Source organism: Drosophila tropicalis, unplaced genomic scaffold, assembly GCF_018151085.1.
Source record: "Drosophila tropicalis isolate 14030-0801.00 unplaced genomic scaffold, ASM1815108v1 contig_109, whole genome shotgun sequence".
NCBI lineage: Eukaryota > Metazoa > Arthropoda > Insecta > Diptera > Drosophilidae > Drosophila > Drosophila tropicalis.
The window spans coordinates 132,504-385,488 of NW_027172455.1; the positions used below are offsets into that span (position 1 = coordinate 132,504).

General features: G+C 37.1%; 1 protein-coding gene across 1 annotated transcript; it reads left to right on the forward strand.

Moving 5' to 3' along the window:
- Positions 1-9,734: 9,734 nt before the first annotated feature.
- Positions 9,735-242,981, forward strand: Utx (Utx histone demethylase; the record flags this gene model as incomplete). The annotated part of the gene is made up of 15 exons (XM_068285047.1): positions 9,735-9,833; positions 9,894-10,216; positions 23,572-23,680; positions 58,538-58,713; positions 83,210-83,338; positions 83,687-83,737; positions 127,585-127,810; positions 136,686-136,866; positions 144,745-144,996; positions 172,122-172,473; positions 176,961-177,652; positions 177,722-177,846; positions 209,957-210,376; positions 224,000-224,209; positions 242,855-242,981. Coding segments are annotated over exons 1-15 (3,417 nt in total), but the record flags the coding sequence as incomplete, so codon positions are not given.
- Between the last annotated feature and the right edge of the window lie 10,004 nt (positions 242,982-252,985).

A 252,985-nucleotide genomic window follows, 5' to 3' on the forward strand; every position in this document is an offset into this window, starting at 1 on the left:
GTACACTAGTTTGCGCCCAATGAGCTCTCCCGTCCGTCGCCTTTCCACCTTCCTAATTCATCTTTTGCTTCAAAAAACCAATAGTCTTTGCATTCATTATCAAAATATAAGAGGACTTCTTACCAAGCTTTCAAAACTGTTCTGTGATAGCCAAACCTTTTCGGGTGACATATTAGCTATCTCTGAAACTTTACTTAACTCCTCTGTTTTGGATAATGAAATTCTTTCTAATAACTTTATTTCTTATAGGCTTGACCGTGTTGGTCGTTGTGGCGGTGGAGTACTCATTGATGTTTCTTTCAGTCGACTTATTCTACTACTGTTTCGGATCCCACACGCTATCCCTTTTCAATCCCACATTTAAATTGTAGGTTTTTTTCCAGTATTACTGAAGACTGTATTATCTCTAGCTTGTCATCTATGACGTCTTCCTTCGTTCCCGGGCCTGATAATATACCTTGTTGCATCCTTAAAATGTGTTCTATTTCCCTATCTAAGCCTTTATCTCGGTTATTCTTTATATCGAGTGAGACTTGTAGCTTTCCTAATATTTGGAAGGAGTCTTTTATTATTCCGTTTTTTAAAAAGGGTAGCAAATCGGATGTTTCTAACTACCGTGGCATTGCCAAACTTTCGGCAATACCTAAGCTGTTTGAGAAAATTATTACGTCTTCCCTTCAACATCTATCCAGATCCACTATTTCTCCTTGTCAGCATGGCTTCATGAAAGGTCGTTCGTCGCTTAACAACCTTGGGCCCACTGTTATTTACATTGTTTATAAATGATTTGCCTTTGGCCTTGGTTCATTCACGCGTGCTCATGTTCCTATAATGATCCATCTTTCCAACAGTACTTGCAATCAGATCTCGATGCGTACTGTGATTGGTGCCACGTTAATAAATTGCACCTTCATTCCTCTAAGTGTTCTTTTATGACTTTCAGTCCTTTGTCTCCGCTCCTAGCTCATTACTCTATTAAGTCTGTTCTGTTAAATTGTGTACCATCATTCAAAGACTATGTTTGACCCAAAACTTTCATTTAATGTTCATATTTCTTCAATTGTCAATAGAGCATGCAGCCTTCTTGGCTTCATTCAACGTTGGTCCAAAGAATTTGTTGATCCCTATGTAACAAAGGTTTTATACGCTTCGTTAGTTCGCCCTACTCTAGAATATTGCTCGCCAGTGTGGAACCCGCAATATGATGTTCACCAGCGTAGTATTGAATCGGTACAGAAGCAATTTCTTGAGTTTGCGCTACGCTGTCTAAATTGGGCCCCGAGTCTTCGCCTACCTTCTTATTCTGACAGACTTCTTCTTATTAATCTTCCTTCACTTTATAACCGTAGGCTCGTTTTTGGCATTCTCTTTCTCCATAAACTAGTCAACGGCGAAGTCATTTCTACCAATTTACTAGATACGCTATATTTTTGTGTTCCCTCACGTCGGACCAGAAACTTTTTTCCTATTCACCTTAGTAGATGTCTGACTAACTACTCTCTTCACGAACCTTTTCGTGTTCTTTGCTAATCTTTTGACATCCTTTCTTACCTCATCTCTCCTCATCTTTCTGTTACCTCTCTTTGCGCTATTTTTTTTTTTTATAATCTACAACGAAACCGAGCCGGGCATGTTTTTTTTTTGTATAAAGCATAGCTTACTATCTTCAATTAATTATTAGCTGATTTTTAGCTTAAGCTTTTTCGTCAACTGCCATGTTAGTTTAACACAGTTCAAACAACAACACAGTACCATGGAGTCACTATTGCATATCCATCATTACGCGTCAGATGCTCTTTCACCCAAAAGTCATATAACCATCCTGGCTACTGGTTTTGAAAGAGCTTTTGATCGCGTTGGTGTGCACACCGTATTGGATCAACTTTCCCGGTGGGCGGTAGGTCCTAAGGTCCTTCTACATAGTGAAGGCTTTCATGACCAAGCGATCCATGCGTGTTAGAGTTAATAATACCTTAACTAATTTCTATAAATTACACAACGGCATTCCTCAAGGATCACCAATCTCAGTGGTATGGTTAATAATTGCCTTACACTCCCTAGATATAATAATACTAAAGCACAAAAATATACAACTCTCAGTTTACGCGGATGATGCTATAATATTCAGCAACTGAAAAAATACAATGTTACTATTTCTTACTTTTAAACAAATACTCATGGATATGGTTAAATGAGGTAATTTCTCAGGGGCCACTCTTGCCTTAAATAAATGTGAATGATTGCATAGTCGTAAAAAACATCGCTGTACATATCCAACTCTAACGGTAAATAACATAACATTAGAATATACATCTAGTCTTAAAGTTCTCTGCCTTATGCTTGACAGTACACTTACGTTTAAGTGACACTGGGTTAATCTTAGAGCGCCTTACCAAGCGCCCTATTTTCATTAAGTTTCTTGGGTCTAAGCGTTCTTTTGTCCATCCAACATCACTAATTCATGCCACAAGAGCCGTAATACTGGCGAAAATCGACTATGGGCTGGCAATCTCCCCGCATACCGTCCAGTAGGACGGCGTAGCATTGGCACTTTCCCCTCAACTCCGATGAAATGACTTTTAGCGGAAGCTGGTACCTAAAGTACAGACGAGAGCTGCGCAACTGACTTTCAAGCTTATACGTAAAATTCTCTTCTCGACTAACCAAATTCTGCTAAAAGACTTTAATACAACGGTTAAACAGCGACGAAGGTTCAATGTCAAGTTTACTATCCGTAGATGTTCCATTGCATATCATTGGAACAAAATCAGCCCATCTCCTCCTTGGCAACTTCAGGACCACACCGAGAACACGTCTCTCAACTTGGGAAAAAAATCAAAAGCACCCAAAAATGTAATTTAGCAAATGCTAGCTGCCGAAACGGAAAAAGACCCCAACTGGAGCTGGTTTTACAGTGACGGATCGAAAACAATTGACTCCACAATCTTCGCAGTATTTAACCAGTCTGCAACCCTTTCATTTAATGTTCATATTTATTCAATTGTCAATAGAGCATGCAGCCTTCTTGGCTTCATTCAACGTTGGTCCAAAGAATTTGACGATCCCTATGTAACAAAGGTTTTATACACTTCGTTAGTTCGCCCTACTCTAGAATATTGCTCGCCAGTGTGGAACCCGCAATATGATGTTCACCAGCGTAGTATTGAATCGGTACAGAAGCAATTCCTTAAGTTTGCGCTACGCTGTCTAAATTGGGACCCGAGTCTTCGCCTACCTTCTTATTCTGACAGACTTCTTCTTATTAATCTTTCTTCACTTTATAACCGTAGGCTTATAAACTTTTTTCCTATTCACCTTAGTAGATGTCTGACTGACTACTCTCTTCACGAACCTTTTCGTGTTCTTTGCCAATCTTTTAACAACCTTTCTCACCTTATCTCTCTTCATCTTTCTGTCACTTCTCTTCGCGCTTAACTTTTTAATCATCTACAGCGAAACCAATGAAAATATTCTGGACTTGGATTGGCTGCAACTCATCCCTGGCCACATTGGCTGTAAATCGGGGCATAGCTGGCACCTTGTGCAAATAAAACACCTCCTCCGGGTCGGGGATGTTTAGTTGTGTATAAAGCTAAGCTACCTTCTTCATTTAATTACTATCTGTCTTTAGCTTAAGCTTTTTCGTCGACTGCTGTGTTAGTTGACGTAAATAAAATAAAATAAATAGAATAAAAATAAATAAAATAAATGTGTTATGAGCGGAGAAGTGTGTTGGGTAGCCGTCGTTGAGTATTGTAAGGTTTGAGTTTTGGAAAAATTTGGGTAGGATTCTGCCTTTTCTATTATCGTGAGGTCTGTTATATTGAGATGATCTCCAGCTGTGATGCCAGCTGTTGAAGTCACATAGGATAATTTGGTTGCTTTTTTGTGTTTTAACTTTTTCGTGTAGGCATTTAAATTAAAAGGCCTTATTTGGCCCTCCTATATAGGGATATATCGATGAAATATTAATCTTTGTTTTTGATATGATTTCTACGGTAAGTGTTTCAAACTGTGTAGTTTGGGTTATTAAAGTTTGCTGGATGGATTGTTAGGTTTACCATCGGTTTCCATGTCTTCTGATGCAGTTTTGTGTTGTTTTTCTGGTTGTGGTATCGGAGTTACTACATGATGGTGGTGATGGTTTAGTTGCGTTTTGTTCAGGTGCTGCCCCAGAACTCCGTTGTTGCAGTGCACTGTGGATCCACTTGTATGGATACGCGGCCAAAAATACTTATATTTGAGATATAGTTATGAAAACTTGTACAAAAATTTAAAAAAATATTTAAAACATGTAAAAAAAAAAATTGAACAGATCGGACTACTATATCATATAGCTCCCATATGAGCAATCGGACAAAAAAAAAGTACTTTGTATGAAAATTTTGTTTGTTTGTTGAGATATCTTAACCAAACTCACACGGTAGGTTTATGATGATTTAGAAACCCTGACCAAATTTAGTTGAAACCGATATGACCAATCGGTTGAAAACAGTCATTTGTATGGAAATTGTTCGAGTTTTGGCGTAAGTACGACGTTCCAGCTGGAATCGGATAACTATATTATATAGCCGTCATAGGAACAATCAGAAAAAAAGTCAACATGGCGCTAGAAAGTTTACGGGATCTTCTCTTTAGCTGTTCTTACTTGTTTTTAATAAAAGAGGAAAGAAATGTTAGAACAATATATGTATTTTCATGAATTAAAGAACAATATATAACAAAAAAAAAAAACTAAAAAGAATCTTCTAATAAATCAAAAACTGATTTTAACATGGTTGATTTTGGTTTTTTAGGTAGTTGTCTTTGTCCTGTAATAAATGGATTTGATCTTAAAATTAAATTATTAATAATATCTGTATTTGAAAGAGTGCGTGATATTTTCCTACTATGTTGAAGTCTACATTTTTTTATTTCTTTGTTATTGGACTGGGCAGCTTCCTCTGATAGCTCTCCAATCGACACTAATGCGTACTGCATTACAGCAGAAACATGTACTAACACCTTATGCACGGTCGCGGGTAAATAATACAATGGATACGCAGTTATTAAATCTTTCGCAGTATCCAGTGCGTAATTTTGAAATTTTTCTGCATTGATTTTACATCCGGATCCGATGGCTTGTAATATAGGTGCACATTTATGAATTAATTTGTCACCAATACCAGTGATATCGGAGCTCAATGCTGTATTTGCAAAGAATTTCCTAGCGATATTTCCATCATTGAATGATCCCCTGCTTCCATCTCTGGGTTTGTCCACAATTATTCCCATCTTCTCAGTAAACTCCTTTTGAATTTTTTTTCTTGCTATTTCAGAGATCTTCATTTCTGCATCTCTCACTTGCCACTTTTTAACCTAAAATTTATATGAAATATGCAAGAAGTATTCAAAGAAGGGTATGTAAGAGTGTAGTGGAGCCAGGCCAAACTCATAAAACTTTTGTTTAACTTCTTTACTTAAGCATTTTCCGACGTCGTTCATTTCCTTTGGCTTTGCTCCGCAAATATAGCACTTTGCCGACGATGATTCAGATAGGGCGTTGCAAACTTTCTCATCTACCATAGTGAAAAAAATTATTCGTTATCCACAATCGTTTTCATTATCCCCGACGGAACTACCTTTCAGTATTGCTTCATCGGGGGAAACTCCACCTATGTCGGGGTTCGAACTCGAGCACAACAGAACTGTAGTTTTTAGTAGGTCACCTCTTGGTAGGCTGGAGCGGCTTAACAAACCTCCCTGGTCCTCTCAAGAGTTATCCAATTTGAAAAACATGAAGACTCGATATTATAAGAAGTTTCAAAAACACGTCGTTCATCAGATTACGCTCTGTATACAGTCGCTCGTTCAAAATTCATGATGCTTAATACACAATGCTATAAGAATTATCTTCAGCGGTGTAAGATTCAGTTTTCTTCTGAACCTAAACAATTTTATAATTTTGTTAATTCTAAACGTAAGACCTCTGTGCACCTATTCCTCAACGGAATATCGAGCAATCTTATCTTATCATTTAGAAAAGGCTAATTGCATTTTCAATCCAGTGATTGATGAAAATTCTCTTCTTAGCGAACTTAAACTAGTTAAACCTAATTATTCTCCGGGGCCAGATGGTCTACCTGGATGTGTACTCAGGTTCTGTGCAAACGCATTATGTAAACCCATTTTAAAATTGTTTCTATTGTCTGTCGAATCTTCCTCTTTCCATCTATTTGGAAAGAGTCGTATATCATTCCTCTGCATAAAAATGGCAAAAAGTCCGAAGCCTCTAACTACAGGGGTATCTCAAAATTGTCCGCTATTCCGAGAGCTTTTGAGAAAATTATAACTTCTCAATTGCAACATTTTTGCAGCTCTATTATTTCGCCATCCCAACATGGGCTTGTGAAACGTAGGTCTACAACCACTAACCTTTTAGAATTTACCTCTATAATTATCAAGGGGTTCAAAATGCTAAACAAACTGATGTCATATACACGGACTTCAGCAAAGCCTTTGATTCTGTTAATCATACTCTATTACTTTTTAAACTGAACGACATTGGATTTCTACCTCTTTTCCTTACTTGGGTTCGAGAATATTTAACAAATAGAAAACAGAAGGTACTTTTTAAGTCTTCTTTTTCCAATTCCATTCCTGTGACTTCTGGTGTAGCTCAAGGTAGTCATCTTGGCCCTCTGCTTTTCACACTATTCATTAAGAATTTTCCATCAGTCATTGTTCATTCGCGTGTGCTTATGTATGCTGACGATGTCAAGCTTTGTCTTACTTATAATGATACAGATTCATTTAGTCGGCTACAAGCTGATCTTAAAAACTTTCAATCCTAGTGCCGGTTTAATCTATTAAATCTTAAGACTACCAAATGTATGGTAATGACTTTTTTCGTAGCTCTCCTCAACTGGTCACTTATTTTCTAAACAATAGTCCTTTAGAACGTCTAAATTATATGAATGATTTGGGCGTACTTATGGACCATAATTTAAATTTTAACACCCATATTTCCACCACGATTGCAAATACAACTACAACTGACAACCACTATACAACTAAAGTTCTTTTTACTTCGCTTGTCCGTCCTATATATATCAATATGAGTCGCACCAGACAAGACTTGAATCCGTTCAAAAGCAGTTCTTGCTAGTTGCTCTTCGTGGCTTAAGCTGGGATCGCAATGTCAATTTGCCCTCGTATTCTAGTAGATTTCTCTTGATTAACCTTCCTTCCCTAACTAACCGTAGAATTATGCTTGGTGTTATTTTAATGCACAAGCTCTTAATTCGTGATATCGACTGGTGGGAGATGGGTAGTTATCTGCTTGGACTCGCGCGTAACAGTCTTTGTCCTGGTGTCGTAGGGGCCACTTGAACGTACTGCGCATAATATCGTCAACGTCTTCCATTATACAATCCAGGAAATACGCAGCCTAACCATTAAGCACCAAAAAAAGATAACCATTATCTGGATCCCCAGCCACATGAAGATTCCTGGAATAAAAACAGTCTTCGTGAAAATTTCTGCAATCAAAAATGTAAAACGATTAACCCAAGATGTTCAAAAATCATTTTCTCTACTAACCTGCATCAACGAGCATGCGGAACGAGCATGCGTATAAAAATATGAGACAAGTATGACAAGTCGAGACCCCAGCAGCTAGTGCTCAGTCAAAAATCATTACGTTTGGTTATTATTACTAGGTTCATTTTGTTAAATAAAGAAAAACACGCTTAGCTTTAATAACCGTAGTCGAAATATGATGATTAAAAGTTAATTTATGGTCCATAAGAACACCTAAGTTATTGATAACATCGAACAGCTCTAATTGAGTTTCGTTAAGATAATAAGTTGCTAAGTATGGAGTGCATCTGTAAATGACATAACATTAATAAAAGAGCCGCTGCGGCTTATTAGATTGGTTTCACACCAACGCTGAAGATCATTAAGTTCGGATTGAACCATGTAAGAAGACGATATATCTTAAAAGCAGTCTTGAATGTTTTGAAGTCAATGGTAACATCTAGAGTATGGTGGTAGTTGTTTTCACGAATAACTAAAGGATCAGTCCTGGAAACATCGCAGTTGAAAGAATCCATCGCAAATACAAGATCTAGTGATCAGTCACGACTATTCCTGATAGGATTTACTTGAGTTAAATCTAAAACAATGTGACGACGAGGGCAACGCTATAAAGGCATCAAATGAAAGGGTCCAGGCAATCTCAGGTATATTAAAATCTCCCAAAACAATGAGCCAGTCTTTGTCAGAGAGATATAAGAAATCAAGTTGAATGGCTACCAAATGGTGAATGTATACTGCCAAAACAAACTGTGTTAGAATATACGAACAAGTAATATAGGCAGAAAAAGAATTTAAATAGTCGTATCATGTCTTTGTATATGTTAAATAGTAAACCTTGCAATTTAGCCGGCTCAATCTTGCAAAAGAAGATTATTTCAAAGGTAACACACAAAAAGGTTGTCTGCATAGCTATTTCAAGAACCACCAAGTTCTATCATCAGCATTTTTCAACGCTAATACTAGTTGGAAATTGCAACTAAATGAATCGAAAAAGTTGGCGAAGCCTACAATACCGAAGACCACCTTTTTGTGCATACCCTTAGGGGCTGTCCATAAATTACGTAACGCATTCAGGGGGGGGGGGTCTCTGTGTGTGTGACAATTTGTGACATAGGGGTGGGAGGGGATCGGAAAGCTTGTGACGTAACATATATTTTTATAACCTTTCAAGACAGGAAAAGTCCGTTAAAAATTATTAGGGGAAATATGGAGCGCTGTTGAAATCGATAAATATCCGACTGTAGCTAAGTACATCGATCCTGAAATTCTGAAATCAATCAGAGCCGCATTTTGTCAAAAGATGAAGTTTGGATATCGGAGAAGGTGAGGACAAGCGAGTATTTTACCCAAATTGTAAAATGTAATAATATCAATTGCTGCTCAAAACCTCGCAGCTCATTTTTTAATATTTAAACAAAGTGAACATGGACTGACGATTTCATTGGGTGTAGAAAATACAGAATCATCTAGGGGTAAATTTGTTTCAGTTTATGTTTCCAAAAATCTGAAGTTACCAAATATGTGTTCGAGTACTTTGCCGGAAATTCTGCCGTACGATTATTTTTGTTCATCTGTGCACGATGTCATAAACGAAAGAATTTGTAAGTCATGCCACATCTATTTTGCATCGAAGGTCATGCTTAAAAAGCATCAAATTGTGCACATAAAATATAAAGACGTCGTAGTCTCTGAAAAGAAAGTTTGACATATACGCTTCGCAGCAAAACGACAAAGAGAATTTATGGCAATCTTGAAAAATGAACAAAGTCAGGCAATGTGACAATCTGTGACAAAGGGATGGGGGGGGGTCAAAAATTGTCAAAAATCGCGTTACGTAATTTATGGACAGCCCCTTAGGCGCTATGAAAAATTAGTACAAGAGCTTCGCCCTTAACAAACTAACTTCGATGCTGTCGAAAATGTCATACAAAAGTGATCATTGACAAATTAAAACCGATGGCAAAATTTTATGCACCATCCCCAACGAGATGTTCAATGGTTGCCAGTAGGAATCCGGCTTGATGCACCGTTTCCTGAAAACGTTGAAGATGGTTGATAGTGGGAGTCGGGTATTACGCACAATCCAAAAAGTTAACCGAAGTTAACTAATGGGAACCAAGTATAATCGTAATTGTATTGTGGTATTTTAAACGGGTTTTTCTTTTGTCTCTCTTTATAGCATTCTTGTTTTGGAAATCGTAGTACTAAATGATGAGTTCTGATAAAATTAGCACAATTTGCGATTTGGATAGGTAAAGTTTTAGATTTTTAAATGCTAATAAAATGATTAACCTGTCTTGAGTTAATTTTAGCCGATATTATGGTTTTTTAAACCTATGCGAACCGAAAAATGTGGATCTTAAAAGTCTTGTTCAACAATTAATCAACAATATGCAGGATGAAGTAACTAGATGTCGTTCCAAACTTACTGAAAAGCTTGTGCCAAAGTCAGCATTCATTAAAATTGAAGAATCATCTTATACCGGTAATCAACACAGCAATTCAGTATCCCTAGAAAAAAGGAACAGCAGCAAAGAAAACATTTATCATGATAAAAACGACTTTAGAGAGGAATTAGCAAATGCTTTGTGCAAACTTGGACATTTACATCTTCTCCTATGTGAATATTCTGAAGGTATATCTATAATATAATCAATTACAGATCGAAGTGTTAATTTAATAAGTATCAAGTGTGCTACAGAAACCACATCAGCGGCAATTTTAGTGAGAGCTGAAATCTACGTACATAAGTATGTACAGTGAGCCCAAAAAGTATTGGGACACTTAAAATTTTCATCTTTCATCCCATGCAAGTTTTGTATTAAAATATAATGCAAAATAAAAATGCAATTCTGTATAATATGGTTTACATTATCTAATTCACAAAAAAAAATTCATTTTCTTAGCATTTTTTTGCAGTTATGTTCTATAAACTAAAAAAATAGGCACAGCTTCACGCCAAAAAAGTATTGGCACAATTTTTCATAACGTCTAACTCTTTTGCTGTTTTAACGGCTAAGTTCCGTTTTTTCTGATTTTCTTAGAATAAGAGCTGCTAGCATACACACATAATGTGTTCAGCACCAGTTTTCGATCTAAATTCAGACAGAAACGATCAAAATGGGCAGAGGAGCAGAAATTTCCTTAGAAACTCGTGAATTAATTATTAAACTGTATGTAAAAAACAAATCTTATCTGGAAATTGGCGAGTTAGTAGACAGATCGTCAAGTGTTCGAAATGTTATAAAACATTACGTTACTACCGGGAAATTGGATCCAGCAGGCCGAACTGGACGTCCAAAAAAATTTACTCCTCGCCAGGAAAGGGTTATTGTGGCTGCAGTTACTCAAAACCCAATGGGATCGGCTGTGAAATTGTGTCACGAGTTACAGGAGACCTTCAAGGAAAACTTTTGCCCTCAAACTATTAGAAATACACTTAACAGGGCTGGCTTTCATGGTCGAGTACCAAGGCGCAAACCATACATTTCAAAAGCCAATAAAAAAAGAGGCTTGATTTTGCAAAAAAATATGTAAATGAGCCGGATTTGTTTTGGAACTCAGTGATTTTTAGTGATGAGTCTAAATTCAATCTATTTGGATCCGATGGTAGCCAAAAAGTATGGCGTAAAGCCAATAAAGAGCTGGAGGAAAAAAATATTCGTAAGACCGTCAAGCATGGTGGCGGGCATGTCATGGTGTGGGGCTGTTGTGCAGCATCGGGAGTGGGTCAGCTGACCTTTATCGAAGGCAATATGGACAAGTATGCTTTCTTGGAAGTTTTAAAAAGTAACTTGGCCCCTAGTGTTGAAAAGTTAGACCTTAGTGGATCTCAATGGCTTTTTCAACAAGATAATGATCTAAAACATTCTTCGTTTTTGGTTCAGGAGTGGCTCATTTATCACTGCAAGCAGCTAAAAACCCCTCCACAATCACCCGATCTTAATCCCATAGAGCATGTATGGGGATTATTGGAGAAAAAATAAGAAACTATCATATAACTTCCAAGGATACCCTTAAAGCAGCAATTATTAAAGAGTGGGAGAAAATTGGAAGCCAGGAGATGCCGAACTTGGTAGGAAGCATGAAGAAACGCCTTCAAGCTGCCATAGAAGCCAAAGGTGGCCCAACGAAATATTAATTTTTAGTTTATTTTGATTTTTTTTTGTATTTTTCTTAATCTACTATGAAATTGTGCCAATACTTTTTTGGCGTGAAGCTGTGCCGATTTTTTAGTTTATAGAACATAACTGTAAAAAAATGCTAAGAAAATGAATTTTTTTTTTGTGAATTAGCTAATGTAAACCATATTATACAGAATTGCATTTTTATTTTGGGGTGCCGACAAATAATACAAAACTTGCATGGGATGAAAGATGAAAATTTTAAGTGTGCCAATACTTTTTGGGCTCACTGTACATGTACAGAAAGGGTATATAAATTTTGGTCAGAAGTGTGCAACGCATAGAAGGAAGCATTTCCGACCATATAAAGTATATAAATTCTTGATCAGCACGACGAAACGAGTTCATATAGCCATGTCGGTCCGTCCGTCTGTCCATCCGTCTGGGTTAACGCGAACTTCTCCTAAACCGTAGGAGCTACTGAAATTTTGCATGTAGGTTTGTATATACTGCAAGGGTTGCATATCTCGGATATAGCCGGTTCGGACCACTATATCATATAGCTTCAATACAAACGGCATAGTGACGAACAGTGACTTTTCTTAATAACAATACGATTTTTAAATTGAAGATTTACAAATTCCAATTGATATTTTTATTTTGAATATCTATAAGCATATACAGTGGTGGAATGCGGGTTAGCCCCCTTTTTTGACTTTGAATTTGATTTTCCCGGCTCCCAAGAAATTTAATGAAGTCATTTTTTTCAGTTATTTGTTGGTTATTGTATTTAGATGATTACACGTAATTATTGGCATGTCAGCTTTTGATGTTTTTTTTTTTTACAGGTGCGTTTGAACAAAAAGCCCCCTCAAAATAGACAATAGTTTAGCCCGGTCATTCCAAAATCTTTAATATTATAGTTACACATGTGTATTCTTTAAAAAAGTGGTCTTGAGGACTGTTGGTTTGACGACGTTTTACAATACAAATTTAAACTAAAGTACTTTTTTCTTAATCTAAGTGTGAAAGTAAATTGAATTTCCCTTCAAATGATACATGTTTCATAAAATTACAAAAATTAAATCGATTCCATCGCCCATACTTAAAAAAAACAGGTAAGCAAAATTTCCTAGACCGTAAAAGCTATAGATTTGACATTTTGCGTGTAGGCTTGTATATACTGCACAGGTTGTATATCTCAGATTTAGCCGGACCACTATATCATATATGTAGCTCCCATACAAATTGCAAAGTCACGAACAGTGTCTTTTCTTAATAACTTCGTTATTTTCAGAGCTATGCCAAATTTGATCAAAATCGGGTGACTATATCACATAGCTCCCATAGGAACGATCGATGGAAAACAGTGACTTTTGTCAATAACTTTGTTACTTTTCACGCTATTGCTACAACATCGTTATTTGGCATGCTAAGATTGTGGGCCGTCCATTAGACTTTTTAGATGAAATGTTTTTTTTGCTCTGACGGCTATACGTAAGGAAAGAGTAACAAAAAACTTGCAAGGGTATACAAACTTCGGCGCGGTCCAAGTTAGCCCCGGCCCTATGTTTTTTTTTTTTTTTTTTCAATGCTTGTGAAAATTTGAGTATACCCCACAAACTAAAGAAATTAAAGTATCAAATAAATTGTGCAGCCCTGAAAGTTTTCTTAAGCTTTAAAAGTTTGCTTTTGATTCTCTGCGCACGTGGCATGAAGAAAGTAAAAATTAGTCATCTTCCGTTTTCCTTTGTCTCATCAAAAGTAATTTTCCAGTAAATAATATACAATAGAAAATGTAGCTCCAGATTTGTTTTACTCGATCGTCTGTGGTATTTCTTGTTTAGATGTGTTTTGTCCATAGCTCGCAAATAACTGTCGACCGTTTCTCGTTGTCTGTAAATAAGTGTCTTTTCCCGACATTCTACGAAAAGACTCAGCGAGCAACCGATTTTTCGGTTCTTAAATGAGCTCGCTCGCGCTCGGAGCGAAACCGTTTTTTTCTGTACTGTTTTGTTCTGGTTGTTCCAAGACCGTTTCGTCGTGTTCAATCAAGCAAAAAGTCTTTTGCGTATGTATTGGTATACATTCACACGCATAGGCAAGCAAATGGAATATGAAATCAAAATGAAATAAAATATGGTTTTCTAAAAAAAATATGAAAAAAAGACCAAAAAATTTTAAAATAAATTTAAGTTAAAAATTTAAATTGAAAAAATCAAAAAATTATGTTTATTTTTCACAACAACAAAAATAAATGTGAAGACCGTTTGCGTTGAGTTTTTCGGTCAATCGGTCTTTTGTTGACTCACATCGTGCGAGCGTTTCTCGTTTCGCTCTTTATGCACTGCTCATTGAAAGACCGATATACAAAGCGCTCAACGAAAAGAGCTCAACAGAAAATATAAATCAAGACAGCAAGAGTCTCTTGTTCAGAGCGAGAGCGAGAGAGTATGAACTTTTTCGGTTGTGTTCGCAACGAGAACGCAAGAAGGAAAACGGTCGACAGTTATTTGCGAGCTATGGTTTTGTCCTTTATTTTATGTGTTTTTTTGCTGTGTTGTTTTTATCGTGTTTAACTTAAAAACTTTTTTGCTTTGTGAAGTAAAAGTTATTGGATTGTTGTAACTCTTAATCAAATCATGTTTGTCAATGTCTTATCTGTATAAAACACTTATCACTTTTTACCCAAATTCACCCGGTTCTATACAATCACGAATTTCCCTAGACATCTTTGAGTTCGGGCATGCAGAACTGCTTGACGTGTGGCTACACAACAAGCGCAAAGCATCCTCAGTTTTTGACTTCATATTAAAAATGTTTAATGGATCACTTTTGGAAAAAAAAAGGAGAAATAAAAAAAAATCGAAGAATTTCGCGGAAATGAAGGGTTAAAAAGGAAATATGCGGGAGAGCTGTCTGAGAAGGAAAACCACAACACATCTTTACTTGTTCAAGCGGCTTCAGTAACAGCAAAAAAAGGCAAATGCAACGATTTATCGTTTGTTTTGTTTTTTGTAAACTCAAATAAGAAATAAGTATTAATCCAAAATTTCTATTCCGTTAAGTCCTGATGAAGCTTTGGCGTTTTTACTCGAGAATGGATTAACCAAGGGCACATATGTACATAAACATCAGGCTGCAGAGTAAAAATCGTAATTGCGACATTTACCCGATCTTGAAGCAAAGGAAAAATGTAGACCTGAAAACATTTCCATTTCTGAAACTTTTGCAGTCGTTCCATTACAGGATATTTTAGATCATACAGTAAAACGAATAATGACACTGCAAAATAGTGTCATGGAAATGTTTAATTCAAACACGGAATTAAAGTTGATTTCAACCTATGGCTTTGACGGTTCCACAGGGCAAAGTACGAATAAGCAGAATTTTCAAAGTACTGAATCGGGTAACGTAGACCAAGGCTTGTTTGTCCGAACACTTATTCCGTTAAAGTTGGTAAACGATTTACATCAGATTCTTTGGATTAACCGCACGCCGCAATCTATCAGATTTTGCAGACCTGTTAAAATTCAGTTTACACAGGAAACCACTGAACATATTTTAAAGGAAAAAAGGTGACTTAGAAAACCAAATTCATGACTTTGATTGATGGTAAGGTATTAAACTCATTAACAGGAAATAAATCGACACAAACCTGTCCAATATGTGGAGCAAAGCGTGTACAATTGATGTAAATTTCTGACATGAGTTAGGATGCATGGATTTGTTATTTAGAGTTCGTACTTAATTTATCGTTTCGGATTGATCTAAAAAAAATTGCAAGTTAGAGGCTCTCATAACAAACATTTACTGCTCATACGGAAACGGGAAATTTAAAGAAGATTTTGGTCGGAACTAGGATTACACGTTGACAAGCCAAAACAAAATGGAAGTGGAAATTTGAACGATGATAATACATGCTTATTCTAAGCAGACTGCACGCATTTTAATGAAAAAATATCCTTGGTACCCCATGACACCCACAGTCCACAGAGTATTAATTCACGGACCCAAAATTATTAACAAATCCGCACTTCCTTTGGGCTGCATGGGTGGAAATGCATCAGAGGCACGGAACAAGCTATGTATATAAGCAGGGCAGAAGAATGCACGCCATAAAGAATAGTCGGCTAAATAATATGCAGGACGTTTTCCACAGAGCTATGGACACTAGCGATCCATTAATCTCAAGCTGGCCGAAAGAACAAATAAAAAGAAGCCTATTCCTGCAGATGTACTGGCACTATTCGAAGTACCAGCTCTTAGCATCAGTGAGCGCCAAAACCGGAATGACGAATCTGATTTAGAAGAAATAGATTTGGATGGATCTGACTCCGATAAATCCGATATTTATATCGAATACTCAGTTGAAGTGGATGCAGAATTTTTTGAATAAAAACATTACATTAAAAATTAAGTTTTTGATTCTTACAACTTATTTTATTTGAAACTCCTACTCATTTAAGTAAGTAAGATGTAATACTCAGTATTGTTAAATCTTACTACATAAATTATATAAGTGAGTAATCTTTTAAAATCCCCGAATTTGATGCAGATTGTTCTCAAAATAAAAAAAATTGAGGGCTGTGCCACGCCCACTATTCCCAGTACAAGTTTCTACAATTTTTATATAATCGACTGCAAAAAACGAGACAAAAAATCTTTCTCAGTTCTTTAGCTACTAATTTATGTAAAAAATATCAAAAAAGCTAACATCGGCTATGCCGAAATTTATATACCCTTGCAGTCCTTGGCAATAATAATTTTACATGTTCAAAATTTGTTTTCTGCAACTCAATTCATCAATATACAAACAAAACAATTTTACACTTTACTACAATTTGTTCTTCTTCTTCCCTCAATTCCTAAGCAAAGCAACGCACGCACATACACATACAGGTTATGTAGCGTTGCGTCTGTGTGTGTATGCATGTGCTCTGTTGATGACGTATGATGTAGACAGCAAGCAGCGCTGCCGGCAGCGATTGAACCGATTTATATTGACTATAACTTGTGTTATATTTATCCGATCCGATCAAATTTTGGGATCTGGGGTTTTATATTCAATATTATCACATATGTAAATTTCATAGCGATACTCCAATTTTTATGAAAATGTTTGTTCTGGAGCTATATAATATACTAGTCCGATCCTGATAATTCTCATACGTAATCTGCTCCAGATAATAAAAAGCACAGAAAACAAGCCCGATAGCTCTTAAGGTGGCTGAGTAAAACGCATACGCACGGACGGACAGCTCTATCGACTTAGCTTCTCATGCTGATCAAGAATATACATATATACTTTATGGGGTCGGAAACGTCTCCTTCTGTGCGTTACAAATATCTGACCAATTTTATAATACCCTCTGCAAGGGTATAAAAACGAATTCGGGACCATAGTACAGTGGGTGACTTGTCCAACGTTGCTGCTGCGGCTGACGCTTCGGGACCGCGGCCTCTCTTTGGAATTCCACCAAAAAAACATATATTTGTTTCTAGGCTAGACCCTTATGTCACATCTGATGATGTAATAGCCTATATTCGGAATAATAGCCTATAACGAATATCGCGGTGAAAAAGTTTAAATTTTCGTCCTTTAAAATTAGTGTTTCTGCCAATATCTTCGACATTATATGTCGAGAAGATTTTGGGCCGAAACATATAATAGTTAAGGAATATACTGTAAAAAACTAACTACTAATACTATTCCTGCCACATCAGCATCTGCTGGTGTGTCAAAAAACTAGCTTCGTCCCTTAAACCTTAATTCTTTTATTACATGTTCCTATATTCCACCATCGTCACACATTGTGGTCTATTTAAATCATTTAGAGGCAATTCAGTTTGTCTTCTCTTTGTTTTTTAGTCAAGACATTATCACAGTTTTTGGTGTTTTTAATTCACCTGCTTCAGCATGGTCACTAACAGATGAATCTACAATGTTGCTGCCCTTTATGTCACATGACTTTATTGATGGCCTTCTAGGTTTATTCTTATCCCAAGTGAATCCTCTCTTAAATTCTAATGAAAAATCGTTAGATCTTATTTTTGTATTGGATTCTTTTTATTGTGATGTTTATAGGATCGAACCATTTGTTCTTCCCGAAGACAAATTTCATCCTACATTAAATTTAAAAATGTATCTGCCAGCAAACACAATTACTTGGTTCAAATGAGTAACGTCTAACTAGGTGCTCTTGTAAGACTGACTTAGCCAGCCTTAATGAAAACATTATTACTACCGAACTCAGCTGTTCGCTTCTTTAATGATACTCTGAATTCACTCTTTGATATTTGTGTGCCTCTTGGTAGGCATGAGCGGTTTAACAAACCTCCGTGGTTCTCTCGAGAGTTATCCAAATTGAAAAATGTGATGTTTCAAAAAACACGTCAGATTACGCTCTGTATACAGTCGTCTGTTCCATGAATTTTTCATGAATTATCTTCAGCGGTGTAGGCATCAGTTTTCTTCTGACCCTAAACAATTTTATAATTTTGTTAATTCTAAACGTAAGACCTCGGTGCACCCATCTTTTTGTCCTTTCAAAATAAATAAGCTAGCACTGATCAGGCAATTGCCGATATGTTTACGAGTTTTTTCAAAACAACTTATTCCTCAACCGAATATCGAGCAAATCCGTATCCTTATCATTTAAAAAGGCTAATTGTATTTTTAGTCCAGTGATTGATAAAAGTTCTCTTCTTAGCGAACTTAAACTAGTGATACCTGTTTATTCTGCAGGCGCATATGGTCCACCTGGATGTGTACTCAGGTTTTGTGCAAATGCATTATGTAAACCCATTTTTATACCATACATTATTATATATACAAGTCGGCGAAATGTATGTAACAGGCAGAAGGATAGTATAGTAGCTGGTGTTTGAGTGACTTAATTTCAATTTTGAATCCAATTTTCGAAAAGTATAAAGCCTTCTTTTGGCAGACTAAAGGTCCAAAGATAGTTTACTTTATCCATGTCCACGCCATAATCTCGTCGCCTGTTAAAACCGCGATATCTCCCGTATTTTTCTACCTGATGCAATCAAATTTGGCACACTTGACATTTGATCAAAATCAGTCAAAAAAGAGTCGAGTTATGCATATAAACGTTTTCCCATAAGGCCGGAGCTGGCCGTTGGCTGGTGGGGGCGCTAGGGTGCTCGGATGTTTGAGTGAGCAAGACACCAAGATATGCTTGTTATAAGCATGTGAAAATGCATTTTTATTACCCGGGTGAGATAAAGTATGAAAATTTTCAGGATCGGACCACTATATCATATAGCTCCAGAACAAACATTTTCATAAAAATTGGAGTATCCCCACGAAATTTACTTTACGATGATAGTATTGGATATAAAAACTCACATTCCAAAATTTCAATCCGATCGGATAAATAGAACACAAGTTAGAGTCAATAAATATAAATCGGTTCAATCGCTGCCGACAGTGCTGCTTGCTGCCTACTACGTCATCATCCAATCAACAGAGCACATGCATACACACACATAGCCGCAACGCTACATGAACTGTATGTGTATGAGTGCGTTGCTTGGCTTAGGGAAAGAGGGAAGAAGAATTTGTGTAGGATGAAGAGTAAAATTGTTTTGTTTGTATATTGATGAATTTTTTTTGAAAATGTAAAATTATTATTGTCAAGCACTGCAAGGGTAAATAAACATCGGCATAGCCGAATTTAACTTCTTTGATATTCTTATTTACAAATATAAAAATTTTTTGATAATTTCTTAAAGGGTTATATACCTTCTTTGTCAAAGAAAAAGAGGAAAGTTTGGACTTTCTTTTAGGTATGTATCAATTATTTCATTAGACGAATGTTTTAATTTTTTTATAGTACACTCTATTAACAATGTTTCCCGTAGAGGAAGAGGCTTGCGGTGATAGTTTCCCAGGTCGAACCGGTCAACTAAAACCATAAAAACAAATAAATTTCATTAGTTTTGTGTAATTCCTTGTTCTTGAACGATCGTTTTTATGATTTTTTTTTTTTTTGACCATACGGGAGCGTTTTATGCTAAAAATTAACTTTTTGGTTAATTAAAAAAAAAGAAATGCTAAAAATGAACTTTTTGGTCGCTAGAAATTTCACTAAAAAATTCATTTCGAGAAAAAAAAAGTATCATTTTAAAAACAATTTGAAGAAAATCGATCGAGTTTTCCGTCAATCCAAATCACCGCAAAGTCATTAAAAAAAAAACATCATTTCGAGATAATCGCGACGAGGCGCGCTGTTAAGATGGCTGCAACTTGTTTTCTGTTCTTAAGGAGTTTTTCTGTAAAATAAAAAAATAAAAAAAATTTTCCATTTATATACAGTTTGTCAAAGAATTATTTGCAAATTGAAAAAAGTCATACAAATTCATTTTTCAGTTTAAAATTTATTATAAACGATTACTTTTTCTCAAAATTTTTTTTTTTGTAACTTATAGTTAAAGCTATTCTTAACAAATGTAAGGCACAAAAATTTAAAATTTTCATCCAAAGGAAACAAAAAAAGAAAATTCGTCGAAATTCAATTAATTCATTGCAAAATGCAAAGACAATACAAATCGAAGCCGCAGCTGTGTACCGGCAGTTGTTTTTCCAAGAAAATTTACCTAATTATTTCTTTTTGATTTGGAAACTGAGCTGTCAACATCTTGCATAAATTAACTCCATTTAAAATGCCTGGAAAACGGATTGATGAAAATTTGATTTAGCTAGTTTACTATCATCACAGTAAAGGAAAATCAGCAAAGGAACTGGCGGAAATGTTTTTAATAAAATTAAGAACCATTTAAAATATAATAAATTGTCGGAGAAAAAAAATAGGTTGGATTTAAAGCACTCCGGAGGCCGGCCATCTAAGGTGACAAGACGCGATCACTCAAAAATTATCGAAGAGGTCAGCAATAACCCCCAAGTCAGCCTAAGAGAGTTAGCGACAAACCTTAAAAATGATTCTTAAAAATGATTGCCAGAAGTCCGTAAGCAATGAAACCATAAGAAAGGTCTTAAAGCTGCATAAATACTCATCAAAAATAGCGAGGAAGAAGCCACTACTTTCAGCCCTAAACATTGAGAGGGGGGCTGAACTACTCTATTGCCAATGTTCACAATCCCCTTGAGTACTGGGATGACGTTTTTTTTTTGTGATGAGACAAAAATTATGATATACTACCATGATGGATCGAGCAAAGTGTGGCGAAAACCTAAAACATAAAACGTCTCTGATAAGGGCAATTCAAGAAGAATGAGTTAAAAATCCCGAAATTTATGACCTTCAGAACCTTGTACATTCGAAGCCCCGACGTCTTCAGGCAGTACTACATGCAAATGGAAGACACACCAAATATTAGATCTTAAAAAATAATATTTTCCTAGTTTTAAGTTTACTTCAAATTAATTGACAGTGTGAATTTCGAATTTCAATTTCCTTTTTTGTTTTTTTTTTTTTTGTTTCTTTTGGATGAAATTGTAAAATTTTTGCTTTAAACACAAAAAAAAATTTTGAAAAAAGTAATCGTTTATAACAAATTTTAAGCTGAAAAATGAATTCGTGTGACTTTTTTCATTTTGCAAAGAACTACTTGACAAACTGTATATAAATATTTATTTATATATATAAATATTCATATAAATATACTCATACTAAGTTGTCTGGTGGTTAAAAACACCAGTCAAAAACAATACGATACTGTTTTTTTTTTTTTTTTAAAAAGGTGATAAGCTTGTATAAAAATTGTATAAAAACCTCCAGCCTGAAGGCTTTTGTCGCTCTGGCTTTATAACTAGAGAGCTGCATGAGTAGTCAAAAAACCTTATTCGAATTGACAATGCTCAAATTGAGTTGAGTGAGTTCGAGTGCGAGGCCGAAAAAGTATGAGTGAGTGAGTGCTCTAGCACAGGACTCATACACACAAAGCTAAAACACATAAGAGAATTGAATGAATTGTGACAGGTAAAGAAAAGTGAGTTGGTTTCGAATGGATTCGAGTTGCCAAGTAGTTTTTCATTTCATTTATTTGTATAATAGAAAAGAAAGAGAGAAAGAGACAAAAACCAATGAAATGTAAACTGTTATTTTTTTTGCATATATTTTATTACATTTATTTCTATTTTATATTGGAATGCAAGAATATAATTTTATTTATATTTTCTGAGTTACTAGAAATAAGACAACGCTTTTCTGAAATCAAATTTCTAGCGTTGGAAAATGTTCGTTCCGAAGCTGCGCTGCTCGCTGGAATACAGAATATTTTGCAACTTGTCTTATAAAGCAGAGGAAAAAAATTTGCATGCAAATTCCACCAAGCCAATGGGTCAAAATCTTTTCAACGACACAAACGGAATGACTATACAAAATTTGTAAGCTATAACTCGAATGAATTCGAATTCGAATTGTGTTAGCCAAATTTTTCATTCGGTTTTATACTTCATTCATTCGAACTTTTTTCGTTGGATGCTGTGAGTTATGAAAAGCAATATGCATTCACACTCACACACATTCACTCTAGTATTAGCAAGCACTCACTCAATTCAATTCAATTCGAGTCCATTCATTTCTTTATATGTATTGATTGAAGCCGAGCAGCTCTCTATTTATAACCCATTATAACTTAGAACTAATTCTTTCTTACATTCAAAACAACAATAATAAAGCAGAAAAGCTGCTTAAATTGTCATTAAATTTTAAAATTATAAAATTAATTAAATATAGTACTACAACTGTATTAAGAAAATGAAGTGAACTAAGTTTTGCATGCCTTATAGCATATGCTATCTCGTCCACTCCACAGACACATGAGCATTTCAGTGCCGCCATTAGTCTACATAACTACGCCTTTTAGAACACCCAGTATAACTCATCTATATGAATATTTCGCGTGTTTCTATTTCTATTTTGATAAAATTTGATAATAATAGTTGCGAGAGGCAATCGGGTATTTGTAAATTGTAGAGGATCTTCAACCTAACTAGGACGTGGCCATCTTGTGTGCCGTATTTGAACACGATAGTCAAAAAACTGCTAGAGGCGTGCCAAAATTTTTAAACAAACTAACCCTGCGCACAGACTAAGCCAGTATTCCTTTTAAATTTGAGGAAAAAAAAAGATATTGTGAGTTAAAAGCAACGTACTTTATTATTTGAATGAAAACTTAAAACTGAGTTACAAAAATGTCTTATGGTTATATTTATAGGCTAAATTTGTGAGCCCTTTAGTGGCGTGATTGATATTCATGCGATTTGATTGGCCCGAATTTAAATGCTGAATTAGCGTTCACACTCTTTGATTTTGAGGGGGACAATTGTTATTGCAAGTGTCCAATTGTTTATAAAAACGGATGTTAACTTTAACTGGCGAAAAATTTATATGTTATTGTGTATTGGAGTTGGATATATGACTATATATTTATTGGGTCGGAAAAGCTTTTTTATATAATGAACATTTTTTGTGGGTTACAAAACCGATATAAAATACAGTAGATGTTTCATCTGTATTATTTTTCCAACAAAAAAAAATTCAAATTTAAAGTATTTCAAAAGCTACTCAAAGAACTTTAGTTCAAAATTTTGTTTGGGTATTAGAACTTAAAAAAATTAATTTATTTATGGAAAAGTATATTTAAATTGAATCACTTTTAAACAACTCAAACAATATGGTTTTCAAAAACCCAAATATTTTCCAATTCCTTAGGCTTATATCCTTCTATGCGTTGAACACATCAGACCAAAATTAATATACCCTGTTTGCAAGGGTTTAAAACTGGTCCGGTGCGGTTTGATTTTTGGTGTTGCATATTTATCCATGTCTGTTTGCATTAAAAATATATATACTTTTATACATTCTTACCGTTTTAGCTCTGTCAGCTTATCAAAAGTATCTCCAATTTTGCCAAATGTATTGGACCAACCACGACTTTCTTTATGGAATAGGCATTGCATACTTTAAACTGCGATGCTTTAAGTGGTAAGTTTAATAGTTAAGATTTAAACTTTCTGTTCAATTTTGCTTAAAAATATATAATTATTATTTTTAAAAATCTGATCGATGTTTTAAAAAGGGTATACAAAGTGTAGGTAAATCTAAAAAGATCAATAATTAATCGAAATTTCTTTTTTTTAACTACCTCAATTCACATCGAAATATCTTTTTTAAACTTAATTTTGGTGTACAGATACCAGATACCATATAAACTAAAAAAAACATTTGCATTGAATTCATAATTCAACAACCGCCTGCAGACGTGTTTTTAATGCACTTCACAAATTGTAGTATTAAAAGAAACTCCTCGTTTGCAAATATAAGGAATTGTGAAGGGCTCTCAGTAGCCTCAGAAATGCCTAATCACAGTCATATAGCTGTTAGTTTTAACTAATATCAATATATTGTAAATTTGCTATTACAAATTGTCTAATTTGAAAAAACCATGCCGATCCATTCGGGCCCAAGCTCTCTCCATCCTCACCAGCTGCAAGAACCTCTTGAACAACACAAACGCCAGCTTCGACTCTCCGTTCAACGCAAAATCGCGTAACTTCCGGTGGTATCGACGACCCTACAAAATGCTACCGTAAACATTAAGCCAAAAGTCGAGAGCCGCTCATCATCCAAAACCAATTTACCGTGAAGAGACTAATGTGCTTCTCAATGTGGATAACTGGTTTACCAACTGCACCGATCAGCACAGTCAGTCAAATGAACGCGTTTCACACTTAAGCGGGAATCGGTTTAAAATTTTTGCTGATCAGCAAGATGTCCAAACCGTCGCCGTTGAAAAGTAAAATCGGCTAGACCACCGCCACTATATATCCGCGGATCTATTAGGGACAAAAAACTTTTTCGTAACCCCTCTCAATGAGGGAAACATAAAATAAAATAAATGCCAAAAGCATGCGGAAGACAATTTGCGCATCATCGAAAAGCACCTCTATTCTGCTAACCTTACCTTTTATATCTAGTCATAATGCTTAGAAATTTAAACCAAGCAAAACTGTGCAATGAGACGCGTTTGATGATAAGAAAACTGATGACAAATGTGACTCACGCGTCAATACTTAAAGGAAATTTTAAAGATGGGTAAGTTCTTATATCAAGGATTCCGATGATCCCAACGGATATGCTCTTTGAGTTTAAACGAATTCAATTTTCGATTCGTCTTGTCTTCGCCATGACGATCCACAAATCACAGGGCCAATCCTTGACTATTTGTAGCCTCAATCTAGAAAATTCATGTTTTTCTCATGGGCAATTGTACGTGGCATGCTCAGGTGTCGGCATCCGCTTTATTTGTTCTTGCGACTGACCAAAGAACAAAAAATGTCGTTTACCACAAGGTCCGGGAATAAAAATTGTGTTTGACTTTTTAAGTATAAAAAAAAATGTGCTTAATCTTTTTATCCCCAATCGAAATCGGCAAAACAACGGCTAGTAAATAACCAGAGGGCGGGGGATAATTACTAGTTTTTTGTTACTCTTTCCTTTCCGTCAGAGCGGAAAAACTTTTCATCTAAAAAGTCTAATGGACGGCCTATAATCTTAGCATGCCAAATAATGATGTTGTTGCTCAAAGTCACTGTATTCCACCGATTATTCCTATGATATATTCCTATATGATATAGTCACCCGATCTTGATTAAATTTAGCACAGTCAATGTTAAACTGACAACTGTTTAATTTTAAAGCAATAGCGTGAAAAGTAACGAAGTTATTGACAAAAGTCACTGTTTTTGATCGATCGTTCCTATGGGAGCTATATGATATAGTGACCCGATCTTGATCAAATTTGGCATGGCTCTAAAAATAACGAAATTATTAAGAAAAGACACTGTTCGTGACTTTGCAATTTGTATGGGAGCTATATGATATAGTGGTCCGATCCGGCTAAATCCGAGATATACAACCTGTGCAGTATATACAAGCCTACATGCAAAATTACAGCTCTGTAGCTCTTACGGTCTAGGAGGAGTTTGCGTTGATCCAGACGAACGACTTTTGTCGAGCCCCACGCGTATTGTAGTTATCCTCGTGACCATGTTCCTTTTTAGGTCAGCAGCTATCTTTGTGGAGCATATGGAAGGTTCCAACTTCACCTGACAAATAATTTAATTGCATTCTCGGCTGCCTAATAATTTACCACTTTTCAATTTTGATGTTCCCTTGAAGCGCTGAATGATGCTTCTAATTTTAAAACGGATTTTATCCATGATTTCCCCTATTGCGGCATATCATTGCCTTGATTGTGCAAGTGCAGGATTATTTTCCGATGGCTTCTTTCTGTTTTGGGGAAATGTTTACAAAGATCAAGAATATGCTGGAGTCGGACAATTTTGTTCAACATATACGCTTTATAAATTTTTTTTTTTTAATAACAAAGCCATTAAAAATTTTTGTAAAAATATTGAAGACGCTAACTTTGGCTGTGCCAAATTTATATAAACTTGCAGTCCTTGGCCATTATATGTTTACACGTTGGAAACTTATTTTTGTAACTCAATTTATCACAGCACAGACGAAACATTTGGAATGCACGTTATGTCTGTACGTTACAAACATCTGACCAATTTTAAAATACCCTCTGCAAAGGTAAAAAAATGTAATACATAAGATTAGAAATACTATGATCTGCTTGACAAATTTGTTCAACATTTATCGTAATCGAAAGAGCCACATGTTGGCCAAGTACTTAAAAAAGCTCACCGTACCAAAAATTTAGTACGTCTTGTACATTCATATATGTAAGTTACGAGTCTTAACTACGAGTCTGGTCCATGGATAAGAGTCTGGTCCCTACTCTGGAGCCAGCTCTGAGTCTATCATACGTGTCGGGGTGAGGCATTACTTTCAGATACACATGGGAGATGACACACAAGACTCTTTCTTTAACCACTAGTTTACCATGAAACTAATTGCACAGAAGCTTCGATTTAAAGTTATAATTTGTTTATTAATCACTTGAATGTACTTCTGGTTCCGAGGCCAGACTAAGACTAAAACTACTCCAGAGATCGGGGCCTTAAATGTACCTCAAGAGGGCTGATCAACGTCTATTGATCGTACTGTGTCCGATGTTGAGAGTAGGTCACCCTTCCGGTGAAGTCAGCAGAAATAGATTGGTTACAAAGGTGAATAGAAAAGCGCCCATGCTATGTGATAGGAAGTAAATATTGGCTCAAGCGTTAACCCTCTAACGCTCAAAAGTGTCTTCAGACACTTATTTTATTATTTATTTTAGAAAAAACGTGGAGATTTTTGGCTACTCAAATATTTTTTGATCGTTAATAAATAACACCACAAACTTAAGAAAAAACCTTTAAAGGCTCTCTAAAGCTTTTAACGGTACTTTTTTCTTAACACAAACACAAACACAAAACATGTGTTTTATCGCGCGTGTAATATGATCAGCTGCATGTAGTGTTTTGCAGAAATTTAAATAAAAAATCTATAAAAGCAATCCAGCTCAACAAAAATTGTTTCAAAATATACCATACGAATAAATAAATTTAACATTTCTATTCAATATTTTTTTTTACGCTCAGATGCCCAAGAGTGCCTTGGGACACTCATTACATTTTTTGCACCTGGAAGCTAAACGAAAACTTGTAGATTTTTTCTGATTTCATTTTTGAGTTTAGAAGCCTTTATTTACTTTAAAAAAATGGTTCTTCTTATTTTTCTCCAATAGTTTAGAAAACAACATTAAAGGGTTGAAGTGCTTACTCTAGGTATAGGAAGTCATTAATGGAACAAGTGGTTAGTGTGGATTATTATGGGTCACAATGTACTTCCTAGGGTTATGGAATGTGTGGGTTGTCAACGTGACTTTTAATGAGAAAGGGTATACTATCGGGAACTCATTCAGCAGATTCTATTATTGCGTCTCGTCTTGTTGCATCATAGTTGGTCTGGGTGCAGGGCATGGTTCTACTCGTTCTGTAGGAGTCGGCGTATCGTGGAGGAACGCGTGTGCTAACTTGAATATTGTATGTGTATATTTGTATGCAGAAGGCATGCATACATATGTTATGTGTGGTTTGCAAAGTGCACGCATAGCATTTCCAATGCGCCGCGATCGGCTTGTACATATATAACCGGTGGATCACATTACTTATTCGCTGGAATGTTTATGTATTTCTATGTCGTCTTTTAAGTACTTTAGAATTTTGTACATATGTATTTATTTTGACAAATTGTCACAATGTACTAACTGAACGTTACACACTCTAAAATAATATAATTTAGATTATAATGGTAATGATAATGGTAGGGTACATATGCAACAACTCCCTTTTAAGTAATACATGTAATTACTTGATGTAGTGTTAATATATTGTCTTTTATACATACATAACTGTTACTGATATGCATTAAAAATGTATTATCTTTATTTTTCTAAAATATTTGCGCTCATTACTGAATTCTATTTTTAATATATTTTAAGTTACTTTATATTTTATTTTGAATAAGAATTACTGTTTTTATACCCTTGCAAAAAGGGTATATTCATTTTGGTCAGAAGTGTGCAACGCATAAAACGAAGCATCTGCGACCATACAAAGTATATATATTCTTGATCAGCACGACGAGCCGAGTTCAAATAGCCATGTCCGTCCGTCCGTCCGTCCGTCTGGATCAACGCAAACTCCCCCTAGACCGTAAGAGCTACAGAGCTGAAATTTTGCACGTGGGCTTGTATATACTGCAGGGATTGTATATCTCGGATTCAGCCGGATCGGACCACTATATCATATAGCTCCCATACAAACGCCAAAGTCACGAATAGTGACTTTTCTCAATAACTTCGTTATTTTCTATGCTATTATCTTTAATATTAGAGAGTTTATTACGCCTATAAACGACTGACCCAAATTTAATAAAGAAAACAGTGACTTTTGTAAATAACTTCGTTACTTTAAACGCGATTGCTTTCAAACTAAACATTTGTTAGTTTAATATATCTGTTAATGACTGTGCCGAATTTGATAAAAATCGGGTGACTATATCATATAGCTCCCATAGGAACGATCAGTGGAAAACAGTGACTATGATCAATATCTTCGTTATTTCCTATGATTGTAGGCCATTCTTTCGCAAACATAAGTCTTTTTAGATAAAACGTTCTTCCACATTGATGGCTAATAGGTAAGGAAAGAGTTACCAAAAAAGTTGCAAGGGTATACAACCTTTGACGCGGTCGAAGTTAGCCCCGGCCCTCTGGTTTTAATTTATTTAATTTTTTTTTAAGAAAATGTTGATCATACCTTTTTTTTGTTTTACTACTATCTTTAATGAAATTTATCCTATATTTCCTCTTCTATACAGTTGCGAACTTTAATAGCAGCACTTGCTGAGTTAATGTGATCAGGACATATTAAATCTAATAATTTAAATAATACGGGGTTTAATTTATGCCCTACTTCGTTTTTTGTTTATCTCCTACGATAAATTCGAAATTCTTGGTATTTTTGTCTTGTAAGTCTTACATAGCTCTTTTGTATGCTACATATTTATAATCTAAGACTTTTTTCCTTATCTTAGGCTTTTTTCCTTATATCATATAAATTGTAAATAGGGTCTACTTCATCAGGATTATTAAAATCTATGAAATACTTCGGCAAATGGCCGAAAACGAGTTCTTAGCGTACGTTCTACGACACCAGGACAAAACCTGTTACGCGCAAGCTCAAGCAGATAGCTGCCCAACTCCCACCCAACCGACCGAGGGGTGCAGCCGTAAACCGCACGGAACAAATCGCGTGGACAAATACACAATAAAAATTAATAGAAGACTCTGAGCAGATTACAGTGAATAGAAGGTTGTAAAAAGAGCAGTCGACTAATGGTTAAATTAATAATAGGATATCTACTACTACAATAACTAAGGCGAGTCAATATCGTCTGGCGAGTCAAGGCGAGTAGGGGTTGTCAAATTCTTTTGACCATTTTTTAATGAAACCGAGAACACTCATGGCCTTTGCGACGGTGGTGGAAATATGGGTGTTACGATTTACTTATTGTCCATAAGTACGCCCAAATCATTCATATAATTTACACATTCTAAAGGACTATTGCAATAACAATATATTGTTTGGAAAATAAGTGACCAGTTGAGGAGAGTTACGATGAAAAGTCACCACCTTCTATTTATTAGTGACTTAATAGATTAAACTGGCACCAAGATTAAAAGTTTGTAAGATCAGCTTGTAGCCAACTAAATGAATATGTGTCCTTCTAAGTAAGACAAAGCTTGACATCCTCAGCATACAAAAGCACAAACGAATGAAGCTTTTTGACACAACACTTTCGTTTAATCCTTAATTTTTTCATTTGTCAATACAGCATGTAGTCTTCTTGGCTTCATAAAACATTGGGCCTAAGGATTTTATGGTTTAATTTAATTCGATCACCTCAAGAATATTGCTTGCCAGTGTGGAACTCTCAATATGATATTCACCGACGTAGTATTAAATCCGTAAGAAGGCAATTCCTCAAGTTCGAGTTATGCAGTCTTAATTGGCACCCGAGTCTTTGCCCACCTTCTGATTCTGGCAGGCTTCTTCTTAATAGTCTTTTTTCACTTTGCCATCGTAGGGCCTGCATTTGGCAGTTCGAGCCTGTTTTACATTATCAATTAGTTTTAGAGTCTAAGGCATGGTATGGCTATAGCAAATATGGAGTAGTTTAACAAAATCTATTAAGAATAAAACTTGGTGGTGCTTGAAATCGCTTTTCAAACACAGGAGACTCTGTTTACCTTTTTTGTGCTGTTTTTAAAATAATCGTTTTTCGAAATTGACCTCGAACCGACCTAAATGCAGTGTTTGACTTAATTTTTCATTTCGTTTTTATTTTGGACTTTTCATTAATAATGGCAGTGCAATGCACATATACCTCCTTCCATAAAATATATGAATGAACTTCAAACTCTCCCTATGTCTCTTTCCATTTTCATTTTTGGCTTCATCCCTTGCCTTTTTCAAGGGGGAATTTACAGACTTACAGTTTATGTGGTATTGCGTAAGTGCGTTACTGGAGAGAACTGATTTAAATTGAGTATAACTTGAGATCTGTTTTTCCGATCAAATTTAAATTTTTCTTAAACTCAAACTTGTTAGCAGACAGAAAAACAGATAGGCTTTAACATGGGGAAAAATTTTGAATCTTTAAAGAAATGGCAAAAGGACCAAATTAAATTAATTTAAAAATCAACTCAATATTAAAAATACTTAATGTTGCTGTCGAAAAATTTGTTAGTAAAGCGTTTGAAGATGTTTGTAAAAAGTTAGAGGAACATGGTGACCTTACAATTTGTTAATGTGGGCAACTACATAGTAATAAAACTTAATTTACGAATCTTCTCAGTTAGCCAGCACTTTAAGACAACTTAGTATAAACCAAAGAACGGTTTTCTAATAGTTTTGTTAAAAAAAAAGTATTAACGACATCAATCATTTTTTCGTTAGACAGTGTGGTATTAACATTTATGAAATTTATTTGAGTAAAATACGTACTTTATCAATTCAAAAAGATTTGTATCAGATACTTTTATATTTCTGGCAAGATTCCACGCATATCGTTCAACGCAAGAGAATACTGGCTTGCTGTCAACGGGCCAACATTCCAGGCAATGTTATTACACCAGCCAATAGACTGTACCCAATGTACACACCTAAAATAAAAACGAAAACATGTTAACTGTTCACATAAAAGGTTTTTTTGGGTAATGTGGTCTCTGCGCAGAAAGAAGGTTTTAATTGTTCTGGTTCACATATGCAGTATGTGTGCCCACCCAAATCTGCAACGTATGTCTCTCTTGGACCTAGCAGGAACGAATTTCAACCGGGCCCGCTGAAATTAATATACCTTTTTTGCAAGTGTATAAAAAAAGGTAGTGTATTTTGATGGACTTCGATCAAAAGCGGACTGAAAATGGCGAAGTTATTCGTTTCTTATGTGACGGCAAAAACCTAAACACCGGAGTCGGCGACACGACTTACATTATTATATAAGTGGACGTTGACGATACTATGCGCAGTACGTTCAAGTGGCACCTACAATACCAGGACAAAGCTTGTTACGCGCGAGACCAAGCAGATAGCTGCCCTCCTCCATCCCGACCGACAGAGGGGTGCAGCCGTATAACGCACGGCACGAATCGCGTGGACAAATACAAAATAAAAAAAAACAGACAAACAAATAATACTATAGCTATCTATTAAATAAGAAAGGATAGAGTCTTTAAGTATATACATAATTCTACGATTAATTAAGGAAGATCAGTCAAAAGAAGTCTGCTATAATACGAAGACAAATTGACATTGCGATTCCAGTTTAAGCCACAAAGAGCAAACAGAAAGAACTGTTTTTGAACGGATTCAAGTCTATTCTAGTGCGACTCATATTGAGGTGACCAAATGCAAGATCCATACTCTAAAATAGGTCAAGAGAAGTAAAAAAGAATTTTAATGAAACCGAGAACACTCATGGCCTTTGCGACCTAGTGGAAATATGGATGTTAAAATTGAACTTATGGTCCATAATTACGCCCAAATCACCCGACTAAATGACTCTGCTTCTTTATATGTAAGACATAGCTCGACATCATCAGCATACATAAGCACACGCGAATGAATAATGACTGATCGAGGATCGTTAATGAATAATGTGAAAAGCAGAGGGCCAAGATGACTACCTTGAGGTACCCCAGATGTCACAGGAATGGTGTTTGATCTGCCCAGTTGCAGATGGTACAAAACTCCAATGCTCAATTGCATGTGGAGTGGAGGAAGGAAAAATAAGTCTTCTCCTCTTCGAAATCCAGAAAGAAGTCATTATACCCTTGCAAAAAGGGTATATTAATTTTGGTCAGAAGTGTGCAACGCATAGAACGAAGCATCTCCGACCATACAAAGTATATATATTCTTGATCAGCACGACGAGACGAGTTCAACTAGCCATGTCCGTCCGTCCGTCCGTCCGTCCGTCCGTCCGTCCGTCCGTCTGGATCAACGCAAACTCCTCCTAGACCGTAAGAGCTACAGAGCTGAAATTTTGCACGTAGGCTTGTATATACTGCAGGCGTTGTATATCTCGGATTCAGCCGGATCGGACCACTATATCATATAGCTCCCATACAAACCCCAAAGTCACGAACAGTGACTTTTTTCAATAACTTCGTTATTTTCTATGTTATTATCGTGAAACGTAATATTAGAGAGTTTATTACGCTTATAAACGACTGTGCCAAATTTGATCAAGATCGGATGGCTATATCATATAGCTCCCATAGGAACGATCGGTCGAAAACAGTGACTTTTGTAAATAACTTCGTTACTTTTACCGCGATTGCTTTCAAATTAAACATTTGTTAGTTTAGTATATCTGTTAATGACTGTGCCGAATTTGATAAAGATCGGGTGACTATATCATATAGCTCCCATAGGAACGATCGGGCGAAAACAGTGACTTTTGTAAATAACTTCGTTACTTTTAACGTGATTGTTTTCAAATTAAACATTTGTTAATTTAATATATCTGTTAATGACTGTGTCGAATTTGATAAAGATCGGGTGACTATATCATATAGCTCCCATAGGAACGATCGGTGGAAAACAGTGACTTTGATCAATATCTTTCATTATTTCCTATGATTGTAGGCCTTTCTTTCTCAAGCTTAATCCTTTTTAGATAAAACGTTCTTACACATTGATGGCTAATAGGTAAGGATAGAGTTACCAAAAAAGTTGCAAGGGTATACAAACTTTGACGCGGTCGAAGTTAGCCCCGGCCCTCTGGTTTTTATATTTCGATTTCATGAGTTAGAAGCTCTTCATTAGCCATGTAACAGAAGCTTTTAGAACATGTTAATGTAAATACAGTGGTAGAAATTCCAACAATCTTAAACAAATAATATAAGAAAATTTAATATATACAAATCTAAGTTAACGATGACGTCTCCTCCAACATACTCCCCAATTGAAGGATGAAGTATGACTCCTTCAATTTACATAAACGTCATCTCTCAAAGGCAATGGAGCAAGTTTGCAGATTGGGCGGCGAATAATTCCTTTCTTGGTGCGAACATCGGCTACTCTGACCCTTCCATCTGCACCAAGTATGGCTTCGACCACACGACCAGTAATCCAGCATTGCGGTGGAAGATTGTCTTCATGGATGAGAACTAATTGATCTCTTGCTATGTTGTTTTCGGGATGCAACCACTTAGAGCGTTCTTGTAATTGATGTTCATAGTCGCGCTTCCAGAGTTCCCAGAAGCGTTGCTTGAGATAGGTCACCCTTTGCCAACAAGATAGATAAGAAAGTTTTGAGTCGTTTAGTACCGGTTCAGGGATCGCTTGCAATGAACATCCGATTAATAAGTGTGCTGGTGTCTGAGCCTCCCCGTCATTGGGATCATCGCTGTGAATGGATATTGGACGGGAATTCAATATCGCCTCCACTTCAATTGCAATCGATTGGTGCTCTTCGTACGTGAAATGAGAAGAGGTCAAATTTTTGATGAGCAGAGTCTTCATTGACTTTACTGCAGCTTCCCAAAGGACTCAAAAATGGGGAGCACGCGGTGGAATGAAGTTAAATTCAAAGCCGACATTTTGGCTAAATTCCTCCAGATTTTTTGCATTGAGTTCTGCAAACAAAGTTGGTGGCATTGTCACAATAAATCCTTTTGGGTATGCCACGTCGTCCGATGAATCGCTTCAAACAGAGAATAAAATTATTAGCAGATAGGTCTGAGATTAGTTCTGTATGAATAGCTTTTGAAGAAAAGCAAACAAATATGGCCAAATATGTTTTGTAAGGAACTTTGCTTCGAATGCGGTATGAAGTAAAAAATGGTCCACATATCAACTGGAAGGTTACCCATGATTTGTGGCATTAATACAGGTTTGTAATGATAGCAATGTGTACAACAACCTTTCGGACCAATTCGCGAGCATTTACAATCCATACTGTTAGGCGCAAAATCGCTATCAGAACCTTAGCTCCCGCGTGAAGGTCTCGCAAGTGAAGATCTTCAATATATTTATAAGTGAAATGATGAGCCTTTGGAAGCAATAACGGCATTCTAGCGTCCAATGGTATGTCAGCCATTGCAAGACGGCCTCCAACACGGATAAGTCGAATATTTGGGATGAATGGATTTAATTTTTGAATCTCCGGCTTCAGACTTCGTCCTGCTTGTAAGTCCTTTAGTTCTTTCGCAAACACATCACTCTGAATGGAAGAGATTATATGATTAAAAGCCAATTTAAATTCTTCTACTGAAATGCTTTTTGTAGCATTTATAGTATTATTGCGGTTAATAGGAGCTCGGTTGAAAACTCGTAGAACGTATGCTAAGACTCTCACAATTATACGAAACGATGATATTATACTAATGATCTGCTCAACTTTGCTCTTTTCTTTATAACTAGTGCTACATTTCAATACAAGGGTGTTTCGTAATTGTAATTCTTTGGGCTCGAAATCTGTCTTTCTTTCAAATTTCGATAATGAAGAACTTTGGTCCATGAAACTAAATTGTCTGCATCAAATCGCGCGCTGTACAGCCACCTGAAACAATGTCGGCTGGATTATCCTTTCCAGTCACGTGACTCCAAATAATATCCTGCGATTGAGTTTGTATGGTTGATACGCGATTTTTAGAGTTGATGGGTGCATTTTAATCCAATGAAGAACGACAGTTGAATCTGTCCAAAAATATGTTTTGCTGACAAGACAATTTAATTTGTGTTTGATTTTAGTCCATGTTTGGCAGAGTAAAACGGAAGCACAAAGCTCTAAACGAGGTATGCTTTGTGATTGAGTGGGCGCAACTCTCGATCTCGAAATGATCAATGAAGTTACATATTTTCCGTTGTCCAAGACCCTTGTGTATATGCAACATCCATAAGCTCGATTTGAGGCATCCGAAAATCCATGGATTTTACACTTATTTTTTGGTGATGTGTTAACAAATCAATTTACACGAACCATGTCAAGATTAGATAAATCAGCTCCAAGTTGTTGCCATCTAGTCCGTAAGATCTCTGGCAACGGTTCGTCACAGTCCAAGCGCTCGATCCACAAGTCTTTTATAGCGTACTACGACTGGAGCTAATAATCCTAGAAGATCATACAGCCTGGCCATGATCGATACTATTTTTCGCTTTGTTGGTATTGCAGTTAATGGGAGATCAAATCGAAATAATATAAGATCTTCAGTTGGCACCGACCCGACATGCCAAGAGCCTTGGTGACATTACTATTGTTAATATTGAGATTATTTTCATAATCTGTTGGTGCCCCACTAAAATTCCACTTTGTCAATTCTAAGCCTACCTTGGAGAGCAATTTGGTAACTTCATTCGTCTTAGCATTGAGTTCTTCGATTGAGTCAGCTCCATAAAGTAGATCGTCGACGTACATATCCTCAGCTAATACAGCAGATCCAATTGGAAACAACTCCTTATACGTCTCTGATAAAAACTTTAAGGACCTGATTACAGTATTCAATTGAAATAATTGTAATTGTAATGTATGTATTTCATCCATTTTCCAAAACCTTTCTAATAATATGTTAAGGTCTTGCTGTTGCGTTAAATTACAAGTGTAGTGTTGAGTTGATTGAGGAAGACCAATTCCTAAACTAATTTTACCCGTGTTAAGTAGATCAAAAAACTCCTTTAGGCTAAGCAATAAATCTACCTTTCCGGGCTTATAAAAGAATGGGTTCTTTGGGAATTGCCCAATTTAACACATCTAGTCTCTTTTCAGGCTGAGGTAGAGATATAGATTTAGTCACGATAAACTCCATATTCCATTCATCTGGAGACATTCTTGAACGAATTTTGGTAGATACGAATGTTTCATATGTGTAGGTATTTCACCGATTCCAGCAATCTCATAATAATCGTAACGAAACGGAAGCTGAAGCCGTTTGGCTAATTCTTCAGTTAAAAAGGTAAACTCAGAGCACGAATCAAGTAATGCTCTTGCGAGCTGAAACTCACCAAGTTTGTCTTGAATAAGAACTATTGCTGTTGGAAGTAATCCCCGCCAAGCGTGGCGAGTCACCATTGATCTTGCAAATGTTTTACTTTCGTCATGTGGATTATGAATGATTTGTTGCGATTGATGATGAATAGAAGGTCCATCTGGTTGATAATTTCTCTGGACGTTTGAATCCTTATGCATGTTTGTATGATGTAAACCTCCACAATGTCGACACCTATTCAATGAAGGACACGTTGAGGCTGGATGACCTTTATTGAGGCAATTCAAACAAAGTGACGCTGTTTTAACAATCTTAAATCGCTTAATAAAAGGTAGCGAAATAAAAACTGGACAGAATGCTAACCTATGCTCAGTTGACTGACATTGACTGCATCTACTTGGGGCTGCAACAAGTACTTTAGAAGTACTATGAATTTTGTCTCTGACGGGTCTTTCCTCTTGTCGGTTTCGCAGATACCCTTCCAAGTACTGACAGTGTCGACTGAGAATTTGATAACAGTCGGCCCAGTCTGGCAATTTATCGTATTCTTGAACCCGATCGTATGCTTGTTTGGATTCAAGATCAATTTTTGACATAACAATGTGAATAAGTACTGCGTTTAATACATCAGCTTCAGACTCAAGAGACATCAATGATCCGCGTAGAGCTGAAACCGTATCCAAAATTGTACGTAGGGTAACAGCGTCTGCCTTTTTCATGCTTGCAATGTTAAATAAACTTAAGAACTTTCTTGTCATATCGCTCGTTCAGGCGCTCTAGGGCTTTGGGATAATTTTCGTCTGATACTTGAAATGGCGAGACTACGCTTAGAGCTTGGCCAGATAGACAACTTATTAGATAGTTAAATTTGTCAACATTGGACAATGAGTTGTCTTCATGTACCATATTTGTAAATGAAGTAATAAATTTTTTGAATTCCCCCATATTTGCCGTCGAATTTAGGTAATTTGAGGGATGGAAGCCGATTATGATGTCCCCCATGATAAGTCGATGAATTAAAGAAACTAAGTTCTTCTGGCTTTTCCTTTTTACTTGCGCCAATGCGCCGTAATATGATTGCCTTTGTTTCGATAAAAAGATTTTCTATCTCTGCCCGATTCGCGTCTGCTGGATCTAGCTTCTCAATATTGGTTAGAACTTGTAATGCCTCAACAATTTGAGACTGACAATCTAATATAATAGGGTCATTTTCAAGATCAATTCTAGCTCTTAAACTTTGAATATTAGATTGCAGTTGATTCCGTTGTTGTCTAAGAGGTAAAAGCTGCTTTTCATTTGGTGGAGACATTTTGGGCCCTTAACGAAAGAAAAGTAGCAAGTTAGAAATGAATTAAACCTGAGCTAAACGAGTCTTAGTTTTTTTAAACCAGAGGGCCGGGGCTAACTTCGATCGCGTCAAAGTTTGTATACCCTTGCAACTTTTTTGGTAACTCTTTCCTTACCTATTAGCCATCAATGTGGAAGAACGTTTTATCTTAAAAGACTTATGTTTGCGAAAGAATGGCCTACAATCATAGGAAATAACGAAGATATTGACCAAAGTCACTGTTTTCCACCGATCGTTCCTATGGGAGCTATATGATATAGTCACCCGATCTTTATCAAATTCGGCACAGTCATTAACAGATATACTAAACTAACAAATGTTTAATTTGAAAGCAATCGCGGTAAAAGTAACGAAGTTATTTACAAAAGTCACTGTTTTCGACCGATCGTTCCTATGGTACCTATATGATATAGTCATCCGATCTTGATCAAATTTGGCACAGTCATTAACAGATATACTAAACTAACAAATGTTTAATTTGAAAGCAATCGTGGTAAAAGTAACGAAGTTATTTACAAAAGTCACTGTTTTCAACCGATCGTTCCTATGGGAGCTATATGATATAGTCATCCGATCTTGATCAAATTTGGCACAGTCGTTTATAAGCGTAATAAACTCTCTAATATTACGACAATGGCTCAAAAAATAACGAAGTTATTGAGAAAAGTCACTGTTCGTGACTTTGGGGTTTGTATGGGAGCTATATGATATAGTGGTCCGATCCGGCTGAATCCGAGATATACAACGCCTGCAGTATATACAAGCCTAGGTGCAAAATTTCAGCTCTGTAGCTCTTACGGTCTAGGAGGAGTTTGCGTTGATCCAGACGGACGGACGGACGGTCAGACGGACGGACGGACGGACGGACATGGCTATTTGAACTCGTCTCGTCGTGCTGATCAAGAATATATATACTTTGTATGGTCGGAGATGTTTCGTTCTATGCGTTGCACACTTCTGACCAAAATTAATATACCCTTTTTGCAAGGGTATAAAAAACAGTCAAATCACTAGTGTTTTACATGTGAGTGTAAAGCATGTGAAGCTTGACGATCGCTAATGAGTGGCAATTGAGTCAAAATTTGAGTGGAAATTAATAATGTAAATTTACACACTCAAGTTGACTTAGGTTATGATAGGGCTCCAATGTAAATGTGTCACGATGATATGTCTTGCAAAGGCCAATGATGAAGATGTCCGATGACGACTATCCAAGATGATTATGTAAAGATGAAGAAGTCCAATGATGAATGAAGATGATGATGTAAGCTGAAAAGTCCAAAGATGATTGTATAAGATGATGTAACGATGAATGCAATATAATGAACAAATAAACGACTTTATATAGTTTTTAAGTTTTTATGTTGGGACTTGCGAAGTGCAAGATTCTGTCACGGTCGCCAATGTTTGATCTGCCCAGTTGCAGATGGTACAAAACTCCAATGCTCAATTGCATGTGGAGTGGAGGAAGGAAAAATAAGTCTTCTCCTCTTCGAATTCCAGAAAGAAGTCATTTTTATATTTCAATTTCATGAGTTAGAAGCTCTTCATGAGCCATGTAACAGAAGCTTTTAGAACATGTTAATGTAAATACAGTGGTAGAAATTCCAACAATCTTAAACAAATAATTTAAGAAAATTTAATATATACAAATCTAAGTTAACGATGACGTCTCCTCCAACAAATGGCAAAAGGCAAAAGAAGACTTAAAAAGTACCTTCTGTTTTCTATTTGTTAAATATTCACGAACCCAAGAAAGGAAAAAAGGTGAACACCCAATGTCGTTCAGTTTAGAAAGTAATAGAGTATGATTAACAGAATCAAAGGCTTTACTGAAGTCAGTGTATATCAGTCAATGTATATTAGTTTGTTAAGCATTTTTTGAACCCTTTGATAATTATAGAGGTAAATTCTAAAAGGTTAGTGGTTGTAGATCTACGTTTCACAAACCCATGTTGGGATGCCGAAATAATAGATCTGCAAAAATGTTACAATTGCGAAGTTATAATTTTCTCAAAAGCTTTCGGAATAGCGGACAATTTTGAAATACCCCTGAAGTTGGAGGCTTCGGACTTTTTGCCATTTTTATGCAGATGAATGACATACGACCCATTAGACCCAAATAGATAGAAAAGAGACAAATTCGATAGACAATAAAAACAATTTTAATGAAGTAAGTAAGTCGACTCGCCGACTTGGGCATACTATACACCAGGTGAAACAAATATTTCAAATTTCGAAAACCGAATGCATGTATATTAAATTGTTTTAACATGCCATATGCTATCTCGCTCACTCTGCAAAACACACTCTAGCGCCGGCTAAATACATTCAAACGCATATTTTGCATGTTTCTAGTCCGATTTCAATAAAATTTGGAAGAAATATATAAAATGATTTGGTCTGCAGAATTTGGTTGCGATAGTCAATTGCAACTGGCAATCGATTTTTTCTAAATTATGGAGGCGGAAATGAGTGTGTCGAAATACTAAAATACTCAATACGCGCATACTAAAAAAATATACATTCTAAATTTGGTGACTTTAGCTTTGTTAGTTTTGAAGAAAATCAGTGGGCGTGTCAAAACTTTTAAATAATCAATATCCGCGCGTTTATTAAGCTAGTTTACATACCAAATTTAATGTCGGTATCTGTCATAGTTTTTAAGAAAATCAGTTTTATGTAAATTCCGGGGGCGGAAGGGGGCGTGGCAGAAAGTTTGAACAATTAGTTTCTGGGTGCTAACTAATCGAGCATATAAACCAAATTTGATGTCTCTAGCCGTTATACTTTTTAAGAAAAATAGTTTTATGTGATTCCTGGGGGCGTAAGGGGGCGTGGCCAAAATTCCAATTAACTCTATACATTTACATACTACACGAGTATACATACCAAATTTGGTGGCTCTAGCTCTTATAGCATCCGAGATCTGCTGGTTCAGACAGACGGACAGACGAACAGACAGACATGGCTAGATTGACTCGGCTGTTGATCCTGATCAAGAATATATATACTTTATAGGGTCGGAGAAGCTTCCTTCTGCCTGTTACATACATTTTGCCGACTTTAATATACCATTTCACCCTATGGGTGTATGGTATAAAAATGGGTTTACATAATGCATTTGCACAGAACATGAGTACACATTCAGGTAGACCATCTGCACTCGCAGAATAAACAGGTTTAACTAGTTTAAGTTCGCTAAAAGAGAACTTTCCTCAATCACTGATTTAAAAACACACTTAGCCTTTTTTAAATGATATAGATACGGACTTGCTCAATATTCCGTTGTGAATAAGTTGAAAGATTGGCAAAGAACACGAAAAGGTTCGTGAAGAGAGTAGTTAGTCAGGTATCTACTTAGGTTAATAGGGAAAAAGTTTCTGGTTCGAAGTGTATAAAACCTTTGTTACGTAGGGGTCATCAAATTCTTTGGCCCAACGTTTTATGAAGCCAAGAAGACTTCATGCTCTATTAACAATTTAAGATATATGAAGGTTTTCATTTAAATTTTGGGTCAAAAATAACGCGTAAGTCTTTTGAATGATAGTACAGAATCTAACAAATCAAATATAATATAGCTAGGAACTAGGAAAAGAGCATTTTGAGGCATTAAGGTGGAATTTTTTAACGAGGCACCAATCAGAGAACGCATCGAGATTAGATTGCAAGTACTGTTGGAAAGAAGGATAATATAGGAAAAACAAATCTTGACGTCATCCGCAAACATGAGCACGCGTGAGTGAACCAAGTCCAAAAGGCAAATCACTTGTAAACTGGGTAAATGATAGTGGGCCCAGATGACTGCTTTGTGGGACACCTGACGTAACTCGAACAGTTTTAAATAATGAGGAACGAAAAGACACCTTTTGGGTTCTGCCAATAAGCTACGATTTTAACCAAGCCAATAGTTTCGGGTAAAAGCCAATAAAGTTAAGTTTCGTAAGACGCAAAGAATTGTCAACCGTATCGAAAGCCTTACTAAAGTCGGTATACATCAGTTAGACACTTTTTACGGAAGCCATGGCGTACAGGGGTAGTCAATTCTAAAAGGTTGGTAAGCGACGAACGACCTTTCATGGAGCCATGATGACAAGGAGAAATAGTGGATCTGGATAGATGTTGAAGGGATGACGTTATAATTTTCTCAAACAGCTTTGGTGAGGGCAAAGCAGGGTAGTTAGAAATATCCGTTTTTAAAAAGCGGAATATTAACAGACTCCTTCCTAACATCAGGAAAGCTACAAGTCTCACTCACTATAAAGAATAACCGAGATATAGGCTTAGATAGGGAAATCGAACACATTTTGAGGATGCAACTAGGAATTTTGTCATACAATTTAAACGTGGGATTGATAGGGGATATGATGTGGGATGTGAAGCAGTAGTAGGATAAGTCGACTGAAAGAATTTAGCAAACAGATCATTATTAGCTGTCTGATCATTAGATCTGAAGGTGGAAGCACTAACCAACACATATGTATATGGGGCACGTACGTGCTCAGGCTTCGTAGTGTGTGTGTGTGACGGGAATCTTTACAGCATCAATAGCTCGAAACCAGAATAAGCAAAAGGAATTACAATATAAATAAGGTCGTTTTTTCCGTTTTTTGGTTGGGTCTGGTCTACGGCACCGTAAATATAAAAAGCTATTATTATTTAAATGTAACGAAACAGTAAAAAATTGGACCACTTCGTGCTAAGAATCGAAGCCGCAACGTTTTGATCGCAGAGCTAGCACTCTATCTGATGCCAATAGTGTTTGGTATTCTTTCCGCAGGGGAAAATCCGAGTTTCATTGTCACTGTTTTGTCGAAAATTAAATATTTTTATTAAGCGAGCTTTTGAAATACGGTGTTGTAAAACTTCACGTCAAAAACTACCTGATGAAGCCTGAGCATGTACCGACGAGTGCACACATACATAGACAGAACGAAATCACAAGCGACATAGGCTTGCCTTCTCATTCAGAGTACGAACTTTCAGGTTTTTGTCGAAGTTCTCTGGGGTTCCGGGCTAGCGTTTGCAATCAAAAAGTCGTAAGTTTGTCCCATCTACGTGTTGTGTGGTTAGTAGTAGAAGGTAGTAGGTAAGAGCGTCGTTTAGAATTAACAAAGTTGTAAAATCTTGTGGGGTTTTTATAGAATTCAACCTTACAGCGCACGATATAATTATTGGGGCATTGAGTGTTTAAGAGACAAAATTGAAATTTCGCTACACAGTAATTTATACAGTCAAGCGTCGCGATCCAGTTTTTAAACCTTTTAAAATATCTCGATTTAATATAACGGAGATTAGATAGCCTACGTGTGAACCAGACCGGCGTACTTCACATAAGGAACGCATTTATAAATTATAGAAATAAGAGCACAGTAGAAAAAAATCACTGCACAATCTATATCACAACACTCAAATAAAAATGACCAATCAAAAGAGGAATTATTTCCTATTATTTAAGACGACTGAAATTTGTACTCCCGTACTCTCCCTCTACGTTCTCTCTATGCTCTCTCTCTCTCTCTCTCTCTGTATGCTCTCTATTTATGCTCTCTGTCTCTGTATGCTCTTTGTCATTCTTGACATCCGGCCTCTCCTGACTCCTCTTCGTCGATTCCTATGTACTACATAGTATGTAGTCGTAGTCTTCTTCTTCGATGTCCAGGCCCGGAATCAAAGCACACCATGGTTTCATGTGGTCGCTTTATATTACATTACTAGATACTGAACGATCGGGTAGGTCATCTACAATGCAGCGATCGTTTCCTAACACTTGTTACTACGTCCGGTCCTTTAAACGCTGGGTCTAATTTATGAGTGTCTCCTGACTATCAAATCATCTACTTCAAATTTGTGAGTTTTGGCATGATTCAAGTCGAATTTTTTTTTTTAATTTTTCTTGTTCAGCTTTTATATTTTCTGCCGCTTGCTGATGATTTAGTTGTACATCCATTTCTTCAAACTGGTCTTCTGTAATTGCTTGTATAATTCTGTTATACGACACATCTTTGGGATTAAAATTGAATACCAAATCGTTTGTTGCGTGTCGCGACTTACATAGTGAACTTGGTGAATGCGCATACTATCACCAAAATGTAAATATTACCGCTCTAGCTTTTCGGAAATGGTCTAGTGTGATTGATATTTATTGTCCGGTATTACGTCTTGCAAGTGCATTTCTCTATCTGGTTTTCCTCCTTTTACTTTATTGATACAACATTCGGGACATGAGCCAATGTATGACTTATTAAATTTATCATCCTCTGGAACCAAAAATAACGACCAATTCGTTCAATTCTTTTCTGCGTACTGTAATGATCTACATCATCGGGGTTGCTTTTAGTAATTCTCCAACGAATTGCTTGAAGAACTACTAATTTATTACGAAAAATTGAGATCCAAGAAGATATACACGGAATCTCTCCAATGATTCGGCTATAGCTAAAACTTCCAGTGCATGGCTTGAATACCAGAATCCGTACAAAGTCTACTGAAGTAAAATACCTGCTTGAAGACCACTCGGCGTTTTACCTATAAGTCACCGAAGCTGTAACTTTAAACGCGATTTTTCAGGAAAATATAGAATAATGCGCCGAAACATTTCACACAGCTTCAAATGACGGGGTATTCTACAACATATCCAAAATGCATCCAAATCGGTGATTCGCATACCTGAAGTTCCCCTTGTTAGACGGACATAGAGTTAATCCCTCGGATTAAACTGCTTCTAAAAATTCATTTAGAAGAACTTTTCCTTCGTCAATTGTTTTTCATGAAATAATAACTTCAACCACATAGCTTATTATATTGCTTCGATATTTCGCATTTTCTGCGATGACTTTATGGAATACCATTGGCGCATTAGTCAAACCAAAAGGCATGACATTGAACTCAAATAATCCGTCTGTTGTCATAAAAGCTGTAAATATCTTGCTTTCGTTGCTCATTTCTATTTGATAATATCCATACGTCATATCTAGCGAAATGATTTCCTGCTAACTTTTCCAATTGCTCTTCTACGACTGGCATCAGGTAAGCGATGTTCCCCATTGGGTTTGGGCACCAAGATCGAGGATGCTGCATGTGGTGATGTGCTTCGTTGGATTATGTTGTACTTCAGGAGTTCATCTACTACTGTTTGTAATGTAAATGGTGCTTGATATCGCCGTCCCACAATTGGATTCGTGGTTGTTACTTTGATCTCCATCTTTGTTGATTTGCATCTGCCAATATTTGACAAATCTTCGGCAAATCATTCTGTATAAGCGTTTAATAGATCACTCAGCTGTTTGCGCTGAGGATCGTTAAACTCAGCGCCGATGTAAAACTCGCATTTTACCTCCATCGGAGTTTTAGTTGACTTCGTTTTGACCTTTGTCTTCCCCTCTGCACATAAAATATCCCTTCCTAAGAGGACTGCTGATTAAGTTCTTTATTTTGAACTACGTAGATGCATACATCTATCTATACGCTTGTTTTCCCAAACGATCCCCGTTAACAGGCATTCCTTTGACTCAACAATTCCTTCCTTATTGTCACTGCCAGTATCTACAAATGCATCATATTCGTGACCTTCAATAAGTATTTTCTTCAAGATTCGGGGTCGTTTTTTATCCTTTATGCTATCAACTTTCGACACCGTTGACCGATAACGTCTGCAATCTTTTCCTTCATGTCCCATCTTAGAGCAAATCGAACATCTTGGCCTTTTCGATTCAAGTAGAGCACCCTTAAATTGACTCCAAGTCTGATATACTCTTTATGAATCCAGCCAGTCTTTAGCTACACCTTTTAGCTTGTGCTGTACAGCAAACAATATGGTGGCATGATTCCACTCATACACAATCTGTAACTGTTCTACTTTGTCCAAAAATTGTTGCGAATTCACTGCTTCTTTTATTGGATCAAATTTGGGAAGCATTCCTATAACATCTTTTATCGATGAATTACTGTTATAGTCCCCGTGCTGATGGTTTTCCTCCGACCTTGCAGGTTCATTGACACGCTCCTGTCGTTCCATGATCAGATTTTGTATTCGTACGTTGATCGTTGACACAGCTTGCGATAAATCTGCTACCATTTGTTTTAGTTCATTCATTTGTCTCTGCACTATTTTGCTGGTTGAAATTGTATCAGTGTCATCAGTGTTTATTTGGTCCAGCTTTTGGTTCTACTGCACGCCCACTCTGTTTCAAGCCGTACAACGAGTATACGCTTGTAGCTTGATTATACCCTAACACGCTGAACGTTGCCATCCTCATACTCATGGAGTATTATCAGGCAATGTTACAGTTTCTGCTCTATTACGTTAATATGCAGCCGTTATTATTGCCTCGCCCCAAGAAGACTCGCCCACTCCAGCATGCACCATCATGCTTCGCGCCATATCCATAACTTTCATACCAAATACTTTAAGATAAGGCACACTCGGATTTTTCCCATATCAAACCTCTTATGGAGTATCGTCAGGCAAAGTTACAGATTTAGCCGTTATTATCGCCTCGTCCCAAGAAGACTCGCCACCTCCAGCATGCACCATCATGCTTCGCGCCATCTTCACCAAGGTGCTATTGACGCATTCCGCCAAAAGTGTGGAGTTTGGGGAACAGTGACTGCATGACTCCACAAGAACTGTTCAACTACATTACTCCGGTACTCACGACCGTTGTCGCTTCGTATGGCTTTTATACGCTCTCCCGTCTCGAAAATGTCGTTCTTATTTCATTAACATGTACACAGATATATAACGAGTTTTATCGTCTAAGAATGTTGTAAAATAGCGCGCATCACCTTGTGACGCTGTACGCATAGGTCCACAAATATCTGTATAAATCAAGCCCAACAATTCCTTTGAGCGACTTTCCGAAAATTTCGGAAACTTCTTAACGCATATTTTACTTTTTGCATACAAGGTCATTTGTACTACACACTCTAGTACTAAGACCATAGACCATTTTCTGTTTAATAACTTTATTTAAACTATCGAAATTTAAATGTCAGAACCGATCATCAATATACTTGCGAGAGCTTTCTCGTCTTTACTGTCGAACGGCGCTCTTTGTTCAGATGTATCAGACGCATCTTTTTTAAACCAACCACAAGTCACCGACCACAAATTAGAGTAAATCAACAGACTTTTCATCTGTACTGCCAATACACTTTAATTTTCATAATCTAGTTTTTTTTTCTATTGAAAATTGTGAACTCAACTTGGACAAATTAGTTAATCACGAACTTTTACTAATACAACGAATCACATACAAGGCTTTCCGAGCAACTTGCACCGTTTTTACTTTGAGCCGAATGGGCCCAAAACCTATTCGAGTAGAGGTTTACTAGGGACATCAAATTATACATAAGAATATTCGCTGCACTGCAGGCAGCTAGAAAATGAATGTAAAGCAGAAATTAAAGAATGTCTGATACAATTCACAAATCGGAGCATTCTATAATAGTAAGAAAGAGACAGACATACAAACAAAATCCGAGATGTTCCTTGGAAATAGTTGTCAAGACTTTGGTTTTGAACTCAAGTTCTGCTGCTGGTTTGAGAATTAAGCAGCAAATTGATGGTCTATTCATGGTATCTGAGTATAGTGTACAGTCGTTCAATTTACGCTCTAACCTCTTATAGGGTATTAGAGAGACAGATGGTTAAAAGTATAATTTAACAACACAACATATATTCACAGGTCACAAAACATTTAGATTCTTAAAATACATAACTTTACTTTGTGAAATACAATAAAACTGGATTAAAAATTAATAAAACAACGTTTTTTTCAACAATCTATGATCGGTGTTAACACGTGGGTAAAGTGCAACGAAAAGCTGTGTTTCGATATTTTGTGTTTGTGAGCTCAGAGCTGATTAACGATATACATATTATCTATATAGATGCTATCGATTTGCTTAATGAACATATTACTATCGAGGGGAAATCAAATTTCGCATGATTTAAAATGTTGAAAATTGGTATTTCCTTACCCTAGATCAGCCAAATCGCCCACTGTGCGTAGGTGAAGTTTCTCCCCGATGAAGCAATGCTGAAAGGTAGTTTCGTCGGGGGGTAATGGAAACGATAGTGGATAACGAATAATATATATAGAATTTTTTCTCTTGTTAATTCTTCTATCTGAATACTGTAAAAGTTTTTATGAAATCAATTGCTTTTGTTAATATTGCACACGATAAGCCTGAGCCAAACGAAATACATATATAAAAGTAGCCAGGACTTGGCTCGGTTTTCGGACCCTTTTCATTATTGTTTTCGGACCAAGTTTATTCTTAAGTGATGCTTGTTTTACTTGATTTACAAATATGAGTAAGTGTGTGACCGACCGAATTCCGAAAGTGTATAAATGTTTCGTTGTGACTCTAGTATTTTAGATGTTCACAGTCGTTAAATATTCAACATATGAGTTACAAACAGTATACTATAAAAAAATATACACAATTTCAGACAAGTCTACCTAAGACAGCTTTCAAATCAATTGTTTAGAGATGGTGGATGGTGCCAGTGGGAATTGGTATTTAACCGTCACCGTTAATCCCAACTGTTCCAACAGATGGATGTAGTGGGAATCGGGCCTAAAAGTTGTTACTATTTATCGAAAAAAAGCATTGTGATAATTATCTTTCGGTTCATGTACGTGTCATTGTATATATATATTGTTTATACAGTTTGCGTGTTATTTGTAATTGTAAACATTATTATGAATTAAAGAATAAACAATTGGAAATAAAATTAAAACTATGTATTTTTGTACGTATGTCCATTCATATTTATATAGCATTGTGTTGTGGTTTTATAGAAATATACATATGTATGTATGTATGTACACATATTTCAATTATTTTTGAAAGGATAATGATACTAAGTACTTTGATAACAAAATAAAGGTACATACATACATACATATATAAATTGGATTTTCGTATTAAATTTTTTCATACATACATACATGTATGTACATGGACATGGTTCAGCATAAAAGTAAACCATTACCATTAATACCGAAATGTCTGTACATATGGATATGTGAATACATATGCAAGCAATGTACATATGTATACATATGTACAAATGTACTTACATATGTGCATATGTATGTACATACAAAATCTAGAATAGTAACCTATTGCATTCGTTAAGTCGAATAAGCTGTGACATACATGGAATGTACATGTACATGGAATTGTCCTTTTTTTTAGTTTTTGTTAACCACATCTTTAAATTGAAGTCGAACTGGGGTGGGACTGGGCTGGGACTGACATTGCCTGAGGTAACAAAATGAGGATCACACCGTCCACCGTCTTATTTTATCATCGGCTTGGAAAAAAATTAATTCTATATTGCAGTAGTCCTATTCTTTGTCTGAGTATTTTAATTTTTACAGCGGCGTGTGTATATTATGCAGTTATAACTTTTAACTAACATCTAACACTTCCTCCACATCAGAAGCAGTGTAACGCGTTTGTGTCCTTCCATTTTACAATACATACATATGTATGTACATACATACATACATATGTACAGTGAGTCAAAAAAGTATTGGCACACTTGAGAAATCCAACTTCTAAGAGCTGTAACATTTTTGTTCTGCTCTGCTAGTTTTAATTGTGCGGCAATGTGATTGTACTATACCAGCACCCAATCCAAGATTTTGCATAAGTTCTTGGTATCTGTACCAACATTAATTTCGAAATCCAAGACCAGGCCATTCCGAGTAGCTGGCACAAAGTTTTTAAGACCAAGTGGATTAGGTTTAGACGGCATGTATTGGGGGTACTTACATCGCCCAGAAAACGGGATCATGTGCACATCTAATGATATATGTATATACCCTAGTTTGTGAGATTGTATTTTCCACAGTTTGTCAGATCTATTTGGTTGTTCTGAATCCGCAAGGTGGACAAAGCTGCCAAGCTCATAGAAGCGTTGCCGTGATGAATTTTGAGTCACAATATCCGAATATTGTTTAGACGGCTTCTCTTTGATTCAGATTTCATAAGTAGCCGAATATTTGGTTCCACGTTACCAGAGCAATATATAATTTTCGTTCAATATTCTTTATATATCTTCGTCATTGATTTCCTGCAACATCCATTCATACATAAAAAATGTTAAAAAAGAAGCATAACTATTTGTTTTTTAATTGACTGTCATCAAGGTAAATTACATTTGTGTTAAATCTGTAAACCGAAAATTTCCACATAATGCCGCTCTATTAAATTCTATGATTAAACGTGGAATCCCACCAAACAAATGTATTGACATGCGTTAGTTTACTGTGCACCTTTTATACCCTTGAAGAGGGTATTATAAAATTAGTCAGATGTTTGTAACGCACAGAAGGAGACGTTTCCGACACCATAAAGTATATATATATTCTTGATTAGCATGAGAAGCTGAGTCGATATAGCCATTTTACACCCCACCTGCAAGGATTTTGAAATCATGGTGGCACTTGACGGCCCATATCTCCGCCATTTTGTTATTAAAAATATATTTTTTTTCTCATAATATTCTTGAAAGTACCCTCAATCTGTGTATAATAAGCAAAAAATTTTTTTTTCACCTGTTTTTTGGACCCCAGAGGTGGCGTAACCCCTTAAGTGCGCCGGCTTTACATGCAGGATAAAGGATTATTTAGATCAAAAAAAGGGTCTCAAATGGGGATGTCATGCCGGATCGTGGAAGATGAAATGGAACTTTTCCGCTAGTTTTCTTAAACTCTCGCAAGAGTTTAAAGCTGTAAAGTCTCAGTTTAGTAGTTTAACAGTAGTTTTGAACCTGATCTTACTGATCGTAGGGGTGGTGGAGTTCTTATTGCTGTAGATTCCGCCCTATCATCGGGTCTGATAGCTAATCAAGTAGTATCGAATTTATATGCGTTAAGGTATCTTTTACTCGTTTTTCCATTTTTGTTACCTGTTCCTAGCTTTTGTGAAGTATCTAGAACTAGTCCAATGGTGTTACCAGAGGATAGTTTTCACCCAACTTTAGAGTTATCTATTGAGTTTCCCAGCCGCAAGCCCATCTCCGAGTGTGATGCTACGGTACGCACCCGATGTTTTCGTAGCACTAAACAACGTCTTTCTTAATACCGATTGGACTTATTTATACACTTGTACGGATACGAATTCCGTCATTTCTTTATTTTATACCACTGTTGACTCAATCTTTAATGACTATGTATCCATAGTGTCTCCTGTGGTGACGCAAAAATCACCATGGTTTACGCGGGGCTGTCAAAACTGAAGAAGTCTAGGTATTACAAAAAGTATACAGTCACGGGTCTATCATCGGATCCGTCTCGTTACTTGGTTGCTAAATCGAATTTTATTGTTTCTAATTCTAAATACTATAATAAGTACTTACAACGTTGCAAGTTGCAATTTTCCGAAAATCCTAAAGAGTTCTATAAATTCGTTAACTCAAAGCGAAATTCTATCTCCCTTCCATCGTTTGCAGTTTTTAATAATGTTTCGGACTCTTCTGATCATCTATTTCTAATTTATTTGATAACTTCTTCTCGACCAAGTACATATCCACTAAGTACAACTGTAGGCATTCTTAATTAGGACTAATATAGGTTATAACGGAAAGCTCGGTAGCTAAGGAACTAATGACGATTAAGCCGGTATACTCACCGGGCACAGACGGTATTCCCGCTTGTGTCCTGATGTTCTGTGCGGAGTCATTGTGCTCGCCTTTACTTAAGATTTTGAGTTATCCGTTACACTGTCTGAGTTTCCAACTATATGGAAGGATTCCCATATTTTACCTCATCACAAATGTGGCAATAAATCCGATGTCACTGTATGAGCCATCGCAAATCGATAAACTTTGCCAACATGTCGAAATATCCCGCTCTTTTAAATACGATAGTAAGTCAACTAAAATTGTCCCAAAGGCAAGCGATCTGTTTACATCACATCATTTACGATCTGTTAACATTTTGTCTAAGGATGTAAAAGTGTACGGCTAACAAAAAAAGGCAAGAACTTTTAGACTTTTTCGAAATAAACGGAAATAATTCGTTTCCATACTGCAAAAATATCGTTGGGTTAATTGTTAACATATCTCAATTTTGTTAACATATCTAAGAAAATTCAAGTTGATTAAATGGTTATATTATAAATCGTAAATTACATAGATCTGGTGTCTCTTCTTCTGCCATTGAGCCAAAGAAATCCCCATATTATGATCAAGCTTCGAATGGAAAAATTTGGTAGCGCCGCCTGTCAAGGCTTGGCTTACAACTGTTCGTGCACTTTTTCTTGTGCTGTGCACTCTAGCTGTATCTTTGTTTTATTTGTAATTATTGGTTTTTTATCAATAATTATCTTAGTGCTTGTGTATTTAAATTTTCTAAATATTTTTATATATTTTTCCCTTGTGTTTCTTCTTTTTGATTTTGTCTACCTGCTTGCAAGCATTCTAATAGTATAGAGCAATATATTGTTGGCGCTGCGATAATCTTATTCACTTAAAATGTGCTGGCCTTAACGGCCGTGACTAAGCCTGAGCTTGGTTTAATGCGCTGGACTTGCTCATCTTGCAGCCAGCAGCATTTTAGCCGTGTTACAGGTATCTTCGTTTAAAGTTTCTTTCCTTAAACAAATTTGCCAAACAGCTGTCTAATGAGTGTGACTCTAGCGTACGTTTATTGCCGCAATTTAAGTTCGTTCCACCTTCTGAGAAGATGCCCAAGAAATTACCCCTGAGGTTCCTTATAAGCAGTCGCTAGCCCCGTACCCTGTACAAGCCCTGGTGTACCTCAATATATCCCTCACGGGAACTCTGATTAATTAAATTATCATGCTGGCTCCCAACTACTCGTTGATTCCATTGGTCCTCCGCCTCCACTAACTGTAGTGCCTCATCGCGAACAATTATTTATCTCTAGGCTTGCTCCATAATGCTTTCTTGCTTTCTTCGTAATGAAGTCGATTACGGGAAAAACATGAAAGGAGGAAAAAATTATGCTACAACAGCATCAGAAAAGGCGAATAATCCTTCGAACTGCTTCGGATTCCCACCTCTCTGCCAATAAAATCAGGGATAAATGCGGTGACAATGCTAGTTTGGCAATGGTAAAACGAGTTATTCGGTTTGGGGAGGCATATTGCTTTATGGAACTTGTGAGCTGCAATTTGTTTCATTAGAGATGAATGCGAATGTCTACAAAACCGTGCTCCAAAAGGCTTTTCCTTAGTTTTCCGAAATTTTTCGACCTATTAAATGGACGTACCAACAAGACAACGCCCCCATCCATATAGAACGGTTTGCAGAACAGTGGATTTTCATTCAAAAGTCGATATAGCCATGTCTGTCCGGGCATATGCGTTTTACTCACCCATCTTAAGAGCTATCGGGCTGAAATTTTGTGTGCTTTTTATTATTTGGAGCAGATCAAGTATAAGAAATATCAGGACTACCATATCATATAGTTCCAAAACAAACATTTTCATAAAAATTGGAATATCGCTATGAAATTTACATATGTGATAATATTGGATATAAAACTCCACATCCCAATTCGAATCTGATCGGATAAATATAACACAAGTTACAGTCAATAGTTACAGTCAAAGCTGCTTGCTGTCTACTACGTCATACGTCATCAACAGAGCACATGCATACACACACAGTCGCAACGCTGCATGAACTGTATGTGTATGCGTGCGTTGCTTTGCTTGGGGAACGAAGACAGAAGAAGAACAAATTGTAGTAAAAAGAGTGAAATTGTTTTGTTTGTGTATTGATGAATTGAGTTGCAGAAAAATTTTGAACATGTGAAATTATTATTGTCAAGGACTGCAAGGGTATATAAACTTCGGCATAGCCGATGTTAGCTTCTTTGATATTTTTCTTATAGGCTTGGTCGTGTTGGTCGTCGTGGCGGCGGATTACTCATTGCTGTCAGCTCGAATCTGTGTTCAGATGTTGTGCCGATTAATGTGCCCTTAGGTGTTGAGTTTATTTGCGTCGAATTTACATATTCCAACTTCAGCTTATACATTTCTTGTTCTTATATTTCTCCGGATAATAATTATGTTGCAACCTTTTCAATGTAACTCAAAAAAAACTCTTATTGTTTCCAATAAAACTAAAAAATAAATTCTATTTATAATTTATTATAAATAGAAATTATTATTATATATAAGAAAAATTATTAAAAATATATTTTATATAAAAATATTGAGTCTACTACTTCGTCTATTAATTTTTTTTTTTTTTTTTTTGCAAAAATACAGCTCTAATTAAAAAAAAAAAAAAAAAAATCCAGAGGGCCGGGTCTAACTTCGCCCGCGTCAAAGTTTGTATACCCTTGCAACTTTTTGGGAGCTATATGATATAGTCACACGATCTTTATCAAATTTGGCACAGTCATTAACAGATATATTAAATTATGAAATGTTTAATTTGAAAGCAATCGCGATAAAAGTAACGAAGTTATTTACAAAAGTCACTGTTTTCGACCGATTGTTTCTATGGGAGCTATATGATTTAGTCACCCTCTCTTAGTTAAATTTGGCACAGTCATTAACAGATATATTAAAAATAAAAATAACGAAGTCACTGTTCGTGACTTTAGTGTTTGTGTGGGAGCTATATGATATAGAGGTCCGATCCGGCTGAATCCGAGATATACAACCCCTGCAGTATATACAAGCCTACATGCAATTTCAGCTCTGTAGCTCTTACGGTCTTACGGACATGGCTATTTGAACTCGTCTCGTCGTGCTGATCAAGAATAAGTATACTTTGTATGGTCGCAGATGCTTCGGTCTATGCGTTGCACACTTCTGACCAAAATTAATATTTTTGCAAGGGTATAAAAAAAATTATAAAAATTATTATATATAAAAAAAATTATAAAAATATTTTTTCTCAAAAAATATTGAGTCTACTTCGTCTATTAATGGTTTTTTTTTTTTTGCACAAATACAGCTCTAGTATTATAAGTTATAAAAATCACAAACATTTTTTTTCAAAAAGAACAGTGATCCGTTGAGGAAAAAAATTAAAATTTTTAATAATATATTTAATAATTTTGAAATCAAAAATATGAATTGAAATTGAGGGTTTTTGTAACAATTATTATATCGATAGTTTTTCGAAAAATATTTGGGAATTTCTTATTTTTGGTCTTTCTTTTTTTGATTGGTCATTTATATTTGAGTGCTGTGGATATGTTTGTGCAGTGATTTTTTTTACTCTGTTCTTAATTCTTTTTTTTATAATGCGTTCCTTACGTCTCCAGTACGCCGGTCTGCTTCACACGTATGCTATCTAATCTCCGTAATATTAAATCGAGATATATAAAAGGTTAAAAAAAAACTGAATCGCGACACTTGACTGTATAAATTACTGTGTAGCAAAGTGTCAATTTTGTCTCTTATTGCAAGATTTTACAACTTTGCCAATTCTAAACGACGCTCTAATTTACTACCTTTCCACCTTCAGACTTAATGACCAGACAGATATTGCAGATCTGTTTGCTAAATTCTTTCAGTGGACTTATTCTACTACTGCTTCACATCCCAAATCCTATCCCTTCTTAATCCAACATTTATGTTTTTTCCTAGCATTACTGAAGACTGTATTATCTCTAGCTATTCACCTTAGTAGATGTCTGACTAACTACTCTCTTTACGAACCTTTTCGTGTTTTTTACCAATCTTTTAACAACCTTTCTCAGCTTATCTCTCCTCATCTTTCTCTCACTTCTCTTCGCGCTATACTTTTTACACATATGTACAACGAAACCGCTGAATAAAAATTGGACATCGCATTGCTTGCAACTCATCCCTGACCACACTGGCTGTGAATCGGGGCATAGCTGGCACCTTGTGCAAATAAGACACCTCCACCGCGTCGGGGATGTTTAGTTGTATATAAGGCTAAGCTTATTTTCTTTAATTAATTGTTTTATGTTTTTTAGCTTAAGCTTTTTCGTCGACTGCTGTGTTAGTTGACGTAATTAAATAAATAAGGAAGAAAATAAATAAATATATTAACATTTTTTATTTTACTTTACGCAAATGAAAAAAAAAACTGATTTTTATAGACAAGTTTTTTTTCAACTGGTGCATGGTATACCGAAGTCGGCAAGCCGACTTAATTACTTAATTTTTTAAGGAGAAAATTTGGTTTTAATGTAAAATAGTTTTTCCGCTTTGACGCCTTTAGATGAGGAAAGAGTAGGTACCAGAAAAACTTGCAACTTGTAAATTGTAATTTTTACTTATGTCCTCCTCGTATTGGACAATCTATAACCTAATAAGGTTATTCCCGTAATTTAAAATCGAAATATTTTAAAAAGCTCACAAAAATAAAATAAAAGCAATGACTATTTAAATTACTGTGACCGAAATCCCAATTATAACTTTTAAATACGCAATGCTATAATAACTAACGCAACAACCTTAGTTGACTTCTATAAATTTTTCTATATATTATTATTATTATAATTAATTATTAAACCCTTGCAAAAAGGGTATATTAATTTTGGTTGGAAGTACAAAGTATATAAATTCTTGATCGGTACGACGAAATGTCCGTCTGTCCGTCCCTTTGGATCAACACAAACTCCCATACAAACGTCAAAGTCAGGAACAGTGACTTTTCTAAATTACTTCGTTATTTTCTAAGCTGTTGTCGTGAAATTTATTACACATAAGGTGCGCGCAATAAGTAAGTGGGACAAAGACTTATCACATTATTTTATCCAAAATATGCAGTTTTTCGTTTTCTCTTTTCCTTCTAATTACATTAATTTTAAAAGCCAACGTTGAGTTTTGCGAACGAAATAAGTGAATGGGACAGATTACTTTGCTGTCATTTCTGGTTAGATAAGCACATGAAATTGGTACTTTGATAACAAATTTGTTTAAATCTTTTAAAATTAACAAAAAAGAATAAATAAAAACACTGAAAAATTACGAAAAATATAGCGATCAAATAAAATATAAGCGCATCGCAAATAGGTAGTAATTTTTTTCTATCAAATATAATGTTTGTACTCTCAGTTTGAACTGTGTGGAAAAATATTGTTTTTAGTAACCAAAAATGTTTAATTTAGATAAACCCCAGGGGAAGCGCTATTAAACTCGCGATTTGCGCGCCTCAAAACAAGTCCAGAAATTTGTATATGATCATATGGACGGAATTTCCGTTTATTGAAAGGACTCTGTTTTATAACACATAAAATAAATGCACAAAACTTTCAATCATACCACAAAACTCACAGAAGCTTATTTAAAAGTCTCTCTAATTCTTATTTTACACTGGTCAACAAGAAGACTAGACCCAAATCCGATAAAAAATCTATTAGGCATCTTGATTCAACGGTTTAATGCCCACGAAAGGCAATTTGCAAATTTTAAGGGCTTATAAGAAGCCATTTTTCAAGAATCGGACAAAATAGGCATCCAAATGCTGCAAAACACGCCTAATTAAATGGCAGCTCATATATTAGAATTGGTAAAAAACAGAGGAGAGGGCTATTCAATCGTTTAAAAATGTTTCAGTTGGTTTTTATTTTTATTCCCTTGCAAAGGTATTATAAAATTGGTCAGATGTTTGTAACGCAAGTATATATATTTTTAATCAGCATGAGAAGCTGAGCTCTAGAAGAAACATTTTCAAAATAATTTCATAAAAATTGGAGTATCCCCATGAAAATGCTAGAGTGATAGAATTGGATATAAAACATGAGATTCCAAAATTTCAATCCGATCGGGTAAGTAGAAGACAAGTTACAGTCAATGTATATCCGCTCAATCGCTGCTGGCAGCGCTGTTTGCTGTATACTACGTCATTCGTCATCAACAGAGTATATGCATGTACACACGCACGCAATGCTACATAGACTGTATGTGTATGCGTGCGTTGCTTTGCTAGGGGAATGAGGGAAAAAGAAGAAAAATTGTGGAGTTGAATTGAGTTGCAGAAAACAAATTTTGAACATGTAAAATTATTATTGCCAAGGACCGCAAGGGTATATAAACTTCGGCATAGCAGATGTTAGCTTCTTTGATATTTCATTTGAAAATTACGACACAAATTAACAATTTGTCCCAGTTAATTATTTTGTTTGAAAATATTTTGTTTGATTTTTTTCTAATTTTACACTAAGCTTTGTTCCAAGTTAATGGGCTGAAATATATTTATAAATTTAATATCCTATTCGGTTTTGTTGGTATAATAAGTAGGGTAGTGCCCCACTTACTAATTTCGCGCACCTTATAAGCGACTGTGTGAAATTTTATAAAGATCGGGTGACTATGTCATATAGCTCCTATAGGAACGATCGGTGGAAAACAGTGACTTTTGTCAATAACTTTGTTATTTGCCATTCTAAGTTTGTAGGCTGTTCAAAAGCAAACATTAGACTTTTTATAGAACAGAATTAAATTGTAGCGTGTATTGAAATGTTAATTGAAATTTTTTTTCCGCTTCTATTTACAGGGCAACAAAAGCATTTCAAGAACTTTTGTATGTAAATCCTAATTTCGCATGTTCGAGCGAAGTACATTTGCGATTGGGACTTATGCTAAAATGTTACGGCGAATATTCCAGTGCTTTAAAACATTTTCAATTGTCCCTAATTGGTAATTCAGCTACAACATATAGAAATCATCAAGGTAACGTTTAATATGACTCTTCTATCACTTGTAACTTTTGGTCACCCAACTACCCTTGCAGAGACTATTATAAAATTGCTCAGAAAACGACGTCGTTTTCGACCATATAAAGTATATATTTATTGTATGTTTTAGATTAGCATAAAAATCTGAAAATGGAAAAGGTAAATCGTCTCGCTGCCTCCGGTATACAATGCACAAAGTTAAACAATTTTAAATTTATTAGCACCAAATCAATGTACATATATGTATCATAGCTCGCAAATGACAGTTGATCGTTTTTTCTCATATGCTCTGCTTCGTATCATAACCGAAAAGATTCTCCAGAAACGATCTCTCTCTGAGCGGCACTTTTTCTTTTGTTTTAAATTGTTTTTTGTCAAGCGCTTTGCATTGACTCATTCGTGTGACGCTCTCAAATGAGTGTCGCGTAAAGAGTAATACGATTTTTGGTCACACAAAGAGTCTCAACAAAAGACAGTTTGACTAAAAAACTCAACAGAAATGATCTTTGCCTACAGTGTACATGTAAATACATACACACATAAATGTAAATAAGAACGCATCAATCGCGTGTGTTTACCCATACATACGCAAAAGACAATTTTCTTCATTTAACTCAAGCAATCGATCAGTGTTTGACTTGAGCGAAATGAAAACAGAAATGACTGTCTCGATCAGAGCGCGAGCGAGCTAAGTCAGTCGCGACAAGAACAGTTTCTGTCTGAGTTTTTATTATTGTGTCGGTCAAAGACACTTATTTGCAGACAATGGATAAGTGTCAACAGTTATTTGCGAGCTATGACATACATACATACATTTTTACATGAAACATATAAAGTTAAAACTACTCCAAGATATACACTCATGATGAATATAATAGGTACACCCCTTAAAATTAATTTTTTTGACTTTAAATTAGCACTACTTTTTTTCTTTTACCTTAATCACCAAAATTTAAATGCACATTTGTTTATTGAACATTTGTGTATTGTTTACCATAATTTGGAAAAGAAAAATTATTTTATTCAAAAGTTACAACAAAAAATATGAAATTTCACAATTTCGTGCTTGATGAAAATAATAGGTACACTTTAATTGACTAAGTTTTATTTTTTTTTTTTTTTGGTTTTGAAATCACTGAAAATCTATTTTTGTTTCATTATCTGATTAATATGGAATGTATCCACCTTAATTTTACCGTTACTTTTCTCATCCGACTGGGAATACTCTTAATCAAAGCTTGGCAGGACTCTATCGAAGTCTTCTTCGACGCACTCCCACAATTGTCGGTTGTTGCCACTTTTTTCTGTTCGAGACTGATCCTATAGCTCACCCCAAAAGTTATCGATGAGATTCAGATCCGGAGACTAAGTGGGCTAGGTAAGAGCGACCACTATATTGACCTCTAACCAAGTTTTTAAAATTTTGGAGGTGTGTTTTACGTCGTTATCCTGTTGATAAACCCATCACAGGGACTTTTTTTCCTCTAAATATGCTAGCATAATATTTTCCAGGACATCCCTATAGTCAGCTGCTCCCATCATGTCAGATATTAGGAATATTGGATAGTGTTCTGACCAAGACAAACAACCCCACACTATAATATTTTTAACACCATGCACCACTGTAGCGGTGATCAAAGTTTTTGGTTATAGGGCGCCTTAAATGTTAGGAACAGTCATTTCCGAAAAGATAAATTTTAGTTTCGTTGCTAAGAAGGATATTAGGCCGGTTTTTTTGAACTTCAGATGCTGCCCATGTGAAGTAGTCGTTAAGAAATCTTTGCTACATGATCAAATCTTTGGTTCGCATCAAAGGAACCCTTCTTGCGATACGAACTGATAGATTAGCCATTTGTAGTCAAATCCTAATTGGAAAAACATTAATATCATTGTCCATTTTGGATCCAATGGCTCTCAAGGACTCGAAAGTGTCCGAATTTCCTAGGTTAGGAGTGGTTTTCTCTTGACCCAGTTAGTCTCGTGATCTGAATCTCATCGATAACTTGTGGGGTGAGCTATAGGATCAGTCTCGAACAGAAAAAAGTGGCAACAACCGACAATTGTGGGAGTGCGTCGAAGAAGATTTCGATAGAGTCCTGCCAAGCTTTGATTAAGAGTATCCCCAATCGGATGGGAAAAGTAACGGTAATATTAAGGTGGATACATTCCATATTAATCAGATAATGAAACGAAAATAGATTTTCAGTGATTTGAAAACAAAAAAATTAAATATGACTTAGTGAATTAAAGTGTACCTATTATTTTCATCAAGCACGAAATTCTGAAATTTCATATTTTTGTTGTAACTTTTGAATAAAATAACTTTTCATTTCCAAATTAAGGTAAAGAATACACAAATGTTCAATAAACAAATGTGCATTTAAATTTTGGTGATTAAGGTAAAAGAAAAAAAGTTGTGCTAATTTAAATTAAATTTTAAAGGGTGTACCTATTATATTCATCATGAGTGTATTTATACCCTTGCAGAGGGTGAGATGTTTGTAACGCACAAAAGGAGACGTTTCCGACCCCATAAAGTATATGTATTCTTGATTCTTGAGAAGCTGAGTCGATATAGCCATGTCCGTCTGTCCGTCCGTGCGTATGCGTTTTACTCAGCCACCTTAAGAGATATTGGGCTACATTTTTATTATCTGGGGCAGACAAGTATGAGAATTATCAGGATCGGACTACTATATCATATAGCTTCAGAACAAACATTTTCATAAAAATTGGAGTATCGCTATAAATTTACATATGTGATCATATTGGATATAAAACCCCAGATCCGAAAATTTTAATCGGATCGGATAAATATAAAACAAGTTACAGTCATTATAATAATCTCTGCTTTGTTCCCAGATCTGCCGGCAGCGCTGCTTGCTGTCTACTACGTCATACGTCATCAACAGAGCACATGCATTCACACACAGACGCAATGCTTCATGAACTGTATTTGTATGCGTGCGTTGCTTTGCTTAGGGAATGAGGGAAGAAGAAGAACAAATTGTAGTATAAACAGTAAATTTGTTTTGTTTGTATATTGATGAATTGAATTGCAGAAAACAAATTTTGAACATGTAAAATTATTATTACCAATGTAAATAAACTTCGTCATAGCCGATGTTAGCTTCTTGTTTTCAACTTGTTTTCTGCAACTCAATTCAACTCCAAAATTTTTTCTTCTTCTTCCCTCATTCCCTAAGCAAAGCAAAGCACGCATACACATACAGTTTACGTAGCGTTGCGTGTGTGCAAGCTGGCGCTGCCGGCAGAGCTGGGAGCAGAGCCGATTATTATATTGACTGTAACTTGTGTTATATTTATCCGATCGGATTGAAATTGGGATCTGAGGTTTTACATCCAATACTATCAAATTAGTTAATTTCATGGGGATACTCCAATTTTTATGAAAATGTTTCATCTAGAGCTATATGATAGTGGTCCGATCCTCGTGATTTTTGTACTTAATCTGCTCCAGATTATAAAAAGCATAGAAAAAAATTTTAGCCCGATAGCTTTTAAGATGGCTGAGTAAAACGCATACGCACGGACGGACAGACGGGCATGCCTATATCGACTCAGCTTCTTCTCATGCTGAGCAAGAATATATATACTTTATGGGGTCGGAAACGTCTCCTTCTGTGCATTACAAACATCTGACCAATTTTATAATACCCTCTGCAAGGGTATAAAAAGTTTTAATTCAGATGGTACGGATATCGTTCAGTACTATTGCCATGATTGGAGAAAGTATGAGCTGTATTTAAGCTGCCATTGCAGCCGAGAAGGTGGAATAACTGAAGTTGAACGCTTAGAGTTTGAAAATATCGTTGGAGTTTGTATATCAAAAACTTTAGGAACTATTTAGACCGATTCCATAGATCTTTCAAAAGAATAACGACCCCATTCATAATGCTGGAATGGTAAAGTCATTTGTTTCGAATCAAAACTTTTAAATTATGACTAAATGAAAATGCATGGGGTTTTAATGTCAGGTCAGCATTAATCGCAGCGATTAAACTAGCTTAGAGTGGCTTTGCCACAATTATAATAAAGCCAAGTACTGACATGTTTTGGATCGTTATCTTGATAAGGCATTGTTATTGTTGGGTGCTTGTTTACGGTTAAATAGACAAATATCGCAGCACTTTTGAATAAATGGGTTTCCAATATTTCCAGGTTCTGCTCTGCATTTTCAATTCAGCTTAAAACTTAATTTTAAACGTTAGTAATTGAAAAATTAAATTTTTTCCAGTGTGTAAAATGTTGTCTTGACAGTCTGTAAAAACTTATGGGCGGAAACATCTCCTTCTCAGCGTTAAAAAACATCAAACTAATTTTATAATTCCCTCTATAAAAACAAAAACGTGTTAACTTTAAATTTGAGCTTTGAACTTCTACTATACGATTAAATATAGCGCTGACTTATTCAGTAAGTGCGCAGAGAGCCTTTGCCATACAGAAATGTATGACAGTGGAGAATCTATCCAGAAATGAGGTAAAAATTAGATATCCAGCTCTTTTCCAAAGTCAAAATACGATAGACACTAATGATACAACACAATTTCCCATTCCAACATGGCCAAAGACATCTACAACCCCAACTCTGCAGAACAACACAAAATTATCAACAGAACAACTACACGCTTACATCCCATATAATAAAACAGACGAAACGAAGAGAGAAACTCTTCTGAAACAATGAGTACCTGGAAAGCGACTCTAAATGAACACAAAATGCAAACAACACATTTAAACCAACACCCCCACCCATGACATCCCAATCTAATCAGCTTACTGACAGCCCCTCTGCTCTTGAAATGGCAGAAGAAGGCTTATCACAGCTGGCTATAGACATCTCCTCATTTATAACTAATCCAAACATTCAACTAAATTCAGACCACCATAAATTTTTAGAGACACTAAGAAATAGAATCGAACAAACTAACACAAAAATAGATATTATAAAAATAAACGAACTTAATTAATTTCAAACCTCAATCCTTACTTAGTGCCTTACACTCAACATCTTATTATAATATACATATGAAGATTCTACAGTACAATATACAGAGCCTAACGCATAACAATAATAAACATCTACTAGAAATATTTTTAATAAACAACGACATTGATATAGCAATTATATCTGAAATCTGGGTTGCAAATAAAGCTAATTGTAGTTTAGCGAATTACAACTTTATTTGCAACCCCAGAGCAGATGGATATGGCGGAGTAGGCATATATCTTAAAATTCACACAATTAAATTGCATTAGCGAAGTAGAGGTGATTTCAGTATCCACTGAGAACCTAGAACATAACATGAATGAAATGATGATCTTTTTTCACTGGACAACCTGACCTCAACTTCACAAAATATAACTAGACAGAATACAATTTCAATAGACCCAAAAAATAGATACATACCAAAAAAATATTGGCAGACAGAAATATTATAAAACAAAACTTCACACGGACGCATTCATTTATTTAAAAAGCATTAGAACATTGAACAACTACCTACATACATAAAGTTAGAAAAAAAAAATATGGACGAGCTAATGGACGAAATTTCAAAAACTAATTCAGCAAAAGAAATGTGGCAAAAAATTGCAGCCCTTAAACAATATAAAAAAATTAAACCGATAAAAAACGAAAAAACTGATGGAGATCATGAAAAATTTCTTTAACAAATGGCGTCGGTACCTGACACTCCAGATTGCATTAGAATGAACCCACCTGACAGCTGGCTACTACCCGCTAGCAACTCAAACTTTACTGACAACGATTTACTTGACTTTTTAAATTCCCGCAACCCGGACTCAGCAAAAGGTCCAGACAATATCTCATATAGAATGCTTCTAGCCTTACCACCCTCAGAAATTCAAATTTTGGTATCCCTGCTAAATGAGGCTCTAGACAATGGTGACATACCAGCTAGTTGGAGAAAAATAAAAGTAGTACCTGTCCCTAAAAAGAATCTAGACTCAGCTGTAATAACAAACAATAGACCTATTTGCCTACTAAGCGTAGTTTTCAAATGCTTAGAAAGTTTGGTAAAAACAAGGATGGAAAACCATATAAACAACATCAATATATTGCCCCCGAGATCTTATGGTTTACGTAAACACCACTCCACATCGCACTGCATCAATGACGTCTTAAACAATATAGCAAATCTGAAATCTAGGGGCATGCACGTTTGTGCATCTGTATTGGATCTAAGCAAAGCCTTCGACTCTGTTAATATTCCCATCTGTATTGGATCTAAGCAAAGCTTTCGGCTCTGTTAATATTCCCATTCTAGGCAACAAGCTAATAGATTTAGGTTTCGATCACAGACACATACAATTCATTTGCAACTACCTTAAAGAAAGAGTTTTGACTATTGGAAGAACAGAAATAAAAATAAGAAAAGGAGTAAGTCAGGGTAGCTGCCTTAGTCCAATACTTTTCAATTTATACACAGCTGAGCTGCACAAGATAAGCAACCAAATTAACAGCATACTATTTAAATATGCTGACTTTTTCCTGGTATGTTACCATAAAAACTTTTCAGACGCTAAAAACATATTAGAAAGACATGTCACAGAATTTAGTAAAATGTGCAATAAAATCAACCTGTCATTCAACCCGAATAATATGCAATAACGTAGCTATAAGGGACGTAGATAAAATTAACTACTTAGGAAGACTGATTAGCACCAATAATTTTACGACCCAACACATAAAGGAAACAATTGCTAAGTCAAACAAAACAAATATGTTTCTTCATATGATTAATGGCTGTCGTTTTGGCACCCATCCCAAAAATGCAATTCTTTTCTATAAGGCCTTTACAAGAAACAGGTATGAATATGCAAGCTCTTCATTTGCAAATGAAACTAAAACAGTAATGGACATCATAAATACTTATGCTAACTTACACTTAAGGAAGGCCTTGGGGCTTATTAGATCAACTCCAACTAATATAATATACCAACTAGCGGCCGAACTTCCACCAGAGTTTAGAATGAAATTTACCACAGCAAAAGAACTGGTCAAGGTCTTCGCTTATTGCCTGCCAGCGGCGTCGCTTCTGTCCAGTGTCTTTCATGCTAATAAAACAAGTTATGCCAAAGTGTATGCTGAATTTAAAGATGTCCTGGACAACATTACACCCATAGAGCCAACTCCTATACGCACACGAAAAATCTTCGTAAATGCCAATTTTTCCAAAGGTGCCTGTAAAAACAAAAGAGAAGCAAATGAAACAATAATACTCTTCCTGTATAAAGAAAAAATTAAAAACTTAAATTCAAAGAATTTTGACCTGATTTACACAGATGGTTCAGTTTCTGACGATTTTACTGGAAGTGCTTTTTTTCACTTGGGCTCCATCATCACAAAAAGCTATTACAGCAATAAAAAACTGTCATCATTGACTGCGGAACTCACAGCTTTGGAAAAAGCAGCGGAATTTGCTGATTCGAATCACCTCTGCAAACTAGCGTTCCTAACAGACAGTCTTGGAGCAATCCAAACAATTAGAAACACCAAGAACAATAATTGCATTGCTAAAACAATCCTTAAAAATATAGAAAATAGTTATAATATCATCTCAGTCGAAGTACACCACATATGTACCTAGTCACTCAAACATAAGAGAAAACGATTTAGCTGATACCATTAGCTGGACAATCAACGATGCTATTAATCATATGTGCAACAAAATAAAACTGGAATGGGAAAGAGCGTACAATGAATTTTGTATAGATCGAAACAAAGGATACTGCCTTCTATATCCATATGTGTCATCGCAACCATGGTTCCAGAGAAAAGACCAATTCCATAGACTGGAGATAAAACAACTAAACAGAATACTAAGCGGTCACGCATTTGACAAAAACACTCTATTTAAAATAAAAGTCGTTGACAACAACTTATGCGACACCTGTAACATTACAGAAGATATCTCACATATTATTTTAAATTGTTCAAAACACACAAACACCCGAATGAACTTCCCAACACTAACAAAGTACAACGATATATATCGATTACTCGCGCAAGAACCTATCGCCAACTACAAATCGATAACACAATTTACTAAGGCTGCCAACATAGAACTCTAATAACAATCTAATCCACATATTAATAAATTAAACTAAATAGCTAATTCATTTATAACTAAAACCAAAATACGAAACTCATCATCACGAATACGCTGTGGCGTCAACCTGTTATACACGGGGAGGCCAAAGAAATCTTCTGTTCAGAAGTAACTTAATATCAAAAAAAAAAAAAAAAAAATTAATAAATAACAAATTAGAAATAAAATCCGTAAATATAAAGACAATACCAAGAAATTAATAATTAATAAATAAGGAGAGTTAACAAATCAGGTGTGGGGTTTGCTCTAAAGAAAGTATTTTAAATAATTAAATAAAACCGCATTGTTTGAGTTGCTATCGGCCAAGGAAGTACCTTGCGATAAAGAAGCGTCCATTTACCAATTGGTAAAAGCAGTCATGTCAGAGAATCAGTTGGAAGCGTCTGGAGAAAGTGATGTATCCGAAGAACAGGCAATCAGTCCAGCAGCGTCTGCGAATGTGCTTACCGGACAACTTGTGGATGGTGGTCCAGAGTAGTCATTTATTCAATTAGTAAGTTTAAGAATATCTTGTAAAGGGGGATGCATTGATGTTAATAATATTTTTGCCCTATTAGACTCCGGAAGCCCAGTAAGCTTCGCCAGTAGAGCGTTGATGCCGCATTTGAATTGCAATAAATTAGTTAATAGTTCTTTTTATGGACTGAGCGGTGGCTCTATTCTGACTTTTGGAACAGTCAAATGTTTGGTTCGGTTTTGCGAAAAATATGAAATTAAATTTTTAGTTCCTGATAATATTATGCCGACGCAACTACCTCTTGGTAGGGATGCCTTGAATAAAATAGGTCTTAAGTTCTCATTGATTGAAAATGTAAGAAAGTATGAAAATAATTCCGTATCATTAAAGAGTATCATTGCGTTTGTTTACAAATCCTTCTGTGCATCCCTGTTTACTAAATATCCTAAACGTAATACCATTACTAATAACACCACCGATCTAGATAATAATTGTAATAACCCTAATGTAAGCACGAATGCAGATTTTCAATTAAGTACGGCTCACCCAAATATATGATGAGAATATGTCTGACGGATACAACACCATTTCATAGTAGTACAAGAAGGTTGTCATATCGTCAAAGAGGAATCGTTACTAAAACAGTCAGTGAGTTGTTAGTCAATAATGTGATCCGACCAAGCAATTTCCCCTATGCGTCTCCCATTGTCCTAGTGCGAAAAAAGATGGCAATATACGAATGTGCGTTGATTATCGAGGTTTAAATAAGAAGACTGTTAGAGATAATTTTCCATTGCCTTTTTGAAGATTGCCTAGAATACTTGGAAGGCAAAACCGTAATCTCCGTCATTGATTTAAAAAGTGGCTTTTACCATGTAGGCATGGAAGAGGATTCAATTAAATACACCGCACTCGTTACACCAGATGGGCAGTTCGAATATCTGACAATGCCTTTTGGTCTGAAGAACGGACCAGCTGTATTTCAGAGATTTATATCAAACAACTAAGTAGTGATATGATTAGAGATCGAGAACTTGTAGTATATATGGACGTTATTATTCTTGCCACCCGCACCGTGGATCAGTATTTTATGTTGTTAGCAAAACTGTTAGATCGTTTTATTGAGTACAATTTAGAGCTCAATTTGAAGAAAAGCATTTTAATACAGAAGCGTATAGATTATTTAGGATATGAAATTAGTTATATGTGAATTTGACCAAATAATACACATATAAAAGCTATTTAAGAATACCCATAACCACTTAACAGCAAAGCATTATATTTCTGCTTGGGTCTATTTTCCCTTTTTTTCGCAAATTCGTTCCGATTTTCTCCCGCATAGCCAAACCGTTAACTGAGTTGCTTAAGCAAGGTGGTCCTTATCCAATGAACAAAACCGCTAAAAACGCATTTCTTATGTTAAGATCTGCTTTATCTATTCCGCCGGACTATAGCTATCTTTAACCCTAATTACGAAACTGAGTTGCATACTGACACCAGTTCAAATGGCTTTGGTGCCTCTTTCATGCAAAGACAGACTGCATCCAGTCTCTTATTATTCCCGAAAGGCGACAGCCGCCGAGTCCCGCTATCACAGTTTCGAATTTGAAACTTTGGCCATAATATATGCCGTGCGCCGATTTCGCGTATATCTAGAACACACACCATTTTTGATCGTTACCGATTGCAATTCCTTGGTCCAAACCTTAAGTAAAAAATCAATAAACCCCCGCATTGCGCGTTGTTCACAGGTCCAGTTCAATCATGGAGCATGTAGATGCATTAAGCCTGCAAACCGAGTTGTTAGAAGATATTGCAGAAGGTAATTTTGATCGTTGTGATTTGTTACTAAAGAAAGACCAGATTGCCCCAATAAAAGAAAGTTGCGTTGAACGATGTGAGTTCGTCAAACCGTCTGAATTTGAGAGTGCTGTGATAGAACAGTGTGTCCCCTCAGAGGAAAATGAGTTTAGTAGAGATTCGATTGGACCGTGTGCCGTTCTAGATCAGAGTCGTTCCGAACCGTGTGAGATTAAAGCTTGCGTCGTTTTAAAGAGAAGTTGTTTGAGTCAGTGTGAGAGTAACCCGTATGCTTGACAAGACAGTAAGGAGCCGTTACTATGTAACCAAAGCGAAAGAGGTGACCGGCTCGATCGAAATGAGCCGACAAACCTAGTTGGCGTAGTGGGTGTGTCTCCGCAAGATGTTGATTTACTATTGCAGACAAAACAGATAAGAGGTTAAGAGAAAATTTAGAAAATGGTAATGATGTTGGATTCGAGTTAATTTGTGGTATAGTCTACAAGACAAATGCTTAGGAAAGACTATGTTTGTATGCACCGACTCGCATGGAAGAAGAATTAATAAGATGTCACGAGAAACTAGGCCATTTAGGCGTTAAGAAATGAAAGAAAAGTACTGGTTCCCTTTAATGAATGCAAAAGTAGAGGCATTTATAAAGAACTGTCTGCCGTGTATTCTACATAGTGTTCCCAGAACTATACATAATAGAACCTTGCATCCCATTCCGTTCGATACTATCCATGTTGACCACCTAGGTCCCTTACCGAGTGTTTTATCGAAAAGAAATAATCTTTTGGTAGTGATTGACGCATATACAAAGATTGTGAAATTGTATCCCGTAAATTCCACTAGTACCAAAGAAGTTACCGCCGCGTTAGAAAAATATTTTGATTATTATAGCCGACCAACAAGAGTTATATCCGACAGAGGTACATGTTTTACATCGTTCGAATTTGCTGAATTTGTAGAGAACAGAAATATTGACCATATTAAAGTAGCAACTGCTGCCCCTCAGGCCAATGGGCAGGTCGAGCGTGTGAACCGTGTGTTGACCCCAATGTTGGGAAAACTCTCAGAACCCTTAGCCCAAGCCGATTGGTATAAATAAGTTAATCGTGTTGAACTTGCTATTAATAACTCAGTGCAGTGTAGTACAGGTAAAACTCCGTCAATGATGTTGCTTGGTTGCGATCAGCGAGGTCCCCTAGTAGACGAATTAACCGAGTATCTTGACGAGAAATTTAGTCTAGAAAAACCCCCTAACCTTGAGGCCATTAAGCGAGAGGCAAGTGCTAAAATTCAATTATCGCAGGAGCGCAATGAAAAGCAGTACGCTTTAAGGCGCAAGGCACTGTTATCCTATAGAGTCAATGATTTTGTTGCTATTCGTAATGTTGATGTCACTCCCGGGTCATGCAAAAAGTTCGTTCCTAAGTACCGTGGTCCTTATAAGATAAATCGAGTCTTTCCAAATGACCGCTACGAATTTACTTATATTGATGATTGTCAGCTTACTCAATTGCCGTACAAAGGTATCTTAGAATCAGCCCGACTCAAGCCGTGGATACATGCGTGTGATAAAACTGTCGGTTTCTGTAATATGTATTTGATAAGCAGTATTTATATATGTATATATTTATATGCTATTGTATGTTAAATTGTATGATCGAGGTCGATCTAATGTCGGGATTGGCCGAATGTAAACATTAAGAATATGCTAAATGAGCCCGCTCATCTCCTCAGTGAAAAATTTCCCTGATAACCGAATTTGGTCACACAAAAAGGGTATAATGTACTGAGGAGAGGAAGGGCACACAAATAAAAAATAAAATCCGTAAATATAAAGACAATCCCAAGGGATTAATAATTAATAAATAAGGAGAGTTTACACGGGATATTTTAATTCTTAGTTCTCACTGCTATTTTTATGAACAGCTTAAAATGCTCTTTTCTTTACCATATTGCTCATTTCTGAAAATGGAGGCTTTTTGTTCAGTTCAAAATGGTAGTCATTTTATTATATATAAATATAGATTATGAATTTAAAAAATATGGGTTCAATTATGGTCTTTTTTATATGATTTAATAACTTTGAAGTCAAAGCCTAAGGGCACTGCTATTTTCGTGAACACAGCTGTATTTACACGAGTACATATTCTTAAACCAAAGGAAGCATATGTTCCTTTGTCTAGGTTTCTCTGATAGATGATCATAAGACTTTGGCGGGCGTTCACATTCTCCAGCCGCTTCAGGTATGATGTCGATTGGTACTTCCTGGTATTGTACTTTAAATTTACTGTCCAACCAAGTCAAGTTATAAAGAAGACAACGTTGGTTTGTTCGGCTAGATTTGCTCCACCGATCGATAAACTTCGATAAGAGCAGTTTGTAAACACTTCAAAACAAATTCCCTTTTAAATGAGTTTAAATTATATTTTGCTTCTTAGTATTATACCCTTGCAAAAAGGGTAAGAAGTGTGCAACGCATAAAAAGAAGCATTTCAGACCACATAAAGTATATAAATTCTTGATCAGCACGACAAGACATGTTCAATTAGCCATGTCCGTCCGATAGTCTGGATCAACGCAAACTCCTTCTAGACCGTTGCAGCTACAGAGTCGAAATTGTGTATTCTTGTATATACTGCAGGGGTTGTATATCTCGGATTCTGCCGTAACGGACCGCGGTCCGATAAGTCGCGACTTATCTTAATAACTTCGTTATTTTCTAAGCTATTGCTATTATCGTGCCAAATTTGATGAAGATAGGGTGACTATATGATATAGCTCCCATAGGAACAATGGGTCGAAAACAGTGATTTTTGTCAATAACTTCGTTACCTTTTGCGCGATTGCTTTCAAATTAAACATTTGTTTGTTTAATCAAAACTGGGTTTTAACGCGGTTTCAGGTCAATAAATCTTAATAATTTATAAGATTTAAAATCATAGGCAGCACAAAAGGTGAACAGGTTGTCTGTATAGCTATTTCAAGAGCCACCAAGTTCTATCATCAGCAGACTTCGCTAAAGAATCTACAGTTGTGTCTGTTTAATATATCTGTTAATGACTGTTCCGAATTTGATAAAGATCGGGTGACTGTATAATGTAGCTTCCATAGGAACTATCGGTGGAAAACACTGAGTTTGATTCTTTCGCAAACGTTTGCCTTTTTAGATAAAATGTTTTTTCCAAATTGATGGCTCTAGGTAAAGAAAGAAATACCATAAAGAATGCAAGGGTATACAAACTTTGACGCGAACAAAATTTAGCCCCGGCCTTCTGGTTTTTATAGCATCTGGTGTTGTGCCGTGGTCAATCAGAAATACGCACAATTCTCGTTAAGGCACCACAAAGCACTTACTTTGCTAAGTATGTGGCAAAAAAACTTGTTTGAATTTTGTAATTATTTGTGAATTTCAAATACAAGCAAACATTTGTCCCTGTTCTTGAGCTGCGAACGATTGATAAAACGTGCGTGTTGTATATTCACATGTATTTACTATATATTAACAATAAGTTTACGCATTCTAGCAGAAGCGCACAGTAAAATCGTTATTCCAAGAATTCGTTAATTTTTAAGAACTTTACTTTCAAACAACAGAGGTGTTGAGGAACCAATAGTCATTTTACGTCTCTTCTTACTCATGAATGATCTTGTACATCTTACTATGCCTCTGCTCTTGTATTCTTATAAGTTTTCTGAAACTTGCTGGCGCCAGTCTGGTGCTCTCTCTCTTTGTTTCTCTTTATAAACCTACAGTTGCGAGCAAAAAAATAGTAGCGCATATCACTCGCCGATATTTATTTCTATAACTTGCAAGATAATATTCTGATCTGGTTAACACCTTAGTACCGTTATTAGCAATGTCTATCACTTGTCCGTTACACTGTAGTCAGGTTACAGTGACTTGACTTTTTTGCTACTTCATTTTTAAGCTTAATTGCAAAATTTAGAGCGAGCAAAATAATAGTAATGAAGGATTTTTTGTATTCAGGAAACTTAAACTATTGCTAGAAGGTTGTTTTTTTTTTACTCTTTTTCATGTGTTAAGTGTTCGCGTTAGAAGATTCCTTTAAGTATTCCAATTTGCAGGCTAAAATGTGCTGTGGTACGCACAAGTCCTTTAAAAAGAGGATTTAGATCAGAAACCTTTTAGCTGAGGGCAAAATAGAGAAGTCCAAGAAATTTTTAATTACTGTCCAACTGCAGTTAAAAATGCATTAAAAAGCGAAAAAAATCAGAAAGATGTGTCCGAAAGCTTAAAATCTCGCTCAAATTAGAAAAAAAAAATAGTGCGAGACTCAAGGCTTCGTCCGTTTGCATCTGCTGAGCTAACACTAAATAACTTGAACGCTTGCAGTCTTCTCACAGAGGAACATAGAAAAGCGCATTGAATACTCAAAATTCCACCTAAATTGGACTGTGGAGAAATGGCGTGTTATACTGTGAACAGATGAGTTCAAAATTGTGATGTTTGGATGGAGGGGATTTACGCTGTTTGTTCGTCGCCCGGAAAATACGGAGTACAGTCCACCAAGACTATTGACCAAGGCAGATCAAATCATATATGCTGCATAGAAGGCATCCTGGACACGCATGTTTACTTTAAAATTGTTGAAGAAGTGACTAGGGGGCCTGGGGTAACTTCGACCGCGTTAAAGTTTGTATACTCTTGCAACTTTTTTTTGTAACTCTTTGCTTACCTATAGCCATCAAAGTTTTTTTTTTTTTTTTTTTAACGTTTAATACAAAACTTTCACTCGTTGCAGAGGACGGACGTGTTTTTTTTGCGCTTATCAATTTTTATTTCTTTTCTCGCGATTAAATACTTTTACAAATTTCTTAAATTCATTATCGGTTTAATTAATAATAATTTCAACATCCGAATTTTATTTTCATTTCGCGAATTTTTGCTGTCGCTTTTGTTTAAATTTAAATAAAATCAAAACATACAACAATACTTGCATTAGCGGTGTTGTTGTTTTGCTTATCTCTTTTGCGTTTGTGTCTTTACCGTTTTAACTGACTCTCGCGCTCTTGCGTACAAATTGTTGTTGCATGTGTTCAATTTGACGCGCTCTCCCGCTCTTTCCTATTCTTGATTGATTTGCGCTCTCGTCTTTTGCCTACCCGCGACTCTGTGATACGTGTTTTTGTTTTTGTGCTTTCATCTCTTTTTATTCTTTAGTTGTGAAGGCTTACTCTGCACATTAACCCTTGTGTCAGAACTGGTCAGTATATTCTTATACACAGAATTTTTACCCTTAGCATTTTTATTTTTTATTTTTTGTATTTCCTTTTTTAATTAAATTAAACTTTTTGATAAAATGGTTGTCTGCTCAAAAAATAATTGCATAGTTGCCACTAATGCGGTTGACTCCCATGATTATATTCTTTGTTGGTTGTGTGACAATGCGGTTCACGTTGAGTGTGCAGGTTACGCAGGCAGAATCAAGGAGTCTATTGCTAAAGGTGGTGGCTTAAAATATGAATGTGAGGCTTGCCGAGAGGTCGAGAATGAGATGCGCTCTTTCATGAGGCGGACTAGAGATAGTTTTGACACTTTAAGGGCAGGTTTTAATAAACTCCAAGCGGAGTTTACTGCGGTGGAGACTCAGTTCAGAAGTTTATCGCTTATGAATGAGTCTCCGAAACGTAAAAGGACCAGTCCTTGGGGTGTTTCTGTATCTGTAGATCCGCCAGCGTCTCTTATCGTCCCCGACCGGTCTCATGCACCGTCCACTCCTAATGTACAGCAATTGATTTCGTTTAAGAGCCCTGTTGTAAATGCTATTAGTAAGGAATTACCGGTATCACTTGGGAATGATCTCTTAAAAACGATGCCTATTGTAGTGTCTGATGTGTCCGGGCAATTACCCATTCCAATGGAAATTGCCGATAGTTCTAAAAGTATCGAGGGCCCCGTAAACAAGTTAACTGCTGCAGTGGGTGACTTGTCCAACGTTACTGCTGCGGCTGACGCTTCGGGACCGCGGCCTCTCGTTGGCATACCACCAAAGAAACATATATTTGTTTCTAGGCTAGACCCTTTTGTCACATCTGATGATGTAATAGCCTATATTCGGAAGAAAGTTAACGGCTCGAATATTGCGGTGGAGAAGTTTAAATTTTCTTATTCTCGGGACATTTCGTCCTTTAAAATTAGTGTTTCTGCCAATAACTACGACACTATATGTCGAGAAGATTTTTGGCCAAAACATATAATAGTTAAGGAATATACTGTAAAAAAGAAAAATCGGAAACCGATTCGCTTGCCAACAACAACTAACACTATTCCTGCCACATCAGCATCTGCTGGTGTGTCAAAAAACTAGCTTCGTCCCTTAACCTGGGTTACCAGAACGTTAGAGGACTGAAATCTTAACTTTCTAATCTCTATGTAGATAGTCTTTCTTTTGAACATAACATTCTAGCTTTTACAGAGACTCTTTTCTTTACCATATTGCTCATTTCTGAAAATGGAGGCTTTTTGTTCAGTTCAAAATGGTAGTCATTTTATTATATATAAATATAGATTATGAATTTAAAAAATATGGGTTCAATTATGGTTTTTTTTTATATGATTTAATAACTTTGAAGTCAAAGCCTAAGGGCACTGCTATTTTCGTGAACACAGCTGTATTTACACGAGTACATATTCTTAAACCAAAGGAAGCATATGTTCCTTTGTCTAGGTTTCTCTGATAGATGATCATAAGACTTTGGCGGGCGTTCACATTCTCCAGCCGCTTCAGGTATGATGTCGATTGGTACTTCCTGGTATTGTACTTTAAATTTACTGTCCAACCAAGTCAAGTTATAAAGAAGACAACGTTGGTTTGTTCGGCTAGATTTGCTCCACCGATCGATAAACTTCGATAAGAGCAGTTTGTAAACACTTCAAAACAAATTCCCTTTTAAATGAGTTTAAATTATATTTTGCTTCTTAGTATTATACCCTTGCAAAATGGGTAAGAAGTGTGCAACGCATAAAAAGAAGCATTTCAGACCACATAAAGTATATAAATTCTTGATCAGCACGACGAGACATGTTCAATTAGCCATGTCCGTCCGATAGTCTGGATCAACGCAAACTCCTTCTAGACCGTTGCAGCTACAGAGTCGAAATTGTGTATTCTTGTATATACTGCAGGGGTTGTATATCTCGGATTCTGCCGTAACGGACCGCGGTCCGATAAGTCGCGACTTATCTTAATAACTTCGTTATTTTCTAAGCTATTGCTATTATCGTGCCAAATTTGATGAAGATAGGGTGACTATATGATATAGCTCCCATAGGAACAATGGGTCGAAAACAGTGACTTTTGTCAATAACTTCGTTACCTTTTGCGCGATTGCTTTCAAATTAAACATTTGTTTGTTTAATCAAAACTGGGTTTTAACGCGGTTTCAGGTCAATAAATCTTAATAATTTATAAGATTTAAAATCATAGGCAGCACAAAAGGTGAACAGGTTGTCTGTATAGCTATTTCAAGAGCCACCAAGTTCTATCATCAGCAGACTTCGCTAAAGAATCTACAGTTGTGTCTGTTTAATATATCTGTTAATGACTGTTCCGAATTTGATAAAGATCGGGTGACTGTATAATGTAGCTTCCATAGGAACTATCGGTGGAAAACACTGAGTTTGATTCTTTCGCAAACGTTTGCCTTTTTAGATAAAATGTTTTTTCCAAATTGATGGCTCTAGGTAAAGAAAGAAATACCATAAAGAATGCAAGGGTATACAAACTTTGACGCGAACAAAATTTAGCCCCGGCCTTCTGGTTTTTATAGCATCTGGTGTTGTGCCGTGGTCAATCAGAAATACGCACAATTCTCGTTAAGGCACCACAAAGCACTTACTTTGCTAAGTATGTGGCAAAAAAATTTGTTTGAATTTTGTAATTATTTGTGAATTTCAAATACAAGCAAACATTTGTCCCTGTTCTTGAGCTGCGAACGATTGATAAAACGTGCGTGTTGTATATTCACATGTATTTACTACATATTAACAATAAGTTTACGCATTCTAGCAGAAGCGCACAGTAAAATCGTTATTCCAAGAATTCGTTAATTTTTAAGAACTTTACTTTCAAACAACAGAGGTGTTGAGGAACCAATAGTCATTTTACGTCTCTTCTTACTCATGAATGATCTTGTACATCTTACTATGCCTCTGCTCTTGTATTCTTATAAGTTTTCTGAAACTTTCTGGCGCCAGTCTGGTGCTCTCTCTCTTTGTTTCTCTTTATAAACCTACAGTTGCGAGCAAAAAAATAGTAGCGCATATCACTCGCCGATATTTATTTCTATAACTTGCAAGATAATATTCTGATCTGGTTAACACCTTAGTACCGTTATTAGCAATGTCTATCACTTGTCCGTTACACTGTAGTCAGGTTACAGTGACTTGACTTTTTTGCTACTTCATTTTTAAGCTTAATTGCAAAATTTAGAGCGAGCAAAATAATAGTAATGAAGGATTTTTTGTATTCAGGAAACTTAAACTATTGCTAGAAGGTTGTTTTTTTTTTTTTTACTCTTTTTCATGTGTTAAGTGTTCGCGTTAGAAGATTCCTTTAAGTATTCCAATTTGCAGGCTAAAATGTGCTGTGGTACGCACAAGTCCTTTAAAAAGAGGATTTAGATCAGAAACCTTTTAGCTGAGGGCAAAACAGAGAAGTCCAAGAAATTTTTAATTACTGTCCAACTGCAGTTAAAAATGCATTAAAAAGCGAAAAAAAATCAGAAAGATGTGTCCGAAAGCTTAAAATCTCGCTCAAATTAGAAAAAAAAAAATAGTGCGAGACTCAAGGCTTCGTCCGTTTGCATCTGCTGAGCTAACACTAAATAACTTGAACGCTTGCAGTCCTCTCACAGAGGAACATAGAAAAGCGCATTGAATACTCAAAATTCCACCTAAATTGGACTGTGGAGAAATGGCGTGTTATACTGTGAACAGATGAGTTCAAAATTGTGATGTTTGGATGGAGGGGATTTACGCTGTTTGTTCGTCGCCCGGAAAATACGGAGTACAGTCCACCAAGACTATTGACCAAGGCAGATCAAATCATATATGCTGCATAGAAGGCATCCTGGACACGCATGTTTACTTTAAAATTGTTGAAGAAGTGACTAGAGGGCCTGGGGTAACTTCGACCGCGTTAAAGTTTGTATACTCTTGCAACTTTTTTTTGTAACTCTTTGCTTACCTATAGCCATCAAAGTTTTTTTTTTTTTTTTTTAACGTTTAATACAAAACTTTCACTCGTTGCAGAAATTCATTATCGGTTTAATTAATAATAATTTCAACATCCGAATTTTATTTTCATTTCGCGAATTTTTGCTGTCGCTTTTGTTTAAATTTAAATAAAATCAAAACTTACAACAATACTTGCATTAGTGGTGTTGTTGTTTTGCTTATCTCTTTTGCGTTTGTGTCTTTACCGTTTTAACTAACTCTCGCGCTCTTTCGTACAAATTGTTGTTGCATGTGTTCAATTTGACGCGCTCTCCCGCTCTTTCCTATTCTTGATTGATTTGCGCTCTCGTCTTTTGCCTACCCGCGACTCTGTGATACGTGTTTTTGTTTTTGTGCTTTCATCTCTTTTTATTCTTTAGTTGTGAAGGCTTACTCTGCACATTAACCCTTGTGTCAGAACTGGTCAGTATATTCTTATACACAGAATTTTTACCCTTAGCATTTTTATTTTTTATTTTTTGTATTTCCTTTTTTAATTAAATTAAACTTTTTGATAAAATGGTTGTCTGCTCAAAAAATAATTGCATATTTGCCACTAATGCGGTTGACTCCCATGATTATATTCTTTGTTGGTTGTGTGACAATGCGGTTCACGTTGAGTGTGCAGGTTACACAGGCAGAATCAAGGAGTCTATTGCTAAAGGTGGTGGCTTAAAATATGGATGTGAGGCTTGTCGAGAGGTCGAGAATGAGATGCGCTCTTTCATGAGGCGGACTAGAGATAGTTTTGACACTTTAAGGGCAGGTTTTAATAAACTCCAAGCGGAGTTTACTGCGGTGGAGACTCAGTTCAGAAGTTTATCGCTTATGAATGAGTCTCCGAAACGTAAAAGGACCAGTCCTTGGGGTGTTTCTGTATCTGTAGATCCGCCAGCGTCTCTTATCGTCCCCGACCGGTCTCATGCACCGTCCACTCCTAATGTACAGCAATTGATTTCGTTTAAGAGCCCTGTTGTAAATGCTATTAGTAAGGAATTACCGGTATCACTTGGGAATGATCTCTTAAAAACGATGCCTATTGTAGTGTCTGATGTGTCCGGGCAATTACCCATTCCAATGGAAATTGCCGATAGTTCTAAAAGTATCGAGGGCCCCGTAAACAAGTTAACTGCTGCAGTGGGTGACTTGTCCAACGTTACTGCTGCGGCTGACGCTTCGGGACCGCGGCCTCTCGTTGGCATACCACCAAAGAAACATATATTTGTTTCTAGGCTAGACCCTTTTGTCACATCTGATGATGTAATAGCCTATATTCGGAAGAAAGTTAACGGCTCGAATATTGCGGTGGAGAAGTTTAAATTTTCTTATTCTCGGGACATTTCGTCCTTTAAAATTAGTGTTTCTGCCAATAACTACGACACTATATGTCGAGAAGATTTTTGGCCAAAACATATAATAGTTAAGGAATATACTGTAAAAAGAAAAATCGGAAACCGATTCGCTTGCCAACAACAACTAACACTATTCCTGCCACATCAGCATCTGCTGGTGTGTCAAAAAACTAGCTTCGTCCCTTAACCTGGGTTACCAGAACGTTAGAGGACTGAAATCTTAACTTTCTAAATTGTCAGACATGGTGGTATATTTAAATCATTTAGAGGCAATTCAGTTTGTCTCCTCCTTAGTTTCCAGTCAAGACTTGCTCATAGTTGTAGGTGATTTTAATGTACCCGCTTTAGCAATCTACCACGTTGCTGCCCTCTTTGTCACATGACTTCATTGATGGCCTTCTAGGCTTATCTTTATCCCAAGTCAATCCTGTCTTAAATTCTAATGGAAAATCGTTAGATCTTATTTTTGTATTGGATTCTTCTTATTGTGAGGTTTCTAGGATCGAACCATTTGTTCTTCCAGAAGACAAATTTCATCCTACATTAAATTTAAAAATTGATTTGCCCTTGCTTTCACCATTACTTGGTTCAAATGAGTTACCTCTAACTAGGTGCTTTCGTAAGACTGACTTTGCCAGCCTTAATGAAAACATTGCTACTACCGATTGGTCTTATCTGTACAATTGTAGAGATATGAACTCAGCTGTTCGTTTTTTCTATGATACTCTGAATTCACTCTTTGATATTTGTGTGCCTCTTGGTAGGCTGGAGCGGCTTAACAAACCTCCCTGGTTCTCTCGTGAGTTATCCAATTTGAAAAATGTGAAGACACGGTATTATAAGAAGTTTCATAAAACACGTCGTTCATCAGATTATGCTCTGTATACAGTCGTTCGTTCAAAGTTCATGATGCTTAATACACAATGCTATAAGAATTATCTTCAGCGGTGTAAGCTTCAGTTTTCTTCTGACCCTAAACAATTTTATAACTTTGTTAATTCTAAACGTAAGATCTCTGTGCACCCATCTTTTTTGTCTTTTCAAAATAAAAAAGCGAGCACTGATCAGGCAATTGCCGATATGTTTGCGAATTTTTTCAAAACAACCTATTCCTCAACGGAATATCGAGCAAGTCCGTATCCTTATTATTTAGAAAAGGTTAATTGCATTTTCAATCCAGTGATTGATGAAAGTTCTCTTCTTAGCTAACTTAAACTAGTTAAACCTAATTATTCTCCGGGGCCAGATGGTCTTCCTGGATGTGTACTCAGGTTCTGTGCAAACGCATAATGTAAACCCATTTTAAAATTGTTTCTATTGTCTGTCGAATCTTCCTCTTTTCTATCTATTTGGAAGGAGTCGTATATCATTCCTCTGCATAAAAATGGCAAAAAGTCCGAAGCCTCTAACTACAGGGGTATCTCAAATTGTCCGCTATTCCGAAAGCTTTTGAGAAAATTATAACTTCGCAATTGCCACATTTTTGCAGCTCTATTATTTCGCTATCCCAACATGGCTTTGTGAAACGTAGATCTACAACCACTAACCTTTTAGAATTTACATCAATATTTATCAGGAAGTTCAAAAATGGTAAACAAACTGATGTCATATACACTGACTTCAGCAAAGCCTTTGATTCCGTTAATCATACCCTATTACTTTCTAAGCTGAGCGACATTGGGTTTCCTTTTCCTTTCTTGGGTTCGAGAATATTTAACAAATAGAAAACAGAAGGTACTTTTTAAGTCTTCTTTTTCCGATTCCATTTCTGACTTCTGGTGTACCTCAAGGTAGTCATCTTGGCCCTCTGCTTTTCACATTATTCATTAACGATCTTCCATCAGTCATTGTTCATTCGCGTTTGCTTATGTATGCTGACGATGTCAAGCTTTGTCTTACTTATAAAGATACAAATTCATTTAGTAGGCTACAAGCTGATCTTAAAAACCTTCAATCCTGGTGCCAGTTTAATCTACTAAATCTTAACACTACCAAATGTAAGGTAATGACTTTTTTTCGTAAGTCTCCTCAACTGGTCACTTATTTTCTGAACAATAGCCCTTTAGAACGTCTAAATTATATGAACGATTTGGGCGTACTTATGGACCATAAGTTAAATTTTAACACCCATATTTCCACCACGGTCGCAAAGGCCATGAGTGTCCTGGGTTTCATTAAAAGATGGTCAAAAAAATTTGATGATCCCTATACAACTAAAGTTCTTTTTACTTCGCTTGTCCGTCCCATTTTAGAGTATGGATCTTGTATTTGGTCACCTCAATATGAGTCGCACCAGATTAGACTTGAATCCGTTCAAAAGCAGTTCTTGCTATTTGCTCTTCGTGGCTTAAGCTGGGATCGCAATGTCAATTTGCCCTCGTATTCTAGTAGACTTCTCTTGATTAACCTTTCGTCCCTAACTAACCGTAGTATTATGCTTGGTGTCATTTTTATGCACAAGCTCCTAATTGGTGATATTGACTCGCCCGAGTTATTAGCTCAGGTAAATCTGTCGGTACCATGTAGACGGAGTAGACATCCTTTGATACCTTTATCCCTTAGTCGTTGTTCTTCTAACTATGCCTTGCATGAACCTTTTAGGGTCCTCTGCTCTGATTACAACCTTCTATTCCCTGTAACCGGCTCAGAGTTTTCTATTAATATGCTTAAAACATCTATCCTATCCCATTTATCTGTAGTGTTATTTGTTTGTTTGTTTTTTTCTATTGTGTATTTGCCCACGCGATTCGTGCCATGCGTTATACATCTGCACCCCTCGGTCGGTCGGGTGGGAGATAGGCAGTTATCTGCGTGGGCTCGCGCGTAACAGGCTTTGTCCTGGTGTCGCAGGGGCCACTTGAACGTACTGCGCATAGTATCGTCAACATCCGCTATATATATGTATACATATAAGCACACTCATCTTCACGCTCAACCTCACTTGAAACGTCATTCCCATCATCCCACACAACACAACTCCCTGATGCATTATTTCCCATTCAAACAGGGCCCTGCCCCGCATATCGACCGTTCATATTACAATAGACGCACTTTACCAGAAACGTCTAAGCGAGTTCCGGGTAAAGTAAACGCCCTCACTATAAGTATTACCGCACATTAACCACACATTGACCAGACACACATCTGACCTATATCAGTCCACACCACTTAAACATACATATATGCATATGTATATGTATATATTACCCACATCTCTCCACACTATCCACTTACTAGTAAACATACCACCTAAGCAACTATGTGAACCATTACATCTCACACTAGCCACTTCCTAGTAAGCGAATCACTTAACCAACTATGTGATCCATGTGTGACCTGTATCAGTTCACTCTAGCCACTTCATTTTCTCACTCTAGCATAAAACTTTTGTATTTCTCTTGAAGCTAATCTTTGTATTGCATTGCTAGACAAAATAAAGTCTTTGATTCTTAAAAATGGTTTTATTTACATTTCAGTTAAATTTCAAATTGCTCACCTTTATGAGATACAAAATAAACACAAGGCTGCGAAGGAAGCTTATGAATTTCTATTAATTGAGCAAAATCTCTCTTCGGATCTTAAAGCGGATATATATAGACAATTAGGTAAGAAATTATAACCACAATTGTTTTTTTGGTTAGGTATTTCACCCTTTTATTAATGTTGTTTAAAGCCCTTAAAATAGATTTTAAATTGTTTTAAAGATATGAATAAATTGGGTCTTTTCCTTTAATATACATGTTATTATTTGACATTTGAACTACATATCACCATAAGGTCTGCGAAATAAGTAAATGGGAGAAAATTCAGTTTTCGTGTGTTCATTCCTCCTATATTTCGATTGCAGTTTGCTTCCAAACCAGTCATCTCCGTATATCATATAACTTCTCAATTGTCGCAATTAATTTCACAGTTTAACATGGCTATTAATGACTGTGCTAAATTCGTTCCAGATCGGTTGACTATATCATATAGTCTCATAGTCCCCGGCGGCGTGGATCGTGGTAGGACTCAATTTCAATTTCACATAAAAACCAGAGGGCCGGTTCTAACTTCGACCGCGTCAAAGTTTGTATACCCTTGCAACTTTTTTGGTAACTCTTTCCTTACCTATTAGCCATCAATGTGGAAGAACGTTTTATCTAAAAAGGCTTATGTTTGCGAAAGAATGGCCTACAATCATAGAAAATAACGAAGATATTGATCATAGTGACTGTTTTCCACCGATCTACTATATAGACTATATATGAAAAAGTCACCCGATCTTTATCAAATTCGGCACAGTCATTAACAGATATATCAAACTAACAGTCATTAACAGATATATCAAACTAACAAATGTTAAATTTGAAACCAATCGCGTTAAAAGTAACGAAGTTATTTACAAAAGTCACTGTTTTCGACCGATCGTTCCTATGGGAGCTATATGATATAGTCATCCGATCTTGATTGAATTTGGCACAGTCGTTTATAGGCGTAATAAACTCTCTAATATTAGTTTCACAATAATAGCACAGAAAATAACGAAGTTATTGAGAAAAGTCACTCTTCGTGACTTTGGGGTTTGTATGGGAGCTATATGATATAGTGGTCCGATCCGGCTGAATTCGAGATATACAACCTGTGCACTATATAGAATACAAAATTTCAGCTCTGTAGCTCTTACGGTCTAGGCCGATCCAGACGGACTGACGGACGGACGCACATGGCTATTTGAACTCGTCTCATCGTGCTGATCAAGAATATATATACCTTGTATGGTCGGAGATGTTTCGTTCTATGCGTTGCACACTTCTGACCAAAATTAATATACCCTTTTTGCAAGGGTATAATTATTACCAAAGTATGAGACGTTTTTTTTTTCACTTTTCGAGACAAGAGTCTATTTAGAGTATTTCGCGAAAACGGGAAAAGAAAATTTTTTGGACAATCCCGAAGAATATGGATTAAAAAAAATGACCTGGGCAAAAGCCGTTGTTAAGTGCGCGCGATAAACGCAAAATTATTAAAAAAAACCAGCAACAGCTTAACCTTTTGTAAAGCTTTAGCCTCACATGTGGGCGGATCTGTGTCAGGGATGACTGTTTGGCGAGTACTTAAGGACTCAGAAGTTATAAAGATGTCTAAACTGACCAAAGTACCCATGTTGCGAAGTCGACACAAGGTTGCTAGGCTTGGCTTTACCGAAAGACATATACTGTGTCTGATTAACCTTAATCATCAATATTTTAAATGCAGCTTTCTTTATTGAACATTTGTTCCAAAAAAACCTTAATTTAAAAAGGAACAAATAATTTTATTCAAAATGTACAACAAGAACCGAAAGTTTGTATACACTTGCCAGTTTTTTGTTACTTATTCCTTATAGGCGTCAATAAGAAAAAATGGCGAATGCTGCTCATGAATTTGCCGTTTGAATGGGAATTTATGATATAGTGGTTCTATCCGGCTGAGTCCGAGATATACAATCTGTGCAGTATAAACAAGCGTCCATACAAAATGTCAGCTCTGTAGACGGACAGACGGACATAGCTATTTGAGCTCGTCTCGTAGTGCTGATCAAGAATATATATGTATGTATACTTTATATGGTCGGAAGGGCTTCCTTCTATGCGTTGCACACTTCTGACCAAAATATATTTATATTATACCTTTTCGCGAGGGTATAAAAATAAAATTACAGAATTTCGTGCTTTATGAAAACAATGGGTACACTTCAATTGACTAAGTTATTTTTAATTTTTTGGTTTTCAAACCACTGAAAACCTATTTTTGTTTTATAATGTGGTTAATATCCAATGCATCAACCTTTATTTCACCATTACTTTTCTCATCTGTTTGGGCATATTCTTCAGCAAAACTCAGCAGGACTCTATCGAAGTATTCGTCGACGCACTCCCACAATTGTGGATTGTTGGCACTTCTGAACGAAATGGTCTAGAAAAGAGTATGCCCTCCTTCTTGACAAGAACTCTGGAATATTCTTCAAAAATTGTCACATAAGCACCAACGAATAGGCGAAGGTGTAACTTGATTGACATTATGCAATACTCCCAAATTCCGCAAAAATAAGGTGAAAAAGGTGGTATAAAATGTCAGTTTATGCTTCCTCCTGGTTGGCTTTGTAACAATTGTAACCCTCGCAGCTCTTTAAGTTCCTTTTTTGCACTTTGAAACGTGGTGCCGTTGTCAGAACACATAACTGTGATTAGTCCTCTATGTGCCCATTAAGGCTCCAAAGCGGCGATAAATGCAGACGACGTAAGATCACTCACCAGCTCAAGATGATTTGCTTTTATAGATAGGCAAACAAATACTGCAAACCATGTCTTTTAAAAGTTTGGTGTGCGACCAGTAAATATGTTAGCGACCTCCATAATCTACTCCTGTATGAAGAAGACATCCTAAGGGTTGTACCCTAGGTTCCCTTATATTAGCTATAATCTCCGACCAGGTAGCTCGTCTTTGCATGAAACAAATCATGCACCGGAAAACCACTTTACAACTCAAACAAGTTTAGCGTTCTAGCTCAATGATGAATGATCGATGCGTCCTCCAAATGGCATAACCCTATCTTCATCCAAAAACTGTGTTAACTGAATAAGCTTTGATTTGGGAGAAAGTTTACATCTTTTGCTGAGAGCTTCACATTCCCTGTCAAAGAATGTACGTTAAATATATTGAACTGATTATGGGCATGTTGAATTTCTATTACTGTGAATGTGTCTAGTTTTTGACTGATTGATGGCAATAATAGATAATTCTTAAAACTCGACTCCAATCCGAAATTTCGCTCGCAAGCTTTTGAAACCAATCGTTCTCCTCTAACGAATGTATTGTGACTTATGGAATTGCCCGTGTAACGTTGTTGTCTACTGACTGCCAACATTGGGGTACGACTGCTGTCCATGTTGATTTGGGACTTGACAGCCAACTAGGTCCCGTCCACCACAGCTGATACGCCACAAGTTTTGATGTTAGCATTCCTCTAGGCTGTGCACCAAGGCTCCAAAAGCTTGTGCCGAAGCATCCGCAAACCCATGAAATTTGATGTCTGTATTTGGTATCGCAATATAACGAGGAATGCGACAGGTCTGAAGTAGGAAAAGCTCGTCTCGTACTACGTGCCAGCGTGCGAAGTTTGCTGAATTCTTAAAGTTTCGTTCGAAGCATGATGTTCACAGATTCTTTCTTCTCTTTCGTTTACAGAAGTGCGTCACAATTTGGACTACATTTGTGAAGTTTAAAATTTGCTTCGCTCAGTTAGGAAATAAGGTCTTTTTTAAGTGCGATAGGAATATCATCAACATATGCGTCTCTTGCACACGCGATTGATGCTAAAGGGTACTTTTTTTGATAATCATCGGCGAGTTGCTTTAATACTCGCACAGCTAAAAATGGCGATGGGCCGAATGCGCTATATATGTAATTCGTTGATATTTAATGTGCTTGGATGACACTAAAATCCTGCAAAACATTTCTGTGTCAGCGGAAAATATATAGCGATGCTGTCGACATACTCCCAGTAAGTCTAGTTGTATAGATGGTCCTATGCGAAGCCTGCATTTAGCGGGAAACCATTCTCATCCTTTCCAGAGCCGTCAAATACACTGCGACATTTTGTATTCGAACTGCCTGGTTAAAGTACAGCGAGATGAGATAAATATACGCAAGTATTGGGGTTTTCATCAATTTGCATCGGTGATAGTAGTTTTATGTGTCCTTGGCTTTCATAGTCGTTTTTAAACTTTACACATTGCTGCTTAATATGAGGATCCTTACGAAATTTTCGTTCTAATGAACTTTAGTTCATTTTTACCGTTGCTTAGCCTGAAACGATGTTTTTTTTTTTTTTTAATTCATTTATTTAGATGGTGGGATATAGTATAGTAGGTTATAGAAATTTAACAATAAATATTACAAGTAATAACATAATAACAATAACAGGCTACATAGGTAAGCAAAACAAATAGACAGAAATATAGGTAAGAGAAAGTTTGTTACTGATGGTGGCTTGTGCATTTGGGTGTAGGAAACATTACTTTCGGGACTAGCCAGTGGGCCATTGCATCGAAAGCACAGAAATTCCCTACTTACCCTACCCTGGCCCTCTCGCGTTCTAGCCTGCGAAGCTCAGCTGCTGTAGACGCCGCATAGTCGCTGCATGCTCTCCAGTTAGATTCGCTTTCTAGCATAATCGAGATTAGATCGCCCGCGTTAATAGATGTACCCAGCTGTGTTCCCAGCCGAGTCCGCTGCTCCGCAAATCGGCCACACGTAAATAGTGCATGGCTAGCATCCTCCTCAATGTCTTCGGTGCACCACTATTGTCGATCTTGAAACGATGCAGATAGCTGCGAAAGCAGCGGTGCCCGCTTAAGAATTGTGTCATCGGGAACGACACTTGGCCATGGTTTCTCCCTATCCAGCCTCTTATATTCGGAATTAGCGAGTGAGTCCATCTTCCGTTCAATGCCTCATCCCACCTCATTTGCCATCTATCAATCGTGCGCTGCCTCGCCTCTGTGCGAGCGACCCTTCTAGTTGCGTTGTTGCTGCTAATACCGAGCCCTGAGGGACTTCGGCTGAGATGTGATGCGTTCTAAGCCCGTCATCGGTACTGTACAGGAGAGTCCGGTTGCTGAGATAGCCACGTATGATACGTGTTAGGTACATGGGCACTCCAAAGCCTTCCAATGCAGATAGAATTTTGTTCCAGCGGGCAGAATTAAAAGCATTTTCGACGTCAAGTGTGACTATCAGGCAATACTCCTTGTCTCCGCCTTTCCATCTTGTGCCTTCAATTGCATTTGCCGCTATGTCTACAACTGTTTTTATGACATCGACAGTCGAGCGTGGTCTGCGAAACCCGAACTGAAGCGGAGCCAAGTCCCCCAATTCTATTATGGCCACTTCCAGTCTGCTGCAGATGACTCTTTCAAACACTTTGCCTAGAGTGTCGAGCAGGCAAATGGGCCTATATGCTGAGGGATCATCTGGTGGCTTATCAGGCTTGGGAATAAGGACCAGTTTCTGGATTTTCCATCTGCTTGGGAATATGCCTGACCTCATGCATAGGTTAAAGAGTTCTACGAACGCATCGGGCTGCAAGGACACCGCTAGCTTAGTGGCGCGGCTTGGTATACCATCTGGGCCTGGCGCTTTGTCGTCAATTACCTCTCTCACCGTAATCTCTACATCATATTCTGCTGATGTCGCCGATGGATCTTGCGTTTCTGCTGGGTCATGCACTGCCGGGAAAAGGCTGGATACGATGCGGCCGAGTTTCTCGGAGTCTGTCGGAGCTTGCTGCTTGTGCCCGTGAAGCTTTTTTACAATTGTATTATATGCCTTTCCTCAAGGATCTGTGTCGGAAAGTTCGAAAAATAGCGTACGCTTGCTGTCTTTGATTGCTCTTTTGAGTATTTTTCTCTAAGCCTTATACTGCTGCCTCAGTGTTTCCGCATTATCGCTGCCTCCTGACCTAGAATATTGGCGACGCGCTATGTGGCAGTCTCTTCTAGCTGCGGCGATATCGTTGGACCACCAGTATACGGGTGTGTGGTGTCGCCGATATGTGCTTCGTCTTGCCATACTCCTGTTACATGCTTCTGTGAGGCAAGTTGTCACCGCATCTGCTGCAGTCTCCGGGTCATTTGTGGTATTAATGACCAGCGATTCGGCGAATAGCTGCGGATTTAGCGTCTCAGCTTTGTACCCTTTGCACGAGTTGCGCGTAGTTGCTGCTGTGTTGCTATTGGCTCCTATGTCGCACAAAATGCCTTCATGGTCACTGCCGGTGTAGTGGTTGCTGATCCTCCATTTTATACTGTTGAACAGCCCGCTGCAGGTCAATTATCGACGCTGCACCACCCCTGTTAAAAGTGTGTTGCGATCCCTCGTTGAGCAGAACCACATCGAGGGATGCTAACGCCTCAAGAACGGCTCTTCCCCTCCAGTTTGTGCTTGCGCATCCCCATCCACAGACCAGGCGTTAAAATCGCCTGCTAAGACCACCTTACGGTGGCCATTGGCAGTTAGGCTGGGGGCCAAGTAACAGCTATATATTCGTACGCCAGATATCTCTGCTCTTACATATCCAACATCTGCGTGATTATTTTCCAATTGACATGGCGAACTTTCCCATGCCCAAATTGCTGATCCTCCATCCAGCGACTGAATGCAGCCTCCACTACTCATGCGGCTGTAAGGCTCACTTATCAATGCAGCCGCTACCCGTAACTCCCTGACTGACTGAGTCAGTAAGTCATGGGCGGCCCTGCAATGATTGAGGTTGAGCCGCAGTGCTCTAAACATCCCTGATTTTGTTTAAGGCCTTCAGGAACGCCGGACACACCCTGCTTAGCGTTTTATGTGAGACATTTTGCCCCCCGCTCGGGTACAGAGGATGCATGATGGTTATTCGCAACATTCGCTGGCACGATGGTGCTCTGTGCTGCCACAATTGATGCACTGTTGAGATGCGTTAAATTGGCTGCCAAAGTTTTTTGCTACATGCCCGAACTCCAAGCTGAAACGATGTTGGGTACATGTGTGGGGCTTCGTTTTTAAATGGGTAGTTGACAATGTCATTTCATTTTGTGTGCGAGTATGCGTACGTCGACAGTGTTGCTCTACTAGATCGGTGGCTTCAATTGTGGCTTTTGATGCTTGAAATTTGTCAAAAAGTCCGAACCAGAACACTGAAATCTTCATAAGCGTGGTAAGAAAATACTGGGATTACGGTGTCACCTGGAGCGCTATATAAACCTGCAATGACCACATTTGCAATGTGCCCGCTTTGTTGACTCTCCTTGTATATTAGAGGCGTCTGAGTGCTCTACGTGTATTAATGTGTGGTACCTCAATTTACATAGGCGACAATTGATGGTTGACTTACATTTCTTGACTTCATGATCTTTACTAAAGTAGTTGTTACATAATTTGGTTTTATAGACAAACAAGCGACGGGTATTTAAATGTAGTTCTTTAAATTTCATACAATTTGAAATAAAACCAGAGGGCCGGGGCTAACTTCGACCGCGTCAAAGTTTGTATACCCTTGCAACTTTTTTTGTAACTCTTTCCTTACCTATTAGCCATCAATGTGGAAGAACGTTTTATCTAAAAAGGCTTATGTTTGCGAAAGAATGCCCTACAATCATAGGAAATAACGAAGATATTGATCAATGTCACTCTTTCCAACGATCGTTGGTATGGGAGCTATATGATATAGTCACCCGATCTTTATCAAATTCGGCACAGTCATTAACAGATATATTAAACTAACAACTGTTTGAAAGCAACCGCGGTAAAAGTAACGAAGTTATTTACAAAAGTCACTGTTTTCGACCGAACGTTCCTATGGGAGCTATATGATATAGTCATCCGATCTTGATCAAATTTGGCACAGTCGTTTATAAGCGTAATAATTAAGTTTCACGATAATAACATAGAAAATAACGAAGTTATTGAGAAAAGTCACTGTTCGTGACTTTGGGGTTTGTATGGGAGCTATATGATATAGTGGTCCGATCCGGCTGAATCCGAGATATACAACGCCTGCAGTATATACAAGCCTAGGTGCAAAATTTCAGCTCTGTAGCTCTTACGGTCTAGGAGGAGTTTGACGGACGGACGGACATGGCTATTTGAACTCGTCTCGTCGTGCTGATCAAGAATATATATACCTTGAATGGTCGGAGATGCTTCGTTCTATGCGTTGCACACTTCTGACCAAAATTAATATACCCTTTTTGGAAGGGTATAAAAATCAAAATTTTAGTTGGATGTTCTGCAAAGATGGTGTCTGCTGCCCTAGGCTTCCAAAAAAACCCGAAGGACGTGGCGTAAAACGGGTAAAAAACGGTTTCAGATGACTGACACTTTGTACGATACTGCAGATTCAATCCGTTTGCATCTTCTTATTTAGTCAAACGTGATCTAATCCTGGCAGTAATGGATGTCACTTGTCGGCGCAGACTCATAGAACAATAGATAAACGGGCGAAGTCCTAGGAAACTCCCACTCAACTCTTAGAAGCATGTAAAAGCACGTTTGTATTTTGATAAAACTCCATATGAATCATCCAATTGCAAAGTGGGTAATATTCTCGGGCAGACGACCGCAGTGTAGTTTTGTTTGGTGGTGCAGGTTCTAAACAGTGTACGTCGTCCAGAATATACAGAGTATACCACCCAAACCACACACAAACAGCGGTTAGGCTAAAGGGAATGATGTGGACTTGTTTCTCGTATATTGGACTTAGTCCTATTCTTAAGATTGATGGGAGTACGGATCGAAATGCGTACATGAACATCATGGCAAAGGTTATGCTGTCCTATACCATATGGAATATGTCCATAATATGGACATATCACCGGTCTTATGACCCAAAACATAGGAGCAATCTCGAAAAAGTTGTTTTTAATTCGAAAGAATCAATGCCAGGGCCAGCTCAGTCGCAGGATTGGTAACCCATTGAAAATGTATGGGGTAACATTCAGAGAAGCGTCACAAAAAGAAAACCGTCCAACACTGGGAAGTTATTCAAGAAACATGACAGCAGATGCCAGTTTAGCTTTGCAGGAATCGGTGCGGCGCAGGTGCCGAACGAATATTACCAATAAGTGGTTCACAACTATGTATTAACTTCTAAGAACCAAAGGTGACCTGAATTTGAAGTTTCAAATAATTTAGAAACGACAAATTTTAATTCTCTGCTATTTTTATGAACAGCTCAAAATGCCCTATTCTTTAATATTTTGCTCATTTCTAAAAATGGAGACTTTTTGTTCAGTCCAAAATGATAGTAATTTTATTCTATATAAATATAGATTATGAATTTAAAAAATATTGGTGCAATTATGGTCCTTTTAATATGATTTGAAGTCAAAGCTTAAGGGCACTGCTATTTTCGAACTTTTTTTTTTTTTTTAACGTTAAATATATATTTGTTGAATCTACTCTTAAATTAGAGCCTAACAACAGGTTTGAGATATTTTTCTTAATCTAGTACTTAAGATAAATCGTGGGGATATTGCAGGCGGCCCTAATCACTTATAATTGGGTTGATCTATCATTTCTTTTAAGACGAGTTCTATTATTAGTTCGCTTAAGGGAATTTGCAAGAACATTTGGGTGTGCATCCAGTTTCGCAGAATACTTCAGTTGTTGACTACCTATTTCAGATTTTACGCTAGGTATATTTAGATCATATTTGAATGTTGTCACCGCCAGTCCAGATGGGTTTCAATACGGAGTTGTATAGGAGGACTTTATACTCCAGACGTAGAGGGGACCGAGCATTGATGATCCAATGTAAGCTACTCGCTTTCAGTTTAAGGTGTGACTTTTTTTTTTTTTATATTGTCTGGACGTTGACGCGTACAATGCGAAGTACGTTCAAGTGGCCCATACAACACCAGGACATTGCCTGTTTCGCGCGAGCCCAAGCAGAGCGCTGTCCACCTCCCGCCCGACCGACCGTGGCGCGCAGCCGCATATCGGACTGCACGATCGCGTGGACAAGGATAGAGGAATAAAATTTCTAGTAGGTCTACGGGGTACAGATAGGTTAACCTGGTTCAATAGCTCAGGAAAGTCTATTTCACCTATTAAAAGTTAATGAATAAAGATAGCACCAAGCATTACTCTACGATTAATTACAGAAGGAAGATTGATTAAAAGAAGCCTACTGGAGTATGATGGCAATTTGACATTGCGATCCCAATTTAGTCCGCGAAGAGCAAAAAGCAGAAATCGCTTTTGCACAGATTCAATTTTACTTTGGTGCGTCTCATATTGAGGTGACCATATGCAGGATCCGTACTCTAAGATAGGACGGATTTATGAAGTATATAGAATTTTGGTTGTGTACGGATCGTCAAACTTTTTTGACCATCGTTTCACAAACCCAAGAACATTCATAGCTTTACTAACTGTAGCAGAAATATGAGGATTAAAAGTTAACTTATGGTCCATAAGAACACCTAAGTCATTGATAATATCTAACCGCTCTAAGGGAGTGTCGTTTAGATAATAAGTTGCTAAGTATGGAGTGCATCTATAAAAAGATTTTGCATTTAGAGTCGTTGAGGTTTAATAGGTTGGTTTCACACCAACTCTCAAGATCATTAACATCGGATTGAAGCAGGCGAGAAGACGATATGTGTTTAAAACTGAGGTAAAGCTTAACATCATCCGCGTACATAAGCACACGAGAATGTGACACTACCGATGTAAGATCATCTATAAAAAGAATGAATAGCAATGGACCCAAATGTCTACCCTGAGGTACTCCAGAGGTCACATGGATGGTCTTAGAAAATGAAGACTTAAAGAGGACCTTTTGTGTACGCTTAGAAAGATATTGAAGAATCCAATCAAGCAAAAGGGTAGGGATGCCAAGTGTGTTCAACTTATATAAAAGCAGAGTATGATTAACAGGGTCAAAGGCCTTGCTGAAGTCAGTATAAATGACGTCAGTTTGCACGTCAGCCTTGAATCCTTTGATTGAGTGAGACGTAAATTCTAATAAGTTAGTAATTGTCGATTTACGTTTCCTAAAGCCATGTTGCGATGACGAAATAATTGAGCCACAAAAATGCTGCAATCGAGATGTTCTTATTTTCTCAAATGCTTTGAGTATGGCAGACAATTTAGAAATACCCCAATAATTGGAGGCTTCGGACTTCTTCCCCTTTTTATGAAGAGGAATAATATATGATTCCTTCCAGATAGGTGGGAAGGCGGTAGATGTGACGGACAGTGTAAGCAACTTGTATATTAGAGGCGTCTGAGTGCTCTACGTGTATTAATGTGTGGTACCTCAATTTACATAGGCGACAATTGATGGTTGACTTACATTTCTTGACTTCATGATCTTTACCAAAGTAGTTGTTACATAATTTGGTTTTATAGACAAACAAGCGACGGGTATTTAAATGTAGTTCTTTAAATTTCATACAATTTGAAATAAAACCAGAGGGCCGGGGCTAACTTCGACCGCGTCAAAGTTTGTATACCCTTGCAACTTTTTTTGTAACTCTTTCCTTACCTATTAGCCATCAATGTGGAAGAACGTTTTATCTAAAAAGGCTTATGTTTGCGAAAGAATGCCCTACAATCATAGGAAATAACGAAGATATTGATCAATGTCACTCTTTCCACCGATCGTTGGTATGGGAGCTATATGATATAGTCACCCGATCTTTATCAAATTCGGCACAGTCATTAACAGATATATTAAACTAACAACTGTTTGAAAGCAACCGCGGTAAAAGTAACGAAGTTATTTACAAAAGTCACTGTTTTCGACCGAACGTTCCTATGGGAGCTATATGATATAGTCATCCGATCTTGATCAAATTTGGCACAGTCGTTTATAAGCGTAATAATTAAGTTTCACGATAATAACATAGAAAATAACGAAGTTATTGAGAAAAGTCACTGTTCGTGACTTTGGGGTTTGTATGGGAGCTATATGATATAGTGGTCCGATCCGGCTGAATCCGAGATATACAACGCCTGCAGTATATACAAGCCTAGGTGCAAAATTTCAGCTCTGTAGCTCTTACGGTCTAGGAGGAGTTTGACGGACGGACGGACATGGCAAAACCAAGGCAAAAGCTAACTGCAATATGCAAATTAGAAAGATCAAACAAAAAAAGAGAATATTTATATTTTTTTCTGCATTAAAACACACAACAACAAAAACTTGTCACCAGCGCGAAGTTAACGGCGAGCGCGATCAAAAGAGAAAACAAAAGAATAGTGAGCACCAACACCACACAAACAAAAGCAAACTATGAACTGTAAATTGAGAGCGCGGGTGGGAGCAAAAAATAGAACGAAATCAAAAAACTAAGCAGCGCAACAACAAAATTATATTTGCGTTTGTTAAAGTTTTGATTATAAATTTATATATGTAAATGTTTGTAAATTTAACGCAAACTTCGCGATGAGTACAGCGATTTATTAAGAATTAGTAATGCAATGAATTTAAATTGAATATTATAAATTAGCTTCACGAAAGAATGAAAGACAAAAATGTATTCTATGGCGTTGAAAGGGAGTTCTAGGATAATTTTCGGTGTAATTAAGTCATGGCCAGGGGCTTTGTTCGGCTTTATGTGGTTTTTAATAACTGCAGTGACCTCATCTGATTGGAGTTCCGAGTACTCACTATCCGTTAATGTGCTCGAAGGGGGAAGTACACATGAGTTTGATATTGGATTTGGCTGGAAAACCATTTTAAGATGTATGGCAAATACGTATGCCCTCTCTTCGTCACTGCAAGCCCATCCACCGGTTGGACCCCTTTTCGGTGAAACTGTCTCTGTAGGAGCGCTTAAAGTTGGGTGGGCTTTCCACAGAGGATGTTTAGTGCTGGTTGGACTGAGTTTTTCTATGTATTTCCGTTGAGCCCAGCTTTCTTCTTGTCTTAACTCCTGTTGCGATTGGCATGCCCTAAGAGAAGTTTTGCTGCTGGTGATCGAGTAATCTGCCATTCTCTTCTTAGACGTCGTTTTTCCGTTACTAATTGTTCTATCCATCGGTTCGTAGGCAACCAATGTAGTGTTGCCGCAGCTGGTTTGGACGGTTATAGCAGTTGCTTGTAGGTGCTGTGTTTCAAATCTGTTGAGGAAAGAGTGTTTTATACGGTTTTTGATTAGGTGCTGTGTTTCAAATCTGTTGAGGAAAGAGTGTTTTATACGGTTTTTGATTAGGATACCAGTCTCGCAATGAGCTTTTCGGTCTGGATGGTTTGTAGTTGTAGAAGGTATATTTTGGTATTTGAAAATTATTTTTTGATTCCGCATCAGTTCGTGCATACAGTTTTGCATGAACGCCATAAAAGCGGAGTGACGGGGTCTCCTTCGCGGGCTCCGTCTGTCCAGTTCGGAGCACACTATCGAAGGATATACTAAGACTGTATGTAGCAGGCATATTAGATGATCTAACAGCCCTGGCGAAGAATACCTCCGGTGTAGTTTTCGAGGCGTTAAAGGTGATTTTTGGTCCATCTGGGGGTTTGCGCTCGTTTAAGTGTGATTTAGGATCTTTGAAGACAGGACATCCTATGTAGTTGGCCGTGTGGTTTCCTCCACAGTTACTGCATAGTCTTAGTGCGACGTTGTTTCTGTCCTTGGTGCAAATGCCATCTTTATGATGTCGTAGCCAACACATACTGACCTAAGATTGCAATTGTTAGAGATGTGGTTGTATTCCTGGCAGCTTTTACACTGCGGTGGTTGTTATCTCTTATGGGGCTCCTCTAAGGTGATTCTTCTGTGCAATAGAAGCTGAACGTTGTAGATTGGGGGTACTTCATTTGGCTTCGACCGCTTTGCATCTGGTTGGAGCTCGATTTTAAAGAGCGGTTGTACGACTTTGTTCCTGCTGATGATGTTGACAACAAACTTAACCGCAAAGTTTTTTTCGGCCAATGCGTCTGCCATTTCTTGAGTTGTGACCGATGGCTCAATCCCCTTTAACACAACCTGGAGCCCTTTACTGCTTTTTAGTTGGTAGATATAGAAGTTGATATTAGCATTACGGAGGTACTTTTCGATGATGGATTAGGAGTGCTACTCGTTCATTTGGTTTGGTTATTTTCGGCGTATTGCCCCTTTTTTTTCTTTTGCGGACTTTGCTTCCGCTTAGGTTTTTTGATATATCTATCCATTCCAGTTTGGACAGAAGGCGTTGTGTTTATTTTTGTGGCTGACTCTGCGCGACTTGTCGTTGACGGCTTGAGGCAGGTCAATACTTCGGCAGATGTTGCAGTAGTTGCTGTCAACGAGCTGACGGTGCTGTTCGGTGCATTCAGTGCTTACGGTAGCATTCAGTGGGGTCAACGACATCACCGAAAAGTATGCGTTGTTGCGTTGGACCGAAAATTACGCACTTTGTTGTAGCAACTTAGTATTAATTGCTTAGTATTTATAGAACAAACTAATAGCAATATGATTGTAAAAAGGCGTCTCTGAGGCGACTGGGAGCCCTATACAATTTTTGCAATCGCGATCTTTTTTATTTTTGGAACTTTTACTTTTTTATACCCTTGCAGAGGGTATTATAAAATTGGTCAGATGTTTGTAACGCACAGAAGGAGACGTTTCCGACACCATAAAGTATATATATTCTTGATCAGCATGAGAAGCTAAGTCGATATAGCCATGTCCGTCTGTCCGTCTGTCCGTCGGTGCGTACGCGTTTTACTCAGCCATCTTAAGAGCTATCGGGATGAAATTTTTTTTGGGAGCTTTTTTTTACCCGGGTGAGATAAAGTATGAAAATCTTTGGGATCGGACTACTATATCATATAACTCTGGAACAAAAATTTTTGCAAAAATTGGAGTATCCCCATGAAATTTACCAATATAATAGAATTTGATATAAAATCTCAGATCCCAAAATTTGACCCTGATCGGATAAATAGAACACAAGTTACAGTCTATATAAATCGGTTCAATCGCTGCCGGCAGCTCTGCTTGCTGCCTACTACGTCATCATCAAATCAACAGAGCACATGCATACACACACAGACGCAACGCTACATAAACTGTATGTGTATGCGTGCGTTGCTTTGCTTAGGGAATGAGGGAAGAAGAAGAACAAATTGTACATAGTATGAAGAGTAAAATTGTTTTGTTTGTATATTAATGAATTGAGTTGCAGAAAACAAATTTTGAACATGTGAAATTATTATTGTCAAGGACTGCAAGGGTATATAAACTTCGGCATAGCCGAATTTAACTTCTTTGATATTTTTAGTTTAGTTTTGTTATAATTTTTATCTATTTCGTTATTATTTTTTCTATCTATACTAACTATCTTATAGGGCCCCTTGTACCTACTATCTAGCCTATGTCCTGATTCATTCCTTACAATTACTAGATCTCCTATCGATAATTCTACTGTATTTCTTTTCTTATTGTAGATATTTTGATTAACTACCTTATGTTTTTCTACTAATATTTGAGCTCTGTTACGTGCACATTGTAATCTATATTTGACTTCTTTGTCGTAAGCCTTAATGTTATAGGCTGGATCTATCTCATTGGATGTTCTGAAGCTATAGGGGAAGGGTATTTTTTCAAAAATTAATTCGAAGGGACAGTGCTTATGCACTGTTGATGGCATGGTGTTGCAGCAATAAGTATAATATTTAAGCCATGTTTCCCAATCCGTTTTATCTGAAGAAACATACATTCTAAGATATTCATTGAATGTCCTATGGTTTCGTTCAATAGTTCCTAAAGTTTGATGGTGATATGCTGTGGAAGTGACGTGGTCAGAAGAAGCTTATATAGTTCTGAAGCTACCTGATTTTTATATTCTGTGCCCAAATCAGTAATTATTTTCTTGCTAGGGACATACGTCAAGATTACTTTTTTGCTTTGGCTATGTCTTTGGCACTTTTAGTTCGAACAAGAATGCTTACAAAGTATTTTGTTAAGTCGCAGATGGCTGTGACCGCATACTCGTACCCGTCTTCCGATTTTGGAAGTGGTCCCATTGTGTCAATTAACACAACATCAAAATCATTTTGAGGTGTTAGTGTTATAACCATAGGTTGCTTTGTGTGTCGTTGTGAATTATTTAGCTGGCAAAATTTGCAATTTTTTACATATTGGACAATATCTTTGCGCATATTTTTCCAGCGGACATGATTATGTAATTTTGATAAGAATCGCGATATTCCTGGGAGGCCGCCCCAGATGGGATCATCGTGATATTTACGCATTATTGCAAGCTTTTCGTATCATTAATAATGGTTTTCAATCTGGGAGTGAGTGCTACACTTAAATTTTTTATTTTGGTTCCTTTAATTTTAAAGTCTGTAATGCTGCAGCTGTAAAATAAATTGTCGTCTAGCCACAATTGGTACCTTCTCAGACCAGTGATATCAGCTACTTGTTTAAGCTGTGAACAAAATTGATCTAAATCGATTCTTTTATTATTAGCATGGTCAAACGTGTAAATTATTTTCTTTCCCAGAATTATTTTTATTTTATCGAATTTTGAAAAAATTCAAACAAGTTTCTTGACTTCTTTTAACTGAGACGTCTCAGTATTAGCTAACTCTTTACTATGTGACGGATTTTTATTCATGCCAGTCGAGATTGGGTGCTTGCTTTGTTCTTTACTTTGTAATCGTGTGGTGACTCGTAGTATCTTTTGAGCCTGATGCTGAATTGATTGTATATCATTGAAATTTATACGAGACAATGCATCAGCTGCGTAGTTTCCTTTTCCCCTCTAAATCTAGCCTCATTCTCGTTAGTTTCGATGATGGGTTTTTCATAGAAAATAGGTACGATAGTGGACGATGGTCACTTTTTACTAAAAATTTGTTTCCATATACATATGTATGGTCTAAAATATGTTATAGCACAGTGTATTGCTGTTAGTTCTTGTTCAATTGTTGATTTATTGCTCACGCCCTTGGTAGACGCGCGGGATGCAAATGCTATCGATAATTGTTGATTGTCTTATTCTTGACTGAGCATTGCTCCACAAGCGAATTTACTAGCATCGGTTGTGATGCAAAATTCTCTATTGAAATCTAGATATTGTAGTATTGGTGGATTAATTAGTGCTGCTTTTGAATACTGAAATGCAAAAGCACATTCATCAGTCTAAATGAATTCGACATTATTTTTACATAAATTTGTCAATACGCGTCCGTATCGGGAAAGTTTGGTACAAAACGTCTATAATAGTTACAAAATGCAACAAATCTATTTAGTTCATTTGGATCCTTTGGAGTTGGATAGTCTTGGATAACTTTGAACTTGCTATTATCTGGAAGAATACCTCTGTCTGTGCACTTGTGACCTAATTATGTTACTTCATGACTAAAAAATGTACATTTGTCGGGATGTAGTTTTAGATTATATTTTCATATAATCGAAAATATCAGTCGAAAATATCAGTCAAATTTTTAAACATATGTTTTTCAGAACAGCCTAGTACTACTAAATCATCCATGTATAAAAAGGCTTGGGATGGTTGTAGTCCGGAGAAAGCTAAGGTCATCATTCATTGGAATGAATTCGGGGCTATTTTTATACCGTATAGTAATCTTTTAAATCGATATGAGCCTTTATCTGTGGAAAAGGACGTTAAATCTCTAGAGTCTTCATCTAATTCAATTTCGTGAAAATCTGAAGTAAGGTCAAGACAAGAAAAATATTTGTCTCTGCCTAATTGATCAAGAATATTATCTATTCTTGGCAAGGAAAATTCGTCTGCAATTAATTTTTTATTTAAGCTTCTGTAATCCACCACTAAACGCCATCTTTTATCATTTGTCCCCGGAAGAGATTTCTTCGGTACTAGCAGTATTGGACTGTTGTATTCGGATGCTGAAGGTTCTATGACGTCATCTCTAATTAATTTAATTAATATGTTTGGAAGTTTCTATTTTATGTGTGTGTGGAATTCTTTAATTTTGAATATATGTACGTAGGTTCATCTGATTTAGGTCTTAAATTTTTGGTTTTTTGGTTTTGGTTTATTTGTAGATATTTTATCTGTTTCTAGTGCAAATATGTCTATATATTTTTTGCATAATTCACTTACTTTTTCTTTTACAAATGATGGGAAGCACTTTTTCAAGTTTCTCGTTATTATTTCATTGGAGATTTTGCTGCTGGACATTCTTAGGTTATAATCATTTAGATTTTCTGATTTGATTTTCGGATTTAAAAGGGTACCGTCATTATCGTTTGTATTAATGAATCTTACATAAGTTTTTTCACTATTTGCTGCTCTATTGGCAATGAAGACGCCAGTTTCTAGCTCTTGAGTTGGTATAAAAATTTCTGATGCATGGGTTTCTATTTGGATAAGTCGGATCCCTTCTAATCTTGCAGGTATTCAAACCGTGTTTTTGCTCACAACATTTAGCATAATCACAATTATTTGTTCGTGCCAGTCGTCTGGTCTCAATATTAACCAGTTTGATAGTCAAGAATACAGTTGTATTTTTTAACAAAATCAATACCAAGGATAGCTACACTGGTTATTGGAAAGTTATCATCGACTATATAAAATTGATGCCTTACGAGAACTTGATTTAATTGTAGATCTACATCAACGTGTCCTAGAGTGTCTGTAAACCCGTGTCCTATTCCATTAATTTTTATTTTATTTGTAGTGTCGATGAGCGTGTTCAGAACCTGTGAGGCTTTAAGAATTGATATGTCTGCTCCTGTGTCTACGGGTAGTGTACTTGTGAGATGGTTACAACTGATTTTACATGATATAAAGCAGCTTATTGTTACATTTAGATTTATTATGAATATTTTGACTTCAAAGGTGTGTTTCTGTTTTATTAAGAATTCTGAAGGGGTTTCTGATTGGGGTTTTCCATCCCTGTTAGGGCTCGAGAGCCTCTGGTATTGGTATTTGAGCTCTGTCTGTTATTATGATATCCACATCCACGGCAGGATCGCCATGTAATAAAAGGCGGGAGCTTTATGTTTAGCGATGGTCAGGCTTACAATTGATTCTTTATTAATAAGTTCGGGCCTTTATATAGGCCAAGGTTATGCTTACATTGCATTCTTAGCTTATGCATTGGGTCCGTGTGCAGGCCAACATAACTGGCCGTCTTGCAATGAATTTGTTAATGGCCTACACTGTGCGTGAGTGTACTTATGGATAAATTGGTATAAAGCATACAATGAAGGCCTTATCATATGAATCAATCTTAGCATAGGGAATAACTAAGATACTGATCAGAGTCACTGTTTTCAACCGATCGTTCCTATGGGAGCTATATGATATACATAGTCACCCGACCTTTATCAAATTCGGCACAGTCATTAACAGATATATTAAATTAAGAATTGTTTAATTTGAAAGCAATCGCGTTAAAAGAAACGAAGTTATTTACAAAAGACACTGTTTTCGACCGATCGTTCCTATGGGAGCTATATGATATGGTCACCCGATCTTGATCAAATTTGGCGCAGACGTTTATAGGCGTAATAAACTCTCTAAGTTTCACAATAACAGCACAGAAAATAACGAAGTTATTGAGAAAAGTCACTGTTCGTGACTTTGGGGTTTGTATGGGAGCTATATGATATAGTGGTCCGATCCGGCTGAATTCGAGATATACAACCTGTGCACTATATAGAATACAAAATTTCAGCTCTGTAGCTCTTACGGTCTAGGCCGATCCAGACGGACTGACGGACGGACGCACATGGCTATTTGAAATCATCTCGTCGTGCTGATCAAGAATATATATACTTTGTATGGTCGGAGATGCTTCGTTTTATGCGTTGCACAATTCTGACCAAAATTAATATACCCTTTTTGCAAGGGTATAAATATGCCGAAGAGGATGTATTACTGTGTTGGGTCTTTCCACAAGAGAACACACCAGAAAAGTGGCAAAAGCTTGTATCGAAAATGCAGGAGTAGATTTAATGAAGTGGCCCGCACAGTCGCCCGGTCTGAACCCGATCATAAATTTTTTTTGCGATGTTAAGAAGGGAGTAACATCAGTAAGGTGCCAGAAACTGGTAGACTCGCGTCCCTGCGCAGCCGGATCAATAGACATGCCACACAATTATTATTGGGCTGATATTAAATTGTTCTTTATTTTAAAACTATTTCCTTGAAATAAAAATCTATACTTTGAAATTTTGTGGTCTTGATCCGTCCGTCCGTCCGTCCGTCCGTCTGGATCAACGCAAACTCCTCCTAGACCGTAAGAGCTACAGAGCTGAAATTGCACGTAGGCTTGTATATACTGCAGGCGTTGTATATCTCGGATTCAGCCGGATCGGACCACTATATCATATAGCTCCCATACAAACCCCAAAGTCACGAACAGTGACTTTTCTCAATAACTTCGTTATTTTCTATGCTATTATCGTGAAACTTAATATTAGAGAGTTTACTTCGCCTATAAGCGACTATGCCAAATTTGATCAAGATCGGGTGACTATATAATATAGCTCCCATACAAACGGCCAAGTCACGAACAGTGACTTTCTCAATACCTTCGTTATTTTCTGAGCTATTGTCGTGAAACTTAATATTAGAGAGTTTACTACGCCTATAAGCGACTATGCCAAATTTGATCAAGATCAGGTAACTATATCATATAGCTCCCATAGGAACGATTGGTCGAAAACAGTGACTTTTGTAAATAACTTCGTTACTTTTAACGCGATTGCTTTTAAATTAAACATTTCTTAATTTAATATATATGTTAATGACCGTGCCGAATTTGATAAAGATCGGGTGACTATATCATATAGCTCCCATAGGAACGATCGGTGGAAAACAGTGACTTTGATCAATATCTTCGTTATTTCCTATGATTGTAGGCCTTTCTTTCTCAAGCTTAAGCCTTTTTAGATAAAACGTTCTTCCACATTGATGGCTAATAGGTAAGGATAGAGTTACCAAAAAAGTTGCAAGGGTATACAAACTTTGACGCGGTCAAAGTTAGCCCCGGCCCTCTGGTTTTTGTTTATAATAATAATAAAAGGCCGAATAATAAATTTGCATACCAAAAAATATTGGTATAGCGCCGATAACATAACTTTCTATGCTTTAAGTAAAATGGGCGACTACTATTTTTTTGCTCGCAGCTGTATGTGTAGTACGTAGTTGCATAAGAACTTCAGTTTTAGTAATAGGCAAGCTAAAAAACGATCCAGACGTGTTCTAGAAGTGGCAGACACAGTAAAATTGAAGTAAAATAAAAATTTAATTTTTTTTGTGAGATATTAAACGCAGTGATTTATTATTTATCAAGAGATTTAATACTTTATCGAGCTATAAGATGATCTTTTTGTGATACTTTGCGTGGAAGGGGAATAATTTCGAGGTAAAAGGGTTTCTATAGATAGACCAAAATGAAAGATTATGTATTTATATATATATTTTTAATTCATGTTTAAGACTAAAAATCTTCTCAATCAAATTTTACTACAATTAAAAAAAATGTTTCCCTTTCTTAACAAAGAGTTTCGTGTCTAATTAATTTTGGGGCAAGTTGGGGCAAAATATTCTTCTTGATTTTACTTCTCATAAATTACTTTATGTGATGATATTAAAATTACGAGAGCCTCTATCTATTTTTATACCATACACCCCTAGGGTGAAATGGTATATTAAAGTCCCCAAAATGTATGGAACAGGCAGAAGGAAGCTTTTCCAACCCCATAAAGTATATATATTCTTGATCAACAGCCTAGTCGATCTAGCCATGTATGTCTGTCCGTCCGTATAAACGCCTAGATCTCGGAGACTATAAAAGATAGAGCCACCAAATTTGATAAGTAGGCTGTAAGTGCTCGTGTAGTATATAAAGTGCTCGAGTTTATTTCAAATTTTTCTCACGCCCCCGCAATTTAAGCAAAACGTGTATCTCAAAGACTATTCTAGCTAGAGACTCCATATTTGGTATGTGTATTTCTTAATAAATGGGCAGATTTAAGCGGGGGCGGAAGTGGGCGTGGAAAAATTTGTACATATCCAATATCTTCGAGTCTATTAAGCTAGTCTACATACCAAATTTAATGTCGGTAGCTGTCATAGTTTTTAAGAAAATCAGTTTTATGTAAATTCCAGGGGCGGAAGAGGGAGTGGCAGATAGTTTGAACAATTAGTTTCTGCGCGCTAACTAATCGAGTATATAAACCAAATTTGATGTCTCTAGCCGTTATACTTTTTAAGAAAAATAGTTTTATGTGATTCCTGGGGGCGTAAGACAGATAATAATTAAATTGAAGAAGGTAGCTTGGCTTCATACACAACTAAACATCCCCGACCCGGTGGAGGTGTTTTATTTGCATAAGGTGCCAGCTGTGCCCCGATTCACAGCCAATGTGGTCAGGGATGAGTCGCAGCCAATCCAAGTCCAGAATATTTTCATTGGTTTCGCTGTAGATGATTAAAAAGTTTAGCGCGAAGAGAAGTGACAGAAAGATGAAGAGAGATAAGGTGAGAAAGGTTGTTAAAAGATTGGCAAAGAACACGAAAAGGTTCGTGAAGAGAGTAGTTAGTCAGACATCTGCTAAGGTGAATAGGAAAAAAGTTTCTGGTCCGACGTGAGGGAACCCAAAAATATAGCGTATCTAGTAAATTAGTAGAAATGACTTCGCCGTTGACTAGTTTATGGAGAAAGAGAATGCCAAATACGAGCCTACGGTTGTAAAATGAAGGAAGATTAATAAGAAGCAGTCTGTCAGAATAAGAAGGTAGGCGAAGACTCGGGTCCCAATTATGACCGCGTAACGCGATCTTAAGGAATTGCTTCTGTACCGATTCCATACTACGCTGGTGAACATCATATTGGGGGTTCCACACTGGCGCGCAATATTCTAGAGTAGGGCGAACTAACGAAGTGTATAAAACCTTTGTTACATAGGGATCATTAAATTCTTTGGCCCAACGTTTAATGAAGCCGAGAAGGCTGCTTGCTCTGTTGACAATTGAAGAAATATGAACATTAAATGAAAGTTTAGGGTCAAACATAACGCCTAAGTCTTTGAATGATGGAACACAATCTAACAGAACAGACTTAATAGAGTAATGAGCTAGGAGCGGAGACAAACGACTGAAAGTCATAAAAGAACACTTAGAGGCATTAAGGTGTAATTTATTAACGTGGCACCAATCACAGAACGCATCGAGATCTGATTGCAAGTACTGTTGGAAAGAAGGTTCATTATAGGAATAACAAATCTTGACGTCATCCGCAAACATGAGCACGCGTGAATGAGCCAAGGCCAAAGGCAAATCATTTATAAACAAGGTAAATACCAGTGGGCCCAGATGACTGCCTTGGGGTAACTCGAACAGGTTTAGATATCGAGGAACAAAAAGACACCTTTTGGGTTCTGCCAATAAGATACGACTTTAACCAAGCCAATAGTTTTGGGGAAAACCCATGATGTTAAGTTTCGCGAGAAGCATAGAATGATCAACCGTATCGAAAGCCTTACTAAAGTCAGTATAAAAACCATCAGTTTGACACTGTCTCAAGTCTCACTCGATATAAACAATAACCGAGCTAAAAGGCTTAGATAGGGAAATCGAACACAATTTAAAGATGAAACTAGGTATTTTATCAGGCCCGGGAACGAAGGAAGATGTCATAGATGACAAGCTAGAGATAATACAGTCTTCAGTAATACTGGGAAAAAATATACAATTTAAATGTGGGATTGAGAAGGTATAGGGTGAGGGATCCAAAACAGTAGTAGAATAAGTCGACTGAAAGAATTTAGCAAACAGATTTGCAATATCTGAATCATTATTAGCGGTCTGGTCATTAAGTCTGGAGGTGGAAGGTAGTACATTAGAGCGTCTTTTGGAATTAACAAAGTTGTAAAAATTGTTGGGGTTGTTATAAAATTTAACCCTAATGCGAACGATATAATTATTGTAACATTGAGTATTTAAAAGACAAAATTGGGATTTGGCTACACAATAATTTGCATGGTCAAGTCGCGAACCAGTTTTTTTAAATCTTTTAAAATATCTCGATTTAATGTTACGGAGATTAAAGAGCCTACGTGTGAACCAGACTGGCGCACTGGAGACGGTAGAGACATTCACATAAGGAATGCATTTATCAATTAGAGAATTAAGAGCAGAGTAGAAAAAATTCACTGCACAATCTATATCACAGCACTCAAATAGAAATGACCAATCATTCAATAAAAATTTTTTTTTTTATTTTTAAAATTATTAAATATATTATTAAAAATTTTATTTTTTTCCTCAACAGATCACTGTTCGTTTTGAAAAGAAAAATTGTTTGTGATTTTTATAACTACAAAAAGAAAAAAATTATAAAATCTTTTTCAGTGCAGGCAGCTAGAAAGTGAACGCAAAGCGAAAATGCAAGAATGTCCGTTACAATTCACAGATTGGACATTCGAGAATAATAAGAAAGGGATAGACATACAAACAAAATCAAAAATAGACATATAACATGACTTTTTATACCCTTGCAAAAAACGGTATATTAATTTTGGTCAGAAGTGTGCAACGAATAAAACGAAGCATCTCCGACCATACAAAGTATATATATTCTTGATCAGCACGACGAGACGAGTTCAAATAGCCAACGCAAACTCCCAGACCGTAAGAGCTACATAGAAATTTTGCACGTAGGCTTAAATATACTGCAGGGGTTGTATATCTCGGATTCAGCCGGATCAGACCACTATATCATATAGCTCCCATACAAACGGCAAAGTCACGAACAGTGACTTCCTAATAACTTCGTTATTTTCCGAGCTATGTCGTGAAACTTAATATTATACAGTTTATTACGCCTATAAACGACTGTGCCAAATTTGATCAAGAAAACAGTGACTTATGTTACTTCGTTACTTTTAACGCGATTGCTTTCAAATTGAACGTTTGTTAGTTAAATATATCTGTTAATGGCTATGCCCCTATAGAAACGATCGGTGGAAAACAGTGAATCTTCGTTATTTCCTATAATTGTAAGCCATTCTTTCGCAAAGATAAGCCTTTTTAGATAAAACATTCTTTCACATTATTGGAAAACAGGTAAGGAAAGAGTTACCAAAAAAGTTGCAAGGGTATACAAACTTTGACGCGGGCGAAGTTAGACCGGGCCCTCTGGATTTTTTTTTTTTTTTTTTTAATTAGAGCTGTATTTATGCAAAAAAAAAAAAAATTAATAGACGAACTAGTAGACTCAATATTTTTATATAAAAGATATTTCTATAATTTTTCTTGTATATAATAATAATTTGTATAATTTTTTTCATCAAAAAAATCACAAAAGATTTTTTTTTTTCTCAAAAATAACATTTATTTGTTGAAGGAAAAAAACAAAAACCATAAATAAAATTTATTTTTTAGTTTTATTGGAAATAATAAGAGTTTTTTTTGAGTTACATTGAAAAGGTTGCAACATAATTATCCGGAGGAATATAAGAACAAGAAATGTATAAGCTGAATATATAGCTTGGAATATGTAAATTCGACGCAAATGAACTCAACACCTAAGGGCACATCAATCGGCACAACATCTGAACACAGATTCGAGCTGACAGCAATGAGTACTCCAAAGTTATTAGCAAGAATTTCGTTATCCAAAACAGAGGAGTTGAGCCAAATTTCAGAAAAAGCTTATATGTAAGCCGAAAAGGTTTGACTGTCACAGAACAGTTTCTGGAGCTGGGTAACTGGTCGTCTAACATTTTGATAATGAATACAAAGACTAGACGTTATTTGTTTTTTAAAGCAGAAGATAAATTAGGAAGGTGGACAGGCAACGGACGGGAAAGATTATTGGGCGCAAACTCGGCCCTCTCGCCAAAAATTAGGGTCTACCATATCGGAAAAATAATAAATTTTAAAAGAGGATATTTCGCGAGGCCTAGAAAACTTACACTTTTGAATTAAAACCTTAGCAGAGCATATATTACCAATGTAAGCTGCCATAGACATCTCAGAAGTTTTTGCAGCAAGCCTAGAGATAAACAATTGTTTGCTATGAGGCACTACAATAAGTGGAGGCGGAGGAGCATAGGAGTCCACGAGTGATTGAGAGCCAGTGATTGAGGTACACCATGGCTTGTACTGGGTACTTCAATCAAAAAAGAAGAGCATAAATAAATAAATAAATAAAATAAATAAAGAGTGACAAGAAGATGAAGTAGGCGAAAGTAAAATTGAAGAAGATGGAATAGAGGGCTGGCGACTGCTTATGAGGCAACTCAAGGGTACATTTCTTGGGCAACTTCCCAGAAGGTGGAACGAACTTGAATTACGACAATAAATGTACGCTAGAGTTACACTCATTAGACAGCTGTTTGGCCAGTTTGTTTAACGAAAGAAACTTTAAACGAACATACGGATAAAATCTATTTGCTGGCTTGCACAAAATGGGCAAGTCTAGCGCATTAAGCCAAGCTCAGGCTTAGACATAGAAAAACTAGAAAATTTGTCATAGTCGCGGCCGTTAAGGCTAGCAAGTGAATAAGATTATCGCATATCCAACAAGATAGTGCTCTATGCTGACCATCAAAACGATCAGAAAGCTTGTAAGTAGGTAGACAACAAGTCATTGAAAAGCAAAAAGAAACACAAGGCAAAAATATATAGAAAATTTAAATACACAGCAGTAATATAATTATCGATAAAAAACCAATAATTACAAATAAGATACAGCTAGAGTGCACAAGAAATAGTGCTAGAACAGTTATAAGCCAAGCTTTGAGAGGCGGCATTACAAAAATGATTACGCGGGTGAGAAGCTAAGGACAAGCACAAAGAAGTGAGAACAAGAAAAAAAAATATCAAATATAAAAATATAAAATACCCCGCGCGCGCTTTGTATATCGGTCTTTCAATGAGCAGTGCGTAAAGAGCAAAATGAGAAACGCTCGCACGATGTGAGTCAGCAAAAGACCGATTGACCGAAAAACTCAACGCAAATGGTCTTCACATTTATTTTTGTTGTTGTGAAAAAGAAACATAATTTTGTTGATTTTTTCAATTTAAATTTAAACTTAAATTTATTTTAAATTGAATTTAAACCGGCTCGAGGTCAATCTTACAAAAGAAGATTATTTCAAAGGTAACACACAAAAAGGTGAGCAGGTTGTCTGTATAGCTATTTCAAGAACTACCAAGTTCTATCATCAGCAGACTTTGCTAAAGAACTCCAGAATTGCAACAGCCATACCATGTCTTCATCGCTAAAACTAGTTGGGAATTACATTGCCAACTAAATGAAGCGAAAAAAGCTGGCGAAGCCTACAATACCGAAGACCACCTTTTGTGCATTACCCTTAGGCGCTATGAAATATTAGTGTAAGAGCTTCGCCCTTAACAAACTAAATTCAAGACCTGTTTCTTTTTATACACGGTATATTGTACCATATAAAAAAAGTGTTTTTTTTGGAATGAAATTCCAAAATAACGGCGTGCCTTCCGTTAGTGTTATCTGGTTAGAGATTGCGACCTATTGAAATTTAAATTGAATTTAAACCGGCTCGAGGTCAATCTTACAAAAGAAGATTATTTCAAAGGTAACACACAAAAAGGTGAGCAGGTTGTCTGTATAGCTATTTCAAGAACTACCAAGTTCTATCATCAGCAGACTTTGCTAAAGAACTTAAATTTATTTTAAAATTTTTTGGTCTTTTTTTCTTTTTAGAAAACCATGTTTTAACCCATTTCGTTTTCATATTCCATTTTGAACTATAGTTCAAGTTGACAAAAGAGTTTAAACTATTCATACATATATTTTAAGTAATATATTTCATACATTATGTGTTCAGCTTAATGACAAGTAAGGCTTTCAGATTTTCTGCGCTAATCGAACTTCTTCGTTCACTTAATAAAGTGTAGGGCCCGTTCGACGGAAACCTGCGTTGCGGGTGTAGCCAACACAACCTGCGCTAGTGCACTTATGTGAGGAAACTTAAGGAGGAGTTTCGAGCGCTGGAACATTTAGTGTTTGTGCCTTAAATAATAAATGATAAGTATGAAATGTTTTTTGGATATTAGTTTAGTACAAGTATTAGTTTTTGACGAAGACAGTTTTAATTATTACCATAGTTTCTCAAAATTACAACAAAAACAAAACAGGACCCCAATTTCAAAAATTCTACGACATACAGCTTACTTGTTTCAACTCAAATATGCGAAAACCTATTTTTTTTAAATTAACCTTTGCTTACGATTTCTGATAGTTATTTAACATGCAATTTACCCGAGGATCCAAGTAAATGGCTGCCGACAAAGCTTAATTTTCTAATAATTAGCTTTCCCTTATTTTTATCTGTGCCGATAGTTTTTATACCCTTGCAAAAAGGGTATATTAATTTTGGTCAGAAGTGGCCAACGCATAGAACGAAGCATCTCCGACCATACAAAGTATATATATTCTTGATCAGCACGACGAGACGAGTGCAAATAGCCATGTCCGTCCGTCCGTCCGTCCGTCCGTCTGGATCAACGCAAACTCCTCCTAGACCGTAAGAGCTACAGAGCTGAAATTTTGCACATAGGCTTGTATATCTCGGATTCAGCCGGATCGGACCACTATATCATATAGCTCCCATACAAACCCCAAAGTCACGAAAAGTGACTTTTCTCAATAACTTCGTTATTTTTTATGTTATTATCGTGAAACTTAATATTAGAGAGTTTATTACGCTTATTAACGACTGTGCCAAATTTGATCAAGATCGGATGACTATATCATATAGCTCCCATAGGAACGATCGCTCGAAAACAGTGACTTTTGTAAATAATTTCGTTACTTTTACCGCGATTGTTTTCAAATTAAACATTTCTTAATTTAATATATCTGTTAATGACTGTGTCGAATTTAAAAAAGATTGGGTGACTATATCATATAGCTCCCATAGGAACGATCGGTCGCAAACAGTGACTTTTGTAAATAACTTTGTTACTTGTAACGCGATTGCTTTCAAATTAAAGAGTTGTTAGTTTAATATTTCTGTTAATGACTGTGCCGAATTTGATAAAGATCGGGTGACTATATCATATAGCTCCCATAGGAACGATCGTGCGAAAACAGTGACTTTTGTAAATAACTTCGTTACATTTAACGTGATTGTTTTCGAATTAAACATTTCTTAATTTAATATATCTGTTAATGACTGTGTCGAATTTGATAAAGATCGGGTGACTATATCATATAGCTCCCATAGGAACGATCGGTGGAAAACAGTGGATTTGATCAATATCTTCGTTATTTCTTATGATTGAAGGCCATTCTTTCGCAAACATAAGCCTTTTTAGATAAAACGTTCTTCCACATTGATGGCTAATAGGTATGGAAAGAGTTACCAAAAAAAGTTGCAAGTTAGCCCCGGCCCTCTGGTTTTTTAATCAAATTGTGGCTGTTCTCGCATTTCAATTTTAGTTCCATCCATACCACGAAGAACTCACCATAAACTAAATTTTTGTCTTGTAGCTTTAGAGTTGCCTGGTATGTGTCACTGAAAGCGTCAATGTACGTCTCCATCAAATCCCAATCGGCATCTACACAAATACAAGACTGCGTGGCCAAGAAATCTGTTAGGTCCACTAATTTTTTTAGCATTAAATAGGTCGAGTTCCACCTTGTAACAACGTCGAGCGATGGTATGTTTCTTTTGTTTTCAATTAAGATACGTCTGCATAGATTTTATAAATAGTATGAATATACATATAAATAACTAATTATTACTTACCTATATGTTTCTGTGCACAGCAATTTGCATAATGTGCGACAGGAACTTATTTTATCGGCGATCTCCTTTGTCTTGTTCACATCGAATATTTCAAATTTAGGTCAAATTTTTTTACCTGTAGATTTGATCTAATTATATTCTATAATCATCTATGTTAAAATATGTATGCATCCACCGCAGTATGTCTACCTTTTTTTTATTATTCTCGAATGATCCGATGAATTGTAACGGACATTCTCTCATTTCTACTTTACATTGATTTTTTCGCTGCCTGCGCTGCAGCGATTATTCTTATGTATAAATTTAGTCTCGAATAGGTTATGGGCCCAGGCAGCAGAAAGTAAAAAATTGTGCGGGTTGGTCGGAAAGACTTGTATCAGATTCGTTGTATTATTTAAAGTTTGTGGTTAAATAATTTGTCCAAGATAAGTGCACAATTTTCATTCGAAAAACTAGATAGTGAAAATTATAGTGTATGGACAGTACAAATGAAAAGTCTGTTGATTCTGATTAGTGGTCGGTGACTTGTGGCCGGTTAAAGAAAGATGCATCTAATACGGCTGAACAAAAGGCATTGTTTGACAGTAAAGACGAGAAAGCTCTCGCAAGTATATTGTTGTGCGTAAGTCCGTCGCAGATCAATGGTATAAAACATTGTAAAACCGCGAACGAAGCATGGACAAAGTTATACGCGATCCACATGCCTTCTGGTCCGGCTTGAAAAATACAGTTGTTTAAGCAATTGCTGTATTCTAAAATGTTGGCTACAGAGAGTATTCGAGAGCATCTGAATAATTTTTCTGTCGTAGAAAAATTAAATGAAATTCAGGAACAAGTGCCTGATGAAATGCTCGTAATAATTTTGTTAGCGAGTTTATGTGATGATTTTCAAAATTTTGTAGTTGCCATAGAAACGCGGGACTCGTTGCCATCGCTAAGCGCTCTAAAAATTAAATTGCTTGAAGAAGGAGAGAGACGCAAGATTGGCGAAGTAGCCGAGAAAAGTGAGAACAAAATATATTTGTCTCGTCCAGAAAACGGTAAAAAGAACAAAGCAATGAGAGAAAGAAAAAACATTGAATGTTGGTTGTGCAGTCGTCGCGGGCATTTCGCGTCGAAGTGTAGTTCGAAAGAGAAAAATAATAACGCGAGCGAAAAGAATCAATTTATCGAAAAATGCATGGTGTGTAGACAGAGGGGCAACAGCTCATTTGTGTGCGGACAAATCGATGTTTACGAGCATGCGTGAGTACAAAGAGAAAATCAAGTTAGCATGCGACACTTATATAGAAGACGAAGGTTGCGGTACAGTGGCACTAAAATGTAAAAATATCACGATCGAAATAGTTGACGTGCTATATGTAATGAAGTTACAATGCAATTTTATTTCGGTATCAAAGGCAACAGAAAATGGCTTAAGAGTAAATTTTGCAAGAACAAAGTGTTTGTTAAAGACAGTAACAATCGTGATTTAATGATCGCAGAGAAACACAACGATTTGCTTTTGTTTGAAAGTAAAACAAAAACAGTGTTTGCTGCAGAAACAAATGTAAATCAGCTGGTCAAATGGCATGATCGGTTCGGACATTTAAATTTCGATAGTTTAAATAAAATGATTAAGCAGGAAATGGTCTATGGTCTTCATGTTAGAGTGTGTAGTACAAATGACCTTGTATGTGAAACGTGTGCAAAAAGTAAAATTTGCGTTAAGAAGTTCCCGAAGTTTTCGGAAAGCCGCTCAAAGGAATTATTGTGCTTGATTTATACAGACATTTGTGGACCTATGCGTACAGCGTCACAAGGTGGTGTGCGCTATTCGCAACATTCATAGACGATAAATCACGTTATGTATCGGTGTACATGTTAAAGAATAAGAGCGATATTTTCGAAAGATTCAAAGATTTGAAAATGCTAGCAGAAAACCAGATGGGTAAGCGTATAAAAGCCATACGAAGCGACAACGGTCGTGAGTACCTGAGCGATGTATATGAACAGTTCTTGTTGAGCCATTGAATACAAAAGACAACTCACTGTTCCCCACACTTCACAACAAAATGGTGTGGCGGAACGCGCCAATAGAACCTTGATGATGGTGCGAAGCATGATAGTGCATGCTGGAGTTGGCGAATCTTTTTGGGACGGCTGCATATTTACGGAATAGAGCAGATACTGCAACTTTGCCTGACAATATGACAGTATGAAAGCTATTGTATTAGATAAAACTCAAAAGAACAAGTTTTCGGCAAAAGGGAAGCAGCATATTTTGGTAGGTTACTCCGAAACTGCCAAGGCCTATCGTCTTTACAACCCTGTCAAAAGGACCATAGTAGTATCCCGAGATGCCGTGTTTTTGGAGCACAAGTTCATGAAAGAGTTGGAGCAATCATCATGTGAGCCAGATGTGGTAATCTTTCAGCCAAGTGAAAAACTCAATTTCGAGCATAATGATGAAATACAAGAAAATTCTGTGGAGCAGCAAATTTCAATTGTTGATGAGCAAAGTGGTGACGAAGATAATGCTGAGGAGGAACAAGCATATACCCGAAGAGGGCCAGGGAGACCGAAGATTGTTCGCACTGGGCATGCTGGTCTTCCACGAAAAGAGTACAACATGCTGAATGTACTAGATGCTAAAGACATTATTGTTCCTACCTGTGTAAATGAAGCATTTAAGTCAGAGCAGTCGGAAATCTGGAAATCAGCAAAAATATTAAGACATGGAGTTTGGTTGATCTTCCTGCAAACAAAAAGGTTATCGGTTGTAAATTTGTGTTTACCACCAAACGAGATGAGAGTGGCAAAGTTCAGCGTTTCAAGGCAAGATTGGTCGCAAAAGGGTGTGGGCAACAATATGGAATTAACTACAAGGAAACATTTTCCCCGGTTGCACGTTATTCCTCAATCAGACTGGTGATTGCGTTGGCGGTGGAGCACGAGATGTACTTGCACCAGATGGACGTCTCTGCAACTTACCTCAACCTAAAGGCTTTGTCGATGCTGATCATTCCAAACGTGTACTCAAGCTACATAAATAGTTGTACGGCTTGAAACAGAGTGAGCGTGAGTGAAACCAAAAGCTGGAGAGCATTCTTTTGAAGATTGGTTTCGTTCCGTGTGCAAGCGAGCCGTCTATATACACGAGCAAAGTCAATGGGTCTTTATCTATTATTGTTGTATATGTTGACGATTTTATACTTGCATGTACCAGAAAAGACGACGCGGCCTACATAAAGCAGCTCATATCAAACGAATTTGATGTGGTCGACGGCGGTGAACTCCATAATTTTTTGGGGATGGAAATCGAGCGAGATGGCAAGACTGGCAATGTCTCCATAGGCCACAAGCAGTACATCGAAGGCTTGTTGCATGAATATGGTATGCAGGACTGCAAGCCGAACGCGACTCCTCTAGAGGTTGAGTGATAGTAATGATTGCGGTCAGGTGGACAATCAATGGACTATCAATCACTCGTTGGTTCGTTTTTGTATTTGGCGTTGACTACACGGCCAGATATAATACACCCTGTGGCTTAGCTGGCGCAGAGAAATGCAGATCCGCATAAGGAACATGAGGTTGCAGACAAGAGGGTATTGAGATATTTAGAGGTACCTCAGATGTGAGACTTCATTATAACAAAACGGGTGTTCCTATTCACTGTTTGGTTGATGCGAACTGGGCTGGCGATTGCAACGATCGGAAGTCGTTTATCAGTTGGTCATTCCTTATTGCTAGAGCGGCGGTGTCAAGAGAATCGAAGAAGCAAAATCTGCTTGCCCTCAGTAGCACGGAGGTCGAGTACGTAGCACTTTCTACAGCAGTCAAAGAAGTGATATACATTAAAAAACCGATCAACAAGATGGGATTCGGGCCAATGGCGAAGCTGCTAATTTATAGCGACAACCAAGGCGTACAATGTCTTGCTAAAGATGCTAAATTTTATTCACGTAGCAAGCATTTTGAAATAAAATATCATTTTGTAAGGGAAATATATAAAGATAACTAGAAAACCCGGCAAACGTTGTTTTGCCATATAAATAATTTTCTAGTAATTTCTAGAATATAAAAATAACAAAAGGCAAACCTTATTTTTAAATTATTATAATTTATCCCTTAATACAATATCAATCTCTTAATGCTACAGCGTGAACAATATTTTTTGTTATTCCATCTTTAGCTAACACAAACAAACTGGATGGTTTACCCACTCGAGGGCATGCCACGTATAATTGTCCGTGTGAAAAACATGTTCTCAAATCTAATCCACAAACAGACATCGTGTGACCTTGGGATTTGTTGATAGTCATTGCAAATGCCAATCTAATCGGAAACTGAATACGTTTGAATTAAATTGACATGTCACGATGTCATTTGAAAGCATGAATTGAATCTTCAAATTGACTTCAGGAACACGTTAGAATCTGGATCCGTGCCGATAAGTATGCCGTTCAATGGTTCCGATGGTGTTTCAATTTCAGGTAGTTGCACTTTTCCTGACGCGCAACACATCCCAGTTGGCTCATTTTTGAATTTCAGAGCATGACAATGCGGACATTCCTTTTCCATAGCACCAATTACTACTTTTGAATGAGCATAATATTCAATATCGGGCTCATACTGAAATGCTAGTCGAAGAAATGAATGTGATGTAAATGCTCGAAGTACTTGTTGATGTTGGTCAATCCCTCTACGTCTGTTGGCTACGAATCTGCGCGCTTCTCTTCGTTCCAATTGTCTTTGTTGGTTTCACTCATCTCGTACCTCTTGTAATTGTGATGCACGTAACTGCGCCATTCTTACACGGACATCTGCATTACTTTGTTGCCTTTCTGCATCTGATCTTATTGCTCTTCTATCTTGCATGCCTCTAGATCTGTTTGTTTGACGACTCAAATTAGCCCCCCTGCGTGTTCGTGGCATTGTTGTAATAAATCAAGTTGGAAAACTGATTGGTGTATAACGTGTATTATTTTCTTGATCAATAATTAGCGCAGCGAGTTCGGTCGCACTCGAGTTGTAACAACGACTGAACTCGAGACGCACAATTCTTGTGCGCGCCTTCCACCGAACCACACTCGGCGACAGCGACAGAACGCTGGCGCCCCGCTAAAACGGTTCTTCTTAAACCACAAATGCGCCGCCATAATGATGAAATTACTATTATTGTGAAATACCCGAAAACACAAACACACACTCTCACACTCACGCACCGACATACATATATGTATTTTGCTCATAACATGAGAACACTGAAAGCTGAGTGAAAAATTGTGAGAGGACAACGCATGCGACAGAAGCCGATTTTTGCATTCTTCTTTCTGTCGCATCCGCAAACGTTTCTTGCTTGTATGCAAGTATTAGTGTGTTAAACAAATAAACATTTATTAAAATTATTTAATTATTTATTATTTGGGTATAAAAAATAGATGTTGGCCGATTCTCAGTCCTACACGATCTGCATAAAAAATTTCGTGAGAATCGGTCGAGCCGTTTCGGAGTAGTTTGGTAACAAACACCACACTCGAGAATTTTATATATATAGATGTAGTAGATATCAAATACGTTACAATGTATGTATGTATAGTATGAACTCAGATATTTTAACGAAGAACTTATGTAAGGTCAAACACGTTGGGTTTACAGAAATGTTGGGATTAAAATAATATTTTTTTACACGAGAGACTTCGCGTTGAGAAGGAGTGTTAAAATATGTATGCATCCACCGCAGTATGTCTATCTCTTTCTTATTATTCTCGAATGATCCGATGAATTGTAACGGACATTCTTTCAATTCTACTTTACATTGATTTTCCCGCTGCCTGCGCTGCAGCGAATATTCTTATGTATGAATTTAGTCTCTAAAAAACCTCTACTCGAATAGAGTTTTAGCGGACGTTGACGATACTTTGCGCATTTTGTTGTTTAACTTTTTAATTTCTTTATAAAAAATTATTATTTAATTTTCCATATTGTGTATGGTTAATACAAATTTAAAAATAGGAAAACAAAATTTTTTAAAAACAAACTTAATAAAATTATAATTCATTTAATATTTTAGAGTATGGCGTAAGTATTTTGACAAGCTCTGTCAGACTTAAAAAACATATTTTAGGCTTAACAAAATTAATTTAACTAGCTTATATTTAGTAAAATGTATAACCTCCTTCAGCTTCAATCACTTTTTGGAGGCGTCGCACAGCAAAAATCAGTTATTTCATGATCGCGTTAGGCAAAAATGATATATACAATCGATAGGGAATACTTCAGAGATAATGAATCCAAAAAATTTTTGAAATCGGTTGAGATTCATGGGTGCTAGAGGCCCCCAAAGTTGAGACATTTTTAGTAAATAGGAAAAATTATAATTTTTACAAAATGTCGGGGCTTGTTTGTTTTTAATTGATAACATTGCGTAATGCTGTAATGTAAAGAGCTAATTGTTCCTCTCGTTTGCGACAGCCTAAAAGTTTGGCTGTTATCTTGAATGTTATAAATTGCAAGGAAATGGTAAATGGTGAAACATTTTCCGAATATACTTCAAGGACTGCTCAACTTTTGACTGAATTGTATCCGCACAAAAAAACTTACCCCAACGGTACATAGAATTTTGGCTCACGGGATTAATAGAATTTCAGTGTTTACCAATTGGAGAGTTATCCGAAGAAGCACAGGAATGTAAAAATAAGGACTACAAAAGGTTTAGATATACTAACACATTAAAAACTTCTCGTGTTAGACAAAATGAAGACCTTTTTAACATGCTAGCAGCCTCTTCGGACCCACTTATTGCATCACTGAGACTCGTGCGATGACGAAAGGATTTGGAAAATAGCAACTATAGTCCCGTGATGTTGAGTTTATTAGATATTGATGTAAATATTAAAAATTATTTTGAATAAAATCAGCCATCAATAACAAATTTTCAAAATTAACCTAAAAAAAAATGTTACATAGTCCTTTGAAACAATGAAAAATTCCATTTGTGATAGAAAAACCGGGTTTCGCTTCATTTTTAAAGGAAAAACATACTTGGAAATATTTTCTGACTTTGACCTTGAATATTACAGCACCACGAACACCCAGCATGGGGCGTTGTCCTGCTGGAGAATAAACGACTGCCCGATGAGCCGATCTCCGGAAGGAAAAGCATTTTCATTGAGGGTGGTCAGGTATTGGCCTTGGTTCATCGAATGAACCAATGAAATCCCCCAGCCCATTATATATCTCTTTTGTCTTTGCTCGATGGGTAGCTTTACAAATACTTTTTTTTTTTTAAGAATTGTACTCAAAGGAGCTCCCATCTGTCCACAAAACACTTCTCCAGAACTCCTTTGGTTTGTTTATATGCTCCTTTGCAAATGCTAACCTTTTTAACTTGTTAACCTTTGAAATGAAAGGCACGTCCTTGGCTACAAATGTTCCGAATTCTCCTTCTTTCAAGCGCCGTCTGGCTGTCCTCTCGCTGATTGACTTATTGGCTTTCAAATTCAGCAAATTGTCCCTTTTTATTTGGTAGTGCACAGTTTGTCGAGACACGTGGTACTCTTTGGCAATGTCCACTATTTTTTCCCGGCGTGAAACTTTAGCTAAGTTGCCATTGCCGATCTAACCTCCAAACTTAATTCAGCCGTTTTACCCATGGTTTACAATATGCCTTTCTAAATTTTTATTTTTTCACTATCTTAAATATTTATTAAATTTAAATTCAAACGACTTTTGGTTCAAACGCGCTCAAAACTGAAATCACATGTGCAAAATGATTTCGTCAAAATACTTATGCCACGCAGAAATTTGATGTTCGCTTGCATTCTTATAAGCAGAAAGAGAATGCAAAAGCTAAAGAACTTAAAATTTGGCATGCACATAGCTGTTAATAGATTCTTTGTTTTGACATTCATTTTCGCAACGTTATTTAACGTTAATACGCATGGACAGCTTTAAGAGGCACAAAACGATTTCGTCAAAATATTTATGCCGACTAGTGTATATTTCAGTGTGTGATTCCCCGAGCTCAATCATGCCTAAAGTCTTTACAATGATCTCGGTTTTAGACAGGCTTGCGTGGACCATTTGCAGATCTATTCCTAGAACGGCTTTACCCATTCTGGTGGCAACATCTATTTTCAGCGACACAAGCTTTCCCTTCACGAGAGCCCTTATGTTTTCTTTGACAAGCTGCTCTTTGACTGACACAAAGTTCATAATATTTCGAGACGTTACAGGGTTCATGCCAAGTGCATTATATATTGGATCCATTATTTCTTTAAACCCTTCACTGTCTAGAAATATAAACGGTTACCCGTCCGTGGTTACTATTTTAATCAAAGAAGAAACAATTGCTTCTTTGCTTGTTTGATAGGATATTCTTCGTTTTTCTTCACTTTTGGTTGATTTTGAATCTTCAGAATAGTTCCACTCATTGAAAATGTCCATATGCTTCGTTGTTAAATGCCGTCGTAAGTTTGTTGAATGATTTCCAGACAATCCAGACAATCCAGAGATAATGAATCCAAAAAATTTTTGAAATCGGTTGAGATTCATGGGTGCTAGAGGCCCCCAAAGTTGAGACATTTTTAGTAAATAGGAAAAATTATAATTTTTACAAAATGTCGGGGCTTGTTTGTTTTTAATTGATAACATTGCGTAATGCTGTAATGTAAAGAGCTAATTGTTCCTCTCGTTTGCGACAGCCTAAAAGTTTGGCTGTTATCTTGAATGTTATAAATTGCAAGGAAATGGTAAATGGTGAAACATTTTCCGAATATACTTCAAGGACTGCTCAACTTTTGACTGAATTGTATCCGCACAAAAAAACTTACCCCAACGGTACATAGAATTTTGGCTCACGGGATTAATAGAATTTCAGTGTTTACCAATTGGAGAGTTATCCGAAGAAGCACAGGAATGTAAAAATAAGGACTACAAAAGGTTTAGATATACTAACACATTAAAAACTTCTCGTGTTAGACAAAATGAAGACCTTTTTAACATGCTAGCAGCCTCTTCGGACCCACTTATTGCATCACTGAGACTCGTGCGATGACGAAAGGATTTGGAAAATAGCAACTATAGTCCCGTGATGTTGAGTTTATTAGATATTGATGTAAATATTAAAAATTATTTTGAATAAAATCAGCCATCAATAACAAATTTTCAAAATTAACCTAAAAAAAAATGTTACATAGTCCTTTGAAACAATGAAAAATTCCATTTGTGATAGAAAAACCGGGTTTCGCTTCATTTTTAAAGGAAAAACATACTTGGAAATATTTTCTGACTTTGACCTTGAATATTACAGCACCACGAACACCCAGCATGGGGCGTTGTCCTGCTGGAGAATAAACGACTGCCCGATGAGCCGATCTCCGGAAGGAAAAGCATTTTCATTGAGGGTGGTCAGGTATTGGCCTTGGTTCATCGAATGAACCAATGAAATCCCCCAGCCCATTATATATCTCTTTTGTCTTTGCTCGATGGGCAGCTTTACAAATACTTTTTTTTTTTAAGAATTGTACTCAAAGGAGCTCCCATCTGTCCACAAAACACTTCTCCAGAACTCCTTTGGTTTGTTTATATGCTCCTTTGCAAATGCTAACCTTTTTAACTTGTTAACCTTTGAAATGAAAGGCACGTCCTTGGCTACAAATGTTCCGAATTCTCCTTCTTTCAAGCGCCGTCTGGCTGTCCTCTCGCTGATTGACTTATTGGCTTTCAAATTCAGCAAATTGTCCCTTTTTATTTGGTAGTGCACAGTTTGTCGAGACACGTGGTACTCTTTGGCAATGTCCACTATTTTTTCCCGGCGTGAAACTTTAGCTAAGTTGCCATTGCCGATCTAACCTCCAAACTTAATTCAGCCGTTTTACCCATGGTTTACAATATGCCTTTCTAAATTTTTATTTTTTCACTATCTTAAATATTTATTAAATTTAAATTCAAACGACTTTTGGTTCAAACGCGCTCAAAACTGAAATCACATGTGCAAAATGATTTCGTCAAAATACTTATGCCACGCAGAAATTTGATGTTCGCTTGCATTCTTATAAGCAGAAAGAGAATGCAAAAGCTAAAGAACTTAAAATTTGGCATGCACATAGCTGTTAATAGATTCTTTGTTTTGACATTCATTTTCGCAACGTTATTTAACGTTAATACGCATGGACAGCTTTAAGAGGCACAAAACGATTTCGTCAAAATATTTATGCCGACTAGTGTATATTTCAGTGTGTGATTCCCCGAGCTCAATCATGCCTAAAGTCTTTACAATGATCTCGGTTTTAGACAGGCTTGCGTGGACCATTTGCAGATCTATTCCTAGAACGGCTTTACCCATTCTGGTGGCAACATCTATTTTCAGCGACACAAGCTTTCCCTTCACGAGAGCCCTTATGTTTTCTTTGACAAGCTGCTCTTTGACTGACACAAAGTTCATAATATTTCGAGACGTTACAGGGTTCATGCCAAGTGCATTATATATTGGATCCATTATTTCTTTAAACCCTTCACTGTCTAGAAATATAAACGGTTACCCGTCCGTGGTTACTATTTTAATCAAAGAAGAAACAATTGCTTCTTTGCTTGTTTGATAGGATATTCTTCGTTTTTCTTCACTTTTGGTTGATTTTGAATCTTCAGAATAGTTCCACTCATTGAAAATGTCCATATGCTTCGTTGTTAAATGCCGTCGTAAGTTTGTTGAATGATTTCCAGACAATTTAATACCGCAAAAATTACAAATTGACTTGTTCTCTTCCAAATTAAATTTAAAGAATTGGTGCACTTTCTTATTCAAGTCTCTTCCCATTTTGCACAACAAATATTTCACAACTTTACACACTCAATTCACGATCGCAATTAATAAATGTATTCATTTCGTCTGTAGAGACGCTTAACGATTTACTTGCCTATGCGTTTGAATGTATACTAATACATACGCAAAAGACTTTTTGCTTCACTGAGCCGACGAAACGGTCTTGGAACAACTAGTTCTAGCTCTTATAGTTTTCGAGATCTACGTAGGTGTTCATACTGACAGACATAACGTATATTACAATCACCCCAGCATACTTAAGTTTAAAGCAATAGAGTGAAAAGTATCGAAGTTATTGACTAAAGTCAATGTTTTCGACCGATCGTTCCTATGGGAGCTATATGATATAGTCAACCGATCTTGATCGAATTCGGCGCAGAAATTAACAGATATATAGAACTGACAAACGTTTAATTTAAAGCAATCGTGTTAAAAGTAACAAAGTTATTGACAAAAGTCACTGTTTTCGAACGATCGTTTCTATGGGAGCTATGTGATATAGTCACCTGATCTTGATTAAATTTGGCAGAGTCGTTTATAAGTGTAATAAGCTTACTAATATTAAATTTCACGACAATAGCGCCGAATTTTTCTGATTTTGTGTTATTTTTCTCATATATATTTGAAAACTATATTTGCTTCCAACTTTTCCACTTTTTTGATCTCTGAGTCTCTTGATTTCTAACACAATGTAAACTAATTCTCTTTTTCGGTGTCGAACGGAACTTATATAAGTGGGCAAAGAAAAATCGATAATTTAGAAATTATGCGGGTTACATTATAATGCCGACTTTTTTATACCCTTGCAAAAAGGGTATATTAAATTTGGTCAGAAGTGTGCAACGCATAGAAGGAAGCATTTCCGACCATATAAAGTATATAAATTCTTGATCAGCACGACGAAACGAGTTCATATAGCCATGTCGGCCCGTCCGTCTGTCCACCCGTCTAGATCAACGCAAACTTCTCCTGAACCGTAGGAGCTACTGAAATTTTGCATGTAGGCTTGTATATATGCAAGGGTTGCATATCTCGGATTTAGCCGGTTCGGACCACTATATTATATAGCTCCAATACAAACGGCATAGTGACGAACAGTGACTTTTCTTAATAACAATACGATTTTTAAATTGAAGATTTACAAATTCCAATTGATATTTTTATTTTGAATATCTATAAGCATATACAGTGCACTGTGGTTTTTTTTAAAGTTTTTTTTGGCATAGTCAATTTTTTATTTTTTAGGTATTTTAAAATTTTGTTCATTTTTATTTTTTAAACATTCTAGTTAGACAATATAGTTTTCTGTTAGGGCGCTGTTAAAGTCAGCTGTTTATATACCATATGTTTTGTAGGAAATTGGCGGCAAAAGTTTGGCAACTTTAATTGTTTGTTTTGGCGAAAGTTTACACAAAAGTGAAAAGATTTAATATGGAAAACGGTTGTCCAGGTATTGAATACTATAGTTTATTTATAATTGTATCGTTTTTATGTGTTTCTGTTTAGTTGTACCGTGTTTTGAAAATGTGTATTTTCAGAATGAACTTACCAAGCGTAGTTGTGTTTCGTGGATCAGTACTTTTGTATGGCAAAGCGTTGCAAAAGCTTTTATATGCAGAGTTATTAACAAATTTGTACAGATTAATATGAAACTAATCTTTTTTGTCCGAATCCACACGTTTTCGATCAAATTTAATTTTTCTAGTACAATATGAGTTTAGTCGTGCTAATCTGGTGGACATTTGGAGCAACAACAATCGCTCAGTCGACGCAGTACAACAACATATATTGGCAAATATTCCACAAAAACATTTAGATGAGGAGAACATAAGCTTAATAAATGAAAAAGTTAAAGGCTTTGTAAATTACATTCGTGAGCACCTGCCGAAGTGTAATTCAACTCTTGAAAGATTTAAGATAAAACATTCGGAATGGCTTGCCAAAAGCTTATTCATTGACATCACTGGTCAATATGCCTTAACAAATAAAATGGGTCGCCCAAAATGTGATTACGAAAGCGCTGGTCCACGTCTACAAGAAAATTAGCCGCCGAAATTTCTGAAGAGAATAACAATTCATCTCTCTTACTCATACATGCATCCACAGTTTCAGCTAAAAAATCAAATGAAAAGAATTTGGCTATTGTTTTAAAAGCAGCTGGGAATTGTGGGAGTATTGATGATATAAAAAAAAACTTTTTACGGATGAACCAAAACAAATGTCACCCGACAGTGCTCTTGCTTTTATATTGGAAAACGGATTCACAAAAAGCCAGTACATAAATATCCAAAGAAATTCAAAGATTTACGGTTGTGATATATACCCGGCATATCCAGCCGTTCTTAATTCTAAATTAAAACTTAGGCCACAAGGAATTGAATATTTGGAAAATAAAGCACACAAGAACCACTTATAGAAATACCTTCGGAAAATAATGAAGTGGATTCGTCCGACGAGGAAGATGAGGGTGAACTTGAGGTCATTGCTTCAGAAGATGAATATTTTGAGCCAGAATAAAGTAAAATTAATTAAAAAGTTGTTAAACTGATCTATTCTTTTAAATATATTTACTTAAATTTCATTTCTTAATAATTATTACTTTTTTCTTTTTTAAAATAAAAAATAAAAAAAAAGTATTTTATGCAACATTCACCAATATCGGCCAGATCGGTTATATGGCAGCTCTATGAAATAATGCCCCAAATCATATAAAACTTTGTAGGTCATCTAAGGAGCGTAAAATATTCATACAATCCAAATTTCAATGTAATAGCTTTAAATTTAGAGTTTATGCCAAAAAAAAACTTTAAAAAACCACTGTGCAGTGGTTGACTGCGGGTTAGCCCCTTTTTTTTGACTTTGAATTTGATTTTCTTTAATATTATAGTTACACATGTGTATTTTTTAAAAAAGTGGTCTTGAGGTCTGTTGGTTTGACGCCGTTTTACAATTCAAATTTAAACTAAAGTACTTTTTTCTTAATCTAAGTGTGAAAGTAAATTGAATTTCGCTTCAAATGATACATGTTTCATAAAATTCCGACAAAAATTTAATCGATTTCAACGCCCATACTTAAAAAAAACAGGTAAGCAAAATTTCCTAGACCGTAAAAGCTATAGATTTGACATTTTGCGTGTAGGCTTGTATATACTGCACAGTTTGTATATCTCGGATTTAGCTCCCATACAAACGGCAATTTCACCAGCAGTGACTTTTCTCAATAACTTCGTTGTCGTGAAATTTTAATACACCTATAACAACTGCGCCAAATTTAAGGAAATCTGATGACTGTATAATATAGTTCCCATAGAAACGATTGGTGGTAAATATCTCAGTTTAACATAGCTATTAATGAATATGCTCTTTAACCCCCAGAACTGATCAGTATATTCTAATATATTTTGATACCATTAAAATTTTAGTTCCTCTCTTTTATACCCTTACAAAACAGGTATATTAATTTTGGTTAGATGTGTGCAACATAGAAGAAAGCATCTCCGACCATATAAAGTATAGGTATATATTCTTGATCGGCACGACGAGACGAGTTAAATTATGAAATAACTCAATTGGCTTCTTCCTTTCTTTACAGTTAGCAAATAACAAAAGCCGCAAATATTGACTTCACAAGTTAATTTTCGTTCTTTACGTAATTATGTATATGAATATTTAAAGAATTGTTCTTTAAACATGATTCATATTTTACAAATTCAAACAAATTTGGTTTACATTTTTATATTGGAGCATAATCGTAAGTTATCTTTTCTTAAAATTATTCATATTTTTTTTTTATTTTTAGGATGGATGCACCATTGTGTCGAATGCCTAGGCGAAAAAAAGGATCGCGAAACTAGCGCTTTATTTTTATTACAAAAGTCAATTGAAGCGGAGCCTAAAAGTGGGCAGTCTTTATATCTATTAGGAAGGTGTTATGCCGGAATTAACAAAGTTCATGATGCATTTTTGGCGTATCGGAACTCTGTAGAAAAGAGTGAAGGAAACGCTGATACTTGGTGTTCAATTGGGTAAAACTTTTATATATCGTGCTCATTAATTTAATTATAAAATTGTGTTTAACAGCTGCTCTGAATATTTTTAAAAATCCTAACCACTAACAAAAACTAACTAAATTTTTCTACGTCTACTGACACAAAAATTCATGATTCTCTCGCATTTAAGCTTAAAATGCATAAAATGTCTTAACTGATTTAAAACTTAATTACCTCTTATTTTGCACATTGTAAAGCAAATTCAAAACTATTAAAATTATACACGTATGAACATTGAACATTCTTTACTATTTTGTTTCGTAAGGTCGGATAAGTTTGTAAGAGTGAATGAGCTTAATTAAATATACAGTGGCGAGCACATGCGGATACATGTTTCGATACTGTGACTTTGAGTGGCTCTAACACCCAGGAAAATGCCTTAATCGAATCCAAATTTTCTAACAAAAATCCATTAATAATATATAAAACGAAAAACAAAAACTTTTTTTAATATCCCATCTTTAGCTCAAATAATCCAGAAAAAAACTGAAAAATTAGCATGTATCCACTTTTGCTCGTATAACAAAACTTATAGATTAACGAATTTTTTTAATACAAGTCCAAAGGCCTTTGCCTTTAATCACGCTATTATTGCTCCTGGGCATACTCTCCACCAATTTTTCTAGCAATCCGTGCGATAGAGTGCTCCAGTCCGCTTGGACTCGACTCCAAGGCTCTCCCATTGTCCTGGGCGGATTTTCGTCGCGCGACAGTTGCTCCAGCTGGTTTACCTTTGTTTACAAATATGTACAAGAAATTTTGTTGACAGTTTGTTAATCAAATAAACACCATCAATAAAATTTTGGATCGCCAATAAATAGTAAATAAATAGTCTAATAAAGTTGTTGAAATCAAACCGCTGATCTTAAACCCTATTTGTGTTTTTCAAATGAGGCTGATTTAGGTCGAATTCATGAAAAAGGAATTGAGATCTAAGTCAAATTTAGCTCATATGACAAACTAGTTTCGTCAAAGTTTGTATACCCTTGCAAGTTTTGTGTGTAAAAGGTCTAATGTTTGCGAAAGGACGGCTTAGGAAATAACGAAGTTTATGATCAAAGTCACTGTTTTCGACCGATCGTTCATATGGGAGCTATATGATATTGTCACCCGATCTTGATCAAATTCGGCGCAGAAATGAACAGATATGTAGAACTGAGAAATGTTTAATTTTAAACCCGTAAACAAGTTGACTGCTGCAGTGGGTGACTTGTCCAACGTTAATGCTGCGGCTGAGGCTTCGGGACCGCGGCCTCTCGTTGGCATACCACCAAAGAAACATATATTTGTTTCTAGGCTAGACCCTTTTGTCACATCTGATGATGTAATAGCCTATATTCGGAAGAAAGTTAACGGCTCGAATATTGCGGTGGAGAAGTTTAAATTTTCTTATTCTCGGGACATTTCGTCCTTTAAAATTAGTGTTTCTGCCAATAACTACGACACTATATGTCGAGAAGATTTTTGGCCAAAACATATAATAGTTAAGGAATATACTGTAAAAAAGAAAAATCGGAAACCGATTCGCTTGCCAACAACAACAATTAATACTATTCCTGCCACATCAGCATCTGCTGGTGTGTCAAAAAACTAGCTTCGTCCCTTAACCTGGGTTACCAGAATGTTAGAAAGATGAGGAGAGATAAGGTGAGAAAGGTTGTTAAAAGATTGGCAAAGAACATGAAAAGTTTTGTGAAGAGAGTAGTTAGTCAGACATCTACTAAGGTGAATAGGAAAAAAGTTTCTGGTCCGACGTGAAGGAACCCAAAAATATAGCGTATCTAGTAAATTGGTAGAAATGACTTCGCCGTTGACTAGTTTATGGAGAAAGAGAATGCCAAATACGAGCCTACGGTTGTAAAATGAAGGAAGATTAATAAGAAGAAGTCTGTCGGAATAAGAAGGTAGGCGAAGACCCGGGTCCCAATTTAGACCGCGAGCGCAAACTTAAGGAATTGCTTCTGTATCGATTCAATACTACGCTGGTGAACATCATATTGCGGGTTCCACACTGGCGAGCAATATTCTAGAGTACGGCGAACTAACGAAGTGTATAAAACCTTTGTTACATAGGGATCATCAAATTCTTTGGCCCAACGTTTAATGCTCTGTTGACAATTGAAGAAATATGAACATTAAATGAAAGTTTAGGGTCAAACATAACGCCTAAGTCTCTGAATGATGGAACACAATCTAACAGAACAGACTTAATAGAGTAATGAGCTAGGAGTGGAGACAAACGACTGAAAGTCATAAAAGAACACTTAGAGGCATTAAGGTGTAATTTATTAACGTGGCACCAATCACAGAACGCATCGAGATCTGATTGCAAGTACTGTTGGAAAGAAGGTTCATTATAGGAATAACAAATCTTGACGTCATCCGCAAACATGAGCACGCGTGAATGAGCCAAGGCCAAAGGCAAATCATTTATAAACAATGTAAATAATAGTGGGCCCAGATGACTGCCTTGGGGTACACCTGACGTAACTCGAACAGTTTTAGATATCGAGGAACGAAAAGACACCTTTTGGGTTCTGCCAATAAGATACGACTTTAACCAACCCAATAATTTTGGTGAAAAACCCATGATGTTAAGTTTCGCGAGAAGCAAAGAATGATCAACCGTATCAAAAGCTTTTTACGGAAGCCATGGTGTACAAGGGTAGTCAATTCTAAAAGGTTGGTAAGCGTCGAACGACCTTTCATGAAGCCATGCTGACAAGGAGATGTAGTGGATCTGGATAGATGTTGAAGGGAAGACGTAATAATTTTCTCAAACAATTAAGGTATTGCCGGAAGTTTGGCAATGTCACGGTAGTTAGAAACATCCGATTTGCTACCCTTCTTAAAAAGCGGAATAATAAAAGACTCCTTCCAAATATCAGGAAAGCTACAAGTCTCCCTCGATATAAAGAATAACCGAGATAAAGGCTTAGATAGGGAAATCGAACACATTTTAAGGATGCAACTAGGTATATTATCAGGCCCGGGAACGAAGGAAGACGTCATAGATGACAAGCGAGAGATAATACAGCCTTTAGTAATACTGGGAAAAAACATACAATTTAAATGTGGGATTGAAAAGGGATAGGATGTGGGATCCGAAACAGTAGTAGAACAAGTCGACCGACAAAAATTTAGCAAACAGATCTGCAATATTTGAATCATTATTAGCAGTCTGGTCGTAAAGTCTGCCTATATTCAGACGTGACCGGATTTCTCGCATAGGCGGTGGCGTTCTGATAGCTGTTGATGCTGCTTTATCATCTGAAATGATTCAATTTTCTAGTACCCAGGAGATTGGGTTTGTCGGTGTTAAAGTAAATTTTAAATTTTTTAATGCTTTTATTACTTGTTCCTATATTCCACCATTGTCAGACATAGTGGTATATTTAAATCATTTAGAGGCAATTCAGTTTGTCTCCTCTTTAGTTTCCAGTCAAGACATGCTCATAGTTTTAGGTGATTTTAATTTACCTACTTTAGCATGGTCACTAACATGAAACTACCATGTTGCTGCCTACTATATTACATGATTTTATTGATGGTCTTCTAGGCTTATCCTTATCCCAAGTCAATTCTGTCTTAAATTCTCATGAAAAACCGTAGATCTTATTTTTATACCCTTGCAAAAAGGGTATATTAATTTTGGTCAGAAGTGTGCAACGCATAGAACGAAGCATCTCCGACCATACAAAGTATATATATTCTTGATCAGCACGACGAGACGAGTTCAACTAGCCATGTCCGTCCGTCCGTCCGTCTGGATCAACGCAAACTCCTCCTAGACCGTAAGAGCTACAGAGCTGAAATTTTGCACGTAGGCTTGTATATACTGCAGGCGTTGTATATCTCGGATTCAGCCACTATATCATATAGCTCCCATACAAACGGCCAAGTCACGAACAGTGACTTTCTCAATAACTTCGTTATTTTCTGAGCTATTGTCGTGAAACTTAATATTAGAGAGTTTACTACGCCTATAAGCGACTATGCCAAATTTTATCAAGATCAGGTGACTATATCATATAGCTCCCATAGGAACGATCGTGCGAAAACAGTGACTTTTGTAAATAACTTCGTTACATTTAACGTGATTGTTTTCGAATTAAACATTTCTTAATTTAATATATCTGTTAATGACTGTGTCGAATTTGATAAAGATCGGGTGACTATATCATATAGCTCCCATAGGAACGATCGGTGGAAAACAGTGGATTTGATCAATATCTTCGTTATTTCTTATGATTGAAGGCCATTCTTTCGCAAACATAAGCCTTTTTAGATAAAACGTTCTTCCACATTGATGGCTAATAGGTATGGAAAGAGTTACCAAAAAAGTTGCAAGGGTATACAAACTTTGACGCGGTCGAAGTTAGCCCCGGCCCTCTGGCTTGGATTCTTATTGCGATGTTTCTAGGATCGAACCGTTTGTTTTTCCCGAAGACAAATTTCATCCCACATTAAATTTAAAAATTGATCTGCCCTTGCTTTCACTATTACTTGGTTTAAATGAGCTACCTCTAACTAGGTGCTTTTGTAAGACTGACTTTGCCAGCCTTAATGAAAACATTGCTACTACCGATTGGACTTATTTGTACAATTGTAGAAATATGAACTCAGCTGTTCGTTTTTTCTATGATACTCTGAATTCACTCTTTGAAATTTGTGTGCCTCTTGGTAGGCTGGAGCGACTTAACAAACCTCCCTGGTTCTCTCGTGAGTTATCCAATTTGAAAAATGTGAAGACACAATATTATAAGAAGTTTAAAAAAACACGTCGTTCATCAGATGATGCTCTGTATACAGTCGCTCGTTCAAAATTCATGATGCTTAATACACAATGCTATAAGAATTATCTTCAGCGGTGTAAGATTCAGTTTTCTTCTGACCCTAAACAATTTTATAACTTTGTTAATTCTAAACGTAAGATCTCTGTGCACCCATCTTTTTTGTCTTTTCAAAATAAAAAAGCGAGCACTGATCAGGCAATTGCCGATATGTTTGCGAATTTTTTCAAAACAACCTATTCCTCAACGGAATATCGAGCAAGTCCGTATCCTTATTATTTAGAAAAGGTTAATTGCATTTTCAATCCAGTGATTGATGAAAGTTCTCTTCTTAGCTAACTTAAACTAGTTAAACCTAATTATTCTCCGGGGCCAGATGGTCTTCCTGGATGTGTACTCAGGTTCTGTGCAAACGCATAATGTAAACCCATTTTAAAATTGTTTCTATTGTCTGTCGAATCTTCCTCTTTTCTATCTATTTGGAAGGAGTCGTATATCATTCCTCTGCATAAAAATGGCAAAAAGTCCGAAGCCTCTAACTACAGGGGTATCTCAAATTGTCCGCTATTCCGAAAGCTTTTGAGAAAATTATAACTTCGCAATTGCAACATTTTTGCAGCTCTATTATTTCGCTATCCCAACATGGGTTTGTGAAACGTAGATCTACAACCACTAACCTTTTAGAATTTACATCAATATTTATCAGGGGGTTCAAAAATGGTAAACAAACTGATGTCATATACACTGACTTCAGCAAAGCCTTTGATTCCGTTAATCATACCCTATTACTTTCTAAGCTGAGCGACATTGGGTTTCCTTTTCCTTTCTTGGGTTCGAGAATATTTAACAAATAGAAAACAGAAGGTACTTTTTAAGTCTTCTTTTTCCGATTCCATTTCTGACTTCTGGTGTACCTCAAGGTAGTCATCTTGGCCCTCTGTTTTTCACATTATTCATTAACGATCTTCCATCAGTCATTGTTCATTCGCGTGTGCTTATGTATGCTGACGATGTCAAGCTTTGTCTTACTTATAAAGATACAAATTCATTTAGTAGGCTACAAGCTGATCTTAAAAACCTTCAATCCTGGTGCCAGTTTAATCTACTAAATCTTAACACTACCAAATGTAAGGTAATGACTTTTTTTCGTAAGTCTCCTCAACTGGTCACTTATTTTCTGAACAATAGCCCTTTAGAACGTCTAAATTATATGAATGATTTGGGCGTACTTATGGACCATAAGTTAAATTTTAACACCCATATTTCCACCACGGTCGCAAAGGCCATAAGTGTCCTGGGTTTCATTAAAAGATGGTCAAAAAAATTTGATGACCCCTATACAACTAAAGTTCTTTTTACTTCGCTTGTCCGTCCCATTTTAGAGTATGGATCTTGTATTTGGTCACCTCAATATGAGTCGCACCAGATTAGACTTGAATCCGTTCAAAAGCAGTTCTTGCTATTTGCTCTTCGTGGCTTAAGCTGGGATCGCAATGTCAATTTGCCCTCGTATTCTAGTAGACTTCTCTTGATTAACCTTCCGTCCCTAACTAACCATAGTATTATGCTTGGTGTCATTTTTATGCACAAGCTCCTAATTGGTGATATTGACTCGCCCGAGTTATTAGCTCAGGTAAATCTGTCGGTACCATGTAGACGGAGTAGACATCCTTTGATACCTTTATCCCTTAGTCGTTGTTCTTCTAACTATGCCTTGCATGAACCTTTTAGGATCCTCTGCTCTGATTACAACCTTCTATTCCCTGTAATCGGCTCAGAGTTTTCTATTAATATGCTTAAAGCATCTATCCTATCCCATTTAGTTCATGGATAGCTATAGTATTATTTGTTTGTCTGTTTTTTCTATTGTGTATTTGCCCACGCGATTCGTGGCGTGCGGTCGGTCGGGTGGGAGGTGGGCAGTTATCTGCTTGGGCTCGCTCGTAACAGGCTTTGTCCTGGTGTCGTAGGGGCCACTTGAACGTACTGCGCATAGTATCGTCAACGTCCGCTAGAAAAAAGCAATCGTGTTTTCGAACGATCGTTCCTATGGGAGCTATCTGATATAGTCATCAAATTTGGCACAGTCGTTTAAAACTGTAATAAACTTACTAATATTACATTTCAAGTCAATAGCTCAAAAAATACCGAAGTTACAGTGCCGCTCAACTGAATAGGTTTGAAAAATATATCTTCTATTTTTTCTTCTCTCTTTGTTCCTATGGCATTTTTTCCTTCTCTCTTTTTTGTTTTGAACTCTCATTTGGTTACCCATAATATGACAAAAAAATGTAACGGGTTCTATGCAACGGTAATTCAGAATTTTGCTTTCATCGTGAAATTCGCTGAATGTGTGGTCTATTTTTAGCTCATCTGATTAGGTTTGACAACTTTGACTTCACTTTTTGACTCACTGCGTGATTGAAAACACATAATTTCTTTGGTGTACTTAAATTTAAAGTAATTGCTACCATTTTTTATAAATATGGGTCGCGGAAAATCTTTAACCGATTTTGAAAAAGGTCAAATTAAAGGCTATATTGAATCTGGCCTAAAACATAATGAAATAGGAAAGAAAATTGGTCGAAGCCAAAACGTGGTAAGCAATTTTCTTCGTAATGAAGCAAATTACGGGAAAAAAATGAAAGGAGGAAAAAAAATATGCTACAACGGCATCAGAGAGGCGTCTAATCCTTCGAACTGCTTCGAATTCCCACCTCTCTGCCAGTAAAGTCAGGGATGAATGCGGTGTAAATGCTAGTTTGGCAACGGTAAAAAGAGTTATTCGGAATGCTAAACACTTAAAGAAATTAAAAATAAAAAAAAAACCTCCTCTTAATGATGTACGAAAGGAAGCACGACTTCGATTTGCCCGGGATCACATGACTTGGAACAAGGAGTGGAAACCTGTGGTCTTCTCCGACGAAAAAAAGTTCAATCTCGACGGACCGGACGGCTATAACTATTATTTTCACGATATGAGAAAAGAGGAATGCTTTTTGAGTCGTCATCACTCCTGTAAAGGAGGCGTAATGGTTTGGGGAGCCATATCGTTCTATGGAACTTGTGAGCTGCAGTTTGTTTCATCAAAGATGAATGCGAATGTCTACAAGACTGTGCTCCAAAAGGCTTTTCCCCAGTTTTCCGAAATTTTTGGACCTATTCAATGGACATACCAACAAGACAACGCCCCTATCCATACAGCCCGGGTGACAAAACAGTGGATTAAGGACCAGAATGTCAACTTGCTCGAGTGGCCGCCGTACTCCCCAGACATAAATATTATAGAAAACATTTGGGGACTTTTATCCAGGAGAGTGTATGAAGGGGGAAGACAATTTCAAGACTCGGCGACCCTGGTTGAAGCGATCAAAAAAGCCTGGTCAACTATTTCACTGAGTGAAATTGAAAAATATTACGATTCCTTATCAACTCGAATGTTTGAAATAATTAAGAATAAGGGTGGTCATACCAAATATTAAATAATGCAGAAATAGTGTCTTTTATTATTTAAGTTAGCAAGTGCCATGAAATATTGCTGTGAATAATTTTTTTTTATAGTTTTGTTGGTCAAACCTATTCACTTGAGCCAAAAAAAGTGTAGATTTTCAGTTATGTTTTTGAAAATATAATAAAAAAAATTTAAAAACCGAACCCAAAAGAAAAAAACGTTTGTATTTTATAAATAATTAATTGTTTCACTTAACAAAAATTATTTGGTTCAAATCCGAGTCCTCGTTATAAAGATATTAAGTTCTAAGTTTAAAAATTAAGTGAAACCTATTCAGTTGAGCGGCACTGTATTGAAAATAGATGTCACTAGATGTATTTTCAGAAAAAAAATGGTCTGGTACCGTTTGATTTTTGGTGTTGCACAGTGTAATTTGCCGTTCTTATGGGTTTTAAGCTTAAAATCTACCCAAAGTCTTGTTACGTGCCAAAAAATGTTTAAAAATACCGTAGAGTTTTGACAAAATCCAAATCAAACTATGGGGAAACACAATCTGTTGTTAATATTTACAAAAATCCATTTTCATTTCGTTCATTTTGTAAAAAAGGGTGCTGTATCAACAACAAAACCAACCCACAGATGCACTTCAAGCATACATATGTGCAGTTCAATTGGACAAAGAACATAAGGCAGCCTGGACAAATTTAGGAATTCTCTATGAAAGCTGTGGTCAACTACGAGATGCGTATGCCTGCTACCTAAATGCTACAAAAAAATACTCAATTCAGGTATGAAATGAAAAAGTAATTGCAATTCAACAAAGTTGTTTTTGTTATATTTGTTTCCGGTTAATAGGTGGAAAGTTGCAGAATGAATTTAATGTGTTGCTATCCAAATATTGTATGGGATGACAATGCCACTAACAATCAAGAATATTTATTTCACTATTGACCATACTGCCGTCATGAATGTACAGTGGCGGACACGACTTTAAGAGGTTTTTTTTTTTTAGTTCTGATTTTCTGGACTCCTAAATAACTTAATCAAATAATTTCTTACGGTTCGTAATCTGAACACATTAACCAACAAATTACAGAAAAAATTATTCCATTAAGTTTTTAAGGAGCCGAGAAAATAAAAAAAAAAAAAAAAAAAAAAAACCTTTAATTCGTGTCCACCACTGTATGTAGACCGGATGGCCTTAAGTACGGCTTGGCTATTCACTAAGAGGTTTATTCACGACTTGTGCGTTTAGATTGTCAGCGACAATGGAATATTCTTCAGTGGTCTGGAAGGGTTCGATAGGTGGATCCGAACGGATACCGCTGCTCCCACTCTGTTATCCATTTTGGATCTATTTTTTTTATATGTTGACAGCTGAATGGCTCAAGTTTGGTCTTGCCTACAGTCGTTGGGACCAGACAACTGCAATAAGCCACCAGTACTCAAGGTGGACCGGGTAAATGTTGGGTGATTTTGACACCAGTGTGTTTTTAACCACCGCACAAATGTGTACAATCGCTCTTACGAAAATAATTGTGTGTTTGTGCACACAAGCTGCAAAAGTGAGTAGGTATTTTTTTCGCATATGTGTGTACGGCATGTGCCGGCGCTTGAGCTTCGCAAAAAGGTAGGGTGAAAAGACATATACAAAAACTGAGTCATAGAATGTGTAGAGTGTCACCGAACTTGCGGTGTCTTATAATAACTTATTTTGTTCATTTAAAATATTGTAAAAACATTACATTGCTTCAAAGCATTAATATAATTAACAAACTAAAAATATTTAAGCTTAACATAATGGAAATATAAACATTATATCCCTTTAGAGAAAATTTAAAAAGATTATTTTTTCGTCAGTGAGTTTAATAATAGAAATAAAATTACAAATTATTATTTTTAAAAAAGAGTGCAAAAAGAGCAAATTGTCTACCGTTTTCTAACCCAATCTATTTCTTTTTCCCGTTATTATGTTTCCCGCTAAAGAAAATACTCTTTCAACTGCAGCACAACTTGATGGTATTGCAAGAAGTTGCAATGCTAATTTACTTAATAAGGGATAACAATTTTCTTTGGTTTTAAACCACTCAATGGGTTCGAAATCCTCGGTTTAAGAAAGTCGTTCACCACAATAACTATCTAATTCTTCTAGGGGCGATTTCAAATTTTTATTCGACTGGGCAATCAAACATAACCTTTTTAGGAATCATTTCAAGTTGAGAATTTGGACTATTTGCCGAAGGTTCATTTGAAAAACAAAAATAATTGCTCATTTGATCAATGCCAAAGGTTTTAATTTCTAATGAATCCTCATGTTCCATGTTTGCTGCTGGAGGATATAAGAAAAAAGCCGTCTGGTGCCAAATGCCTAAATTTTCCGTCCAAATCGTGTTAACACTTACCAAAATTCTTGCTTTAAGAACAGATATTAACGAAATATCTTGAGAATTTGGCTCGCAAAGAATCTTTATTTTCGCTATTGAGGGCAAAACAGCACAATGACGGAGAGCTGCATGTTTGTAATTCTTTAAAGATTCTCTCAAAATCTTCTAGAAGTACTAATATTATTTTTAAAGTCTTTGGCCTCCCTCTGTCTCACTGTTGCCCAGTTTTTCACTATTGAATTAACCATGTTGTAATTGGAGCTCCATCGACCTGGACATGAGATTTTTAACGTTGTGTTTAATCTGTGCTGCAAACTTGCTTTTTTGAAATATTTAAAAATTTTTTTGCAGGCGCATAATATGTCCTTAAGCTCACTTGCTTCGTCAAGCAATTTTTGTAAGACATTTGAAAATAAATGACTACTACAATTTAATCTAATATTGTTTTCCGAAGCTTTTTTTACATTGGTGCCCCTTCTGTCACAAATTTTATGTTGGTTATGTTTTCGACATTAAATTGTGTAAAAATGGATTTCAATTTTTTTTTAAATATTTTCCCCTGTCGATTTTTCAAAGTTCATCGTTTTTAGGCGCCGATTTATGTCATTCAATTGAAATTCTTTTCAATAATACAGAGTGACACCTAAAAAATTTCTGTTTACGTATTGGTCAGTCCACATATCAATGGTAGCCGATACTGCATTATTTTCTGATACTTTAATATCATTCTTACTATTGGCCGCTTCTCTTCTGCAGCATTTTCCGCATTCCGACTCAATGTTGTTGCATCCGGCAGTAGGTCGTCAATGTCAACGTTAGCTCCATAAGTAGCACCGACTTTCACAAAGAATTCCACAAGGCTGCGAAAACCAATCCCGTTTACCGCGGAAAAAGGCCGACAATTCTGAACCACCCACTCAAGGCACTTCTTTGTTGCTGTATTTTTGTCGAAGTTTAAAAATTTTTCTGCTTCAGCTGGCTGTCGTAAAGATAGACAACATTTGTGCCGCGACAAATTTAATGTCTGGTTGGAAACAAATTTCAAGACCTTTAAGATTGTAGGCCGTCATCACTGCACAGGCAAAACATTCCAAATTTAATTTCCATTTCTTGTTCTTTTTCTTCCGCATGCTGGATGCTGCGATTGACACACACAGTTTATGTAGCAATGCGTCTGTGTGTGTATGCGTGTGCTCAGCTGTTCTGTAAATTTCAAGCAATGACGTAGTAGGTTGTCTGGAGCGCTGTCGATTTGTATTGACCATAACTCCTGTTCTGTTCATCAGATCTGACTGAAATTTCGGGATCTGATGATATACATTCACCCCAGCATACTTACGTTTGAAGCAATAGCGTGAAAAGTAACGAAGTTTTTGACAAAAGTCACTATTTTCGACCGATCGTTCCTATGGGAGCTATATGATATAGTCACCTGATCTTGATTAAATTTGGCAGAGTTGTTTATAAGTGTAATAAGCTTACTAATATTAAATTTCACGACAATAGCGCGGAAAATACCAAAGTTATTGAAAAAAGTCACTGTTCGTGACTTTGACATTTTCATAGGAGCTACATATATGATATAGTGGTCTGATCTGGCTGAGATATATACAACCCCTGCAGTATATACATATAAGCCTACATGCATGGCATTTGAACTCGTCTCGTCGTGCTGATCAAAAATATATATACTTTCTTTGGTCGGAAATGCTTCCTTCTATGCGTTAATATACTGTTTTTGCAAGGGTATAAAAACTAACTTTGAAAAGCCAAAATAAGGTTTTGTTATTCAATAGATGTGCTACATTTTGTTGCACAGTATTGTGCAGTGGCGAGCGCGAGTGGATAAATTTTGTCAAGTTGAACTCAAATGACTGTAGAAACTAAAGTGTTTTAAATGTATAAGTTCAAAATCGATAATAAAAAAAAAATTAGCTTTATAAAAACTGATCTCGTAATAGAGGTTCGTCAAATATATTTAAAAAGAGACTAACAAAAATAGTTTTCATAATATTTTCCTGAGTGTTAAAAACGGCAATGTTTTTTTCTGAAATAATTTTGTTTTTAATTTTATAAAATTTTGATCAAATTTCCTGCATATCGAAATAACGTGGCAATAATTGATAAAAATAATTTATAGTTTATAATTGATAGTAAATGCCTGTAAAATTTAAAATTCAACTTAACAAATATGTATTCACTCATACTAGGCACTGAACCTAGTCGGCGGCTCAGTGGAGACCTAGGTAGGTGGACTTTATCTCCGATGAAGCAATACTGAAAGGTAGTTCCGTCGGGCATAATGGAAACGATTGCGGATAACGAATATATTTTTTATCTATATATTATTTTTTTTTTCATACTAGGCACTGAATATTACTATGGCATAATAGAAAAGAAAGCATACATACCTCATGAATTCTGAGTATATTTGCCAAACATTTGTGTTATGTTTTTGTCATCATATTCTTCATTTACACTTATAGCCTACGATTGTGAAGTATAACTATCCCCCATTACTTTCTTTTCTTGTAAGTTAATTGGGTAAGACGATAATTTGTTTGATTGGACGGGGTGTTCTTGTAAATTTAAATTCTGAATGATTTGGTCCTGCGGATCTTTAAATGCATTTGCAATCGGGAAGCCTTGAACTAATCGATTTTCTTCAATATTGTCACATTTATCTCGTTTTGCAGGCAACGTCTTGGATTAGCGTAATTATGCAGGTATGGTGGTGGTGGTCCCTGTAAAGAATTTGCAACTAATTAGTATGGATGATATGGATATTTTTTTTCTAAATGAGAAACTTCGATTCTGTTTTATATATAATTAAATATCTGGTTTTCCCAAAGAGGAAAAAAAAGATATTGTGAGTTAAAAGCAACGTACTTTATTATTTGAATGAAAACTTAAAACTAAGTTACAAATATGTCTTATGGTTATATTTATAGGCTAAATTTGTGAGCCCTTTAGTGGCGTGATTGATATTCATGCGATTTGATTGGCCCGAATTTAAATGCTGAATTAGCGTTCACACTCTTTGATTTTGAGGGGGACAATTGTTATTGCAAGTGTCAAATTGTTTATAAAAACGGATGTTTACTTTAACGTTATGAATTTTAGGGGGCGAAAAATTTATATGTTATTGTGTATTGGAGTTGGATATATGACTCCCCCATCCTAAAGAAATTAGCCTGTCCTCAGGCGGATGCATTGGGATATAGCGAGCTTTTCTAAGCTGTATAGATTGGAGTATCAATTTTGTTTATAATTGGGGACTCAATTTTTTCAATAATTCAATTTTTTCTGTGGGAGATGTACTGTCATTTGATCGAAAATGCTTAATTATTAATTTTTGTGGCATTGTCTTAAACTTATAGATTAAGTATGTACTCAAACTTATTATAGCCAGTACAAAAGTGGTTAATGTAATAGTTTGAAATACAGTATAATTTTGGTGTGTTCGTTAATTATCTCTTTTGTTTGGATAAAGGAAATAGGTTCTAGCCTGGTTATATTGTTTGTTACATAAATGCTTTGGCTATAGTCAAGCAATGATTTTATTATTGATATTATTTAAATTTTTATTATATTATTAACTTCTATTTTTAAGTCATTTTTTACGCAATTTCGATTAAGTTTAGTTTTTGGTATGCTCCATGGTACAATTATGTTTGGTTCAATGTAATTAGTTTGAAAATTCTTATATGTTTTAGTGTATTTACAAGTGGTTGGGATTTAATTTAAAATGCCTATTATACATTCATTAGTATTTTTATTGAACAAAGTGTTGTTGTCAAAATAGTATTTTTCGTATGAATTCTCTGTCAAAATATTTTTATTTTCATCTGGATAAGGAAGTATCTCAATAATAGGGGTTTTTATTATTTCTCGAGGAATGTTTGAAATGATAAATATCTCGTTTGAATTTGGTTTAAGCCATGTGGATGTTTTTGTATTCAATAGTTTTTCCGAATTAACATGACTTAAGTGATTATGTTTTAAAAGTTTTGGGTTGAAAATTCCTAGTCTAGTGAGCTGCATGCCCATTTCTACGTCTTTAATGTATTCTGTGAAATGCTCAAAACTAAAGATTAGAACTTCTAATCTAACTGATATTTCTTTTTCTTCCGTGAGTTTGTTTGTTACTTCTAAACCTTTATTAACAGTGTCTATTACGTAATTTAGTTCGTTTGCTTGTACGCTATTGCTTTCAAGATTATTTATTTTTATACCCTTGCAAAAAGGGTATATTAATTTTGGTCAGAAGTGTGCAACGCATAGAACGAAGCATCTCCGACCATACAAAGTATATATATTCTTGATCAGCACGAAGAGACGAGTTCAAATAGCCATGTCCGTCCGTCCGTCTGGATCAACGCAAACTCCTCCTAGACCGTAAGAGCTACAGAGCTGAAATTTTGCACCTAGGCTTGTATATACTGCAGGCGTTGTATATCTCGGATTCAGCCGGATCGGACCACTATATCATATAGCTCCCATACAAACGCCAAAGTCACCAACAATGACTTTTCTCAATAACTTCGTTATTTTCAGAGCTATTGTCGTGAAGTATTATAAAATTAGACAGTTTATTACCCCTATAAACGACTGTGCCAAATTTGATCAAGATCGGGTGACTATATCATATAGCTCCCATAGGAACGATCGGTCGAAAACAGTGACTTTTGTAAATAACTTCGTTACTTTTAACGCGATTGCTTTCAAATTAAACATTTGTTAGTTTAATATATCTGTTAATGACTGTGCCAAATTTGATAAAGATCGGGTGATTATATCATATAGCTCCCATAGGAACGATCGGTCGATAACAGTGACTTTTGTAAATAACTTCGTTACTTTTAACGCGATTGCTTTCAAATTAAACATCTGTTAGTTTGATATATCTGTTATTGACTGTGCCGAATTTGATAAAGATCGGGTGACTATATCATATAGCTCCCATAGGAACGATCGGTGGAACAGTGACTATGATCAATATCTTCGTTATTTCCTATGATTGAAGGCCATTCTTTCGCAAAAATAAGCCATTTTAGATAAAACGTTCTTCCACATTGATGGCTAATAGGTATGGAATTTTTTTGTTTTAGTGGTGTTTTGTTTTGTTGATTTTCTGGGTTTTAGTGATGTTTCGTTTTGTTGATTTTTTGTTTTGTTCGCACACAAGTTGGCGTATTTGTTTCTCAATTGGATTTTATGGTTGTAACACACAGTTGATGATATTTTCGCGAACAGTTGGCGTAAATATTTTTTCACTGTTGTACACTTTTGAGCACTACCCATAAGTTCTTGATGTCGGATCGGAGTTTTACAGTGATTATTCACTAATTCTATGTAACACACGGATAATAATTCTATGTGTAACACGGATAGAATAACTAGTTCACTTTTACCGATCCTACCGATTGCGCCAATTAGATATCTGGTTTTCCCAAAGAGGAAAAAAATATATTCTGAGTTAAAAGCAACGTACTTTATTATTTGAATGAAAACTTAAAACTGAGTTACAAAAATGTCTTAGTGTTATATTTATAGGCTAAATTTGTGAGCCCTTTAGTGGCGTGATTGATATTGATGCGATTTGATTGGCCCGAATTTAATGCCGAATTAGCGTTCTCACACTTTTGGTTTTTAGGGGGACAATTATTATTGCAAGTGTTTAATTGTTTATGTTAATTATGAGTTAGCGTTCACACGCTTTGATTGTTTATAAAATTGTTTATAAAAACAGATGTTTACTTTAACGTTATGAATATTAGGGGGCGAAAAATTTATATGTTATTGGGTATTGGAGTTGGATATATGACTATATACATATATATATATTCTTTATAAATAAACATAATCAAAAAACAGAATCAAAGTTTTTCATTTAGAAAAAAAATAAGAGCCAAACAACATCGGATGACTTCTTTTGCGCCACCTTGTATTTGCTTATTGCCCTGGCTTATCAACAGGATAACGACGTAAAACGCAACTACAAAATTTTTAAAACTTCGGTTAGAGGTCAATAAAGTAGACATTGGATAGATGCACTGCACCCTGCTCGCTGCAATTGAAATTTATAGATGTGTTATTGTGGCGACTTCAAAATAGTTGATGTGGCATGTGGTTACTGTTTGTTTGTTTTTTTTTTTTTTTTTTTCGTATTTTTAGTACCGCTGTCTCCTAACAAACTCATCTATCATCGGCTTGGCCGAACATTTCCCATTATATATGACCCTAAGTTAACGATAGATATGTATTGATTTCATTTTTCAGAGTACCTATACAGACGAAAGATTATGTATAAAGAATGACAGATTGACAAAAGGAATATTGCAGAGGGTGAAGTTTCTCCAAACTCAATTGGGACAAGCACCCCTGCCCAGTATAACATCAAAACGAAGACAGCTTTGTTCCATAGAAGAGGCTTGGAATCTTCCTATTTCATTGGAAATGAATTCTCGGCAGCAACAACAGCAATCTCTTCAAATGCATCCAAGACAATGTACAAAGAACACACCTTTACAGGTAATTACTTTTTTATTTAATACGGTTCAATATATCATACACGTGCGGTCTTGAAAACTTCACCATTGGCATCCATGCCAAATGTCATAGCAAGCATGTGCCATTTCGAGCACGAGCACTCGGCCTGATGTTAAACACAATTATACGTATCACTTAAACGATTTTAGTCCAATTTTAATAAATTTGGATGTCGGTGGAAATTATCAACACTAATTGTTGAGCGAATTTAGTTTGTATGGTCTTTGAAAAAACACTTTTATCTAAATCGCGAAGGCGGAACCGGGCTTTGCAATATTACATAAATTTTCAAAAAAAATTGATTACCGCAGATATTACACGAGTTTTTGTACCATTTGATGACTTTGTAATAGTTTTCAGTCTTTAGTTAGATTGCTCATAACTCATGATTCATTTTGTTCACCTATAGTGTTAATTCTTCTACCATTTTATTTTTGAACTATTTAAATCTCTGGTCTAAAAGTAAAAATTTTCAAGTCAGTGGGTTACCCATGATAGAAATGTTAAGCAAAATTGCAAGATCAGGCATCCATGTATTGCAGATTGTTAGAGGCTGGTTTGTGTGTAAGGCGCCGCCCATAAATGGCGATGCTCAAAAAATGACCATAATACGTCTTGAATAAACTAAAAGCAAAATATATTGGTAAATGGTATTAATATTTCAAAACGTCTCCGCGCCATGCTACCGAGCCAAATCTGTAAACAAAGTTTTTTCCTGATTCTTTCACCTGTTTATACCCCTGGGGCGTAATAGAAAATTGGTCAAGCTATTTGTAACTCAAAAACGGAGAGGTTTCCGACCTCCATTTTGAAATCTATCGGAAAGAAACTTTATATTTCGGCTACTCATAAATTGAGCCCTTCTGGGCATTTGTGGCACGATTCGAGTCAAAGCTAAAAGCAGCAGAATAGAAACCGAAAGAAGTTGCAGCTAAATGTTGTGAAGAAAATGGCGGGGATAAGTTGAATGGGCGTGACACTTAATTATTTTCATTGAGCAGTTTTTTATTAAAAAAACAGTTTTTTATTAAAAAAACAGTTTTTGCCTCTCAATAAATGTACAAAAAAACTTGCAAGGATATACAATAATAAAATTGGTCAGATGTTTGTAACGCATATATATTCTTGATCAGCATGAGAAGCTGAGTCGATATAGCCATGTCCGTCTGTCTGTCCGTCCGTCCGTCTGTGCAAATCAACTTCACGCCGCCATCTTTAGAGCTATCGGGATGAAACTTTTACTTATTGCTAGCTTATTACATGTACATACATATGTGTGTGGATCTTATAATACAGAGATGACTTTGGTAGAGTGAGGATGCACGGTGGGACTAATGTTAATATGATTATTGGGAGAGCTCCCGATCTCTTAGCTGTTTTCTACTTAAGCTACTTAACCATGGCTGTATGTTTCCTATGGCCCATACTCCTTTATAAAAAGGTCTGGTTTGATGAAAACCCTCATTCTCCAAAACATATCTGTCATTGCGCAGCACTTTTGTCACTTTATATGCCCCTTTGATTTTAGGAATAAAATTTTTAGCCAGTCCTGGAGTGAGTGGAAATTCCTAACCATCCTCATTCAAATTTTTAGCCAGTCCTGGAGTGAGTGGAAATTCCTAACCATCCTCAAATCGTCTGCCCTATACTTAACTGGATCTTTTCTTTTGGAGTCTACTTTTAACTTGTTATAGGTTTGTACTTTTTCTATACTCTTACCCGCCTCCTGTCTTGTTTATCTAGGCTTATTTTGTTTAACTCATCGAAGCTAATTTTCAATGCGTCTATAACATTTCCTCAATTTTCAATGCGTCTATAACATTTCCTCTTTACTTGGTTGCTGACTAAGTGGCCTTTTAAACGTATTGTTAAGTGCATATTCAACTGTTTTTTAGATTAGATTCAGTTTAGCGATCATTGGACTTCTATTCACGCTTTATACTTGTTTGTTGGTTTGCAGAGATTTGCGATTTTGATGTGTTTAACTTCATTTTTGACTTAAAAATCTTAAATTTTTGTCTAAAATTGTCCAGTCTTTCAATAAGAAGAATGAATTTTATTGTCTTAAAATTTCTTTAAATTCTTTTTCTGCCTATATTCCTTGTTCATATATTCCACCACGTTAAACTCCATTAAACTTGTTTCTCCGTATCTCTCTAACAAAGACTTGTTCTGAACGATTTTTATTTACTTTCACCCTCTCATATGATTCTTCATTACTGTCGCCCTCCTCGTCAAATTATTTCATGGGTGGTCTCCTTGAGTTGTCCCTAACTCATGTCCGGAATAGTCGTGACAGATCACTACATCTTGTATTTGTGGTGGGTTCTTCCAACTGGTATGGGAATCACCGATTTGGATGAATTTTGGATATGTTGTAGAATACCCCGTCATTTGAAGCTATGTGAAATATTTCGGCGCACTATTCTATATTTTCCTGAAAAATCGGGTCTAAAGTTATAGCTTCGGTGACTTATAGGTAAAACGCCGAGTGGACTTTAAGCAGCAAGGTGTGAGGAGTAGAGTTCCTGCCTAAAAGTGAGGAAGTCCTGGTTCAACCCCCGCTCGAAACTTGTTAGTTTTGTTTTATTCTTTTTTTTACATTTTCAATAATTGTCTATTGCTATATGATATAGTGGTCCGATCCTGACAATTTTCATACTTGATCTGCTCCAGATAATAAAAAGCACACAAAAAAAAATTTCACCCCGATAGCTCTTAAGATGGCTGAGTAAAACGCATACGCACGGACGGACAGACGGACATGGCTATATCGACTCAGCTTATCAAGAATCAAGAATACATATACATTATGGGATCGAAAACGTCTCCTTCTGTGCGTTACAAACATCTGACAAATTTTATAATACCCTCTGCAAGGGTATAAAAAGGTTCTATCTCAGTGTCGGCATTTGGCTCCATTTGGCTATTCACTCTTCTTATAAATGATCTTCTCGTGTGCTTATGTACGCGGATGATGTTAAGTTTTACATATTGTCTTCTTGCCTGCTTCAATCCGATCTTAACGACCTTCAGATTAGGTGTGAAACCAACCTAATAAACGTCAACGGCTCTAAATGTAAAGTTATATATTTTTACTTATGCACTCCACACTTGTCAACTTATTATCTTAACGACACTCCCTAAGAGCGGTTAGATGTGATCAATGACTTAGGTGTTCTTATGGACCATTAATTAACATTTAATCTTCATAAAGCTAATCTAATCTTAGTAAAGCTATGATTTCTCTTGGGTTTTTAAATTGATGGTCAAAAGAATTTGACGCTCCGTACACAACCAAAGCAATTTTTCGGTATTTTGAGCTTCGTGGTATAAATTTGGATTGTAATGTCGATTGCTTGGTGCTATCTGTATACACAAACTTTTATCTATTTGTACTCTGTAGACCTTCCATAAATTTTAACTCTTATTCGCTAACTCTGGCTATGACACCGAACAAATACAAATAGCGCACAAACCGGAGTATATTCAACAAGAAAAATAATTACAATGGATAAGAGTAATGTAGTTTATAAAACACCTGAGTAAAGAAACTAAAAAAAAAAAAAACTGTGATAAAATGTATATAGAGACAACCAAAATGAGGCTAAAAACTATGCTGCACAAAATAAAAACTGTTAATTGTAAAAATTAATTCGTTATTTTCTAAGCTGTTGTCATAAATAATAATAAATTTGATCAGAACAGATAAAGTGGCTGAATGCTCCGCATTGCTCCAGCCTAATATTTGTAGGCTGTGTTTACTCAAACATAAGACTCTACGTATATAGAACGTTCTTCCACTTTGACGGCTATATGGACTGTAAGATTAACAAAAAAAAAAATTACAAGGGAATACAAACTTTGGCGCAGTCGAAGCCGTTGTGCAGTTTCCTTTATCACAGTTATCACAGTGTGAATTCCGACCATATAAACTACATATAGTTATAAATCCGATTCTTTCATTGATTAAAAAAATTTGGATTGGTGAGACTCAAAAACGATCTTTATTGAAACAAAGCGTCTTAAGAACTAACTTATGATTATTCATACAGATATGATTAAAGTTCGGTTAAAAAGCTTTTGATATTAGTATTGGGAGCTTTTTATCTGGTGACAAGGGATCTGGATTTTGATTGGCTTATTGATTTTTGCTAACTAAGCGTTCTCACGCTTGGAAGATTTTTGGGGACATTTGTTTATAGGATTTTTGTTTAGTCTCGCTTGCAGTAAACATCCGCTGTTTTCTAGACTAAAGGGGGGATCAAGTTATGTGGGTGATTGGAGTGGGAAATTGAGTGGTGTGAGTGGATGGAGTGGCGGATATATTACTCCCCCAACACGTAGAAAATAGCCTGTGCTCAGGCGGGAAATACAGGGTATAGAGTTGGATGTGCTTGCTGTGTTGCAAGTGAAATTTCTTTGGATGGGGACAATTCATGTAAAACGGGATTGTCAAAAGCTGAGTCACTTGATTGTACAAAAGTTTCATCCTTAATTTGTGTAATAATTATTTTTTTTGATATTGACTTAAATTTATAGATAAGATATAGGGTTAAACTTATTATTGTAATTATAAATGTTGTGGTAGTTATGATATTAAATATTTTGTTATATGCAGTTTTTTCGGAAATGATTTGTTTAGCTTGGATATAAGAGATTGGTTCTAGTTTTGTTACATTATTGGTTACATAAATGTTTTGGGTAGAATCTTGTAATGTATTTACTATTGATATTTCATTTAACTGCATAGCACAGTCGTATATTTTTATTATATTATTTCCTTCTATGAATATTTTATTTTGGTTACAATTTTGTTTTAAATTTGTTTTGGGCAAGTTCCAAGTTACGATAATATTTGGTTCTACATAACTAATTGAATTGGTTTTGAACATCTTTGTGTATTTGCATTCTGCTGGTTTTTGTGTAATAATGCCAACTATACACTCATTTATTTCTTGTTTTTTGGTTGATTTTGCATAAATTTTATTATTTTGAATATAGTAAGTTTCTTGAATGTTTTCTGTTAAAGTGTTATTATTTTCATCTGGATAGGATATAATTTTGAATAGCGATGTTTTAGATATTTGTCTAGGTATATGCGAAATTATTAATATTTCATTTGTGTCTGATTTTAACCAAGTAGATGTTTTTATGTTTAAAAGTTTTTCTGTATTTATGTTAAATATTTCTTGATGGTTTAAAAGTTTTGGATTAAATATTCCTAGTCTTGTCAACTGCATTCCTAACTCTATGTATTCTGTAAAATGCTCTAAGTTGAACATTAGTATATTTAGTTTTTTGTCTGCATCCTGTTGAATAGTAAGATTATTTAGGAGTTCTATGTTTTTGTTGACTGCTTCAATGATATGATTAAGTTAATTTTTTTTCGGCGCTATTTGCTGATAGACTATCAATTTTTTCTTCAAGTTCTTCTTTATCGTATTGGTCTAAGGTGCCGAAAAGATATTTATGTGCTGGGCCTATTATGTTAATAAGTCCTCGCTTATTTCTTTTTATTATTTTTATGCCGTTCATTTCGCGATTTAATTTTTCGACTAAATACTGAATGTGGACTATGTTTTTATATGGTTCTGACTGCTCAACCAAGTTGTTGTAAGTGGTTTGTATATTGGTTAAGTTTACAGTTAAATAATAATATTCGAAATCTGAGGGTAAATCCATGGTTCCTGTTTTGAATACAAGATATCCATTAGGTGCCTTTATGGGATTAATTTCAATGCTTTGATTATGCGTCGAGTGTACCATTGATAAGAGTAGAAATAGTAATGTTGGGATCTCTGAAATTAATTAGTATATTTACTTTGATGAGTTTTCTTTTTCTTTTTGAATTTCGATTTGTAGTGTGTTGTTTGTCTACCTCGGTTTGTTTCAATATAATGTTTGTCGTCAACTTGGGTAATTTCCCCTGTTTTCTTAAAGGGTGTTGTCGTTTTCGATCTAACTAAAGGGGCTTGTTTATACTGTGTATTTATTTCAAAATCGTTCCTATTTTCATTTAATTTATCAATTTGTTTAGCTTTGTTAGCTTGTGTATTATAAAGAGGTGTGCCTGCGTAAATAAAGATATCTGCTGGTGTTCTGTTTGTCGTTAGATGTTTGGTTTTATGGTTATATGTGTAAAGCAAGGGTGGGCACGTAGTGGCTCTTTTGGCTCCCGTGGCTCTTTACCGGCAGAGGCTGGGCAGAGAAAAAGGTCATTTTTTGGTCTCGACGCACACAAAAATTTGTGTGTCTCGAGTTTTATGACGGGTCATAAACGACCTTTTTTGGGTCGAGCGAGCGATCGTCGTCGAACTTTTAGGCAGAGGGACGGCCAAGTCCCGAATTTTGCGGGGAGGGGGAAAAAGGGACGCGATCTCGAGCTCGCAACTTTTAGACAGAGGGACGGCCAAGTCGCGAATTTTGCGGGGAGGGGGAAAAAGGTCGCGATCTCGAGCTCGCAACTTTTAGGCAGAGGGACGGCCAAAAACCGAATTTTGCGGGGAGGGGGAAAAAGGGACGCGATCTCGAGCTCGCAACTTTTAGGCAGAGGGACGGCCAAGTACCGAATTTTACGGGGAGGGGGAAAAAGGGACGCGATCTCGAGCTCGCAACTTTTAGGCAGAGGGACGGCCAAAAACCGAATTTTGCGGGGAGGGAGAAAAACGGACGTGCGGGTTGTCCTTTGTCGAGTCGAGATGTAATGCTTGTGTACACTGACAAAAAAATTTATTTTTATTTTATTATTTTCAATTTCAACGAAATTTCACTCCTGTGCATCATCTATCAATTTGTCATAATTTATTTCTTCATTACTTAACGCTGTTCGCAATAAGTCCAACAGAGTTCTACTCGTAAGTTTGGACCTATACGAATTTTTTATATGTTTGATATGGGAAAATGCAGCTTCACATATATACGTACTTGCAAAACTAGATTCTAGTTGAAGCATTGACCTTTTTAACGTGGGGTATTTATCACTTGAAACTTTTTTCCAAAATTCTACACCTGAGTCCTTGATCGCAAGTAATTCGTTATCACTTTGTAAGTCACACAACTCTAACTGAAACAAGGGACTTTCTTCTTCGATATTAACACTTTTAGCATTTAAAAATATATTAATTAATTTTCTGATTTCGTGAAAGTCCGTAAATCGTGCATCAAATTCTACTTGCATCCGCTGTATATTTGCACAATACTTCTGAAAGTTTAAGAAAGGACATTGGACTGAGAGCTCCAAGCAGCTTGGAAAATGATTTAAGCAATTTTTACTTAAGTCGTTTTCCAATACAACCATTTTCCTCTTAAATCCATCAATCAACGATATCATGGAAACCAGCGACTGCTTTGGTGTTTGCAGTTGTACATTTAAAACATTTAATAACCTCGTAAAATCAGTTAGGAACGCTACGTCAGATAGAAATACTAGATCCTCCAGCTTTGCCTGCAAAGACTCCGAGTTTCGCACACTTTCTTTCAGAAATATGTGTATTTCTTTTCGCAGGGAAAAAAATCTATCAAGGCATTTTCCCTTGCTGAGCCAACGAACCTCCGTAAACATGGTGAGGTCTTTATATTGTGCTTTGAGCTCAAGCATGAGGCTTCGAAATTTTCGATGAGTCAATGCGTTATGTCCTCCTCTAATTTTGTTTATAATCTGTATAACTGTAGACATGGCTTCATTCAGTTCCAATGTTTTTGCGCATAAAGCCTCCTGGTGAATCAAACAATGATAAAATGGAACATTTAGACTCCTTTTTTTGAACTGCCCTTTAAGTCCCTTTATATCACCCCGCATACTCCGAGCTCCATCTGTGCATATTGAGGCCAATTTTTCAAATCCGACAATTCCGCTTATTGAAATATCTATTGCTCGGAATATATCCGCGCCAGTGGTTGTTGAATATAAAGGTACCAAATTCAAAATATCCTCGGTAACTTTAAAGGAGTCGTCAACATATTTTACAAAAATTACCAACTGTGCTATGTCGTTAACATCACAACTTTCGTCGATGGCCAATGAAAAGAATGCACAGTTTTTTATTTTGTCTGTTAACCTTTCCTGCAATTGATTGCTAATACAATGTATTCGTCTAGTGACTGTTCGACGAGAAAGTGGAACTTTTGATATTATTTGACTCATTTCGGCACCCTTAGCATCAAAACACTTTAACATTTCAATACAGGTGGTTTTCAAAAACTCACCATCCTGCAAAGGCTTTTGCGCTTTCGCAATATTATAGCTTGCAATATAAGATGCGCGCAAAAGACTTTCACTCATATTACCGGATTGTCCATTATCTGCATCAGGGGAAAGTGATATCTTCAATCTCGATATTTAATCTATTCTTTCTGTGGTATCCAGTAACCTATAGCTGTCCATGTGTCTTTTTAAATAATGCCGTTTTATGTTGAACAATTTTTTTTGCGGCATAACTAACTTACATAAAAGACATTGTAATGCCTGAATTTTTTTATTTACCGTAAAAAAATACGCCTTCTCCAGTTCACTTATATTATTTAGGTCCATTCTAATAAAACAGATACAAAAAGTCTTTAAAAAGACTGGTTCCTAATTCACACACTATATCTTTAGTTGCACACACTTCACTCAATACTTTTTTAAACACTACACTTGCGGGACCTTTTAATATTATTTACTTGGCTTAAAAACACTCAAAAAAAAAAAAAAAACACTGATTAAAACAACTTGAGGACAACACGACGTTAAGGAGGATTAGTTTAAACTGAATCGCGCAATTTTTGTTATGGTAAAATATACCCATTGATAAAAATTAATTTGCCTAGGTACCGGACTTCCCTAACAGGTATTTAGGACGCCAAAATTCCCCAACCGCTTAGCGGAAAATACCTGACCACAGGACACCTGCAAGCATATCCGGTGGGTTTTTCTTTTACCCAAAAGCAGGTATATATGTACCCGCAGCAAAGGGGTAAAAAATTAAAAAACCCCAGGAAATGCCAAATTTTCAGAATGTCTACTTTATCCCTGACTTTCCAATAATTTTAATAACCTGTATTGGGGAAGCTAGAAAAAATTAAATGATTTGAAATAAAATTTTTTTGTCAGTGTACACAAGCATTACATCTCGACTCGACAAAGGACAACCCGCACGTCCCTTTTTCCCCCTCCCCGCAAAATTCGGTTTTTGGCCGTCCCTCTGCCTAAAAGTTGCGAGCTCGAGATCGCGTCCCTTTTTCCCCCTCCCCGCAAAATTCGGGACTTGGCCGTCCCTCTGCCTAAAAGTTCGACGACGATCGCTCGCTCGACCCAAAAAAGGTCGTTTATGACCCGTCATAAAACTCGAGACACACAAATTTTTGTGTGCGTCGAGACCAAAAAATGACCTTTTTCTCTGCCCAGCCTCTGCTGCTGATGCTCTGGCTCCCAAGTTAAATTTTCGTGCCCACCCTTGGTGTAAAGGATAGTTTCAAATTTAGTTTGCTTGTCTTCTATACTAGACTCTGCATTAATAACTCTTAGCTTTTCGTTTACAGTTCTGTGGAATCTTTCCACGTCTGAAACACCATTTTTGCTCGATGTTATACTTATATTAACGTTTTCTGATTGTAGCCAATTTTGAAGAGCTATGCAAATGAAAGCTGAGCCTTATCTGCTTTGATTTCTAAGGGTTTACCCATATCGTTAAAGATTTTTGTGATTGCTCTTTTTGTTTCAAGCCAATCTCGACTTTTGACTTCGACTAAAGTCGCGTACTTTGAATAAATATCAATACAAGATAAAAATTGTTGATTGTCGATTAAATAGAAATCCATTACGTATTTTTCTCTAGCGTTAAATATCTCTGGGGTGGTTTCAAAAGATAATTTGGTATTTCGGTTTTCTGATTTTGATAAATTGCAAATATGGCATTCATTAATGAAATTTTGAATTAATTTCTGATAGTCTGGATAATAGTATTTTTCTTTAAACCAGTTGTGAGTTTTAGTGATACCTGGATGAAGTAATGATTTATGGTTTTTAAGAATAATTTCTTTGAATTCTGCATAAGTGGGAATGTCTTTTAATTTGTAAGTGGTTCTCAATGTTTTTGTTTGGCTGTCTGGGTTAATTATTTCAAGATAAGCTTCTTGAAGTATTTGAAAATCTGTGTCGTTTTGAATATAAAGTGCGTTATTTTTTGAGCATAAATATTCCTTAATAATTTCTTTAGCAAACTGATTGGTCATTTCTACATATGATATTTCTATCTTCGTTTTGTGAAAATAGTGAGTAACGTTGACTTTATTTTCGTTGCATTTATTGAATTCTATTTGACGATTGTAATAATTCAGGGGTTTTTCTGAAATGGCTATTAGGTTTTCGTTATCTTCTTGAGCACTATGTACTGTAGCTCTAGAACTACTTATTTCTTCACCTAAAAGATTTTCATCTATTTTTACTCTGGAAAGGGCGTCTGCCACATAATTTTCTTTTCCTGGTAAGTATTTTATTTTATAATCAAATTCGTTCAATTTTATTTTCCATCTCTGTAATTTCATGTTAGGTTCTTTGATATTGTCCAACCAGACAAGGGGTTTATGATCACTTAGGATTTCAAAATGTCTACCGAAGAGGTATGGCCTAAAATATTTGGTTGCCCATACGATAGATAGTAATTCCTTTTCTATGGCTGAATAATTAAGTTCATGTTGGTTTAGTGTTCTACTACCATAAGAAATAGGTCTATGGTCTTGTGAGAGGAAAGCACCTAAAGCTATATTGCTAGCATCAGCGGTTAGAAAAAATGGTTTTTTAAAATCGGGATATGCAAGTATGGGATCGTTCATAAGGAGGCATTTTAATTTTTCAAAGGATGAAATATAATGTGGGTCGGTTATGTTAATCTTAGCTCCTTTCTTTAATCCAAGGGTTAAAGGCTTTGCAATGTGTGCAAAATTTGGAATGAATTTACGGAAGAATTCGCATAAGCCTAAGAATGATTTTATTTCTTTCGGGGTTTTCGGGATTGGAAATTTTAGAATAGCTTTGACTTTGTCTGGGTTTGGTTTGATTCCTTCTGTAGTTATGACGTGACCTAAAAATTCTGTTTCCTTTTTCAAGAACTCGCATTTATCTAATTGTAGTTTTAGATTAGCATTGCGCAATTTAGCAAAGACCTTTTTTAGTGATGCCAAATGTTCTTCTAATGAGGTGGAATAAACAATAATATCGTCTAAGTAGACTAAACAATCTTTATAGATTAAGTCTTCTAATAAATTGTTCATACATCTTTGGAATGTTGCTGGTGCATTTTTAAGTCCAAATGGCATTCGTGTGTACTCGTAATGACCATGTTTAGTTGAAAATGCGGTTTTTTTCGATTGATTTAGGGTCCATTTGGATTTGATGGAATCCCTTGGCGAGGTCAATGGTTGTAAAATATTGACATTTTCCAAGTTTGTCTAATATTTCATCCATTACTGGTATTGGGAACTTGTCATCGACGGTAATCTCATTTAGACTACGATAGTCGATTACTAGGCGGAACTTTTGTTCCTTGGATGCGTCCTCTTTTTTAGGTACGATCCAGATTGGTGAACAATAGGGCGATTTCGATTTCCGAATGATTCCCTGTTCTATCATTTCATTAATTTGTTTATTGACTTCTTCGTCAAAGATTTGTGGGTATTTGTATGGGTGTTTGTAAATTGGGTCTTCGTGTTTAGTTCTGATGTTGTGTTTTATTGTACTGGTAAAGGTCAAATTTTCACCTTTCCTATACTGGATATCGCTAAATTCATGCAATATTTTCTTTAACATTTCTATTTCTTCTGAATTTAAATGATCAAGTCTAAATTCGTTTCTTTCCTCGATACCGTTATTTATTTCATGTGCGAATGCTTCATATTCAAACTCTGGGGGAGGATAAGGTATTGATTCTTCTTTATTGGTGTATTTGAAATAGAATTTGTGATTTGATAATGTTACACTATTTTCTTCGTAATTAATAACGGCCTGACATGCTTTGAGATATTTTCTACCTAATAGTATGTCATATGTTGATGAAAATTTATGGCAATAAAATTTTTGATGGTTGGGGCAAAGCTTGCTTGGTGCAAAAGATACGCTTTTGTTAAGCTCAATTATTCCTTTTATTGTTTGAACATTTAAATTTTCTGATGTTTCTGGAAAATTGAAATAATTTTCGTTGATAATATTTATTGAAGAGCCTGTATCTATAACGCACTTTAAAGGAATGTTATTGATTTTTAGTTGGACATAGGGATTTGATTGGAGGTATTCGGTTGATCTATTTGATCCAACTGTTCTGTCTGAGCTATCTGATCCGAGGCTGATTGATGAAAATTTTCGGACCATTCCATTTTACTCTGACCACTGGTACTCTCTCTTTGCCTTTTAGTGGGTTGATTTACCACAGGGTTTTGATTCTGAGGTTGATTCTGAATCTGATAATTAAGGGGATTTTCTTGTCTGCCCTGATTAAGATTTTGTTGAAATTCTTCTCGAAGCTGTTGGTTATTTTGGGAATTGGTATGATTTGAATTATTGTATTGGTGGTTTTGCTTATAATAGTTCTGCCCTGAATGGTTTTGGTTTGATTTGTAATTCGAATTTCCTGAATTACTTTGATTGTTAGTTTTTGGTTTCTCTGTGGAGCTGTTTTCATATTGACCCTCTCTCTGGGCTACTTGTTTCAGATTAGACACTGTTGAAATATCAAAATATCAAATATTGGCGGCATCGCCTTCTAATTCTAACTTATTAATTATAACAAAAGACTTATGTTCTAAATCTTACGAAGGTTTCCTCCAAAGGAAGTATGGTATAGCCGTCGTAGTAACTCTTCATAAGGCGTTTGCACCTTATATTCGCTGATGAGGGCGGCCCGCAACTCGCTCCAATTGTTGGCGTGCGCTAGTTGTGATATCCGTTGTGCATCTCCAGTGAGCTGCATCTCTATAGTACCATACATCAAGCTATGTTGACGGATGTCCCTCGTCGGGTAGAGTTGTAGAATGTAGTCAACTCTCCGTATGAACGTGCTCAGGGTCAAAGCGTTACCATCGAAATTGGGCAACTGTCTAAGCATGCTAAGTGCTTGGTTCAGATGTGTTTCTGATAGTTCCAGTGTCATCTTTAATTAGAATATATTTAGAACTTCAAGATTCGATGTCGCGCTTTTGACTGCACGAAAGGTTCTTTTGCGGATAAAACGAAAAAAAATTTTTCGAGGGCTTTGGGCTTTAGTTGCTTACAGCTCCTTTACTTGTTTTTAGCACAAAAAGTCTTGATCACGGGCCAACCTTAGATTTGATATCTGTAGCGGTGGCTTGACACAAGTTTCGCACAATTTATTTAATGATACAAAAAAAGTTTTGCTTATAACGCAACCTTAGATTCGATATCCGTAACGGTCACTTATACACAAAGTTTTGCACGCACTAAGTTATTTCGTTTTATCCTACCGACTGCGCCAGTTATAAATCCGATTCTTTCATTGATTAAAAAAATTTGGATTGGTGAGACTCAAAAACGATCTTTATTGAAACAAAGCGTCTTAAGAACTAACTTATGATTATTCATACAGATATGATTAAAGTTCGGTTAAAAAGCTTTTGATATTAGTATTGGGAGCTTTTTATCTGGTGACAAGGGATCTGGATTTTGATTGGCTTATTGATTTTTGCTAACTAAGCGTTCTCACGCTTGGAAGATTTTTGGGGACATTTGTTTATAGGATTTTTGTTTAGTCTCGCTTGCAGTAAACATCCGCTGTTTTCTAGACTAAAGGGGGGATCAAGTTATGTGGGTGATTGGAGTGGGAAATTGAGTGGTGTGAGTGGATGGAGTGGCGGATATATTACTATATATATATTCTTGATAAGTACGATGAGACGAGATCAAATAGCCATGCCTGCCGTCCGTCTGGATCAGTGCAAACTCCTCCTAGACGGTAAGAGCTACGGAAATTTTACATGTAGGCTTGTATATACTGCACAGGTTGTATATCTCGGATTCAACCGGATCGGACCACTATATCATATAGCTCCCATACAAACGCCAAAGTCACGAACAGTGTCTTTTCTCAATAACTTCGTTATTTTCAGAGCTATTGTCGGGAAACTTTATAATATTAGAGAGTTTATTACGCCTAGATCAAGATCGGGTGACCATATCATTTAGCACCCATAGGAACGATCGGTCGAAAACAGTGACTTTTGTAAATAACTTTACTTTAAACATTTGTTAGTATATACATATGTACATATATATATATTTGTTAATGACTGTGCTGAATTTAATTAAGGTCGGGTGACTATATCATATAGCTCCCATAGGAACGATCGGTGAAAAACAGTGACTTTACTCAATATCTAAGTTATTTCCCATGCTAAGATTGTAGGCCATTCTTTCGCAAACATAAGCCTTTTTAGATAACTGTTAGATAAAACGTTCTTCCACATTGATGGCTAATAGGTAAGGAAAGAGTTACCAAAAAAGTTGCAAGGGTATACAAACTTTGACGCGGTCGAAGTTAGCCCCGGCCCTCTGGTTTTCCAATCTTTTAGCAGCCTTTCTTACCTTATAACTTCTAACCTTCTTTCCACTTCGCTCTCTACTTTACTTACAATAATTTGCTCGCAACCTAAAGAAACTTGACATCGAGCTCCAAGCCACGACCCTGTGCAATACTATCCCGCACCTTGACGGTATAACTACCACATTTAAAGTGCCTTAAATTGTCACACATCCAACAGTAAAGAAAGACTTCACTAGTCTTGCAAGGATTATTGCAATTATATTTGCACCAGACAGACATTATAAAATACAATTGATTAATCAAAAACTAAAGATTTAGAAATCAATATGTAAAAGCTAACAGCAATATGCAAATGGAAAGAATAGTGAAAAAGGGAATACATTTTGTATTAAAACACAAAACAACAAAAACTTGTCACAAACGCCAAATTAATAAACGCGAGCGCGATCAAAACAAAAAAAAAAAATTGAGAGAAACAACACAACACAAGCAAAAACAGATTGTTAAAAAAAATCCAAACAACATGTGCGTATTTAATGTTCTGATATTAAATCCGATTTAAATTGACTAAATAGAATATCCGAACAGATTTATATTTTGGGATCTAAGGTTTTATATAAAATTCGATCACATTGATTTCACAGCGATACTCCAACTGCTTCATCTACTTTTCGTATATACTTATAACTATATGATATAGTGGTGTGATCCTTGAGATTTTAATATTTGATCTGACCAAGATAATAAAAAGCATAAATAAATAAATTTCAACTTGATAGCTTCTAAATGGCTGAGTAAGACGGACATGGCAATATCGACTCAGCTTCTCATGTAGTATGAAGAGTAAAATCGATTTGTTTGTATATTATATATTTGTAAATAACTTCGTTACTTTTAACGCGATTGTTTTCAAACTAAACATTTGTTAGTGTATCGATAGGAACTATCGGTCGAAAACAGTGACTTTGATCAATATCTTCGTTATTTCCTATGATAACATTATACGCCGTTCTTTCGCGAACTTTAGCCTTTTTAGAAAAAACGTTTTTCCACTTTAATGGCTATAGGTAAGGAAAGAGTTACCAAAAAAGTTGCAAAGATATACAAACTTTGACGCGGTCGAAGTTGGCCTCGGTCATCTGGTTTTAGCTTTTACCTTTTCATAGCTTGGATAATTGTTGCAATTCTTTTTTATTCCCATTGATTTAATGTTAATATATTGTTGCTTCGAGAAGGAATTCTCAATAATAAAAAAAAATCAAAGAAGCTAACATCGGCTAAGCCGAAGTTTATATACCTTTGCAGTCCTTGGTAATAATAATTTTACATGTTCGAAATTTGTTTTCTGCAACTCAATTCATCAATATACAAACAAAACAATTTTACTCTCTATTTTACAATTTGTTCTTCTTCTTTCCTCATTCCCAAAGCAAAGCAACGCACGCATACACATACACTTTATGTAGCGTTGCGTCTGTGTGTGTGTATGCATGTACTCTGTTGATGACGAAAGACGTAGTAGACAGCAAGCAGCGCTGCCCGCAGAGCTGGGACTGTATTATTGACTGTAACTTGTGTTATATTTATCCGATCACATTCAAATTTTAGGATCTGGGGTTTTATATCCAATATTATCACATATGTAAATTTCATAGCATACTCGATTTTTATGAAAATGTTTCTTCTAGTTCTTCTAGAGCTATATGATATAGTGGTCCGATCCTGATGGTTTTCATACTTTATATTTGCCGGGTAATAAAAACCCCCGAAAAATTTCAGCCCGATAGCTCTTAAGACGGCTGAGTAAAACGCGTACGCACAGACAGACGGACAGACGGGCATGGCTATATCAACTCAGCTTCTCATGCTGATCAAGAATGTATATACTTTATGGGGTCGGAAACGTCTTCTTCTGTGCGTTACAAACATCTGATCAATTTTATAATACCCTCTGCAAGGGTATTATAATGCCTCATCTGCTGAGAGCAATACTGGTGGAAGATCTTCGGATGTAAAACCTTTTGGTTTTAATTTTGCTCTTAATATTTTTGATGTTTCCTTATCTCCCGACTTCTCTGCTGACATAGCGGCAGCATGCATTAGGCTTTCTTTTGAATTTTCTTTAGAAAGCTTCGAAGCCAATTTTCTTTTCAATCTAAATCTTCCTTCATAAGCTGCAATAGGACGTCCAATCTTTTTTGTGCAATTATTTTCCTTTTTGAAAAATTATATTTCAGTTGCCAGCCATCTTGCATTTTCCATTTTAAAGCGTTCAACATGTCTGTCACTTTTGGCTAGCAGATTTTTGACCTGCGAAGCGAAATTTTGTATTTTCTAGCACTGCGTCTTTTTCCCAGCCTCACTTCCAGCAAATCGCCTCGACGGATATTTTTTTTTTTTTTTTTTAATAGACGTAGTCGTACAAAGCTCAGTACGAACAAGTGGCCCATATGACACCAGGCCCGGGCCTGTTACGAATGACCCTATGTAAAGTTAATGTTACAACCTCTACTATATCGAGTGGTTCTAGATTTATTGAAATATTATGAATTTGCGCAAGTGTGCGCTCAAGTTGTTAATTTAATTGAAATTAAAATACAATTACACATACTATCACATTAACACTTTACGTAATCCGCCATAATCTTATTTGTTCTGCTCCACGAAACATAACTATTTTCAGGTTAGGTTCGATCAAAAACATGATTTATTAAATCTGCTAAATACAAAACAATACAACAACAAACACAGTTTTGGCACTTAAATCTACATTCTACATACCTTGATTAGTATTTTTCAGCATTAAAACCACAAATAGTTCGTAAACGAAAAACTATCAAACTTTGTTCATATGCTAGCAAAGTATCAACTGACTGATAGAGCTGCAAACGAAAATATAACAAAATAATTTTGTACTTTATGCCGGTAAGCTTAAGGAGCTTTCATCACTCCATAAAACTTGACGCCAAAACGATTGGGGCTTAGCAATATATTTTTTTGCCAAATGTGAGACGTTTCAGTTTGCTTCTGGCAGTAATCTGGGGAATATTTCTGGCAACATACGTTCCAAACTCTGCTTCCTTGAGGCGGCTACGAATTAACCTTTCGCTAATTATAATATCGGTCGTATCAGCGAGCTCCCGGGCAACTGTGCATCTCTAAAGGGTTTTCTCTAAATTTACGCAGAATATAACGATTCGCCGTCTCAGTTGTCTTGCGAGGTGTACCACCTCGAGGCAGGTTTTTGACGTGTTGGTGTGTTTTAAACTTGTTTATTTGATAATAAACAGCTTGGCGAGAAACATTGTATAAGTTACTGTTATTTTCTACAGAAATACCAGAGTTATATGTACTTCGACACAATTTCACACTTGACCATGTCACTTAATTCATTTGCTTTACCCACAATGTCGCAAAACAAATAAGACAATTGATTTTTTCTTTCATTGAACTAATTATTGAACAGTAATAACCACGTGTGATAATGGGTTACTCTTGAGCAGACTAATAAAGACTAAAAACTGAGAATATGAAAATACTTTTGTCCACCTCTTATCAGCTAACGAAAGACAATAAAGCAAAAATTAAGGAAATCCAAAGAGCAATTGAAGAAACAATTTTTCAATCTGCTTTATTATTAACTGTTGCATTGCTTATAAAGTAAGAACCGTTAACTACTTTCTTTAAAACAAATCGCTAAAGAGAGCAACAACTTTTGTTAAAATACTTATGCCTTCGACTGTATGTTGTGTCAAATCCAGCCCTGAAAGAATAATTATCTTATCTCAAATAACGAAGAAAGGATCATTACAATATATGTATAGAATTAAAAATTTTACCTATGATACTTCGAATGTCAATAAAAAACATGTAAATAAAAGTTAGTTCGATTGAAAAAAAAAAAAATGTAAGAAAGGAATGGTAGAAAGGGAGGTGGGGGTACATGTTAAACTAATAATTATGTTTTAAAGGAAGCTAGAGAAATCCTTTTCCTGTGCAGCAAATTTTGACTCTCAATTAGTTAGTCATCTTATGTTTTCGGCCTTCATTTGTTTTTTTAACACGTACTGCGGTCCAATTTTATTCTAGTGCTGAAATAGGCGTGTATATCGATCGATTTGCATCGACAAATGATATACATCATCTATGTATACACATAGATTCTATTCCATTTTGGAGGATTCACATAATTCGATGCATCAAAAAAATCAAAATAAGAAACCAATCAAGTTTGTCAAAATTTTAAGGGTCAGATTCGACGCAAAAACGAAGTTACAATATTTTATTAAATTTTCTTCCTAAATTTCTGGACACAACGCAATTGCATTTTCAGCCCTTAACCAATTTAAACACATTTAAATAGTATGTCTTTAACGTTATTATATAATCGGATATTACTCATAATCGGCGTACTCATAATCGGATATTATATAGCTTTCAAATAAAATTTAAATTTTATATATTTTTGAAGAGATAAAGCCACCAAATTTGGTGAGTAGATTGGTACCTACGGTAATAAGATTTACCACGCCCCCTTCCACTCCCACAATTTAAACAAACCAAATTTTTTACAAACTAGCTAGACATATTCAATTAAGTAGTACTAGTGTAAAATTTGTTTTTTTTTTATTTATTCAAGTTTACTTTCGTCTCCCGCTAATGGAAAAAAATATTTTTCTGAAAACTAACAAAGCTGAAGTCATCAAATTTGGTACATAGACAATTTTTTTTTTCACTTGGTGCATGGTATACCGAAATTGGCAAGCCAACTTACTTACTTCATTTGCAAAAGGGGTATATTAATTTTGGTCAGAAGTGTGCAACGCAAAGAAGGAAGCATCTCCGACCATATGAAGTATATATATTCTTGATCAGCACGACAAAACATCTCGGATTCAGCCTGGTCGGACTACTATATCGTATAGCTCTCATACAGTGACTTTTCTCAATAACTTTACTTTGTAAGCTATTGTCGTGAAATTGAATATTGGTGAGTTTATTACACTTATAAACAACTGTGCCAAATTTGATCGGGTGACTATATTGTAATATACATGTAAAGACGAGAACGGCACACTGCTCTCAGATTACCCCTATTTTGACGAGGCGTGCAACAGCTGAGAGTGAGTGAAGTTGGTACAAAACATCCAAATAACAAAAGTTGTACAGTTGTGAAAATTCCAGTAGTGTGCGGTAGCTTTTTTAAGAAAACGTTCTCGAACATTCGATCAGTCGGCGCCACGAAGTCGCGAAAAGCGAAATGTCGCCACCATTGCGCACACCAGCGATCGCCACCATTGCGCACAACAGAGCGATCGTTGAAAATAAGACCATGAACGAAACGTTTGGCCTAGCGAAAGAAGAATCGATAAAAAATAATATGGAAGTTAAAGAAGTTAGTGACGTATAAAAAAGTGATCCCAAAGATCTGGATATAAAGATGCAACAGGTAATACAAATGTTGCCTCTTACAATCGAAGCGGATGAGAGAAAGTATGCAGAAGTCAAAATAAACCCTGAGCATTTCGCAAAAGTTGTATGGGTGTTCGACGGTTACAACGTACCGGTAGAGAAATGGTTTGAGAACTTTGAGCAGAATGCCGAAGCTTACGAGCTCACAGACAAGTAGATGTGCAAGCAAGAAATAAAATGAGTGGTGCGGCACAGTTATATCTCGAGTCAAAAACAGAGTGATTTTCAGAGTTTGAGACAAATGCTGTATTGTGAGTTCGAGTCAAATTTGAGTAGCGCTGACCTACATCAACAGTTACGCGTTCGTAGAATGCACAGTGGTGAATCGTTTCACGAATATATGCTAAATATGAGATAAATTGCTAGTGCTGGAAAAATCGAAGTCGCGGCGGTTTTACTGTACATAGTTGATGGGCTTAATATTAAAAGCGAGTTCAAGTTCTCCATGTACAACTGTAAGTGGCTAAAAGAATTAAAAGAGCAATATGGTGTATTCGAGCATGTAAACAAATTTGTTAATTTTGACAAAAACAATCGTAAAATCACGTCTATTGCAAAAGTGGAAAACTTTAAAAAGTAAGAGTATTGTTTTAATTGCGGTTCTAGTGTAATGTAATAGTGTACTGTAATAGTGCGGATAGAAAATGTTTCAGTTCTAATGAGAGTGGACATATGTCAACTAATTGCCCCAGTAAGTTATCAGCTGTTCGTAAAATAAATATACAAAAACGGGTCAAGTCGATATCGCTGAATGGCGTAAACGTTGACGGTTTGATCGATACGGGCTCAGATGTCACTATTGTAAAGAACTCCTTTTTTAAATACTTGGGTAAGATTGATTTAAAAGAAAGATGCTTAATCCTCTGCGGCCTAGGCAAAAGCCAAACAAAAGCAAAAAGTTTTTTCGAGACAGAGGTCATCGTAGATAACCTAAAGTCGCAGTAAAAATTCTTGGTAGTTGAGAGCAACACTAAGGATTTGGGATACGCCTTCGTGGAGAAGCTTAGAGTATCGATCGATGAGCGTGGATATACATTTATGAGCCTGGCTGAATACACCAAATCGCAAGAAGAGTATGCTGACAATTGGTGCAATGTTTTTGACATCTCATGTAGTTATTCGGCTCCTCCGCAATATCAAAAGCAAGTCGAGGCGTTGATACAGGATAGCTATCAGCCGAATGATGCAGAGAAGGTACATTGTCCTATTGAGTTAAAAATTGTACCAGATGGCGCAATAATCCCATTTAGGTTACCCAGTCGTTTGTCAACACCAGAAGAGGAAGCGGTTAAAAATCAAGTTGATTAGTGGGAAGAAAACGGAAATGTGCGCAAATCCACTTCGAATGTTGCTAGCAAAGTTGTACTTGTAAAGAAGAAAGACAATACTTTGCGGGTTTGTGTAGACTACAGGAAGCTAAATAGCATGGTTTTGGAAGACTGCTTTCCAGTTCCTTTAATGGATGAAATGCTTGAGAGATTGGAGGCAGCAAGCTTTTATACGATTATGGATTTAGAAAATGGATTCTTCCATGTGCCCATAGAGGAATCTAGCAAATCATATACAGCGCTTGTTACTAGAGAAGGATTTTAAGAGTTTAATAGAGCGCCATTTGGATTTCGTAATTCTTCTGCTTCATTCATTCGTAACAAGAATACAATGCAATTATATATGGATGACATTATAGTATATGCTAAGTCAGCAAACGAGTGTCTAAACAAAACCAAATTGGTATTAAAATTGGTATTTAAATTAAAAATAAAATGGGGAAAGTTTTTTGCAAAAACGTATAAGTTGCGCAATAGAAATTGTATCTACAAGATTTCAATTTGAACGTGGAGCACCGATCAGCAGTAAAGATGCAGCACGTGGACTGTTTAAGCCGTTACCCGCAGTCGTGCTTAGTAGTAAAAGATGAAATAACAGCGCGTTTAAAGAAGGCACAGCAGACAGATGATCATATTATCGCAATTATAGAGGTACTAAAGCAGCAACAATGTAAGAACTTTTACATTAAAGGTGGTTTGCTATTCAAAGAAGTTGAAGGTAATGAGTTATTGGTAGTCCCAAAGCTTATGGATCGTGAGATAATACAACGATCGCATGAGGTTGAACACTTTTCGACGCGCAAGACAATGCACGCTATCCAACAACATTGTTTACCGCATTAGGAAAGTAAAGTATCAAGATTGATGATTTAGGACCCATGGACAGCACCTCCAAGCAGTACAAATTCATTTTGGCAATGGTAGATGGTTTTTCAAAATTTGTATGGTTGTTTCCAACGAAATCCACAGGTCAAGAAGAAGTAATTAAAAGGCTCAAAGAATGGGCAGACATATTTGGATTTCCCGAGAGGATCATAAACGACAGAGGGGTGGCCTTCCCATCAAACGCTTTTATAGAATTCCTTCAATCAAATGATGTACAGCATGTATTGTCAACCACAGGAGTAGCAATGGCCAAATCGAACGGGTTAATCGTTGTATTCGGTCCATTATCGGAAAAATGTCTGAAGAAGAGCCCGCTAAATGGTATAAGGGTGTTTTGAAAGTACAGAAGGAGATTACTTGAACGATGCATTCATCAACGAAAATGTGACAAACTTGGCAAGTCAGTTTTTGAGGCCCTATGAAGTAATCAAAGCTAAGCGCAACGGCGGGTATGATGTAAAGAAAGCGACCAATGGTGAGGGGCCAATGATGACAACTACGAGCGTGGACTATATGAGGCTTTGGCGATATGTTGCTGAGAACGACGACTTGCTGTCTTCTGAGTCAGAAGACGATTATCAGGAGGGCCGAGTGTAAAGACGAAATAGGCACACTACTCTCAGATTACCCCTATTATGATGAGGCGTGCAACAGCTGGAATGAGAGGCATCTACGCGAGAGAGTCGTGAGTCGAAGTGCAGACGTCGTACAGTTGGGCCTCTGCTCGGATAGCGTTGCAAAAATCTGTTTTTTCATGATCGCGTTGCCAAATTCGATAGGAAATACTTCAGAGATTATGAATCCAAAAAATTTTTAAAGTCGGTTGAGATTAATGGGTGCTAGAGGCGTCCATTTTTGAGACATTTTTAGTAAATAGGAAAAAGTTGTAATTTTAATAATTACTAAAATCGTTAATGAACTAGAAGCGATTAAAAAAATATATAAATATTGGCGTTTTTTAACTTTTTGTGGAATATAACTTACAAGTATCACCTAGTATCACTACCGGACTACACACACTAGGTAGGTGAATCTCTGAAAAGGAATTTACCGATTTCTTTAGAACACTCGGAGATCGCTTCATTGCAGCAGGGGACTATAACGCCAAACATACGCACTGGGGATCTCGCCTGGTAAATCCTAAAGGCAAGCAGTTGTACAACACAATAGTCAACCCTCTCAATAAGATGGATTGCGTCTCATCGGGTAGGCCTACTTATTGGCCCACAGATCCACAGAAAGTGCCTGACTTGATTGATTTCGCAGTAACCAAGAGGATTCCACGTAATCGGATCACTGTGGATACACTGCTAGATTTAACTTCCGATCACTCTCCAGTGCTATTCACACTTTTAACAAGACCTCAAGTACTTGATCGCCCATATAGGCTTACAAACAACAAAACAAATTTGCTTAAATTTAAAATGTACATGAGTGCCCATATTGAGTGTTCGCCGAAACTGGATGCTGCAGAGGGCATTGATATGTGCGTCTCTGCACTTGAGTCTATGATGGCAGCTGCAGCAAGAGTATCTACTCCACCTGCCTCTTCTTACACTAAACCTGTTGACAGGCCTACGAAACGGCGGATAGAACAATTAGTAACGGAAAAACGACGTCTAAGAAGAGAATGGCAGATTACTCGCTCACCAGCAGCAAAACTTCGCCTAAGGGATGCTAATCGCAACCTCTCCAAGGCGTTAAGACAAGAGGAAAGCTGGGCTCAAAGAAAATACATAGAAAAGCTCAGCCCAACCAGCACCAAACTTCCTCTGTGGAAAGCCCACCCAACTTTAAGCGCTCCTACAGAGACAGTTCCACCGATAAGGGGTCCAACCGGTGGATGGGCCCGAAGTGACGAAGAGAGGGCATCCGTATTTGCCACACATCTTAAAATGGTTTTCCAGCCAAATCCAATATCAAACTCATTTGTACTTCCCCCTTCGAGCACATTAACGGATAGTGAGTACTCGGAACTCCAATCGGATGAGATCACTGCAGTTATTAAAAACCACATAAAGCCAAAAAAAGCCCCTGGCCATGACCAAATCACACCGAAAATTATCCTAGAACTCCCTATTATCGCCATATAATACATCTGCAAACTGTTCAACGCTATAATAAGAATTGGCTACTTCCCAAGAACATGGAAAAGGTCCACTATCATCATGATTCCTAAAGTGGGAAAGGACAAAACCCAGCCATCATCCTATAGGCCAATTAGTTTGCTATCATGTCTTTCGAAGCTTTTTGAAAAGGTCCTGCAGATCCGACTAAACTCATTTCTGGCATCGGAGAACACAGTAGCAGAACACAGTACTTTCAGTAGCCTACATTGGATCATCAATGCTCGGTCCCCTCTACGTCTGGAATATAAAGTCCTCCTATACAACTCCGTACTGAAACCCATCTGGACTTACGGAGCCGTACTATGGGGGAAGGCAAGTACCAGCAATGTCGATATTATACAAAGCCTACATTGGATCATCAATGCTCGGTCCCCTCTACGTCTGGAATATAAAGTCCTCCTATACAACTCCGTACTGAAACCCATCTGGACTTACGGAGCCGTACTATGGGGGAAGGCAAGTACCAGCAATGTCGATATTATACAAAGATCGCAGTCGAAAATTTTAAGATCAATCACGGGGTCCCCGTGGTATATACGGAACGACAACATTCAAAATGATCTAAATATACCTAGCGTAAAATCTGAAATAGGTAGTCAACAACTAAAGTATTCTGCGAAACTGGATGCACACCCAAATATTCTTGCCAATTCCCTTACGCGAAGTAATAATAGAACTCGTCTTAAAAGAAATGACAGACCAACCCAATATCAAGAGATTCGGGCCGCCTCCAATATCCCCAGGATTTATCTTAAGTACTAGATTAAGAAAAATATCTCAAACTTGTTGTTAGGCTCTAATTTAAGAGTAGATTCAACAAATATATATTAAAAGTTAAAAAAAAAAAAAAAGATGTATGTATATGATCCCAATATGCGGAGACCTGCGACACCGATGCGTAAGCCATAAAACTATGGAAACCTCGCCTAAAAAATACGCTGCAGGTATAAGGAAGAAGAAGAGCGCATGCGTATTGTCCTGTAGCTTCTTTGTTTTTAAATGATTTAATTGCTTAATGCTGCTTTGCAAATACTACCTGTTTATACATATATACGCCTTTCTACACTGTTAAATTGCTTGCCTGACAAGGCAGGTAAATGTTATTTAAGTTGACTGAATAGTATTTGGCAATATAATTCAATTCAAGACAGTTTTATTTATTAGTGCAAAAATGTTGAAAGTTTTCCACGAGTGTGAAAACTTAAATGGGATTGCTGAAGGAGATGGGCGTTTCATTATAACAGGTGTTAGTCAAGAGATCATAAAAAGTTTGGCTGTTATCTTGAATGTTATAAATTGCAAGGAAATGGTAAATGGTGAAAAATTTTCCGAACAGACTTCAAGGACTACTCAACTTTTGACTGAATTGTATCCGCACATAAAACTTACCCCAACGGTACATAGGATTTTGGCTCACGGAAAGGATTTAATAGAATATCAGTGTTAACCAATTGGAGAGCTATCCGAAGAAGCACAGGAATGTAAAAACAAGGACTACAAAAGGTTCAGATATACTAATACATTAAAAACTTCTCGTGTTAGACAAAATGAAGACCTTTTTAACATGCTAGCAGCCTCTTCTCTAAGTGGGTCACACTTATTGCATCACGTGCGATACGTGCGATCACGAAATTTGGAAAATAGCAACTATAGTCCCGAAATGTTGAGTTTATAAGATATTGATATAAATATTAAAAATTATTTTGAAGAAAATCAGCCATCAAACCATAAAATTTTCAAAATTAACCTAAAAAAAAAAAAAAAAATTTTTCTTTCTTTTTGTAATTATGTTAGAAAATCAAAATAAAACATTAAGAAATGCTACATAGTCATTTGAAATAATTATAAATTCTGTTTGTGATTGAAAAAAACATGTTTTGCTCCATTTTTAAAGAAAAAACAAGCTTGGAAATATTTTCTGACTTTGACCTTAAATATAACAGCACTACGAACACCCAGCACTTTTGGCAAACATCATTTTGAAGCTTAAGGTATTCTTTATCATAAGCTTTTTAAATTTTTAAAATTGCTTGTCGGAAAAGAAGCTATGATTTTTGCAATATAAAATGCCAAAAGACCCCACTGTGCGTCGTCGAGAACGGGCAATAAAGAGGTTACAAGAGCGTTCGGTATGATAAAGCTTTCACTGAATGGTGCGGTACACCACATAGGCATATTAAATTTATCCATAAGTACACACACGCGCAGTGTAGGTCATTAACATATTCATTGCAAAACGGCCAGTTATGTTGGCCTGCACACGGCCCCACTGCATAAGCTAAGATTGCAATGTAAGCATAACCTTGGCCTATATAAATGCCCGAACTTATTAATAAAGAACGAATTAGCCTGACAATTGCCTAAGTAACAAGTTATCGCCTTTTTAACAGTATCATATTGCTCCCATAGGAACAATCGGTGGAAAACTGTCACTCTGATCAATAACTTCGTTTTTCCCATGTATGCTTTTCTTTCGCAAACATTAGACTTTACAGAAAAACGTTTTTCCACTTTGAATATCATAGGTAAGAAAAGAGTAACAAAAAACTTGCAAGGGTATACAATCTTTGACGCTGTCGAAGTTAGCCCCGGCCTTCTGGTTTTTATATACAATCTATTCTAATGGACAATAAGCAAATATCAAATGTAAGAAAAAAAAAAAAAAAAAACAAATAAATATAACAAAAACAATAATTATTGAATGAACTTAGGGGAATATAATTATATGAACCCCATACTAATTAATTGCTAATTCTTTACAGGGACCACCTCCACCATACCCGCATAATTACGCTAATCCAAGCCCATTGCCTGCAAAACGGGATAAATGGGACAATATTGAAGAAAATCGATTAGTTCAAGGCTTCCCGATTGCAAATGCATTTAAAGATCCGCAGGACCAAATCATTCAGAATTTAAATTTACAACAACACCCCGTACAATCAAACAAATTATCGTCTTACCCAATTAACTTACAAGAAAAGAAAGTAATAGGGGATAGTTATACTTCACAATCGTACATTTCAAAAATAAAACAGGCTATAAGTGTAAATGAAGAATATGATGCCAAAAACATAACACAAATGTTTGGCAAATATACTCAGAATTCATTAGGTATGTATGCTTTCTTTTCTATTATGCCATAGTAATATCCAGTGCCTAGTATGAAAAAAAAAATATATAGATAAAAAATATATTCGTTATCCACAATCTTTTTCATCATGCCCGACGGAACTACCTTTCAGTATTGCTTCATCGGGGAGAAAGTCCACCTACCTAGGTCTCCACTGAGCCGCCGACTAGGTTCAGTGCCTAGTATGAGTGAATACATATTTGTTAAGTTGAATTTTAAATTTTACAGGCATTTACTATCATATAAAATATAAATTACTTTTATCAATTATTGCCATGTTATTTGAATATGCAGGAAATTTGATCAAAATTTTATAAAATTAAAAACAAAATTATTTCAGAAAAAAACATTGCCGTTTTTAACACTGAGGAAAATATTATGAAAACTATTTTTGTTAGTCTCTTTTTAAATATATTTGACGAACCTCTATTACGAGATCAGTTTTTATAAAGCTTATTTATTTTTTTATTATCGATTTTGAACTTATACATTTAAAACACTTTAGTTTCTACAGTCATTTGAGTTCAACTTGACAAAATGTATCCACTCGTGATCGCCGCTGTATAATACCGTGCAACAAAATGTAGTACATCTATTAAATAACAAAACGCTATTTTTGTTTTTCGAAGTTACTTTTTATACCCTTGCAAAAAGAGTATATTCATTTTGGTCAGAAGTGTGCACCGCATAGAAGGAAGCCATTTCGACCATATAAACTAAATATATTCTTGATCATAAGACGAGTTCAAAAAGCCATGTCCGTCCGTCTGGGTCAGCGCGATTTCCTTCTAGACCGTAAAAGCTACAGAGTTGAAATTTTGAATGTAGGCTTGTTTATACTGCACAGTTTGTATATCTGGGATTCAGTTCCCATACAAACGGCAAAGTCACGAGCAGTGGCTTTTCTCAATAACTTAGTTGTTTTCTGAGCTGTTGTCGTGAAATTTTATTACACCTATAAACGACGTTGCCAAATTTGAGGAAATCTAATGACTCTATATTACATAGCTCTTATAGAAACGATTGTTGGTAAATATCACAGTTTAACATAGCTATTAATGAACGTGCCAAATTTGATTAAGAGCGAGTGACTATGTTATATAGCTCCCTCTGAAACTATCGGGGGAAAAATGTGACTTTGACCCATAACTTCGTTACTGGCTATGCTAATGTAGGCCGTTCTTTTGCAAGCATTCTTTTTTTTAAATAACACTTTTTTTCTTGTTGACGGCTATAAATAATAAGTTACAAAAAACTGGCAAGGCTATACAATCTTTCGTTTCTTGTAACTTTTAAATAAAATAATTTTTAATTTTTAAAGTAAGGCATTTGTATGAACAAATGTTCAATAAAGAAAGCTGCATTTAAATTTTGATGATTAAGGTTAATAGGACGCAGTATGTCTTTCGGCAAAACCAACTTTGCGGCGACTTAGCAACAAGATACAATAAATTAGTAGATCAGCTTTATAAATCGTTACGAATGTAGAGAAACATAGATACGCACACTTTACAGCCTTACCTTCTCTATGGATAACCAAAGATACACAAAACAGACATTCCTCTTTGACAAATTTGTTGTTTGAATAACTCACAGTCTTATCATCTGTGTAAATGCTTAACAAAATGTTAAAAAACCTGAAAAAGGTTATGCGTCCTTCTATAAAAGTAATATACATACCAAGTCAATAGCACGCTTTTATTAACATTTGGTTTCTTTTGATGTGGTGTCGTTGTTTCCTAGGGTCCCCACTGAAATGAAATTGAGTCCTACACAAAAATACCAAAGTAGTTGTCTATAGACATTGTGAATTTTCGCATAACGGAAAACCGTTATTTTAGATATAAAAACAAGAATTATACTCATCTTTTAGAAATACCAATGGGATCTTCGGCATCACCCACATATATTCCATTATAATGAACAATATTTGACTACTGTGAAAATACTGTACTTTAATACCAAACTATTAAGCAAATAAGTAGCTGACATATTCCTAATAGTGAGTCTTTCTTTTTCTATAGCCGTAAACGAAAAAAAGGTTATATATAAAAAGTCTAATGTTCGCCAGAGCAGTATCGTAGCAATCGGGCGCATGTAGAATGCTCTTTTATCGTTTGTTTATATGACAGCTATACAATTTAGTTACCCGATTTTGAACAATTTTGGCAGAGTCATTAACGAGCATAAAAAACCAACATTAATTAATATGCATACAAAAATTAACAAACTTGAATTTGAATGAAAATCGCGTCAAAGTAACGAAGTAATTGATAAAAACACTGTCTTGCTCCTATCGGTTCTATGGCCTTGTCCCACGCCACGATCCCTTTGTTTATAACAACTCTGGACTCTCTCCCAGCGCCCCTGGTACCAATTTCATCCAAATTGTTGAGGAGGATTGGTTGACGAGTTTTATATCCTAAGAAATATTTCATATCAAATTAACCTAAAACTAATAACGAATTTTACTCACGCTTTTTTCTCCACGGCTCGATATCAAGTCATCGCTTTTGTACACTATTACAACACTGTGTCTTACAACACTAATAAATCATATGCTCTTATGGCTAAATTATATGTAGCCTAACACTACCAAATGAAATTTCAATTTAAATTCTAACAGCTTTCGGCATTTCTTCACAACTCTTTCTATGACCCTTTATGATATAGCCACCCGAGCAACCCATTTATCACAGTCATTAATAGCTATGTTAAACGGTGAAATTGTGACATTTGAGGATCTATATGATATAGTGGTCCGATCCGACTAAATCCGATATATACAACCCGTGCAGTATAAACAAGCCTACATGCATAATTTCAACTCTGTAGCTCCAAAGGTCAACTCGGTGAACTCGTCTCGTCATGCTGATCAAGAATATATGTACATACTTTATATGGTCGGAAATACTTTCTTCTATGCGTTGCACAATACACCAAAATTAATATACCCTTTTTGCAAGGGTGTAAAAATTAAATTGTAGGCCCCAGAAATGGCCAAACCACTCCATGAATATAAAATATGTATGAGAAAGCGGCTACAAAACTCCTCAACACTCATATGTACAATAAAATTGCAACAATAAATATGATGTAAATATCAATAAATACGAAAGCAGAATTATATTTGTCCTAAAATTTTACGTATGTATACTCGTATAGTATGTACAGTGATCAAGTTTATTTTAATTTTGTTCCACGCCTACTTTCGTCCCCAAATTGGATAAAACTGATTTACTCAAACACAAGACACCAAATTTTGATACAAAATAACAAACAATCAAACGAACCGCCTCGACAAATTAAATAAAACTAATTTTCTCAAAGACTACTAACCTAAAGTCACCACATTTCGTATTTAGACTTGTTTAGTATGTGCGCAGATTATAATTATTTAAAATTGCCTCACAGTCAGCACACTTATTAGCTTTACTAATTTCCACCAAAATACCAAATTTTTATTAAAATCGGACAAGATACTGGCTATTACTAGAAAGCTCGTGTGGTGGTAAGGGTGAGCGAAATATCAATTGCTGTGAGGCATGTAAAAAGAATTAAAAAAGCATACTGGTACATGGTATACCGAAGGCGGTGAGAGAACCTACTTCATTTTAAAAATGATCAAAATACCCAGTGCTATATTAAAAATATCAAAGAAGCTAACTTCGGCGTATACCCTTGCAATCCTTGGCAATAACATTTTTACTTTTTTTCTTTTCTTTCCCTGCAATTCAATTCTTCAATACATAAACAAAACATTATTACTCTTTTTACCACAATTTGTTTTTCTTCTTTTCTCATTCTCTAAGCAAAGCAACGCACGCATACACATACAGTTCATGTAGCGTTGCGTCTGGGTGTGTATGCATGTGCTCTGTTGATGACGTATGACGTAGTAGGCAGCAAGCAGCGCTGCCGGCAGCAGAGCAGATTTATATTGACTGGGGTCTCATTTTTTATTTCCCTTACTATCACATCAGCAGTTTCATGGGGATACTTTAATTTTTATGAAATTTTTTTGGAAATGGTTCTTCTAGAGCTATATGTTATAGTGGTCCGATCATAATAATTTTCATACTTGATCTGCTCAGATAATAAAAATAAAATAATAAAAACAAACAAAATTTCAGCCCGATAGCTCATAAGATAGCTGAGTAAAACGGACATGGCTGTATCGACTCAGCTTCTCATGCCGATCAAGAACATATATACTTTATGGGGTCGGAAACGTCTCCTTCTGTGCGTTACAAACATCTGACCAATTTTATAATACCCTCTGCAAGGGTTTAAAAAAAACTTCAAAATGGAAAATTTCAAGCAAAACGAGCTAACTTTGAAAAACCCAAATAGGGTTTTGCTATTCAATAGATGTACGTTCAGAAAAAAAGGTCCCGTACGTTTTGATTTTTGTTTGTCGCACAGTGTAATATATTATTCTAAACTTTTTATTTTTATTTAATTCAAGATACCTTGGATACTTTTACGGATGACATTTTAAGCTCTTGCGAAAAAGGAGAAATAGTTAATTCGTCAAAAAAAATGTCAAATGAAATTAAAGTCGAAGCTATTAATACTCCACTTTTTTGTTGTAATGAAACAAATTGTAAGCCTAACGAAGTTAAAAAGGATTTAGAACTTGGTATATTCACTGCCAAATCGGACTTATCACCTGCGTTTAAAACAAATATGGATTCAAATCAACTGTTATCGGCTGTCAAGGATTTGACTATTGACGAGCCGCCGGTTAGTTACACCATTCTTAATTCAAATTCTCCCCCACCTTTTCCACCGGATTGCCCTCCACAAAAATTATCGAGAGACCAACTATTACCACCAACACCTTCGGTTCATTTGGAAAACAAAAAAAATGCATTCAGCCCACAATTACAGGAGTTTTGTTTAAAACATCCAATAGCGGTTGTGCGGGGATTGGCAGGTGCTTTAAAACTTGATTTGGGACTCTTCTCAACAAAAACATTAGTCGAGGCCAACCCTGATCACAGTGTTGAAGTCAGAACTCAAGTACATCAGTCACCAGATGAAAATTGGGACTTATCGCAGGCAAAACGAGTTTGGGCTTGCATATCCCATCGATCACATACAACGATTGCAAAATATGCGCAATATCAAGCTTCGAGTTTTCAAGACAGTCTAAAGGTGCAAATTTAAATGTCTATTATTAATTTATTGATCATAATACATAATTTAAAATATATTTTTTTACAGGAGGAAGGAGATAAAGGGTTTGCTGGTTCACAAGTTTTGTCAGACTCTGATTCTAAAGATTCAATTTCCAATTCTAGCATAAGCTTAAAACGAAAAAGATCCAGGACCAGCAGTAAAATGTTAAGGTAAAGAAAATTTTTTAAATAAGTTATTTTAAACATTTTTTTTGTCTATTTTAAAGAAGATATCATTCTTCTCTTTCTTATGTTGCACTAATAAAGTATTAATTTTATGAGAGTAAAACTTCATAAATTGTACAAAACACTTTAATTTTAAAATTAAGATACACCGCCTGAAAGGATTATTATAACTATAATCATATGAGTACGGCAAGTAAGTCAAGTCGTTTTGCCGAATTCGGTATACGATACATGGTACAGGTGAAATAACTTTTTCAATTATAGTAGTGTTGTTTTTAAGAAAATCCCTTTTGTTCATATGGCGGCGACAGAAGGGGACGTGGTAAAAATTTAAAATAAACTAGATTTGCTGATACATGTGCGCCAACCTTTAAACACCTATAGAAACCATAAAATACAACGGTGCGTTTTGGATTTCTTTGAATTCGATTTTGTCACGCGAATTTAAAAACCCTGGGTATCGGCCGTGCCTGTTTATACCCTGCAATTATTTTCGTTTATACCCTGCAATTATTTTCGTTTATACCCTGCAATTATTTTCGTTACCGACATCGCGATGCGAAACTCCAAGTGGAAAAATATTTTAAATTTCGAGGTGCCTCAAAAAATATGCTATCTCGCTTATTTTATGGAGTTTATGGACAGCCTAGTAAAACACAGAACAAAATTCACTAATTCTGGAACAGGTTTCCCTTAGGATTATTCAAAATCAATTGGTCTACATCCAAAAAAAACCCTTTTTCTATATGGTACAATATACCGTGTATAAAATAACAGGTCGTGAATTTAGTTTGTTAAGGGCGGTCTTCGGTATTGTAGGCTTCGCCAACTTTTTTCGCTTCATTTAGTTGGCAATGTAATTCCCAACTAGTTTTAGCGTTGAAGACATGGTATGGCTATTACAGTTTTGGAGTTCTTTAGCAAAGTCTGCTGATGATAGAACTTGGTAGTTCTTGAAATAGCTATACAGACAACCTGCTCACCTTTTTGTGTGTTGCCTTGGAAATAATCTTCTTTTGTAAGATTGACCTCGAGATGGGTTAATTTCGATTTAAATTTCAATAGGTCGTAATCTCTAATCAGATAACACTAACGGAAGACACGACGTTACTTTTGAATTTTATTCCAAAAAAAAACCTTTTTTCTATATGGTACAATATACCGTGTATAAAATAACAAGCCGTGAATTTAGTTTGTTAAGGGCGAAGCTCTTACACTAATTTTTCATAGCGCCTAAGGGTATGCACAAAAGGTGGTCTTCGGTATTGTAGGCTTCGCCAACTTTTTTCGCTTCATTTAGTTGGCAATGTAATTCCCAACTAGTTTTAGCGTTGAAGACATGGTATGGCTATTGCAATTCTGGAGTTCTTTAGCAAAGTCTGCTGATGATAGAACTAGGTAGTTCTTGAAACAGCTATACAGACAACCTGCTCACCTTTTTGTGTGTTACCTTTGAAATAATCTTCTTTTGTAAGATTAACCTCGAGCCGGCTAAGTTCGATTTAAATTTCAATAGGTCGTAATCTCTAACCAGGTAAATGTTAAACTATTTGCTACGGAATGTTTAAATAAAAGAAAACTTCAGACTGGCCGTAATGATAGGAAGACAAAGCAACATGTTGCTATTGTGTGTCCCCAGATTATTCGGGAATATAACGCACATATGGGCGGCGTCGATCTCATGCAACAAATGCTTATATATTTCATAGGCGAATCCAAAAACAAAGCGCTATCAGTGACAAATTGATGAAACTTTCCGATTTTTTCCCAATCAAAAATTAATGCAGACTCCACGGGCACGATTATCAATGCTTAGGCCTAAACTTCCAAAAAAGCGGAATTACGTTTTGACCAGCTCAACTCCCTTCCATACGATTTTAATCGATTTAAATAATTTTATTAAAAATTTATATTCAAGACTTTTTTACGCTCAGATGCCCAAGAGTGTCAAACAATAAATTTAAGATTTTTTTGAGTTTATTTTAGAGTTCAGAAGCCTTATTTTAATTTAAACATTTTTTCTAATTTCAGAAATGGAGATAGTTTTTATAAAAGACAAAAAGTCAGAACAGATTATGAATTTGCATTTACTTGTTTAAAATTAAAGTGTGGCTTCGTGAATTGCTTTTAGTTATGTAGATGGTGTTACCTTAATAAGTGCAGTGGAATATTTCTCAAGTAATTTTATTAACTTATTTTTATCAGATTCACGCAACTCTTATCAAGATTGGTAAGATCAACTGGATTCACATCTACTGAAAAAATATTTAAAGATTTGGATTTCACGAGTTTGATGATATATTAACATAAGGTCCATGATTAATAATTTCACGGCCAATAATAATGTCAGCTTTTAAATATTTATCTTCAACAACTGTTGATTTTTTGCGACCTAAGTTCGCCAAACAGTGACTTTTGTCAATAACTTCGTTACTTTCGACACGATTGCTTTCAAATTAAACAATTTTGTCAATTTTATATATCTTTTATTTCTCGGTGGAAAACAGTGCCTCTGATTAATAACTTCCACCGGAATCAAACAAAATTGCGTAGATCTCGGTCTTCTGATGAAACAACCCCTTTTTGTTTGTTGATCCATCTTTTGAAAATTGATTTGCAAGGTGTCCGGGCTGGCCACACTTAAAACAGGTAACTGTCGGCTTATCCCGCTGAGGTGGCGCATTGGCTTGTTGTATTTTCTTTCTGCACTCGGCAATTTTGTGTCTTGGTTTCCCACAGAAATGACACACTATTGTTATTTTTCTCTTCTTGATGTCAGGTCCAGAATTATCATCACGGTCAACATTTCGGTGCTTTTGAAATGTGAATGCACCAAGTTCAGATTGTAGTTCACTCCTAGTTTGTAACATCGATGTAAAGACTATTCGTTGCACACGGTTGTCCACATTTGCCAGTTTGCGGTTAAAGTTGTCACCAAACAACTAGCTTAAACAGCGAGGCATTCGCCGTTAGTTGGGCGGCTGCTAAGCAAATTTGAAAACATTGCTGACGACGTCTCGTTGTGTAGGAATAATTTTTTGATATAAAATGGTTTGGAAATAAAATTTGAGTTAACCATTGTAAAGCACTGCTCACCATAGCCTCACTTCTATGGGCTGCTCCGTGATTATGATGCCTGCGGTAATGCACCATTTAAAGGCGTCAGCGTCTGCATTAAAAAAAACTATTTAAATCCTATAGTGACTAATTAGTTTTTTTAATTTCTATCAACCTACCAAATTTTAATAAAATTGTTGTTGAGTTTGGCGCTAAGTTCGATGTTTTAGCATGCCCACAAGAAAACACTTATACTTTCAAGAGATACTTAATTTATTTCTGCCACGTGTGTTTCGTATGTTAATAGTGGGCTGAGTTGAAAATTAATCGCTTTCATGATTGTGACCAAACTGTCTTCCGCTGCTTAGTAACAAGCATAGAACCTAACATGTAAGCTTAAAGCGCGAAATGCAACAGTTCATTTCCCAGCACGTAGGTTGGCGCTTAACTATAAGTATGAAAATGAAAGATAGGTAAACCATTGGTGTCGGCAACAATTAGACTTGAAGCAAAATATACCCAAAAATGTGTTTACTAGGTGGTGCAGAGTGCTCGTGTGTTTGTGAGATAACGTAATATAAAGTTTTATGATTCATTGTAATAAATTTAATATGTCAATTTCGTCTTTGACATCTATAATATTTTTTCACTTGGTGTATGGTAACATACCATAAAGCATTCCGATTTTCTGTAAGGTATGGCCCGTTTCACTGCGTTGAATGGTAACATACCGTAGTCGGCGGGACGACTTACTTCACCTCTGGCTTTATTTAATGCACTGCCTACTATAATAAAGGGGTTGTGGCTTCTAGCAAATTCCTCATGATTAGTGATACGTGCTGCGGGACAAGTTATTTCCGCCATGGAGTCTGTATGACTCACTAAATAACTTTGCTTCCTTTTTACGGCCTCTGGTTTTATGCCGCATCTTGGGCACCAATTACTTCTGTCTTCTTGGCTGTTACATTTTGCAGACACATGGCCGGATTCGAGGCATTTGACGCATCTTAAGAGTGCATTCATTATTTCTCATCCGCACTCAGAGTAATTATCTTCATTACATGGGTATATGATGAATTGGTAGCAACCAACCAAAATAACGTCTGGCCAGTGCCTTGGGAGATCCTGCTTCTCTGTCTTTTCTGCTGACTTCCTTGTACGTGGCTTTGTTAGATATCATATCGCATCTTAATACCTCCTTGTCAAGGCCATCGATGTCGATTTTGATTTCCTCCCTTAGTGGTTTACCCCAGAATTTGCTTCCCAGCACCTATATTCTAGTTCATGGGCTTTTTTATCTCGAGCAAAGGTCTCATTTTGCGATGCGTCTTATCTTCCTCATATTCGCAGCAATTGTCTTAACGATCGTGTCCACGGAAAGACGTTAGTATTTATTGATTTAAGTTAATAAATGTATTTATTCATATACAGTGGCGAGCACATACGGATACATGTTTCGATACTGTGTTTTTTGTGCCTGAAAACCCAGAATAATGCATTAATCGATTTCAAATTTAAAAAAAAAAAAAAAAATTTTATTCATTATCCCCTCCTTAGCTCGAATAATCCAGAGAAAACTTAAAAATGAGCAAGCATACACTTTTATCAATGCGTCTGCATCAATTTTTCCATTCCGCTTGGAGTCGACTCTAAAGCTCGTACATTGTCCTTGGCGGAGTATCGTAACGCGACCGTTGCTTCTTTAGCAGGGATCTAGTCTTTAGCCGGCCACTGCATCTTCAGAAAATTTTGATTTTCGACCCATTCCGCACACATTAACGTGTGTGTAGCTACAAAGAAAATAAGAACAAACTGTCTAATTTTTGTTTCTATTAGTTAGTATTCTATTACTAACAATTAAAAGGTCTCAAAAATCGAATCCAAAATTTGGAATCGATCAATGCATTATTCTGGGTTTTACAGCCACTCAAAGTCACAGTATCGAAACATGTATCCGCATGTGCTCGCCACTGTATATGTATAAATAGGCACTAGCACATAAACCAGTGACTAATAGTTTTCGCAACCAACACATAAATTGGGTGGACTTCGGAGCGAGAATACAAAGGTAAAGATGGGGGCCAATGACAGCGATGCACACCCGATGTAGCTACAATTGGTTGATCATATGATCTTACTAAGAATTATGCATCTCTTTTGTATTAAATCTTAAGATCTTACAAGTGCATAGTTTGACATAGTTTTATGGCAGCAAAAAACGTTTTTATTGATAATAGCTAACCATAGCAGCGTAATTAACTAGGGGTTATTCCTAACTGACCATATTAAGTCTATTTATGACTATGAACAATTGATTTCTATAATCGGGTTTTATACTACATATGTTTTACTAAATTTTAATACACGTTTCCGTTGTTCTATATTATGATTGTCTTATTGTTATATTATTTTATATAAGCTAAACACCAACATATTCACGGACGTTGAACACTTGTTTGACGTTATGCAAAGTTGACTTCAATAACTGTCATCTGGGTAATTACCGTGATGCCTTTACCGCATTCTCCTGGACCTTGGTTATTTCATCTGCTGTTCTGTTTGTTTGATATTTATCGTGGATTACAGATGTCTGGTTTTTTAAGGATGCCTACAAGGATATTTAATGTCATTTCTAAAAATGGAAAGCAAATTTTAATTGTTCATAAAAAAAAAAAATTGTTAACTGTTAACATTTGTAGTGAAAAAACGCATTTATTAAAAGTGGCGTTATAATTATGAAACAAGCTCAAAATCAAATTTGCGTAAATAGAAAAGTACCGTTATTCCTATTGATCCCAAAGTTGTTGTATGTTGTTGTTGTGCCCCAACCAGTATTTCGGTAGAACATTGTAACATCGAGAATTGTACCGTTAGACCAATATTTGAAATATATGGGTGGCGTTAGAATTGTGAAACGTACCTTATGTGAAGGAGATCATTTCCTGTTCGCACTCCGAGTTAACATGCTCGAAGTGTCTCAGCAATGCGTTGCATGCTTCCGGAACCTTCATTAACACGCATATTTCTCCAACCTTTACTACTTCGTCTAAAAAGGTCTTCAGGTCGCCCAATATGGTTCGAGATCGTAGAATGCCACAATAGTCCAGTCAGACGTTGCCATCCTTCCTGTGGCAATACTTTCATAGTATATGCCTGGTTTGGAGTTGAATCGAGCTATGTTAGTCCTTTGAGCAAATGCTATAGGAAGAAACAACATCATGAGGCAGATCGTCATTGCCAACGGTGGTAGACCGACCGACAAACGTCTTTTTGTTTTTGGTTCTGTAGTGTCCTCGGTACCAGGATCTCATGGGAATTTTATACTGTGGACACATCTGCCTCGATTTAACGTTTTGTCCCCGTCTTGTAGGTGGATGTTTTACCAACTACCACACGGGAAAATCCATCAAGGCCTGGATATAATTTTACAATTCGTCCAATCGGCCACGGCAAGATTGGTTGATTATCTTTTAGAATTACCACCATGCCTTTTTTGACGTTGTTATATGGTTTCTTCCATTTGGATGTGCCGTGCAATTCCTGTAGGTACTCCTGAGACCATTGTGTCCAGTAAAAGTATGCTTAAGCCATTGCTCTGGAATCGATCGCTGTGTTATTGGCTCTGCATCTGGTTGGGCTACCAATGGTTCGCCGTTCAATAGATGCCCTGGGATTAGAGCTGTCAAAACGTTGGGATCGTCTGAGTTTGGGGTAAACGGACGAGAGTTCAGCACTGCTTCAACATTGACAATGATGGTTCTGTTGTTCAAACGTTAAGTTTGCTGTCTACACGTTTTTCAACCGTAAATGCTTAGCGAATTTTACCGCAGCTTCCCAGAATCCCCCAAAATCAAGGGACCGTGGTGGTGTAAACTTAAATTGCACTTCTTTTTGGTTTTTAAAACTCCTTGATCGGTCCCTTCAGTTACAGTTACATATAGGGAGAAGAGTCCCTATCTAAAAATAAAAAACCAGAACCAAATGACTGTGCCAAATTTGATCAAGATCGGGCGACTATATCATATAGCTCCCATAGGAACGATCGGTGGAAAACAGTGACTTTGATCAATATCTTCGTTATTTCCTATGATTGTAGGCCATTCTTTCGCAGACATAAGCCTTTTTATATAAAACGTTCTTCCACATTGATGGCTAATAGGTAAGGAAAGAGTTACCAAAAAAGTTGCAAGGGTATACAAACTTTGACGCGGTCGAAGTAAGCCCCGGCCCTCTGGTTTTTATTTAAAGTGTATTTTATTGGAAAAATGTTTTTGGCCGCCTAATTTTGCAAAATCTACCTATGTGCGTTGAAGCGCACCCACAAATAAGGAGGTGGACAGGTCTCCGATCAACTACAAGTGTACTGCCTTGGTTGCAAAGCATACAAATACTGCAATGTAAGTTTTGTCGGGACGTTTTTCTCGAACTTTATGATGGATCCAGAATGGCCGACAATAGTCTACTCCGGTGTTGAGAAAGGGTCTATTCTGAGACCGGTGCGCAGGAAAGTCGCCCATGACTTGTTTAAAGAACTGAGGCCGGTACTTCGTGCATGCTACGCAGCCCTGGATCACACTTCGAAGCATCGGTTTTATCTTAATGATGTGGTACTGTTGCCGAGCTATCCCGTGTAGTGCCTCATGTCCACAATGAAGATTTTCTTCATGAAACATCCGTAGTATAATATCATCATCACCGGATCATTATACGGCAAAAGATATGGATTTCTTGACAGAATATCAGCTGCGTTGAATGCTGATGACACATGACGCCATTGCCTTGGATGTGATACTGCATGTATTTTGGTCTACTGATTTGCCACAAACATGTGGAAATGTGATGCCTGTGAATTAATCCAAGAGAGAACTACTGTTGAGTCTGACCAGAGAAATGATGAGAAAAATCGGCAACCGATTCGCCTGCCAACAACAACAACCAATGATCAGTATAGAGCAATATCTTGTTGGCTCTGCGATAATCTTATTCACTTAAAATGTGCTGGCCTCAATGGCCGCGACTTCGACAAATTTTCTGGTTTGTCTGTGTCTAAGCGTGAGCTTGGCTTAATGCGCTGGACTTGCCCATCTTGTGCCAGCCAGCAGCTTGATTTTAGCCGCATGTATAGGGATCTTCGTTTAAAGTTTCTTTCTTTAAACAAACTGGCCAAACAGCTGTCTATCGAGTGTGACTCTAGCGTTCATTTATTGTCGCAATTCAAGTTTGTTCCACCTTCTGAGAAATTGCGCAAGAAATGTACCCTTGAGTTGCCTCGTAAGCAGTCGCCAGCTCTCTCTATTACGTCATCTCACATTTTACTTTCGCCTACACCATCTTCTTGTCCCTCTTTATGCTCTTCTTTTCAGATTGAAGTACCCATTACAAGCCCTGGTGTACCTCAATCTATCCCCCACGGGAACTCTGATCAATCACAGGATCATGCTGGCTCTCAATCACTTGCGGATCCCAATGCTCCTCCGCCTCCACTAACTGTAGTGCCTCATCGCAAACAATTATTTATTTCTAGGCTTGCTCCAGATACTTCTAAGTCGTCTGTGGCAGCTTACATTGGTAACATATGCCCTGCTAAGATTTTAATTCAAAAGTTTAAGTTTTCTAGGCCTCGCGAAATCTCCTCTTTTAAAATTACTGTACCAAATGAGTACTTCTCAGCTATGGTTGACCCTAATTTTTGGCCAGAGGGCCTAGTTGTACACGAGTTTGCGCCCAATAAGCGCTCTCGTCCGTTGCCTGTCCACCTTCCTACTTTATCTTCTGCTTCAAAACACTAATAACGTCTAGTCTTTGCATTCATTATCAAAATGTAAGAGGACTTCTTACCAAGCTCTCGAACCTGTTCTGTGATAGCCAAACCTTTTCGGCTGACATATTAGCTTTCTCTGAAACTTGGCTTAACTCCTCTGTTTTGGATAATGAAATTCTTTCTAATAACTTTATTTCTTATAGGCTTGATCGTGTTGATCGTCGTGGCGGTGGAGTACTCATTGCTGTCAACTTAAATCTGTGTCCAAGTGTGGTGCCGATTGATCTCCCCTTAGGTGTTAAGTTTATTTGCGTCGAAGTTACATGTTCTAACTTTACCCTCTTGTTCATATATTCCTCCAGCTTCCGATATCATGATCTACGTGCACCATGCTGATGCTTTACGAACTATTTTTGGTCGTCTTAAAGATCGTGATTTCCTTATAGTTTTAGGTGATTTTAACTTGCCTAATATTTCTTGGCTTGTTGATGATAATCTATCTTTCTTAATTCCTTCATCTCAACATGTTTTTCTTGATAGCCTACTTGAATGTCCACTGTATCAGTTGAATTCTTTCCTTAACTCTTTTAAAAGAATCCTTGATCTTGTTTTTGTCTCTGATCCCACTGTTAGTGCTGTATCACAAACACAGCCACTAGTGAAACCTGAAGATCCTTATAACCCTACCATTGAAGTTACTATTTCTTACAATTCCGTTACTAATTCATTTAATAACATCTCAAATTCTCGTCGTAGATGTTTTTGTAAAACAAATTTCAATCTTCTTAACAGCCTTATTTTCTCTTTTGATTGGTCATTTCTATTTGAGTGCTGCGATATAGATTGTGCAGTGAAGTTTTTCTACTCTGCTCTTAATTCTCTTATTGATAAATGCGTTCCTTATGTGAATGTCTCTACCGTCTCCAGCTCGCCAGTCTAGTTCACACGTAGGCTCTCTAATCTTCGTAACATTAAATCGAGAATTTTAAAAGTTTTAAAAAAACTGGTTCGCGACTTGCCTATGCAAATTATTGTATAGCCAAATCTCAATTTTGTCTTTTAAATACTCAATGCTACAACAATTATCTCGTTCGCTGTAAGGTTGAATTTTATAAGAACCCCAAAAGATTTTACAACTTTGTCAATTCCAAAAGACGCTCTAATGTACTACCTTCCACCTTCAGACTTAACGACCAGACTGCTAATAATGATACAGATATTGCAGATCTGTTTGCTAAAATCTTTCAGTCGACTTATTCTATTACTGTTTCGGATCCCACACGCTATCCCTTTTCAATCCCACATTTAAATTGTATGTTTTTTCCCAGTATTACTGAAGACTGTATTATCTCTAGCTTGTCATCTATGACGTCTTCCTTCGTTCTCGGGCCTGATAACATACCAAGTTGCATCCTTAAAACGTGTTCGATTTCCTTATCTAAGCCTTTATCTCGGTTATTCTACCAGATCCACTATTTCTCTTTGTCAGCATGGCTTCATGAAAGATCGTTCGTCGCTTACCAACCTTTTAGAATTGACTACCCTTGTACATCATGGCTTCCGTAAAAAGTGTCAAACTGATGTTATTTATACTGACTTTAGTAAGGCTTTCGATACGGTTGAGAATTCTATGCTTGTCGCGAAACTTACCATCATGGGTTTTTCCCCAAAACTATTGGCTTGGTTAAAGTCGTATCTTATTGGCAGAACCCAAAAGGTGTTTTTTCGTTCCTCGGTTTCTAAAACTGTTCGAGTTACGTCAGGTGTACCCCAAGGCAGTCATCTGGGCCCATTTTTATTACTATTTCTTACAATGTTTATAAATGATTTGCCTTTGGCCTTGGCTCATTTACGCGTGCTCATGTTTGCGGATGACGTCAAGATTTGTTATTCCTATAATGATCCTTCTTTCACGTTAATAAATTACACCTTAATGCCTCTAAGTGTTCTTTTATGACTTTCATACGTTTGTCTCCGCTCCTAGTTCATTACTCTATTAAGTCTGTTCTGTTAGATTGTGTACCATCATTCAAAGACTTAGGCGTGATGTTTGACCCTAAACTTTCATTTAATGTTCATATTTTTTCAATTGTCAATATGCAGCCTTCTTGGCTTCATTAAACGTTGGGCCATAGAATTTGATGATCCCTATGTAGGAAAGGTTTTATACACTTCGTTAGTTCGCTCTATTCTAGAATATTGCTCGCCAGCGTAGTATTGAATCGGTACAGAAGCAATTCCTTAAGATTGCGCTACGCGGTCTAAATTGGGACCAGAGTCTTCGTCTACCTTCCTTTTCTGACAGACTTCTTATTAATCTTCCTTCACTTTATAACCGTAGTCTTGTTTTTGGCATTCTCTTTCTCCATAAACTAGTCAACGGCGAAGTCATTTCTACCAATTTACTAGATCCGCTATATTTTTGTGTTCCCTCACGTCGGACCAGAAACTTTTTTCCTATTCACCTTAGTAGATGTCTGACTAACTACTCTCTTCAAGAACCTTTTCGTGTTCTTTGCCTATTTTTTAACAACCATTCTCACCTAATTTCTCCTCATCTTTCTGTCACTTCTCTTCGCGCTATACATTACAAAGACGTGGCTAAAACCTGATATTGCTGATCGGTTTTTTTCACAAACTTTTCTATATTCAGACGTGCTTGGATTTCCCGCGTAGGCGGTGGCGTTCTAATAGCTATTGATGCTGCTTTCTCAGGAGGATTGAGTTTGTCGGTGTTAAAGTACATTTTAAATCTTTTAACGTTTTTATAACTTGTTCCTATATTCCACCATTGTCTGACATGGTGTCTATTTAAATCATTTAGAGCCAATTCAGTTTGTCTCCTCTTTAGTTTCCAATCAGAACATGCTCATAGTTATAGGTGATTTTAATTTACCCGCTTTAGCATGGTCACCAACAGATGAATCTACCATGTTGCTGCCCTCTTTGTCTTTCTAGGCTTATCTTTATCCCAAGTCAATCCTGTCTTAAATTCTAATTGAAAATCGTTAGATCTTATTTATGTATTGGATTCTTCTTATTGCGATGTTTCTAGGATTGAACCATTTGTTCTTCTCGAATACAAATTTCATCCTACATTAAATTTAAAAATTGACTAGGTGCTTTCGTAAGACTGACTTTGCCAGCCTTAATGAATACATTGCTACTACCGATTGGTCTTATCTGTACAATTGTAGAGATATGAACTCAGCTGTTCGTTTTTTCTATGATACTCTGAATTCACTCTTTGATATTTGTGTGCCTTTCGGTAGGCTGGAGCGGCTTAACAAACCTCCCTGGTTCTCTCGTGAGTTATCCAATTTGAAAAATGTGAAGACACGATATTATAAGAAGTTTCAAAAAACACGTCGTTCATCAGATTATGCTCTGTATACAGTCGCTCGTTCAAAATTCATGATGCCTAATACACAATGCTATAAGAATTATCTTCAGCGGTGTAAGCTTCAGTTTTCTTCTGACCCTAAACAATTTTATAACTTTGTTAATTCTAAACGTAAGACCTCTGTGCACCCATATTTTTGCCCTTTCAAAATAAAAAATCTAGCACTGATCAGGCAATTGCCGATATGTTTGCGAGTTTTTTCATAACAACTTATTCCTCAACGGAATATCAAGCATCTCCAAATCATTTAAAAAGGTATTAGCCTTTTTTTGCATTTTCAATTCCATTTTTCAGTGATTGATGAAAGTTCTCTTCTTAGTGAACTTTAACTAGTAAAACCTGTTTATTCTCCGGGACCTGATGGTCTACCTGGTTGTGTACTCAGATTCTGTGCAAACGCATTATGTACTCATAATAATTAAGGGGTTCAAAAATGCTAAACAAACTGATGTCATACACTGACTTAAGCAAAGCCTTTGATTCCGTTAATCTTACTTTATTACTTTCTAAATTTTTTTTTTTTTAACGTTTAATATATATTTGTTGAATCTACTCTTAAATTAGAGCCTAACAACAAGTTTGAGATATTTTTCTTAATATAGTACTTAAGATAAATCCTGGGGATATTGCAGGCGGCCCGAATCACTTGTTATTGGGTTGGTCTGTCATTTCTTTTAAGACGAGTTCTATTATTAGTTCGCGTAAGGGAATTGGCAAGAACATTTGGGTGTGCATCCAGTTTCGCAGAATACTTTAGTTGTTGACTACCTATTTCAGATTTTACGCTAGGTATATTTAGATCATTTTGAATGTTGTCGTTCCGTATATACCACGGGGACCCCGTGATTGATCTTAAAATCTTCGACTGCGCTCTTTGTATAATATCGACATTGCTGGTACTTGCATTTCCCCATAGTACGGCTCCGTAAGTCCAGATGGGTTTCAGTACGGAGTTGTATAGGAGGACTTTATACTCCAGACGTGGAGGGGACCGAGCATTGATGATCCAATGTAGGCTACTCGCTTTCAGTTTAAGCTGTGATTTTTTTTGCTTCGATGTGCTTGCGCCAAGTTAGTCTTCTGTCTAGGTGGATGCCAAGGTACATATGTAAGTGACATCCACGGCTTGAGGAACTGGTACGTTGTTTAGCATTAGAGCTGGACAGTTTCTTCTGTTAAGCGTAAATGTAACATGTTTGCATTTCTGCTCGTTGACCCGGATACGCCAGGTTGCTAGCCATTTCTCTACCACCTTGAGGTGTTCCTCTAATTATGCAGAGGCTTGTATTGGGCATTTGGATCTGCTGAGGATTGCCGTGTCATCGGCAAAAGTGGACGTTGTAAGTCCTAAACTCGTTGGTAAGTCTGCAGTGTACAGTAGGTAGAGCAATGGGCCGAGTACACTGCCTTGCGGTACACCAGCTTTGATTTCAAAATCAGCCGAGACGGAGCCATTACATCTTACAGCGAATTGCCTATTGTAAAGGTAAGATTCCATGAGTTTGTGGGTGTACTGTGGCAGTTTTTGCCGGATTTTGAACATCAGACCCTCCAGCCAAACTCTATCGAAAGCCTGGGCAACGTCGAGAAAGACAGCCGCACAGTATTCTTTTAGTTCGAATGCTGTTCGTATTTCGGATGTTATGCGATTGACTTGTTCAATTGTACCATGTTTTTTCGCGGAAGCCGAACTGGTGTGAAGGGATTGTGTTCTCCGATGCCAGAAATGAGTTTAGTCGGATCTGCAGGACCTTTTCAAAAAGATTCGAAAGACATGACAGCAAACTAATTGGCCTATAGGATGATGGCTGGGTTTTGTCCTTTCCCACTTTAGGAATCATGATGATAGTGGACCTTTTCCATGTCTTGGGAAGTAGCCAATTCTTATTATAGCGTTGAACAGTTTGCAGATGCATTGTATGGCAATGATAGGGAGTTCCAGGATCATTTTCGGTGTGATTGGGTCATGGCCAGGGGCTTTTTTTGGCTTTATGTGGTTTTTAATAACTTTCTGAACTGAACGACATTGGGTTTCCACCTCTATTCCTTTCTTGGGTTCGAAAATATTTAACAAACAGAAAACAGATGGTACTTTTTTGGTCTTTTTTTTTCAATTCCGTTCTGGTGTACCTCAAGGTAGTCATCTTGGCCATCTGCTTTTCACATTATTCATTAACGATCTTCCATCAGTCATTGTTCATTCGCGTGTGTTTATTTATGGTGACGATGTCAAGCTTTGTCTTACTTATAATGATACAGATTCATTTAGTCGGCTACAAGCTGATCTTAAAAACTTTCAATCCTGGTGCCAGTTTAATCTATTAAATCTTAACACTATTAAATGTAAGTTAATGACTATTTTTTTTTTGAACTCTCCTCAACTGGTCAATTATTTTCCAAACAATAGTCCTTTAGAACGTCTAAATTATATGAATGATTTGGGCGTACTTATGGACCATAAGTTAAATTTTAACACGCATATTTCCACCACGGTCGCAAAGGCCATGAGTGTTCTGGGTTTCATTAAAAGGTGGTCATAAGAATTTGACGACTCCCATACAACTAAAGTTCTTTTTACTTCGCTTGTCCACGCTATCTTAGAGTATTGATCTTGCATTTGGTCACCTCAATATGAGTCGCACCAGACTAGACTTGAATCCGTTCAAAAGCAGTTCTTGCTATTTGCTCTTCGTGGCTTAAGCTGGGATCGCAATGTCAATTTGCCCTCGTATTCTAGTATCTTGCTTGGTGTCATTTTTATGCACAAGCTCCTAATTGGTGATATTGACTCGCCCGAGTTATTAGCTCAGGTAAATCTGTCGGTACCATGTAGACGGAGTAGACATCCTTTGATACCTTTATCCCTTAGTCGTTGTTCTTCTAACTATGCCTTGCATGAACCTTTTAGGGTCCTCTGCTCTGATTACAACCTTCTATTCCCTGTAACCGGCTCAGAGTTTTCTATTAATATGCTTAAAACATCTATTTGTCCACGCGATTTGGGCTGCACCCCTCGGTCGGTCGGGTGGGAGGTGGGCAGTTATCTGCTTGGGCTCGCGCGTAACAGGCTTTGTCCTGGGGTCACTTGAACGCTATAACACTTTCGATTCTATTTGGCGCACAACAATCTGACAGTAATTTTGCCATTTTTATAGGTTGATCGGACATGAACTGCCGCTCCAAACGCCTTTTCTGATGCATCAACAAATGTATGCATCAAAAATATACCTTGGAATTTTCATGTGGTTTAATGCCTGTACATTCTCTCGGTAGGCTTCCCATTGCTTCTCCAAATACGGCTTCTCTCAAATACCACCCTTAGATTGATGATGGTACTTTCTGGCTTTAGTACACAGTGATGGCAATAAAGTAATGGTTTGTGGGAATTTGCTTCACCATTACCTGCTTCATATGTCCAAGCTGTTCATATTCTGATAAAAATTTCACATATTCCTTTTTTATGTCAGTACTCGCCGCTCTAAAGACATGAATCTTCTTATGGCTACTTACCAAGATTCTCCTAGGGATGATTCCTTTTCGGCAAATGGACGCTTTTTTATAATACTCTTCCTGCGGACTCCTGTACCTTATCATTCGCTCTAGTATATCTAGCTGCCAGAATCTTTCTAGAGATTCCTCTGGATTGGTAATGCCTACCATACATGTGATTGAAGCTGACGTTGACATATTAATTCTGCCAGCAACAATCCATCCAAACTCTGACTCACGAAATAGGCTAAACGCAACAGTCCGAACAGTTTCTAGTATTAAAATGTATAAGTTGGCTGTTGCTTTCAAAGCAATCTGTTTCGAATTTTTGCTATTGCTGCTGCTGTCGGGAATCTTGCTTTCGCTGTTTGCTGCTGCTGTCAAAATTTTCTATTTCGGTTATTTTCTTCTGCTTTAGCCGTCATGAACTGTATGTGTATGCGTCCCAAACGCAGCATGCAGCATGGGGAAGAAGAAGAAACGGAAATTATAATTGGAAGGGTTTGTCTGTGCATCGATACAGAAAAAGAATTTGGAACAAGTAAAAATATTATGGCCAAGGACAGCAAGTGTATGTAAACTACGGCAGCCGAAGTTATCTTCCTTGATATTTTTTTTTTTGTTATAATTTCTATTTCTACTGTCTAGCTTATGTCCTGTTTCATTCTTTACAAGTACTAGATTTTCTATTCTTTCGTATTATAGATATTTTGATTAACTACCTTATGTTTTTCTACTTGAGCTCTGTTACGTGCACATTGTAATCTATATTTAACTTCTTTGTCGTAAGCCTCAATGTTATAGACTCGATCTATCTCATTGGATTTCTAAAGCTATAGGGGAGATAGCATATTGCCACTCATCGAAGTCGGTCGTGTTTTTTTTGCGCTCTCGCTTAATTTTTGTCTTTCCTTCTTTCGTGAAGCTAATTTATAATATTCAATTTAAATTCATTGCCTTATTAATTTTTAATAAATCTCTATACTCATCGCAAAGTTTGCGTTAAATTTACAAACATTTATATAAAATTATAATCAAAACTTTAACAAACGCAAATATAATTTTGTTGTTGCGCTGCTTAGTTTTTGATTTCGTTCTATTTTTTGCACCCACCTGCGCTCTCAATTTACAGTTTATAGTTTTTTTTGTTTGTGTGGTGTTGGTGCTCACTATTCTTTTGTTTTCTCTTTTGATCGCGCTCGCCGTTAACTTCGCGCTGGTGACAAGTTTTTGTTGTTGTGTGTTTTAATGCAGAAAAAAATATAAATATTCTCTCTTTTTGTTTGATCTTTCTAATTTGCATATTGCAGTTAGCTTTTGCCTTGGTTTTGGTCTCTCTTAACATAAATATACATTTTTCCCTTTTTATTTACATATGGATTTATAATTTTGTTTTTGTATAAATGAATTATTTAATAATGTCTGTTGCAAATATAATTGCAATAATCCCAGCAACACCAGAGAAGACTTTCTTTCTGCTGGTTACACAGTCAAGGTGCGGGTGTTGCACAGGGTGGCAGCCTTAAATGGGGCTGTGATTCGTGTCGCGGCTTGGAGCTCGAGATGCGAAGTTTTATGAAACGGACTGGGGATGCATTTAAAAGCCTGTCAGCTGGCGTTAATAAGCTCCAAGAGGATCTTTTGGCGATGGAGGTTCAATTCAGAAATTCTAAACTTTTGATTGAATCTCCGACGCGAAAGAGGGTCAGGTTTCAGGGCGCGTCCCTCAGTCCATCGGCACATTCGTCTCTACCAGTTCCGGCTTTCGACATTGACCCTATGCCACCAAATGTACAGCAGCTGATATCGTTTAGGAGTCCGGCTTTGGCAGGTGTAGAGTTTCTTCCCATTTCCCCTGGAGACAGTATCCCACCTACTAACACAATATCGGTTGTAGTTTCCGAACCTGCGGTTGCGTCTGCTGTAGCCGCTACTGCTGTGCCTAGTATTCCTAGTTCCCTTGTTGTAGTTCCACCCAAAAAGCAAATTTTTGTTTAGAGGCTTGATCCCAATACTACTTCTGAAGAAGTCATAGCCTACATACAGGGCAAAGTTCAAGCAAAGTTCCGTTTTTCATATACTCGGGACATTTTGTCCTTTAAAATAGGTGTCTCCCCAGATCTTTTTGGCCAACTGCATCTCAGGTAGCCGCAGGCAAGTAGCTGCAGGCAAGTTTTATCCGCAGATATACCCATCTTTAACGGAAATCCGGAGGATTGGCCAATCTTTAGCATTTACGAGAACAGCTGCCGTATAGCGGGATTTTCAAACGCCGAGAACATGCTACGACTTCAGAAGAGCCTCAAAGGTAAAGCCTACGAACTAGTTCGTGATAAGCTACTGCTGCCAATAGTGGTTCCTGATGTCATTAATACGCTCAAGACATTCTTTGGACGCCCGGAGCAAATACTCGATCGATTGATCGACAAAATAAGAAATATAAACGTACACAAGGATAAATTAGAATCCATCGTTGATTTCGCAATGGCGGTAAGAAACGCATAGTGCAACTATGGAATTTAATTTAACCTCAAATTTAAATAACCCGATGCTTCTTCGAGAACTTATCGACAAACTACCCACCCAGCAAAAGTTAAACTGGGCTATGCATCCACTTAACGAATCCATCCCGATTATAAAATCATTTAGCGGTTGGTTGTACAAAATAGCTGAGGCCGCAGCCACTGTCATGCCTGGCCAAAGCACTAAGGCCAATAATGTCAACACACACTCGCAAGCACATCAACAACCACAGGAAGGACCAAATAATCGAGAGAATGGGTGGCAACAAAATTGTAAGCCGAAGCTACAATGCGTGATGTGTGCTTCCACAGCGACTGTCCGTTGACGATAGACAACGAATAATAAACGTAGCCAAGATATGCTACAGGTGCCTCAAAAGTCACCGCCGTAAATGATCCTCTAATCGTGACTGCGGAATTGATAATTGCAACTCAAAACATCACCCGCTTCTTCACAAAGGCACAGGCAGAACCGAAGTTGTTACTGCTCATCATAAAGACAATGTAGTGGAAGGACAATTTTTCCGCGTTGTACCCATCAAACTGTATGGAGCGAATGTAACTTTTAACACGTTCGCATTTTTAGATGAGGGCTCATCAGTCACTCTCATCAATGAAAGCATTTTGGACAAGCTAAAGATCTCTTCAACGCCAGAGCCAATTTGCCTGCAATGGACCGGTGAAGAAACCAGAGGAAAAGGACTCCGTTAAGACCCACCTACAAATCTCGGAAGCGGGAACTGACAAAAAGCTATGACTCTACAACGTCCACTCAGTAAAGAAATTAGGATTGCCGAAACAAACCATCAATGTTGATGAATTATCCAAGCAATATCCTTATTTGCGTGGGTTTTCCCGTAAAGTCGTACCAAAACGGTACACCACACAATTTTAATCAGCAGCAACAATTGGAATCTTGCAATACCCCGCAAAATTGGAGTGAAATAGATAAAGCCATAAAGGAAAGTTTTATAATGGAACCAATCTTATCTAGAGAAATGCAATCTAAAAACGACAAAAGGGCCAAAGGCATTCTCGAAGATACCTGCAAAAAGATCGATGATCGATACGAAGTCGGCCTACTCTGGAAAGACGACACAGTCACTTTACCCGAAAGCTATACCGCAGCGCTGAAACGCCTCGAATGCCTACGCGACAAAATTAAAAGAATGCCGGAACTGTTTGATAAAATTGAATCACAAATTGACAATCTGTTAGAAAAGGGATACGCGTTTGAGCTCACACCAGAAGAGGTATCTGATCGAAAGGATCGCGTCTGGTACCTTCCAATATTTATTGCTTTAAATCCGAATACGACAAACAAAATACGCCTAATTTGGGATTTAACAATTTTATGCTTACTGGGCCTGATTATCTAAATTCATTGACTTCTGTTCTAATGGCCTTAAGAGTAGGACGGATTGCCGTGTGTGCAGATATAGCCGAGTTGTTTCATCCAATAAACATTTAGGACAGCGACATGCCGGTCCAGTGGTTCTTATGGCTCAATAAAAACGAGAACACTCCAAGGATCTTCGTTATGCGCTCGATGACATTCGGAATTAGTTGCGCTCTTTGTATTGTCCACTATGTGTGCAAGAAAAATGCGGAGAATTTCCAAATTAAAAATCCACGAGCCTACGAATCAATAACAAAGGCCCACTACGTGGACGACCTCATCGACAGTTTCAAAGATGGCCTCGAAGCCATAACAGTTTTATCATCATTTAGAGACATACATGCCGATGGTGGATTCCAAATAAGAAATTGGTGCTCAAACTCTGTATCTGTTCTCCAACATCCTGGAGAACAGCAAATAAATTAACACCCAAAGAATTAGGAAACCCTGGTATGTATTGGGACCCAAATAATGACGTTTTTAAGTTTATTTTCAGATTTTCGAGATTAAAACGAGACGTCCTGACCTATTTAATGGCGCCAACGAAACGTGAGGTTTTAGAAGTACTGATGTCTATATTTGATCCCCTCGGTCTATTATCGTGCTACACCTTAAAAGGTCTGGCGCACAGGAATAGGATGGGACGAAGATTTACCCGAACAACTCCTCAAACAATGGAAAGGTGTCCTAATACACGCCAGCAACTTAGAATTTTCACGTCACTACTCTGCTTCACATTAAACAAGGTCAAAACACCAGTACAGTGCTGGTAGCAGACAAATGTAAAGTACTCAAACCTCTATCTATTCCTCGCATGGCACTTTTGGCAGCCGGCATTGGAGTAGGTCCTAGATAGAGGTTTGAGTGGAGCTACTTTACATTTGGCTGCTACCAGCACTGTACTGGTGTTTTGACCTTGCGTATACTGAGTACCCCAGGCCTAAGAATCGATTCCTGCACATATTGGTCCAAATCTCAAAAGGTCCTTCACTGGTTAACCATGGACCCAAGGAGACTCCAGTCATTCGTCATGCATAGAGTGGGAGAGATAATTGACAAAACCAGCCCAAACCAATGGCGCACAAAGGAAAACGTTGCAGATTTAGCCACAAAATTTTTTAAAGTACCAGATGCACCTCGTTGCATTAAGGGTCTGACGACAAGTGGCCAGATCAAAGTGGAATATCTGAGAACGTCTTGAAGGAAATCGAATTGCATAAGAATGTATTCATCATAGTAAAGCTTACCCATTTCGATTTTACAGAAGCGCCTATATCGAGCAGTGGCCAATGTTATGCTGTACGCCCAAAGGTTACGTGCAGTGTTCGGGAAAGCCTATACCACAAACCCTAAGCCCCGAAAACATACACGCGGCAAAATTTTTTATATGCAGACAGGCCCAATTAGCGACGTACTCAAATGAAATCAATTCGCTCAAAGACAAATTAGTAGTGGAGAAGTCAAGCTCATTAATTGCTTTAAATGTTTACCTTGGCTCAGAAGACATCATCCGCATGAAGGGCAGGTCAGACAGCATAACTTCTGACGGTGACGCCATCGTAATCCCAAGACGCAGCAAAATTGCATTTTTAAAATCTCACCATATATTTCACGAGTATACTATCAACCTTATTAGAAGCGTATATTATATACCACGCCTAAGAGTCCTATATTAAATCGTCCAAAATGCATGTCAACACTGCAAAATTTCCACAGCGAAGCCTTAAGTGCGAGTCAACTATTTTAGCCCCATATTAGTAAACGTTGCAACACACAAACAAAAGCGCTGGGGAGTCCTCTTTACGCGCCTAACACTAAGGGCAGTTCGTCTAGAGGTCGTCTACAAACTCGATGTGAGCTTATGTATAATGTGCCTAAAAATCTTTGTGGCACTAGGTGGCACACCGAGAGAAATCTTCTCCGACAACGGAACCAATTTCAAAGCTACGGAAAAACTAGTTAAGGAGGAACTTGTGAAGATTGACTTCGATCAAATCGCCGTTCACTATGAAGCTATAAAATGGCGTTTTAACCCACCAGCCGCACACCACATGGGAGGAGCGTGGGAACGTTCCGTCAAAAAGGCCGCCGTGTTACCGCCGTCATTACAAAATCAAAAATTAACCGTCAACCCGAAAATATGGCAGCCCTGAAAAACACGAGCGGGACCAACCGAGAGTGTGGCGTCAGTATGTGATGGCACCAGGGAAGAAAGCGACAAACTTTTTTTAAAGCGTTAGAAAAAAGCGTGGTCAAGCGTCTTCGTTTAAAAGTTTAAAACAACCTGTAAAATTGCGCTAAATAAACTAATCGTTATATAAACTGTAACTTATGTTTGTTTTTAATACAAACGAAAACCTAGATCTGGTATTTGTGTTGGATTCTTCCAACTGCGATGTTTCCAGGACTGATCCCTTAGTTACCCCCGAAGACAACTTTCATCCAACTCTGGATGTAACCATTGACATTGGTGTTGTAGCAATAAGTATAATATTTAAGCCATGTATCCCCATCCGTTTTATCTGAAGAAGCATACATTCTAAGATATTCATTGAATGTCCTATGGTTTCGTTCAATGGTTCCTAAAGTTTGATGGTGATATGTTGTGGACGTGACGTGGTCAATTCCTAGAAGTTTTATAATTCTGAAGCTACCTGATTTTTATATTCTGTGCCCAAATCAGTAATTATTTTCTTGCTAGGGCCATACGTCAAGATTACTTTTTCAAAAATTGCTTTGGCTATGTCTTTTGCACCTTTACTTTGTACAGGAATGCCCACTTAGTATTTTGTTAAGTCGCAGATGGCTATGACCACATATTCGTACCCATCTTCCGTTTTTGGAAGTGGTCCTATTGTGTCAATTATCACAACATCAAAAGCACTGGCAATGTTTGCAATACATATTGGACAATATCTTTGCACTTTTTTTCTAGCGGACATGATTTTGTAATTCTGCTAAGAATCGCGATATTCCTGGGTGGCCACCCCTGATGGGATCATCGTGATATTTACGCATTATTGCAAGCTTTTCGTTATCATTAATAACGGTTTTCAATCTGGGAGTGAGTGCTATACTTAAATTTTTTATTTTGTTTCCTTTAATTTTGAAGTCTGTAATGCTGCAGCTATTAAATAAATTGTCCTCTAGATACAATTGGTAACTTCTCAGACCAGTGCTATGAGCTAGTTTTTCAAACTGTGAAAAAAATTAATCTAAATCGATTTTTTCATAATAAGCATGATCAAACGTGTAAATTATTTTTATCCCCAAAATTATTTTTTATACCATACACCCATAGGGTAAAATTGGTATATTAAAGTCGCCAAAATGTATGCAACAGGCAGAAGAAAGCTTTTCCGACCCTATAACCCGACCCTATATAAATATATAAATATTCTTGATCAGCATCAACAGCCGTCTGTCCGTATGAACCAGCATCGGAGACTATAAAAGCCAGATCCACCAAATTTGGTATACAGACTCGTGTAATATGTAAAGCGATCAAGTTTATTTCAAATTTTTGCCACGCCCCTTTCCGCCCCAGCAATTTAAAAAACCGTTTATTTCAAAAAGTATTCAAGCTAGAGACACATAAAATTTAAATATTTGCTTTACTGGTGTATGGTAAACCTAAGTCGGCGAGACGACTTATTTACTTCATTTTTTTTTTTTTCGAATTTTGAAAAAAATTCGAGCACCGTTTTTGACTTTTTTTGACTGAGACGTCTCAGTGATAGCTAACTCTTTATTATGTGACGGATTTTTATTTATGCCAGTTGAAACTGGGTGCTTGCTTAGTTCCTTACTTTGTAATCGAGTGGTTATTCGTAGTATATTTTGAGACTGAGACAATGCATCGGCTGCGTAGTTTTCATTTCACCTCAGATACTCTACAGTGAAGTCACATTCCCCTAAATTTAGCCTCATTCTCGTTAGTTTTGATTATGGGTTTTTCATAGAAAGTAAGTATAATAGTGGACGATGGTGACTTTTTACTTTTAATTTTTTTTCCATATATGTATGGTCTAAAATATGTTATAGCCCAGTGTATTGCTGTTAATTCTTGTTCAATTGTTGATTTATTATTAAAACCTAGGGATGCAAATGCTATCGGTAATTGTTATATTCTTGACTGAGCATTGCTCAACAAGCAAACTTACTAGCATCGGTTATGATGCAAAATTCTCTATTAAAATCTGCATACTGCACTATTTATCGATACGCGTCCGTATTGCCAAAAGTTTGGTACAAAACGTCTATAATAGTTACAAAATGCAAAAAATCTGTTTACTTAATTTGGATCTTTTGGAGTTGAATAGGGAAGAATACCTTTGTCTATACGCTTGTGACCTAAGTATGTTATTTCATGACTGAAAAATGTACATTTGTCGGGATGTAGTTTTAGACAATATTTTGTCGAAAACATCAGTCAAATTTTTGAATATATGTTTTTTAGAAGAGCCTGATACAACTAAATCATCCACATTTGGCTCTGCTAAATTGATCAATAATATCATCTATTCTTGGCAATGGAAATTTGTCTGCAATTAATTTTTTATTTAAGCTTCTGTAATCCCGTTTGTATCCGGAAAAGATTTCTTTGGTACTAACAGTATGGGACTGTTGTATTCGGATGCTGAAGGTTCTATTACGTCATCTCTTATTAATTTGTCTATATGTTTGGAAATTTATATTTTATGTGTGTGTGGGATTCTATAATTTTGAAAATACGCAGGTTCATCTGATTTAAGTTTTAATTTTTTTCATAGAAATTATGTACAGCAAGGGGCGACCTGCTTCTAGAGCTAAAAGGCAGTGTCAATAATTTGCAGGAGATTAAAGGAGATACCGATATGTCATTGAGTGGCAAGGCGGAAGCCCATACCCTTACCCATTGTACCCGTCTGGAAATTCTCGATATGGATGTTGAAACAACCGTGGACGAGATTATAAATACGATTTCTGCTTAACTGAGCATAAAGCTACCCCATGATTCTGTAAAGAGTCAGCGTCAGCTGCATTTGGGGACCCAGACAGCCATTCTGTGCATCCCAGTACACGTAGCGGAGATTTCGCTTAAAGCTGGTACCGTTAACCTCGTTTTTAACGTTTGCAGTAGTCGCGTCAATGAGACCTCAGTGAGGTGCTTTAAGTGTCTGGAAATTGGACATATTGCAGCCAGGTGCAACAGTTGAGTTGACAGAAGCAAGTGGTGCCTGAGATGTGGGCAGAACGACCACAAAAAGACTGTTACAACAAGGCTAAATACTTGTTATGCCTTGAAAGGGGATTTGACCAGTTGGACCACGTTTCCGGGGGTCAAAAATGCCCTTCATGGACCAAGCAGAGTCTCAAGAGAGTGTCCCACCACAAAAATAATTCGATTTCTACAAATAAAGCTAAACCATTGTGAGGTGCCGTCTTAATTAGAAAACTTTATTGGTGCATCGTAGACAGCAAGTGGACCAGGAGTCTCTCATCGAAGGCGGCTATCTGGAGCAGCGTTGCTCTCAGAATTCTGTGTGGGCAGCTAAGCACTTTGTGCGTGCTCGTATAAATGGCTTAGGTCTATAGCTGCTATTTTCCAACAAGCCTTTTTCTGAAAAACTGTAGTAGGTCATTGGACGAGTTGATTACGGATATACGAAACCAAAACCGCGTTATTGCTGGCGGTAGAGTGGCGCAGCCCTGTTACCAATGTTAGGGGCGTTTGCTGCAGTAGATGTTGTCCTATTAAACAGCGGCTCCCAATATACCTTAAGGCGCGCGGGCACGGGATCAATCGTTGATCTCACGTTCACCAGCAGCGGCTTTTATACATCCTCGTCATGGAAAATAAGCGATACCTATACTGCAACCATGAGGCCATCGATTTTGTGGTGGAGGTGTCTGGCAGTCCACCAAATGCTCCTGACATTCCATATAAAAAATATAAGGAAAATGCGCTTAACCTGCAAGAATTTAGAGCGGCACTCAATAGCAGCAACTGGGAACAAAAAGAAGCAGAGATTATGGCTCACTATCTCTCCACTAGGGTGCATGCGACTCAAGGTGCATACACAAGACAAGTCTGTAAATTGGTGGAACCAAAATAAACCAAAAACCAGAATTCTCAGGGCTAACTTCGACCGCAATTTTCTTGGTAATTCTTTCTTTACCTATTTGCCATCAATGTGGAAGAACGTTTTATCTAAAAAATATTATGTTTGCGAAAGAATGGCCTACAATCTTAGCATAGGAAATAACGAAGATATTGATCAAAGTAACTTTTTTCCAGCGATCGTTCCTATGGGAGCTATATGATATAGTCACCCGATCTTGATCAAATTTGACACAGTAGTTTATAGGCGTAATATACTGTACAATATTAGTTAGTTTCACGACAATAGCACAGAAAATAACGAAGTTATTGAGAAAAGTCACTGTTCGTGACTGGTGTTTGTATGGGAGCTATATGATATAGTAGTCCGATCCGGCTGAATCCGAGATATACAACCCCTGTAGTATATACAAGCCTACATGCAAAATCTCAGCTCTGTAGCTCTTACGGTCTAAGAGGAGTTTGCGTTGATCCAGACGGACGGACAGACGGACGGACGGACGGACGGACGGACGGACGGACGGACGGACGGACGGACGGACGGACGGACGGACGGACATGGCTATTTGAACTCGTCTCGTCGTGATAAATACTTTGTATGGTCGGAGATGCTTCGTTCTATGCGTTGCACACTTCTGACCAAAATTAATATGCCCTTTTTGCAAGGGTATAAAAACTGGCCGCAGCTGCAGCACGAATTTAGCTCGGCTAGGACGACATAAAAAAACACACCATTTGGGCAACTAAGAGTGAAAGTTTTCTAAAACTATGCTATTCAGCAGAGCACGACCCTTTGGGGGAAGGCCTATAAAATCGTCGCAAAGAGCATACATATATGCAAACAGGCAGCACACAAGATCCTTTCTCGTCCGTTGGGATATTTCTAAAATCTCTTGGGTTAGGTTCGGCACAACAAGATTGATTTTTTGCCCAGGAAAAATTAGAACTCGTTTGTATTGTTAATGGTTTCAAAATAGGTATTTATTTATATTATCTTTGGGCTCGGCTAGGTATAAGTGATAGGTAGTTTCTCTGGAGAAGTCTCGAACTTGGGCTGCGTGGACTATTTGTTGTCATTGCTCATTGCTCCGGTCTTTCCTTTGCTTCTTGTGTCTCTGCTGGTTACCACTTCAGGTTCGTAACGTCGATACTCGATTTGTACCTCCCTCTTCAGAATGTCTCCTGAACGTCGATAGGCCTTCGGATAGATCCTATAACCTTTCGTTCGCGTTCTTTGGCGTATCCTGATCCTCGAGGGATTTTATTTCCACCTCAGCACCCTTCTGCTGCTTCTGCGAGATGGTCTTTGCGTGCTCTTTTGACTCCAGGACGAATCCCGTGGCCGTCAGGATATATAGATCCTGGAATTTCGGCAGTAGGATATATCCTCGTGAATTCCAATGTGCTGGATCGTCCTGGAGCCGCTTGACGTTTCTCTCTTTGTGACTGCTTGGGTACGGTGTTTTGGTCCTATTATAAGGACTTATTGTTATCTGACAAACTTGAAAGGTTACTCGTTAGACCTTCTCAGTTCTCCGATTTTTTTCTTGATGCTTTTCTCAGGACTTGTTTTTCACTTGATGAGTTTTTAAGGTTACTTGTAAGGCCTTAAGAAACTTGTTGCTTGATCACGACTTGATGCCTTTCCTTGAATTATGCCTAGTTTATTGTTTTACCTTATTTAGCATGATTATTCTATTAAATACTAGTAGTTGATTTAATTGTATCGCGATCTACCGTGCATAATTTATCCACCAGATAGAGGGATTCCCCAATGCTTTTCCCTCCCTTTTCGGCTTGTATATTCCCCTCACATACCCACAAACCGTCCGTTATCGTTCTCGCATTCATTCTCTTCCCCCTACTCCCCGCTTCACAAGCATTTCGGCATCATGCTTGGCCCTCACTTTTACTCTCCTCAGGTTTCGGTTTCGCACGATTCTACTCCGCTTGGTTCGCATGCGTTACGCCTCCCACGCATCTTCCTGCTTGGACGAAATCGCCAGCGTTTGCTTGTGGTTCGACCGGCCATACTTGTGTTTGATCGTAAATTGTATTGTATTGTATTCCTCACAGCACTAGGACCAGATGCCATCCCCAAACGGGCCCTAAAGCTGGCAATGGCGCTGCGCCCACACTCATTTTTGGAGCCACACAATAAATGCGTATATCCACGCAATAATTTGCAGTTACTTCAAGGACAGGCAAATTTGTTTCAGTACAACAAACGGCCAATCCACACATTCTATTTCTGCAGGGGTACACCAAGGCTCCAATATGGGGCCCTTGTTGTGGAACATTACGTATGACGGAATCCTTCGCTTGAACCTGCCGGTTGGCTGCAAAACTGTTGGATATGGTGACGATGTCGCTCTGGTCGTCGTGGCATAAGAAGTAGCGAAAGCAAAGGCTTTGGCAAATGAGGCGATCTAGCTTATCACAGATTGGCCGGAGCTTGTCCTAATAAGCAGCAGGAAACGGGTCGAGACGGCTTCGGTCAGTGTAGAGCACATAAGCAGACCGTTCCTCTGCCGGCGTCACTGGCAGCGCAGCTACGCGGTCTTAGCTGTACTTAACCATTGTTAGAGAATTAAGAATTATTCAATAAAGAAAACTCAAAACCTACAGATATTTTCTTGTCTTATTTAAAAACAAACACAAGACATGTAAAATGAGAAAAGTGTTTTTGGCGTTATCACATGTCACCTTGGCTTCAAATGTATTAGCCTTTTGGGTGACTGGAAGTGGCTATCGCGGTGTTTAGATGTGGGAACCGAAATAGCCATTTCAGCTGTATTTTCAACCGCTTTGAGCGTACGAAACCGCTCGGTGAGGAAATCGTCCATCGTTTGCCACTCTGGAATGGCAGTCTTATCGCCAAGAGATTGTTCCCACAGTGAAAGGTTGTTTTTCGGCAATTTGATGAAACAGAAAAATACGAACATGCCACCCCACGTGGTGACTGGCAGGCCGTAGTGTTTCAAAAGCACAAATGGAGGGCTGCAGGCATTCTGGTGATCTTGTAATGCCTTTCCGGACTCGTGGGAAATTTGAGGCAGCTGAAGAAGTGCTCTGAATTGTAAGCGGGAATTTTGCTACAATGAGGTTGGCTTCACCCCTCGTTTTTGCTGGGAGATGGTACAGCTTTTCAAAGGGGGAAATTCGCGAATTGCTTATGTAAATAGCGGTAAACAAGTCACGGAACGTAGGCCATTTTTGGTAATCTCCCATAAAGACTTCTGTGTCAATGGGTGGCAGTCGACAGCCTCTTTCTGCTGTTGCAGAGGTAAACCCATTTCGGTTCGGAGGAGTAGGAGCAGACGCTTCGTGGATAAGGTCGCTTTATCGAGCCGTGCATCGGTCGTAAACTTGGTAGCATTTGTCAAATTTAGCTTGTATGTCTAAATTTTCAGGGCTACCGTGTTTATTATCTGGGAGTGTCTCGCATTTCTCATATTACTGCTCGACCCTCTCCCACAACACTCGAACTCGATCACGACGGACTTGGAGGCGTCGCGGCAAAGAATCCACTAAATTTTTAAGGATTTCTGATTTCGCTGATTGACTTATTGGCTGTCAAATTCATCAAATCGGCTGCTTTTTGAGGCTTCAGCAATACGTTTTTATACCCTTGCAAAAAGGGTATATTAATTTTGGTCAGAAGTGTGCAACGCATAGAACGAAGCATCTCCGACCGTACAAAGTATATATATTCTTGATCAGCACGACGAGACGAGTTCAAATAGCCATGTCCGTCTGTCCGTCCGTCTGGATCAACGCAAACTCCTAGACCGCAAGAGGGGGTGCAGGGGTTGTATTCTCGGATTCAGCCGGATCGGACCACTATATCATATAGCTCCCATACAAACCCCAAAGTCACGAACAGTGACTTTTCTCAATAACTTCGTTATTTTCTGTGATATTATCGTGAAACTAATATTAGAGAGTTTATTACGCCTATAAACTACTGTGCCAAATTTAATCAAGATCGGATGACAATATCATATAGCTCCCATAGGAACGATCGGTGGAAAACAGTGACTATGATCAATATCTTCGTTATTTCCTATGATTGTAGACCATTCTTTCGCAAACATAAGCCTTTTTAGATAAAACGTTCTTCCACATTGATGGATAATAGGTAAGGAAAGAGTTGCCATAAAAGTTGCAAGGGTATACAAACTTTGACGCGGTCGAAGTTAGCCCCTACTGGTTTTGGTTTTTTAATTCCCTCGGTAATCAGTCAGGGTAGTTTTCCGTTTTGCGCCTATTATTTTAAAGTTTTTTAACGAGTTATTCTTTTGTCCTTATTTATTTGGTAGTGCACCGTTTGTCGAGACACGTGGTACTCTTTGGCAATGTCCAATTTTTTTTCCGGCGTGAAACTTAGCTACCATTACCGATCTAACCTCCAAACGTAATTCAGCGGTTTTACCCATGGCTTACAATATGCCTTTCTAAATTTTTATTTATTCACTATCTTAAATATTTATTAAATTTAAATTCAAACGACTTTTGGTTTGGACTTTTGGTTCAAACGCGCTCAAAACTGAAATCACATGTGCAAAATGATTTCGTCAAAATACTTATGCCACGCAGAAATTTGATGTTCGCTTGCATTCTTATAAGCAGAAAGAGAATGCAAAAGCTAAAGAACTTAAAATTTGGCATGCACATAGCTGTAGATTCTTTGTTTTGACATTCATTTTCGCAACGTTATTTAACGGTAATACGCATAGGCAGCTTCAAGAGGCACAAAACGATTTCGTCAAAATATTTATGCCGGCTAGTGTATATTCTTAATCGGTATCAAATTTTGTATGCAGGCCTTTTCCGCCTCCGCAATTTAAGAAAACCTTTATCTCAAAGACTCCTAGCTAGATACTCCATATTTGCTTAATAAATTGCTCAAATTTTGTAAAAATTTTGCCACGCCCCCTTCCGCACCCGTAATTTGAAAACTCGATTATATTACGGAATTGTCTTAAATGAAATATTAATATCCATTTCCAAATTTTATCCAAATCAGACAAAAAACAGCATATAAACATTTTTCCGAAAAGCCGGAGTTTGCCGTTGGCTGGTGGGGACGCTAGGGTGCCCATATGCTTGAGTGAGCGAGATACTCAGTTTGTAAAAAAGATTTGAACAGAATTTTTTATATGTATATACATAAATGCATTTGTTATTATAAATTTAAAATATATTTGTTTTACTGGTGCAATACAATACGTACTAGCCAATTACCTTGGTGTTCTGCTGCTGACGGCAACCCTCTTTTGTGTTGAAGCGTCAGACTTTTTCATCAAAATAGGGCCGCATAATGTCTTGCAGGCATAATGGTGCTTTCAGACAACTTACTGAACGCAGGATGCAGCCCCAGTCCTCTGTGTTGAAGGCGTTACTTGCTCATAGTATGATGACCAGTCAATAGCGGCTTGTCACTTATTTGGTACTATTCGCATTTGCTGGTTTTGAACTGTTTACCAGTCTGCACTATGCTGCTGCTGCTGTTGCTTCACAGTCTCCGCTCTCACTATTAGTGCTATTGCCCTCGTCTTGGCCGGTTCGAGACACTCTGGTGCCAGGGTGCGCTGCTGCTGTTTGTGCTCCACTACCATGTATTGCAAAAAAGGCGCTGATTGATTCGTCTAACACGAATGATGAAATGTCAATTATGTATGTGTAATTATCATATCTATTCAATTATTTTTCTGCAAAAGCGCCAATAGTGCCGCCACGCTGTTGACACAACTCTTTTCGGATCATATTCATCTCGGGACACTCCTTCCTTCCCGCCCAAAAACTTGCAGAGGTAGCTGCCAACAAAGGCGACACTGGGGATGAAGAACCTTGGCTATATTGCCCCGGAGTTGCAAGTTTGTGTGGAGAGATTACTTAGTGAGGCAAATAATAAAATGAATACAAGTTGCCCAAAAATAAATAATAATGTAAAGAAGTAAATAATAATGTCAACCGATATCGCTAATGAGGCCAAGAAGTCTACTACAAATTTATACTTTTCGCGAGAATAGAAAAACTGATACTTTTCGTGAGAATAGAAAAACTGATACTTGGCTTAGGCTAGAGGGGACCTTAAAATAACTAGTAGTTCCGTGCCTGATACTTGGCATAAGCTAGAGGGGAGCTTAAAATCTCTGGTAGTTCCGCGCCGATAGATGATACTTGGATTATGCTACAGGGGAGCTTGAGCTCCGGTAGTATCGCGCCGAGAGCTCTGCTCACTAATGATAGGTCTGCGGCTACCTCCAGAATTCGCACTTAGAAAATTTTTTAACAAAGAATTTTAAATGTACTGAGGCCATAATGTTAATAATGTTAATTAAATTTGTATTTTTAGATTTGGAACAAACGTTGATTTATCTGATGAACGAAAATGGAAGCCTCAATTAAGTGAACTTCAAAAACTGCCAGCTTTCGCTCGAGTTGTATCAGCTGCCAACATGTTATCTCATGTGGGTCATGTTATTTTGGGTATGAACACTGTTCAATTGTATATGAAAGTGCCTGGAAGCAGAACTCCTGGTCATCAAGAAAATAACAACTTTTGTTCTATAAATATAAATATTGGTCCCGGAGATTGTGAATGGTTTGCTGTACCCGATGCCTACTGGGGTGGAATTCATAATTTATGTGAAAAGAACAACATTAGTTACTTACATGGATCGTGGTGGCCTGTATTAGAAGATTTGTATAAAGAAAACATACCAGTTTACAGATTCATACAAAAACCAGGAGATTTAGTTTGGGTAAACGCCGGGTAAGTAACGATTATATTTTTAAAACTGAAAAGGTTGTATCAATTCTTTTTATTTATTAATACACAGAACAACCGCAAAGGATGTAATTACAACTATACTATTACACTTTAATGAAAAATTTTTTTATTATAAATAAGTTGTTTTGCCAAGTCTGCTATGCATGCACCACCTGCGATAACTGTTCAATTTATGTGACCAAATGTGTGTACTTCATAGCATACTACGCTAACTCGTTCAGTTTTATGGGTATTCGGCATTTCGACAGACAACATACCGAATTTAGTTGTGATTTCCAACTGGTTTTAGCTTTGAACATATTATTTTATATTAACTTATTTTATACATTAAATATATTGTCACTCATCGAACTTTTTTTGCGCTCTCGCATTACTACTATTTTTCGCTCAAGCCGCACATAGTATTTTGTTTTTACGCTGCTTAGTTTTTGATCCTTTTTGTGTCTTTGTTGTGTTTTTAAATACAACAAAATTTTCCCTTTTTTTACTCTTCTTTTCATTTGCATATTACTGTGAGCTTTTGCTTTAGTTTGTAATCCTCCTCTTATTTAGTTGCAATCCCCAACTAGTTTTAGCGTTAAAAACATGGTATGGCTAATGCAATTCTGGAGTTTTTTTTTTTTAGCAAAATCTGCTGATGATAGAGCTTGGTGGTTCTTGAAATAGCTATACAGAAAACCTACTTACATTTTTGTGTTGCCTTTTCCTTTGGAAAATTGTGTCTGAGTCGGCTTAAATGCACGGTTTCACTTTTTCTTAGTTAATTTAATGCCCATTTAATGATGTAAAACTTCTCTGGGTGAATTTGTCGGTCCACATATCTGTAGTAAACGCAAGATGATCCTTAAATTTTCCTTTAGTTGACCTTTAATTTAAAGTCTTCATCCGTTATAACTGTCGTTCTGAACTTCTTCCGGGATACAACCAGACTTGCAAAGGTTTAATGGCCTTAGTTTGCGACAATATCAATTAATGACTGGGCATACTCCCGAAAGCCATCACCTAAATTACACAATATTTAAGATGTATATCTTACCATCTGATACACCTAACGCACGCGCACTAGAGTATTCCAAACGTTGTCTAGCATTTATTTTTAGATCTTTATACCCTTGCAAAAAGGGTATATTAATTTTGGTCAGAAGTGTAAAGGAAGCATTTCCGACAATATAACGTGTGTATATTCTTGATCAGCATGACGAGACGAGTTCAAATAGCCATGTCCGTCCGTCCGTTCGTCTGGATCAACGCAAACTCCTCCTAGACCGTTAGAGATACAGAGCTGAAATTTTGAATGTGGGCTTGTATGGGTTGTATATCTCGGATTCACCATATTATATAGCTCCCATACAAACGCCAAAATCACGAAGAGTGACTTTTCTCAATATCTTCTTTATTTTCAGAGCTATTGTCGTTAAACTTAATATTAGAGAGTTTATTACGCCTATAAACGGCTATGCTGAATTCGCCACTGTGCCAAGATCGGGTGACTATATCATATAGCTCCCATAGGAACGATCGGTCGAAAACAGTTACTCTAACGCGATTGCTTTCAAATTAAACATTTGTTCGTTTAACATATCTGTTAATGACTGTGCCGAATTTGATAAAGGTCGGGTGACTATATCATATAGCTCTCATAGGAACGATGGGTGGAAAACAGTAACATTGTAGGCCGTTTTTTCGCCCCGGCCCTCTGGTTGTCTTTTAAATCTCTTTGTAAATTTTCTTTGAGTATTTTTTTTCAATCTTTTGTATGCTGACGATGTCAAGCGTTGTTTCACTTATAAAGAAATAGATTCATATTATTTCATTTAAAAACGTTCAATCCTGGTGCCAGTTTAATCTATTAAATCTTAACTTTACAAAATGTAAGGTAATGACTTTTCATCGTCACTCTCCTTAATTGGTCACCTTTATTCAAAACAATAGTCCTTTAGAACGTCTAAATAATTTGAATGATTTTAGCGTACTTATGGGCCAATAGTAAAATTTTAACACCCATGTTTCCACTAGGTCGCAAAGGCCATGAGTGTTCTCGGTTCCATTAAAAGATGGTCAACAGAATTTGACTATCCTTAAACAACTGAAGTTCTTTTTACTTCTCTTGTCCTATTTAAGAGTCTGGATTTTACGTTTGGTCAAAAGCAGTTCTTTCTGTTTGCTCTGTGGCTTAAGCTGGAATCGCAATGTCAATTTGCCTTCGTATTCTAGCAGACTTCTTTTATTTATTTATTTACTTATTTACGTCAACTAACACAGCAGTCGACGAAAAAGCTTAAGCTAAAGACAGATAGTAATTAAATGAAGAAGGTAGCTTAGCTTTATCCACAACTAAACATCCCCGACCCGGTGGAGGTGTTTTATTTGCACAAGGTGCCAGCTGTGCCCCGATTCACAGCCAATGTGGTCAGGGATGAGTTGCAGCCAATCCAAGTCCAGAATATTTTCATTGGTTTCGCTGTAGATGATTAAAAAGTTTAGCGCGAAGAGAAGTGACAGAAAGATGAAGAGAGATAAGGTGAGAAAGGTTGTTAAAAGATTGGCAAAGAACACGAAAAGGTTCGTGAAGAGAGTAGTTAGTCAGACATCTACTAAGGTGAATAGGAAAAAAGTTTCTGGTCCGACGTGAGGGAACACAAAAATATAGCGTATCTAGTAAATTGGTAGAAATGACTTCGCCGTTGACTAGTTTATGGAGAAAGAGAATGCCAAAAACAAGCCTACGGTTATATAGTGAAGGAAGATTAATAAGAAGAAGTCTGTCAGAATAAGAAGGTAGGCGAAGACCCGGGTCCCAATTTAGACCGCGTAGCGCAATCTTAATGAATTGCTTCTGTACCGATTCAATACTACGCTGGTGAACATCATACTGCGGGTTCCACACTGGCGAGCAATATTCTAGAGTAGGGCGAACTAACGAAGTGTATAAAACCTTTGTTACATAGGGATCATCAAATTCTTTGGCCCAACGTTTAATGAAGCCAAGAAGGCTGCATGCTCTATTGACAATTGAAGAAATATGAACATTAAATGAAAGTTTAGGGTCAGACATAACGCCTAAGACTTTGAATGATGGTACACAATCTGAAAGTCATAAAAGAACACTTAGAGGCATTAAGGTGTAATTTATTAACGTGGAACCAATCACAGAACGCATCGAGAGCTGATTGCAAGTGCTGTTGGAAAGAAGGATCATTTTAGGAATAACAAATCTTGATGTCATCCGCAAACATGAGCACGCGTAAATGAGCCAAGGCCAAAGGCAAATCATTTATAAACAATGTAAATAAAAGTGGGCCCAGATGACTGCCTTGGGGTACACCTGACGTAACTAGAACAGTTTTAGATATCGAGGAACGAAAAAACACCTTTTGGTTTCTGCCAATAAGATACGACATTAATCAAACCAATAGTTTTGGGAAAAAATCCATGATGTTAAGTTTCGCGAGAAGCATAAAATGATCAACCGTATCAAAAGCCTTACTAAAGACAGTATAAATAACATCAGAAGCCATGATGTACAAGGGTAGTTAATTCTAAAAGGTTGGTAAGCGACGAACGACCTTTCATGAAGCCATGCTGACAAAGAGAAATAACGGATCTGGTAGAATAACCGAGATAAAGGCTTAGATAGGGAAATCGAACAGATTTTAAGGATGCAACTAAGTAAATTATCAGGCCCGGGAACGAAGGAAGACGTCATAGATGACAAGCTAGAGATAAAACAGTCCTCGGTAATAATAGGAAAAAATATCAAATTTAAATGTGGGATTGAAAAGGGATAGGGTGTGGGATCCGAAACAGTAGTTGAAAAAATTTAGCAAACAGATCTGCAATATCTCAATCATTATTAGCAGTCTGGTCATTAAGTCTGAAGGTGGAAGGTAGTACATTAGAGCGTCTTTTGGAATTGACAAAGTTGTAAAATCTTTTGGGGTTCTTATAAAATTCAACCTTACAGCGAACGAGATAATTGTTGTAGCATTGACTATTTAAAAGACAAAATTGAGATTTGGCTATACAATAATTTGCATAGTCATGTCGCGAACCAGTTTTTTTTAATCTTTTAAAATATCTCGATTTAATGTTACGGAGATTAGAGAACCTACGTGTGAACCAGACTGGTGAGCTGGAGACGGTAGAGACATTCACATAAGGAACGCATTTATCAATTAGAGAATTAAGAGCAGAGTAGAAAAACTTAACTGCACAATCTATATCGCAGCACTCAAAAAGAAATGACCAATCAAAAGAGAAAATAAGGCTGTTAAGAAGATTGAAATTTGTTTTACGAAAACATCTACGACGAGAATTTGAGATGTTATTAAATGAATTAGTAACGGAATTGTAAGAAATAGTAACTTCAATGGTAGGGTTAAAGGGATCTTCAGGTTTCACTAGTGGCTGTGTTTGTGATACAGCACTAACAGTGTGATCAGAGACAAAAACAAGATCAAGGATTCTTTTAAAAGAGTTAAGGAAAGAATTCAACTGATATAGTGGACATTCAAGTAGGCTATCTAGAAAAACATGTTGAGATGAAGGAATTAAGAAAGATAGATTATCATCAACAAGCCAAGAAATATTAGGCAAGTTAAAATCACCTAAAACTATAAGGAAATCACGATCTTTAAGACGACCAAAAATAGTTCGTAAAGCATCAGCATGGTGCACGTAGATCATGATATCGGAAGCTGGAGGAATATATGAACAAGAGGCTAAAGTTAGAACATGTAACTTCGACGCAAATAAACTTAACACCTAAGGGGAGATCAATCGGCACCACACTTAAACAAAGACGCGAGTTGACAGCAATGAGTACTCCACCGCCACGACGACCAACACGATCAAGCCTATAAAAAATAAAGTTATTAGAAAGAATTTCATTATCCAATTATAGCTTGGTAAGAAGTCCTCTTACATTTTGATAATGAATGCAAAGACTCGACGTTATTCAAAAAACTTTTTGAAGCAGAAGATAAATTAGGAAGGTGGACAGGCAACCGACGAGAGCGCTTATTGGGCGCAAACTCGTGTACAACTAGGCCCTCTGGCCAAAAATTAGGGTCAACCATAGCTGAGAAGTACTCATTTGGTACAGTAATTTTAAAAGAGGAGATTTCATGAGGCCTAGAAAACTTAAACTTTTGAATTAAAATCTTAGCAGGGCATATGTTACCAATGTAAGCTGCCACAGACGACTTAGAAGTATCTGGAGCAAGCCTAGAAATAAATAATTGTTTGCGATGAGGCACTACAGTTAGTGGAGGCGGAGGAGCATTGGGATCCGCAAGTGATTGAGAGCCAGCATGATCCTGTGATTGATCAGAGTTCCCGTGGGGGATAGATTGAGGTACACCAGGGCTTGTAATGGGTACTTCAATCTGAAAAGAAGAGCATAAAGAGGGACAAGAAGATGGTGTAGGCGAAAGTAAAATGTGAGATGACGTAATAGAGAGAGCTGGCGACTGCTTACGAGGCAACTCAAGGGTACATTTCTTGCGCAATTTCTCAGAAGGTGGAACAAACTTGAATTGCGACAATAAATGAACGCTAGAGTCACACTCGATAGACAGCTGTTTGGCCAGTTTGTTTAAAGAAAGAAACTTTAAACGAAGATCCCTATACATGCGGCTAAAATCAAGCTGCTGGCTGGCACAAGATGGGCAGGTCCAGCGCATTAAGCCAAGCTCAGGCTTAGACACAGACAAATCAGAAAATTTGTCGTAGTCGCGGCCATTGAGGCCAGCACATTTTAAGTGAATAAGATTATCGCAGAGCCAACAAGATATTGCTCTATACTGATCATCAAAACGATCAGAATGCTTGCAATTAGGTAGACAACAAGCCATTGAAAAGTCTAAAGAAACACAAGGCAAAAAAAGAAAAAAAAATATATATATATAAGAATATATAAAAAAATTTAAATACACAGCACAAAGATTATTATTGATAAAAAATCAATAATTACAAATAAAACAAAGAGACAGCTAGAGTGCACAGCACAACAGAGAGGCGGCCTTACAAAAGTGATTACGCGGGAGAGAAGCTGAGCACAAGCACAAAGCAGAGAGAACAACAAAGCCACTAGCACTGATGGTATGATGGAGGCGATAAGGGGAGCAACTGCAGAAGCAAATGCGCCAAACACTAATCACGAAAAAGAAAAAACTGTTTAAACTGATTAATTTGGCGAATTATGGAAATAAAACACAAGGGAGTCAAGCGAACAACACCAGCGAAAGTGTAAACAAACTAAGCACAATTAAAAATTGAGAAAAAACAATAAATATTGATAAAAACTCAGGAGCTATGCAAAAATACGACCGTCACGTCAGAGAGCAGAAAGCTTAACCTTCCTTAATTAATCGTAGAATTATGTATATACTTAAAAACTCTATCCTTTTCTATTTAGTTAATAGATAGCTATAGTATTATTTGTTTGTCTGCTTTTATAAAATGCACCCATAGGGTGAAACGGTATATTAAAGTCGCCAAAATGTATGTAACAGGCAGAAGGACCCTATAAAGTATATATATTCTTGATCAGGATCAACAGCCAAGTCGATCTAGCCATGTCCGTCTGTCCATCCGTCTGTATGAACACGCAGATCTTGGAGACTATAAAAACTAGAGCCACCAAATTTGGTATGTATACTCGTGTAGTATGTAAATGTATAGAGTTAATTGGAATTTTGGCAACGCCCCCCCAAATTTGGTTTATATACTCGTTTAGTTAGCGCGCAGAAACTAATTGTTTAAACTTTTTGCCACGCCCACTTCCGCTCCCGGTATTTACATAAAACTGATTTTCTTAAAAACTATGACAGCTACCGACATTAAATTTGGTATGCAGACTAGCTTAATGGACGCGCAGATATTGGCTATTTAAAAATTTTGCCACGCCCACTTCCGCCCCCGCAAATTAAACAAAACTGATTTTATCAAAAACTAACAAAGCTAAAGTCACCAAATTTAGTATGTACACTGGCTTAGTATGCGCGCAAAGTATATACATATATTTTCATATTTTGCCACGCCCATTTCCGCCTCCATAATTTAAAAAAAAAAAAAACGATTTCCTTCTGTAGTTTTTGACTATCGCATTTAAAGACTAATTAATCTTATCTATTTCTACCAAACTACCAAATTTAATTGAAATCGGACTAGAAACATGCAAAATATGCGTATGAACGTATTTTACTATTATTTATGCTATCCATAGGGGCAGAATTGGCCGTTGGCTAGTGGCGAATCGGATTACTTTGATCTTGATAAAGGAAATGAACCACAACCAAAAAAAAACTCGTTTCTAATTTTCCATATTTAAAAATATATTTGTTGTTTTAAATTAATCTTGATATTATTCTATCAAAAAATAGTTATAAATTAAAAATAATTCCAAAACTACTCTGAAAAAGGGCTTAATTGTAAGTTTTCTAGAACTGTAGCTGAAAAAGTCATTTTGGGTTATATAACATTCTTAAAATGAATTTATTTAACCATTAACAATATTTCTACAATAAATGAGGATGATTTAAGTCGTATTCATGAAGAAGAAATCGATTTATAAGTCTTATTTAGCTCAGATGACATACAAAAAATACCCCCAAAATGAAAAATTTCAACTCGCTATAAAAAAAAAACGAGCTGACTTTGAAAAACCCAAAGAGGGTTTTGCCATTCAATACATGAACTTTCAGAAAAAAAAGGTCCGGTGCGGTTTGATTTGGTGTTGCACATTGTAATTTATCGCGTAATTTTTTGTTTATTACATCTTTTACAGTGTTATTTGAAGCATTTGTATAAAGAATGCTGTTATTTGCATCGTTTTCTAGACTTTGTTTGTGATAATATAGGACTTATCTTCTAATTCTGTTACAAACTTACGAAGGTTTCCTGTATAGCTGGTGTTGTAGAGCCGTCGAAGAAGTTCCTCACAGGGGGTCTGCGTCCTCAATCCATTGATGAGGAGTGACCTTAGTTCCGGCCAGGTGTTGGGTTGTTCAATTTGTGAGCGCCGTTGTGCCTCTCCATTGAGCTGCATCTCGATTGCACTGAACAATATGTTATGTTGCCTTATATCATGGGTTGGATATAAGTGCATAATGAAATCTATCCTTATGAATGACGTCAGATTCTCTGGTGCTCCATCATAGTTTGCCACCTGTCTTTACGAACACAGTGCTTGATTGAGGTGGGCTTCGGTAAGTTCTACAGCCATTTTGTTTCTTTTTTATACCAAACACCCATAGAGTGAAATGGTATATTAAAGTGGCCAAAATGTATGTAACAGGCAGAAGGACCCCTTTTTTTTTTTCCCCTTAGCGGACGTTGACGATACTATGCGCAGTACGTTCAAGTGGCCCCTACGACACCAGGACATAGCCTGTTACGCGCGAGCCCACGCAGATAACTGCCCACCTCCCACCCGACCGACCGAGGGGTGCAGCCGTATAACGCAAGGCACGAATCGCGTGGACAACTATACAATAGAAAAAAACAGACAAACAAATAATACTACAGCTATCTATTAACTAAATGGGATAGGATAGATGTTTTAAGCATATTAATAGAAAACTCTGAGCCGATTACAGGGAATAGAAGGTTGTTATCAGAGCAGAGGACCCTAAAAGGTTCATGCATAGCATAGTTAGAAGAACAACGACTAAGGGATAAAGGTATCAAAGGATGTCTACTCCGTCTACATGGTACCGACAGATTCACCTCAGCTAATAACTCAGGCGAGTCGATATCACCAATTAGGAGCTTGTGCATAAAAATGACACCAAGCACAATTCTACGGTTAGTTAGGAATGGAAGGTTAATCAAGAGAAGTCTACTAGAATACGAAGGCAAATTGACATTGCGATCCCAGCTTAAGCCACGAAGAGCAAATAACAAGAACTGCTTTTGAACGGATTCAAGTCTAATCTGGTGCGACTCATATTGAGGTGACCAAATGCAAGATCCATACTCTAAAATAGGACGGACAAGCGAAGTAAAAAGAACTTTAGTTGTATAGGGGTCATCAAATTCTATTGACCATCTTTTAATGAAACCCAGGACACTCATGGCCTTTGCGACCGTGGTGGAAATGTGGGTGTTAAAATTTAACTTATGGTCCATAAGTACGCCCAAATCATTTATATTATTTAAACGTTCTAAAGGGCTATTGTTTAGAAAATAAGTGACCAGTTGAGGAGAGTTACGGAAAAAAGTCATTACCTTACATTTGGTAGTGTTAAGATTTAGTAGATTAAACTGGTACCAGGATTGAAAGTTTTTAAGATCAGCTTGTAGCCGACTAATTGAATCTGTATCTTTATGAGTAAGACAAAGTTTGACATCGTCAGCATACATTAGCACGCGCGAATGAACAATGACTGATGGAAGATCGTTAATAAATAGTGTGAAGAGCAGAGGGCCAAAATGACTACCTTGAGGTACACCAGAAGTCACAGGAATGGAAGCGGAAAAAGAAGACTTAAAAAGTACCTTCTGTTTTCTATTTGTTAAATATTCTCGAACCCAAGAAAGGAAAAGCGGTGGAAACCCAATGTCGCTCAGCTTAGAAAGTAATAGGGTATGATTAACGGAATCAAAGGCTTTGCTAAAGTCAGTAGGTATATATTACATCAGTTTGCTTACCATTTTTGAACCCCTTGATAATTATTGATGTAAATTCTAAAAGGTTAGTGGTTGTAGATCTACGTTTCACAAACCCATGTTGGGATAGCGAAATAATAGAGCTGCAAAAATGTTGCAATTGCGAAGTTAAAATTTTCTCAAAAGCTTTCGGAATAGCGGACAATTTTGAGATACCCCTATAGTTAGAGGCTTCGGCTTCTTTTTTGCCGTTTTTATGCAGAGGAATGATATACAAATCCTTTCAAATATGTGGAAAAGAGGAAGATTCGACAGACAATAAAAACAATTTTAAAATGGGTTTACATAATGCGTTTGCACAGAACCTGAGTACACATCCAGGAAGACCATCTGGCCCCGGAGAATAATTAGGTTTAACTAGTTTAAGTTCGCTAAGAAGAGAACTTTCATCAATCACTGGATTGAAAATGCAATTAGCTTTTTCTAAATGATAAGGATACGGACTTGCTCGATATTCCGTTGAGGAATAGGTTGTTTTGAAAAAATTCGCAAACATATCGGCAATTGCCTGATCAGTGCTCGCTTTTTTATTTTGAAAAGACAAAAAAGATGGGTGCACAGAGGTCTTACGTTTAGAATTAACAAAGTTATAAAATTGTTTAGGGTCAGAAGAAAACTGAAGCTTACACCGCTGAAGATAATTCTTATAGCATTGTGTATTAAGCATCATGAACTTTGAACGAGCGACTGTATACAGAGCATAATCTGATGAACGACGTGTTTTTTGAAACTTCTTATAATACCGTGTCTTCACATTTTTCAAATTGGATAACTCACGAGAGAACCAGGGAGGTTTGTTATGCCGCTCCAGCCTACCGAAAGGCACACAAATATCAAAGAGTGAATTCAGAGTATCATAGAAAAAACGAACAGCTGAGTTCATATCTCTACAATTGTACAGATAAGACCAATCGGTAGTAGCAATGTTTTCATTAAGGCTGGCAAAGTCAGTCTTACAAAAGCACCTAGTTAGAGGTAACTGATTTGAACCAAGTAATGGTGAAAGCAAGGGCAAATCAATTTTTAAATTTAATGTAGGATGAAATTTGTCTTCTGGAAGAACAAATGGTTCGATCCTAGAAACCTCACAATAAGAAGAATCCAATACAAAAATAAGATCTAACGATTTTCCATTAGAATTTAAGACAGGATTGACTTGGGATAAAGATAAGCCTAGAAGGCCATCAATGAAGTCATGTGACAAAGAGGGCAGCAACGTGGTAGATTGCTAAAGCGGGTAAATTAAAATCACCTACAACTATGAGCAAGTCTTGACTGGAAACTAAGGAGGAGACAGACTGAATTGCCTCTAAATGATTTAAATATACCACCATGTCTGACAATGGTGGAATATAGGAACAAGTAATGAAAGCATTAAAAGATTTAAAATTTACTTTAACACCGACAAACTCAATCTCCTGGGTACTAGAAAATTGAATCATTTCAGATGATAAAGCAGCATCAACAGCTATCAGAACGCCACCACCTATGCGAGAAATCCGGTCACGTCTGAATATAGAAAAGTTTGAGGAATAAACCGATGCATCAGCAATATCAGGTTTTAGCCACGTCTCTGTAAAAGCTAGAATGTTATGTTCAAAAGAATGACTATCTACATAGAGATTAGAAAGTTTAGATTTCAGTCCTCTAACGTTCTGGTAACCCAGGTTAAGGGACGAAGCTAGTTTTTTGACACACCAGCAGATGCTGATGTGGCAGGAATAGTGTTAGTTGTTGTTGGCAAGCGAATCGGTTTGCCGATTTTTCTTTTTTACAGTATATTCCTTAACTATTATATGTTTTGGCCAAAAATCTTCTCGACATATAGTGTCGAAGATATTGGCAGAAACACAAATTTTAAAGGACGAAATGTCCCGAGAATAAGAAAATTTAAACTTCTCCACCGCAATATTCGAGACGTTAACTTTCTTCCGAATATAGGCTATTACATCATCAGATGTGACAACAGGGTCTAGCCTAGAAACAAATATATGTTTCTTTGGTGGTATGCCAACGAGAGGCCGCGGTCCCGAAGCGTCAGCCGCAGCAGTAACGTTGGACAAGTCACCCACTGCAGCAGTTAACTTGTTTACAAGGCCCTCGATACTTTTAGAACTATCGGCAATTTCCATTGGAATGGGTAGTTGCCCGGACACATCAGACACTACAATAGGCTTCGTTTTTAAGATATCATTCCCAGGTGATACCGGTAATTCCTTACTAATAGCATTCACAACAGGGCTCTTAAACGAAATCAATTGCTGTACATTAGAAGTGGACGGTGCATGAGACCGGTCGGGAACGATAAGAGATGCTGGCGGATCAACAGATAAAGAAACACCTCAAGGACTGGTTCTTTTGCGTTTCAGAGACTCATTCATAAGCGACAAGCTTCTGAACTGAGTCTCCACCGCAGTAAACTCCGCTTGGAGTTTGTTAAAACCTGCCCTTAAAGTGTCAAAACTATCTCTAGTCCGCCTCATGAAAGAGCGCATCTCATTCTCGACCTCAAGCATCACATCCATATTTTAAGCCACCACCTTTAGCAATAGACTCCTTGATTCTGCCTGTGTAACCTACACACTTAACGTGAACCGCATTGTCACACAACCAACACAGAATATAATCATGGGAGTCAACCGCATTAGTGGCAACTATGCAATTATTTTTTGAGCAGACAACCATTTTATCAAAAAGTTTAATTTAATTAAAAAAGGAAATACAAAAAATAAAAAATAAAAATTCTAAGGGTTAAAATTCTGTGTATAAGAATATACTGGCCAGTTCTGACACAAGGGTTAATGTGCAGAGTAAGCCTTCACAACTAGAGAATAAAAAGAGATGAAAGCACAAAAACAAAAACACGTATCACAGAGTCGCGGGTAGGCAAAAGACGAGAGCGCAAATCAATCAAGAATAGGAAAGAGCGGGAGAGCGCGTCAAATTGAACACATGCAACAACAATTTGTACGCAAGAGCGCGAGAGTTAGTTAAAACGGTAAAGACACAAACGCAAAAGAGATAAGCAAAACAACAACACCGCTAATGCAAGTATTGTTGTAAGTTTTGATTTTATTTAAATTTAAACAAAAGCGACAGCAAGAATTCGCGAAATGAAAATAAAATTCGGATGTTGAAATTATTATTAATTAAACCGATAATGAATTTAAGAAATTTGTAAAAGTATTTAATCGAGAGAAAAAAATAAAAATTGATAAGCGCAAAAAAAACAGTTAGTTAGCGCGCAGAAACTAATTGTTCAAACATTTTGCCACGCCCCCTTCCGCCCCTGAATTTACATAAAACAGATTTTCTTAAAAACTATGACAGCTACCGACATTAAATTTGGTATGTAGACTAGCTTAATAGACTCGCAGATATTGGCTATTTAAAAATTTTGACACGCTCACTTCATTTCTATTGTGTATTTGTCCGAGTGTATTGTCGCGATTCGTGCCGTGCGTAATACGGCTGCACCCCTCGGTCGGTCGGGATGGAGGAGGGCAGCTATCTGCTTTGTCTCGCTCGTAACAATCTTTGTCCTGGTATCGTAGGGGCCACTTGAACGTACTGCGCATAGTATCGTTAACGTCCACCAATATAATAATGTAAGTCGTGTCGCCGACTCCGGTGTTCAGTTTTTTGCCGTCACATAAGAAACGAATAACTTCGCCATTTTCAGTCCGCTTTTGATCGAAGTCCATCAAAATACACTTCCTTTTTTTTATACACTTGCAAAAAAGGTATATTAATTTCAGCGGGCCCGGTTGAAATTCGTTCCTGCTAGGTCCAAGAGAGACATACGTTGCAGATTTGGGTGGGCACACATACTGCATATGTGAACCAGAACAATTATAACCTTATTTCTGAGACCACATTACCCAAAAAAACCTTTTATATGCACAGTTAATATGTTTTTTGTTTTCATTTTAGGTGTGTACATTGGGTACAGTCGATTGGCTGGTGTAATAACATTGCGTGGAATGTTGGCCCGTTGACAGCACGCCAGTATTCTCTTGCTGTTGAACGATATGAGTGGAATAAATTGCAAAACTTTAAAAGCATTGTTCCCATGGTTCATTTAAGCTGGAATCTTGCCAGAAATATTAAAGTATCTGATACAAAGCTTTTTGAACTGATAAAGTACGTATATTACTCAAATAAATTTCATAATGTTAATACCACACTATCTAACGAAAAAATGATTGATGTCGTTAATAATTTTTTTTTTTTAAGAAAACTATTAAAAAACCGTTCTTTGGTTTATACTAAGTTTCAAAAACAAATTTTAGTGCTGTCTCACTGAGAAGATTCGTAAATTAAGTTTTATTACATTAACAAATTGTAAGCTCACCATGATCCTCTAACTTTTTACAAACATCTTCAAACGTTAACTAAAAAATTTTTTGACAGCAACATTAAGTATTTTTAATATTTGATTTGATTTTTAAATTAATTTAATTTGGTCCTTTTGCCATTTCTTTAAAGACTCAAAATTTTTTCCCCATGTTAAAGCCTATCTGTTTTTCTGTCTGCTAACAAGTTTGAGTTTAAGAAAAATTTAAATTTTATCGGAAAAACAGATCTCAAGTTATACTGAGATGGCAAAGTAAAGAAAGACTATTAAGAAGAAGCCTGCCAGAATCAGAAGGTGGGCAAAGACTCGGGTGCCCATTAAGACTGTGTAACTCGAACTTGAGGAATTGCCTTCTTACGGATTTAATACTAGGTTGGTGAACATCATATTGAGAGTTCCACACTGGCAAGCAATATTCTCGAGATGATCGAATTAAATTAAACCATAAAATCCTTAGGCCCAATGTTTTATGAAGCCAAGAAGACTACATGCTGTATTGACAAATGAAAATAAATAAGGATTAAACGAAAGTTTTGCGTCAAAAACCTTCTGCTCTCTAAAGTATTAATTGTGCTTAGCTCGTTTACGCTTTCGCAGGTGTGTGTAGCTTGTGTTTTATCTGCAAAATTTGGCAAATTAATAAGTTTTGTTTTGTGTTTTAGTGTTTTGTGTATTTCATTGGAACGAAGTTCCTTATCGCACATAACGAAATAAAACCGTAAGAAATTTAACGCTGAGAGACTATGATTGCGTGTAAGTCAAAGGCCGGCACAAAGAGAGCTCTAGAAAAATATAGTTGTATGTGTGCACTTGCTTGTGCGAGTATGTTGCTTTACCTGCGAAAAATAAAAATTCATCAGGTTTGCCAAAATCAGAGAATCTCATGCAAGAGAAAGATACAAAAGACAAAGCCGTTCGGCTTAAACGCATAAGAGGTGCTGAACGTGTCCCCAGGGGGATATGAGCGCTCTGTTGTAAGTCACTGTCTTAAGGGCACGAACACACAAAATGAGAATGTCAGAGAAAGGGAGAGACAGAGAGAGAGAAAGTCTAAATAATAGAGAGACTTGTAGAGAGAGACAGAGAGAGAGAGACAGAGAGAGAGAGACAGAGACAGAGAGAGAGAGAGACAGAGAGAAAGAGAGACAGAGAGATAGAGAGGCAGAGAAAGAGATTGAGAGATATTACGCAGCATCGATTTATTGTTTAAAGCAAATTCATTTACAAATGTATCATAAAGTTTAATAATGAACTATTTTTCTTATTTATTTATTATTTATTTATTTATTATATTATGCAAAATAATATAACGGGTAAAGAGTGCTAGCTACTAGGCCATCGACTCGATAGTTAACTTATATCTTATTGAGTAAGTTATTTACATCTGGGAATTCGATTACTGATTTTATGTTATTAAGAGTGGGTGCGATAAGAAGGGAGGTGGGTTGGATTTGCAAATGTGGGCAAATATCCAATATGTGTTTGGTTGATAATTCTCCCCCGCATTTCGGGCATCTGAGCTTAGCTTTTCCATTTAACAGATGGTCGTCGGTTAAGGCGGTGTGACCAGTTTTGAGGCGGGTGATGATATTACAATGTATTCTGTGCAATGAAAGTGGATATCGGACTGGTTCCTTGCTTGGATTAAATTGTTTAAACCTATCTCCTTAATTTTGCGCCATAAGTCTTCTCTGACACCAGGGCTGACAGTTAGGAAAGGAGATTATCCTGCCTGTTTGGCCGCTGCATTTGCAAGCTCTTTACCTTTTACGCCCATGTGAACACCAGGTCACAATTTGCAAAAAAAACAGCCAAAGGAATTTTCTCTTGGTAGCGTGTTTTATGCAAAGATGTCGAATTTCGAATATCAGGCTAGTTTGGTTGTAGATGTTATTAAATGCATTGAGGGTAGAAAGACTGTCGCTGCACACTATGAATTTGCCCTTAAGTTCGAGAGCGTGCTTAATTGCTTTAAGGATTGCAACCGCTTCGGCAGAAAATATTGAAAAACATGCGGAAGAATTCCAGATGAGACGAGGGTTCCAGACTGGCTAACGACTGCAAAGCTTGTGGAGTCAATTGTTTTCGATCTGTAAAACCAGCTCCAGTTGAGGGCTTTTTCCTTTTTATTTTTTTTCATAAGTTGAGAGACGTGTTCTCGGTGTGGTCCGGAAGTTGAAGGAGGAGAGATGGGCTGATTTTGTTCCAACGATATCTCATGGAACACCTAAGGATAGTAAACTTGACCTTCGTCGCTGTTTAACCGTTGTATTAAAGTCTTTTAGCAGAATTTGGCTAGTCGGGAAGAGAATTTTACGTATAAGCTTGAAAGTCAGTTGCGCAGCTGTACATCAGGAAACCCAGCTTCCGCTAAAAGTCATTTCGGAACGCGCCAATGCTACGCAGTACTACTGGACGGTATGCGGGGAGATTGCCAGCCCATAGTCGATTTTCGCCAGTATTACGGCTCTTGTGGCATGAATTAGTGATGTTGGATGGACAAAAGAACGCTTAGACCCAAGAAACTTAATGAAAATAGGGCGCTTGCTAAGGCGCTCTAAGATTAACCCAGTGTTACTTAATCGTAAGTGTACTGTCGAGCATAAGGCAGAGAACTTTGAGACTAGATGTACATATATTCTAATGTTATGTTATTTACCTTTAGAGTTGGATATGTTCAACGATGTTTTTTACGAATATGCAATAATTTACATTTGCTAAAGGCAAGAGTGGCCCCTGAGAAATTACCTCATTTAACCATATCCATGAGTATTTGTTTAAAAGTAAGAAATAGTAACATTGTATTTTTTCAGTTGCTGAATATTATAGCATCAAGGCAATTATGAACTATACCACTGAAGGCGAACTTCAGGTATGCGAATCACCGATTTGGATGAATTTTGAATATGTTGTAGTATACCCCGCGATTTGAAGCTGTGTGAAATATGTCGGCGCATTATTCTATATTTTCCTGAAAAATCGCGTTTAAAGTTATGGCTTCGGTGACTTATAGGTAAAACGCCGAGTGGTCTTCAAGCAGCTCGGCAGTGTAAAGTGTAGTGGTCCTGCCTAAAATTAAGGAAGCCCTGGTTCAACCCCCCGCCCGAAACTAGTTAGTTTTGGTTTTACATTCTTTTTTTGCTTTTGAAATAATTATTTTTTCTAATAGCAGAATAGGTCTTTAACTGATTTTTAAATGTATTCATTTATTATGCAATTACAAAAACATAAATGTATAAATATAGACCATTACATACGTAAAATAGACGAATTAATTTCTACCGTTACATTTTTTTGTGATATAAATCATATAAACATGAAATAGATATATTTATTCAAGACAATGAACATGTTAAAAAAATGATTAAGTGCAAGAATATACCAACTTGAAATTAATTTGAAAGAAACAAACCAAATAATAATTTTGGAAAAACACTTTCTTATCGGTCAACTTCGAAGCGAACCATGCATACTCGAGCATTTCCTTCAATATTAGGGATGACAAATGGAAATATGCAAGGAATTAGACCCTAATGCAGTCTTCTCTTGATGAAATTCCAAGATTTTCTTTAATATGCGTTGAGGAGTTTTTCACCCGCTTTATTGTATTTTTAACCTGCCTTAAAAATTATTAAAAATTAAAAAAAAAAAGAATGAAAAACCAAAACTAACTAGTTCCGAGCGGGGGTTGAACCTGGATTTATTGACTTTTTGGCAGGAACTGTACCCCTTACACCACCGTGCTGCTTGAAGACCACTCGGCGTTTTACTTATAAGTCACCAAAGCTATAACTTTAAACGCTATTTTTTAGGAAAATATAGAATAGTGCTCCGAAATATTTCACACAGTTTCAAATTACGGGATATTTTACAACATATCCAAATTTCATCCAAATCGGCGATTCGCATACCTGAAGTTCCCCTTGTGAGATGGGTAATCCTTGTGGAATGCCGTTGTGTAATTTAAAGAAATTAGTTAAGGTATTATTAACTCTAAAACGGATGGATCGCTTGGTCATGAAATCCTTCACTAGGTAGAAGGACCTAAGGACCTACCCCACACCAGGAAAGTTGATCCAGTACAGTCTGAGCACCAACCTCATCAAAAGCTCTTTCAAAACCAGTAGCCAGGATGGTTACATGACTTTTGGTGGAAAGAGCATCTGACGCGTAATGATGGATATGCAATAGTGAGACCATGGTACTGTGTTGTTTTTTGAACTGTGTTAAACTAACATAGCAGTCGACGAAAAAGCTTAAGCTAAAAAACAGATAACAATTAATTAAAGGCAGCAAGCCTTGCCATATACAGAACTAAACATGCCCAGCCCGGTTTCGTTGTAGATTATAAAAAAAATAGCGCAAAGAGAAGTGACAGAACGATGAGTAGAGATAAGGTGACAAAGGTTGTTAAAAGATTGGCAAAGAACACGAAAAGGTTCGTGAAGAGAGTAGTTAGTCAGACATCTACTAAGGTGAATAGGAAAAAAGTTTCTGGTCCGACGTGAGGGAACACAAAAATATAGCGTATCTAGTAAATTAGTTCAATTCAATACTACGCTGGTGAATATCATATTGCGGGTTCCACACTGGCGAGCAATATTCTAGAGTAGGGCGAACTTACGAAGTGTACAAAACCTTCATGACATAGGGATCATCAAATTCTTTGGCCCAACGTTTAATGAAGCCAAGAAGGCTGCACGCTCTATTGACAATTGAAGAAATATGAACAACATATGCCAATAAGATACGACCTTAACCAAGCCAATAGTTTTGGGAAAAAATCCATGATGTTAAGTTTCGCGAGAAGCATAGAATGATCAACCGTCAACATCAGTTTGACACTTTTTACGGAAGCCATGATGTACAAGGGTAGTTAATTCTAAAAGGTTGGTAAGCGACGAACGACCTTTCATGAAGCCATGCTGACAAAGAGAAATAGTGGATCTGGTAGAATAACCGAGATAAAGGCTTAGATAGGGAAATCGAACACATTTTAAGGATGCAACTTGGTATGTTATCAGGCCCGGGAACGAAGGAAGACGTCATAGATGACAAGCTAGAGATAAAACAGTCCTCGGTAATACTAGGAAAAAAAAATAAAATTTAAATGTGGGATTGAAAAGGGATAGGGTGTGGGATCCGAAACAGTAGTAGAATAAGTCGACTGAAAGAATTTAGCAAACAGATATGCAATATCTGAATCATTATTAGCAGTCTGGTCATTAAGTCTGAAGGTGGAAGGTAGTACATTAGAGCGTCTTTTGGAATTGACAAAGTTGTAAAATCTTTTGGGGTTCTTATAAAATTCAACCTTACAGCAAACGAGATAATTGTTGTAGCATTGAGTATTTAAAAGACAAAATTGAGATTTGGCTACACAATAATTTGCATAGTCTAGTCGCGAACCAGCTTTTTAAATCTTTTAAAATATCTCGATTTAATGTTACGGAGATTAAAGAGCCTACGTGTGAACCAGACTGGCGCGCTGGAGACGGTATAGACATTCACATAAGGAACGCATTTATCAATTAAAGAATTAAGAGCAGAGTAGAAAAACTTCACTGCACAATCTGTTTTACGAAAACATCAACGACGAGAATTTGAGATGTTATTAAATGAATAAGTAACGGAATTGTTAGAAATAGTAACTTCAATGGTAAGGTGATAAGGATCTTCAGGTTTTACTAGTGGCTGTGTTTGTGATACAGCACTAACAGTGGGATCAGAGACAAAAACAAGATCAAGGATTCTTTTAGAAGAATTAAGGAAAGAATTCAACTGATATAGTGGACATTTAAGTAGGCTATCAAGAAAAACATGTTGAGATGGGGGAATTAAGAAAGATAGATTATCATCAACAAGCCAAGAAATATTAGGCAAGTTAAAATCACCTAAAACTATAAGGAAATCACGATCTTTAAGACGACTAAAAATAGTATCTAGTAAATTAGTAGAATTGACTTCACCATTGACTAGTTTATGGAGAAAGAGAACGCCAAATACGAGCGTACGGTTGTAAAGTGAAAGAAGATTAATAAGAAGAAGTCTGTTTTATGAAGCCAAGAAGACTGCATGCTCTATTGACAATTGTAGATATATGAACATTAAATGAAATAAAAAAAAAAAATAACGCCTAAGTCTTTAAATGATGGTACACAAGCTAACAGAGCAGACTTAATTGAGCAAGGGTGGGCACGAAAATTTGAGTTGGGAGCCAGAGCATCAGCAGCAGAGGCTGGGCAGAGAAAAAGTAATTTTTTGGTCTCGACGCACACAAAAATTTGTGTGTCTTGAGTTTTATGAGAGGTCATAAACGACATTTTTTGGGGCGAGCGAGCGATCGTCGTCAAACTTTTAGGCAGAGTGACGGCCAAGTCCCGAATTTCACGGGGAGGGAGAAAAGGTTCGCGATCTCGAGCTCGGAACTTTTAGGCAGAGGGACGGCCAAATCCCGAATTTTGCGAGGAGGGAGAAAAGGGTCGCGATTTAGAAGTAATAAGTCGACTGAAAGAATTTACCAAATAAATCTGCAATATCTGAATTATTATTAGCAGTCTGGTCATTAAGTCTAAAGGTGAAAGGTAGTAAATTAGAGCTTCGTTTAGAATTCACAAAGTTGTAAAATCTTTTGGGGTTCTTATAGAATTCAACCTTTCAGCTCACGATATAATTACAGGGTGGGCCATTTAAAGTGGAAGGATTTGTTTTTGCAATAGCAAAGTAAGAAGTGGAATTTAAAAAATTTTTTTTCTTTCTAACTACTTTTTGAATATGATATCCCGTAAATGACCGCATCTGTCCTAACCGCAAAATGTGCCCTTTTTTCGGCATTTCGCATCACTTTTAAATTGGTTGTGGTATGCGCTGTATGGCATGTAGCGCCGTCCTGATGAAACCAGTAAATATCGAATTCATTTTCACGAACAAATGGCAATAAAAAATCGGTTATTATTGTCCGATGACGCTCCCCATTCACGGTTACCGTTGCTCCATTTTTGTTTTCAAAAAAGTACGGGCCGATGACTTTATCGGCATAAATGCCACACCACAGTAACTTTTTGGTCGTAAAGAGGTTGCGTTTCGATGAATTTTGAGGGTTTTCAGTAGCATTAAACCGACAATTTTGTTATTCACTCCTTCATTAAAGTTGAAATGCGCCTCATCAGACATTATGTATTATAGCATTTAGTATTTAAGAGACAAAATTGAGATTTGGCTACACAATAATTTGCATAGTCAAGTCGCGAACCAGTTTTTTTAAATCTTTTAAAATACCTTGATTTAATGTTACGGAGATTAGAGAGCCTACGTGTGAACCAGACTGGCGCGCTGGAGACGGTAGAGACATTCACATAAGGAACGCATTTATCAATTAGAGAATTAAGAGCAGAGTAGAAAAAATTCACTGCACAATCTATATCACAGCACTCAAATAGAATTGACCAATCAAAAGAGAAAATAAGGCTGTTAAGAAGATTGAAATTTGTTTTACGAAAACATCTAGGACGAGAAACTGAGATGTTATTAATGAGTTTGTAACGGAATTGTAAGAAATAATAACTTCAATGGTAGGGTGATAAGGATCTTCAGCCGAAGCCAGAAATGAGTTTAGTCGGATCTGCAGGACCTTTTTAAAAATCTTCGAAAGACATGGCAGCAAACTAATTGGCCTATAGGATGCTGGCTGGTTTTTGTCCTTTCCCACCTTAGGAATCATAATGATAGTGGACCTTTTCCATGCTCTTGGGAAGTAGACAATTCTTATTATATCGTTGAACAGTTTGCAGATGTATTTTATGGCGATGATAGGGAGTTCTATTTGTTTTTGCAATAGTAAAGTAAAAAGTGATATTAAAAAATTTTTTTTTTTGAAATTCATTTATTTAGGTCCAAGAAGATTCGTTTTACCGCAAAATGTGCCTGTTGACGAATCGAGCGGTGTAATATCATTTTCTCCAAATTTTTGCAGTTTCGTTCATCAAAATACGAGCTTATCAACAAAGTATTCGCTGATTTCATTGCTAACTACAAAAATATGCAGTGATGAAGGGAAAAAACAACAAGGGTATCTACAAGATGTAGATGATCTCAATTTTGTAATTCAAAATCAATTCGTAGGTACTCTGTATTCTTACAAATCAATCAACTGTGTAACAAACGAAAAAGAAGCCAATAATAATCCAACTGAATTTTTAAAGTCCTTGGATGTGCCGGGCTTACCACCGCACAATTTAGAACTGAAATTGGGCTATCGAGTCATGCTTAAAAATTTAAACCAAGCAAGACTGTGCAATGGGACGCGTTTGGTGATAAGAAAACACTTAAAGAAAAATTTTAAGATGATAAAGTTCTTATTTCAAAGATTCCACTGATCCCAACGGATATGCTCTTTGAGTTTAAACGAATTCAATTTTCGATTCGTCTTGTCTTTGCAATGACGATCAACAAATCACAGGGCCAATCCTTGACTATTTGTAGTCTCAATCTAGAAAGCGTCGGCATCCGCTTTATTTGTTCTTGCGCCTGACCAAAAAACAAAAAATGTCGTTTACCACAAGGTCCTGAATAAAAATTGTGTGTTGTGTTTTTTCTTTTCAAATATAAATCATCTTTAGCACTCGACAGAATTACTGATTTAGAATTTTCCTTATCTCACTAGTAAATAGACAAGATTCATGTATTAAGCTCTAATATTTATTTCAATTCAAGAGGTAGCTTATATTAAAAAAAAATGTTCAATTAAATTCAGTCCTTGGCAATATTATTCCTAGAGGACCGACTTCTTGCTGCTTCAGTCTTGGCTTTCGTTTGCGAGTTTCAGGCTTCTGTTTGAAATCGAACCAACCAGTTTTCCAACCAGTTTTCTATCTTCATCTTTTGGAGTTCTTATAAAATTCAACCTTACTGCGAACGAGATAATTGTTGTAGCATTTAGTATTTAAGAGACAAAATTGAGATTTGGCTACACAATAATTTGCATAGTCAAGTCGCGAACCAGTTTTTTTAAACCTTTTAAAATATCTCGATTTAATATTACGGAGATTAAACAGCCCACGTGTGAACCAGACTGGCGCACCAGAAACGGTAAAGACATAGAAACGCATTTATCAGTTAGAAAATTAAGAGCACAGTAGAAAAAATTCACTGCACAATCTAAGTCGCAGCACTCAAATAAAAATGACCAATCCAAAGAGGAAATAAGCTTAAAACGACTGAAATTTGTATTAAGAAAACACCTACGTCGAGAAACGGAGACGTCATTCATTTAATATCATTTAATAACTTCTCAGTTTCTCGTCGTGAAATATAAATATACCAACGCCATGCTTCACATGAAGATTGGGAGAGTTAATGAAAAAATCGTGGGGATAAGGGTGTGGGTCCACCTACCCTTGCTAGACGAATCCCACCGCTCTTGCCAGGTCGCGAAGCTTTGCATCCTTGCGTCGTCGCTAGCTGTCCGCTTTAGTGTGCCGTTCCTTTTAGCGTCAGCGATGTTCCTGGCCTCGTCCGCAAGTAAGTTGATGGGGATCCTGCCTGCAACCACCAGTGCAGCATCCTCAGAGACCGTCCTAAAACTGCTGCAGACCCTAGCGCGCAGAGAAGGTAGGTAGCGGTAATGCCCCTGCTGTATGCCGTCATGTGTATGGCGTTGGCGCAGATTCGTGCCGCATACAAAATGACCGATTTCAGCACACTCATCAGCATTAGTCTCCGCTCCTATTTCGGTCCTCTCGAGCATTACCCTTGATAACGCTTGTCCTGTGCTCCCTGCTTTCCGTTGGACGTTCTCCAAATGCTCTCTGAAGCATAGACGGGTGTCTAGCCACACGCCCAGGTACCGGATGGCTCGCTTTGAGGTGATTGTGGAACCTTCTACTTGCACTGAGGCATGCTCAACTGTTTTCCTACTGCTGATCAGGACCGCCTCCGTTTTTTCGGCTGCCAGGACCAACCGACTGAACCCACCGCGTGATACTGGCTATAGCTTGCGAGGCTACTGATTCTGCCTTCTCCAGCTCCTTACCAACAACAACAATAGCCACGTCGTCAGCATATCCTATAGCTTGGCAACCTGGCGGGAGTGGGAGACGCAGCACTCCGTCGTACATCAGGTTTCAAAGAAGCGGACCCAGAACCGAGCCTTGTGGCACTCCAGCAGACACATAACGACTCTTAGGGCCGTCGGAGATGCCGTATCTCAGGATCCTCTGCCTAAAAAAGTTCCGAATGATGGCAAGGAGGTACGGGGGGATGCCGAGATCATGGATGGTACTGAGTATGCAACTCCAATCCGCGGTGTTGAAGGCGTTCTTTACATCAAGCGTGACGACAAGGCAATACTGTTGGGAGCCTCCTCTCCATCTTGTTCCTTCGATGGTTCTGCTGGCGACTGCGTCAATGGTGGATCTTGCCTTGCGAAAACCGAATTGGTTGGGTGAGAGACCGCCGAACTCGCTGACGTAAGCGTTCAGTCTCGTTCCGATGAGGCCTTCAAACACCTTGCCTAGAGTCCACCAGGCATATCGGTCTATAGGAGGGCGAAGTATCTGTTGGCTTCCCCGGCTTTGGCAGAAGGGCCAACTTCTGGATCTTCCATTGCTCGGGAAAGACTCCCTCGGTGAGGCAGCGGTTGAAGACGGCTGCGAAGACATCTGGTTGTAGAGACAGGGCCATTTTAATGGCACGGTTTGGGATCCGAGCTGGGCTGGGTGCTTTGCCTAGTTGGAGCGATTTGGCCGCACCAGGACTTCATCCGACGAGATCGCATCAATGGGGATCATTGATGGTGGAACTGGATGCTGGGCTATGCTTGGGGAAACCGGACGGTTGGGGAATAGGCCGTCGATAATTTGTGAGACGATTATGGTGGGGCTGTGTCCTTAAGTCGGTCGTCAGTTCATCTAGCGCCTTGCAGAAGTCCATAAAGCACAGACTGGGCGGCAAATAGCAACTGTACAGCCATATCCCTTTGACCTGTGTCCTGATGAAGTGATCGCCAGCTAGCCTGCGAGGGCGGGTTGCCACATGCCCAGATGGCGGGCTTGCCCGACGTGCTATTCGCTCAATTGGGTGAGGTTTTCCTGCGGAATGGTTCGCTGATTACCGCCGCGTCAGATTTGGTCTCTCGCACCCGCTGTTTAAGTAGTTCATGGCCGGCCTCGCAGTAGTTTAAGTTTAGCTGGGTAAAGTTAAACATTTTGTCTTGGTCGAGACGACTTCATGGGCCCAGCCTACGTTGTTGAGGGGTACCGCTACCTGCCTGCTACGTGTTCTCGCTCGGTGATCCCTCTTGACTCGCATATACAACAGTTGGAACCATTGCTGCATTCCTTCGTTTCCGAAGTGTTGGCGGCGGCGGCGACTGCTCTCTGGCGGGGCATCCTAGGCTGCTGTTGCGGCTTCTCCGTTTGTTGCCCTCTGGTGACGAGGGACACTTTGGTGCACTTGGGGCATGCCGCTACTGGTTCAGGGTCGCTATCGCTTCACAGAATGCTGCTCACTGCCTGCTGCAATTCTTTAAGTCTGTCGACTTTCTCTCTGAGAGCATTCGTAATGGCTCGCTTGCCTCCAGCCTCTATCGCAAGCTGACTGCATGGACTGTCGACGCAAACAGATTCAGACCATACAACCGGCGCTGAAGCGAGCGCCATTGATTGGCACCGCCATCGAGACAGCCGATCTCAAGCCCTCCATGCTTGCAGCCAGGTGATTTCCCCCTGGGAAATCTCTGCTCGGCTCCACACACTTGAAAATTTCGGTCTGTGTTCTGACGAAAGTGTCAACCACTGGTTCTAAAAATCCCGAATTAATTATTAGAAATTTTCTCACAATTAATTTCCTTAAAAAAAAAAATTGCAATTGAAAAATTTTCCACAGGGCGGATTTGAACCTGGAACTTTCAACTCCAAGGCAGAGTGCTTGTCTCTGAAAATAAATTTCTATAAAAAAAAATTCTGCAATTGAAAATTTTTTCCACAGGTCAAATTTGAACCTGGAACTTTCGCCTCTAAGGCAGAGTGCTTGTCTTGGGGCCCACAGACCGAGTTGACAGCTGGAGGGCTGAAACACAGCTAAATACGCTAATATGCCGCACTTTGCGGCTTTAAGCTCCGCTTTAAAGCTTTCAGCGATTTCGCGGAGTTGGCAGGTGCCAATGTTGGGGCTTTTAAGCCCGGGTTAGCCTGACCAGTGCACAGCTGATACCTGCACCACGAGTCGGTTATCCAGCTGTGGAAAAAAGTGGGAGAAAAAGAAAAAAAGGAAAACAAATACGAAAAATATTTGTGTCTAATATACATATTAGAAGAGATGGCTCAAACCAGGAGACACTTCAGTTGGTGTTATCGGTGTCGATGATGGTGAGAGGGGTGCGGCCACCCCACTACTACACACGCGCGCGAGGAGAGCAATTTACGCCTCTCACCCCCCTGAACGGATGACCGCAGCAGCCCCAGCAGGTTTTTAAACGAAATCGCGATCGTGAGTAGGCCTGCGTAGCCAACACCGTCTCACACTGTCCGCTTTACTTTGCAGATAATACACGTCCCGTAGACTAGCGAAAAAACCGATTTACAACGGAGCGTCGAATCAGCCTCGTTCCTCTAGCTGCCAGTTTTTTGTGTGTTTTATCCGCCCATATGTATCAGCCAATTTGCAAAAAAAAATTCAAAAAACAGCCGCAGAGTATCAAAAATAATATCGGGAACAAAAAACACTAAAACATTCCGGTAATAAAACAAAATCCAATTCAGACACCAAAAAGAGTTTCGACAGCGCCAAAAGAAGATTAGGGAAGCTGAAGCAAATCCGTCGAATTGCAAAACTAAAAAAAAAATGCAGGAAGAACTGAAACCAGGGGTGTACCGAAAACAAACACAGAAGATCAAAAGGAGTTTAGAGAACGGAAAAAAAGACAAATAAAAACGCAGGTTTTGCAGTTAGCTAAAAGTTCTAGCTTACCCATCGATTTTGGACCAGAATTACTGCATGAGGAATTGCCTATTCGACATACCGTTAAGGTAAGAATGTTGGAAAGTTCACAAGTTAAGGAACCATTAAAGTCAACTTAAACAGATGACAATAATGCATTTGAAGTGCCCTATCAACAGCACTGTGCACAGCCAAAAGCCATTTTACATCAAATAACAGATATTCCTTCTGATGGAAACTGTCTATTTTCTTCCACAATAAGAGCTCTCAATCTTGACAATACAGAACTCTAAAGGTAGCTCCTGATTTCTCCATTTGTGAAGTAATGCATTAATCCGGATGGTGCAAATGCACGGGCCAATGTGAAGTGCGTCGTTAAGAGATCGTCCATCCTGATCTTGAAATGATCCGTCGAACACCACCCGCAGATTGGCACCTATGACTGGATGGTGTGGCAAATAGAATGACATCTTGCATACATTTGTGGCTTCGTCCGCAACTACTTCCTTCATGTGACCCAACTTGATATACTCTCTCATAAACTGAGTATATTTTAACTTCAAGCTGGCATCCTTCATTAGACGACGCTCCTTAAAATGTATCCGCAAATTGTGGGTTTTGTTCCTTGAACGGCAAATTGACTATGCATCTTCCATTCGAGTTGCGGTTGTGCGTACCTCGGAAGTGCGTTTTGACCTTTTCATCCTCTTCGTTTACAGTTGTATGTGATGGAATTTCCTCTAGTTCCCAAAATCTTTGCAGTAGACCATCTATATTGACCGTAGTCAGCAATGACGTAGATGGTGGTTGCATTTTTGAAGTGTACTCCGATGTGATTACCCATCCAAATATGGTGTTAATTGCAATAGGGTGCCCTTGACCATCGCATAACTTTTCCCCGGTGAGAACTAACCAAATGTACTCATTGCCCAGCAAAATGTCGATTGAAGCGTTAGTTCTGAAGTCAGGGTCGGCCATTCGGTATCCACTAAATACCGACAGTGATGAAGCATCAATATTTTCACGTGCCAATGGTGAGGGTATCTTTCCTAAATCGTGCGCATTAATATCGATGCAATGACTCGACACACGAGACATCTTCTGAAGAGAGCAGAAACCTCTAGTTATTCGCGCCTTGACGTCTGAGATGCCCGATGTGGCAACTCGAAATGGCGAACGTGCAAGACCCAAAGTCTGTACGCACCGTTCCGAAATGAAAGACAAGTCTGAGGCGCTATCCAATAAAATACGGACCGTAAGCAAGGCTCCTTGAGAATTTCGCACGAGTACCAATGCAGTTGGTAGAGTACTTCTTCGTTGACCATTTGGCTTGCTGGGTCTGGTTACATTCATCATTGCTTCCGCTGTACTCAGAAGCCTGGCCGGAGTTGCCTTGATGCTGCTCTGCGCTTTTATGCTGTGTAGAATAGCCTTCAGAATGCAACAAAGAATGATGGCGGCGCTTGCAATACTTGCAAGAAGACTTTGAGCCACAAGCGCTTACTCCATGTCCAGTCTTCAAACAATTAAAACACATATGTTTCTCCTTCGCGAAGGTGTAACGTTGCTTGACAGTCAAGCTCTGGAATTGAGGACAAGCCGACGGTATGTGTTCAGTACTATGACATTTCATACAATTACCTGTAATGGCAAGCATGGTGCGTGCTTGCCGTTTTCCTTTTTCATCCCTCGGTTTGCTCGCTACATGATCAACAACTTGAATGAGCTCAAGGCGATCGCATCTTGAGTCCAAAAACTTGAGCAATTCTTTAATGGTGGGATTTTCAATATCCTTTTGGCTTTTGTCGATCCATTCACGTCGGGTTGTCTCATCAACCTTGTTGATGAGCAAGTATATAAGCCAACAGTCACGGCCCGTTTGTCCAGAAGCGTCTAAAGCCCGAATAACATCACTGGCTCCGCAAGTCAGAGCGCGTAGCGATTATGAGTTTTGCCCAACAGCTTTTGGCAAGGCGGTGAATGTATCCATAAGCAAATTCACCAAATAACGGGGCTGTTCGTAGCGATCACTCAACGATTTCCATGCAACCTCGTAATTAGCATCTACGACAGGCAAATGCTGGATGAGTATCGCTGCTTCTCCTATGACACATGACTTCAGGTGATGAAACTTCTGTATATTCGTTAGTGTTGTCTTTCCATGAATGGTACTCTCAAAAAGGTCCTTGAAAGCATGCCATTCCTTATAATCTCCGCCGAAGGGCTTGATGTGGATTTTTGGTAACTCACAATCTCTTATTGCCGGCGTTGCAGCTGGCTGTGAGCCTGTCGAAGACGAAGATTGTTGTGGCGTGAGCAATCTCTCAACCAATAGTTGCTGCTGTTCCATTTGACGTTGCACCTGCAGTTGTATTTGTTGCTGTTGATTGTGCATTTGTTGAAGAATTCCCTGGACAAGCGAATTATCGTTGCCAGCCGCGCCGATTTCTTCCAACTTGCCAGACGATGCCAAAGCAGCTCGTAAAGCCTTAATGCGAGCATTCGCCCTTTCATATTCTCCTCGTATATCTCGTAGTCTTCAGTAGGGTCCACATAACCCTCCAGTTTGTCGTATTTGGTCAATTCGTCACCAGACTTGACGAACTCCTTCCACGCATAGAACAAAATTTCCAATTTGGTGTCAATTGTAAAGACGTCGGCATCCTGTGCTGGATTCTCTGCATATCCATATATGCGGGTAATAGTTGTCTTCAATCTTCCTCTGGCCTTGATGAACGTTCTCATTTCCTCCATGATGAAATACCAAGAAATTTCCACTGCTTGTGTGGACCGAAAATTTTAAGACGCTTGTTTTTCCTAGAGATGTGTTCTCTCACGATCTCGTCGATTATATCGATAACAGGTACCGATAGGCGTGTGGCGCCTGTGTATCCGCGCTTTTTCTCATAAGCACGCGATTGCCTATTCGATAGTAGGCCAGAACTATCGACTACTAAATTTGAGGTTATCAATTAATTGCCACCAAACTGCAACATATTATTAACCAATGAGCAACAAACAAGCAATGCCCAACGATCCGGCTCGAAGGACCAAATTATGATGAACAATAAACCACTGTGTTTAATATCTCATAAGAACTTAACTTTATTTTTACTTAAACTTCACTGAACTGTGTCTGCCACTGCCAGAACACGTCTTGATCGTTCGTTTGCTTGCTTATTACTAAAAATTCTTTCTTACGCAACTACGTAGGCCATATAGTTTTATAAAGAGCAACAGAGACAGAGTATACCAGACTGACGCCAGTATATTCCAGAAAACTTAAGAAAAAAACAAAAACAAAAGCATTGTAAGATGTGCAAGATCATTCAAGAGACTTCGCTTTGCTGCCTATAGCAGTGTGTGACAATTGGTTCCTCAACACGACGACTACAACTTCTTCAAACGTCTTAAATATGTGCCCACCAAAAACAAAACTTCTTTGTTCAAAGGCATCTGAGTTCATTTTTACGGTTTATTACAGAAAAAATTATTTCATTTCATTAAGCCGAGACAATCAGAACTAAAGTAAAAAAAAAACAACTTCATAATTTCGTAGCCGGCACTGTACATCTCAGTGTACGCGTCAACGTCCAGACAATATTTCAGGTAGGGTCATCTGTTTTCTGAATAAAAATGACTTGCTAAAATTAAAATACCAAAACCAGGCCCTTTGCTCTTTGCTTTTGCTTGGCATGATTTAAAAAAAAAAATTAAAAATTTTCACAGAAAAAAATCTTAATGTAATAAAATTGCGTAATGTTCTCGAAATAAAATGACAATTTTAATATCTTATACTAATCCCGGGCCTGATAATATACCTAGTTGCATCCTTAAAATGTGTTCGATTTCCCTATCAAAGCCTTTATCTCGGTTATTCTTTATATCGAGGGAGACTTGTAGCTTTCCTGATATTTGGAAGGAGTCTTTTATTATTCCGCTTTTTAAAAAGGGTGGCAAATCGAATGTTTCTAACTACCTTGCAACCTTTTAGAATCGACTACCCTTTTACACCAAGGCTTCCGTAAAAAGCGTCAAACTGATGTTATTTATACCGACTTTAGTAAGGCTTTCGATACGGTTGATCATTCTATGCTTCTTATGAAACTTGGGCTTTTCCCCAAAAATAACGGCTTGGTCAAAATCGTATCTTATTGGCAGAACCCAAAAGATGTCTTTTCGTTCCTCGATATCTAAACCTGTTCTAGTTACGTCAAGTGTACCCCAAGGCAGTCATCTGGGCCCACAACTATTTACCCTGTTTAAAAATGATTTCCCTTTGGCATGGATCATTCACGCGCTCACGTTTGCGGATACGTCTTGATTTGTTATTCCTATAATGATCCTTCTTTCCAAGAGCACTTGTAATCAGATCTCGATGCGTTCTGTGATTGGTGCCACGTTAATAAATTACACCTTAATGCCTTTAAGTGTTTTTTTTATGACTTTCAGTCGTTTGTCTCCGTTCCTAGCTCATTACTCTATTAAGTGTGTTCTGTTAGATTGTTTACCATCATTCAAAGACTTTGGCGTTATGTTTGATCCAAAACTTTCATTTAATGTTCATAAAACGTTCATTAAACGTTGGGCCAAAAAATTTGATGATCCCTATGTAACAAAGGTTTTATACACTTCGTTAGTTCGCCCTCCTCTAGAAAATTGCTCGCCAGTGTGGAACCCGCAACTCCTCAAGTTCGCGTTACACGGTCTAAATTGGGACCCGAGTCTTCGCCAACCTTCTTATTCTGACAGACTTCTTCTTATTAATCTTCCTTCACTTTACAACCGTAGGCTCGTATTTGGCATTCTCTTTCTCCATTAACTAGTCAACGGCGAAGTCATTTCTACTTATTTACGCTACATTTTTGTGTTCCCTCACGTCGGATTAGAAACTTTTTTCCTATTCACCTTAGTAGATGTCTGACTAGAGAGTAGTTAGTCACGAACCTTTTCGTGTTCTTTGCCAATCTTTTAACAACCTTTCTCACCTAATTTCTCCTCATCTTTCTGTCACTTCTCTTCGCGCTATACTTTTTAATCATCTACAGCGAAACCAATGTAAACATTCTAGACTTGGATTGGCTGCAACTCATCCCTGACCACATTGTCTGTGAATCGGGGCATAGCTGGCACCTTGTGCAAATTAAACACCTCCAACGGGTCGGGGATGTTTAGTTGTGTATAAAGCTAAGCTACCTTCTTCATTTAATTACTATCTGTCTTTAGCTTTATTGTCGATTGCTGTGTTAGTTGACGTAAATAAATAAATAAATAAATAAATTCATCATTAACACATACATTATTCAATTCAAGTGACACCAAGCGAATTATTATTAGACCGCTAAATGTCGTATATTTACTTTATTGTGGAAAATGATTCCTTTCGATTGTTACAAACAAATTTTCGTTGTAAAGAAGTGTTAAACATTGTGGTGTAACTTTATTAAATACATTAAAAATAAAACCTATAAGTATAAAATTTATGTGTTTTCCAGAATGTGCTTGCTGCAAACTTTAAAAAATGTCTTTCACATTCAGGAATTCGTTAAGTCTAAAGGAGTGGAAATACGTTTCAATGGTCGAGGAAAAAACGAAGCTTCTCATTATTGCGGACAGTGCGAAGTAAGTAAATAAAATAAATAAAACCAGAGGGCCGGGGCTAACTTCGACCGCGTCAAAGTTTGTGTACCCTTTCTTATCCATATAGCCGTCAAAGTGGAAAAACGTTTTATTTATAAAGTCTAATGTTTTCGTAAGAACGGCGCACAATCTTAGTATGGCAAATAATGAAGTTATTGACAGAAGTCACTGTTTTCGACGGATCGTTCTTATGGGTGCTATATGATATAGTCACCTGATCTTATCAAATTCGGCACAGTCATTAAAAGCCTTGTTAACATGAGAAATATACGTTATTAAATTTAATAGTCAATTGACTATTGCGTTAATAGTTGCTTTTTTAACTGATCGTTTCTTTGGGAACTATTTCATAAATTCATCCATTCTTGATCAATTTTAGTACATTCATTGAAAGGTGTCCGCTAACAAATATTTAAATATATGACTACTATATCTCAAAAAATCGAAGTTTGTATACCCTTGCAGTTCTTGGTAATAATAATTTTACATGTTCAAAATTTGTTTTTTGCAACTCAATTCATCAATATACCAACAAAACAATTTTACTCTCATATATGTAAATTTCATAGCATACTCGATTTTTATGAAAATGTTTCTTCTAGTTCTTCTATTATATAGTGGTCCGATCCTTATGGTTTTCATACTTTATTTTTGCTGGGTAATAAAAACCCAAAAAAAAAAAATTTCAGCCCGATAGCTCTTAAGACGACTGACTAAAACGCGTACGCACAGACGGACATGGCTATATCGACTCAGCTTCTCACGCTGATCAAGAATATATATATTTTATGGGGTCGGAAACGTCTCCTTCTGTGCGTTACAAACATCTGATCAATTTTTTTAATACCCTCTGCAAGGGTATAAAAATAACGAAATCATTCAGGAAAAAACCCTGTCTTGAAAAGTCGTAACACTCGTAGTGGAAAAAACTGGTTTTAAACTGACCCTAAATATCACAGCAATATTAATTTTTCAACCCCGTCAATAATATTTTGATTTTATATTATACTCTTTCTACTGGTTCCTTTTTCTTGAAGGACCAAAAATTATCTATCCAAAAATGAGAGAAGGAAAATAGTCAATCTTCATTTGTCAAATTCAAATTATGAACTGATTTTATTATGATTTTCTAAGATCAATTGCCACCCGTTGGAGCCTCAGATATCCTATATAAAATAAAATAGTTAGAAGTACATCAAAAAAAATTTTGTAATAATAATTATTGTATTGGCACATATGTATATCGATATTCTGTACATATTATACGCCTAAGCTAAATTATTAGTAAATTTCATGGGGACACTTCAATTTTTATGAAAATGTTTCTTCTAGAGCTATATCATATAGTGGTCCGATCCTGATATTTTTCATACTTGAGCTGCACCAGATAATAATAAATATCAAAGAAGCTACCATCGGCTATGCCGAAGTTTTTATACCCTTGCAGTCCTTGGCAATAATAATTTTACATGTTAAAAATTTGTTTTCTGCAACTCAATTCATCAATATACATACAAACAAAACAATTTTACTCTTCATAGTACAATTTGTTTTTCTTCTTCCCTCATTCCCTAAGCAAAGCAACGCACGCATACACATACAGTTCATGTAGCGTTGCGTCTATGTGTGTGTATGCATGTGCTCTGTTGATTGGATGATGACGTAGTAGGCAGCAAGCAGCGCTGCCGGCAGCGATTGAACCGATTTATATTGACTGTAACTTGTGTTCTATTTATCCGATCGGATTGAAATTTTGGAATCTGAGGCCAAACTATTCCATAAATATAAAATATGTATGAGAAAGGGGCTACAAAACTCCTCAACACTCATATGTAGAATAAAATTGCAACAATAAATATGATGTAAATATCAATAAATACGAAAGCAGAATTATATTTGTCCTAAAATTTTACGTATGTATACTCGTATAGTATGTACAGTGATCAAGTTTATTTTGATTTTGTTCCACGCCTACTTTCGTCCGCAAACTAGATAAAACTGATTTACTCAAACACAAGACACCAAATTTTGATACAAAATAACAAACAATCAAACGAACCGCCTCGACAAATTAAATAAAACTGATTTTCTCAAAGACTACTAACCTAAAGTCAGTGGCGTAGCCAGAAAATTTTTGGGGGGTTAACATGTTTTAGGATCAAAGATATTGAATTGGCTGAATCAATTTTATAAGAAATGAACCAATTTTCGGGGGGGGTTTTATCCCCAAAACCCCCCGTTACTACGCCACTGCCTAAAGTCACCATATTTCGTATTTAGACTTGTTTAGTATGTGCGCAGATTATAATTATTTAAAATTGCCTCACAGTCAGCACACTTATTAGCTTTACTAATTTCCACCAAAATACCAAATTTTTATTAAAATCGGACAAGATACATGTAAAATATACTAAAATACACGTAGGCTACTGGCTACTACTAGAAAGCTCGTGTGGTGGTAAGGGTGAGCGAAATATCAATTGCTGTGAGGCATGTAAAAAGAATTAAAAAGGCATACTGGTACATGGTATACCGAAGGCGGTGAGAGAACCTACTTCATTTTAAAAATTATCAAAATACCTAATGCTATATTAAAAATATCAAAAAAGCTAACTTCGGCTAGCCGAAGTTTTTATACCCTTGCAATCCTTGGCAATAACATTTTTACTTTTTCTTTTTTTTCCCTGCAACTCAATTCTTCTTCTTCTTCCATTATTCCCTAAGCAAAGTACTGCACGTATACACATACAGTTCATGTAGCGTTCCGTCTGTGTGTGTATGCATGTGCTCTGTTGATGACGTATGACGTAGTAGACAGCAAGCAGCGTTGACTGTAACTATTGACTGTAACTTGTGTTATATTTATCCGATCAGATTCGAATTGGGATGTGGAGCTAGCTAACTTCGGCTAGCCGATGTTTTTATACCCTTGCAATCCTTGGCAATAACATTTTTACTTTTTTCTTTTTTTCCCTGCAACTCAATTCTTCTTCTTCTTCCATTATTCCCTAAGCAAAGTACTGCACGTATATACATACAGTTCATGTAGCGTTCCGTCTGTGTGTGTATGCATGTGCTCTGTTGATGACGTATGACGTAGTAGACAGCAAGCAGCGTTGACTGTAACTATTGACTGTAACTTGTGTTATATTTATCCGATCAGATTCGAATTGGGATGTGGAGTTTTATATCCAATATTATCACATATGTAAATTTCATAGCGATACTCCAATTTTTATGAAAATGTTTGTTCTGGAGCTATAGGATATAGTAGTCTGATTTCAGCCCGATATCTTTTAAGGTGGCTGAGTAAAACGCATACGCACGGACGGACAGACGGACATGGCTATATGGACTCAGTTTCTCATGCTGATCAAGAATATATTTACTTGATGGAGTCGGAAACGTCTCCTTCTATGCGTTACAAACATCTGACCAATTTTATAATACCTTCTGCAAGGGTATAAAAAGCACAGAAAAAAGATTTCGGCCCGAAAGCTCTGAAGATGGCTAAGTAAAACGCATAGGCACGGACAGACAGACGGACATAGCTATATCGACTCAGCTTCTCATGCTGATCAAGAATATATATATGTTATGTAAGGTCGAAAACGTCTCCTTCTGTGAGTTACAAACATCTAACCAATTTTATAATACCCTTTGCAAGGGTATAAAAAACGAACAACGAAAAGTCGCGCAGAAATGCGACTTCCAGTAATGAGTACTCTTATATTAATCAGGATACATTCAAGAATAAAATCCGACAGTTCCATTAATGTTTCTACCTACAAACAATTAACAAGCAATAGGACATGAAATATATATTTGAATAAAGAAAATTATTAATGGAGAAGGTACGGGCTTGCCAGGTGTTGACAAAAGATGCACGATTTAGGAATGCTATGGATGATTTGGAATTCGATGATCGTAATTCATTGTCAGTATTACAAATTAAACAGTAAGGAAAAATGTAAGATTGTAAGATTGCCTGGTGATGCCAAAATTTCCGGTACCCACACTTTCTGGTGAGCCGAGACAATGGGACCTGTAAGTTTCTTAACTTCAACTATTTGAAAGAGATAAGTTTTGCAATTATTTTCTTATAGTTAGATAAGAAAAACGAGTCACAATCAAATACTAACAGATTTCATTGAATATTTGGAGCAAAGACGTTGTTCGTTAAGTGCCATGGGGAACGAAGAGAAAAAACCGCTACAAATATTTTCAAATTATGCGGCATTTGAAGATAGCTGTCCGATTTAACTACGCACAAGATTCTTGAAGCATACAATCAATAAAAGTAAATGGAATGATACTGGTTCACAAAGCACCATTTTGTCTGAAGAGACCGCTCAAATATTAAAATTACCAAAAATTGAATATTATACGGAAATAAGATTTGTAATCCAAATAAAAGGCAAAATGTCAAAGCATAAGGTAGCTGTAAAGATGCGAAATCAATGGAAAAGGCATTTAAAGGTTGAGTCGATTGTGTCACCAAAGTTAATGAAAACCCTTAATGTCAAAATGTCAATCCTACGTTTGTACTTAAACCTTTACTAAACCGCGTAAGGTTGATACAATAATGGGAGTAAACGAAAATACGAAATCCATAACTTAAAATGGAATTTGGGTGGATCGAGTCGGGAGATAGTTAATTAATTTGTCAAAGTAAAAAATAAATAATTCAGAATTAAGTTTCTCCGGCAGGACCTCACTTAGGAGGTAAATAGAAAACTGACGACGGAGTAGTGAATGTCCCAGTACCACAAAATAATAATAAACGGATGCAGGATATAATTTGGATTTGTATGTGCTCATCTTTTTTTTTTTTTTTTTTTTAACGTTTAATATATATTTGTTGAATATACTCTTAAATTAGAGCCTAACAAGTTTGAGATGTTTTTCTTAATCTAGTACTTAAGATAAATCCTGGGGATATTGCAGGCGGCCCTAATCACTTATTATTGGGTTGGTCTGTCATTTCTGTTAAGACGAGTTCTATTATTAGTTTCAGATTTTACGCTAGGCATATTTAGATCATTTTGAATGTTGTCGTTCCGTATGTACCACGGAGCCCTCGTGATTGATCTTAAAATCTTCGACTGCGCCCTTTGTATAATGTCGACATTGCTGGTACTTGTATTTCCCCATAGTACGGCACCGTAAGTCCAGATGGGTTTCAGTACGGAGTTGTATAGGAGGACTTTATACTCCAGACGTAGAGGGGACCGAGCATTGATGATCCAATGAAGCTACTCGCTTTCAGTTTAAGCTGTGATTTTTTTGCTTCGATGTGCTTGCGCCAAGTTAGTCTTCTGTCTAGGTGGATGCCAAGGTAAGTGACATCCACGGTTTGAGGAATTGGTACGTTGTTTAGCATTAGTGCTGGACAGTTTCTTCTGTTAAGCGTAAATGTGACATGTTTGCATTTCTGCTCGTTGACCCGGATACGCCAGGTTGCTAGCCATTCCTCTACCACCTTGAGGTGTTCCTCTAATTTTGCAGAGGCTTGTATTTGGCATTTGGATCTGCTGAGGATTGCCGTGTCATCGGCAAAAGTGGACGTTGTAAGTCCTAAACTCGTTGGTAAGTCTGCAGTGTACAGCAGGTAAACCAACGGGCCGAGTACACTGCCTTGCGGTACACCAGCTTTGATTTCAAAATCAGCCGAGACGGAGCCATTACATCTTACAGCGAATTGCCTATTGTAAAGGTAAGATTCCATGAGTTTGTGGGTGTACTGTGGCAGTTTTTGCCGGATTTTGAACATCAGACCCTCCAGCCAAACTCTATCGAAAGCCTGGGCAACTTCGAGAAAGACAGCCGCACAGTATTGTTTTAGTTCAAATGCTGTTCGTAATTCGGATGTTATGCGATTGACATTTTCAATTGTCCCATGTTTTTCGCGGAAGCCAATCTGGTGTGAAGGGATTGTGTTCTCCGAAGCCAGAAATGAGTTTAGTCGGATCTGCAGGACCTTTTCAAAAAGCTTCGAAAGACATGACAGCAAACTAATTGGCCTATAGGATGATGGCTGGGTTTTGTCCTTTCCTACTTTAGGAATCATGATGATAGTGGACCTTTTCCATGCTCTTGGGAAGTAGCCAATTCTTATTATAGCGTTGAACAGTTTGCAGATGTATTATATGGCGATAATAGGGAGTTCTAGGATCATTTTCGGTGTGATTAGGTCATGGTCAGGAGCTTTGTTCGGCTTTATGTGGTTTTTAATAACTGCAGTGATCTTATCCGATTGGAGTTCCGAGTACTCACTATCCGTTAATGTGCTCGAAGGGGGAAGTGCTGGTTGGACTGAGCTTTTCTATGTGATTGATGATGTTGACAACAGACTTAACCGCAAAGTTTTTTTCGGCCAATGCGTCTGTTATTTCTTGAGTTGGGACCGATGTCTCAATCCCCTTTAACACAACCTGGAGTCCTTTACTGCTTTTTAGTTGGTAGGTATAGAAGTTGATGTTAACATTACGGAGGTACTTTTCGGTGATGCGGAAATTGTCCTCAGTTTAGGTTTGACATTTTATTTCCTTTATGTTACCCCTATTAAGAGGGGTTACAACAAAGTTATTTGCCCCTATAAAGGGGGTGGTCTAGCCGATTTAACTTTATATACAGCGCCAGCTTGATCGTCTTGCTGGTCGGCAAGAATTTTCAAACGATTCCCGTTTAGGAGTGCTACTCAGGTCAGGTCAGGTCAATACTTCGGCAGACGTTGCAGTAGTTGCTGTCAACAAGCTGACGGTGCTGGTCTGTGCAAACGATGACCCAGTTATCGATATTGATGGAGAAGCACACTGCTCCCTCCACGGTGAATAACTGTTGTTTGCTGAGTAGCTTGCACTTTTGGTGTTATTACGGTAGCATTCAGTGAGGTCGGCGACACCACCGAAAAGTATGCGTTGTTGCGTTGGACCGAGAGTCTACGCTCACGTTGTTGTTGTACAATTAGTTATTAGAACAAACTAATAGCAATATGATTGTAAATATTCGTTTTTGAGGCGACTGAGAGCCCTACACAATTTTTTGCAAACGCGATCTTTTTTATTTTTGCACTAAATTTTGCGGAGTGCATTAAAAACACGTCTACACATTGCGGCGTTTGAATTAAGACGGTGCTCATCTGCCATTTTAAGCTTCGAATTACTGAAGCTCCTATCGCAACACCATTTAAAAATGAGGCTCAAAGACTTATATTTATTGACATTCGACATATCGTAATTGTCTTGTCCAGCATTTCTTGTATAGGAACTTCAGCTTCAGCCCAACTTTCTTCGGTTGTGATGCAATCCAGATAGCACATATTTTTCGCCGATTGCAAAACATCGTACGTTGAAAAAATATTACCTTTTCGCGCTTGTGCCTGATTACAATAGCTTGTATGAGTACTTTGTGTAGTCGCCATCAATATAAAACGCCAATGTTTTTTCTGGAGAATATCTAATGAGGAGTCGTTGATCTGCATCCAAACTTTTTTTATTTTCTTAAATGCTTCGGGATCTGCTTTTACCATTGAAACAATGTCCGTTGCACTTTATTTACCACATCTATATAGGCTTATACGTGTTGCTCTCATAAGGTCAAGATGTGATAATTTTTTGCACTGACGGTTAGGGTCGCAATTTTCAATTTCTTTTGGTTTTTGCCCAGGAGCCAAATTTTCTTCGGGGTTCAAAAGAACAAGTCGTCGTTGAGCCAGGCTGTGTTGTTATTCTCCAATTGATTCTTATCTTTGTTGCTTTTCTTCCACTTTTTAGACAATTTCTTGTGAAAAATTGTAAGTTATCCATAATTGAATGGTAGTCCTGCTCACTACAAAAAGTTGCCGCTCGCAGACCGACATGGTTCCTAAAAAAAGGTACATTGTTAAATTGGGCAGCTCAGGGCAAGTAATGTTGGACAATTCACATAGTGGACGAACTATATAATATCACAAAAGAAAAACACTTTTTCTCACACGCAAAATTTTTATTCTACAGAAGATGAAAGTAGTTAACAATAGTGTATTAGAGAGAAAGATGGTTAAAAGTACAATTAAAGAACACAACAAATATTTTCAAAACATTTAGTTACTTTAAATATATACCTTCACTTTGTGAAATACAAAAAACTAGATCAAAACTGTTTGTGAGCTCAGGGCTAATTAACGATATATGTACATGGATGCTATCGATTTGCTAGATGAACATATTACTATCGGAGAAAATCAAATTTTGCATAATTTTAAATGTTGAAAATTGGTATTTCATTACGCTTTCTTGTCTGGTGCCTGAAATCACATTTTTTCTTGCTGCTACGCCCTGCCGACTAGCTCCATTGAGAATATCATTGTGCGAAAGCCACTGCATAAATAAAGCGCTCAAGGATGATATGTTCATACTGTTTTGTCTAATTTTAGGTGCCTTTTAACTCGCATGTTCCAAATAAGTACTGCGTCCAGGGGGTCTCCAAAATATTTGTCTTCTCTTGCTGGGGAATTGTCTTAGAAACTTGAACAATTTGGCCTTTTTGGATAGATGCAGACGGACGGACGGACGGACATGACTAGTTGAACTCCTCTCGTCGTGCTGATCAAGAATATATATACTTTGTATGGTCGGAGATGCTTCGTTCTATGCGTTGCACACTTCTGACCAAAATTAATAAAAATGAAGTAGGTTCTCTCACCGTCTTCGGTATACCATGTACCAGTATGCCTTTTTAATTCTTTTTACATACCTCACAGCAATTGATATTTCGCTCACCCTTACCACCACACGAGCAATTCTAGTAGTAGCCAGTAGCCTACGTGTATTTTAGTATATTTTACATGTATCTTGTCCGATTTTCATAAAATTTGGTAGTTTGCACTATTTTTAAATTTTTGTTGACTACCCCTATTATTTGATAATTTTACAAAGTCAGCTGATTTAGAGTTGCATTGCAGCGTGAAAAAGCGCGCCAAATAGATCGCAACTTTTCAGCTGTATTAAATTTGTTTGTTAATCGCATAAATTAAAAGTTACTATGGAAAAAGTTAATAAAGGTATGTATAATAAGTGTCCGAAGTGATTTTGTATACTTCTGTGTTTTTGTGTAACTGTGCAATGTGTTGTTCATTCGTAGTTTTAGCTTAACCCTAACAAATATGTTTGTGTTCTGTGGAGTATTACTTTAGTAGTCCTCGCTAGGCCTCGGCAGTTTTACTTAACTAAACCTTATACTATAAGGTCCAATTAATAACTTTTGCCCGTTTTTGCCCCTTTTCCTGAAAATTGACATGTTGTAGGTGCGCTCAGTGCTGCTCGAAATTTGGAGCTGCAACAACCTCCAAGAAGACGCTGTAATATCGTTTATTGCCAAATCTTTTAACAACAATGTGAATGAAGATCTTCAAAAAATTATCCAAAAAGAAGTCGAGGAATTTATTCACTACATAATAAAATGTTTGTTGAAATGCAATCGAATGTTAGATCGATTTAAAGTTAAACATTCTACTTGGCTTGATGGCAATGTTGTAATTACTTTTGGTGAGCACGAGACGTCTCCAAATAAAGCTGGACGTAAATGTTTAAATTATGAAAATGCAGGATGTCGTTTAAAAAGAAAGTTAGCATCAGAGCTCGCGTGCAACTCTTCATATTTAGATTTATTTATTGATTAGATTTTGCTTACACACTTGGTAAAAGAAAAAAATTATAGGGTCAAATTAGGGTCAAATTGAAAAAACAAAAAAAATCTGAAATTAAATTAAAGTCTGACGAACATCCAAAAAAAAAATTCATGTCTCTAGCTCATTATTTTGAATTAATGCCAAAAAAATTGGATTTTTTCCCATAGTGGTTTGGTGGAAATTAGTAAGTGTGCTGACTGTGAGGCAATTTTAAATAATTATAATCCGTCCTTCTGGATCAACGCAAACTCCTCCTAGACTGCTAGAGCTACAGAGTTGAAATTTTGCAAGGGTTGTATCTCTCGAATTCAGCCGG